The 215,720-nt window shown below is 33.5% G+C and overlaps 5 protein-coding genes across 7 annotated transcripts; 2 read left to right on the plus strand and 3 right to left on the minus strand.

Moving 5' to 3' along the window:
* Window positions 1-5,181: 5,181 nt before the first annotated feature.
* Window positions 5,182-36,942, minus strand: NSF2_1 (Vesicle-fusing ATPase 2). Of its 2 annotated transcripts, XM_051217919.1 has the most exons (15): window positions 36,323-36,942; window positions 36,189-36,285; window positions 27,885-28,003; window positions 25,369-25,511; window positions 24,419-24,453; window positions 23,417-23,672; window positions 19,552-19,826; window positions 17,434-17,583; window positions 14,817-15,020; window positions 12,999-13,094; window positions 12,281-12,577; window positions 9,702-9,848; window positions 9,318-9,514; window positions 7,633-7,684; window positions 5,182-5,798 (listed from the first exon to the last, which is right to left on the minus strand). In XM_051217919.1, exons 1-15 carry the CDS (start codon window positions 36,412-36,414, stop codon window positions 5,730-5,732), a joined length of 2,229 nt encoding a protein of 742 aa, XP_051064356.1. In that variant the 5' UTR covers window positions 36,415-36,942; the 3' UTR covers window positions 5,182-5,729. The 2 variants fall into 2 exon arrangements, with proteins under 2 accessions (XP_051064356.1, XP_051064357.1); XM_051217920.1 differs by lacking the exons at window positions 5,182-5,798; window positions 7,633-7,684; window positions 9,318-9,514; window positions 9,702-9,848 and having other exon boundaries at window positions 11,332-12,577; window positions 17,434-17,759.
* Window positions 36,943-67,769: 30,827 nt separating this feature from the next.
* Window positions 67,770-115,199, plus strand: MS3_00009546 (uncharacterized protein; the record flags this gene model as incomplete). Of its 2 annotated transcripts, XM_051217921.1 has the most annotated exons (24): window positions 67,770-68,092; window positions 68,126-68,258; window positions 73,071-73,229; window positions 76,966-77,140; window positions 77,912-78,128; window positions 79,439-79,779; window positions 81,532-81,878; window positions 84,689-85,096; window positions 86,311-86,460; window positions 89,696-89,770; window positions 90,509-90,618; window positions 91,247-91,415; window positions 92,570-92,716; window positions 93,590-94,207; window positions 95,551-96,318; window positions 97,018-98,505; window positions 100,334-100,390; window positions 102,823-102,882; window positions 104,032-104,084; window positions 105,487-105,555; window positions 108,425-108,812; window positions 110,741-110,819; window positions 114,097-114,253; window positions 115,023-115,199. In XM_051217921.1, 24 exons carry the CDS (start codon window positions 67,865-67,867, stop codon window positions 115,149-115,151), a joined length of 6,525 nt encoding a protein of 2,174 aa, XP_051064358.1. In that variant the 3' UTR covers window positions 115,152-115,199. The 2 variants fall into 2 exon arrangements, with proteins under 2 accessions (XP_051064358.1, XP_035589395.1); XM_035730448.2 differs by lacking the exon at window positions 114,097-114,253 and having other exon boundaries at window positions 67,865-68,092; window positions 110,744-110,799.
* Window positions 115,200-120,677: 5,478 nt separating this feature from the next.
* SIK3_2 (SIK kinase 3) lies at window positions 120,678-174,063 on the plus strand. Its single transcript, XM_051217922.1, has 23 exons — window positions 120,678-122,647; window positions 123,315-124,078; window positions 126,522-126,593; window positions 127,263-127,621; window positions 127,914-128,094; window positions 129,500-129,661; window positions 134,150-134,274; window positions 135,786-135,974; window positions 136,967-137,197; window positions 138,840-139,406; window positions 140,828-140,869; window positions 142,471-142,917; window positions 145,322-145,715; window positions 148,107-148,258; window positions 148,878-149,124; window positions 150,555-150,670; window positions 151,904-152,342; window positions 152,729-152,967; window positions 154,197-154,616; window positions 155,116-155,618; window positions 157,307-157,577; window positions 158,292-161,176; window positions 173,831-174,063. Exons 1-22 carry the CDS (start codon window positions 122,553-122,555, stop codon window positions 159,411-159,413), a joined length of 7,137 nt encoding a protein of 2,378 aa, XP_051064359.1. The 5' UTR covers window positions 120,678-122,552; the 3' UTR covers window positions 159,414-161,176; window positions 173,831-174,063.
* Window positions 160,751-187,825, minus strand: MS3_00009548 (uncharacterized protein). The gene is made up of 10 exons (XM_051217923.1): window positions 187,505-187,825; window positions 182,032-182,076; window positions 179,301-179,424; window positions 174,200-174,602; window positions 172,483-172,589; window positions 170,939-171,719; window positions 169,616-169,782; window positions 165,657-166,017; window positions 163,653-164,218; window positions 160,751-161,390 (listed from the first exon to the last, which is right to left on the minus strand). The coding sequence occupies exons 1-10, from the start codon at window positions 187,543-187,545 to the stop codon at window positions 161,094-161,096; spliced, it is 2,892 nt and encodes a 963-aa protein (XP_051064360.1). The 5' UTR covers window positions 187,546-187,825; the 3' UTR covers window positions 160,751-161,093.
* A 3,087-nt stretch (window positions 187,826-190,912) lies between these two features.
* On the minus strand, window positions 190,913-192,384 carry MS3_00009549 (uncharacterized protein; the record flags this gene model as incomplete). The annotated part of the gene is made up of 2 exons (XM_012939754.2): window positions 190,913-191,054; window positions 192,206-192,384. The coding sequence occupies 2 exons, from the start codon at window positions 192,382-192,384 to the stop codon at window positions 190,913-190,915; spliced, it is 321 nt and encodes a 106-aa protein (XP_012795208.1).
* Between the last annotated feature and the right edge of the window lie 23,336 nt (window positions 192,385-215,720).

The raw sequence follows: 215,720 nt of genomic DNA on the forward strand, positions 1-215,720 counted from the left end.
AATTACAACCATCACTAAACATGTAGTGATTCTCAGTCAGTTCCCCTATATAATATTGCATTATTCAGATCATTGTTCAATTCGAAAAATCAATCTTTTTGATATTCTGATTGAAATTTGATCAGCCTTCATTGGTATACGTGTATAAATGAATGCAGGTTCATCCAGCTGATGAATCCGAAAAGGGACGAAACACGCATTTTGGTCGCAACCGTTAGCCACATTATATCCATTCTATATCTACAAATGTTAATGTGTATCAATATTTCTACATACTATAGACTTCTACACGTAAAAATCTAGGAAGAAACTGTTTTAACTGGAAAGAAAAAATTGGTAAACATTTAACAGTTAATCATATATGTATTATAAACAAAGATGGATGGTGTCTAGCAGCGGAATTTAGGATGCGCGTTTCGTCCTATTTCGGACTCGTCAGATGGATGCACCTGCATCCCGGAGATGATGTTCACTTTGGGACTCAAACCCAGTACTTTTCGCTTCAAACACCATCGAGATATCCATTTAGCTGCTGAGTCCTGATAGCCACTAACTTGTGTAATGGGGTGAATTTTGAATTCATTTTTGCATTGTTTGTTTGAATCTGTTTATTAACTTAGTAGATGGTGGATAACGTGATAGCGTTTGAAGCGAACATTACTGGGTTCGAGTTAAAGAGTGAACACCAACTATGATACGGGTATATCTAGTTCATGAGTCCGAAATAAAACGAAACGTGTGTCCTGGATTCCATTGCTAGCCACTATACATCTTTGCTTAAAGAGCTTATGACTTAAGACTATATCTAGGCAATCCGAACAGGATACACATATGCCAATAAAAGACTGATCAATTACAGTCATAAACATCAATGTGAACAATCAAGTAAACAGTACAAAACGAATCAAACACACACTCTCTCTCCCTATATATATTTGTATACACTTACAACAAGCATAACTCAAGCTGCATTAAATGCAAGTATCCAACTTTATTACCATAACACAAATTACCATTAGATGAAACAAACAAACACTTGAAAATGATGTTTTTTTACTGATTCTATTGTGATATAATAAATAAAAATAAAAGTTTATGTGAATTATGAAGTGGATTTTTCTTTTCTCTTTTTTTTGACATCACCATTCAATATTAGTGAAGAATGAGTGAGTGAGTGAATGAAATGGTGAACAATAAAAACTACACATTTTCAATAAGAATTACATTACCCTATTCATCAAGTGGATTCTTTTTTGTTTTTGGCATTTTTTCTTTTATGAATGTTAAATGGGAAATCATGATTGTAGACGTTTTACTTTTTAAAAAAGAATTCGTTGGAAAGTTAATTGAAACAAAACAGTTTTTTTGTGTTTTGCTTTTACTTCAATTGAGAATTTCTATGTAAATTAGTTGAAACATGTAAAGTTTATGGTAGATGTAAGAATATGTATGATAATTAGGAGTATTTGAATTATAGTATGAACTAAGAGTCACAGAAATAACGTAATCGGATCAAGAAGTACAAGATCACCACAAACGAATGTACTGAATTTGCAATTTGAAATCAAGCATTCAACAAGTACAAAGGAATCATTAGTTCATTCAAACACCACATTCGCCATAGCTTAAATTAGAGTCTAAGTGTCTGTAATCGATTGTACGTCTTCTTCTTAAGTTCATCCTGTGTCTGTCCGACATTGTATTGGATAAAAATTGTATCATCTAGAATGTGCTCATTACTATTAGAATTGACAACCGAAATCGGAACATTTAAAGCACTTAGAATTACGAAATTTACATGAATTAAAAGAATGGAACCTGCCACAGGACAAGCATTGACCAGACTTTTACCCATCTTCGTGAACTGTATTGCAACTCCTAAATGAATTATCTGCATAACCTTGAGTATGAACTGGGTTGGGATGATGTAATGCAGTGAAATTTTTTTATATCCTTGTGAATCATTTTACGAAATCTCCCTATACCGCAATCGAAATTTGTATACTTCACATAGTCTAGCGGTAGTTCCTTGAGAGTTGTATAAGGAAGCGAAATGGGCTTTTCCGGTAAAGCCAGAGTTTTGAATAAGCTATATGCTTCTTTTCCGATGAATGTGAGGAAATGTGCTACAATATTACCATCCTCATAATCTTCCTTGGTCATAGCCCAAATTTCGAACCTTTCAAAGTAATCCTGAAAAGCATCAAAATCTGAATGTATATACAACAATTCCATCACAGGCTCCATCGCGACGCCAATATGATAATTAGGAGTATTTGAATCATAGTATGAAATAAGAATCCCAGAAATAACGTAATCGAATCAAGAAGTACTAGATAACCACAAACGAATGAACTGTATTTAGAATTCGAAATCAAGCATTCAAAAAGTACAAAGAAATCATCAGTTCATTGAAACACCACAATATGATAATATTGTATATTTGGATTTTTCTTAAATATTTTGTTTAGTTTTGTTGATTTAGGCTAGGTTTTCATTGAAAACATTCGTTTCGTTCTAGTATGGGACTCCTCAACAGTATAAAGCTAAGATCCCGCATGTGGGAGATGAACCCAGGATCTGCAGTCTCTCTTGTGAACATTTGATCTCTAAACTACTGAATTGGCGTTCAACGGTATTATTGTCTAACTTCAGTAGATCCATGATCTTCACAAACTCCCATTCTCATGATTGCATGATCGTCTAAAAACTTGCAATTCATTAAAACGTTTAAGATATCCATCTTGAATAGCTTAATATAGGTCTAGATTTAATCCTTCGATAACATATGAATGATGTAGAAAAAATATCATGTTTGAATTCTAATTAGTGAATGTCCATTGACCTTTAAACTGATGTACAGAACGATATAAACATACGGGTTAGGACTTAAAATTAATTTAGAAGTACACGGATACATGAACTCATTTAAAGTTGCTAATGAAAATAGATTTTAATCGGAATAATTTCATGCAGAATTTTGATATGCCCTTTAAAAATCACTTTCCACTGATTTTAAATGTAGTGAAGTTTGCTCATCAAACGATTACCATTAACAACTTGTATCAAGAAATAACGCATAAAACTAGTAACCAAATGATAAATTAATCAATAGAATCTAATCAAGTACTGTGAATGAGAGAAGGATAATACTGCCTAATAGTTAGTGATCAGTAAATGACCAAACGATCATGTTTTTTTGTAAACAAATCAGTGACAATTCTCACTTTGTTGACAATAAGAGGGTAATCACATGAAGAGTGAGATACTACTTCACGAATAATATTGATGACAGATCCAGCTATGTTGAGAACTGACTGAAATCTAAAATACGGACAAGCGAAATTCAACTCAGTGATCTGAAGGTGGTTAACATGATGAAAGATAGGATGATCATCAAAGGTCGTATATGTATTGTTGTAGCAAAATTATTTTAATTGTATTGTGCCTGAAGTTAGTTTATTACGAAAGTACTTTACAAACGGTACTAGATGTCAGTAGATTTGCAATGAATTAAAAGCTGGACGTATTTTAAAATGTCATTCAGAGCCATTTGGTCTAAAAGCTAACGTGCTTGACTCAGAATATGAAGATTTTCAAGAATCTACAACAGACTAAAATAGTTATACCGTTTAATCCACAACTTTTATAAATGATATGCAACGCCTCAACACCTTCACCTGAATCCGAGAAGCCAGATCTGAATTCAAGCGAAAATGACCACACAATCAGATAAGAAATCCGTCAAATAATAATTGCATTTGAGTGACCAAGAAATAGCTTAATTTTCCATGCTTCATAAAACACTGGTGAGAAATTATCGACAAATAAAGCGGTAAATAACATTCACTCTATATATGTGCCTACAAAATTTCAACAGAAGAATGTGAAGTACAACATAGAATATAATATGGAACAGTACTCATAATTCAGAACTATTTATTAGGTGCGAAATTTATTCAAATGTAGTGCTTTTCTGTAATGCTAAAACTATTATCGTACGTAAAGAGCATGTAGTACCATGTGTCAGCTTTGTGAACATATTCGTAATGGTCTAACAACCTACACCACTGGTAAATATCTCATTCATTAAGTCATGATTCAAACTAATCTTGATTTACTTATCCATTACCGCAATAGTGGTAACCACATACTTGACGATGATCATCTCAAAATTAAGGAGTCGAACTTCTGTATCCGAAGATTAGTTTATGAGTAACTTCCTGGAACTATTTATAGACTTGTCATATATATATTCTATATAACTGACCGATTGGTTATGATTTACTATTCTTGATTTATTCCCGATCTATTGCTTACAGTCTCTCAAATTCACAGCCACTTTTGGCCTGATTTTGTATAATTGTTATTTTTCATTTTATGATATGATGCGGCCTGGTCTGCTTTTGCATAAACTACGTATATGTGAAATATATAATTCATGCAATGAAGACTAAGATTGTGTTCTGCACTCAACGTGTAAGGCTAGACGGAAAGCTACTAATTTGGGGACCAATATAGTCTCTGAGCTGACAAAAAGCTACTAGTACTGGTTAATGTACCATTTGTTTAGCTCAAGGGTAAATTCATATAAGTCGTATTCTATTGACCATTTCGTCACGCGGCAATTGACAGAAACAAAAGACATAATAGAAATTCCTCAAGCTACCAGGTCAACAACTAATTGGGGCAAACAGATATTTTGTGGCGAACTTCAATCTTCAGATGTATTTTTTATTCATCCATAATTGCTATCGAAAGCTATACTTTATAATGGTTAGTAAGATCAAACCAAATTGTAGTAAACAAATTATACTACTACTAAGTAATTTAAAAACCTTCACAAAATTGTAGTTATATAGAAGCTAAGATGGATCTCTTAAGTCAAAATCTAGCGCTCAGGCTATGACAACGCATCTACTATTATGACCAGCATAAAGCACTGAAAATAACTCCTAAAAACAACTTCATTAAAGGAATCAGTTGGAGCTTTGAGAAAAGTGATGTACCAGGTTGTCGTGGAGCTAACAACCGAAACATGACGTCCTTAAAAATACCCGTACATCACTGCCCTTTTAATAATAAACATATTTACAAAAGGTCAGTATCACCTCCCTGAACATTCTACAAGTATGCTATGCTAATGAAAATATCTAGTTCCTTTTTCCTATAAAAAATAAATTATCTCTTCAACAGATATATTTTCATTCTATGAAGATACAAATTTAAATGAGAATGAATAAATAAATAAGTTTTTATTATATCACGATATGTTTGTCCTGCATTGGCTCATTGTAATTTTGCTTATGTTGAAGGAAATGAATGGGAAGTAAATAAACGTTTATTGTAATATGCATAGTAGGAGATAATGGTATTACGAATGATGGTTACACAATGGCTCTAAGAGAATAAGAGTAACGAAGTAAATTTCGTGTATAATATGAACTGTGAAATAATGACAATGAATTTATCCGAAGAAAAAAAAGACAAGAAAAAAGGAATTGAAAGAATCAAGTGATTATATAACAACCATAGTTTGAGGAAAATATAAATATTCACGGAATGATTATATAGATTAAAATAACTAAACAAATTCATCAATAGAATATACATATATATCGTGGAATTAGGACTCTTTTTGTTTTGGCATAACACAACCATTTTGATCATAAATATCTGTAAACATATAGAGATAGTAACAAACTGTGATCAATATTATTCATTCGTTCTTATATATCAACAATGCCAACTTCTTCTAATTTAGCAAGAAATGCAGCAACACGATGATCTGGATCATTCTAGGAAGAAAAGAAAGAAAAACAATTAAACAATTCAGTGTTGTACATATTGATGAAAAAGTAATTTCTTTACTTAATGGTTAAATCGCATTGTTAAGAATCATTTTTTGATCGAGACTTCAGTTTGTAGACGAACCAATGAAATTAAAGATGGTACGTTATGAATTCTGGCACGAAAATTCATTCCTCCATATAGTTATATAGCATTTAGGCACTATAGCTTATGTCAGTTTGTGATGAAAACCCTAACTCCAATTCTTAACCTTAGTCACTAACTCTAAATTCTAATCTTAAGTCCTCTTTTAACTTGGACAAGGTGGATATTTTCAAGCTCACTTCATCGTCATTCAACGGTCGTCTATAAATTATAAACTCACCACATTTTACTCTCAATAAAATGGAGTTACATAGGAGATTTATCAATGAATGTATTCCAATAACACAACTTGATATTTTAGTGACATAATACATCATATGGAACCAAGTTACTTCTTCAAACCTTTTCTTAAAAACAAAGTTTCATTGAGATATTTTTCCCACTAACTAAGTACAATTAAACCTATAAAAGACCGCGTGAGGATAGCAACTTTTTCCGGAGGTCCAGACAAACATGATTGATAGGTTGGTATTAGGCAATGAAGGTAACAAATAGTCAGTAAAATTTTCATCTCGATAAAATCATTTACTTAGGCGGTACATTTGTATTTATAGTCGTATGGTTAATAGATATGTGTATAAAAGGACAGAAAAGATTGTCAATATCAAATGAGGTTGCGCAATAATCAAGGGGTTAGAGAAGAATAGAAGGATGAAATTAATTTATGAATCAGAATTATGAAAACTAATTGTCCGCTTGACAGATATGAAGAAAAATGAAAAAAAGGTAATAGTCATAATAACAAGCGAATAACAATCATGATTGGTATACTGAAAACTCAGAATCAATCACAGAAACACAAAAGTATTCATTATTATTTAGAAATTTTAATTTCATCAATTAATTCTTTTCCTTTGAACTAGTATTCATTCTGTTTAGTATTTCTTCAGAACCACAAACGCTAATATAATCCCGATTCATTTGTTATCTACAGCTTGCTAATTTCATCTTTTACAGTGATAATGTAATGTGTAATGATTTAGGTTATTCAGGTTAAGTATGTTGTAGAGAGAGCAACTTCAAGGTCATGACAAGCCTACCAGTTGCTCCCTTGGCATGATGACTGGAGTATGCATATGATGATGATGATTCATTTGAGCTGGGAACACTTGTTTCTTTAAATCTTACATCACGTAAGTTAAACCTGTTAAAAAGCAATGACTAAAATATCACTTATGAACAAGTCCACAGACTGAATAATTGATTTCGAATATTTCACTGAAAATTTGGAACTTATTAACTTCAATTTCTTATAATGGATGTTTGAATTTAGTAAAACGAATAGTTTGGAACCTGATAAAAATTCACATGAACAGATACCAGACTATGAATTGAAACTATTATTGGCTATCTGAACTCAGTAGCTAAGTGGACAACGCAATGGCGCTTGAAGCAAACAGTATTGAGTTCGAGTCAACTCAAGGATGCAGGTTCATCCAGGTGAAAAGTCCAAAATAAGACGAAACACGCGTCCTGAATTTTACTGCTAGCCACCATCCATTTCTGTTTATATTGCTTTGAAGGTTTATCATAATCCCGCCTAACTAGATTTGAATTCATCATATGGATATATGAAGCGGAAAATGTGAATTACAAATATATCATTGAATAACATTTTTGCCAGTGAAATCAGATAACTGTACACAGAACAGTATGAATCACAAGATCATTATTTACCTTCGAAACGAGATCAATCAAATCAAGCAAATGCTTGATTCCAATACATAAACTGAAATAAAAAAAACAAAACACAATTAAGTTCAAATATCAAGGAATAACAAGCAATCGTATTTGCTGAATATTCAGAAATATGGGTTCAAGTTTAAAGTAATTATGATCTGATATCAACCTGAAAATCAAAAAAAGTGTTGCATAGTTGTATCAATCTAATTTTCAACGTGCGAATTCCAGATGGAAAGTCCGGTATTTTGAATACTAAGCCACTGATATCGACAGATATAAGTAGCATGTGCCATCAATCGAAAGTGAAATGTCTGGAGGCAGAAGATTAAGAAGATCGAAGAAAAGAGAACGAGAATAGAAAATGATTGGTGTGGAAACGAAAGAACAATGAAATCTGACACGTTTGATTGTCATTTTGTAAATGAAGTATTTACTGTATGGTCCTCAGATTTTACTAAGACGTTCTGTAATTTTGTATTCGAATACACTTGATTGCCCCCAATTGTGTTCTCGTTCACAACTCAAATTAGATCTTACCATAAATAGTAAGGTGATATCTAAGTTACATACAGTAGTAGACTTGGGAACTAAGTACTCCTACGATTTGTCCCTTACAGAACAGGTCCTTAAACAAACCTTCAAGTCTCCATGTTTTATGCGTTGTATCATGTATTTTAATGTACAATTTTTGAACTAGTAAACTTAAAACAATCTTATAACACATGTTTCTTCTCTACGTTTAATGTTACTATTTATATCAAGCTGATCATGCCTGTAAATTGGCATGAATTCTGTAATTATTATTGTCAAAATAAATATATTATTATTATGGGCCGATAATTGTTCATGTCAGTCTCAGCTCCAGATTTGTAACGTGATATGATATATGTGGTTTTTCAACAGTAAGCTTAAGTGCCCTCTTTCAGAAAATAAATAGCTTTAGAAGAAGAAGTGGAATATCTGGACCACCATGTTTGTAGAGGAAGGATGAAATCGCGTCTAGTTCATGACCGCTCGAAACCTTAAAGGAGTTGATAGCCTTACTAATTTTTAGGCATGTGATAGAGATTTTATTGAGTTACCTGTCACATACATGACTTTTGAAACAAAGTCATTCAAGAATTCTTTATCGTTCGCAAAAATTACAAAAAAACAACTGCTATGGTTTGAGTCGTATATAAAAGTGTCATTATGCAGGATGCATGGTATATCAACATTTTGACTTGCTCTAACGCGTTTATTGAAAAGGAGAATTAAGTTTTGCACTTTTGAGCTAGTAATAAGTGCTAACAGCTCCACATAAATGGCTTTTAACCTGTGCTACTCTTTAATTTGAATGAAAATTATTGTCATTTGTGCAACCGCCGTGAAATCGTTTGACTTAAAATAACGTTTCTGTAGGCGTCTTAATTTATTGCGATATTTAGCTGGTATAAATAATTTGTTAGGTTTACTAAGCCTGTACGTTTTAAAAGGTGTGCAGGAATCTAAACAATAATTAACAATCAGGTGGGATGTGTCATCCACGAGACAATTACATGAGAAGAAGGTATCCTAGTCTGAGAACTGATGTGATAGAGTTTATATAAATATAAATATATCTTGATATCAGCAGAGAAAAGAATAAGGCACAGGATTACATCGCGAAAACAAAATGACACAAAAAGTGTAGCACTTACCGACGACCCGATAAAGATTTTTCAATAATCTGTTGTTCTTTCGATGTAAAACGTCCATCCTCTTCTAACGCAGCAATTACATGCTCAGGTCTTGATAGCATAGCAACATGGACGTGCCATGAAAAAGCTTGCGTAAGATTTTGATCTGTTAACGCTTCACGGCAACTAGTTGTAGCCAATACTAGCATATGACGACCCTACAAAAAGCAATGCAAACGCACTTTTCAAGGGAATAAAAATATGTAAAACATAGAACACAAAACAAGCAATTGATCTGTTAATTAAAAAGACTAACACCACCTACTAAAAATGATACTACTTAAATGTAATTATGGGTATATAGAAAAAACTAGGTAAAAGTAAGTAATTAGTTAAATAACTAACCGCTTTCAATGGTTGAGAAACCAAATCACGAATTGCTTGAACAATGAAATTGGAAAATCTTGGTCCAACTGGATTGTATTCAATTAAACCTTCAATATTATCAACAATCACAACACTTAACGGTGATTTGGCACCATCGTCAAAAATCTACATTTTGTAGTGAGGTAGGAAAGAAAGACTAAAATGAAGTAAGCAAATATTAGAATACACTTGCTAATTGTTATCCCAATAATTTAATCTAAGAAGTAGTTGTGTTTAAGCTGAATTCTCCTGCAACTAGACGTTTGGTAAAATAATGTCTTTATGTACAAAACAGAATAATGAAAGTCACGATTGGTATTTTCCCAATTTAATGATACGAAAGACTTCAGACGACATGACGAATAGTAATGACAATGGTACAATGATACAGTTATCAATGGCAGTTATAAGAAATAATGAGAATGGCATGATAAGAACAAAGCAATTTGCAATATATGATTGGAATCATGAACCTATCTAGGTCAGACAACCTTTCTAAACTGGGAAGTACTGGACAGCTATTTCGTCCTAAAATTTTAATATCAAGCAGTGGGCATTCATAACCCCGATACCCGTGATCGAACCCAGAGCATTCGAGGTTTCGAGACGAAAGATTAACGTTCAAATCTTTAGGTCGCAATCCAGAGGTTTAAATATGTATATGTGTGTCCAATCAATTTTCAATATTGTGCAAATATCTCCCATTGTCTTCGTGGGTAACAACCTCACACCCGGGACGGTTGATATCCAGTTGTCACGGCTTCTAATTAGAACTTCGAAAATTTCCGCTCGAACTTACTAGTGAGCGCATGATAATTATCGGAATTGAGAATCGTGGGGGTTTAACTACTATCGATTGGAATCTCAGCTACAGTAAACTATCAACTCAACCTAACGACAAACGTACACTTTGATCCATTAGCTATTAATTGTAATAGGAATTTAACAATAAATTCCAATTTCCTATTATACGATTAAATAGGGAAGATAATGAGTTGATGAGTGGGTACAAATAACAAACAAACAGACAATCTACAAAATGTCTCTTCGGCTTTATCTGATACATCACAATCTTACCCTAGGTTCTAACTGCACAGACATAAACATTGATGGCTTTCAGTGATCATATTTATAACGACTAGAAGTTATTTGACAACTTTGAGTAAGTGCTTGTCTATATATAAAACGAAAACTAAATACTGATAACAACAGGATGAAAGTCAATGTAGAACAATATGTCAAGGACACACCTGAAACTCTACTCGAATTTAATCGTGTAGGGGCTTTATAGAGAATTATTCAGCGAATTCTCGAAATTCAGAGAAGTTGACTAAGGGAATTAAATGTCATTATTTCAACTCAATTATGACATATAGATGGCGTGAATAAGTTCGTTTGCGAATTCCCTGGCATGACGGTATATCAGAATTAAAGAAGGAACGAATTGAGCGAAGAAATTTCTTTTCAATTAGTTTTTCATCATGGCTCTACACTAATATATATATATATATATGTTTTACAATAATAATAAAATACTCATCGAGTGGATACGTTACGTAATAATTACATAATGACATTTAAATTAACATTGATTAATTGGAAGAAAGAGGATTATTAATATTCAAAGTGATCAAGAAGTTGCTAAGTTGCGTAATGTAAGAAACAAAGAAGGAACAGAATTTTAACGGATGGTCAATAGGATGGTAGTTACGTAAAAATCAAGAGATGAATGTTGAGAAGTTATTAAGTTCAAAAGCAACAGAAATAAAATTACAAAAGTTCAAAAAAAAAAGGAAGAAGTATGAAAAATAGTTCTTTTGAAAGAAATCTTATACTGATGGCCAGGGCAAAGAAAGTGGTTGTACAAATCTCTTTTGAATGCAAAGGTCAGGTTTGTGAACATGGATTGCGATGGCTTCCGCAATGTGCAAGAGGTGCACTCGTAAACCATGTGGCAAATTAGATGGGATATTGTAGATAACCTTAAAAGCTTTATTCAATTCGACTTGATGACCTGTGTCAACCAAGTGAGAGAGAATAGAACTTTTAATCACTTTTACCTGTCCTTTGTTTAACCACGACGGATGATGTTCAGTAATGAGATGACGGACTTGCCGAATTGTACGCCCAATGTAACTGCCTCCACAGGAGCAGTTGAAACGATAGATACACATAGATTTGGCGAATTCAGGCAGTCTGTCTTTGTTGGCTGTTCTTATCTTAGGATAGTTGTAGAAGATTGCATTTAATCTGGCAGCATTAAACGTTTTTTGTACGGCTCTTCTTAGTTTCTGAGTCAAGGTTTCTTCAATGGTGTCATTTATGAATTGTAGTTTTATGAATAGTCTATTTCGTTTGACTTAAAATGATAACAATAAGCAGAACAGTGATCTCCACATTCATCGCCTAATTGTGTAATAGGCTTAATTTTTAGATGATGTCTGATAGGTTCGCCCTCTCAAAGAAAGATCTATGTAGTTCAAATACAAAACTCGACCTTCTGATAAACAGATAAACAAAAGCATTACAAATGATTATTACCAAGGCTGTTTACTTACCTTTTTCATTGCAGCGCATTTAGCCATTTCAGTGAATCCAATCATTTTATGTGACGTAACAATTTTGACGAATGGGAATCCAGATAATCGTGCAATCTCAACAGCTAGAGCTGTTTTACCAGCTTTCGGTGGACCTTCTAATAACAAAGTTAACGGTCTGTACGTTTCAACATCTGGTTCTTTTACTGCAGACACAGCTAGTCGACCCATATCTAATGCATGTGATACAGACTCGCCCCACATCATAATACCACGAGGAGCATAACAGCTGAGTTCTTCTTCAGAAGCACCAAAAGCCTGAAATAACATTTTTTGAAAAACTTCGTGTAAGAAAATAGTCATAACAACACAAAAGATTCATAAAAAATAAGCGTAAGAGTTAAATAATATAGACGTGAAAAACACCAAACAACATGCATCAAAGTAGGTAAAATTGACTACCAACTTTGAAAGGTGTGGAAACTGTACAATTGATTGAAAAAAGAATCACAAAGTCATCAGAACGATATAACACTTGTAGAATAACCGAAAAGTTCACTTCTACATTAATTAGACGTTGAGGAAGTTGTCCTGGATAATAATGATAGTTCTACGATCAAACTATCCATCTCAGAAATTACAACCATGTCAAAGGCACTTTACTTGAGCTGAATATTCGCATCATGATTTCAGTTGAGAAACCAAGACAAATTTATATGAAAAGAGTATACATACTCACCGGTTTAACATCATGTTCCAATGCATATAGAAAATCAGAACGTTTTACTAACAACCGGTCAAATGCATCAGGATCCAATTGAGTTTTCCCGGATGGCTACAAGAAAGGAGAAATAAAAACGAAACAAAAGTAGATATCATTGTGTTAAACATCACAGTAGACCCACCAAATACAACCAAACTACGATGATATTGTGTGTTAAACTACAAACTACTGTTAAGTCACATTCGCAAATTTGACAAAGTTTACAAGAATAAAGCTATGAAATTCAATATATAGACAGATCTATCAAAAAGAATTATCTCTATTCAATTAGCCCTTCACGATATATCTATTATTGGTTAAGGTCTGTTAATAAAAGATATAATTCAGAAACAATAATCAAAATCATTGAAAGTGTTACGAAACAACTATACTCGAAAGGAATGGAATTACTAAACATGTAAATGATATAAAACAATAGGTAGATAAATTATGAAATCATTCAAGACGATCAAGGACAACCGGATTCTAGTTTGACCGAATTTCATGAAGCCATGGCCATGAGGCTGTGATGTGTGTGTTTCACGGAAATCTCAATGCTTATTAATAATGACATCATAAAACATTGTCGACTAGTATGTTTAGGTTGGTAATGAAACTTTCAAAAATGTTGACCTAAGAAAGAAGACTTTATTTAGGTACTTAAATCTCATGTTTGATGTATTTTTGTTACTATTCAACCCAAATATTCAATCTATGCACACATATACTCGTTATATTACATACAGCAATATCTTTTTTCATTATATAAAATAGAATCTACAGAAATTTATCATTTGTAGTGCATCGTGGAACTGTTTTATTCTATATAAACAATAAAGTGAGCTATAATTCACTTACAGGTTTAAGAATACCAGAGTTTTAAATGACCTATCGATGGTATGGCAAATACAGTGGCAGGATCAGTCGATCGATTTGCTAATAATACAGACAAAAGCTTTGAAATCCTAGATCGAAGCAGTTCAGAGAACATTAAAAAATCTCTAGAAGCATAGCATTTAGATCAGTCCGCGATAATTAGGTGTATCGATATAGACACTATTTACTAATCAATAGGGAAAAGATCAGTCAATTAGGTGCCCAGAGGTTGACTGAACAAAACGGTCAACAAGAATAATGAAAACTGGCGACGGCAACGATTCTGATCATTCTTACTCTCAACACGCTTAAACGGCCTTCCTAACCGGTCGTCATATCTGCAGCCACTACATATCAACTGAGAGATAAGAGATAGTAAACATTGAGAGCGAAAACTTTTCTCCAAGGTTAGTTTATGTACAGAAAACCATCGGTATTTACAGACGTACACAAGACCACGAGCTTCTAGAAATCTCCGGAGCCATACTAGTTAGTTATAGCAGCAGTACAGGCAAATATCCAATCAAAACGGTGGCACGTGATATTGCATTGTCTAGACGTTTCTGCGAAAATACAATTCAGCGCTGACTGGAAAACATTTCCTGGCATCTCTGAGCCTTTAGTGAGTTTGACGAGAGATATTTTTGGACTCCTCTAACACATTCACAGGTCATTCGGACAGTCTAACTTAGATCCTGTGGCATATCTAAAAAAACACTTCTACATGAAATTAGCGCTGATGATCCTGTCTAGAACTAAAAGAAAGCTTCATCATTATATACTATTTCGCTCGGATAACAGAATGCAACTGAAAGCAACCATCACTTAGTTTGCGAATCTCCTCTATTATTTCGTTAAAAATAAATAATACATAATATACCGAACTACTTCATATTGGAAAACTAATAATAAACTTACACTTATTAATTGATACATTGAGGTGAATGCTGCAGCGCGGCATAAGCCTTCAATTTCAGCACCACTGAAATTTTTTGTTTTAGCCGCTAATTCTTTTAAATCAACATCACGTGCCAATTTACCGGCCTGTTGCATTTTTGATGTATGTATATTTAAGATTTGCAATCGACCATCTTCATCTGGTAAAGAGATTTCCATTTGCATCTTAAATTAAAAATAATGTTAAAGGTGAATAGTACAAAGTAAATAAAGTGATCAACTTCCTTATAATAAAAGTAACTCAATGATCAAGTATATATTTTTTATGTACTCGATGGTGAATCAAAATAACGATTTCGATGATGAAATTTAAATATCATTGCAATCATAAACCGATAAACGTTAGACCACCATTGAAAACTTGGAAACACTAAACAGTCGTCCCATCCCAATATGGGACTACTCAACAGTGCACATGCACGACCTTGCACGCGGGATTCCAAACTAGGACCTTCGGTCTCACACTCAAACCCTTAACTTCTAGACCACTGAGCGGAGATCTAACGGTGTTAATTTTCAACTTTAATCAATCTACGATATTGTTCGACTGTCTTTTATTGCTTTCGGAGGGTAACTGCCTCACACCCAACACGGTTGAACTTATTAGATTACATTTCAATTAAATCTTAAGGATTATAACGAGTTTGTAGATTGAGAATATTTTTGAATAAAACGATAAGTCTATGAAATCAACTTATCGTTACATTAGTTTTGATGTTTAAAAGACATTTATTTTGTACAAAGATGTATATAATTAACAAAAGTAATAAGTTCCAATGGTTTAGCTGCTCAATGGCTGAAGAACACAGTCACAAATTCAAACGTTGTTCCAATCACTTCAGTTTTTGAAACCGACGGGTATCATTGACGTTCATTTACATAAAAATATGTTTTAAAATTGAAAAAATTATTTACTGAATTGTATCATTATGAGTAGAGTTCAATAGAGCAACCTGGTGAGCGGTATATGCTCCTCTACAACGGGTAACAGGTGTAAGTAAGTAATCATTTTGAGTGTATGTTAATTCATGTATAAGAAATTATCACCTTTTAAATGGACAGTTATACCATCTACTTAAACAGTAAGTCTTTTTGTACAGTTTCATCAAAAAAGTAAGAATGTGTATCAAAATGTTTTCCTCTATATGAATTTTTCTATTATCCCGAAAGATTTTTTGTGATAAATCTATTTCCAAAAGAAAGATAATGAAATTTTCATTGAATCTTATATTAAGAAATAATTTGGAAAAAGATTACAAACGATGTTTAGTTTTCACTAGGATCATGAATGAATGAATGTTAGACCACCACTGAAAACTTGGAAGCACTGGACGGCCGTTTCGTCATAGTATGGGACTCTTCAGCAGTCACGATCTCAATCAAAACCTAACAATCTCCACAACCCTATATACTGATAATATTCAATTGGCTTGATTTCGATATGTACTTTTAAACTACAGTTACGTCAGGACAACTGAAAGCAAAAGATGCTGATGGTATAAATGACTAATTTTGATTTTACATACTTATGCCTTCTTCAAATAGAATTTATTAAAACCTTTATAAAAATGTAAGTTGTAATTTATGACTAATTTATGTTGACAAGTCAATCAATCTTCTCTAAGATTAAAGATAATATTGAAACTTGAAACAAACAATTTTAATGTTTCAAGACTTATACGTGATACTCAAACGCACTGGTACTGCGACACCTAGACTCTATGCCCCCCCATAGTAAATAAAACTAGTTTATCTTTTCACTCAATCCTAGACAAGATTAATCCACCTTACTACGTGACTCCAGAATGGATAGCAGAACTTCTAAAACCACTGTGTGAAGAGGTCTTAAAGCACAGTGCAAAAGATAACTTTGAATTTGTCAATAGAATCAGAAATTTGGAAATGAATAATAAATTCGTAACTGATGCATCATCTTGATTCACGAACGTACCTTTCGGGGAAACAGTAGATTTCATATGTAATGAGTTACGAAGTCTCATTAACGAGAAGACTTAACGGGAAAATGCTTGTCTTAAACCGATTACATAAAGCCAATAAACATATTTTTAGGTTATGTTCCGTTACAACATGTACGCAAGTATATTTTCATTCAATAAACTTGTGAAGTTCTCAGCACTTCACCTCTGTTGAGCACAGTAGAAATTAGCAGTATATGAAGAACTCTAACTAATCGTCCTTCTTTATAATTAGAGAAACTATTATGAATTACATGGTTGTTGAGTTAATAGTTGGTGAGTATAACATGTACTATTATTACAGCTTCAATCTGTAGATTCTGCAATCCTAAAGCATCATTTAACCTTTTGTGTAGCTTTGATGATCCTTAGTAGATGTCCACATATTTTAGCTAGTTGGTTAATGGTCCCATTTTCAAAAACCGGTGTTTAAGATTCAAGCGAATTAACAATATGGTCACATCAAATCCTTTGAGTTGCCATAACAATTAAAAAACATGAAACATATAAAAACGACAGTGTAGCTCTATTGATCATACATTTCTTCTACTTATAAGAAGTAGTAAAAACGACAATGTTCACAATTTTCGAAAAAAACATACTTCAAAACGTCCAGGTCTTAAAAGTGCTTCATCAATCATATCTCGTCGATTAGTCATTCCAATGACAAGTATATTATTTAACTGATTTACTCCATCCATGTTAGTTAGTAGTTGGTTGACTACAGTGTCATGTACACCAGCACCTCCACCCTGAACCAGAGGAAAAAATATCACATACATATATTCATTTAACAAGCAACCACCATAAGATGCTTGATTGAACACTAAAACTCTTACGGAGAGAAATAAATAACCCGTAATTTATTTGAAGGCGTTCTGTACAGATTGATAGTATTCGTCACCGATCGCATTGGATGATTGTCGAGCTACATCACAAATAGATTGAAGTTAAAATTGTACCATTCAAGACCGACCTAATATTTTATACATTTGTTTACAAACTGCGAGACAAGGTAGGACAAGAGTATTGCTTAAGATTTCACCTATTGCAATTCAATGCCAGTGAGGATCCAAAGCCAGCTAGAAACAAAATTACAACTTAGTAAATGGGTATTATAGTTCAAGTACCCATATATCATTATAATACATCTAGGTACAATTTTCACAAATAAAAAAGCGAATAAGTCACTAGAATTTTTTAAAAAGAAACGATAATGAAGAACCGACTGTAAAAAATAGTTGGAAAATAGTGAATAAAAGGATAATAGCAAATTAAAAATTTAGAAAAAAGTAGATGAATTTATTTACATCCCAACCACTGATATTAAGTTGTCAAGTAAAATCTCCAATAACAGATTACAAACAGTAAATAATTTTATAAAGTAATATTGTGTCTTGATGTGATGGCTATCAAGTGTTTTCTAATCTCCCTGTGAAACTAGAAATTACAATACAGATGTATTCTCAAAGTTGATGATTTTTAAAATTAACTGCTATGATTAGTGTAATTAATAAATCGTTACAATCACAGTGGAAAAGTATATATATATATATATATATATATATATATATATATATATATATATATATATATATATATATATATATCGTTGGTTACTCACCGACACTAGAATAAGGTTAAAAAGGGGAATAGGTGGTAATTATATAGGATAGTTGAGTTCAACTAACGTGTGTCGCTTTATCATAACGTTTTGTGTGGCATTTCAAACAACGAATAATATGGTAACTTGCGACGTTCTTAGACGTAACTCAAATAAAAGTAATAGCTTACTATTAATGATTTCACAGTAAGAACATCCCAGCATCAATTGCGCCTTACATTGACACTGTAATTATTCAAAAAAAATTTATATTTTATAAATGTTTTCTCAATAGCCAATAACCTGTTGTTCATCTAAAATGGAGAAACTTTTCTGTTTATCCGGGCGCTACAAATATTCTTTTTCATCGATCAAATGTTGAATGAATTAACTCAAATATATTCGTCTTTCTAGTTTTTTTTATTTTCAAAGAGTGGACAAGGAAGATCATATAAACCAAAAAGTGTAGTGTTTTAGTTTAACATCGTGAAATGAATAATACTATGGAAAACGGACAATTGAGTTAAGAAGTATTTATCATCGCATCACATACAGAAAGATAGCTAAGTAGTAGAAATACCAGAATTTAAACAGCTCATTTAAACTACTCTCTAAATCACAGTTTAAACAGTTGCGGGTCGGATACTTCAGTGGTAATGTATCTGAATGTGAAGCTGAATGACATGGGGTTGAATCCTTCAGGAAACATTGCTTCCTTCAAGATTACAAGTATACATTCCCAACAAGTGCCACATAATGGCATGAAACCTAGGTTCAAGGTTTCATGTCGACAACCGCCAACGAACCACCACCTTACAACTTAACATAATGCACGCGATGTTAAGTCACTTGGACTAGTGGCCACACTGCAACTTGATCAGCACTAAGAAGGACTTGACATATATGACATTGGTCACTACCCAGTGACAAATCAATTGTAAATGTAACTAGCGCTCATGAATAAAAAGGCGTTTTGAACCGGACTGTCCACGAATCTGCATTTTGTTAAACAACTTCCCAATCACTATTATGTCTCATAAATGATGATAACACGTAAAAAATTTAAAAGTGTTTTATTGTACTATAAAGCAAAAATACAGTAATGACAACTGCTTACTGTAGATCCACGTGATTTACAAATGGCATCAATTTCATCAAATATAATAATATGCAATGCAGATTTTGCACCCATGCGTTTTTCTTCTTCTTCAGCATCAGCGAATAATTTACGGATATTTGCTTCAGATTCACCGACATATTTATCTAATATACTTGGACCATTGACAATTTTAGGTTCACGTGCATTAAGCATTTTACCAATTTGTCGTGCCATTAGTGTTTTACCAGTACCAGGTGGACCATATAGCAGAATACCACGGACATGTTTTAAACCTGAACAAGAAAGATATTTAAAATCACTGAAGTCCTTTTTTTAAGAAAAGAAAATAAACGGCAAATGTACCTTACAGGTTAAAAATAAACAAGAAAACTTTGATGATCAAACAATCGATTTGATAAATTTATTAGAATGATCTGAAGTGACTGAATCGATCATTTTGTTTACGAAATCGATTGTTAAATTTCAATCGAATGAACTTTGAAGAAAAAACTGACTGTCGATTTTCTTTTCTTGAGTATCCGACGCTAGGTAGTGAGACACTGAGTATAGGTATATTCACTATTTAACATTTATGTTAGGTGCATATAGCCAATAGCCAATAAGCATAACATTTCAGATCTGTAGAAAAACCACTATCTTGAAAAACTTGTTTTCAGTCAATCGGTTTTTTTTATGATTTTGTACTAATTATACATTTTTATAAATGTCATTTTGCGTATCCACCTAATTATACTTTTCTGCTTCAATGAAACATCTTTATCTGAAGTTCGTTCGTTCAGATGAACAACGAGATGATCACCTTGTCTTAATTCGGCTTTTCTCTGTAGACAGCACACACACTATTAGAAGGGTCAAAACTATGACCGTCAGATATCAGGACAAGAGAAATACCTTTTTACATGAAGGTGTAAAAAAAGTTCTTTTGTGGACAGACAGATATTACCTAAGAATGAATTAAAACAAGAGAACTTGAATAGTTCTCAATGACTTATGTGCAAATAGATTTTCCTTGAGTAGAAGATAATTACTACTTAAGAAAATCCCAGCACAGTATATATAACTTGATGCAAGCGAGAACAATAACGAATAAATGTACAGTTGTAGGACCAGGGAAAATAGATAGATAGTACATGAAGAAGTATCATGCCTTCATAAATCTATTTTACAGGAATAGCTGACCAGATACAGTTAAATTTTGACCAAACGATACTCATCACTGATTACTTAGTTAAATTCTAGTATGAAGTCCCTACAGTCATACAGTCAAATGTTATAACCAAAAACAATGATTTTTTAAATTTAATGCTTGAATCTTAACTTTTTGACTCAGCCAGTTTGCAATTACAGTACAGTACAACTACAACTTAATATTCACAATTATAATTATCTTAGTATAGTTTTACTTAATGATTTACTGAACTGAAACTTTGAATTTAAAAAAATAGTCACTACTGGTCATACAATTACTTTGAAACTATACAAAAGCACCATTCAAATCATTCTAGTACAAAAAAAATCTTTGTTTATGAAATGATTATTATCAATGGTGTCGGTGTATACACTCTCTGTCTTCCCTTAAACTAAGAGATTAAAATCGCTTCATATCTTTCTTTCTACGAACTAATTCTTTCTTCCTGTACTATATCCTTATTGCAATTTTTCTTTTATACATTACCACCCCTGAATTAACTACTTTTATGAATCCGGTGTTCATCTTGTTGTGTTAATGAGGTACGGCAACTTGGACCGATGCATATATGTGCCTGGTCTTACGTTGTAGCTGACTGACTGACTGACTGATTATCATTAATTTTTCTTTTCTAATGAACCTATTTTGATGTATAATTAAAAGATATTATTAGTAAATGAAAGTAGATTCAAATTTAATAAAATACTAGTTAGTAAAGGATAAAGTAATCAGTAACCTGGAGAAAATCAGTGAACTGTAAACATTATTAATTAAATATAGATTACAATGAAAAACATATTTAAAGTATATTTGTAATCAAGGACTGACTTTTGTACCAGTCTTTCAGAAAATAAGCGAAAAGAAAATTAAGAGTGGTCAAATCAAGACATAACATCTAATTATAAAGTCAATGATTGTTGGTCCAAAACCATATTGATGTGTGCAGCCAGTACGATAACGGTTATCAATAGTTGACGAAACTGAGTGATAGCGATCAGTATCGGTCACACTGAAGTAGATGTATTGACACTTAATTTTCCTTTAGTTCATTATTTCTAATATTACTTCAAGTATACCTTTTTATTTCATCTTCTTAAACCATACCCTTAATGTTTAATCTTTTTCACTATTATTGTTACTATAATTAGTTTGATTCATTCCCTAAATAACTCTTCATGCTGTTGTGGCATGCCATCTTGGACTAATGTACAATCTTATGAGATCCTACATTGATTATGACTCACTACAACTTTGAAGAACGCGTCTTGTATTTAAAGGGTAGGTGATGTTACCCAACTGCCCAAACGAAACCCTGTAAAATAGTATTAGTTGAATGCTTTAATCATTGCCTAATACAGCAACAATGATTTGTTTTCGCAACACTCGATAATAAAATGAGCAAAATTAATTCTACAAAATTCATCTTTGTATTGTTTGTTTGAATCTTCCCATTGATGTCTAGGACTGCAGTTGATCAGTCTCTTATTGGCATATGTGCATCCTGTGGAGATTGACTCGATATTGCCTTAAGTCGCAAGCATAATAAGTATAGATGAGTGGTAGCCATCAGTGGAATTTTGGACGCGCGTTTCGTCCCATTTGGGACTCTTCAGCTGGATGCACCTGCTTCATCTCATTGCACAAGAAAGTGGCTATCAGGACTCAGTAGTCAGGTGGATAACGCGATAGCATTTGGAGCGAACGATATTGGTTCGGAGTCCCGAAGTGAACATCAACTCTGGGATACAGGAACATACAGCTGACGAATCCCAAGTAAGACGAAAGGCGCATCCGGGATTCCATTGCTAGTCACCATCTACCTCTGTTTAATTCTACGCGGCCTATTATAACATTTCATAAGGTTAGCATTTATTTGAACACAAACAGTTGTACAGATGGGCACCAAAACATATATGCGCCACAAAACATTTGTGTGAAGGTTGGTGCCAAACCTGAAGCAGGTATTTTTCTTAGGCAGCCGATCCCCGAGTCATTGACCTAAAGATCTAGTCCACAAGGTAGCAGTAAGTGATACATTCTCATGGCGACCGACGACCAAGGTTTTCACACCATTTGTCCCATCAGGAAGCTGGGGCCCAAGTGCACCCTAGGTGGGTCCTTCGTACCCACCAACCAAGTCTAAGTGCCAGGCACTTTCCTTTTGTTCCGTCAATTTCGTTAACGACTCTGTCGTCAGAAGGCGGAGAGTAGGACTTCTCTGACGGCGGCTATGTGAGCGTGGTCATATGAGAATATTTTAAAAAGGTAAGGTGGACTCTCCCACCCTCGGTCATACCGGGGCGTTCGGGGACTGCAATCGAAGTCAACCACCATGAAGTTAGTTTCAAGGATACATCACTATAAGCGTTAAAAAATTCGAAAACATGATTGGAATTCAAAGGTGTTTACTTATCTTATTTTTCCAAACATTAAAATTGAACACTTCAAATAAAAGGCCAAAGGGAGTATAAAGAGCATTTTAGTTTGTAAATCAATGTCTCTTACTTCAGTTATACTGATATTCACAACTATAATCAACTTATGATCAACACAGAAATTCATCATTTTAAAGAGCAGATGTTACTAAGGTCATGTGTACTACATGATAAGAAGAAAATATTTCACCATTAGTTAGCATAACAATTCCAGAAATCAATAAAGAATTATACAAACCTAATTGTTTTGCAACTGCCGGAGGAAACATTCGTGATGCAAATGTTCGTCGGAATATAGCTGAAAATTCTTTATCCAATCCACCGATACCCATTTGATTAAAATCCCAATTTGGATTGATGATACTATGATAGCCACCACCCCCTCCAATAGAACTAGCTCCATCGTCATCCAATGCAGCTTTACCAATTAATAATAATTTAGAATCTGATTGAGGCATCCAACGAATTACTGTATTCCCAGTTAACATGCCAATCTGTTGAGGGTAGTAGTAAGAATAATGTGGAAAATAGTACGATCGATCCGTTCAAAAAATGTTGATAAAAAGAGATCATAAGAAACATTAGAATACCCCATATGAATTACACTTTTAACAAACATTAAAAAGTGAATGGACCTTCTGTCAAGCAGATTTTAATGTTACACAGAAAGAATCAACAGTTTTCCAGTTGCCGCATTACCTGATAAAATATACTGCAAAAATAGTGTATGAGCTTAGTAACTCAGCTGAGAAGCAAGGAGTTAATATAACACTTGTTGAGTATAGCCCACGTATGTCTTTTACATTTATAGACTAAGTTTCACAGCCATAGCGCGGAGTGCTGAACAGTATACTCGCCCTTTAGTTGGGAGACGGATATTTTGTCTACACCACAAATGACTCGAGAAGGTGAAGGCCAACCCATCCTCCTAAATTCTTTACCGAGATCTCGTTAAACACCAACGAACCAGAGCTAATAAGGTTTCTGAGATAAATGAGGTACCTTCCTCGCTTGGGAACAAACCATTTTTAGACTATGAAGTACATTTCATCCATGTATTTAACAATAAGTAATTTATGAAGTTGACTTGGAAATAAAAGACCATTTATTGTTTGAGTAATCCTAAAAGTGGTTGACGAAATTTAGTCACTACCTCAATAAGTGTTACACTTTAAAATTATTTCTAAAAACATAAGTTCCATTACAATACTACACAAAAACAGTGTGTTATTAGACTTACTTTACTATTGTCAACACCACCATCCATTGACAAAGCTTAAAAATAAACACAATAACATTTATTATAAACATAATTAAAATACGAGTTATATAAAGGAATTATCACTTCATAACAATTAGTTTGATATTCAGACAATTTTCATAGACTGAACAAAAAGACAAAACAATTAGCGATAGATTTAATTCGTTTCTATGATATATTTCTGATTATCTTTCAACTGATCACAGTCAGTGAAGAAAATTGTAATCAATCAATGTAAATATTTCAACCCTACAGGGGATGATAATGTCTCGAATAGCTCAGTGGTTACGTGTCTCAGACTGTAAAGCTGAGTAACAGGGGTCCACATTCCACTAACGGTTTTTCTGAAATTCAAAGTACACCTAGCTAACGAGCCCTAATTACGACGAAATTTAGGTCAAGAATGGTTTTCTACCACCGACTATTTCCAACTAAATAACAAAAAGTAAACTACACAAAAACATTTAACCACTTGACTTGAGTTTAGTGCATTATGTAAATTGATCATTGATAAACCAATCATCACTAATAAAGCAGTTAGAAAATAGGACATTGATTACCTCTCTAGTGATTAATTAATGAACTTTTAATGCTCTTTTAGTTAATTTCATTATTTCTCTTACTCATATTTTTTTGTCATTTTACTACAGAACAAATTGTATCAACCTACTCAGCTATTGTATGAGATTTTATGTTATTCTGTTTATCCTAATGATAAGCGCTAGTTGGTTGACATTTTCTATCGTTAGTCAATGCACATACAATCAAATAAAAAATACGGACTCTCATATTAGAGGTTAGAACTACTCCAGCTTGTATGAAATAATCAGTTACAAGGTAGTATTCACATATTACAAAATCTAAGAGATCTATCATAAAAACTTTACTTCAAAACAAACATTACAGGAGTTGTGCGTGTTAATACTTACCTGACAATTTCTTAACCTCAACAAGGAATGTCATTTTGTTAAACCGATAAAGGATATGCTGACCGACGGTCAATGGTGTATCTGCAAATTGCATGCTGAATTCTAAAGCCATTCGATCTGAATCTAATGGCTCATTGATCGACCTAGGAGATTTAAAACGAAAATTGTCAAAAAATGGAGAGAGAGAGAGAGAGAGAGAGAGAGAGAGAGAAGTGACTATTACATCATGAATAATGCATATAATACTGAGACAACGGACTAAACACCATTAGCCAACTTTCCTCCATTTATAAATGTATGTGAACAGACAAAAATAATTTGTATGAAGCAAGTTATATACAACTTCATGATACGTTAGATACTACTCAGTTACCTATACCAAAGTGAGCAAGAACTAAGAATTTGTTGAACGGGAGTTACGCGATGTATGTCCAAGAAAACGTACAGAAACGCAGTACCTTGTAAATTATAGTGTGTATCCTTTATGTATCGAGTGAATTGGTAAGTTTTGAAAGTCTAACCAATAGCAACCTTCGTCTAAATCTGATAGAACAGTCTCACAGTATTTGGACGCCGAGTTGATGTGAGACATTAAGGAGGAAGAATGTATTTGTAAAATCTCAGCGAATGAATTTGAAGTAAATCTGACGTTTCGCCTAGCAATCTGGTGCAAGCATTTTCAAGGAAATATAATCAAACATCAAAATTATTGGATATAAATAAGTACATTGTTCTCTGGTTAACTGTATACTAAATAGGTCATCCAATCAACGTTAACAATGTTTAAAGTAGGTATTTGCATTATTGTGTAAGAGACATGTGGTGTGAAACGAAAAGCGTGTCAAGATAACAGATTGTGTGTATACATAAGTGGCGTGAGAAAAAATTTCATTCATTATATATTGCTTCTAATCAGTGGATCTTTAAGAAAACATACAATTTATGTATATGATGTGAATAAAATATATCACAGCATGCATAAAATGCTAACCTCCATCCATCATGAATTATAATCCTTGTGACAATATGCACATATGCCAGTAAGAGACTGATCAATTGCACGATTAAACAACAATCGGAAGATACAAGCAAACAATACCAAGTGAATTTGTACTTTAAACATTGTTAACGTTGATTGGATGACCTATTTAGTATACAGTTAACCAGAGAACAATGTACTTATTTATATCCAATAATTTTGATGTTTGATTATATTTCCTTGAAAATGCTTGCACCAGATTGCTAGGCGAAACGTCAGATTTACTTCAAATTCATTCGCTGAGATTTTACAAATACATTCTTCCTCCTTAAGTTAAAATAGAAGTATATAAAGGCATATACTTGGCAAATATGTTACAATACTAAACTATTGCTCAGGACTCATCTAATGAGGGCTGCTAGGTTTGAAGCTATTACGAGTTCACTTAATATGCGAACGAAACAAAGAATTGTGACTGTAGACCAATAAGCTAGCTATTTGATGCGTCCCAGCCCCGCTAAGTAGAGGAAGAAGTCCAAGCTTGGAACGGGAAAGTGTATTCCGTAAGCCAGAAGCATGAGTGAATAATAACAGACACAAATCAAACGTATATATACAGCATAAAACTGTCCTTGGGAAGCGTTGCAAAAATAGCATACTAAAAATACACAACGGATCAATAGCGTTAAAGATTCTCCCAAGTGGGAAATACGACATGAAGGCGAAAAGTGCGCTTTTGACGCGAAAACAAGGAATTTCAAATTTCCAAAATAAAATTACAAAATTAAGGCATTTACCAAGTGAGTTCTGGGGATCTAACATCCCCAACAAGGGAAAATAAATTTTTCTACCCCCTCTGGTATGACCCTTTATAACTGCACCCATGATGCAAACCGTGAATATTTAAGACCTACCCGTCGTGAAACCCACTATTTATAACATTGATTAATTCAACCAGAAAGTTTATATGCATACCTTTATATTTAGTCCGATATAATGCAATAATTGTGGGTTTATAACTGTAGAACCTGGCGAATTTATCGAAAACAATTCTTTGTTGTAATTTTACTTTTAAATATTCTATAGGGAATTTTTAGTTACCAAAATATAAAGGACACCCAATTGCACTGAAGGCTCTCAATGAGCGAGTGTCCAAAAAATTGTTACGCATTTGAAAACTTACGCTAACATATAGTTTCAATTATTGGGATGTCTTAATCTTACGCTTGAGTTATTATTGATTGTAGAAGATGCAAGTGGATTTCATGTATTTACTAAGTTTTTAGCCTACTTATTCCCTTTCAGATTCTTTGACACACTGATTTTCACATTATTTCAGTACATAAGGTACCTTCAGGCTAGATGGAAAGCTGAAAGTTACACATAGTCTAAAACTCACAGAGGAGAAGGTAACGTTTAATTCCATGTATTACATTTCTATGTATAAACAATAAAGTTGACAAATCCAAACATTTACACCAGGATTTTAACAGAATACGTTTCTTTTTAAATAAAACCCTATTTAACTAACACTTACATTTTTTTATTATTAAAATCCACAGCCAAAACTGCAGAACCTAGACATTCACGAGCCAAATTAAATGTGTATGGTTGAACATCTAACGGTTCATCTACTGAAATATTGCCCCATTTACGCTGTGAATAATTTGAGAATAATGACAATAATTAAATTGCTTATACAGAATATACAATCAAATAGTTTTACAAAACAAATTACAAGTTATCAGTTGTAGTTCAATTATGTAATGATAAAGGCATAAAGTCTAAACTTCAAAAACATATTTCACTACTAATTACAAATAGTTAATACTTTTATGAGCATTGGTTCTCATAAATTTGTGTTTAAAAAAAATTTAATATACACATCAGCTATGTACATGGTTAATTTTATACAGGAAACTAGATGATGTACCATTTTAAAAGAAAATAAATAATGTAAGAAATATATCTATCTACGCTAATAGGATAACGACTGCCATTAAATGATCAGGTTAATTATTTATTCAAGAGCCTTAAGGATAACGAAATTCCCCTATGTAGTTGTACAAGTCGACTGTAGTGCCTAGTACTGTGCCACGTCTATATGGGTTATTCTAGATTCCGGACAGACAAATTTATTTACTCTTGTCCATCGTTCGCTCACTAACCTTGACTGTTTTTATATGAGCGTGTGTGTGTCGCTTACTCCAATCATCAAATGCCTTTGGCTTATTTTTATCTGACTACAAATATTGAGTCACGCTTGATTAGATTAAGTTGGCACACATGCCAATTTTCTACTTTATTTTCCCGCTTTCATTCTTAATGTCTGAATTAACGAGTGCCTGAAATAAATTCATCAAACTTAATCCATGTTTACCTTATTATTGCCGCTATCGCACAAACGGATTTAGCTTAGGTGTAATATACGGAGTTCAAAAGAAGATTTGCATTCATGACATATTCATTTGTTCTTCCAAGTGGAAGTTAGTTCATGGGCCACAAGAAAGTGTTTATATTAAAAACAAAAAAATCTTTAACTGAAGGTATCAAACCAGTTTATGAGAATGTGGAACTTCAGTTGATTAAATCGGTTGGAATACAAATAACATACCACCAGCTTCTTCTTATCTTAGCGTATAAAAGCAATTTATAATCACTATAATAAATATATATAAAATAGAGCTCCCGAATGCCCTGGTACGGCCGAGTGAGTAGAGTCCGCTCTTCTTCACTAAATGCTCTTACATGGCCACGCATATATAACCTCTGTCAGGGAAGTCCTACTCACTTCCTCGAGGCAGGGGTGTTGCCTACGAAATTGAGAGGACGAAAAGCGAATGTCCGGCGCTTCAACCGGGTTGGTGGATATCGAGAGTTCACCCAGGGGAGTTGAAAACCCTGATTTCAAACCAATGGTGCACATGGGCTTCAGTATGTTGAGGGAACAAATGGCGTATGAACCAACCGTTGGTCACCGGCTACCATGGGAATGCATCTCCTAATGTTGACCCACTGCCTTGTGGATCAGACCTTCAGGTCAAAGGCTCTGGGTATGGCCCCCCAAGAAAACCACCTGATTCGGTTTGGGCACCCGGGCAGTATCACAACCCTCACACATATCAAGTGAGATTTGTGTGGTGCATATGTATTTGGTGCCTCCTTGTACCAATATCTATGTGTTAAAATAAATAATAAATTACTGAGTTTTTTTTGGAATATAAAACTTGATGCATAAACTCCTTTAAGACATTGCCTGGTTCATATATAAGCGTACAGCTAATTCCCTAAATTGATATTCGATATATTTTAGAAATGCTGACAAGTGAATATATATCCTACTTGATAAAGTAATCAGAATCACAGAAATAAATAGAGATAGGGTGATTTATAATTTTGAGTATTTACAAAGACTTTGAGAGTACACGTAAAGGAGAGGAAAAATTATGTATTGATTTTTGCAGATAACTATTTCCTCAATAAAGGACGGAAGAATAGGATTAGGGACAGACATGTCATTCTTGTATGTCTATGTTATATCACAGGTACTCTAGATAAATAGAGAGAAATAGTAAAGTACAAGGTGAGATAACTTTTAATGAAATAAATTACATTCCAAGTAAGCAATGATCTTAAACTGAATGAAACAAGATCTAATGAATTTGAACAATATCGAAAGTCATACAATCCCACTTTAAAATATTAGATAATCGTCGTTTTATATCGCGAGCAGAGTGCTATTGTGAATATGAACCACTAAATCCCGACTCACTGGTATATGAGACCTGAAAGCTTTGTTAATAAACCTCACACTAAGACAGAGCAATTGACTAAAACTCCCTATTTTTTCAAAGGTTATTCAGTTGGCATCAACTTATGATAAAAGTCACTACTGAATAAAACAAGTATTATTACAGTACCACGCCTAATCCTTGTAATGTGTAAAAGCCTGTAGTTAGAGTTAATTTTATAACGCACCTTTTTATTCACATGATGTTCCATCCAATTTTCCTGTCCTTTTTATGGTTTATTAATTTATTTTAGTGTATTGACACAATGTAACCAAGTCAAAGTTTATACGGTCAACTTTCAGACACACAATTTTCGCATAGGGTCTAATAATACTACCCAATTATGCAAACTGAAGTAGATGATGAGAGTTTCTAATCTGGTTGACAGTCATGCGTTGCAACCAACAGATCACAGTCTCAGTGTCACTTTATTACCATGTTTACTGAACACTGTTAATTTATTGCGCTATTTTATTCGATACAGATCAGCTAATTTTTGATTACTAAGCATATTAAAACACTTTAGAAGAGTGAAAAAACCATGAGTGTTTCTGAGTGTTATTGAGATACTACAAAAAGGCTTAAAAGTGTTACTCTAAAATTTAATAAATTTGTAAAACAATCACAATGAGCATATTAAAAGTGTACGTACTATCGCTTTAGAGTTCATAAGACCATGTCAAGTTTAAGTAAAAAACTGATATAGACGTATAACAGGATCGATATTACCGCAAAAATAATACATCCTTTATACCAAAAACATCCCATAAACGAGTCAAGTTCACCCCCTTATCTCTATTACTATGGCAGTGAATTAACCTAACATGACTACAAGAGGTACTACGTTAAAATCCATTCACTTAATTAGAAATTTTGAATACTAAATAAATAAGGTTTAAATTACCTGTTTTATTTTTATAATAAGACATAATACCAAAAAATTCTGTAATAAAATGCAAATTTATCCAGAACCAATAAGTAAATTTGTAATTTTTCGGTTATACTTTACCTCTCTACACGCGACTAGTGCATTTTAAACCTTATTGCCAAACGAATCCAGTAAACCAAGTTTGCAACGCAAGCACTGACATATTTATCTCCCCAAGATAAATTAAAGATTGATCTTGTCGATTGTTACCGGAAAAACACAAAATGACGACCTTACAAAACCATCTCTAATTGCTCAACGTCAAATGAAATGGATTTCAATGCTCGATAACCCAGTTGAGTGGCAAACGTAATCAAGAGAAGACGATCAAAATTGTGGGCAATATAAAATAGCAAACGTTACCAGTAACTGATAGAATAAAGTAACTAAATAAGTACGAATGAAAGTTATTTCAGACCGAATAACTTTGATGGTAACGTCTGAAGTTTAAAATTTGGTGGAACAGATTAAAATTTATGATGCAGCATTACTTTGTTGGAGTCTCAGCTAACATGAAATGTACATCCAAGGTTTCCAAATAACTGTTTACTCGGTTGAATCACCGGCATCAAAGCGTAGTAAAATAACGCTCTAATACCAAGTAATTGCAAAACAAAATACCATTGTAACACGTGTGCATAAACAAACTTCACTAAGCTCAATTGGGATAGAATTTTTATCTGATCAAACACATAATGGTCAATAAACCGTTTATGAAGGGTTGTTGTTTTAAATCTCACTAAACCAACCACTGTTTCAAACAAATTATATATGAGCTATCACTTGAGCTTATACGGAACTTCATCGATAAGAGCATTAGAATCCACCTCGATTCTTAGACGAATATATCGTTAAGTGGCCAGTTAGAACCAAGGAATTTCGGGTTTGAAAGTCTTACAGTGTAGTGATTACTTTTTAAGACAACAGACTGGGTTTTTTATGATTAATTATGAAAGTATTTTAATTTTCTTAAACCAAGAAACTAAAAGCTATTTCACTAAATTTTTACAGCTTCAGGAAACTAGTCGTGAACTGAAAGGTCCCTGCGAATAACTAACCATGAATGAGGAGTAAAACCGATTAGTTTTAAGATAGATGGGAATGAATGAGATGGGACAATGTAGTCTTCGATAACACAGGAATATTTGTTTAAACTGTCAAACACTTCATTTGGAAGGTTTTGTTTCTGCAGGATCACTGGCAATACCAGATAACTGTCATAAATGTTTGCAAAATTTTTATGAAAAACTACGTTGTTTCTTAGTTGTAAATAATCGACACAGCTACACGGGATTTAACAATAGTATCCAAATGTAATAAGATTAATACTTATGGAATTCGATACACATTTGGGTGGTCAAATTTACTAGGAACAAATGTGGGAAGAAGGAAACGATCATATATTTGGAGGCCGGAGGAATGGTGATAAAATAATAAGAAATATGATTACTGACTCATTATTACTCAAAAATAAAGTACTTAATGCATTTTGTAGATTTATACACAAACAACTTAAAGATGAGGGAGAGGACTTTCGAACATTTTTATTTACAAGGAGTTTGGAGCGACAGGATATTAAGAAGTGCTTTACACAAAACTAAATGTGCAGCAATAGTAACTATGTAATGACAGTAACACAGTAATATTGAAGGATTCGTTAAACAGCACACCGCTACTGATGAAGAGCAGAGAAAAATATGCTATGATACCCACAAGTTTAAATTCCGAGCCACGTACAGTAGCAACTCGAAACACCTGGTTTCATGATTAATCAAACCTTATCTAGGGAATTTTAACATCACCAAGTACTAAGCCAACAAAGTTATTCATCAGTTTACTTAACTATTTCATAAACTAGCCACTTCTCCGCTTTTCTCATGTAATCCCGCTGTTGGAATATATTACCAGACAGGAGCCTCGGATAAATATTGGTTAACTACTAGTCCAAGCGTTTCGAGATTCCGTTACTTATCAGATGATTATCCTTAGTATGAACGCACAGAAGTTATAATTTAAATACTTATTACAGTTAACAAATGATATACGACGAACCACTTTCATTTATTACAAAAAAAGAACTATGCATAAATTCTAGATCCACCTGCTACCTCCAGTATACAACACTAACAGCACGGTGCAAAGAGAGAGGCAACCTCCAGTACTAAGCTTAATAAATTTTGCTTACCAATCATTTATGAATAAAACAAGTGGCATCATAACCTATCTCAAACCTTTATTAACAAATCATACAAACTTAATTATCAAAAATACTTGGGCGCACTTTCGTATGGACAAATCACTAATTACACCAATTTAATGTCCAAAACTTATTCTCTTGATGCTAATCGAGACATGAAACTCAGGAACTAATCGAAACAATGATGTAGATTTAATTTGAAAAAAGTAGGAACAAGGATTTGAATAGGACGTAAAAGTTGTTCGGTGCTCCCAGATCTTCAATAACTGGCTAACTTACATGGGTTCGTGATTTCAGTAAAACTTATTTGATGCATCCTCCTTGACTGTTATGAATATTATCAGCAACAGCCTATTGTGGAAGAAAACAAATCAGCCTCCAGATGAAGAGGAAGTTATGAAAAGACGTTTGAGGTGGATAGGAAATACACTAAGGAAATCACCAAACTGCATCACAAAGCGAGTGCTACCTTGGAATCTTGAAAGTAAACGGAAAAGAGGTAGGCCAAACAACATATGGCGTCGAGAATTGGAAGCAGACATGAAAAGAAAGAACAACTGAGAAGGACTGCCCGAGATAGAGTCCGATTGAGAACGCTGGTGAGCTCCTCCACGAGGGGAAGCAGACGTGAGTAATTCCTTGATTTTTAGATGTGTGTCTTCCTTTTCTGAACCTCTATGCTCATTCCTTATTCCTAAGCTAAAAATGACTTCATGCTCCAAGTTATATACATTTAAAAGCTGGACTTCAATTATTCCAATCAAAGCTTCACGTATAATTTACAACATTCCAAAGACGTGAATAAGGTCAGGAACAAGTACTTGTCAGCAGACCACCATCTTTTCCAATGAAAAGTTTTCCCTCAACAGCCCTTATAGACCCAGTCAAAAGAACTGATCAACCAGTAGAGTCCATCACTAAACTGTCATGGTTCTTATAGCCTCCCGTCCTTTCCGAAATCACAAAGTATAGAAGTCTGAACATATGTTATCACGTGTACACTGAAGTTCCGTTTGCTGAGATCATTTTATTGACCAGAAGCCACCGACGTAGAGTACTTGACGGGACTAATATCTACTACCGTTAAAAACTGCGGAACTTCTGCAGCCTGTAAAAACAAGATGCCATGATTCTACAGAGCTTATTAAGCGACTGGAGTAAGACCTAAGAAATACCGTGAAAAAGCTAACAACGCTTTGTAAAAACGAACAAACCGCATATGGATACTGCGCTTAGTAACGGCAATTAAGGTGACAATGTATACTAAAAACATGCTACATTGACGACCGTCAGTGAACCAATCAGAATTAAGACAGAAGCTCATGAACTTATTTGTGTGGAATTTGAGAAAAAGTGCAAGATAGTATATCACCAGGATCTAATGGAAAAATTGGGAAAATTTGGTTACCGAAATTGTGGTGTCTGTTGCTGCGTTAAGCGAACACAGCTTATTCTAACTTCTGGACAGGCCAATTTCTCCATTCTCCTTAAGTTACATTTCAACTTTGTTAATTATTCGCTTATCAACCTTAACTGTTTTTATATAAGCGTATGTGTGTGCATTTCCTATCTTACTCATCACGTCTGTAACTTGTTTTTATGACTATAGATATCGATTAACGCTTGATTAAATCGAATTGGCTCACTCGTCTTCTCCATTGCGCGTTATTTTATTTTCTTCCGCTTTCTGATCAACGATTGTACGGAATACACGTATTTTAAATCCATTCTTGCATTTGACTTATTTAATTCCGTTATGCGCTAACGCGAATTAAGTCGATGATTATGTACGATAGCCAGGATGCATATTTTGACAGCAATCATTCGACAACAATCAAGAACAATCAACCTGGAGTCAGATTTAGGGCCGCTAAAAATGTTTGAAAATGGTAAAAAGAAGACTTATTATTCAGCCAGTGATGAAGCTAAATTATAAGAAACTCCCTCTGACGCAGATTGTATGTTCGAGTATTTGATGTGATTCAATCTATATCCACGTGTTTATGTAGCTATATAGTACTTTCTCACGTTAATACTCAACTAAACCTCAACATTAACTTCCTTAAGTTCATAAATGAGAAAGCATCATTGAGTAATAACTAGTGTCAGTTAGTATTGTCAGCCTTAATCATAATTCGTGATACCAACCCATAACTCGAGCTGGATTACTAATAACTGACCTTTCTTCGTTAAAGCTGATGTTAATTGGCGGCAAATCCCCTATAGACACCCAACACTACCCTGACTGCTAATGAGCAGACTTACCCTTCTTCCTTTACTCTAATGAATGTCTCAACACAAAAGTTTGCCATGCTAAATCTATTTCACAGTGGTTTTTTGTTTTTTATTGTCAATTGTTTTGGAACTAAACATTCCTGATTCACAATTGACTGGTCGCTGAGTAGCAACCACTCATGTTTGTCAAGTTCCTCTTATAAAAGGACTGCAATCCTGATCGAATACTGCCAACTAATTTGCGACTTGCAATTAAATTGACTCGAAATTATTTGTAATATAACGAGGTGTAAGGTTGATAGACTTAGTTCAAAGATGAAGGGATATATGTGAATGACGTTAGTTGAAACTTAGTGATCGATCAAGAGTACATTTAAGTTTTTCAGGGGTTTAGTCACTGTCCGAATAGCTCAGTGGTGGCGTTTTTACATACGAACCGAATTTGCAAAAAAGCATTCATATCCTAGAGATAACAGATGCAAGTTGCTGACAAGTGCCAGATAATACAAAACCTAAGTCCAGAGTTTCAAAGTGACTACATTCAACCACTATATTACTTTCTTAACTGAATGATGAATTCCTAAAAGTCATCAGTATGGTGAACTACTATCTAGTATTTTACACCAGTTTGACGACCTGTAAACCTGAAAGTTCCACTGGAAAGATCCGTGTGAGAAAAAGAAAGCTAACCTGAGCCAAACCAAACGCAACCTTTCCTTGAGGGACATGATCGTGTGAGCCCGCACGAAATACATATTTATCAGCCGCAGTGTGTATGGCTACGCAACTAGAGAAAATGTCTGAGATTATTATATAAAACGAACCCAAGCTTTTCATTAAAATCCTTCGGATTAAAAAACACCCTATTGGTCAGTGAAACTTCCTCATTTGGAGCTTTCGTAGCGAAGAACTTCATTTTGGGAACAACCGTATCGCGACCTAGAAAAACGAGCTTTGCACCTTAAATGTACAAGGAAAAAATATTGCTTCCAAAGCTAGATTTTTTTGAGAATAGAAGGTGACCGAACAAATATAAGATGTGCTTAATATTAATGAACCTGACATTGTTTGCACAGAGAATTTCAACTTATGATCCAAAAACTTTCAGTAGTAGGCGTCTAACGACTTTGATGGAGCATGTTTTAGTACACCCTATATTTGAACACAAATATTTTAGTTCTTCTTTATTAGACCTAGTAATCATTCACGTGACTGAGGATTTCGCCTAAATAATCTCACACTGTTGGCAAATGGCAATCATGCTGTTCGGTTATTCACGTTTAGGGCTTCTTTTGTAGTATTCCATCAGGTCAGACCGCGCCCAAATGTCTGGAGGGTAAAAGTGACAGCCATGCAGAACTGGTCAGAAAATACCAGCTCAACTGAAGAAGTATGATCTGTTTTTAAAGATACGGTTCATTTCCTTACATCCTTATTTAAACCATGCTCAACACGACACAAGCCTAACAACTACCCACTATGGACAACTAGAGAGAGCATGAAACTTCTCATACGTTGGGAAAAGCATTGAACACTGTTTATCTCTACAGGCCGTGAACGGTTCAGATCCACTTAATGTACAGCTAAAAATGATTGCAAAGCACTGATTAGTAAAACTAGGCTCCTTGTGAAAACATTTGCTAGAGACCGTAAAAACAGCCTCAAAGGTTTGTTTTCGTATTAAAAGAAACCAACTGAGAGAAGTGATGAGGTCCCATCGCTGTTAGTATGAGAAAATTCTTTGATTTTAGGAAGAAATGACGTTGAAAAAGCTGAAGCTTTATTGGAGCAGTGAGATTAAGAGTTGTCTACTGAAGATAGTATATGTAAAACAATTAATAATGATAAGCGCAGCTGGTTGGTGGTTTCTATGGCTATTGAGAAGAGAGCATTCCCATGAATACATTTCAAGCGAGATAAAACCAGTGGTCTCTACTATATTCATCCTAAGATTATATAGGCTATAGCGGATGTAATTCTTGGCAACAAAGTATAATGTGTCTCTGAGGCCGTCTAAAGGAGAAACTGGAGAGCGGAATAATCTTTTTGCTATAAATTCGTACTTGATACTAATGTTTTGAATTCCACGATATCTAATGTCGAGTATTAGGAGACAGTCGACAGCTGCTACATGCCTTCACAATATGTTATCTCCTGTCACGGTAGCACTCATATTCTCACTACAATTATCTCAAGTGAATTTTTGTACCTCCCCTCTATATGGCAATCAGAGCTTATAAGGAAATGAAGAAAAAGCAAGCAAGAATATCTGAGGAAGTACAGTTAGCGGGCTACTCAACACCATAATGGGAAAGCACGCATTTTACGTTTACTAACAAGCTACTAGATGTACACTCATTTGTCTTTTAAACCTTCATAAATCAAAACAAAAAGGAGAATCTACCTCACAGAAGAAATAAACAAAAACTTGACGAAAACTGACAAGTTACTTTAATGATCTCACAGAATAATCAGATACGAAAGAACTTACAGTTAGATATGTCAAATAGTCCGTTTTTAAATAGGTGTTTAGCCTCGGAGAATATGCTAGCAAGTTAGGAGGAAATCGACGACGTGTAAATATCTTGAGAACAAAGATGTAAAAAAGTATTTTGTCATTAAAAAATATCATTATAAATACTTTATAAGTTAGATTTATCACTGAACTGTCAAATTTTCTAGAGTAGATTCATGAGATGGATATGTTTTTCAGCTTGTATCCTAACAACGTACAAAATTGTATCCACTGATCAAGAATAAGAAATAATATACGTTAACTAGTCCCTGTAAAGGCTAACCAATGTTACGGCCCATAGTTAAAAGATCTAGTGCTCAAATCAATGCGAGTAATTGTTGTGATGTGGCCTTCAGACTTCAGTAATAAAATTAGTGGATTGGTGGACCTGTAAATTGTGGTCTACTTCATTATTATTACTATTGTTATTATTATTATTATTCACAAATATCTTATGGGTACATAAATGTTGTGAAGAAACTGTTATGTCCGAGTGGAGATTAAATTACAGGTAACTCCCGAGGACTATTAATGGACTAATATTCTATAAATATTCTTATTGTATAATTATTCAACAATTACATTACATATATTTATATTCCTCTTATTATAAGCTTTATTTTGACCTATAACTTATTATTGTACGATTTACGGTTCTTAAGTTATGTTCAGCTTATTAACTACTGCCTCCCACATCCACAGCCACTTTTTGGGCTTATTTGTGTACAAATATTATTTCCTATTTTATGGTACGTTGAGGTCTGTGTGATTGATATATAAACGAAGTATGCCTGAAATAAACGATCTGCTCTGATTCGGAAGCTGGTATCTTGTTCTGGACTCAAGTGGAAGGGCTCGTAGGACATAGGACCAATAAGGACACTAAACTGCCCACACCGGTTAAACGTCATTGGTTGGCCTAGTGTGAAGATTCGTATAAGTCGTATTCGGATTGGTAGATAAGTCGTGTGATCGAAAAGTCAGACATCCAAGGCCATAACAATTGGCGACGGGGATTTTGGCAAAAACAAAATAATTGGGAGATCCAAGGTCATAATAATTGGCGACGGGGATTTTGGCAACAAAGAAATAATAATAATACAAGTGGTGACTCAGATTTTGGAAATAAATTAGCTGTATAATTGCCGGTGATTTTTGGAGCTAATATTATTGGCAAAAAAAATGTCGATTTCTTTCGAACAGTTGCGGTTAATATTACAGCACCAGCAGAAGATGTTTGCCTTGCAACAAGAGCTATTTATAACAGTTTTGGGCAGACTTTGCATTCAAGCAGAAAATAAGAAATCTATATATCATGCAGATAATGGTGCAGTAATGGACATTTCAGAAGCATATCCTGTGCAGGATTCAAATCCCTCTATACCAGAAGGGAAACGTAATATTGGTAACGTGTCCAGCTCAGAGCAAGAAAATATTGTGTTAAATGCACATGAAGTTGTGACAATACCAGATGATCAGAAGCCAGATCCTGTAGATGATGCCCAGAGTCCAGAATCAAATGAAACACTACTGGTACTGTCTAGCTGCGAAAATAAACGTCAGCTCGAACAAAATTGTGGTCCACGTGCTATTAGTCGAGAAAGCTATGGTGACTCGTATTCAGAAAATAACTGGAGCAACACGATGAACCAAATTGTACCAGATGTTACTCAAAATCATCGGAAGACAAAATTTTATATTGAGTCAACTTATCCCATTTCTAATGACAGTGTGCCAGATATTGATTCTCAGAATAATGCATATGATTTTGATGAAACTTCTTATAACAATGAGGGAAATATGTCAGCTGAGTCGAATGATGGCCAAAAATCTAATTTAATTCTGTTAGACGTTGACTTTCTTAATGACTCGTTATCTGCTAACGAGATTCATAATGAATTTGAAAATAATGAACTCAGATCAAAGGTCGTTCATCATCATCTAGTCATTTTTAGTGGATTCTCCAGTCAATACGAGAAACATGGTTTAAATAAAGTCCTACTAGTTGTATTTTGGAGCCATAAGGACCCAACATTATTTCGAGGAGGAGGAGAATGTTGAGGAATTTAAAGTCACATATAATTCTTTTTTAATCAGAATCTAAAGTTGGGTTTTTCAAAAAAAAAAAAGGGGGAGGTGTTATGTCCGAGTGGAGATTAAATTACAGGTAACTCCCGAGGACTATTAATGGACTAATATTCTATAAATATTCTTATTGTATAATTATTCAACAATTACATTACATATATTTATATTCCTCTTATTATAAGCTTTATTTTGACCTATAACTTATTATTGTACGATTTACGGTTCTTAAGTTATGTTCAGCTTATTAACTACTGCCTCCCACATCCACAGCCACTTTTTGGGCTTATTTGTGTACAAATATTATTTCCTATTTTATGGTACGTTGAGGTCTGTGTGATTGATATATAAACGAAGTATGCCTGAAATAAACGATCTGCTCTGATTCGGAAGCTGGTATCTTGTTCTGGACTCAAGTGGAAGGGCTCGTAGGACATAGGACCAATAAGGACACTAAACTGCCCACACCGGTTAAACGTCATTGGTTGGCCTAGTGTGAAGATTCGTATAAGTCGTATTCGGATTGGTAGATAAGTCGTGTGATCGAAAAGTCAGACATCCAAGGCCATAACAATTGGCGACGGGGATTTTGGCAAAAACAAAATAATTGGGAGATCCAAGGTCATAATAATTGGCGACGGGGATTTTGGCAACAAAGAAATAATAATAATACAAGTGGTGACTCAGATTTTGGAAATAAATTAGCTGTATAATTGCCGGTGATTTTTGGAGCTAATATTATTGGCAAAAAAAAAAATGTCGATTTCTTTCGAACAGTTGCGGTTAATATTACAGCACCAGCAGAAGATGTTTGCCTTGCAACAAGAGCTATTTATAACAGTTTTGGGCAGACTTTGCATTCAAGCAGAAAATAAGAAATCTATATATCATGCAGATAATGGTGCAGTAATGGACATTTCAGAAGCATATCCTGTGCAGGATTCAAATCCCTCTATACCAGAAGGGAAACGTAATATTGGTAACGTGTCCAGCTCAGAGCAAGAAAATATTGTGTTAAATGCACATGAAGTTGTGACAATACCAGATGATCAGAAGCCAGATCCTGTAGATGATGCCCAGAGTCCAGAATCAAATGAAACACTACTGGTACTGTCTAGCTGCGAAAATAAACGTCAGCTCGAACAAAATTGTGGTCCACGTGCTATTAGTCGAGAAAGCTATGGTGACTCGTATTCAGAAAATAACTGGAGCAACACGATGAACCAAATTGTACCAGATGTTACTCAAAATCATCGGAAGACAAAATTTTATATTGAGTCAACTTATCCCATTTCTAATGACAGTGTGCCAGATATTGATTCTCAGAATAATGCATATGATTTTGATGAAACTTCTTATAACAATGAGGGAAATATGTCAGCTGAGTCGAATGATGGCCAAAAATCTAATTTAATTCTGTTAGACGTTGACTTTCTTAATGACTCGTTATCTGCTAACGAGATTCATAATGAATTTGAAAATAATGAACTCAGATCAAAGGTCGTTCATCATCATCTAGTCATTTTTAGTGGATTCTCCAGTCAATACGAGAAACATGGTTTAAATAAAGTCCTACTAGTTGTATTTTGGAGCCATAAGGACCCAACATTATTTCGAGGAGGAGGAGAATGTTGAGGAATTTAAAGTCACATATAATTCTTTTTTAATCAGAATCTAAAGTTGGGTTTTTCAAAAAAAAAAAAGGGGGAGGTGTTATGTCCGAGTGGAGATTAAATTACAGGTAACTCCCGAGGACTATTAATGGACTAATATTCTATAAATATTCTTATTGTATAATTATTCAACAATTACATTACATATATTTATATTCCTCTTATTATAAGCTTTATTTTGACCTATAACTTATTATTGTACGATTTACGGTTCTTAAGTTATGTTCAGCTTATTAACTACTGCCTCCCACATCCACAGCCACTTTTTGGGCTTATTTGTGTACAAATATTATTTCCTATTTTATGGTACGTTGAGGTCTGTGTGATTGATATATAAACGAAGTATGCCTGAAATAAACGATCTGCTCTGATTCGGAAGCTGGTATCTTGTTCTGGACTCAAGTGGAAGGGCTCGTAGGACATAGGACCAATAAGGACACTAAACTGCCCACACCGGTTAAACGTCATTGGTTGGCCTAGTGTGAAGATTCGTATAAGTCGTATTCGGATTGGTAGATAAGTCGTGTGATCGAAAAGTCAGACATCCAAGGCCATAACAATTGGCGACGGGGATTTTGGCAAAAACAAAATAATTGGGAGATCCAAGGTCATAATAATTGGCGACGGGGATTTTGGCAACAAAGAAATAATAATAATACAAGTGGTGACTCAGATTTTGGAAATAAATTAGCTGTATAATTGCCGGTGATTTTTGGAGCTAATATTATTGGCAAAAAAAATGTCGATTTCTTTCGAACAGTTGCGGTTAATATTACAGCACCAGCAGAAGATGTTTGCCTTGCAACAAGAGCTATTTATAACAGTTTTGGGCAGACTTTGCATTCAAGCAGAAAATAAGAAATCTATATATCATGCAGATAATGGTGCAGTAATGGACATTTCAGAAGCATATCCTGTGCAGGATTCAAATCCCTCCATACCAGAAGGGAAACGTAATATTGGTAACGTGTCCAGCTCAGAGCAAGAAAATATTGTGTTAAATGCACATGAAGTTGTGACAATACCAGATGATCAGAAGCCAGATCCTGTAGATGATGCCCAGAGTCCAGAATCAAATGAAACACTACTGGTACTGTCTAGCTGCGAAAATAAACGTCAGCTCGAACAAAATTGTGGTCCACGTGCTATTAGTCGAGAAAGCTATGGTGACTCGTATTCAGAAAATAACTGGAGCAACACGATGAACCAAATTGTACCAGATGTTACTCAAAATCATCGGAAGACAAAATTTTATATTGAGTCAACTTATCCCATTTCTAATGACAGTGTGCCAGATATTGATTCTCAGAATAATGCATATGATTTTGATGAAACTTCTTATAACAATGAGGGAAATATGTCAGCTGAGTCGAATGATGGCCAAAAATCTAATTTAATTCTGTTAGACGTTGACTTTCTTAATGACTCGTTATCTGCTAACGAGATTCATAATGAATTTGAAAATAATGAACTCAGATCAAAGGTCGTTCATCATCATCTAGTCATTTTTAGTGGATTCTCCAGTCAATACGAGAAACATGGTTTAAATAAAGTCCTACTAGTTGTATTTTGGAGCCATAAGGACCCAACATTATTTCGAGGAGGAGGAGAATGTTGAGGAATTTAAAGTCACATATAATTCTTTTTTTAATCAGAATCTAAAGTTGGGTTTTTCAAAAAAAAAAAGGGGAGGTGTTATGTCCGAGTGGAGATTAAATTACAGGTAACTCCCGAGGACTATTAATGGACTAATATTCTATAAATATTCTTATTGTATAATTATTCAACAATTACATTACATATATTTATATTCCTCTTATTATAAGCTTTATTTTGACCTATAACTTATTATTGTACGATTTACGGTTCTTAAGTTATGTTCAGCTTATTAACTACTGCCTCCCACATCCACAGCCACTTTTTGGGCTTATTTGTGTACAAATATTATTTCCTATTTTATGGTACGTTGAGGTCTGTGTGATTGATATATAAACGAAGTATGCCTGAAATAAACGATCTGCTCTGATTCGGAAGCTGGTATCTTGTTCTGGACTCAAGTGGAAGGGCTCGTAGGACATAGGACCAATAAGGACACTAAACTGCCCACACCGGTTAAACGTCATTGGTTGGCCTAGTGTGAAGATTCGTATAAGTCGTATTCGGATTGGTAGATAAGTCGTGTGATCGAAAAGTCAGACATCCAAGGCCATAACAATTGGCGACGGGGATTTTGGCAAAAACAAAATAATTGGGAGATCCAAGGTCATAATAATTGGCGACGGGGATTTTGGCAACAAAGAAATAATAATAATACAAGTGGTGACTCAGATTTTGGAAATAAATTAGCTGTATAATTGCCGGTGATTTTTGGAGCTAATATTATTGGCAAAAAAAAAATGTCGATTTCTTTCGAACAGTTGCGGTTAATATTACAGCACCAGCAGAAGATGTTTGCCTTGCAACAAGAGCTATTTATAACAGTTTTGGGCAGACTTTGCATTCAAGCAGAAAATAAGAAATCTATATATCATGCAGATAATGGTGCAGTAATGGACATTTCAGAAGCATATCCTGTGCAGGATTCAAATCCCTCCATACCAGAAGGGAAACGTAATATTGGTAACGTGTCCAGCTCAGAGCAAGAAAATATTGTGTTAAATGCACATGAAGTTGTGACAATACCAGATGATCAGAAGCCAGATCCTGTAGATGATGCCCAGAGTCCAGAATCAAATGAAACACTACTGGTACTGTCTAGCTGCGAAAATAAACGTCAGCTCGAACAAAATTGTGGTCCACGTGCTATTAGTCGAGAAAGCTATGGTGACTCGTATTCAGAAAATAACTGGAGCAACACGATGAACCAAATTGTACCAGATGTTACTCAAAATCATCGGAAGACAAAATTTTATATTGAGTCAACTTATCCCATTTCTAATGACAGTGTGCCAGATATTGATTCTCAGAATAATGCATATGATTTTGATGAAACTTCTTATAACAATGAGGGAAATATGTCAGCTGAGTCGAATGATGGCCAAAAATCTAATTTAATTCTGTTAGACGTTGACTTTCTTAATGACTCGTTATCTGCTAACGAGATTCATAATGAATTTGAAAATAATGAACTCAGATCAAAGGTCGTTCATCATCATCTAGTCATTTTTAGTGGATTCTCCAGTCAATACGAGAAACATGGTTTAAATAAAGTCCTACTAGTTGTATTTTGGAGCCATAAGGACCCAACATTATTTCGAGGAGGAGGAGAATGTTGAGGAATTTAAAGTCACATATAATTCTTTTTTTTAAATCAGAATCTAAAGTTGGGTTTTTCAAAAAAAAAAAAAGGGGGAGGTGTTATGTCCGAGTGGAGATTAAATTACAGGTAACTCCCGAGGACTATTAATGGACTAATATTCTATAAATATTCTTATTGTATAATTATTCAACAATTACATTACATATATTTATATTCCTCTTATTATAAGCTTTATTTTGACCTATAACTTATTATTGTACGATTTACGGTTCTTAAGTTATGTTCAGCTTATTAACTACTGCCTCCCACATCCACAGCCACTTTTTGGGCTTATTTGTGTACAAATATTATTTCCTATTTTATGGTACGTTGAGGTCTGTGTGATTGATATATAAACGAAGTATGCCTGAAATAAACGATCTGCTCTGATTCGGAAGCTGGTATCTTGTTCTGGACTCAAGTGGAAGGGCTCGTAGGACATAGGACCAATAAGGACACTAAACTGCCCACACCGGTTAAACGTCATTGGTTGGCCTAGTGTGAAGATTCGTATAAGTCGTATTCGGATTGGTAGATAAGTCGTGTGATCGAAAAGTCAGACATCCAAGGCCATAACAATTGGCGACGGGGATTTTGGCAACAAAGAAATAATAATAATACAAGTGGTGACTCAGATTTTGGAAATAAATTAGCTGTATAATTGCCGGTGATTTTTGGAGCTAATATTATTGGCAAAAAAAAAAAATGTCGATTTCTTTCGAACAGTTGCGGTTAATATTACAGCACCAGCAGAAGATGTTTGCCTTGCAACAAGAGCTATTTATAACAGTTTTGGGCAGACTTTGCATTCAAGCAGAAAATAAGAAATCTATATATCATGCAGATAATGGTGCAGTAATGGACATTTCAGAAGCATATCCTGTGCAGGATTCAAATCCCTCCATACCAGAAGGAAACGTAATATTGGTAACGTGTCCAGCTCAGAGCAAGAAAATATTGTGTTAAATGCACATGAAGTTGTGACAATACCAGATGATCAGAAGCCAGATCCTGTAGATGATGCCCAGAGTCCAGAATCAAATGAAACACTACTGGTACTGTCTAGCTGCGAAAATAAACGTCAGCTCGAACAAAATTGTGGTCCACGTGCTATTAGTCGAGAAAGCTATGGTGACTCGTATTCAGAAAATAACTGGAGCAACACGATGAACCAAATTGTACCAGATGTTACTCAAAATCATCGGAAGACAAAATTTTATATTGAGTCAACTTATCCCATTTCTAATGACAGTGTGCCAGATATTGATTCTCAGAATAATGCATATGATTTTGATGAAACTTCTTATAACAATGAGGGAAATATGTCAGCTGAGTCGAATGATGGCCAAAAATCTAATTTAATTCTGTTAGACGTTGACTTTCTTAATGACTCGTTATCTGCTAACGAGATTCATAATGAATTTGAAAATAATGAACTCAGATCAAAGGTCGTTCATCATCATCTAGTCATTTTTAGTGGATTCTCCAGTCAATACGAGAAACATGGTTTAAATAAAGTCCTACTAGTTGTAATTTGGAGCCATAAGGACCCAACATTATTTCGAGGAGGAGGAGAATGTTGAGGAATTTAAAGTCACATATAATTCTTTTTTTAATCAGAATCTAAAGTTGGGTTTTTCAAAAAAAAAAAAGGGGAGGTGTTATGTCCGAGTGGAGATTAAATTACAGGTAACTCCCGAGGACTATTAATGGACTAATATTCTATAAATATTCTTATTGTATAATTATTCAACAATTACATTACATATATTTATATTCCTCTTATTATAAGCTTTATTTTGACCTATAACTTATTATTGTACGATTTACGGTTCTTAAGTTATGTTCAGCTTATTAACTACTGCCTCCCACATCCACAGCCACTTTTTGGGCTTATTTGTGTACAAATATTATTTCCTATTTTATGGTACGTTGAGGTCTGTGTGATTGATATATAAACGAAGTATGCCTGAAATAAACGATCTGCTCTGATTCGGAAGCTGGTATCTTGTTCTGGACTCAAGTGGAAGGGCTCGTAGGACATAGGACCAATAAGGACACTAAACTGCCCACACCGGTTAAACGTCATTGGTTGGCCTAGTGTGAAGATTCGTATAAGTCGTATTCGGATTGGTAGATAAGTCGTGTGATCGAAAAGTCAGACATCCAAGGTCATAACAATTGGCGACGGGGATTTTGGCAACAAAGAAATAATAATAATACAAGTGGTGACTCAGATTTTGGAAATAAATTAGCTGTATAATTGCCGGTGATTTTTGGAGCTAATATTATTGGCAAAAAAAAAAAATGTCGATTTCTTTCGAACAGTTGCGGTTAATATTACAGCACCAGCAGAAGATGTTTGCCTTGCAACAAGAGCTATTTATAACAGTTTTGGGCAGACTTTGCATTCAAGCAGAAAATAAGAAATCTATATATCATGCAGATAATGGTGCAGTAATGGACATTTCAGAAGCATATCCTGTGCAGGATTCAAATCCCTCCATACCAGAAGGGAAACGTAATATTGGTAACGTGTCCAGCTCAGAGCAAGAAAATATTGTGTTAAATGCACATGAAGTTGTGACAATACCAGATGATCAGAAGCCAGATCCTGTAGATGATGCCCAGAGTCCAGAATCAAATGAAACACTACTGGTACTGTCTAGCTGCGAAAATAAACGTCAGCTCGAACAAAATTGTGGTCCACGTGCTATTAGTCGAGAAAGCTATGGTGACTCGTATTCAGAAAATAACTGGAGCAACACGATGAACCAAATTGTACCAGATGTTACTCAAAATCATCGGAAGACAAAATTTTATATTGAGTCAACTTATCCCATTTCTAATGACAGTGTGCCAGATATTGATTCTCAGAATAATGCATATGATTTTGATGAAACTTCTTATAACAATGAGGGAAATATGTCAGCTGAGTCGAATGATGGCCAAAAATCTAATTTAATTCTGTTAGACGTTGACTTTCTTAATGACTCGTTATCTGCTAACGAGATTCATAATGAATTTGAAAATAATGAACTCAGATCAAAGGTCGTTCATCATCATCTAGTCATTTTTAGTGGATTCTCCAGTCAATACGAGAAACATGGTTTAAATAAAGTCCTACTAGTTGTATTTTGGAGCCATAAGGACCCAACATTATTTCGAGGAGGAGGAGAATGTTGAGGAATTTAAAGTCACATATAATTCTTTTTTTAATCAGAATCTAAAGTTGGGTTTTTCAAAAAAAAAAAAAGGGGGAGGTGTTATGTCCGAGTGGAGATTAAATTACAGGTAACTCCCGAGGACTATTAATGGACTAATATTCTATAAATATTCTTATTGTATAATTATTCAACAATTACATTACATATATTTATATTCCTCTTATTATAAGCTTTATTTTGACCTATAACTTATTATTGTACGATTTACGGTTCTTAAGTTATGTTCAGCTTATTAACTACTGCCTCCCACATCCACAGCCACTTTTTGGGCTTATTTGTGTACAAATATTATTTCCTATTTTATGGTACGTTGAGGTCTGTGTGATTGATATATAAACGAAGTATGCCTGAAATAAACGATCTGCTCTGATTCGGAAGCTGGTATCTTGTTCTGGACTCAAGTGGAAGGGCTCGTAGGACATAGGACCAATAAGGACACTAAACTGCCCACACCGGTTAAACGTCATTGGTTGGCCTAGTGTGAAGATTCGTATAAGTCGTATTCGGATTGGTAGATAAGTCGTGTGATCGAAAAGTCAGACATCCAAGGCCATAACAATTGGCGACGGGGATTTTGGCAAAAACAAAATAATTGGGAGATCCAAGGTCATAATAATTGGCGACGGGGATTTTGGCAACAAAGAAATAATAATAATACAAGTGGTGACTCAGATTTTGGAAATAAATTAGCTGTATAATTGCCGGTGATTTTTGGAGCTAATATTATTGGCAAAAAAAATGTCGATTTCTTTCGAACAGTTGCGGTTAATATTACAGCACCAGCAGAAGATGTTTGCCTTGCAACAAGAGCTATTTATAACAGTTTTGGGCAGACTTTGCATTCAAGCAGAAAATAAGAAATCTATATATCATGCAGATAATGGTGCAGTAATGGACATTTCAGAAGCATATCCTGTGCAGGATTCAAATCCCTCCATACCAGAAGGGAAACGTAATATTGGTAACGTGTCCAGCTCAGAGCAAGAAAATATTGTGTTAAATGCACATGAAGTTGTGACAATACCAGATGATCAGAAGCCAGATCCTGTAGATGATGCCCAGAGTCCAGAATCAAATGAAACACTACTGGTACTGTCTAGCTGCGAAAATAAACGTCAGCTCGAACAAAATTGTGGTCCACGTGCTATTAGTCGAGAAAGCTATGGTGACTCGTATTCAGAAAATAACTGGAGCAACACGATGAACCAAATTGTACCAGATGTTACTCAAAATCATCGGAAGACAAAATTTTATATTGAGTCAACTTATCCCATTTCTAATGACAGTGTGCCAGATATTGATTCTCAGAATAATGCATATGATTTTGATGAAACTTCTTATAACAATGAGGGAAATATGTCAGCTGAGTCGAATGATGGCCAAAAATCTAATTTAATTCTGTTAGACGTTGACTTTCTTAATGACTCGTTATCTGCTAACGAGATTCATAATGAATTTGAAAATAATGAACTCAGATCAAAGGTCGTTCATCATCATCTAGTCATTTTTAGTGGATTCTCCAGTCAATACGAGAAACATGGTTTAAATAAAGTCCTACTAGTTGTATTTTGGAGCCATAAGGACCCAACATTATTTCGAGGAGGAGGAGAATGTTGAGGAATTTAAAGTCACATATAATTCTTTTTTTAATCAGAATCTAAAGTTGGGTTTTTCAAAAAAAAAAAAGGGGGAGGTGTTATGTCCGAGTGGAGATTAAATTACAGGTAACTCCCGAGGACTATTAATGGACTAATATTCTATAAATATTCTTATTGTATAATTATTCAACAATTACATTACATATATTTATATTCCTCTTATTATAAGCTTTATTTTGACCTATAACTTATTATTGTACGATTTACGGTTCTTAAGTTATGTTCAGCTTATTAACTACTGCCTCCCACATCCACAGCCACTTTTTGGGCTTATTTGTGTACAAATATTATTTCCTATTTTATGGTACGTTGAGGTCTGTGTGATTGATATATAAACGAAGTATGCCTGAAATAAACGATCTGCTCTGATTCGGAAGCTGGTATCTTGTTCTGGACTCAAGTGGAAGGGCTCGTAGGACATAGGACCAATAAGGACACTAAACTGCCCACACCGGTTAAACGTCATTGGTTGGCCTAGTGTGAAGATTCGTATAAGTCGTATTCGGATTGGTAGATAAGTCGTGTGATCGAAAAGTCAGACATCCAAGGCCATAACAATTGGCGACGGGGATTTTGGCAAAAACAAAATAATTGGGAGATCCAAGGTCATAATAATTGGCGACGGGGATTTTGGCAACAAAGAAATAATAATAATACAAGTGGTGACTCAGATTTTGGAAATAAATTAGCTGTATAATTGCCGGTGATTTTTGGAGCTAATATTATTGGCAAAAAAAAAATGTCGATTTCTTTCGAACAGTTGCGGTTAATATTACAGCACCAGCAGAAGATGTTTGCCTTGCAACAAGAGCTATTTATAACAGTTTTGGGCAGACTTTGCATTCAAGCAGAAAATAAGAAATCTATATATCATGCAGATAATGGTGCAGTAATGGACATTTCAGAAGCATATCCTGTGCAGGATTCAAATCCCTCCATACCAGAAGGGAAACGTAATATTGGTAACGTGTCCAGCTCAGAGCAAGAAAATATTGTGTTAAATGCACATGAAGTTGTGACAATACCAGATGATCAGAAGCCAGATCCTGTAGATGATGCCCAGAGTCCAGAATCAAATGAAACACTACTGGTACTGTCTAGCTGCGAAAATAAACGTCAGCTCGAACAAAATTGTGGTCCACGTGCTATTAGTCGAGAAAGCTATGGTGACTCGTATTCAGAAAATAACTGGAGCAACACGATGAACCAAATTGTACCAGATGTTACTCAAAATCATCGGAAGACAAAATTTTATATTGAGTCAACTTATCCCATTTCTAATGACAGTGTGCCAGATATTGATTCTCAGAATAATGCATATGATTTTGATGAAACTTCTTATAACAATGAGGGAAATATGTCAGCTGAGTCGAATGATGGCCAAAAATCTAATTTAATTCTGTTAGACGTTGACTTTCTTAATGACTCGTTATCTGCTAACGAGATTCATAATGAATTTGAAAATAATGAACTCAGATCAAAGGTCGTTCATCATCATCTAGTCATTTTTAGTGGATTCTCCAGTCAATACGAGAAACATGGTTTAAATAAAGTCCTACTAGTTGTATTTTGGAGCCATAAGGACCCAACATTATTTCGAGGAGGAGGAGAATGTTGAGGAATTTAAAGTCACATATAATTCTTTTTTTAATCAGAATCTAAAGTTGGGTTTTTCAAAAAAAAAAAAAAGGGGAGGTGTTATGTCCGAGTGGAGATTAAATTACAGGTAACTCCCGAGGACTATTAATGGACTAATATTCTATAAATATTCTTATTGTATAATTATTCAACAATTACATTACATATATTTATATTCCTCTTATTATAAGCTTTATTTTGACCTATAACTTATTATTGTACGATTTACGGTTCTTAAGTTATGTTCAGCTTATTAACTACTGCCTCCCACATCCACAGCCACTTTTTGGGCTTATTTGTGTACAAATATTATTTCCTATTTTATGGTACGTTGAGGTCTGTGTGATTGATATATAAACGAAGTATGCCTGAAATAAACGATCTGCTCTGATTCGGAAGCTGGTATCTTGTTCTGGACTCAAGTGGAAGGGCTCGTAGGACATAGGACCAATAAGGACACTAAACTGCCCACACCGGTTAAACGTCATTGGTTGGCCTAGTGTGAAGATTCGTATAAGTCGTATTCGGATTGGTAGATAAGTCGTGTGATCGAAAAGTCAGACATCCAAGGCCATAACAATTGGCGACGGGGATTTTGGCAAAAACAAAATAATTGGGAGATCCAAGGTCATAATAATTGGCGACGGGGATTTTGGCAACAAAGAAATAATAATAATACAAGTGGTGACTCAGATTTTGGAAATAAATTAGCTGTATAATTGCCGGTGATTTTTGGAGCTAATATTATTGGCAAAAAAAAAATGTCGATTTCTTTCGAACAGTTGCGGTTAATATTACAGCACCAGCAGAAGATGTTTGCCTTGCAACAAGAGCTATTTATAACAGTTTTGGGCAGACTTTGCATTCAAGCAGAAAATAAGAAATCTATATATCATGCAGATAATGGTGCAGTAATGGACATTTCAGAAGCATATCCTGTGCAGGATTCAAATCCCTCCATACCAGAAGGGAAACGTAATATTGGTAACGTGTCCAGCTCAGAGCAAGAAAATATTGTGTTAAATGCACATGAAGTTGTGACAATACCAGATGATCAGAAGCCAGATCCTGTAGATGATGCCCAGAGTCCAGAATCAAATGAAACACTACTGGTACTGTCTAGCTGCGAAAATAAACGTCAGCTCGAACAAAATTGTGGTCCACGTGCTATTAGTCGAGAAAGCTATGGTGACTCGTATTCAGAAAATAACTGGAGCAACACGATGAACCAAATTGTACCAGATGTTACTCAAAATCATCGGAAGACAAAATTTTATATTGAGTCAACTTATCCCATTTCTAATGACAGTGTGCCAGATATTGATTCTCAGAATAATGCATATGATTTTGATGAAACTTCTTATAACAATGAGGGAAATATGTCAGCTGAGTCGAATGATGGCCAAAAATCTAATTTAATTCTGTTAGACGTTGACTTTCTTAATGACTCGTTATCTGCTAACGAGATTCATAATGAATTTGAAAATAATGAACTCAGATCAAAGGTCGTTCATCATCATCTAGTCATTTTTAGTGGATTCTCCAGTCAATACGAGAAACATGGTTTAAATAAAGTCCTACTAGTTGTATTTTGGAGCCATAAGGACCCAACATTATTTCGAGGAGGAGGAGAATGTTGAGGAATTTAAAGTCACATATAATTCTTTTTTTAATCAGAATCTAAAGTTGGGTTTTTCAAAAAAAAAAAAAAGGGGAGGTGTTATGTCCGAGTGGAGATTAAATTACAGGTAACTCCCGAGGACTATTAATGGACTAATATTCTATAAATATTCTTATTGTATAATTATTCAACAATTACATTACATATATTTATATTCCTCTTATTATAAGCTTTATTTTGACCTATAACTTATTATTGTACGATTTACGGTTCTTAAGTTATGTTCAGCTTATTAACTACTGCCTCCCACATCCACAGCCACTTTTTGGGCTTATTTGTGTACAAATATTATTTCCTATTTTATGGTACGTTGAGGTCTGTGTGATTGATATATAAACGAAGTATGCCTGAAATAAACGATCTGCTCTGATTCGGAAGCTGGTATCTTGTTCTGGACTCAAGTGGAAGGGCTCGTAGGACATAGGACCAATAAGGACACTAAACTGCCCACACCGGTTAAACGTCATTGGTTGGCCTAGTGTGAAGATTCGTATAAGTCGTATTCGGATTGGTAGATAAGTCGTGTGATCGAAAAGTCAGACATCCAAGGCCATAACAGAAACCATTTCGGGTTTCTTCAAAAGTGAAATAATGCACAAGTTTCAATAATGTTAGCATTATATTTGCCATATTTGAAAAAAGAGAGTAATAATAATAGATTAATAATAATAACCCAGATTCTGTATAGTTGAGAACAATATTGCGTTTAAAGAAGGATGGGAGGAAAATTAGGGAATAGAAATAAAGGAGACATGAAATACGTAAATAGTTCAATAGGCGTGTATATGAACACAGAACAAGAATAAATGAGTATGTATGTATCGTCAAATTAGTGACAAAATAAGATAGAAAATAATTATGAAAAAATAACTTATTATTGCAGCAAGATATTGTGGTTTTGCGTCGAGTCGCGGTTGACTATGATCAACACTACAGGAAGACTACGTGCCACTTAACCGATAAAATCCCCGTAGGTCAAATATCAGAAGGCAGTTGATGGCTGTAGTCGAGATGTATTTGTTGGCGATCTCGTGGTATCGAAACAATACCGAGATCGTGCCAGGTTACAAGTGTGGTTACTGAGCGTAACCGAATTCGTGCAAGGTCACCATCAATGGAAGAACGTGCGTGTTTCGGTACAGTTAAACAGACAAGTACGGTAAAACAATCCCTGGTACAATCGGTTATAATAATAATTGTTTCCATTACACAAATCGCATTCTCTTGATAAAAGTAGGTCACTACAATATGACGCTAGAATAAATGTCTGTGCAATCATATTTTGGAGTGATGCTATGAAAGTCTCAATTAAGTGAAAAGGATAAGGATTATCAATGAGTCATATATGCAAAGTGAAGATAAAACGAGTCTGAGAAGTTAATTTAAGTGTGATACAAGTAATTGTCTTGATTAAAAACTTCGTAGACCTTAGAATAGTATTTATTTAGATGGAAAAAAGAGAAAAGAAATGGACATCTAGTGAAAGGGTTCAACCATGATAATAAAAGTTGTGTAGTAAGTATCGACCTCTGAAATAAACCAACAATTAAAAAGAATTCTTTCGGTGCACTTGGATAAATACATGTACATTTATGTAATAGCATACATAGTGAAACCGGATATTAGTATGAACATTTGTGCAATAATAATTTAGAATGGTGCTGTTAAATTCACAAATAATTGCAAAAGAATAACCAAACAAATTTCTGTGTGCTATATATATGTGGTGTAGATAAAATGAACCTAAGAAGTTAATTTATTTAATTGTACCGTGAGATAATTTGTTTTTAGTCATAGAACTCGTATGTTTAGGAATAAAATATTTTTTGAAGAAATAGAAGAGATGAAAATAATATCCGATGTGTCGAGGTAACAATAACGATATTAATAACAGTAATAATTATAGATACGAACATAAGCAGACTTCATATATTAAAACGAACAGAAAGAAAATAAAGCGAAATAGACGTTAAAAGTTTCAAAGGTTACATTTTGCTTTACAGTCAATTAGATGGATGACGGACCTTGTTTGTATAAATCATTATTAAATACGATGATGTTCAATAGGTGACATAATCCAATTTCGTAAGGAAAATCATCAAGGAGACTTCTGAACCGGGTTGCAGTTTCCCTGAAACAGAGGCTCACTGGCATATTCAAGAATGGATAAGGTACACTTTCTGTATAATAATAATCTCGAGTCGATATTATTGAAGTTTATCATTATGAATCCGATGAATTTTTTAGCTTTGGATACTTGAGATGCCATGTGCTCAGAAAAGTTCAGACTGTTGCTGTATCTTAAACCCAAGTCACGAACAGTGTTGAGAGGTTTCAGTGTATGTTTGTGTATAGTCAGATTTAAGTTAAGGCAGCGGCTAATGTGACCAAATCCACTTTTGTCAACATTAGGTGGAAAATTCCACAAAACAGTCCATTCGTATAACTTGTTTATTTCTTCTTGGATTAACGTTGAAATATAGCTTTCTTTAGTGGGAGAAGAGAATGAATAAACTACTCTTAGGTCATCGGCAGAAAGGAAAGGTTTGACATAATGAAAGTGGGAACACACGTCATTGATAAAAGGAGAAGGAGTAGTGGACCAATCACACTTCCTTGTGTAACCCTAATAGGTACATTCACAGATTTAGAGTAACAAGATTCAAAGCGAACGATTTGGCTACGTTCTTCTAAAAAAGATTTGAGACAAAATAAAAGGGGATTCTGTATATCATATGAAGAAAGTTTTAGAAGAGGTTAGTGTGAGACACTGTCGAAAGCTTTACTAAAATAGAAGTAAAGAATTATCACTGACTGACCAACATCTCTTTTCTGGGTAATTTGATCAAAAAACTCCAGGTGCGATGTGAAACATGAGCGTTTAGTCATAAACCCGCGTTGGGATGGGCTGATCAGACTAGCCGAAAGTAAAAATGATAATAGCTGTTTGTGGATGAATTTTTCCATGGTTCTTGAGAGCACGAATGTTAAATTAATTGATCTATAGTTATTAATATCATTGCGGGATCTTGTTTTGAATCTAGGGCTGATAAGAGCTGTTTTCCATACAGATTGATAGGTCCCATATTCCATAAATAGGTTGAAACGTTTCAAACGACATCGTGGGAATTCTCTACTCCCATATTTCACAAATGATGAAGGGACCCCGTCAGGTACACCATCATAAGACTTTTTCAGGACAGCTATGGCCTGCTCGATGTCGGAGGGTATAAAATCAATTTTCAATAGGTTTCTGGATGTCAGCATTGGAAATGTAATGATGGAGTTTTCAGTTCCAGTTTTGTAGCATTGCGAGAAGTGCTTACTGAACTGTTCGCAAATAATATTGGGGTCGTCAACAATGCTTCCGTTAACTATGAAAAACTTAGTCGTGTCAAGGGAATTTAACTTCACACGGGACTTAAAAAGTCTAAGTATTGATAATTCTGGGCTTTTACTACGAAAGGCTTTATTTTTTATATTCATAAAATACTTACTTTTAGATGAAGCATTTCTATCGATTAATTTAAGTATACTCTGAGGTGCATACACGTCATTGTACTCGTGATAGCGGTGTTTTAATTTCCACAGCTTTCTTTTAAAAGTTTTAAAAGTATTCTGGCCCCTATTAGCATTATTAGCCACATGGCCAATAACTGGAGCAGTGCAGTCAAGGCAGTATATCAGGATGTGGTATAGACGGGAAAGAGCAGTGTCAACATTATTTGTGGTAAAATAAGTTTCCCATGGTAAACACTGAATTAGAGATTCAATACGTTTCCAGGTTTGTTGATCAAAATTTCTACTCTGGTACATCATTGAAGCTTTCGAGTTCAATTGTATGGCGCTTAAAGAATGAATAATACTCAATTTAACTCGATGATCACTCATAAAAAACTCATGACTGGTGTGCACTGAGATAGAGTTTATATTGATTGTAAACAATAAATCAAGTATATTATTCCCCCTAGTCGGTTTTCGACCCTGTTGAACCCATCCACAAACTTCTAGTGTTTCAACTGACTTGTCATATCGACCTGGTACCGGAGTCGAACCCCATGTAATATTTGACAGATTAAAATCACCTCCGATAATTTCAAAAGTATGCGGTTGGTGATAGGCAATGAGAAAAGTTGTTTGTTGGTAATCTGTATGACTTAGTATCCGCATGAGGTGGTCTGTATATGCATCCCACCAGTAGATAATCTTGAGATCCACAGTTCACAGTGACCCAAGTGGAGTCGTCTATAGTATCAAGAGATTTATCCTGAAATTTGCACTCCCGAATGTCTAAACGGACATATATTATTGTACCGCCTCCTAATCCATAAAATCTATCGGTTCCAAAGAAAACGTAGTTATCTACATTCGAGGACTGATCGGACATAGGTGAATTGCACCACGTTTCCGTAATAAGTACAATGGTTGGATTTACAAGGAATTAAAGGTTTTTAAGATGAATAATTTTATTGGACAGAGAGTGGGCATTGAACGAAAGAACAAGAAACTCAGAGTTATCATGGTGAAACAGGTAAGAGTACAAATCTCAATTGGTAGTTCCATGAATACTCGTAGAGTTGGATAAGTTAAGAGTTGCATTGTGAGGGGAAATAGATTCAACCACTTTGTCATCATTTGAAATATGTTTACTGTTGCCGGAAGAAAAGCCAGCGGAATTACAAGAAATTCTTCTCATTGCTATTGGATATAACATCTGATAAAGGCATAGTGTATATATTGGAGGCTGGACCAAGAAGACTATCAGGTCTATGTATGCGACCAAGTGGCCATTTACAATTCAGATTGCTATTTATACCTGACGTATGTGTAACATGTTCCAGACGTTTATTTCCAAGGTTTATGGTTAATTTCGGCTTCATCTTAATTTGGGGAGAATCGTATGCTGTTAAACATACTTGCGATGGTTTGCGAAGTTAAGTGTGTGATCAGTTATAGAAATGTTATGATTAGTTTACCTGTTATCCGTTTCACAGTTACTGTAACTGGGTGTTGCACTAACAGGGACTTGTACTGTGTTATCCCATCCATCATCAACACAACTCCTGCAAGGCTGAACCATGTCATTTAAATAATCCAATTTCCAACATTATTGACCTCTCAGTGTTACATGTTGAAAGTCTTTTCTCCCAGTGATCTCGTGTCCAGCTTTGAGGATTGTGGTTAGGATCCAATGTCACTACAGACGTGTGATAATCCCTACAATTGTTTTCCAGTGAAGCTCAAGCTTCAGTGATGGAGCTGATATCGATTGTTAGAGTAAAACATTCCAGTTATTAAACACTCGATAAGAAAAAATGAACCCTAATCTGAGTTTATTAGACCACGGTTTTTTAACCTTCTTGCTATGGTCTTGAAGATTATTAATGCTGGAAGGAGTGAGAAGATATGACGTGTTAGCAAAAATTCGTTATTAAAGATACGGAATCCCAAGATATGGTGACCATGCGTTCTGCGGTACGATAATGGTAAAAGGTTCAAGAATTTTGATTTACCGTCGTAAGAGAGTTTATTAAGACCATGTGGTGTTTGAATAAACTAATGATACCTTTGTACTTGTTGAATGCTCGATTTCGAATTCCAAATTAAATACATTCGTTTGTGCTTGTGTCTCACTTCTTAATTGAATTGCGTTATTTCTGGGACTCTTAGTTCGTGTTATAATTCAAATAATTCAAAACAATATTGGCGTCGCGATGGAGCCTGTAATGGAAAAGTTAGATATTCATTCAACTTCGGAAGCTTTTGAAGATTACTTTGAAAGGTTCGAAATCCGGGCTATGACCAAGAAAGATGATGAGGATGTTAATATTGTGGCTCACTTCCTGACATTCATTGGAAAAGAAGTATACAGTTTATTAAGAATTCTGACTATGCCGGAAAAGCCTATCTCGCTTCCTTATACAACTCCCAAGGAACTGCTGCTAGATTATGTTAATTATACAAATTTCGAATGCGGTAAAGGAGGAAGATCTCGTAAAATGATTCATGAGGATATAAAAAACACCACTACATTACCACGTCATCCCAAACCAGTGCATACTCAAGGTTATGCAGACAATTCATTGAGTTTGAATGCAGTTCACGAGGATGGGGACAAGTTTGACCAGTGTTTGTCCTGTTGCAAGTTCCACTATTCTAATTCATGTAAATTTCGTAATTCTAAGTGCTTCAAATGTCGTGATATTGGACAAGTTCAGTCGGTTTGTAATGTTAATGTTCATTTTACTGCAACTAATATTAAGTCTTGTAGTTCTGATTCTACTGAATCGAGTATTCATGATGATCATTTATCCTTATCAAGGAATTCAAAAGACAGTGCAGAGTCATATGGCAGTTCCGAGTTAAATAAAATTCGGAATTCTTGCGATACAACAGTTCCCAATCAACCAACTTATCAGATTTCTCACGTTATTGTACCAAATATGGCTTTTCCTAATGATTCACATATTTCTGATGAAATTTCTTACAAATCTGAGGAAAATATGTTAAATGAACCTAGTCATGATCAAAAACCTGAGGCAGTCTTGATAGATGCTGATTTTTCTAGTGATCCATTACTGTGCAATGACATTCTTAATATATTTCATGAAAATGTGTCAGAAGAATCAAATTCTGATGTCATATCATATATTACCTATCTTCATAATGCATTTGATCCTTGTGAAAAACTTGTTCAATGCAAGGCACGAGTACTAAATGACCTAGATTTTGATTACAATTCGGATGACTTCACATCAACTGCTGTTTACCCTTATCACAAAAACAGTTCTAATGTTTACTCTAAACAATGTGAGAAATATGTATTAAATGAAGCCACATTATTCATAACTTGAGGATATAAAGATCCAACATTATTTCGTGAGGGAGGATAGTGTTGTAAAATCTATGGTTCGAATTCTAGATATTAATGATTTCATTACAAAACCGACATGCTGGTTGTATACAATTCCAGGTGAGTCTGTTCCGATTTCGTTTGTTAATTCCAATACTAATGAGCACTCTCTAGATACTACAAAGTTTTTATCTTATACAATGTCGGACAGACTCAGGATGAACTTAACAAGAAGACGTAAAACCGATTACAAACATCTGTACTTCTATTTAAGTTGTGGCGGATGTGGTGTTTGAACAAACCAATGATACCTTTGTACTTGTTGAATGCTCGATTTCGAATTCCAAATACAATACATTCATTTGTGCTTGTGTCTCACTTCTTAATTGAATTGCGTTATTTCTGGGACTCTTAGTTCGTGCTATAATTCAAATAATTCAAAACATTATAGACCATTCCGTTGTTTTGTCCCTACACTCCAAACATGATTAAGTGCGTCAGTATTCCTAATAAGACCTAGACAGGCTGCTTGAATACAGTGCTTCAGGTATGGTATTACGTAGGTGGGATATAAATTTTGAAACATTCCGTCAAAGCAGTGAAAGGCTTGACGCAGTGAAGACAATACTGAAAAACCTTTGACGGCTAGTGCGTTAGAGTGAGTAGTTGTTTCCAAGTCGTGACTCACTATTTCCCCTAAGTTTCTGTGCTCCTGCATTCATGGAAGCGTTATACTTTCTGTAGTATACTGGTAACTATTATTACGCCCGGTATGCTTGAGCACACTCTCTCTGGGATTAATTTCTAACTCACAACTTTAGTAACATCTAAATAATTCTTCAGTACCAGTTTAGGGATCTTAATTATCAGCCTCACTTCTTATTACTCTCTAGATTTCGGCGTCATCTAAAATCAATCATGTCGACGACTTTACCAATCGCGATAGTTCATTGACGCGGAGAAGGAAAAGTAAGGGACTCAAGATGCTGTCTTGGGATACACCGTTCTTGAAAGGCTTCCAACCAGATAGTGTTCCATTTACCATCACTCCCCGTCTTCGGCCACATAGGAAGTTTTTAATCCACTCCTGTACAGTACCTGTTGTTCCGAAGCCCAAAGGCTTCTGCATAAGACTTAAGTAAAAATCTCTATCATATGGCTTGCTAAAGCCTACGAATAGCACGTCGACAGACAGATCGCTATCTTGGGCTAGGCATGAATTCTGAATTCCTAAGCCGTGTTTCTCGGGAGTTGACAGATTGAATGATTCCATGTAATTTAGTAACTTAATCTGAGTTATCTTTTCAAGTAATAGTTATTGTGTCGGTTATGCCAACAGGTCGATAGTTAAACATCATCAGTCTCTAGCCATTTTCAAATTTGGACCCAACTATAGCATTTTGCTAATCCCTAGGGAGTTGAGTGTAGGAAAGGAATATATTGAATAACATTGTGAATAGACCTGAAATGATGTCTGCGAGAAATGACGACTATCAGAACCCAGTATCTTACTAGGTCTGGGGCCAATGATCAGTTTCAGAACATGTAAAGGTCCTATGGCTGACATCTCAGTGATGTGGTTATGACAAATACTGTAAGCAGAGCCCGTGAAGTAGACTTCTCTGAAATAGCTCGATGAAGTCTCAGCTTTGGTCAGACCTGATTCAGCTGGTGTATCTGAATTTTCGTGCAGCATTAATGGAAGAATAGCATCACTACGTTTTGTTTTACATTTAACGTACTAAAACAATCATTTTGAGCACGTACGGGTATCATGTATCAACTGTCTTTCGTAAATGGTACGCCATTGACACTTAAATGATCCATGATCTGCTGACAAGACTAAGTCCAAAAAAAGTTTACTGTGCATCAGCAGCTTTCCGGCTTCCTTGTAGGTTGGTGGACGGCAGTATTATAACCTACGTGCTGACCATGGAATGTGTGGTGGTGTTAAGGACTCGAGTATGCCTTTAAATTCATCCCATTCGTCTTTTATCAATCCATCCTCATTGACTGATGAGTCTGTTGAGATAGCACATTTTCTGATTGTCGGACTGTTTGCTCGCCAGATGATGGGACGGGATAGAGCAGACACATGCTGTATACTGTGTCCGAAACCTTAAGTGAGGTACGACCCGATCATTATTTGCTGGCAGGGAAAGGTGCTGAATGTCGTTGACATCATCACAGTGGGGTATAAATACAGGGCTCAGTAATGGATGTTCATGTTCCAAATCAATACGTCTCGGTTTGGCGATATATTGTAAAAGTACACACTGAATAACGTTTGACAGAATGTTGCTGTCAAAACATCCACCGGAAGTTGTAAGCTCTGTCCAGTTGATAGGCGGAGCGTTGAAATCTCCAAAAATGTGACAACATTTGACTTTACTTTAATAACATAAATGACTTAAAGCAAAGTCATCAGCAAGACTACATGGACTAACGTATATTCCTCTTACAGTAACTAACCCTTTCCTAGTTTTACTTCTACATGTGCCACTGTTATGTGCCTCTTATGTTCTCGATTGTACACGAAAGTGATCTCCAACATATAGTAATATACGTTCTCCCATGCCATTTATGATTCCATCACTTTTAAAGGGTATGTATCCCGTAGCAATTGAAGAACAGTATATTTCTACGATGAGCAACATTTTTGTGACAACAATAATTTCTGGGCTGATTTCATTTGCCATCAAACTTAGGTCAGAGGATTTTTTTCTTAGACAACAAGCGTTTGTGCAACACACATGTAAAGCGTTTTGTGAATCACTCGTTCTACCCATACAGGTCTTGAAAGCACTAATTACCAAGACTTGACTACCCAAAAACCCTGAATCTTAAGGTTTGTTTCACCAATTTGCTCTCGAGTTTTTAACTGAGTAAGGTCAGTCTTCCACCTGATTTGATAGGATTTGAACATTCAAATTACGAGTTATGTAAACGTTATTTAGTATGACATCCGATTCATCGTAACTTCTGAGTACTGACTTCAAGACCCTTTTAAATGGGTCTCGCCCCCAATACAAGTTTGAATGTGTATTTATTTCATTTCTTTTATTTGTCTACTCTGAATAAGTGAATTACATTGAGTCAAGAAACATCAGTAACACAATATTTCTATTCATCAAGATATAACAAAAATATATTTACTGTTAACTACCAAACTATCAAATTCAGCCTTGTTATTGATACCCATAAAACCAAGCCAAAACTGACCAAGTATGCTTTGATGCAATAAATACACAATAGAAGAGCTTATTCATATCAAGCACGAAACCACTGCTCTTTATAGAACTACGGCGTGTATATAAACAAACAGGTTAACATACATATAATATATCTGTACAAAAGGTGTGTGACATTAAACTCGATGTATTCGAATATACTCATCTCCTGTCGCCCATTCTTAGGTTGCACTGGAAACAGATTAGGCATTCGACAGCAGGTCTTCCGGTATTTTATTAACTTTCGCTAAAACAATTTCACGGTGGAAAAAACTAGGTTTACATCGACTTCCTATTGAAGTAAATTAAGCTATATCAAACTAGATCATGTGATCATCAAATGTAAGGTAACTGGTAGTTGTCTTCATTTTGACACACTAATATATACAATTAAGAATAGACCAGTGCATAAAACAAACTCAGCTCCACCAGTTTTATATTTGTCACTTATCGAATGGTCATTCGGATTCTTCGTGGGTGTTGTGGATCTTCCATTCAGTTATACTCAGAGAATGTTATTACCTGATATCTAATGCTCATAATTAGGATGAACGCAAGGCCTAGTTGTATTATTGCTCAAATGAATGATATATTTTCACATTGCTTTTTCTTACTGGAATCCTTAATATTTGTGTCAAAACGGCTGCAGCGACTTGAGCCGTCTCATATATTGATTTACTCCTCGTTTGACTGCTGAACATTCTCATTTTATCAATTGCCTATGTATTGTTTGTCATGTTTTTTGAGACAGAAATATGGTAATGAATCCAGATTTATTGATTAAGAGATATCAGAAGCTTGTGCAAGAGGACCAACTACTCAAAGGACGCTCGAATATATCTTGGAAAATTTTTACTGGCATGGCTGTATCATTTGCAAGAGGCTTTGGGAGCTACGGACCAACTATTTGAAGAAAAGCAATTTTTGAACATGGAGAAATATAAAGACTAGATAGTAGACAAGTACTACCTCATAAAAAAAGGTTGCTACGTGATGTTCCTCTTAGAAGTTGTCTTGACAGATATCACATCTACTGAACGAAAGGAATACGGAATATATGTGTTGTAACGGAAAGAGAGCGATGAAAATCGCTCCGCAGCTTTTTTGTTGGACAGTACTGTCATTTGTCTGTTTCTTCTCCCTGTTGTGTATTTTAACCACACCTTTTGTTCTTCATTCTTCCTCGTCTGAGCCTTTATTATGTGATTTTCAATTAAAGGCCTATCTTTTGTTACCTAGTTTTCTACTGCATGTTGCCGGACTATTGACAGTAGGGTCGTGTTTGACTAAGCTCAGTGTCACGGCGTGATTCAGTGTGTGACTGTTAACCTTTTGACTGTCTGCTTGGGAAAATTGCTGGAATCCCTGCAGATAGATATTTGATCCCATCTTATTGGGAATATTTTATTGATTCTCAGGTATCAAACCCTTTAGTATTAACTGTTTCTTTTATTGCTTAACACGCTACTTTGTGTCGGAGAAACTTCTGATTGTATAGCACAGGCTGTACCGTTTGAGGTATTTTGTATTTCTGATCTAATTTGTTCTATTTCCTAAGTTAGAACCGTTTAAATTGAGCACAGAGTTTGTGTTTTGATATAATTTAATACGACTGTCTCAAAAACGCTTTGTTAACAATACAGAAGAACGTAGTCTGGCCTATTCGAATAAACATTGGTTCGTCAGTCCTGCGTTCAAACCGAATATTTGCAGTTCGGTCGTTAAGTGTGTGATAACTGGAAATGCTGATGTAAGATCCATTTTGAATGCTTTGTGTGTTTGTGAAAATCCCTCCATGTATATACTTGCACTTTATCCTATTGATCCTCTTAGTTGTACACTGTTAACTTTTTGATTACATTTGAATTGTTAATATTTGTATTAATTATAGTTTTCGTTTTTACTACACCTTCACTAATCCCCCGTGTTTCTCCCCGAACTGTACTTATGTTGTTTTACTTTATACTAAGTCTGGGCGGCAGCCATTTTGGTTTGTCCCTGCTTTTGATTGCTTGACTTGTGTTGACTGGAATTGTGCATTTTGGTTGTGAATTGAAGCACTCTTCCAGAATTGAAAACACTCTGTGTTATAGATCGACCAATTATTACCTTTTGAACGAATCTGTACGTGATCTATCCAGACAGGATAGAATAACAGTTATTTGTGGGGATTGATTTGATCAATTGAACAATTATTGGTTGGATAGCTGAGTGGTTATATTTGTTTAGAACCGTCATCTTATCCAATTACTTTGTTTTGGTTTCAATCGGGCGAGGGCGCGTATCTAACTCATCCAGACAGCTGTCCTTCACTCCAAACCGTAGTTTGGACCTTACAGCTGGAGCTTACAGTAAAAATCATGCAGCTGTTCACTTGTAATAGCTGTAGTTACATGACTGAAATTTTGCCAATAAAATCCTATCAGAATTGAGACTCCATAGATAAAATAGTCATATACTTTCTTAGTTTACGTGGACATTACTTTTCATGATTTTCCGCATTGAATCATGAATATTTTGCATATTTAAATAGAGTTTTTGCAAGCCTCACTTTCATCTGGTGTTACTAAATAAAAGATCGGAAAGATCCTGAAAGCTTTTGAGACTTAGATCTAAAATCATTATTAGTGTACTTATCCATTGTGTTAGACAAATAGTCCCCTGATGTGACTGCCTAATCTATACAATTTTGTGTTCAACTCATACTGTTGTTAAAAATGTCACGCTCCACCGTGAAGTCGTTTGTAAGAACCCCTGAAGAATACAAGTAAGCTCACCAATGTAATAATGTATCTAATATAAATATTAAGGACGTATGTATATTGCTCACGCCTACATGACTGAGTTATGTAATCCCAAGAATGTCGTCATACTGACGCTTACAATACGCACTGTCACAAATTTTTCAAAGAATAGAGATGCTGTGCTGAGAATAAAATTGAACTAGGAAGAAAATCCTCCTAAGGTACAGTTCAAACTTCTAATAGAACGAGAATCACGACTATTGGGCAAACGACTTTGACACAAGATTTGTAATTTTGGAGACAATTCCCCTTAATGCTTACTGTGGCAGACTTAGATCTGGCAATACTTGAAATATATTTATTAGAAAGATACATGTATCTAATTGATGAGATGAACCGCTATTTGAAGCCCGAAGAGACTCCGAGTTAAACAATAGAAAAACAAGGTTAATTAGTCCCCCAAATCAAATACTGTAATGTTGCAGGAGAGACTCTTGAAATCTTCAATTTTAACGAACGCAAAGCATTAACATTTCATAAGTAGACTAGACTAACTTATACAAAGGAACTGGATGCTCTCATGGGTTTGGAGATAAGTACCGGACACACTGATGATCGGTAAGGGTGAAACTGTCCATATCCCACAGTTAGACATTATCTGTTTCAGTAATACCTAGTAAGTACCATCTCTACATATGGTACCAGAGGAAAATCAAAGTAACTCCTTACTATTTTGCGTGTGTCAGAGAAATTCAATAATCTTGTCTAAGTTACAAAAGTCAGTCATGCATGGAGATGTAAAATGCAATCAACGGTCATTGCCATCCAGCATATTACATTGAGATAAACAAGCAAAACATACAAAAAATCCTACCTAACATGTGCACTAGAAATAAAGGACAAAATATTCGTTAGGTAATGATGGAACTTCTCAGATAAGAAGATGTGACATAAAAGTGCAGTACAATGGGCACAAATGGTCTGCGAATCAACTGGTTCAAAGCGTTACCTCCGAAAACAGAATATATAAACATTCTTATAACTCCGAACTTTTGTGCTAATAGATAGTCTTTATTAAACAGACACCATTCATTATTTTAGGCAGCATTACACTGGAAACTTTGAAAACTATTTGTTTTGAAGGCTTAAAATGCTTTTGGAAAAGGTTCAGAGAACAGCAAACAAGCAGATTGCTGTATGATGCTCGACTGGCGAAGCCAAACCTATTCCCGTTGTCATATCGAAGAATTGAGACGACGTGGTTACAGTTTTCAAACTGCTTAGTGACAAATTTGAACTTGATATGCTCTCACCTTTCTTGTCTTCCGAAACAGAGACTTTACGAGGACACTCCAAAAACGTTCACAAGCCCAGAACAGATTACTTATCAGTTGACCGTCGACTTTTCCATCGAATCACCATTGAGTGGGATTCATTACCTCAGCACGCGGTTGAGTCTCTTCCCATCGGCTCTTTTAATAGAAAGTTGGATCAACTGAGAGACCATCATTGCCAGGACTAACACAGGCCATCAAGCCTCCTGTCCTTTCCAAACTGAAACTGAACATCAAAAATGTAAACAGTTACCACTAAAATAAATTAACTTGGTCTCTGAAATATTAAATTGCTTCAATTTGAAGACAGTCTGCGGCAGTATCAATTGAATTACCTTAAGTCGGTTGGAAGTTGCTGTAGGTTGTTTTAATACATCGAAAATACATTCTTGTATACTTTGGAAAAGTGCTCCATTTTGATTGTTTTCACATGAGCAGGTCAAGAAGTTATCGATTTCCTAAGACGCATATCCATGACTTAGCACTGGTTTTGATTCCGGAGCATGGTGTTCTGAGACTATGTCCGAAGGCACAACTAAATAAAGAAAGGAAGGATAGAGAATTATGTCTTTCTGAGAAATTAAGACATCAACCATTAGAGAAAATTTTGGAAGGAGCCAAAATATCGGTCAACGAAGTTCTTAAATATGAGTTAAAGGTAAAGCCTAGCTCACGTTGCTGATTTTTAAAGGACAGTGACTTTTCAGATGATAGACAGTACCATCGTACTTATTTAGTTAGACCTGGTTTATCGGCCAAAAGGTTCCTCGTTCAGTGGGTACGTCAGTTAAGCGAAGACGAGCTTATCAGAATTTTTAGCAAGAGTGAGTGAGTCTTTTGTATATTTTTACAGTTTCGGTAATTTTAATCGTGTCGTATTTAAAACACAAAGTCCTCCTAAAAACGTGTGTTGTTCTTGTAAACATTAGGAGCTGATGTTGTTGAAAGAAACACAAAAATGTAGAGTTATGTTAAGCTAAACATATCTGTTGGCGATTTTTGGATGCTTAAAACCTGAAGGATAATTTTCGTCGAGATATTTGTTATGATACGATAGAAATGCTATTTGCTACAAATAAATTACTGAATCTGTCCATGCGTTAATAAATCATGTCGAATTATGCGTGAACACAATAATACGTGTATTTTATTACGGAGAATAGCATTTTTATGCAAAAATGGAGTAAAGTCACTAAATCTGTAAACGGCACTGCCTCGTTACATTTGGAGATAATCTCAAGTAACGCAATTATGACTTTAACGTTTATTGACCCATTAGGATCTGGAGTAGTTTTCAGAAAGCAATCCCCGTCCCTATTGTTTAGAAGAAATATCCAACTATCATTTAATAACCAAGTTTTTATTTCGAAACGAAGTACACACATTTATTTGAAAGACTAATTCTCATCTTGAGCAATTTCATTCCTTGTTTTGAAGGCCGACAAGAAAGACCACATCGAAGTATGTAAACTAAACAACCTGCCCTTACTAACTGCCTGTTGATCTAAACCAACAGGTATTAGGCTAGGTAATGACGAAATTTAGTGCTGTTTAAAACTTTTTGTAAGTTTTGTCCATAAATATTAGATAAGTGTTCATTTATGTTTCGCCTATGGCTGAAATAATTTATTACGTTATTTAGATTTTGTTGCTGTCGATTACCTATTGTCACTAGTCATGAATTTATAGGTCTTTAGAAAGCACATTGGTTTTTCATAGCAAATATACGTTACTTGTGCTGATTATTAAACGATACGAACATATGAATAACGCAGAGAGGAGCATAATAAGTATCAAAGTAAGTCAGAGATACTATAAACTACTTCCTGTAAAGCTAACTTAATGAATTTAAAAGTCATCTTGTGAATGGTTCTTTAATGTATACTCGTTTCTATTCTGGGAATTCTCGTTTCTTAAAGATTTCTTGTCGTCTTCATTAACATAGCTGCCTAATAAAATAAAGAAGTTTTATCCTTAGGTCAAATGATTTATGGAACTAACTAGATTTTGTAAATTCGCATTAAAGCTTTCTATTACATGATTTACAATCATGGATATACTTAAAAAATCAAAAAGAACTGAGTACTGAACAGTCCGTTAAATTCAAACAGTATCATTTCTGTACGCTCATGTGCTTTGTAAAAAAAAAGAAAAATGATCAGCTATCTTATGATTGTAAATGTATTTATCCCAGTGCTTTTCTGATCATACCTACCACATACGATGAAGCAGTAGTTAATTGCGTTGTCACAAATATACATTGACTGCCAGACAATAAATTATTCTCCTTTCTATTTCCTATTAAAGACTAAAGGAATCCATTTCACCTACATGGATAGTTGTAGTCAGTGCGTTTTAAGTCAGTCAACGGTCAGCTCTTGACGTCACGTTAACATCTGTTAGTGTCTCTGTAACAGTGAATGTATTTCACATATGGAATCAGTCAATAAAGTTACCTGTGATATATTTAATTTTCAGTGAGACTTTATGAGTGAAATTGCATTGTAAACTGCAAGTTATGTGGTGAAACCATACTTTCTAGTCAATCTATAAGGTTAGAAATATAAGCGGGAATGCTTTTTGTGTCATTTCGTTAGATGCGTTCTGCTGAAAACAGAACCTCATGTTTACTTACTGTTTGAAACGGAATTTTTTTGACTGACATAGATAAAAGAACTGTATAACGTTTTAACCTTATAAAACGTTTTTTTAGATGGAGCAGATTTGTATAAATATGCCAAGATTCTCTTAGTATGTTATAATCGAATGGTGCAAAGTCTAGTAACTAGTCATTATTCATTTTTCTGGTTAACCTAACTAAGACATGCTACACAATGGGCCCAAACATGCAGCGTATATACAAAATACGCTATAATAAATGACTTTTACGTAGATTAGAAGTAGTTCCTTGAGTCTTGACACATTTGTAGAGTTCCAAATCACTTGTCTGAATGAATCAATCTGGATTTGAATAGATGAGTCTCTACTATCATTATCAATACAATGGACAGCAGTGTGTAAAGCGAAAATATTGATAGGATGTTCAAGGTTTAGATTGGGGCAGAATATTGATTACAGCCGCAATTTTGTAGCTGATTATAAAACTAACCAACCAGTATTTCAAGCCGACTATGTCTAATACATAGTGTTTTATGAAGCCTTCAATAACTGTGAATTACTTTTTTAATCACACTTCTGCACAGCTAGTGTTATAACTTGAGATACAAAGTAGTTTTGCAATTATGAAATATCTCATCATGGTTATTACAGCTTCCTAACGTAATATACTAATTGATTATCTTAACCTGAGACCTTCATTTTAATATTGACATCAAGAAAACAGCAATTCCTTTTAACATAGTAGTGGCTGAACATCGATAATATTTTGTTTCTATTCAAATTAAACTCTTAAATTCCATAACAAAATTGTAAAAATGGTTAGACTCGATTATGTTTACCCTTTAGATTTATTATACTTTCAAATATGGCCTTTTTATCACAATTAACTTTCAGTCAAACGTTTCTGGAGAATTTAAAGAAGGCCTGTAAATGGATGAAACAGATATTCTGTACTGTTTAGTTAATTAAAAACGAAATATTTGATGAGTGAAAAAAGCTAAATCGATTCTTCTCATCATATTTTATCAGCACTATTACTGCTTAAAAGTACAGAAGCTACAAAATCAGAAAGCATAGTTTCGGGATATCAGAATTTTAAATAAAAGCCTAAAATGAAATTGATTTTGTTTTGTATACCTAAAATACCTTTTTGCGTTCTAGTTTGAGTAAACTTACTGCTACACCAAAATACTCATCAGTATATAGTGTATGATCACGGAGTGTCGATGTAAATATCACTGGCTTTCGTCAAAAGGATCATTTCAAACTATGGACTGTTTCATTGAAACCATAAACCGATCAATGTTTAGTCATCATTGAAACCTGGAAACAATGGATGACCGACTTGCATTAGTATGGGGCTCCTCGGCTATGCTAAACCACCACCCCGCACGCGGGAATTTAACCCATTACCTTCTGCCTCATGAGCGAACGTTTAACCTCTAGGCCATTGAGCCGGGACTCAGCGGTGCTTATGTCTAACGTCAGTCAATCCACGGCATTATGCAACCGTCTCCCATTGTCTTCGTTGGGCAACTTCTTCACAGCCGGACTGTTCTCTGAAAACTCTACCTTTTTGATGATGTCATTGGGTTAACTTGACCTCAACTTTCGTCTGAAAACACTAATTTAGTGACTTTGAGTTAATGGTAGGTTTATTGAAATGATTCTATATCTTAGTACCACTATCCGCCTGTTCTAAACGACAAAAGAAGAACTTTCCCTCAGCTTATCATTCTATAGTAAACCGTGAGGGTAAAAAGGTTATTTTGTATCTAACTTATCTCCAAATAAAAACAATTATGATTCGTCTTTTTTGGCAATGGACTTGAAGAACGCTGAACGCAGTAATAAAAATGAACTATAGACCTTACCAAACATCAACAAACTAGCAAAAAAAGTTTATCCCGTTCCAGAAATCCCAGTTGTCTTTGAAATTAAGGTATAGACATTTGTTTTATAATCATTAATTAAATATCTTTTAGTAACATGGCATATATATGTGTTGGAGTGAAAAAAAGTGTAAAACTAAGTTAAATGCACTTTTCACCTAAACACAATATAGTTTCGAATGTAAACGTCTTTTATAATGATTATTGTGGTCGATAATTACAAGACCTCGTACACTGATAAGTGATTTTGATCTTTGACATTTTATCAATGTTCAAACAACAGATGAAGTAAACTAGAATAAAAGTACGTCCAAACAAAATGAACACGGTATCATATCAATTAGCTAGTGGTTGCACATCAAACTGATGAACAAAATCTAATTAGAAGTAAGGACTAGATAAACACCATACTAGTTACTACTGAGTGGTCCGTTAATTTATATTAGATTGTATATATCTGTAATGTTAAAGCTCATATGAAAATGTTGAACAGTTCCTCCATATTGTGAGGAACAATAGTGTTGTGAACGAAGATTTAGGTGGCAAAACCGGTTTATTGTTATGGTGTTTTGATAAAACATGAAAACCTTACATTTAATACTTCGTTTGCACATCTTCCATCAATTGTTTCTTACAATCTTCATCATTCCTTCATTTCTAATTTCATTAGAATTACTGTCTGCTTACATTCCTTTTTTCTTCAATTCGATCTTTTCAACCTTCTGCTACCAGGCATTCCACTTCTGATTGGTGTTACATACTACTTATTCCTGTCAACATAAGGAGTATACGCTACAATAGTATGTGATTAAATTTACAGTTAGAATTATGTAATTACTTTAATACTTTGTTTATTCTTATTACCTTATAAAGCATAAATTTTGACTTTAATTTATACGTGTAATCTTTAAATTAATATTTCATGTAGTTGTCACGGGAGCTACGTTCTATGGTCAACAGAATTTTGAGAGCATTTGGGAATTGAACAAAGAATTGATTGCTGTTAATTTTTGTTTAATTGGATAGATTATTTTCAAGAAAAAATATTTAACTAGTTGTTTGATGAAAATGTTTGCAGGAATTAATTGTAATTTTTTCGTCTTTTTGTTTCGTTTTACCTGATAGAGGAAGCAATTCAACGACGACCGTTGTCTTCGTTTCTAAATTATGGTCATTTGGAAGATGTGGATTTCACACTTAATGAAGATATTAAGACTGGACTTAAATTACGTCGTTCTCTAAGTGTTCCAGCAGAAATCTGGTTTGCCGAGTCTGATGAAGCAGGTATAAAATATTTCTTACAAAGGAGTAAAAAAACTAACTTGATGTATTTATTGTTCGGTACAGCAAACAGTTAAATTTATAATTGTGAGAGAAGTTTAGTAATCAGTTATCCAATCCTTCTTCGTTTCTCATGATTTCACAGCTGGCGTCAATTCTTGCCATAAATTACTCCTAAAATGTTCAATTCAGATAGCTGCATGAACTTTTCTCATTATATACACGTACATGTATATCCTACAATTAAAAATCAACTAAATGAATTTTAAAGTATACAGAAATCAAAACATTAACATACAGACTAATCCTGTGCCCATATATATAAACTAATTGCTTTTATCAGTATAAGGTTGTGGAGATTTTTGAGTTTTAATTGAGATCATGAAACTAATAATGTTTGACCACCACTGAGGGGTCCCATAATAGGAAGAAACAGCCCTCTGGTGCTTCCAGGTTTTCAATGATGGTCTAACATTGATAAGTTCATGATCTCAATTAATTGTTTTTTCGTTTAAAGACTTATTCTTTATTACATGTATATTTTGCAAGCGTTCTCTCCCCCTTTTTCTATCCTCCATAAAAATGACAAATAATGAAGTTAGTCAGAAAAAAATTTACCAAATTCTTAAATGACATTTATCAAGTTATTCATTTGTACAATCTTAATTCACATTCTATTTCAGTTTAGACAAGTTATTGGTTTTCTAGTTTACTGATCAGTATATTGAAAAGAAATCAATGAAATTATTCTAATCAAGTACTTTTTCAATCGATGATAGACAGATTAATAAGGTATTTAAACTCATCTTTACTAAACGAAAGTACCAAGTAACGTATAGTCAAGTTTAAGTGATCTGATTCATTTCTTTATACTCTAAGCCTTTTAAGTGCATCTGTAATCTATATATGACTTACAAAGTGAAAGCACTTTTGACTATGAATAAACGCTCAGTGGATACAATATATACTGTTTAGCAAAAACGTATAACTAATAAAAGTTTGAGGTTTATGGTTTATAATCAACCATGTTGAATAGTGTTTCTTGTGACTAAATTCATTATTCTATCTTCTAAATTCGTTTTCACTGTTTATTGACTGTGCATAATCTGAGAATAGTATGTGGTATAAATCATTTTCAAATTATACGGAATATCCATTATTCATCTTAATAGATAAAAACTTCAAGGTGAATTCCTCGAAATAATAGTGAAAAAAACCGTGGCTTGTGAGATCATCAATCTTAAGGGTGAGGCATTGATTTGTAAATGTTATGGAACAAGGGATTTCACTTTATCACATATATTGGTTGAAGTTGAAAATGTAGAAAACTGGATGCTAGCTGAGTGGTTAAACAAAAGTTTACTTATTGGGAGATCGATTTCCCTACTGTTCGATAGCTACTTCACTTATCTTGGAAGTCTGATCAGCCCTAATGGGTTGGTGTCTGACGAAATCTGAGCACGGATTCGAAAAGCTCGTTTGGCTTTTGCCAACTTACGTCACCTGTGGCGAAGGCGAGATATCCGTCTATCAATAAAAGGACGAGTATACTGCGCGGCAGTCCGTTCTGTTTTAATTTACGGCAGCGAAACATGGCCATTAAGAGTAGAAGACACTCGTAAGCTACTAGTATTTGACCACAGATGCCTTAGAAATATTGCTGGCATCTGCTGGGATCACCGGGTAAGTAATAATGAGGTTAGACGCAGGGTATTAGGAAATGATGGTAAATCAGTTGATGAGGTTATGAATCTTGATCGACTGAGATGGTTGGGCCACGTGTTACGTATGCCTGAATACCGATTACCACGACGTGCAATGCTATCCGGTATTGGAGATGGTTGGAAGAAAGTCAGGGGCGGCCAAACCAAAACGTGGCATCAGTGCTTGAAGTCACCAACTTCTAGTCTGAGCCATGTTGGTAGATGCAGACTACTTGGTTGGGGTCCGCGTGACTATCGTAACCAATGGTTGGAGACTCTTGGTGATATGGCTCAGAATCGATCACAATGGCGTCGGTGTATACACTCCCTGTCTTCCCTTAAACTAAGAGATTAAAATCGCTTCATACCTTTCTTTCTACGAACCAAGTTTTTCTTCTTGTACTATATCTCTATATGCAATCTTTCTCTTATATATTACCACCTTTGACATAACCACTGCTATGAATCCGGTGTTCATCTTGTTGTGCTGATGCGGTATGGCAACCTGGACCAATGCACATATGTGCCTGGTCCTACGTTGTAGCTGACTGACTGACTGTTCGATAGCATGTAAAGTTGTGAGTCCACATGAATGTAGTCTGTCGAAATAGGACGCAATCGCTATTATTTGATGTTTAATAACTCTCTGGTTGAAAACACTTTGTCGTAAATGTTGCCTTATAATTATAAGAAATCTCCGCAAAATTAAATAATCTAAAGAACTATCAGTCATGTTTATTCTTTCTAAATGATATGTATTCTGAAAATAGTTAAAATTACACACTGATTATTAAGTATGATCAGGTTGATTCAAGATGGATGCAATATCTAAAGTTTAAATCACAATCTGATCTTAGCACGATTAATGTTGAAAACCTAGAAACAGTGGACGGCCGTTTCTTCTTGGTATGGGACCCCTCGGAATTGTGCATCCTTGATCCCTCCATTAGTGGTCGAACCCAGGACCTTCAGTCTTTCATGCAAACGCTTGACCTCAGGACCAATGAGCCGAGATGCAGCTGTGTACACGTCTAACTTCAGTCTATTCGCGATATTGTGAAACCCTCATCCATTGCCTATAGTGCATAGTTATGAGAAGCCATGTCTAGTGGAGTTCAATCCATGTTGGATGTGAGACAGTTATCCGCCACATGCAATAGGTTAAACAGTATCGTGAATCAGTTAAAGCTAGAAATTAATACTATTGGATCCCGAGTCAATAGTTTTCAGGTTAAGCGTTCGCGCGCGATACTCACGTACTAGACCGTGGATACACACCTTGATACTAATTCAAAACGGCCGTTCAATGCTTTTAGGTTCTCAGTGATGGCCTAGCTAAGATCAGCTTATGATTTAAGCTTTGAAAAATCATGTTTATTTTAAGTCTTAGTTTAAATGAAGGATCAAGTCCTGGTTTAGTCAATCTAGAAATATGGTCTAAAGTACGATTACCCCCAAAGTATATGAAGAAGAAAGCACCAATCGACACACTGACACATCCTCAATGTGAACACTACTCCAAGTAAAAGTATTATGTTCTAGTACCCTCGAACATGTACTTCTTACAATAAAATACATGAATCCATTCCGGAAGTCGGCTAGACTTAGATGTTTGATCTACTAAACTATTGGATTATCTGAGCACATAATCTATTACGGAAAGAAACCTGAATAACTCCTTGCCGTTTGAGATGAATTCTGAATCCGCCTAAGAATCACCAAAATGAATCCATCCATATTTAGTCACTGATGACTAAACTATGCCCACAATTAAAATTTCCTCTCAAAGAAAAACATATAGAGTAGAGATTTTGAGTTAAATTATACATACAATCATATATTCTTTCGTTGCCAATTTATAGGTTTTAACAGGTACTCTTATTTATTAAAGTATCATTGCAATCAAGTCATGAAATTGAACTTTAAATAAAAGGTAAATGGATTTATAGGTTTAAAAATTGCACAATTTATATCTAAATTACTAATACTCTTTTTAGTGTTCTGATTAACAACATGGTGTTTCTTTCAAACATTAGATGATATAGAAGATGTTTCCCCCGAGTATTTATTCGAGTCCGTTGTCCCGCCAAACAGTACACAACCAACTGATTATTCATTTTGTATGGAACCACAAAACCTTAGATACGAGACAACTCATTCCCTCGATGAACTGATTAGCGATGTAAATGAAAATGAATTGTTAGCATTCAGGTGAGTTAAGTGATCAAGTTTAGATACTTTCCCACTGGTACTCGCGTTATTTTATGATTCGCTTGAAGTTGGAGATATGAATAATCTAATCTAATTTAGTGATTTAAAGATAACATGCTTGAATTACTTAGTTTTGGATTTTGGTGAAAGGGAATGAGCACTTATGAGGAGCAGCAAACTAGAATGAAACAATTATCCAATGCTTCTTGGTCTATCCATCCAGCTTTTTAAATACATTTCTCTACTTGGTCATACAACTCGAATAAGTTTTGTTTACTTTACCACTCATATTAATTTAGTAAGATGTGTAATTTTTACGATTCATTACCTAATCTCTCATAAAATAAATTTGAATAATTTCCTTTGAAAGTTTTAATAAAGATCCTAAGATTTCTTTTTTAAAGAGATCTACTATAAACTGAAAATCTATATTCCTCTCTAATATACTTTACTCTTCCATGATTAGCTGCTTGAGCTTTTAATGTTATAGTTATGCACTAGTTACATGATGTTTTTGACTTCTGAGAAAAAATAATAAGAGCTCTCTTGTTACAGAGCTGTCATTTTACTTTCTTTTATTAAAGTATATTGAGGGTAAATATAGTTAAAGTGTTGAGTTCATAATTCCTACAAAAAACCACACAACTCTTAATGTAAAAACTAAGAGCTAATCGAAATTTACATCTTGATAAGTAATAAGTTCACTAATGTTCTTTTGATTACAGTTGAACACTTTTTTTCTTTCTTATCAATTCTAATCTCATTATTCAGTTCTTATGATCCAGATCAATTTATTCAAACACAGAATACTGATAACAATAATACAATTGAAAATGAAAAACACATTAATTTAAATATAACTAAACAGAATCAAGAAAATTCAGTAGTAAATATAAATAAAGATAAACTGATCAGTTCAGAGATAAAAGATGAAATCCAATATTCAAATGATAACATTGTCAATGAAATCCCTACAACAATAATTAAAGTAGGTTTATTGGGGGAAGAAAATGCTTATAAGTATCCATTTATTATTTTTTTATCTATCTATTGTTTTTAACTATTGAGTTGTTTAGTTCTAAATGAAAGTTGTTTTTTCTTCTCCACAAAATTCAATTCAGCTAATGAATGAAACTTCAATAAGTTAGTTATAAAGCAATGATCAACACTAATAATAACATGCATATGAGTTACAAATTTTCTCCTTAACTTCATCGATCATTATATGTTAGCCTTTTAAGAGAGATTGATAAAAGAATTAAAATCTTTTGGTAATAGACAAGATATAAATAGTTGTGCAATAAATTACTGTGTATGTGATTCTATAAGAAAATGATCTGCATCGAAATCATGAACTGATCAATGTTAGGTTACCATTGAAAACTTAGAAGCAATGAACGGTCGTTTCGTCCTAGTATGGGACTCCTCAGCTGTGCTAATGCACGATCCCTCATTCGGAAATCGAAACCTGGTTCTTCGGTTTTGGGCACTAATGTTTAACTTCAAAACCACTTAGCCAAGATCCAGCGTTGTTAATGTGTAACCTCAATCAATCCATGATATCTCGAAATTATCTGCAAACTTACTGAAATTAATCTTAGGTGAATAATTTGTTCCAAATTATGACCAATGTGCGTTTGGAGTCACCCTTTTTGTCTCAAAGTAACTTAAAATAGCAATTCTGTACATAAAGTTTGGAGAAATGACAACTCTTTGATCATGAATTCGTACCCAGCAGTTTTACAATGCATTTTTGGCATGCAATATTGTTTAAATATTTATTTTATAAACTAGTTCATCTAGAGTACGAATGAAATTAAGAAAATACTAAACATTTGTTTCATCATTGTATGAGATTTTATAGTGGGCGTACTCATGAATATGTACTTAATTAACCCGGGAATTAAACAGTAACTCACCAATAGCATTGCAAGAAGATCTCACTATATCATCAAAACTGACTAGAAATTTCAGATACACATCTCTGACGAGGACTAATCAATCTGAAATGTAAGTTCTATTGTACTTGCCAAATACATTCAACCATCACACAATAATTCTCAAATATCTTAAAGCATTTCGAATTTTGTTTATCAGCTGAATGATAAAAATATTTAAAATCAAGTGTTTTTTAGTTAATTAACTGGGTTTTCTCATCAATTGTTAAAGTTGAATTTCAAAACTAATCGGATTAGCCAACTAATCATCACTTTTACTAGTTGTTACCAGGTACCGGTTTATTGAAGTGTTCTTTTAATTACTTACTGGTTTTCCTGCGTATTTTGTGCTCGTGTTCAGAGTGATTCAAATGTTGTCAATGAGTCACCCATGTTTGATGATGACGATGTATTTTTGAATGGATCCAATGATGATGATGATGATGATGCAAACAATGAAATTCGTATAGAACATGACGATTATCAATATGAAACGGAGAGGAATCAAAATGAATCGATCGAACAAGAAGAAAATATTCCTTTTAATATAAATGAAGAAGGAAATGGTGATCATATTCCGCCTAGAAAAAATTACACATTAAAATCATTCGAATTATCTGTTTCCCCTTCACATGTTACAATTTCAAAACTCCCAGCATTATCAAGAAATAAAACGTTACCGATTATAAAAAGAAAATCTAAGTGAGTGTATAAATGACTTTTTCTTTATAAGTTTTTTACTGAATAAATACAAAATAAGTAGTATAAAGTAGAGGTCTAAATATTCATAGTGCATTAGTGGGCTGCGAGTGGGGCGAGTGGTCAGTTTTTCATTTTTTTTCTCAATTTTGTATCAAATTATTTAACAAAGTATTTAGCAGTCAAGTAAAAACGTGACCAGTGGAGCTAATCCGTGTCGGGTAGAAACAGGTGTCTACCTCAGTACAATGAAAGATGGTTGCGCAACTTCGTGGATTGGTTGAGGTTAGATATTAACACCATTGGATGCCGGCTCAGTGGTCCAGTAGGTTAAGCGTTCGCGCTCGAGACTGAAGGCCCTGGGTTCGAATCCCCTGAGTGGGATCGTGGATGCGCACTGTTGAGCAGTCCCACAATAGGACGAAACGGCCGTCCAATGCTTCCAGGTTTTCAATGATGGTCTGACATCAGTCGGTTCATGATCTCAATCAAAACTTAACAATCTCCACAACCCCTATACTGATAAATAAAAACCTGTTGAACTAATCGGCGTAGTATCAAAATAGATAAATACAAATCTGCTGATTAACTAGTATATCGATGAAATGAAACCCTTGTAAAATATTCCTTTAGCATCCTAATCATAATGCTTGTTTATTTTAAGTCTTTTAAGTAAATTAACAAGGGTTAATACATGTTGTCGTTGTTGTTGTGTTTATCTGCATTTTTTGTGATGATTAATATTTGAGTTAGTTTGTTTAAAAGCATCAATCAACACATTTAATGATATTGCTTAAACATTGTTTGAAATATCAATAGTAGCAATTAAAAGATCTTGTTTTACTTTATATCAACTGAAATGGATAATATAAATCTGTAAAATCATTTATAAACAATTTAACTTATAGAAAATAATGAACTACATTCGATTTACAATAAAACAATGAAACTCAGTGAAACCCAGAAAACATAAAGTAACCTGAAAATAAACATTTGTTCAAGATTACTTAATTGTATTTACCATCAAAATATCCTAAAATATCTCTAGCTTCAACCTAGAAATGCAACTCATTTACACTTAACCACTATAGAACACAGACTAAATAATTAATTGTTAAACCTATGACAGAAGTTAAAAGTGATGAATTGATTGGTCGTACCAGATCAAACTCAACCAACTAACAACAAGTGCAGTGTATCGTGATGAATGGTCACTAAGACTGGTAGCCATATTGAAACTTGATCAATAGAACTGAATCAGCACTATAGACTAGCCAAGTAAACATCGGTTAATACTGATTTGTCAATAAGCGTATTTGATTCATTCTTATAGGATCTTAATAAACAGTTATAATTATTGATTGGAAACATCTGTTTTGACTGTAGTACTAGGAAATAAGCGTTTTTATCTCATGGTACGCATCATGTTTTAAAATATTTCATATACACCTTGCTGACAAGTGTGAACTATTGTGGAACCTGTAAACAGTACTATCTACCTATTGATTTCAACCTCACTGTGATTTGAAATCTATTGAATAAAGCTTACATGGATCATGGTACTTGGGAAACGTTCATGACACAGTAGCACTGTTATTTGACCTTAAATGATTGAAATTAAACGATAAAGAGTATGTCGTCAAGTAATACTAAATAAAAACAGAACACAAGTTATAATATTCTTCAATATAACTATAATATATTTTCTTTAGAAACAACATGAGTGTATCTGAATTTATTTTTTATATTTGTTAGAAAAACATCTAGTATTGATTCGAATCAAGTTCATGTACGTGGAAAGAGATTTAAATCGGACAGTGGTTCTTCGATATTAGAAGAATCTACACTGAAATTGCCACCAATAATTTCAAAATATCCAAATCAACAATCATTTATTAAAATGAATGAAAGCGACGAGAAAGGAAACGACAAATTAAAACAAAATTCTAGTGATAATAATAATATGAACAATAATGATGTTGATGATGACGATGATAATGGAAGTGAAGAAAATGTAATCACTGGTATTGAACATAGTTTATCGTTTAATACACCAGTTAAAGTTTCAATGGAATCCATCGACAAATTACCATTTATAACGGGTAATTTGTATACACTTATTATCATTATTCTTCTTGATTTTATTCTTAATGTCCTATATTTCTAATAAAATCGATAAACCATACAACTCCCTACGTTCCCAAGTATTTAATATGAACATGAGCTGGCCAAATAAAAGATTGAAAATATCTTTTATTAAAACCCATGTGATTATAAAAGTCAATTGTGTGAGCACAAGCACTACTCCTATTAAGTACATTTTTACACAAACCTGAGTAACAGATTTGTAGATGAATTTATTTATTTAGACTGTAATTTACATGCCGTTAAAGACATGTAAATAATTAGTAGGTAGAAAGTAGTTTTTGAAAATGTCACAAAACAACTATGTGTAAGAAATGTTTAGTTTTCCTACTGTTGATATCTAGGACTGCAATTAATCAGTCTCTTTTGGTATATTGAGATCATGAGCGAATTACCTTTGATATAGCCAATTATTCACAAGTTTTTATTTATACTGGATGGTGGTTGGTAGTGGAATTTAGGATGTGCGTCCCATCCTATACGGGCATCGTAAGCGGGATGCATCTACCTTTCGCTTGAAACCCTAACTCGTTGTCCACTGAACTGCCTAGTCTAGATAGTCTCTTAAAGCGAAAGTTACTGAATTCAGTATTAACATCACAAGAATTCATTAATCTCATATTTTTACTACAACAAATAATGTTCTTAACTGATAAGTTTTGTGATTACTCAATGACTAAACTGTTACAGTAGTAACGAAGTGAATCCCCTGAGTAATATAAATTGGAAACCAAAACTGATTATTTTGTTTTGGGACATTGTATCCTATTAAGTTATATGAATATGAACTTGTTATATCCGAGTGGAGATTAAGTTACAGGTAACTTCCGAGGTCTATTCATGGACTAATATTCTTATTGTATAACTACTCAACAATTACACTATGTATATTTATATCCCTCTTATGACAAGCTTTATTTTGGCCTATAATTTATTATTGTACGATTTACGGTTCTTAAGTTATGTTCAGCTTATTAACTACTGCCTCCCACATCCACAGCCACTTTTTGGGCTTATTTGTGTACAAATATTATTTCCTATTTTATGGTACGTTGCGGTCTGTGTGATTGATATATAAACTAAGTATGCCTGAAATAAATGATCTGCTCTGATTCGGAAGCTGGTATCTTGTTCTGGACTCAAGTGGAAGGGCTCGTAGGACATAGGACCAATAAGGACACTAAACTGCCCACACCGGTTGAACGTCATTGGTTGGCCTAGTGTGAAGATTCGTGTAAGTCGTATTCGGATTGGTGGATAGGTCGCGTGATAGCAAAACAAGACATCCAAGGTCATAACAATTGGCGACGGGGATTTTGGCAAAAACAAAATAATTGGGAGACGCAAGGTCATAACAGAACTGATATATAAAGTACAAGAATTTCTACTCAGTAATTCATTATGTTTGAGGTAACATGATATAACTGAGAGTGTACTTGTAATAAGTAATTATTTGTTAACTTCTGTTTCGAATTAAATCTACCTTAGAACGAGGGAATGTAATTATGGTTTCTTACTGTCATTTTCACTATATGATGAGTGAAAAGCATTTCCTCATCAGTTCTAAACGATTTAGGCTCTAATTGAAGCTACAAGATGAATACTTACAGTGATTACTTTTGAATTTTCTGCTACAAATTCCGACGTCACTTTTCTGATGTTTGCAATCACACTACAATAATATTTCAAAGACCGAACAATAATGAATATTAATACAAACTTCCATAGTCACATCCAGAATAAATACTTCCTATATCCCATTATAATTTTTGTTTGCATCTATAAATAAAACTGTAACGTGAAATTTATGTAACAAATTATTAGTAGATTTATAGCTGCCTTGAAAAAGATTAGTCCCAAAGAAATGATAACATGAAATCCAGAAACCAATTATAAGTTAATTGAGGCGTAAGACGCTACCTATTTGACAATGACTTGTAAGCTATGAAAAAACACACGATAGATTTCTTTAATCATTCTCTGCTAACAACAAATACATATTGCTCATATTCAACCACAGTCTATTAGTACGTGTGGCGATGGCTAATTAAGTAGCAGATTGAAATCGGTCTAAGGACACCAAAACCATGACATGGCATCAGTATATATAAAGTCATATCGAGTCATGTATACTCTCTGATTAATTTCTGTGTGATAACCATCATATACTGATAAAGACCTTATAAGTCTTGATTGAAAATAGGTTACCGTTATACACATGCTTTCTATTATCTTTAACTCAATTTTTGATTTTTGATGATTTCATACTTTATTCATTTCTTTTTGAACTGTATTTTCTGTGTTTACTCTTTTACTATTACTGACACATTGATTATTTTGACTCGTATACCTTTCTACTTGTTGATTCCCACACGAATATAAAATGTAATAGCTCCAACCAATACACGTTGATTTCAGTTTATACGTTGGATACAAATAACTGTTCAAACTAAACAGTTAAAACTCGAGACTAATTTGTTGTCTACTTCCAAGTATCCAACATTGAATATAGAATGTCATTATTAAGTCATTTCATTTCCGGTGCCTAAATCAAAGGGGCTGATATTTACAGCTAAGTCATTGAAATCTCTCTAGTGATTAGCTATCAACTTTACGTTACAATATACACTTTCAAATCGATCCTTTTCTCCCCATATATTAAGAACTGGTTAAGTAAGGTTGGATATTATACCATATGTATTACACATGTATAGTGTCATTATTATGACAATGTGATTCACAACCAACACTTTTTCTCTTTCCCTAGATTCCAATGAAAATAAAATTACAATGTCAACGTTAAATATTTTTAATCACGATGCGCATTCCGACGATTGTGCTTGTCTTGATGACGATTTTAACAGACCATTGAAAAATGACGATGATAACATTTTACTAAGACCAGACAATTCTGCGAATGATAAACGACACAGTATTATTATTAATCTTGAACCAATCCTTCCAATAATTGAAACCAACAATAACTCAATGGTGTTTGAAACATTCAGAAAAAAATCTATCCCACTGCCATTTTCCAAACCGAAGGGTTATTGGCCTAATAAAACGGCACGTACTGACAAAGATGTACAATTTGCTTTTGTCCCAATCAATCAATCTGATGTACCACTGAATTCAGCAAGTGAACCAACTGGGAGAAGACCGACTGAGTTGAAATGTATGTATTCATTGTTCAGATGTATACGTATATAATACTTAGATTTACTAAAATGTTCTCCATTTACCGACATCACTTCCTGCAGATTGGTTAGAGAGTCAGTTGGCAAACTAGTTGTAGCCCAAATGAGCCAATGGTAGTGACTCTGATCATGACACTTGAAGGGCCCCAATCATTTTGCTTAAAATTACAAATTTTTCCTGATGAGCGTCAGCTAATAGGAAGTCTAAATTTAGAACATCTTATAGATTCCCTTCAGCCGTCTGACATCAGATAAAGTGAACTACCATATAAATTTTCTAAGACATGTAGCCACATGGAGAATTGATTAGCGGAATTCGATCAGCATTAAGTACTGAATATTGAAAGCGGTTACTACTAATTGATAAGTTATGTAGTGATTGCAGATAGTCGACAGGAAACATTAGACCTAGGCTTCGGGCTATTTGGCACTCGTCAGCAAGGTGTACGTGTTTTTGATGGAGTTTTGTTCTCTGAGCTGGATGGTTTGGTCGTGGAGCTTTCGTCGTTCTTCTAAGCGACACCATCACAAACTTCAGGTAGAAGTGAAGTGTTCGAATTTCTCCACATGTGGCTCACAGCTTGTCCTGTACACCTCGATGTTGATTGGTTCTTGTTGACCTTAAACCTGTGATTTTTTACTTCTTTGTTCTGGTTGTGTCTCCCATTGGTTTGATTTTTGTTCCCATATTTGTGCATAATTTTCCTGATCCAGCTCAGAGAACATAACTCCATGAAAATCACCCACCTGAGCTAAAAATCTCCACCATCTCAAGGTGTACGTGTATTCTTGAGAGAACTAAATGCTGCCTGTCAGATTAGGCCCTGCTTCGCAAACAGAGAAGTTACTACTGATCCATACAAGACACGAATGACTTCCTGTAGAACTAAGATGAATCTTCAAATGGCTTATCACTGGTTAGTGATCGATACTATGTTTGTCCGGTCCTTCTTAGTGCAGATCGACTATCTTGAACCAACTACATACCACCACCTCACATCTCAACCTAGTGTACGCGATGTCGAGCCACCCAGACAAATGAACACATTGCAAATGAGTTGATAGAATTCGGTCTGCAGTAAGAAGGAACTGACATACATGATACTGGTCACTACCTAGTGACCAACCAATTGTAAATATTTGAAAGTTAATTCATCAAATGATATATAAACTTCTCTTTTTGAACTTTCAGCTGAACGTTCAACTATCAGGAAGCAACCGATTGGTCAAATATCACAAACAAATTCCGATAGTTTAGGATTAACAGTGATAGATTCATTAAAAAAAGTACAAAAAGCTGTTAAAGACAATGTTCCAGTGCACAATCCACCAATAAAAAGACGTAATTATTGTTTAAATGTATTTTTCTGAATATATATTCCTTGTATGCAGAATCAATCTTATGATATTCTTACAGATTATATGTGTATGATATGAAGTAACATATTCACATAAATATTTGTGCTGACCGAATAGTAGGGAGTTGCTTTTTAAAATTAGTACACTGTGGATTTGCACTGATCAATTATTTCATTTAGTATGACAGTGAATATCAGGAAGCAGTTTTCTCGGGACAGTAACTACTGCTGACATTATTGTCTGTCGACAATATGATCTAAATGTTAATGGTGCTGGAGTTTACACATGGAATAAAACAGAAACATTTTCATCAATCTTATAGAAAATCTGAGATCAAAGTTCTTGGTTAAACTTTTCATTGCTGATTTCATAGTGACTTATAAACATAAAAAGATTATTAAACATTTTTCACTGCTTGCGATGATAAATATTTATAAAGATGTCGAATTATTTATATTTAAACTTCATTTTACTGCAGACCATAATTCAGTAGTATCGAAAATCTTAATTCATCTGATCTATGTGATAAAAGCTATTTATCTTATAAGTTTTCACTCTTGTCTCGACGTTTGAACACGTTCTTTTAATTTCATGTGTAATTTTACCATAATTACTCACTTTTTTTGTGTGTTGGACATGATCAATTCGCTTTCACTTGTATCTCAGCAGTCATAATTTGTTTTCTAGTTTACAGAGCTCACTGTCATATCTAGCATTCACCTTTGGACAAGATCCGATTTCCTGTTAATGATTCTAACTTACACATGCATATCTAATCATTGAGATCACTTGGTATTGTTTACTTGAATCGTCCCATTGATATTTGAGACTGCAATTGGTCAGTCTCTTCTCAGCATATATGCATACTGTGCATATTGCCTCGACATTGATAGGTGGATAACGTGATGGCTTTTCAAGTCAACAGTACTGGGTCCGAGTCCCGGAGCGAACATCAGCCCTGGGATGCAGGTACATCCGGCCGACGAGCCTCAAGTAGGACGAAACACGCGTCCCGGATTCCACTGCTAGCCACCATCCATCTTTGCTAACCATTAGGAGTTGTAAATTTCCAGTGATCATTACAAATACGAATGTGGAATACCGCTGTAGGTATTTCTCACTAGGCAAGATATTTAGTTTAAATAATGGACTGAACTTAATTTGATACCCATTGAAAATCAGCTAGCATTGGACAGCTGTTTCTCTCCTAGGTTACTAATGCTCATCAATGAACGTGGTAGAAATGTTGCTGCGAGTCCCTTATTTTTAGACCACTGAATAGGGATCTAGTGGTTTGCATTTATAATTTCAATCAGCTCGGGATACAATTGCTTGTGATGTAAAACCATGATTTATGGCAGGCTTTGTAATTAAAGAATATACGTTAGTTTTGATAGTATATATATATATATATATATATATATATATATATATATATATACTTCTTCTCCATGTCAAGTATTACTTTAAGTTGGAAATGTGCATTAGTGGATTCAGACTCACAAGTATACAGCTAAAATTCTGGCTACAAGTTCCAGGGTTTTTAGTTCGATTCCTAGAAATTCTGTTGGTGCCGTTCCACAGAATTTCCAAGCTAGGACAAAACAGCCATTCGTGAATCCTATTTTTTCACTGGCTATGTTACTTTTATAGTCACAGTGGATAGTATAAATACTAAAGAGAATTTATTCAATATCGATACCATATTGTTGATGTTCGTCACAGACTAATCATAGTTGGTGGGCTACTGAAAACCAAGAAATATTGAATAATTGCTTCATTTCAGTAAATGGTTTCTCAGCATTATTCAACCTTGGCCTTGCCTATGTTATACATTTCCGATATCAACCAATTCATAATATATATTGTTGATCGTACGATACACTCGGTAACAGTTATTTCACTAGCTGAAAAATTCCCATTATATCGAAAACATGGTTATGAATGAGATGGCTCAAAAATGTTTGCAATGGTGCAGGTGCATCCACTCTTTGTGTTCTCCCTAATTCTAATCTTCTGAACTCTCCATGTCAGTTTTTTTCTCTTTCCAACTTTATTTCACTGGACGATACTCCTTGACTAACATCTTCAAACCCTAATCTTTCCGATGACTACTTATTCTTTTACTACCTCTACCACTGCGGGACTTGAATCGACAATTGTATCTGTGTGGTAATGTGGTATGGCAACTCGAACTAATGTACGTACGTCCGAAGTTCTACGTTGTTACTGACTGACTGATATATTCTTTCATTAAACATTTGATCGGATTTGTATTTGCACTTTTATTTCTCTCACCCCAGTTGCTTACTTACTTGCTTACGCCTGTTACTCCCAATGGAGCATAGGCCGCCGACCAGCATTCTCTAACCCACTCTGTCCTGGGCCTTCTTTTCTAGATCCATCCAATTCTTGTTCATTTTTCTCATGTCTATTTCCATTTCTCGGCGTAATGTGCTCTTTGGTCTTCCATATTTATTCAGTCGTCAGTAGTAAGAATAGGAGGTCAACCAACCTATATTAATCCTTGCAATTTTTAGTACTATAAAGATTTAATCTCACTTTGAATATGTTGACAGAAGGTGCTGATATTACGTGTTCTGGTAGAGAATTCCAGTAATTTACTACTCGGTGCAAGAAACGGGATTCTAGATGTAAATTATATGATCTCGGTTTTTGAACTTAGAATGTCCTATCAGATGACCACTCTTAAATGGAAGGAACACATAACGCATATTAATACCAAGTTCGTCGTTTAGTATTCTGATCTTTAATCTAAGTTTCATTGAACCTATAAACGTATTCAAGTTAACACGCCATATCATCTCAATACGAACAATCCTGTTATTTTACTAACAATAACGAATTCATATGCTGCAATTGTAAACGATGTATTTCGCAATAAACCAGGTCATTTTCTTTGGATTATCTTACTACCAACCTGTATGAATTCCATTGGTCATGGTTTTTGAGTTCATATTCATAAAGCCATTCTGTGGTTAACTAACAATAACTGACTATATAACTTGAATGGGGTAGTTTTGTGGATATGATTTTATTTCAATTACTAGTAAAATGCTAATAAACTGTTCAATAGTAATCCATTCACCTGAAAATCCTTCAAAAATGAACTCCATATATGCTACATCATATATATGCTTAGTTCAATAGTTCAGTAGAATCCCCGTTGGTTATACTTATTCTTTTCTTTTTTTTAGACATAAAACCGCGACCTAATCCTGATGATTTTTGTATGACGATGTGGAGTTATCAAGAAATAAAACACGAAGAAGGTAATTCATTTCATGTAAAAATCAACATACATTTAAGGTTATTTTTCTCCTCTAAAAATTACATAGATAATGAAATACTGGCCAATTGTTTTTAAAATGAATTTATAAGAAATTAGGAGTTTCTTGGAAAAAAATGAAAATCCATTCCTAATGTTGTATTTCCTCATTTCCGTAACTATTTGATTAGTCCTTCTAGTCCTCTACATTGTCTAAACATTTCATGCACCTATATTAATTGTTGCTCTGGTTAATAGACGATGCATCAGCCTCGTGACTTCTGAAGAATATCAGCTTTCATCATGAGGCGTCATAATTCTTCTGAATGAAGATCTTTGAACTCCCAGGACACAGTTTATATGGTTTAAATTGTTTATTATCGTTAGCGTTTTTTTAGCAAGGTTGTTTTCTACAGGATGGGGTTGCTGACTCCATACTCAACCCTCCTCCTTTGCCTGGTCTTGCAACCGACAGTAATTCTAGAAGAGCTACAGGTCAAGTTCATTGCTTCTCCCTAAATAGAAAGTTATTATTATTGACAAATTAGACTAAAAAAACAACATTCCATATACAAATATAGTTTTATATGGTCATGAAGATATAAACTCGAGAAGCAGTGACTAGTGAGGTTAATTATATCTCGAGTAATGTGAATCGAAGTAGAATAGTGAAGAAACCTATGTTTTCTCAAATAATATTTCATATGTTGAATAAATGTCTATCTTTCTTCTTGATTTACAGTTCCACTTCCTGAATTACTCGAAATCCTTCTATCAGGGAAATCAGATTTAATTTCAAAAAGAGTTTTTGGTGAAATTCAACCACATCGTAATTTAGCGCAAGAATTAAGAGTAAGCTAGTTTTATTTAACATGTTTTACTAACAAACATTGGGTCATGCTTCGTGTCAAGCATAAACAATTGGTGTATTTATGAAGTTGACAGTTTTTAGAAAGTAAATATTTGGAGGACAGTTTAAATTACAAACTTATTAGTCATTTACTAAGGCTAGCTGTGAAAAAAATCTGAGTAGCTTAATGGAAGGTTTCATCACTTACAGCCTGGGATCAGCGGGCTAGTGTTCCAGTCGTAATGTGGAAGTTCTAAACAAAGTACACTGACGAGCCAACATAGGATGTAGTACAGGACCTTCGGGTCTCATAGGGTGTACAGTATCTTTAAACCGATGAAAATACAGTCAAAACTTTGGGATAATATTAGTTGTACCTTAAACTGTCCACTAGTTCATGATTGAAGTTTTACAGAGTGAAACCTAAGATCTCAATATTCATATTGCTTTATTTCATCGAAAAAAGGCACAAGTCAAGAAGACATTACTTATTTATTAGGTTTAAACTTCTCGTTCTACCTTCATGTATTATCAGCGCTGATGATAGTACAATTTATTGAATGTATTCATTACAACCTGATTTCATTTTATGAATTTCTTTGATTATGCTTATTTATATTGTATTTCTAGACTGCTATCGAGACAATTTATCGTGTCTTACCAAAATCGCATGCATTTGGTAGTATAGCTAATTTAATTGGAATACGACCAGGTTATAAACTAGAAACACAAATATTAAAACATGGTTATACACAAAAAGAATACAAAAATATACTTATTAAAACACTTAGAGATGCATGTAAGTATTGTAATAATAATAATAGAGAAATTCTATTGATTTCTTCTATGCACTATTTGTAACGTACACACTAAGTAAAAATATCTATATGGTATATTATTGTCTATTTTCTTTACTGTCAAAAATCTTATAGGATACATCATCATTACTAACGACGTCATGTTTTATTGTTTAAAGTTATTATTAAACCCCAATAAAGAGAAGTTAAATAAGGAAACCGATCATATCAGAAATCACTTTGAATTGCTTTAATAACTTTGATCGAGTGAATCAATGTTTTAATAAATCTTTCTTTAACTGTTGATAAATTTGATGGTATATAAACAAGCTAAAAAACATTCGATTCAATTCGACTGTTATATAAAAGTCAGTTTAATGTTGAGTGAATAAGAAAAACGCATTTTAACAAAAGAGACTTTTTAATACCAAGTGTAAATTTGTGTATATGCCTTTATGTTGGATCGATGACAGAAAAGTTACTGATACAATTGATTTGTCCAAACGTAAGTGAGTAAAATGGGGTTTGTTTATTAATATTATTTATTTAAACACATAAATATAGGTACAAGAAGGTTTCAAATAGACATGCGCGACATGAATCATTCGTTTTGTGTGAGAGCTAGGATACCGACCGGGTGCCCAAACCGAAGCAGGTGGTTTTCTTAGGGGGCCACACCTGGAGCCTTCGACCTAAATGTTTGACTTACAAGGCAGTTGGGCAACGTAAGGAGATGCAGTCCTATGGTAGCCGTGACCAACGACTGGTTCATGCGTCATTTGTTCCCTCAGGGTACTGGAGCCCATGGGCACCATTGGTTTGGAATCAGGGTTTTCCAACTCCCTCAGGTGAACCCTCCTAGCCCACCCACCCAGTTAAAGCGTCGGACATTCGCTTTTTGTCCTCCAACTTTCGTAAACAACACCCCCGCCACGAGAAGGCAGTGAGTAGGACTTCCCTGGCAGTAGTTGTGTGCACGTGGTCATATGAGAGCATTTCGAGATGGAGAGCTGACTTTCTTCACTGTCGGCCGTACCAGGGCATTTGGGGTCTACATGTGGAAGTTAAACATCCTATTTTTATTTTTGTGGATGATAAATTATTTCAAAATATTTTTTCCGATGCTCATTTGATCATTGGAATTTTAATTTCCTAGTTAAGCATAGTACACTGCAACAAGTGATGTCGATTCAACAAAATTATGATTTAGAAAAATTAATTATACAAATTGCTGAAGTATGCAGTATAGTAGCGACAGAATTAATAGGATCAGATACAGCAAAACCTGGTAAACATTTTACAGGTAAATTATGAAACCATTACCCATCTTAATAATTTCGATTGATTCAGTTTTTAATTATATGAAGTTATCATTTAATGTGTTCTTCGTATAACTATTATTGTAATTTACTTTCTTGATTAGATTGAGAAGAACCAATGTGTAGAACTTTTAAATCGTTTAGTTTATACATTCTAATGGATTAATCAAATTTAAACGTTCAACTTATAATGTGCTTACCAAGTTACATAACTAATCTTTATAATACACTTCATTTTAGATTACATATTTGAGAATTATTAGCAGCAAAGCCCGTTACACTTAGGTTTGGTCACAGAGCACCATCTTTACCATTTCTTATCAGCGAAACTGAAGAAGCTGATGTTCTCCGTTGTATTTAAAATCTCGTTGTGATACTCTTTCTGAATATGACCTTGGATAATATTCCACGATTCTACAAAACATATCAAAAGAGAGACAAGCTGTTCAAGTTTCTGATGATAAGTTTACGCAGAAAAATCAGTCTAATTTTATATCCGTTTACAAAAAAATTATGTGAACATAAGTTTTCACTTCAATGAGGCACTATACAACAGTACTCTTCAATTTGTATGATGAGAATTTCCCTTTAGGAAACAAAATCTGTAGTTTCTATTGAAATTAATATGTTCCGTAGAGCTCTAAACGCTTACTTATTCTTTGAATCAATCTGAATTTCGAGAATCATAAAACTAGGTGGGACTTAGTTGATCTTTTTTATCATGGAGATCTAAATAGTCTAAATAACCTATGTCAAGCTGTGAGAAATCAAGCTATTGTGAGATTATTTACAAGACATACAGTTATTACTAATTGTGTTCTGTGTACTTTATTATATATCAAAACTTTTTGTTTAAGGTTTAAACTTGGAAACACTAATCATGAATCTGGTCAAAGGGGCTATTTATGACACTCCACTTGCTAATCGTGGCGTTTTAAGTGGATTATTAGCTGCAGCTGGAGGTGGGATTGAAGCTTTACTGGGTTTGATTGGATCGGTCGGTGGTGGTGTTGAAGGATTAGCTAGGCTACTAGCTTCAGGTGCTAATCCATCTGAAGCTTTAGGTGAATTATTAAAAGGTCTCGATGATGATCCACTAATTGCTTTAAAACAACTTGCCGACGCTATGGGTGGAGGTGTGGATGGAATTAAAAATATATTGAATGCACTAGGTGGTGATAAACAAACAGCTTTAAAAGAACTAATCAAACAAGTTGGCGGTGGCGCTGAAGGAATTAAAAATCTATTCGAAGCTGCTGGTGGTATCAAAGAATTAATGGAAAGTTTATTTGGTGAAGGTTCAGAAGGATTAGCTGGCTTAATAGCAGCTGCTGGAGGTGAATTAGAAGGTTTAAAAAATTTGATACAAGCTGCTGGTGGTGGAGTTGAAGGGATTAGAAATTTATTAGAATTAGGTGGTGATCATGTAACTGGATTGAAAAATCTCTTAACTGCTATCGGTGGAGATAATGTAGGTTAGTTAGTGTAAAATTCCTTGTGCTCATATTATCATTATTTATAATGAATTTTAATTACATTCATACATCTGTTCTAAAATTATCGAATATCTGACAGATATTCTATTCAGCATTTAACTAAATAATCGAAAGTTATACTAATTTAATTGTGGATTCTTCAACGTGTCTGTAATTTAACCTTTCTCCGTACTTAAATTGTGCTCTTCTTTGTGTATTTTATTGAAATAAATCATCCCTTATATAAATGAACACAGCAAGTATTTTTAAGTATTACTCGTTCCTTGATATGCTGGAGTTGAAACGCATTGAAATCCTTAAATTAAATAAGTAATTTGACATTATCAATGATAAATACCCAACCGAATATTCATGAATTCTTAAACATTCTGGGATTAATTATTCGTTAGTCATGGTTAATTTATGGATATTCGACCTCGATTGTAAGATAGCTTTTATGTTTTACTCAAGGGCAAGTTTTCCTATTAACTGCTATTATCTACATACTTTTCTGTCATCCAAACATGGAATTGTTTAATATTGGTACTGATTTTAAGCGATGTCAGTTTTATTAATAATTTAATACAAATATAAACTAGGCAGCCCTAGAGGTGTTAATTCTATCATCTGAAATCTTATATTGAATCGAAATGTCATAATTTACTTTAAAATTAATTTCAATAATTCAATAGTCATATATCTGAGTTGTTGGTCTCTAAAAGTCTTGTGAATAATGAATTACTGATTGGAATCATTAACTACTATTCTAGGTACAGACTACCTGATTGGAGCTCACGTTATTATCGTGACTGTTGGTTGAAGACGTGGGACACAATGGTTTAAAATCAGTTGCAATAACACACTTGGTTATTCATTATATCTGAGTCTCAAGGTACTTGATACTTTTTATCCTGGATGTCTGTTCTTTCTTCTTGGTTCATTTTTAGTACTACCACCATCTCCACTACTTAAGTAGTCATCTTGCTGTACTCATGCAGTGTAGAAGCTTCAGTCAAGAGGCATTTTTAACAAATTCTACGTTCCCTATGACCAACTGAGAATAAATGACATAGGTGAAATGAATTTTTTTTTCAATGTATACTAAATGTAAATATTCCTAGTTCTTTTCTTATTTATCATACATACCTTACTTGATTCAACAACTATTATTGTCAGTGCGTCTAGTTTAGACTGACTTTCTTCCATCTATTTGATTAAGCTATCTATTAAAATACTAAATAGTTACTTCATTAAGTATTAATTCATGAGTTTAAAAAGTTTAACTACAATTCACAAGCCTTTCACTGAGTTGATTTCCTGTTAACTTGACCTTGTCTTTCTAGCTGATGCCTTGTCTACTCTCATAAAGGCTGCTGGTGGTATAAAAGATGGATTATCCACTTTATTACAAGAATCTGGCGGTGGTCTCAAAGGTTTGGAGAATTTACTTGAAGCTATTGGCGGTGGTGTTGAAGGGTTGAAAAATTTATTGAAAGCAACGGGTGATGATCCAACTGAAGCATTGGCTAACATTTTAGCTGCCGCCGGTGGTGGAATAGATGGTTTCAAGAATCTATTAGAAGCTATAGGTGGTGGTGCTGAGGGACTGAAAAGTTTGTTGAATGTAATGGGTGATAATCCAAACGAAGCTTTATCTAATATTTTAAAAGCTTCTGGTGGAGGTAGTGAAGCTCTAAAAAACTTACTTGAGTCGATCGGGGGAGGGGTCGAAGGTTTACAAACACTTTTACAGGCATTAGGAGGTGATCCTACACAAGCTTTAGCCAATTTAATCGCTTCTGTTGGCGGAGGAGAAGAAGGTTTGAGGAATTTCATTGAAGCAGTTGGTGGCGGGGCTTCTGGACTGACTAATCTTTTAAAATCTTTAGGTGGTTCTACTAAAGAAGCTTTAGAAGCTTTGCTAACTGCTTCAGGTGGAGGAATAGAAGGTTTGAAAAATTTAGTGTCTGCAGCTGGTGGAGGAGCGGAAGGTTTGAAAAATATCATAGAAGCTGCTGGAGGTGGTTTAGAAGGATTAAAAAACCTGTTATCTTCACTTGGAGATGAACCTATTGAGTCGTTGAGATCACTATTGTCAAATATTGGAGGCGGTAAGCTAACAATGTAATTGTAAAGCATTTTGATATGAATAACGTACTTATTATTGTTTTTTATAATGAACTACAAACACAATCACCAATTTCGGTAAACTGTAGTAACTCACATTGAAGTTTATCGTTCCGTAATAATCCTCTTTTCGTTAACAACAGTTAGATAAAGAAATACATTCAAGTTAGAATTCGATGAAGTTTAAGTTTAGGTCACTGTCTTGTTAACCTCACAAAAACAATGCAGTTAGTGATTTTGTAAGAACACTCATTGTACGCGATGATAATTAAATAATTAACAAGTAAATAAATCTTCTATTAGTATGATCACCTGGATATATTTTATCTACCATCATGTTACGAACTTTTTACCACTTAGTTATAAGAAAAGCAAAGTAACCAAAGCTTCATGAGAAAGTTTATTGCTGTAGCCTGGACAACGATGCTCTTAGAGTTTGAATATATCTATATATATGAACTGACCCGAACAGTTTAATATGTTCAATGCCCTTGGTCAGTTGAATAATCCACTTATGTTAAAGTAGAACACCAGAACATCTGTTAATACTATTTGACTTTGAGACAAGATGCCAGATTTATTGAATAAATCATTTTATTATGATGCGTATGTTGAGGTTTTTCTATTTCTATTTAAACACTGTCCTTTTCATACTGTTTTTTTTTGATAAATGAAAAAAATAGGTGTTGCAAATCTAATTACAGCTTCTGGGGGCGGTGCGTCTGGTTTAAAAAATCTGTTTGATGCAGTTGGTGGAGGTGTACAAGGTTTAACCAATTTATTGAGTGCATTAGGTAGTGATATGAATGAAGCACTAATTAACCTACTTAACGTAACTGGTAACCAAGAAGAAGATTTCAAGAATTTGATTGAAGCATTAGGTGGTGGTGTTGAAGGTCTTGACAATTTATTCAAAGTTATCGGCGACAAAGTTGGCATTGAAGGTTTATTAAAAACACTAGGTGGTGGAGCTAAAGGCTTAGCAACTTTGTTAAATTCATTTGGTGAAAATGGCAATAAAGAAGAAATAATAAGAAAATTAATAGAAATGTCTGGTGGAGGTGCAGAAGGATTAGCTGCTTTATTAAAATCTGCTGGTGGCAGTATAGATTCTATTAAAGAAATCTTGAATGCATTTGGTGGTGGACATGAAGCATTAGCTAAATTACTGGCATCATGTGGTGATAATCCAGCAGAAGCATTAAAAGTCTTGTTAGAAATGTTAGGTGGTGATGAAAGCGCATTACGAAATCTATTATTAGCCAGTGGACTTGATCCAAATGATCCAACTGCTTTGAAACTACTTTTTGAATCATTAGGTGGAGCTGATGTAGGTCTCACAATTTTAGTTAATGCTATGGGTGGTGGTGAAGAAGGAATGAAGAGATTGTTGAAAACACTTGGTGATGATGGACTTGCCAATCTTATCACAGCAGCTGGTGGTGGAGAAAATGGAATGGAAGCTTTAATTAAAGCTATAGGTGGTAAAGGTGTTGAAGGTTTGACAGCGTTCATTAATCTGTTAGGTGGAAAGGAATATGGTCTAGCTACTTTAATTGCAGCTGCTGGTGGAGGACAGGTTGGATTAGCCGCATTACTTAAAGCCGCTGGAAAGGTTTCTGAAGATGGAGATGGTTTAGCGGCATTGATTGCAGCAGTTGGTGGTGGTGCTGAAGGTTTAGAAGTATTAATAAATGCGGCTGGTGGAGATGAAGAAGGATTGAATAACTTATTACAAGCAGCTGGTGCAACGGACTCTAATTCAAAAGCTAATATTTTAAAAACTTTGATTGCTGCTGGAGGTGGAGGTCAAGAAGGTTTCAATAATCTTCTAAAAATACTTACTCGAGGTAAACATAAAAAACCAATAGATGGATTGTCGAATTTATTGAAAGTACTTGGAAATAATCCAGATACATTAGGAATTCTTTTAGAAGCGATTGGTGGTAATTCAGATGGATTGGCGGATATATTGGCAGCGGCCGGGGGAGGTGCAGAAGCCTTACAACTCTTGATTAATGCAGCAGGCGGTGGTGCTGAAGGTTTAGTTAATTTATTAGCTGCAGCTAAACTTGACAGTCTACAACAATTAGCAGATGTTTTAGCTGCCGCAGGTCTTAGTGATGATCTTGTTTCAGCTGCTAGATCGGGTAATTTATCGGAATTTTCAGGTATGTTAATGTGAACAGTTAATGGTAAACGATGTTATTGATGAATTAAAATTTTAAAGTTTGGTTAACTATGGCTTTTGTAACAAACATTTTAAATGCAGATGAGCTAAACAAGTGAGCTTTAAGTTTTCCCTTAACAGTATTTTGTATATAATAAACACACATTTAAACGCAGATCTCATCGTGTACTAAAGTCCCTTCAAGAAGTATTAACTAGGTAACGCTAGACATTTCTTTTAACTTAATTAGGACTCCTCTGATATAAATTCTCATGAAATTACACGGGATGAGATTCGAGACCTTTATTTTTATGGTACGTGGGAATAAATCAAGCCATTGAGTCAGTAACAAATGTTCCATGTTGAAAGTTTTTAGTTGACCCCCTACTTTATCTGCTATCCTGACGTGATGCTCAGTTTAGCTAATCAAAACAACTCGGTCGAGCTCTATCGACTGGTATATAGATTCTTTGATGCTCTACTATGAGAGGTGGCTTAATTGAAGTAGAGTAAATTCGATACAGAAAACTTAAGGTCCAAGAGCGAAGGCGTATTTTCAACTATCATGAAGTTTTATGGCAGGTTTTTTACACGACTGATCAGTACACACAATGATGTTGCCTTGCTAAACCGGAAAAGTAGTCAGGTAATTCTGGTCATAAATACAGCACACGTCACCTTGTTAAACGGATACCCTGTATCAGCGGTTAACCTAAAATGTTCGAAACTAGTATATCGAAAACTACTAACAAAAGACAGTCTGTAATAGGTCTTAATCAACTGGCCCTTGGCCTCTTCAGTCACACTTTCAGGTATTTAAAACCAACACCAACTCAGGTTTCTTTCTCAAGTCCCTCAACGAGAAATATCTTTCCACAATGTGGACAACCAAGAATTGAAAACTGATCCTTTATGTTTTCTAAATAATGTTTATCGTTGCTTTGGATAATTACCAACTTTCACTCTCTTCGAATTATTTGACTTAATGTTTATGCGGGGTAATTACTCAACCCTGAAAGTAATTTGATGTTCGATCATGATAATCCAAGAACCCTAAATATCAAAAATTCCTAACCAAACTAAAGAATGATTTGTCTCGTTAAATATCAAATAAACAGGAAGTAAAAAATTACTTTCGCCTTTGAGGTTGGTTTCTGTCTTGTCGATATAATTTGTCATTCAATTTCCAAATTATAATCACAAGTGGTTAGTGACTAGCAGTGGTATCTAGGACGTTTTATAAGGGACCTCGGGGCTCGAACTCAGTTACGTTCGCTTGGAACGTTCTCATATTATCCACTTAGATACTGAGATGTCGGTAGATCCAGCTAACAAGTCTAAAAGCAATGATGAAACGCTGATAATCATCATCCATTTCTCTTTAAAATGCCTGTAATTTAATGGCAATATCGTCGCAATGGGTACAGTATACGCATACCCCGAATGTGACTAATCAATTCAAGTCATAAACATGTGAAATAGGTTATCTGTAAAAATATCTACCAAAAAATCGAGTGTTAAAATGTTTCTGTATGGTTTTGTAAATCATGAATAACACTTTCAGTGATTAATGCCATTAAACGCACGATGATTTTTGTAATTTTTTTAATTCATTGTTTTCAACCCAGTTTAAAAAATTTTCCATCCTAATTTTACCTTCAGCGACAACTTCCTATAAGCTTAAATTGTTCGTTTTTTATTGTGGAACTTATCTAGGACAAATCTTTAATCTAATGTGATACGTTTGCATTTTTTATGATCTATTCAGCTATCTAATGTAATGTCTAACTAATAGAAGTTTCAAAAATTGTTATCACTAAAATTTTTAGAGTTAGTAGCCCATAATGCAGCAGAAGAGAATTATATGAGAACAAGAAGTGGTAAAAGTGAGTTATTTAACAAAAAAACATTACGTTTATTGCACTAGAATGTACTTATATACTTACTTACGCCTGTTATCTCCAACGGAGAATAGGCCGCCGATCAGCATTCTTCAACCCCCTCTCTCTTGAGCCTTCGTTTCTAGTTCTATCCAATGGTTGTTCATTCTTCTCATGTTTCTCTCCATTTCTCGACGTAATGTGTTTCTTGGTCTTCTTCTTCTCCTTTGGCCTTAAGGATTCCAAGAGATGAGGACTTGCCTTGTGACTTAGTTGGATGCTTTCCTCAATCTGTGTCCTATCCACTTCCAACGCTTCTTCCTGATTTCTTCCTCCGCTGGAATCGGGTTTGTGCTCTCCCACAGTAGGTTGTTGCTAATAGTGTCTGGCCAATGAATCCGAAGTATTCCGCGTAGACAGCTGTTAATAAACACTTTTATCTTTTGGATGATGGCTTTCGTAGTTCTCCAGGCTTCCGCCGCATACAGTAGAACTGTATTGATATTTATATTGAAAATCCTGACCTTGGTGTTGGTTGACATTTGTTCCATATGTTCTTCAATTGTGGATATACTGCCCTTACTTTGCCTATCCGCGCTTTCACATCTGCATCAGATCCACCCTGTTCATCAATGATGCCGCCCATATATGTAACAGTCTCTACATCTTCCAAAGCTTATCCGTCAAGTGTGACTCGACTGTTGCATGCTGTGTTGTATCGGAGAATCTTGCTTTTCTCTTTGTGTATGTTGAGACCTATTGCTGCTGAGGCTGCTGATACACTGGTCGTCTTCTGCATTTGTTGTTGCGTGTGTGATAAAAGAGCCAGGTCATCTGCGAAGTCTAGATCGTCCAGCTGCATTCTAGCTGTCCACTGTATTACGTGGTTCCCCCCAGATGTTGACATCTTCATGATCCAGCAGATCATCGAGAGTAAGAGAAAAAATGAGAGTGAACAACCTTGCCTGACACCGGTCTGTATTTCGAACGAGTCCGTCAGCTGTTCTTCATGCACGATTATGCAGTGTAATCCATCATATGAATTCCGTATGATATTGACTGTCTTCTCAGGCATGCTGTAGTGATAACATTAGCAGATAGATGATAACAGCAACCTTCAAAAGAGGGTTTGATTGACAGACAGCTGTATAAACGTGTAGGTAATGTATGAATTACTAGTTTTGTCATAGTTCTTATATCCTTTCAGTAGCTCTGGCCAAACTATTATGATACTATGAGTTTGCTTGACATGTTATTCCAGATAGGTAGCAAAATAATTAGAACATTAAAATAAAGATTATTCTAACGTTGACATGATTTTCTGTTAGACTAGGTACGGAGAAAAATATTCTGAATAGCACTTTATTATAAATCTGACATTTACTAAAGACAATTAAAAGCAAATTAATTCCGATGAAGAACAACAAAATCTGAGATTTTAAATCATCGGACCTCAAGTCATTGATTCAAAAGTATTGTACATGCTAAACAATCTGGAGATTTCAAACTTGAAGTCGTTATGAGTCGTTACTCTAAACCGTTCGGAAGTCCTAAAACTACACGGAACAGGTGTTTTTGTCTCAGCTTTCCAATGTTTACATGTGATACTTTTTGATGGGGAAAAATATCTCCTGAATGTGAAACGTTTGATAAGAAGCTGAAATAATATAAATATGAACTATACAACTATGAACGGTATCACAATTTTACCTATCTTGGTAACGATGATTCTACATAATCGCTTGATTAACAGTTTAATAACTAACTAACAGTAATTTCCGAAATCTAACAGTATCGAAATACAATGAACTTTTTGTTTAAGAAATACAAATTAGAAATATGTATATCGATTCCACAGAGAATAACTTTCAAAATTTCACATTTTTATCTGCTTCTCACGTTCCTTTCCCAAACCATATTCATTTAAAGTTTCATGATCATTGCATAATCGTTCTTAGTAGACACTGTTATATCAAGTTACGTTTGTGTTCCTTAACGAATAAAATCGAAATAAAACTAAATTATTCGGACTTTATAATGAGTTAACATTTCAGTAATTTAAACCTAAATATTTGATGTTTTGTCATTACTTATGTAAAATGTTTAGTATCAATGATAAAAAGCTAATTGTTTTATGTAAAACGGATAGATTTCGTCTGCCGACGGAGTCAACGACACGAATATGATCCTATTTGAGGGCCATCGGTTTCATTTATCTGAGTCGCAGTGTTGGTATCCACACGGGGACTCAAACCCTGTAGATTTTGCCTTCAACGTTAGAGTATTATTTACTGAAGTGTTGAGACTAGATTAGCATTAACTTGTCCAATAGGTATGATGCTTATGTTATCATTAATGTTGATTTCTTTTCGTGAAAGAGAAACTTCTAATAAGAATCAAATTATTTGTTAAGTAATTTTTTTCTAACTAAAAACTAGCGAAAGAACTGTGTAGAGAAGAAAAAGAATGGCTTCGTACACGTCCAACTGGCCCTATCAGTAAGTTATGGTGATAAGTTGAAGTAACCATTGCTTCAAACTATTACATTTTTTCACCATCACTTTAACTGTAAAACCTCACCAACCGTTTTTAGATATCCATTAGAGTTATGTATATCTAGATACATATTTCAGAGGACACCATTCGCTAATTCCTCATGCTAAGTTTAAAGTATGTTTTATATATGTTTTGATTTCTACTTTTTTAATGCTTATCTCTGGTTTGAAGCTATTTTTCTTTAACTAAGTGGACTCATTTTTGGAAAATAAATTATAAGCTCGGACTCATCGGATGGTTAGAGACCTTGAATGACATGGCTCAAAATTGTTTGCAATGGTGCAGGTGCATCCACTCTTTGTGTTCTCCCTAATTCTAATCTTCTGAACTCTCCATATCAGTTTTTTTCTCTCTCCAACTTTATTTCACTGGACGATACTCCTTGACTAACATCTTCAAACCCTAATCCTTCCGATGACTACTTATTCTTTTACTACCTCTACCACTGCGGGACTTGAATCGACAATTGTATTTGTGTGCTAATATGATATGGCAACTCAAACTGATGTATATGTGTGATCAGATTATCCGAAATGTATTGCGCTAATATATCACAAAGTTCTGGAAATCTTTGTCTTAATATTACACTATCCAAGTTCATCAAAAGAAATAATTGTTTTAAAAATATCTTCTCGTTAAAATATTCGCTTCATGGTTTGAATGAAAACTTGTGTGACGATGTGTTTCTATCAAAAAGTTGAGCAATTCGACTCACATTTACTTTTGACATTCGTAAGTCGAAAGAAAAATGACAATAAACATTTTGCTTCAACCACTTCATTCATCAATAAATCAGTTGTTTGTTCGTTTAAATAATGCTTCCAACGATTATGTTAAGTCACAGATGAGCCAGATAAAAAAGGTTAATTTTAAACATCAATGTCCAATGTTGAAGAACTTCTTAGTCAGCTGAAATAATCGGTCACTAGGCCATACGGTTCAAAGTTTCCAATCGATATGATTAACAAAGAAATCTGATCAGCTTAAAACCAACGTTTTGTTGAACCAATATTCAAGTTCGTTGATCAGGCAAAATGGTTAAATAAAAATTTACAATTTTATTAAGTATGTCTCTCTCTTTTGTTACATAGATTTCTTCCGTAAACTTACAACTACAAAACAAACTTATAGAAAATGGAAAAAAGTAAGCATATGAATTTAATTTTCAGTTTGAACATATCTAAAGTATAATATTAAACACTTTAGTTTCCCCATATGCACATCAAATTTCAGCTTAGATATTTTGGTGAAATATAGAATTTGGGCACTATTTAGTAGTCGATTTGTATAAACATCTCATTTGTACAAAAATTTAGTCATTAGATGAATTGTTCAGTAAAGATGTCTATACTAGCAGAACTGCGTGATAGTTATTTTTTTTTAGCGAACTTCTCATTACCAATCAAGCCATGAAGCATCTAATAGCTATGTCGCACAATACAAATCTTAGTATTGTAACATAAAAACATTAGGTGAATTGGGAAAACTATACGATTTACTGCAAATTATAATTCGAACTATGTATATAGATTGAATTTCATACAGAATGCGATTACACCAGGTTCCATGCTCCCACAAATGTAATAGTACTAAAACGAAAAAATCTCATAAATATTTTTATTTACTTAATCATCCATGACAAATCTATTTCCAATATATCCTGTATTTACACATATACATAAATCAAATGAGATAGGAAGTTCTATCGCCAATCATAAGCACATAATCCTATTTGTGAGAAAGAAACTAAATTATAACCAAGTATATTATATCAAATATATCTTTCATAGGGACATGACGACAGAATACTAAGATCTCATTAAATGTTATCAAGAATTAAGCACAAGGCACTGAAAATTAACCGAAATAATCCATTGTGTTGCCCAGTTAGTTTCAAAATGATCTTCGATTAAGAATTTTTCATCTGATGAATAGCTCTTATTCATAATTCCTAGAAGAATATATATACGTGTATATAATTGAACTAAAAGAATGTGATGAATACTTGCTTGACTGTATTGATCATTATCAGTAAGGAGATTTGTAGAGATTGTATTATTTTCATAGTTGGACTTACAGGTCGGTTCTAGCTGGACTACTTTTGAAAACCTGGATGTCCCGCGTGCGGGATCGTGGATACACACTGCTGAGCAGTCCGTTTTAGGACGAATGCTCCGTCCAGTGTTTCCAGATTCGCGATGGTGGTCCAGCTTAGATCGACTCGTGAATCCAACTTTGTGAATATATCGATCATACTGGTCCGACAATTACACGTTATTTTGAAGCTTCAAACAAAGATATTTAGTACTTTGAACTCTGAATAAATAGATCATCACCATACTGGAATTTGCAAATATATACATTCTCAAAACCATTTTCAGGTTAGCTTACATGCTCAAATATATAGTTCATATAGTAACTAATAAACAATAGATTATACTAATTTTGTTACGTGAATCATAGTTGAAAGGTTTTATTTCAAAAATTCCTTATTTTATGTCATAGAACCTCTCAAAAATATTTTAATTTCGCTTATCTTCCTTTAGTTAACTGAAATGGCTTTTGCAGCACAGAAAGAACTAGATTTGACTATTCTACCGGAATTTTCTCAGGCAGTACGTAACCTTACCCTCTATGCTTTAAATTTGCTACATTTTATCATGTTTTTGTATTTAAAAAATGTTAGTTTTATTTCATTTTTAATTACTGCCTTTATTTATTCAGAAAGAAATCATTTGATCAATTTTAACTTTGACATGTTAATAAATATTGTGACTCGTTTGTGATGAATTGGTGTGACCGAGTGGATTTTGTACGACAACAGGGAAGGATTTCTTTCGCTGACAGATCACCTGACAATAAATAAAGCTTCTATGTATAAGAATTTAATATTTCACTAAGAGCCAGAACACCAAAAACTAAGCCTAATATGTAGCTGTGAAGAATTAATATGTAGTTGAAATGTTGTCCTTTATATACATTTTTAAGGAATTTAAAATTACAATGAGAAATCAGTTGAATGACTTGCATTGATTAGTCTAACAGCAGAATACACTGTCTCGTAATGTTATCCTGACCACGCTGCAGTATAAATTAAAATATGGAATGAAATAAATTTCACCTCAGGAACAAATAACCCATAATTCAAAATTTTAACTAAGCCTTTGTCCCATGAAACATACGGACTATCAGTGAAAATGGTTTACTTTGTAATTACCTACACATATAAATGATCATTAAAAAATTCTCAGACACGTCATTTATAATTAACATTAGTTCAGGAAAACTAATTTGTCATTGTTTATTTTGTGGTTAGAGTAGATTTGTTCAGGTTGAAAATATGATTTTCTTAATGAACAACTAAACAAAATTAGTAAGCACTGGACAGCTGTTTCGTTGTAGTTTAAGACTCCCGAACAGTACTTGACATTGGTCAACTCTAAGTTTCACTTCTCACAAAAAATAATATTTTTTTGCACAATTAAGTCTTCTTCACTTATTCACACTTTATTCAAATAATTTTCATAATAATATACGTCGGCCAATCAGTTTTAATCGCACAAGTTAGTCCAAGTTATCATACCGCTTTATAACGACTAGATGAATACAATAAAATTATACAAAACTATGTAGTAGCAATGATAATGAGAAAAACTAAACGTTCACATTATGGTTTGAATAGATTTATATAAAGCTATACTGGAACTCAACGTTTAGAACAAGATGAAAAGTGCATTTACATCATTGGGACAATTTCTGAACCATGTTACTCACACTATCCAGTTAGTGGTTGCAGTTATCGTGTTGATCCCTACCAGGTAGTCTGATTCTACCAACACGTCTCAGACCAATACCGAATAACTTCATGAACTGATACTACGTATTGGTTTGCGCGAACCTTAATTTATTCTAACTTACTCCTGTAGCATCTAACATTGCTTATTGAGCTAGGCGGCGTCTTAGCATAACTTAAACATCCTAATCACCTCAACAGACAAAGATTTACAATCCGACCGACTCACATATAATCTGTATCTAGTAATGCATATTTAATGATGTATAACAAGAGGCTACACAAAGCTATGGTCAACTAACATGTCCATCCTGACCTCTAACACTATGTATTTAGTGTCACATGAATGAATTACCAAGGGAGGAAAAATAATTATAGTTATTGATAATGAAAAAATGAAACTTTTACTGAACAGAAGTTTTAATAATGAGTTGCATTCACACCTAAAATGAAAGACATTCCAATGTTCATTGATCAATGGTTAAATGAAGATTGTCCATATAATTGTTAGAATTATCTACCAGTGAGCATTTAGATTTAAATACAATTATTCGCTTGGTAAACAATTCCCTTGCCCATGAGTAATGATAATAGGTCGGTTTTACCACGAATCATTGAGTTTACAAACCGAAGTAGGTGTTTTATAAATTGATCAGAAAATCAACTTTACCAAGAAAATTTAAGACCTTTTTGATTTCTCGTAAATATTAATTTAGCAATTAACATGATTGGAACGAAATGAATTATTCTGTCCTACTTGCATTTACCCTAGTTTAAACGCAAATACTTACTTACCTACGCCGGTTACCTCTCATAAAGGAGCATAAGCCTCTCACAAATATTTCCAATTAAATTCTGTTCTGGGAAATTCTTTCTAGTTGCTATTTATCCTTTCCATGTCTGCTTCGAATTCCCAACGTAATGTGTTCATTGGCCTTCCTCTTTTCCGTTTCATTTTAGGATTCTAAGTTAGCGCTTGCATCGTGATGCAGCTTGGTGATTTCCGTAATGTATGTCCCATCCACTTCCAGTTGTTCTCCATCGTAGTTTCTTTTTCTTTGAGTAGATATTGTAAAGTATGAAACCTGTTTTTGAGAGTTATCTTGAATTCGTCGAGTTTGTCAGTATATCAAAGGAAGGCTGTATTGAACCCCTGCAATTCTGTTTCTCCATTTGTCCAATGCATCTTCAGCTCCAGTTTCATCTTGGCAACCACCAGGTGATGGTCTGAAGCTATGTCAGCTCATTTCCTGGTTCTCAAGTCTTCCATCAACCGTATGCTAGAGAAGTTCTTTTATGCCCTTAACTATAGTCACTGATCACCGATTGGTAACTGTTTCCCCAGTGTTTAGTCTTCAAAGTGGATTGAATTCTATGGATGAAGTTGCAGAGAGATATTCAGTCATTTAGATAAGTGACCGAATTCCAGGTTAGTCCATAGAATTCAGTCAGCGATTTAAACCGAAAAATCATGAAACCAATTTCTACCGAGTGATTAATAACCTCCGAAATCTCAGCTATCCCTTATTGATGCTTGCCATTCAATACAAAGCCTCCATTAGTTTATCACTCAACTATTTAACTATAAACCTTAATACGTTTCAAGTTATTTTAATGGTTTACCGAGAAGAATTTAAAAGTGCTTGATTTTTACTTATAACTCAAACAAAGAATTTGCAATTACATTTTAGACTATTGAATCATCACTACTTCATCTTCACCCATATCGACAACGTAATCAAGAGCAGTTAAACAAGTTTGCCACTCAATTAAATTCTAATATTTTAAAATCTCTTAAAACACAAATGATACGGTTAGACAAAAAAATTGATTCTGATTTAAAAGAAACAGATTTATTCAACGAAAATCAATGTCTTGAAGAACAACGTCTTAGACAAGAAAAAGAAGAAGACGGAAATCAAACATTTGATTTAACAAAAAGTCAATTATTTGGTGAAGAAGAACGTAAAAACGAAGAAGAGTTGTTATTGGAAAGCAAAAGATTAATAGAAGCGTTTGAAAATCACGTTAATATGCGTAAAAAGCTCAGAGATGAAGAAATCTTAGCTAAATATAAAAGTTTGTTCAGTTATCTTAAGTCCTTTTTTTATATGTTCTCTGATAATTCAATTTGACAAAAATATTATTAATCTCTAGTTTTGTTAATATGATAGATAGTTCAAGGAATAATATCGTACAACTTATCTACACCATTAGATTAAAAAATAAACAGAAGCCAATGAAAACTGATGTAATCTTCTGTACATTGAACTTTGTCTTGATAAATATGTAGTGTTATGCCAAATGATTAATGAAATAAATTTGATTATCACACTAATGATGTAGTTCCTAGATCCCCTTATCAGGAAAACAAATAACTTATCACTGATTAAAACAAGTCATTGATCTATCAGAAGTACTGTTTTTTATTTGTTTGAAAAACATTCTTGATCCAAAAGCTTTGGAATATCTCTTATTTATCTATATCGTAGCTTCATTGTATTTAATAAATACAGTTTCAAGCAAAGGGTAAGTTCAATATGATGTAGAATAGATGGAATGTGGTTAATACTGGAATTCGATACTAGTAACCTAAGTTTACCTGCATCCTAGAGTTGCTGTTCACGAAACGTGCGTACTTGGTTTTACTACTAGACACATAACATTTATTCTATAAAAAACTTATGTCATAAAGGTTTTATTGAGGTAGTTGACACAAGATGCACATATAACAACCAAAACTGATCGAATTTTAGTCAAAAATATCAACGATGAGATAATTCAAACCAAAACAAGTTCATTATGTTAATTAATATATTTTTTGTTGGTGCAAATGTAGTGGAAATGTACATAAAGCCATAACACTAAAATCGCAATATTTTTGCAGTTGAAATCATGAGTCGATCTAATGTAGACCACCACTGAAAACCTGGAAGCATTGGACGGCCGTTTCGTTCTATTATGGGACCCCTCAGCAGTGCGCATTCACCACACCCCACGCAGGACTCGAATCCAGAACCTTCAGTATTGCACGCGAACGATTAATCCCTAGACCGCTGACCCACCATTCAACAGTGTCATTGTCTAACTCCAATCAATCAGTGATCTTAAGCACCCCTTCACCCACTATCTGAAGTGAAAACTGTCACACACCCGAAACTGCGCGCTGCTGAGCAGTCCCATACTAGGACAAAACGGCCGTTCAGTGCTCCCAGGTTTTTTAGTGGTGGTCTCGCTTAGAGTGATTCGTGGATTCAACTGTGAAAATACTACATTCTCCGAAAATCCTCATTGTGATAAAAATCAAATTACAAACTTCATATACATTTCATCGCATGACGTACTTTTTTGATGGTTAACCGACTGTTGGTTGATAAAGTTTCACACGGAAATATGTTTTTCAAGTAATTTTTTCTACCTTTTGGATGTATAAATTAAATTTTCTAAACAAAATGTTTAAACGAACATTTATTTTTTTCAATAATTTCATGTTTTACCTGTACAATTAGTTTTAAGTTTATAATTTTCATACTACAACAGTCAGTTTAAAATATTCAGGACATGAAGTCGATACACTGAAGTCTTTCAAAATGATTAACAAACAATCAAACTCCAACTTTTTTGAAATTTACCGAAGCAATAACTGAAAAATGATGAATTATAATCAATAAATTGGGATTACTTGGAAACAGTACAATATAAAGTGTAATAGGGCATTATATGCTGTTTTACGATTCAAATACTATGATTACATATGATTAATTTAGTTTGCTCAGTAATATTAAATGTACTACTCTACGAATTCGACTGAATAACTTTGGTAGTATCGAAAATAGCATACTGTGAAGTTAATATGACAACAAAATATTTGATAATGAAATCACCACTAACATACACTTTCTGCTGAGATACTTAGTTTAATTGTTTTATCTACATTTTTCCTATTTTTAATTATGAATTTGTATTGTATCTTTGGATGACGGTGATGATATTATAATCGAATTTAGCAGATAAAGATGAATTAGTTATTCCTGAACTAGAAGGCTTTCAACATACTTCTGATAAGGTTGATCTTCATGAATTAAAGTACGTTTTCACTTCTTCAATATTACAATAGTTTGATTTTTTTTAAACAGTTCTATGATAGACAATTTTTGTTTGGACACTTCAACACAACATTACCTCAAATTCTGTGCTTTTCATACAAATATTCCAGGAGTCATTTATATACTGATATAACTATAAGAATTTTGTATGGTATAAAAATAGTTTTCTTTGAAAACTGAAGTTTTAAGTCGTCAATCGTTGGAAACGTGACAACGTCCTTGTTTAGGATGCTAGATCTCTAGAAATCACTTGGTAAACGTGTCATTCTTGTAATTTTATTTATGAAAATTAGAATTTCTCGTTTTTGTGCCAAAGGCACCCACTTTAACTTTCACTTGTATTTCCCACTTGGAAGGACCTTAAATGTCATTTGTTCGTTGTCTCTTTTAGTGCACTATTTTGAGACGTTTATTAAAGACATTTTCGTTCTGTTTATATATAAGTTTGAGTTGTGAGCTTATTTGTTCGTGTTTCTAGGCTGCCTGAGGAATGTACATTTCCGTATGCTGAATCTAGTCTTCCACCTCTAGTTAGCAGGGCTGGGGAGCATTAGAATAATTTTTTGTTCTGTTTTTGTGTCAGTGACTTTGTTTCATTTGTCGGTTAGGTGATATCGTAATCTCTTCATACTAAGCAGTCCTAGAGCTAATTGATCCTAGTTTCATATTCCTGTACAATCGTGGCATATTGAATAAGACTTTAGACTTCGTGGTAAGTATGATCTCATTTAACATTGAGAAATCGTCAAGTTCTGAAAGCAAGCAGTAATCTATGAAGCCTATTCAGATAAATGTAGGATAAAAGCTCAATAATACATTTACTTATAAAATAATTTGGTTAATTAATTGAATAAAATCTAATTTTAATATAATTCTTTCACAATTATAAAATAATCAGTTGACTTTGAATATTATTTATTTATTATCCTTAAGGATAACCATCGAACTCTGGATAACATTAGCGGCTTTTTAATAAGATTTTAATTCTGTATAATAGATTAGCTAAAGTTGTTAAATAGGTGGTAAGTCAATCAATATAGAGTAACACAAATAAGTGAACGGTATTATTCACTTATGCATATATTGTTCTAGCTCTTACATTGGGGGATTTTCGGTGTTTTAAAGTACAAGATGCACTTATATTATGCTAATGCGAACCACTATTGGATTGCTAGTTCAATTCGTTCAATCAGCAAGATCGTCATTAAATCTTTGTTATCAATTGTAGGTCAGCATGTAAAATGTCATATTTCAAACAGGCATGTTGATGTTACAATTAATGCCTTGATAGAATAATCAAAATTAGGTGTTATTCTCTAGTGAAAGTAACTATAATCAAACTGTTTCATAATAAAACGATGTTAAATCAGCAGGCTACTGATTACATAACTTTCTTGGTTGAGATCATGAACCGATTGATGTTAGACCACCACAATTGAAAACCTGGAAGCACTGGACGGCCGTTTCGTCCTATTGTGGGACTCCTCAGCAGTGCGCATCCACGATCCCGCTTGCGGGATTCGAACCCAAGGCCTTCGATCTCGCGCGCGAACGCTTAACCAACTGGACCACTGAGCCGGCATCCAATTGTGATAGTTTCTAACATCAACCAATCCACGAAATTGCGCGACCAACTTCCGTTGTACTGAGATAGGTACCTGTCTCTACCCGACACGGATTAGCTCCACTGGTCACGGCTTCTCACTAGAACTCCGAGAATTCCCTCACGAAGCTGGTCACTAGTGAGTACATGTTGATTACTAGTATAGGGGTTGTGGAGATTATTGAGTTTTTGATTGAGATCATGAACCGATTGATGTTAGACCACCTTTGGGTTCGAATCCCGCGAGCGGGATCGTGGATGCGCACTACTGAGGAGTCCCACAATAGGACGAAACGGCCATCCAGTGCTTCCCGGTTTCCAAATGTGGTCTAACATCAATAGGTTCATGATCTCAATCAAAAACTTACTAATCTCCACAACCCCTATACTAGTGATTACATAACTGTCAAATTTGAGAAAATAATGTTATTATCATCTGATCACCCTGAAAGGTCTTCTATTTGAAATACACACTATCAGATACATAAGTGATATAATTTTGAATGTGAACGACTTTGTAAACTTACTACTAGAATTTATTCCATTGACTCGTAAGGTTGAGATTCATAAACACTTATCTTGTTGAGTACTAATGTATTTTTCTTTATACTCAGATGTATAATATAGAAAACGCATAAGCCTTTTCTAAATAGCTCCTTAACGTTACAATGAAATCACTTATTTTTAGGAATATTTATCTTTTAAGTTCGTTAAGTAAATCTTGTTGTTTAATCTAGTATCCTTTTGTGGTGAAATTGTACACTACACACTACTGTGATATACTTATGATAAGCTTATTGTTAGTTCCTGGTTCTTCTTTTAGCTTATATCAGTTTGTCATGAAAAGTGCTCTCTCTTCAATTAACTGAATTTTCATCACACATCTTGATAATCATTATACATTGTTTCTATCATTTAAACAGACATGCAATTTAAATGAACATTCAGTTCTTCATAAATCAAAATTAGATGTTTGTTATTATTACATCCTTGATCTATCTACCCCCTTATATAAAGAATATAACTTGTCTCAATCTAGATTAAGAACTTGACAAGATAGGCTGACTGGTTTCACCTTGAGGCTAGTATGTGTGAGTTTGAAGTGAGACTAACTGCTTGGGGTAAAGAGATGAAAATTATTCTATCACTTGACAGGCACGCAAAAGAGAGAAGACGAGTTAACTGAAACGTTACTCGATTTATTCCCATTTCCGATTCACACTCCGATCTAGTTCTAATTCAGATTGGTGTGACAAGATACATGAATAAGTAAATGAATAACAAGACCATAACTCACAAACAATTAGGAAAACAAAATTCTGACCAAAACTAAAGATTAGGTAGAACTATATGGTACAGAAAGATTACGCTAAATTACAATAGCTTTGGGACAGATAAGGCTATGGTAGTGAATCATACATCAAACGATAGCTTATGGTCTATAAAATAAGCTAGGGACAAAAATAAATGTCATTGTTTTACAAGCTCTCAATTAAATTAAATAACGTTCCCAAAAATCGCTTCGGTAGTTTGTCATAGCTTCTTGTTTCTCTGTTCACATCAGTCATAGAGATTACCTATTTCAATAAATTAACGATAATATGACCATGCTTTTTTATTGGTCTTATGTTATTTTTCTTAATTGAAAAAAAAGACTTGAAGAAGTATTGGCTGAAGTTACAGATGAAGAAGAAGACAACGAAGTTGAAGAAACGCATGAAGACATACGCAAATCAACAAGAGTGCAATCACGACTTCTAATAGTACATGATTTATTGCGTGAGAGTATAGGTCTGGAACGAAATTTAAAGGTAATAACTATTATTTAATTTATAAACAATGAAATACTTTGCTAAACTTCAATCCGATCATCTTTTCAACAAATATTAACAGTTAAAAAACGGCAATCAGCGTGAAATCCTTTATGTAATAGCCTATTACGTCACATTCAGTGAAGTCGGTGTTCGAAGATAACTTAGTTTATCGAAAACGATATCCTCTAAACTCATGCCTCCCGAAGTTTAGAATACTAACAGATTTTTTTCAGTTAAGTGGATTGAATTTATTGACAAATGAAAAGAGAAAATCGTCGAATACCTCCTTGTCGAAGGAACGTTGTTTCATATGCATAGAACACAATAATACAGTGGAGCAGGTCGCATTTTCATTTCTGAAAGCTTTAGCATTTACCTATATGTTTTTTTATCAGAGTCACGTATGCGGAAACCGCCTTTAGCTCTTCTAGAGTTACTGCCGGTCCTAAGCCCAGGTAAAGGAGGAGGGTTGGGCATGGGGTTAGCGACACCATCCAGTAGAAAACTAACTCGCTAGAAAGACGCTAACCACGTATGCGAACTGTGAGTGGGAGAAGCTAAAACAGTCGTATTTATCTAGGTAAACTAGCATAAGCAGAGTGACTCACTAACCACTTGACTAAGCTAGAAGAATTGTAAGCTACATTAAAAAACGCACTTTGTACAGTGATAATTTTTGTCCTCACATATTTGTTATTGAAGCATTTCATGAACTATGAATGCAGTAACTGAAATATTTGTGAATCTTTTGTTTATTCTTACTTAGATTACTCCCGCTTTCGTGTGGTCATACTTTGAGTTACTCAGAAAAATTGATAATAAGCTTCAATTAACAGCTTTTGCTGATCCAGGGGATGATAATAGAATGAATTCATCACTGGATGTTGTTGTTTGACCAAACACGATCTCTAATTTTTGTATTTATAATATATTTTGATTTCTATTTCGTTCGAATAATCAATTACTATCCTTGTGTAACTATCGTGTTTTCTAAGTTATCGTTGATTATTGAGTGCTGTGAAAACGCTTCAATGGGTTAAGAATCTTTTAAACATCTAATAAAAAACAGATAAAGTATCAACTTGTGTATGATTTTCCATCCAATGAAATAACCAATTACCTTTTTATTTAGAAAAAAGTTTTATCAGAAGGGTGTCCAATTATATGAGTTGCTGTGAAATAAAACTAGATAATAATATATAAAGAAATGTTGCTCCATTATGATACTAAACGATTTTGCAGGTGCATGATAATAACAAATTCTTAATATCTTTAGAAATACATTTTATTCTGTCCTGTCATTTGAAAATAGGCTGTTTGTTAAATTAACTGAAAATTCACCGAAATCGTAAAACGTTTGTAAACAGTTCAATAAGTTTAGTGTATCATCAGCATGTAGTAAAATTAATAATATTGAAAATACATAGGATGTAGCAGCTCCCAAATTCTCTTACGTACATGTTGTTGTATCAACGTCAATTTTGATTCTTAAGTTGATCAACACATAGATGTTTGTAGAGGACTTCAATGTGGCAACGCGTAATTAATCTAGTCAATCTTCAAATGATGTTTTTAGGAGTTACAATGCTGCATGATATCACTTAATTGTTTGAATATTTGACGACATTTTCGAAATGAGAGTTGCTGCGAGTTCCGTAATTCGATCTATTAAAGGTCTGGGTACACTGACTGCATTGATATTACTAGATGTGGATGTGATTTAAACATCTTTAATAACTTCGCTGAGAAGCGGCTTTGCGGAAAGTTCTTTCCCTGATTGCTTCGTTGCGGAAACCATTCAAGTTAGAGAATCACTGTTTAAAACAATGCCACTAAAAGCTTGTTCGGAATTTGTCAGTCACTCGAATCAGTTATCTTAAAATAAAAAATCTAATGATTGTACAGTTCCAGTAATTAAATATTGAATGCTTGCTGTGACGTTCCTGACAAGTGAGCAGTAACAAGAATAAAGGGTTCACCATATTTTATCGACAGTATTCACCGTCAAAATATTTAAACTACACGGTAATCGTGTTTGACCAAAAACGTATTAGTTATACACTAAGAGATAAAAGAGTATCGATATATATTAATTCATGTCCGAAATGCAAGATCATCTTCCATTAAGTAAACATCTTACAAGTCCCGGCGCAGATTACCAAAACTAATGACAGACATCTGTTAGCGCCACAAGAAATATGGTCCCAGAACACAGGAATTCGCTAGACCGTACTGCTTTACGTCAGTGGATCAAGAAACTTCACGAAACGTGCCATATAACTGGCAGTCTTCTCCATATCCGGTATACTATCTCCGCTGCGGGGATTAACATAATCGCATGGGATCTATCCAAATGAAAACACTACAGCCAGTAAAATATTTGTAGAAGCGGCAGTCGATCAATCACTACATTTTGGTCTACCAAGTCGTTTCGCAAACATTGTCAGGTAAAATAGACTATATTGGGAGCCGACATCATACGTATCTGCAACATAAATTCAACATCAACGAGAAGAAACTGCTCAACACACGACTTCAGATAAGTTGCTAGCAAAGTAATTTATAGTAATAACTTACCGAAGTCGACGAATAGTATCATCAATGTCATTTAAATAATATCGACAGCTAACATAACACATTTTAGTCTCTCTGAATTCTTAAGAATGCTATCCGAACGAAACAAAGCAACCTAAACTTTTCGGAGATTAATGGGTTAAGTGACTCGAGAACTGAACTTCGTATTCGTTTATGTTGACGTTCTAATTGCCACTATCTTCATTAATGAACATTCGCATAGTCTATGTATTTTATTCACCCATTTAAAAAAGTTATGGAGTCGTAATAAACCCTTCGAAGAGCAAATCTAATGTGCCTGCTTTGAACATTTTTAGACACCGTACTGACCGACAATGTATCAAACCGTATCATGAGAATGTCGGCGTTAACCTTAACTATCCTGAGCTACATTGCAGGCATGTACAGTTGCTTTTGACGTTGAATGCCGAATTGTACTTAATTTTTTCAGCCCCAAAAAATATCTTCTAAAGAATAACGTGAGTAACAGAAGAATGTCCTGGAAGAACGAACGCCTTATCTTTCAGCCCCGCGCAATGCTATTTTGCTATCACAATAAAATTTCAACCCCGCAACTAAACTTATGTTATACACCGATGCGTCGTAAACTGCATTAAAAGAGATTTGGGATAAAACTTTCGCGACATCGTCCTGTTGCTTGCTTTTTTCTTTTGAACACTTATTCTCAGCACTTTCACACCATAGCATCACGGGCCCGTACTAATAGCGACATTCGTATCAATGACGCGCTTTGTCTTCTTATTCCAAGGACAGGGATACACAGAAATGAAATCATAAACATTTGTATTATTCCTCTAGTATGTCACTCGATCGACATTCACCGCGGGAAGCACAACGACTGGACTATATCTCGCATGTCACAACAGATATGCAATACATTAAGGAGAATTCAAATGTCATTGCTGACGTTATATCCCAAAAATGTCTGTTATTTAAACCAAGGCCTGAAAATGGGTTGAGCCAACATAGTAAAGCTAAAAGTAGCTGATACTGGTTCAAAATTATGCAAAGAAAGTCTATACTAATTCCTTAACAGGTTCAATTTTCTTCATTCAATCTCACTGTCATTTGTGATGATTTAAAAGATACTAGGCATTCTGTGGAGTGCGCTACAAACGTGTATCTCAAAATTTCTACTCGCTATCACACCCTGGAATTTCGAGCGAACACCAAAAGCATAAACGAACGCTTTGCTTGACATGCTAAACTCAGACCTTAGAACGTGGATAAGGACTTTCATGGAACAACAATGCAACAATGTTTAACAGCACACAATCAAAACACTCGATGATTTCCTGACGCTAGATACATGGATTCGACATGTGAATTTGGGTATAATCGAACCCATCTCATTATTCAGTCCTTCCACTCAGACAGATAGATATACCTGATGAACCATAGGCTGCCTCATAAACAATACTTCAGCAGTCTTTATAGAACATGTATTTTTTTGACTGTTAGACGGCAATAAAAACGTATGTCAATGCTTTGTAATTAGTCAGTATCAAGATATATCTGCTTTGCAGCAAAGGCCAGAATTCGTGACAGTCACGTAAACGACTAATATGTCTCTCCTGAATGTGTTAAACGTCGTTTGAGCAGGCTCGAGTTTTGAGGAAAAAGTTAGGGGTCTAATTTCAATAATTACTCGTCATCGTGACGCCAGGTCCATGAATACATTGGAAGCGTCTGGTTACAAAACCAGCGTCTTCTTTGGGTCTAGACTTAAGTGGTACAGCATCGCAGTGTCAGAGATCTCTTATTCGTATGCAAACAAAGCATCCTTCTCTTCGTAAGATAACATAAACATTTCGGCCCCGCTTTTTATTCCCTGAGTTGACGGTTTTAGGATGGCTGAATAATACAAAGTGAACCTGTAACAGCTTAGGTTGGTTGGTTAAGAGTTGACCTCAAACAACCAAGCATATGCCAAAACAGTATTGTTCAAGTATTCATTCACTTCCTTGTTTTGTATAAGCGTTATATTCCCTATTATCTTATATTGAATGTTGAGAGCCTTTGTTTGTCTGAACAGATAATCCCACGCTCCACTGTGACTGCGCTAAGATCGAAATAAAGACCTATTCACTACTTGTCTGGTTTCTTCTATCAATAGCACGAGGGTTACCTATAACCGACGATGAAAATTGACATATCTTGAGCTATTGGTATTGGGTATCAGGCACGTACTGGATCGATTTCCCGAAAATGAGCTTTACATTTAGATCCAATGAGATTTCCTGAATGTGCTGGTCCAAATATCTATCTAGTTTTATTACAATGTTAAGACTTCCATAATCCCAACAAGTATGCCAGTCCCTATCTCTATCATCATCCTTCTTTACTGCTAAATGCAGATACAATGTACACGGGCTGCTAGAGAGGCAGATGATTCTGGGCTTCATTCCAGGCCTCGATTCTATCTTGACGCAGCAAATAAGTCAGGTGCTAACATCCGTGAACGTGACATCGTTGGTTGTTATTTCACCAAAGTATAATTTACTACTGATTATTTAACTTTATTATCTCGGTATGTTGGTTTTGTATTTTTGTGATATTTCTGGACAGCAGATATAAAACCATCGTTTGTCGAGGTGTTAATCCCGATTCTGTGCAGCTGGTGGTTCGAATAAATACCTTGAACCTGTAGCTTTGTGCAAGATTCAATGAGCTCATTCTTCACTTAACATGGACAAGCAGATTATGTGTTCCAAAAATTTTCACCCAATATAGTGTATCGAATATACACTACTGTCAATACCCAGCACAAACGACGCCCGATCCCTAGAATAAAAATAAGCAGTTACTCGTTGAATGTTCTCGTTTTGGTTTTATTTGCAGCACTCCGGTAAATACTTACTAGTCATATTTATTGGTCACCGAGCTAACGTATCAGGAATTATTCAGAATTCGCTGCCCGTATATACCATAAACTATGAACCTAAAGTCTTAACCAGTACGTAGAAAAGATGACTGAAAGATCAAAAAGTAGAAACTGTCGTCACTACCATCAGGTTTCCTTGTTTTTTGACAGTGAAAGAGCCCTATAAAATTTACAGGTTGTCACGCATTATTCTGTTTCGTTTGTGTATCTGCGGAGCTACCAACATATAACTGAATTTTTACCCTATCTAATGCATTCAAACTCAGATAAATACATTGTGAATGTACAAAACAATCACTTCCAACAGGAAAAGGCGCCAAAATGTTAGTGAATGGATCAAAAACTATCGTTTCGAGGAAAAATATTGAACTCTTCATATTTTCGGTTCCCCATGTAAATGGATATATTCAAGATAGAGTATTACGCACAGTTAATAATAAGCCAAAATAAACATTATAATGTAAATTATTCTGGACAGGAGTCTTATTTAGTGTAAAAAGACACAAAACGATGACATAACCTCATAACAATTTTCCGTCACAGGCTGTTGCCAATAAAGCAAAAGAATAGTCGATGGAGACAGAATTCATTTTAATACCAAAGGAGCGTATGTATAAACCAGCAAGTTAATGTCCGTTTACGAGCGATATAGATAAACGGTAGATATTGAGTGAAAATATGGCTACGCAGAAAGTGTCACGAACAAAGTGAAAAGAATTTTTCTTCGTTTTGTTGTTACAAAAACATTGGAATGTAAATGAAACTATTATCGTGCTGAACCAATGAACCACAAAATGCTCAGACGACGTGAATTTGACAATAAACACAAAGGCTCTAGGATTTTGATTTGTTTAATCGTAGCTGTTCATTCTTACAATCATTGAGATGAGGGTTAATTCATGAATAGTGAGTATTGAATATTAGCATGAACTTTTTGACGAGGGTTATTCGGATGCATGGTGTTCCGTAATTTGTTTGCGCTGGTTTCATTTTAACTAGTTTTGTAATAATAGTCGGTGTGAGTGTATGCTTAAACAACCTATGCCTAATGTCTTAGGAAAACGAGATTCAGATTGATATGACGCTAAAACTATGAGAGGAAAGCTTTAAAACCTTTCCTAAAATCTGGAACAAATGAAAAATAGGACAAAAGTAGACATTCCTTCAGAAAATAGGAAGAAACAAAGCGAAAACGCATCTTGAAGTCGCTGCTACTGTTCTCTGTAGGAAAATAATCGAGGCGTATCCATTTTTGTTTTTCTGCAGTTCATGTATTTACTAAAAACCTTCAGTAGTTGGGATATTAGTTCTATAAACCTATATTGCTTTTTGAAGTCCGTAATGTTTTGGAGCTCGATCACCACTTTTAAAACAGACTGTGCTGATAATACGTGTTCTGGCAGAGTATATCAGTGATTTACTACCGTTTGCGAGAAACGGAACTCTAGACGTAAATGACTTGATCTCGGTTTTTGAAGTTTCCTATAATATCAGCCCGGATAGTCATTTCTAAATGGGAGGAAAAGATAAGACAATAATGACAAGATCGTTGGTCGTTATGCGACCTTTTACCATTTCGGTCTCCCTCCATTGAACTGGTTTTTGCAAAAACGCCTCACATTTGAAAGAAGGACTCACTTCATGAATCCAATATTCCAAAAGAGGCCTCACAAAGTCGGGTGTAATACTACAAACATTTTTTCGTCCAGGTGTTGAAACGACGTACGAATACACCAAGAGACTTTGAAACCTTTGACGTCGACTGCGTTGTAAGCACTCTCTGTTTGAGGTCGTTGAGTATTAACACTCCTAGATCCTTAAACTCCATTACTTTAGGTAACACAACTCCATATATTGTGTAGTGATATTGATCGTGGCATTTATTAATTTTCATCCTCACATTCTTGTTAGAGTTAACTTCTAATGATCACTTATCCATCTATTCAACCATTGAAGTTAGGTGATCCCGTAATATTTATCTAATTGACCTACTATTTATGAGTCTCCAAATCTTTATGTCATTTGAACAGAGTAAAACAGATAAATTTGCTGCAGTCAATAATTCGTTTAAATAACGTAAACAAAAGAGGACTAAGGATTGTATCTTGGGCAACTTCACACCGGTAGAGCCCCATTTGTCCGCACCCGTTTTCTACTATCGTTCAGAGAGTCACTTGTCCAGTTTATGGTTTCATAACGGATCCTAATACCTTCCGGCTTCAACTACGGACTCAGATGAGAGACTTTGTCGAGGGCCTTACTTAAACCTGTTAAAGTTACATCTTCCAGAATACTTCTATCTTTCGCTTCAGCCTAATCATCTCTTGCAATGAGCAGATTTGTCGAGTATAACAAGCCTTTCTAAAATCATTTTGTTCCCTAATATAAATATCATGGCGTTTCACTATTGAAAGCAAGTATTGATAATTATAACCATTGAAAAACTCATCATTTTACATTGGTAAGTTTTATAGAACCTCCCTCTTTACTTAGGGTTTTTTTAGAAAATAACAATTTGATCCCGATTCGGTGGTTGTACGGGAAAGAAAAATGACTTGACTCTCCATATTTTCTTCTTTAGTTAGCAAAACAATGTTTAGCACTAATTCGTTTATTAACCAGCTAGGAAAGCTGTTCATAGTGTTCATTTTTGTGTTTTTAGATGCCGTTTATGAGTTCGTATTTTTTATTTCTCCGTTCCACAACCTCTTATAGACAGTGTTATCACTAGAAGCTTACAAGTTTTCCAATGAGCTGATTGATTATATCTAGCCTTGATTTTACAAGGATTTAAAATTTTAAGCGTTATTATCACCGATGGCAAACAATGAAGGCAAAAATGGAGGGTTACAGAAAAGAAAACATCCTCCACAACTGTTTCGACAAATGGAGCAAGATGAAGTCGCCTTCCCGTAGGTACATTTTTGTAATAATAAGATATTTGTTTATTTTTTTCACGCGCTTTTATACTAAATTTGTGACTACCTAACATGTATTCGTTAAATTTGCAGACTCAATGTAACTCAATGATGTCTATGAAAAAAACTTGACTTTTGTAAGGCTTGCGTGTTTATGAAAAATTGCTTTTTAACCCCTAAACGATTTCACTTGTTCACGAATAAAGTATTTTCACGTCAGGACTGATGGAATCATTAAATAATTGCTCCGACGAATGAATTGTTAGCTTTGTGTTGTTCGCCAGTAATTGTTGGACAAAAGTCATGAAGTCAAATTACTTTATGTTGCTTATTTCTTGTAATGTAAAAGGTGCTATTCACATCGTTTTGAAGAATTAGGTTCTATTTTAAAAAAGATGACAGTTCTTGTTATTATAAGCTCTATGAATGCGTTTATCAACTGAAAGTCTATGAAGACATGTAAGTAAAATCAAAACTGACACTTTATGACTTCTTTACGTAATCGAAAGAAACTTTTTTAGTATTGAAGCCGACCACATCAGCTGAAGGTTTTTAGATTACTGGAGCCAGACATCTTGTTATTTACGTTTGATACTTGTACTTGCTCACATATGTTCCAATTAAATGCTTTACTGCTATTTTTACCGTTGCCGAAATATAGACAGACTTCTTGCACTGAGGGAGAGGAATATAACCTGAAAATTCTTGTATCTGCCAATCACAGCCATCTTTCAACAAAATCGAACAGCCATGCACCAAGCAATGCACAAACAGTTGCCGTATCCAGCGACAAGCCCATTTTTCATTCACCAGTAGCAGCTATCAAGCAACACCATGGTATTCATCCTCGTTTCCCACCACCTGAAGACAGCCGAGCCAGCAGTAGTACTGGTAGTCCAACAACGGGAGGTACAAGTGTAGGTAGTCAAAGTAGTGGTGGTAAGGACAGCAGCAGTGGTAGTGATAAAGCTAGGCTGGCCTATTCAAGTGCACTAAATAAAGGGACTAGATGTGGTAGCAGTGCTTCATCATCGACTGAAGAAACCGAAGCACGTGAAAAACGCTTTGGTAGTGTAGATTTACATCCTTTGCCTAGCGTCGCATTAACGGCTATAATGAATCAAGCGATGCGTCGTAGTTTCTATGCTGAATCTTCAGTTCAAAATGCTGAACAACTTCAGTATGCTACGTTCCTATCAGCTCATAAAAATTATGGAGACTCTTCAGGTCCAATTGATGTAAAAATGAACGCACCATCTGTTCCACCATCCAAAAATGACTTGGTTAATCTCTTTTCACAAACACCAGCACATGCCAATATAAATTCTGTGCCACCTTCTGTTCACAGTGCGACTATTAAGATCGATTTGCCCAAGTTTAATCAAAATTTGCCATTGCATCTTATCTCTCCTAATTTATGGCCACGTAAGTCTGAGATTTCGAGATGTTACTACAATATATTTTTAGCTGAAATGTTTTTCACCTTGTAAACTAATGGGCGTAACACATTTCAGCGCATTACTCTTTTAATAAGCGTGATCTGTATTTAGGGTAGGGGCAAATATGTATCAGCATTTGGTCTCCTAAAAGATATAACTTGGTTTTTTGAATACATTTTTTCAATCACTTGTCCCTAGAAATTTCCACGGTAATTAGGCAAGAAATTCCAAGAAAGTTTCTATTTGCTATTAAATGATAGAGAATAAACTATTTTTTCAAAATCTTAATTATCAACGAGTGACTTAACTCAAATGGAGCTCCATCATTTCCTTAGTGAATAGAATACAGATTATTGTATTGGTAAAATAAGAACGGACCATCATAGCAGTGGTAGCAAACGAATTTAAAGTTAGAACTACGTTACAGTTATTTATCACCTGTTGTCATTTCTGTCAATATATTCTGATAACAATCAGAACGCATACCCTCACGCGTCGTCTTAAATATATTATTACAAAATATCGAAAATGCTTTCTCTAATCTTCTCTAAAATTATTTTCCATCAAGGTTAATCAACAGTTTATTCTACTCTATCTTGGAAATCTCCAACAACTCGCATTATTAACATCCCTTTAGGTAAAAGCTATTCAGTTTAGGCAATGCAACTTAGAAATATTGCCTTTTTAAATTATAAACTTGATTCTAAGTTTTAAAATGCTACACAATGAGTTATATTATGGTGTAAATTACGCTTTCTGATAATTCATTTATTTTTTCTACTTGCTTCGTAATGCTCACTTTAAGTGCTCAAAGTGGTGGTTATCTTTTCGCTTCTCTCATTATATTACTTTGAAAATCAAGCAATTCTGCAATGACGAATGTATAAACAGACACTGAATCTGTTGGAAGCTTGGTTCAAATATAATAACAGTAGAGAACAAAATGGATTGGAGAAATTTCAAAAAAATAAACGATCATGAGTTTAAGTCAAAATGTGTAATCATATACGTATATTACATGTGAAAATTATATTTGAAATAATCTCAGCGATTGAAATTTAAATAATTCCAACGTTTCGTCCAGCTAACTTGTCTGGACTTCTTTTAAGTATTACCCTGAAGAAGTCCAGACAAGTTGGCTGGACGAAACGTTGGAATTATTTAAATTTCAATCGCTGAGATTATTTCAAATATAATTTTCACATATAATGACTTCTGTTTACTCGGCGCCCAATTTCTGTCAAACTATTCGTTCTAATCTTGACGAATATTCGTATAAAATATACGTATATGTATGACGAGATAATACAAAATTCCCCATGACCTAAAATTTTTGAACTCACTTATAACTTAGCAACTGTGAATGATGCAACTCAAGCATATGCGTCTGCTCAAGGTTGACAATGTGGTTTACGGATTGACGCTAAAAGTACGATTTCCTGACTATGATTAAACGTTTAACGTCAAATGAATTCTATCTCAATGCCATGTCATTTATTTTTAAAACCTTTATCGCACTCTTTAATAAATTGACCTCTGCCGTCACAAATGACTTCATAGCTAGATTATTTAGTATCAACAGAGTAGTGAACTTTTAGGTTCCTTCAGATGTTTTTTGATTTCAGGAAACTAAACACTGATTCCATCCCTTTATATAATTTTACAAAACGTAATCAAGTATTTTATTTGGGGCTAGGAAATAGTAAGTGATAAAACTATACTAGGGAGTTTGGGTTTGAGAATGGGCATTAACAGAGTAATCTAAGTAGATGTACTTCATGAATTCTAAGTAGGACGAAACAATCCCCGTAGATTTCACAGGCAGTCACAATTTGGTAATATACTTATAATTATTAACCCTAGAATAAATAAATTTTTATCTTAGGTGAAAGATTTTTGGTGTTGCATGTCTTACGCCAAACAGTTTGATTCCTAAGCTTTAACTGCCATAATGGGCAACATCACCTGCGCCTACTTCAAATAAGAATGAGCTTCTCAAGAATTTTTTCACAAGCTCCTAATCAAGTTATTCTGTTTAAATCCTTTCTTACTGGTTGTCTCTGCACATTTTCTATGTTCATATTCGTTGACTGTTTCTTCTCTTGACGTCTGGCAATGTAGCTGATTGAAAGTTTCTGGGATAACTGACAAACTGGGTCTGTAGTGATAATTGTAGATCAACCTGGAACAATTGGCCTGGAAATTCTACGAGATTCTTAGAACTAAATCATAACTTGAAATTTGTATATCTTTTTAATGACGCGAAGTAGACCAAAAGTGACCAGTGCGATATAAATGTATTTTTAAGAAAGGGGTTAATACATACAACTGAATTATAAATCTAGTTTGACGCTTAAATGATGTCTTGTTTAAAAAATAAATAGCAAGTTAAGCTTCAATTCATTTAACCAGTTTATTTTTTTTAACAGGGTTGATTTGTCCAATTCATGGTGATAATTTACTGGCTCAATTTTCCCAAGCTTTATGCAAAAGAAAAAATGGTGAGTAGTTCACGGAACGATTGTTTCAACATACGCCTTTATACTCTCAACTGTACCCTTTTTATTAAATTAATAAAATTAATTTGAAAAAATCAACAGTAGTACGACCGTTTTTTACCGGACTCTCTGTCACATAAACAACATAATACGGTATTTGTCTGGATGTATTGAATAAACTAGTGTTATGCACGAATGAAATTGAATAGATCTATATTTCGAAGGAATAAAAAATGATTTAGGTGAAGATTGTAATAAAATTATATGAGAAATCAAAAATCGATTGGGTTATTTTAATTTATATAATGTGGTTCCTCTAATCTTTATTCTTGTTACCTTGTCTCTGACTTTCTTATTGTCTTTCTTACGAAATGCATTTAAAGAGTTATTTCCATCAGTTCAGATTCCATCTTTGTTAAAAAAAGAAGATTTTCGGTTTTGTGATGAACACTTTTTAAATGTTCAAATGATAAGAAAAGAGGCATGGAAGTGTTCAACAGTCTGAACGCTCCAATTTTCCCACGTCTGATCTGATAGAGAGTACAACTCAATATAAAGACAACTGACATTTTTATAATAAGATGAATGAAGATCTGAAAGTTTTACCCCGAAATTTTATTTGTATAAAATTTCTGTTTTTAATATGTTCAACTGCAATTTTCTTTTTGAAAGATATCAGTGAAACAGACAGTGAACAAGAAACGTTGAATTTACCAGTTCTATCTACAAAAAATGAACAATCACTCATGAATATCACATCATCGACCCCAGAAGAGTCTAAACAAGATTACAATAATAATGACATTTCAAAACAAGCAACAAATGCAACAATAACTGCGCCGGTGCCCGGAACAAGTGTTTATGGGATGCCAACAATGGGGTATTTTAATAATGTATCTGAATCAAATAACAATAATAGTGTTCAACCGAATGGTCCTCAACGTATTGGTCCATATTATTTAGGTCCCACACTTGGTCGGGGTAATTTCGCTGTGGTGAAATTGGGAAAACATTCTCAATTATCTGTAAAGGTAATTATATCTTCGTATACGCTCGTATTTCATCATTCATTTATTGAGTTTTTGTATTTACTTCATGCCCTACTGTATGTACGCTAAGAGTAATACCAGGTGACACGGAATTTATTTATTTATTTTCTATAAAAATGTAGCAAATCACTTACAAAGCAGTGTAAGAGAAAGAAAAGTTTTAACTCTTCTAAAGATCAGAAATGTATTTTTCCTGAATGAGTTCAATGAAGCGACAACTTGAATCCATTTTTTTCCGCTTTTTACTTTCTTTAATTTTTATAATTCTTCCTAGGTTGCCATCAAAATTATGAACAAAGATTTGATTGGTTCTAAAAATCTTGGTAAAGTCTCTCGAGAACTTGAAGCGATGAAACGTTGTCAACATCCGCATATCATACGTCTTTATCATGTTATGGAAACAGAATCAAATATTTTTATGGTTACTGAATACGCTAGTAAAGGAGAGGTATTCGGTGAGTTTAATTTTTTCCATCTGTCAACTAAGTATTTTTCTTTTTGCTACTGAAGAGGATACTACACAAAAAGTGACTCTACCTTGGTGAATACTGTAAACCGTGGAGCACTGGATTGCTGTTTTTTCGTAGTATCTGACTTTTCGGAGGTGTACACACACAACTTTGCATAAAAATCTTTTCACGAGTGTTGCATATGGTCTCTGATGATTCTTAGTTAACCTAAAGGCTGAAGATACAGCATCTTTTATATCTCAATGGGGAACTATGTTATTTCAAATTCTCACAAATCTTATTTCGACCATCACACTCTTGCCTTATATAATATTTAAATAGAATTAACCAAATGTTGCTTGTGAATAAAACTGATTCGGTTTCTTGAAATCAAAGTTCCTTTATACATTTTTCTCTATAACGTTTTCATGAGCTGTAATATATCTGCTGAACAACAAATTTCGTTTTTGTCATTACGTGATCGATATTCACAGTCTACGCTTGCTTAGCACGGTTACTGTTGTGCTACAATCATTTGTAAGAAGTCTGTAAACTTTAGTTGTCTTTGATTCAACCAGATGTCAGTATACTTCGAAGATGGTACTCATGATGAACATTAATTTACTGATATGCTTTTTTACATTGTTTCTCATGATATACATACAGTGGTTTATTAGTTAACTGACACTAAGTGAACAATCGGACATTTAAATAATCAGACTTTAAAACTAAAATATTGACAAGAAAAAGATAGGGACGTGAGAAAGATGAAGAACAAACGGTCATTGATTAATATGATGCTACCTGCTCAACATATCTTTAAGCATTAACTGTCAGAGGTTTATGGACACTGATACTCAGTGGATAGTATACAATACACTTCAAAAATAAAATCACCAAAATGTTATTGTGTAATAAGCATTTATGAAGTAAAGAGGTTATCATAAATTTCATGAATACATGTATGATTTAAAGATAACTTTTGTCATAAATTAACGAGCATTGGACGATTGTTCGACAAGCAGTGTACTAATTAGCAGTGTATATTCATGATAACACAAGGGCCGAGCCTAGAAATTCCAGTTCTAACAACAAGCGTAATAACTTTGAAATACTTAATTAAAATCATTTGTTAACAACTTTAACACTAGTGGATTTGTGGTAATGGGCGATACTTGGCCAATACCACTGGTCAGATAGTGTTTTCTGGTCTTTTATTTAACCAATCACAGATCACTACCACAGAACTTTGTAAAATCTCGCTCAAATATATTTGTTAGTATATAATTATTACTCACTGTGATATTCTATGGATTGATTTTTATAGCTTGAATATTACTACAAACATATATACTAATTACATATTATAGTCATCGTTCGATTCAATTTATTTTGCGTATCATTCTACTAGATCATATCAGTCTATCTCATGCATTTACGGAGAAAGAAGCTAGGGAATTATTTTGGCAAATCGTTTGTGCAATCGAATTCTGTCATGCTTCAGGTATTGTACATCGAGATTTAAAAGCCGAAAATCTTTTATTAGATGCTGATTTCAAAATCAAAGTTGCTGGTAAGCTAGATTTACACACAAAATTTATAAATTTCAAGGGTAATTGATGATTTGTTTAATTTGTAATTAACTTTTTATCTTGGACCAATACCATTTAGAAAATCATTGTAAAATCAAAAATGAATAGTCAGTAGTTTCATGCTTATTGAGAACTTTTTAGAAGCTTGCACCTATACTTTTCAACTTTAGTCATTTATTGTGATAAAGAAGGAACAAATTGAGCGAAGAAATTTTTTTTCAATTAGTTTTTCATCATGGCTCTACACTAATATATATATGTTTTACAATAATAATAAAATACTCATCGAGTGGATACGTTACGTAATAATTACATAATGACATTTAAATTAACATTGAGTAATTAGAAGAAAGAGGATTATTAATATTCAAAGTAATCAAGAAGTTACTACGTTGTGTAATATAAGAAACAAATGGTGGTACGCTGAGTTATTCATATCTAATACTGGTCGAAGGGGCAAGCCACTTTTGTGTATTTTTGGTAGGCCATATAGTCTTGGTGTAATTGTTCCTGTAGGTTTCAACATTTCGAACACCTTTTCTGAAATAAAACCTTGTTATTTAATTTCTTTCAGTGAATCAGTTAGTTGTTTTTCAATCTTGTCTGCTATGTCGTTTTTCACAGCCACTTTCTGAAATTCGCTTTTATCATTTAGAAGGGCTTTCATTTTGTTTATGTAGTCATTTTCATCCATGAGTACTATCCCATATCCTTTTTCAGGTTTCGTGATTAATAAATTGTCATTAGTTTTAAGTTTTCTTAGAGCTTCTGTATGTTTTTTCGTCAAAATCAATTTCGTGTTATGTCTATGATTTACGTATTTAAAACAACAGTCAACTAGTGTTCATTTAAATCTTTCGACATTATCTTTTGATGAAGTTACTATTTCTGACGTTTGAGCATAAAGATTTTCGAATTGAATTTCAACGTCCATTTTATTGACTGTTTTCTTAAAGTCACAAAACTTAGGCCCAAGTGATAACGCTTCTAACGCAGTTTTGTCCAGCATAACACTAGAGGAATTGTGTACGTACTGATCTGGATTAGATGGAAATTTCATTTCTGAAATTTGTTTGTCTAGATTTTTCTTAAGTTTCATTCTTTTCTTTTCTTTTATTAAGTTAACAACCATCTCGACATAGTCGAGATATTGTTGTCTTAATTTATCAGGGAGGTCTTCTACCGCGTAAATTCTCTCGTTGATATTTTTTACCATCTCGGTAATGTATGAGTTTAGAGAATCGATTCGGTTAAGGGCGAAGCGTTTGAGAGTCCTTCCATTTGGTCGAACTCGAGAGCGACGCAAAGATTTCCAATACAACTTTGGATACAAGTTGGTTTCTATACATTCCTTTATAAAATCAACAGTTGTCATCGCCTCACTGAGCCTTGCGCTATACTTCAGATACTCATTGAGAACCTTTAACGCAAATGTCACCATGGGATCACCATTGGGCCTTCTACTGGCTAATATTTTCCCTGCAAAACTGGAAAATGGACCACTTAAAAGTACAGTTACCCATTTCCCAACTTATTATCGCTATATAGATGATACCTTCATAGTATTAGAAAAAGAAAATGATAAGCACAATTTACTTAATATGTTTAATAACGTCGATCCATCAATTAACTTTACATCAGAAGATGAACAGAATATTAGCATATCTTTTCTAGACGTCCAACTAACTAGAAGAACAGACGGAACAGTAAAAAGAAGGGTACACAGAAAGTCAGCAGCAGGTCAATACACTCATTTCCACAGTGCAGTACCAATCAGATACAAAAGGAACTTGATAAAGATCTTAACACATCGTGCTAGAATGATTTGCTCTGAAGACACCATTGAAGAAGAATTGAACAATATTCGGAACCTACTCAGTCTGAATGGGTACCCCATGAAATTCATGAACAAACATATGACGGAGAAAACGAGGACAAAAATACCCACCGTCCCCAAGAAGGTATTATTCATAAAACTACAATTCATAAATGACCATTGAAGAAGTCATGACTCAGAAAATACGAAGAGCTGTACAAAAAACGTTTAATGCTGTCAAATTAAATGTCATCTTCTACAACCACCCGAAAATAAGAACATCCATTAAAGACAGACTGCCGGAATTCGCCAAATCTATGTGTATCTATCGTTTCAACTGTTCCTGTGGAGCCAGTTACATAGGGCGTACAATTCGGCAGGTCCGTCACCGCATTACAGAACATCATCCGACATGGCTAAGCAAAGGACAGGTGAAAATGACTAAAGGTTCTATTCTCTCTCACTTGGTTGACACAGGTCATCAAGTCGAATTGAATAGAGCTTCTAAGGTTATCTACAATATTCCATCAAATCTACCACATGGTTTACGAGTGCGCCTTTTGCACATTGCAGAAGCCATCGCAATCCATGTTCACAAACCTGACCTTTGCATCCAAAAGAAATTCGTACAACCACTTTCTCTGCCCTGGCCTTCAATATAAAATTTTTCATACTTCTTCCACTTCTTTTTTTTTAATCTCTGTAATTTTATTTCTATTGCATTTGAACCTTATAACTTCTCAACATTCATCTCTTGATTTTTACGTAACTACTATCCTATTGACCATCCGTTAAAATTCTGTTCTTTCTTTGTTTCTTATATTACACAACGTAGTAACTTCTTGATTACTTTGAATATTAATAATCCTCTTTCTTCTAATTACTCAATGTTAATTTAAATGTCATTATGTAATTATTACGTAACGTATCCACTCGATGAGTATTTTATTATTATTGTAAAACATATATATATATATATTAGTGTAGAGCCATGATGAAAAACTAATTGAAAAAAATTCTTCGCTCAATTCGTTCCTTGTTTATTTACCAAATGATAAATTTGGAATTTTCACTCTATTGATTGTGATTTTTTATTTTGTGACATCAACGGAAATCCTCTTCACATCCTACAAAGCTGTATCTACAGACCCTTTTGACTTTATTAGTATATAGAATCATGTGTTTGAGAAGTGTAACTATTGCACAAAATATGAAATTAGTCATCTTGTGTAATGGTTTTGGTAGATTGGTGCTGAATGAGTTTAAATTTTAAAGTTAGTGATTCAAATTATTATTTTGCTATATGTACATAGAAGTAAGAGCTTGTCTATAAAACTGATCAAAATTAGATCAGACTTGTAGTACCAATAGGCCACACTCAAACAATAAAGCTTAAATCCGTGTATATGAACCACACACATTCTGAAAATGAATTGACTGATTCTAAGAATTATTTGCTACACTAAAATTCATCATCAATAGAATTATTATTATTATCATAAATTTTATCAAGATTTTAACTGAAAGCCTCTTTAGTCTACCTAACGCTAGTCGTTGTTGTGCGAGTTCTTTCTATCTTCAATTATTTTATAATCATAAAATATAGTCGCTGAAACATTGATCCAAAAGCTTAAAAACTTTGATCAGCTTATATGTATATATAAATTTCACACCAACCAACAGAGTGGATCTTTTCTGTTAAACAAATCAAAATTGTTCATTGCATTACTAACCAATTTTTATAAAGTGTTAAATTTCCGGTCATATATATGGAAAATTACATTTTTCTGTTCATGATTTCAATGGAATCCACTAATTTCCACAACCATATACTGATAATTATCATGTGCTCACTAGTGACTATCTTCGAGAGATAATTCACGGAGTTCTTATGAGAATGCGTGAACAATGGAATCCAAATGCGTTGGGTGTGAGGCAGTTACCCACCTAAGAAAACGGAACATGATTGAGCAATACCGTAGATTGATTGAAGACAGACATTAACACTGTTGGATCCGGGCTCAGTGATCTAGCGGTCAAGCGTTAGCGTACAAGACCGGGGGTTCTGTGTTTGATTCCAGTGTGCGGGATCGTGGATGTACACCAATAGAGAGAACCACTCCCAGATTAAACGGCTGCCAATTGCTTCCAGATTTTCAATGGTTTTCTAGCATTGATCGGATCATGGTCTTGTCGAAATTCACCAATCTCCACAACCCTAAACTGATAATTATTTAATAAGTTTTTTCGAAGTACTTTTATTACATTTATCCTTTTGTGTTTTGTAAATTTCAAGTGATAAAAATATTTTCTCAAATATGTAATGAAACTGTAGATTTTAGAAAGTTCTATCTTCACATATCGATTCACATCCATTATCACATCATGCAAGAGATTTAATTGAAGTTCAACTACCTTTCATAGTTGAATCTCTTGTTCAAGAGAAAATTAATGTGTTATCAAATCACATAAATAGTTATAACTTGATCCAAGTTTTAAATAAATCCTCTCAGTACATGTCAAAGAAGCATATAGATGATCAGAGTTTCTTCGCAAAATAGGAACCATTAAGCTAAATATCACATATTTTTTGTTCGAACAAAATAACTTATCAGTATATTTTTTTACGAATCTCTTTTCACTTCATTGATAGATTTTGGATTTTGCAATTTTTTTCAAAATGATCAATTATTATCTACACATTGTGGAAGTCCTCAATATGCTGCACCGGAATTGTTTAAAGGTGAACCATACGATGGAACATTGGCCGATGTATGGGTACGTTACAAATCTCTTAATACGTAGAATATTTGTCTTATATAGCTTATTAAAGATTATCGATTGGATATTCATAAAGATGTAATAAGTTATTTCATTGATCATCATTTCCATCGCCTGAGGTGGTTTCTATGGGTTATTTATGCTTAAACACCGTCTAGCTTGGTACCTAATCTAACTGGCACATGTGCAGGTTGAAAATCATCGAAACCTGTTCGCACAAGGACGAAAAATAAACTCTATCAGTAATTAACTGCTTGTATTACCAAATGTCTTTTTGAAACCTGCACAATGGTTGTAAGCTAGGATTGAAGACTCCGAGTGATATGACCTGAAGTTGACGTAATTTAATTTATTCCTTATCTTCCTCTAAATCTTGTGTTCAGTATCATTCTGTTGATTGTAATTTTCCACATCATTTCCTCATTTTAATTACATTTCGTATACTAGACATTCTATTAAATTCAACGTTAATTTCTCTTCCCTACTGCTCATTTCACTGATTTACTTTCACATTAAAGGGAATTGGTGACTGTCATTGACTGTATGAAATAAATTCTTCGGAAACCATTTATTTTAGTGGTAAATAGTTATTTCCTAGTATCTTAACCAAAACCTAGTAAACGCTCTCGTCTATCTATAATTTCACTCAGACAATTGTTTAAATAAGTAAAATGAACTCTACCAACCTCCGTTATTTGTACTATGTCAATACGTAATTGAAATAACAGAGGGAAAAACAATTTGGATTAAAATAATGAAATTGATTCAATGAATGCAGGTCAATAATATAAATGACAAATGGAGAGGTTAATAATTAAGTAACCAACTTCTTCTTTTTAAAAAAACCTACTTTGAAGAAGTGATGACCTTCTTGTTACAATGTTATATTTTTCTAGTTTCGATTCGTCTTGCTCTTAATCACTGATCTCTTTTTATTTAAAAATCATGGACAGAAAATTACTTTGTAATTTCTTTTTTACTGTATCTAATTTTCAAATTGATTGTGCAGTAAAGTTTTATTTAATAATCTTGAACGATTAGAATGTACATTTGTACAAAGAATTATGTGAATTGTTGGAAATTCGCAAAACATGAACAACTGCCTACCATCCAGAAAGCAACGGATTCGTTGAGAGAACCATTTGGACTCTCAAAACGCTACAAAAATTATTTTTTAATCTGGAGAAAGTTAGATCGCGAGACCTAGCTGTAAGCAAATGTTTACCGGTATATTACGGTAGTGTTCACATGTCGACTACATTTTTACAAAGATTTCGACTTTATAAATTTGATTCAACAAATTAAAAATTGTCTATTCAGTGCTGATTGTTTCGTCTGTTTAATGTAAATTCATTTGAATTTTTGTGAATACAATTTATTTGAAATGTCTTTACTGAAAATTGTTTAGTAATCTTTGACAATTATAATTTATGTATAGAAAACACTTCTGATGAAAAATTGGTTATGAAAAATAATGTCATTTACATAAATTTTCTTTTATATTTTAGAGCTTAGGTGTTATTTTATATATTCTTGTTTGTGGTTCATTTCCGTTTCCCGGTGAATCTCTTGGTGATATTCGTACACAAGTACTTCGTGGTCTTGTACGTTTTCCATTTTATTTATCAACTTCTTGTGAACAAGTTATACGATGTATGTTACAGGTGGATCCTAATCGACGATTCAAATTAAAACAGGTAAGTATTAACATAACTTTAATTTGAGTTTTTATCATTGAACTAACATTATCAATCTAAGTCAAATGGAATTGTTCTCTCTCATGAACAGAAATAAAGGTTGAATTGTTTTCCGTTTTTTTCCTCTCCCGATCGGTATGCATAACAAGAAAATGAGCCACTGTAAGAGTAAATTGATCTATGAAGGACTAGTTTCTATGCAATGATAGCTAAAAAATCTTATTTGATATTAAATAAATCATAATAAATGAGTAATAAATGTATAGTTAATGGCTGTAGATAAAGTATTAAAAAGTTCTGAAATCAAACTTCCTATTTACTTAAATTCAAAATACTGTATTTAAAGGTGTGCGTATTATAATGTCTCGTACATAGTTTAGTGAACAGCAACAAATAAATTGTGAAAATAACAAATCTTAGATTCTAACCTAGAAAAAACAACAATAATATGTAAGTGAGGTCACTAAAAACCACCAAGATTTGTGTTCCATGAAAGTTACTACTCACAATAATATTTCTGATAGGAACACCTGGTAACATGAGTTTAAATATCATGGGGAACATCAGTCATGACAGAAGTCTAGATACTCCACACCATCCCTGAACTTCTGAACTGCTATTGTTCTGACTAATTAGATTTCTACTCCTAATTGTGTTATCAAGAAGCAGTCTACAGTTTCGAATAATTTGATATTCTATTTTGAAATATAATTTCAAAGTTATCGACAGACTATTACTGTGACTGTTACCACTGTTATTTTTATTATCAACACCTCTACTTTCATGTAACGACCAGCAGAACAAAATAGATGCTACCTCTTTACAGTTATTTTGTGACTCATAATAAAAGCTTTTTGTTAACCAACCTAGTGTTTATGATAAATACTTTTGCAAAGTGTACACTGCAAACTTTATTTAATATCACTGTATTTAACCCATTTTAAATTATTTATATATGAATGATATTCTTTTGTTATTAATTCGCGTCGCAGGTTACGACCACAGCATGGATGCAAGAGTCTCCAAATGTGGAACATTATAAATCACTTATGGACAAATATCAAAAACAAGCAAAAGAACGTCAATTCGAAGTTTTATTTCGTCATCAACATCCGGAACACAGTAAAATAGCTAAAGAAGAATTTCTAGAAAGAATTGAACGTAGACTTGATATTGGTGTTGTGAAAGCATTGTCTAGAGAAGCAGGTTTAGATGAAGAACAAGTATGTCATCAAGTGACTACATTTTTTTTAGTCAATATTACTCAACATTAATTTTTAATCCAGAAAGACTCAACAGTTTTACTAAGGTGTATATAAAAACCAGATAAATATCATAGCTTTGGAAATTTAAAACATTAGTAGTTCATGAAGTCATCAGTAGTATATTAACCTTTCAATACTCTTGCTTCATAAAATAACCAAACCTATTTGATGTTTAGAGTTAATCGCGAGAAAACCCTGTGTATATTACTGTGTTAGTTTTAAAGTGTTATTCAGTTAATCTGAACTGTAAAATGTATAGATATTGCAAATAGAAATAGTAATCATTTCTTTAATCATTGCATCATGAATCATTTAGTGTGACTAACCAACTTCAATCGAACTTGAATTTGTTTGTTTCCTAAATTAAATGATCTATTATCTACCCTGAATATCTTGAAAAATGAATAATTTCCAATTTCTTATGTTTTGTTTAGAATTTTGTATTACTTGGATATTTGAGCGAATCAATGAATAGTCTATTGTAAAAACAAATTCTCATGAGGTTCTGAGTCTAAATTAGTAATCAAACTGAAAATGGGTTCTGAACTTAAGTAAATAAACATAGTTTAGATCGCGGACTGACTGTACATAAATAGCCATTAAAAAGCTGGAGGCACTGGACAGCTATTAAGCCACAGTATTGGACTTCTCTACAATATGCATCCACAACTGAATCTTCAAATCGTTAAGTTTGCATCCAATGTAATACATTCCTAACTTCAATTAATTCACCAGCTGTATATTGAAAATGCTAAGAAGTACCATAGTTGGACGGAATATCTCTCCAATACTTCCTTGAATCTGACGGTTGTCTGGCTACATTCAATACGTGATGTAAACTATAAAATTTGGTAATCTTCACTAGACCTCCTTGATTAAAATAAATTTCTTAGCATTGTTGAAAATGTTAGCGCGATGAGTTCTCTGTGTATACATGAATCAGATTGCAGTTCAGGTGAGACTATGAGATCGATGATCGGAGTAAAAAAGGTAACGTAGAATGAGTAAAATAAAACCATTTGTGATCATATCAAATGTTCGACCGAAGATTATTTAATCTGTGAAATAAGCGATAGTAAAGTGTGGTGAGTGCTGAATATATTGTTGAATATGATAGAAAAGATAGTTTGGAAATAACGAAAGAATACAGTGAAAATACTAGTAGCTGGATCACACGAGTCTTAAATTTACAATAACACAAAAAGATATCTATATATTAGTCGTATTAAGCTACATAACTATTTAGATAAATCTTAGCTTACTAGGCCTGTGGCTGACCAAAGTAGACATTATTCCTTTGAAAGAAAGGTAAAAAAGTTTAAGTTGTTATAGATTTTACTCTTAATGTATGAAAGATTCTTAATCTGATTATTTTGGCAGGCTAATGTCAACATGGCAGATTGATGATTACCACTGAATAACTATAAATGTATGTCCTCCTTGATCTAGACAGAGTAAGATAATGCTGTTTACTGCATTAACTACACATTTGCATGTTCATTCTGTAGCATATTCGGTAATGAGTCTCGTAACCATAAATAAACTAGCCCGATGATAGTCGGTTTTAGCCTCATTTTCAACTTTTACGTACATTTTTTAGATTCGTCAGTCTACAATTCAAAAGAAATACGATCGTTATCATGCAGCCTATGAATTATTAAAAGAAAAAATTAAAATATTTTATCATAATCCTATCCTACGAAATTTCGTTAATGATGAAGCCAAAAAACAAGCAGGTATATTTTCCAAACTAGATACAACTCAAAGACCTGCATGGCAGCTAACCTCTGATATTCTAGGTGGATGGAATTTATCTGAAGAACAAGTCAATACGAATGTTTTAAGCATAACCACATCAACAACACAACCATCTGCAATCCTTAGTGTATTGGATGAAACAATGTTAGAAGAGCAAACTCCTCCGAGCGATATTATCATGTCCAGTGATTCCAGTGATCTATCAGATGTAATGATGAAGGATACTCCTTTGTCTTGTACTAGTGTTCATACAACTACTTCTACAACAATAAGTACTGTTTTCATCACGGCGTCCAATCTTGAAAAATCTGAAAACTCTTGTACTTATAATAAACAGAATACAACTGTTACAACTAACAAGAAAGATTTTAGTGAAAGTAGTTTAAGAGAGTGGAAATGTGCTACACAGGTATGTATAATGCAAGAAATTGTTGAGCATAGACATTATATTACAAGCAAATATTGTATGGAGTGAGTTGTTCAGTTACCTGAAAAAATATAATAGATAGAAGTCCAAATTCATGAAACTATTCATCGTTCTTATAGATTGATTAAATCTTTACAATATGATACCAGATTGGTTTTTCTTGGGGGGGGGTATTAGGATTAATCAACAATAAATGTTTTGTAAACCGATGTAATTTAATTTGCTTTTTATGTAACTGGTGATATTGTTTACTACTCAGTGATCATTTTATGTAAATATCTTAATGCTTCAACAGATCATGCTTGTCCCAAATAACTCATTGGTAACATTTTCGATTGCATTATTAGAGAATGCAACATTTAATCTTATGGAAAGCATCAATTCCCTGAGGAATAAATTATTTAGATTGACAATACTATAATCCTACCGAATTTTATCAATTAGATTATAAAAGCTTTTACTGGTTCCTTGTTCATGAACAACTAAAATGTATATAAACTTGTGTAAAAATATGAAATATTGTGACATATACAGAAACTTTACATAGTTTGTAATTTTATTTAAATTCTAGCATATTTTTTTATTGTGAATAGTGGTACTATGGAGAATCCACTTTTCGTCCATCTTACAATTTGTCATCTGATTTTAATTGTATCCCAGTACTCAGCTTTACATTGACACTTTTACACGTTACTATTCGCTTCATGCGATATCATATCTGGATAGGCACCAACTTATTCAACATTAAATAAATATTTTTGTAAGATCCTATATTATCCTGTAGTTTATATTCAGGATTCATTCTATTTATACGTAACTATTTTTTTAACACAAACATTGGTACAGAGAAGCGCCATAATATATATACGCCAAACAATAAAAATGAGGTTGTGAAGAGATAGAGGAAGGTGAGTGTAAAAAAATAAGTGGAACTAATAAAAATGATAGTGATATTAATAATGGGAGAATCAGTTCAGTTAAGGAAGATACAACCAAAAAGGATTCTTCCAGCTCAAGACGTTCTTCTCACTCATAAAAAGGAAGCTTAAAAGAATTACCGCAGAACTGCCATTGGCTTCTATTCTGAGCTACGTTTGATAAAATCTCAAGCCACTGTGTTGCACCATCTCTGGGACCGCAACCAGGGAGTCGTGAGGGACAGTTAATTGTGAAACACTAACCACTATAAACTTAACTAATATGTCTGGCATTTTGACAATAATTTGATTTGTACAACACTAACTAAGACTATAAAATCAGTGTTATATGATTGTCTTCATATTGTCCACAAAAAAGAAAACTTCACTTTGAATCAATTATCTAGTTAAATATTATTGACTTTAATTGAGGGAAATATAAATGTTTACCAAATACTCTTGTTCATTTCTCTTTTATTTTTCTAGCCAAAAAATACTGAATTGAATGCTGCCATATGTATATTAAAAGTAAATTCATTTCATCTGTGTTATGTTTCAATAAATGTTTTCTTTTAATATTCATTGAATAATATTAACATTTGTGTTTATTCTAATAATTTAATTCAAGTGTTATTATTGATAAGTGGATAACATATCAACAAACATTATTATTATTTCAACAGTTGAGATCATGAGTCAATTGAAACTACACCACTATGGAAAACCTGGAAGCAGTGGAGTTCAACCGGGTCAGTTGTAAGGTAGTAACTCACTGATGACAATGGTGGATGTGTCGCTCAATTTCGTGGATTAGTTGAAGTTAGTCATTAACACCGGTGGATGCCGGCTTAGCGGTCTAGTTGGTTATGCGCCTGTGGCGAGACTGATAGGCCCTGGGTTTGAATCCCGTGAGGCGAGGTCGTGGATGCGCTCTGTCGAGGAGTTCCACAATAGGACGAAACGGCCGTCCAGTGCTTCCAGGTTTACCATGGTGGCCTAGCTTTAATTGACTCATGATCACAACTGTTGAAATTACTACAATCTCCACAAAACCCCTTCTGATATTATTATTATTATCATTTCATTAAAATCATGAACCGAATATTGTCAGACCAACATTGAAAATCTGGAAGAACTGAATTGTTTTCAATGGTAGTCGAATATTAATCAGTCCATAATTCCAATGAAATTTAACATATATCTACAACCGCATACTAAAAAATTATTATTATTATTATGAAACCATCGTCATATCTTTATTCACAGAATTATTTATCTTCTCTACTAATACTTATTTCAATACAATAATTCTATTTCAGGCGAAGTCAGTTTTTTGCTTTCCAGAAAAAAAGTCGCTGTTCCAACTAGTACAATTTACATCAATCGAACTACATTGTTTGCATCTAGATAAAGCAAGAACAAATATTGATTCAGAATAGTATGAATTCTAAATTAAGATTAAAAATAGTGTGAAACAATTGACATAAATGAATGTAAATAACTGGAATGACAAAGGTTTACAATGATAATATATATATATATATATATATATATATATATATATATGCAAGAACAGGTCAGATGTTATCAGGTGTTATAATCAAGGAAACATTAAGGATGGATGGTGTAATAGTTGTTTGCAATTATCGCAACATAAATATCTTATTTATGAATCTTTGGTGTAAAAAAAGCCTTAACAATAAGTTTTATCAAAAAGATTATTATTAAATATTCTACTGTTTGATTTACATTAAAATATAAATTATGATTGGTGTAGAAAATTTACACATATCTCTGTCTTGTTCAGAAACATTTTCGTTGAGGTTCCTGGTACACTTTATAGCTATCAATAAGAATAACACTCGAAGGATAACCGTATGTTACATATCTAATATAAAGAAGAGTTTCACAAATTTATATTCTTAGGTTCAGTTATTCGTTGATTGAAGAGTCTTATTTAAATTGAGCAATTAACTGTTTTCATAAAGATATAAACATTCGTTTAAAAGTCAGTTTTAGGCAACTTTTCTATTTCGGGTGAAATCAATAACAAGCACACATAAAATTTCTGATCATTAACACATACTCCATCAAATGATTGATCGTCAATGTTTTTTCGCTTTTTTAAGGCTGATGAAGATGAAATTCTCTCAAATTTTGGTATTGATTCAGGGCCAATAAATAAATCATTTTCTAATTCAATACGACGTCATACATTACAATTTACTACTTCATTATTTCGTAAACCATCCAACCAACGTGATAATCCTGATAATATTTTAACAAATAATGATGATGTTAACAATCATCAGTCGGATACATCTTCTGCCACCATCAACAGTATGTCCATGAAAAATTCCAATGCAAAAGCTAAACAATCCCACGAATTAACTGATGTGAATAACAACAGCAAAAGTTGTCCATCTGATGACAATAATAGCAGTAATAGTAAAACTAATGGTAATAGTGTTAAACGAACTACAGTACGTCGGTTTCCGCGTCAAATTACTCAACCACATTCAAATAGATTACATTATAATCAAACTAGTCCGGATAATTCAGATCAAATGTTACTAGTAAGTTACGTGAATATTGACTGGCTCTATATACAGCGTCTTTCTGTAACTTTTTGACTTATTGCAGTGAATTTAAATAAAACACTTCAATTCATTATGATTTTCTTTCACTCTAACCGGTTATGATCTGATCAGTCATCGTTTAAATGCTTAATTAGTGACTATATGGAAATAAATGGTTACTAAACAATAGCAAGGAACAATAAATATTAGCCTTTTCTTACATGTAACCATGCAACTTTTCATATTTTTGGTCGTTCACAGGATTTAAGCTGGTAAAATTCAAGCGTCCACTCTTAGAAGCCGTTTATTTTATCACTAATAATGATACTCAGGAATTAAAATCTTAGAAATTTTATATACTTGTATCATTTTACTATCGTAATGTAAAATTATCAAAGAGTTCCATCGACAATTTGAATTGCCATAATTCTATGTGGAAAAACAATGATTTATTCGTATGTAGTATTAGTAAATATTAATAAAAATACAAATTTCTATCATTTGTTATCTCTGTCAACAAATGTATAATCTCATCATTTCATTAAAACAACAGTGGTGAAACCGGTTAATTGTTCAGGTTAGATGTTAGAACAACACCACACAACTATAAATATACATATTTTTTTCTAAATGAACCTATGGCTGTTTGAATGTTGGTTTATGGAGAAAAATCCAAATGAATAATCTGTGTCAAGTTTGAAGAGATCGAGATATTATATAGTTTACCCTGTTGTGTATATTATACCTTAGTCCAGTTGAACTCCAAATCTACAAGTTTCCGACTAGCTTCGTATATCTTCGAATAAACCTATTGTTAAATTGACCACTGCCGACCACAGGATACCAGTGATCCAGATGCAAAGTTCTGTGAGATAACTCGTTAAAAATCAAGTTAAATTTGAAACTGACAGAAAAATGTTAAACATATGTCCTATTCAAATGATAAACATATAATGTATTATACAAGCTTTCGGTTAAATGTCCGAGCGTACACGAAATATGACTACAGTACAGAGAAAAGTTGAAAAATGGTTTATATAGCTTGATTACTTTCTACACTTCAATAGAATGTTTAAAATTTAAAAAATGAAGCCACTATAACATCACTGTTCGACTTTAGCTGAGACAACCATCGAAAACGATGAAGCACTGGGGAGTCGTTTCATTCTTCTTAGTTTCGAATGGCTGTCTTGCTAAAATTAATAAAAAAAATAACCAGTATAAGGCGAATAGTAAGTCGAAATGAACTTCGATTGTATCTATGTTTTCAATTCTAATTTTTGTCTATATTATCGTTGACCAATCTCCTCATACATGTATCTTCACATTAAAGGTTCAAAACGCTGATTTATCTCGTCCCTGAAGCTACTGTAGAAGTCTAAATGTATCGAATAATTGGTTTCATACATAAATACTTCATAATTGTACGACCAAACCAATTTGCCTGTCTTCTGTTTCAGAAAAAATTGTAGGTAGACAGAACGCATGCATTACATTTATGAAACATAATGATCCATACTGGTTCCTAACCTCATAGTTTGACTGACCCTAGTTACATAATCCTCTAGACATTATGTCAAAATCATGAATACAATCTCTCCGCTAAGAACTGACTATGTAGTGAACGAAGACTCAAGTACGGTAAACCAGTTTATTCCTTAATGCAAAATTACACAGTGCCTCTGTTAAATATGAAAATCATACATTAAAGACATCATTTACACATTATTCAGTTGCCTTCTACATACTCCATCATTCTTTTAATTCTGATGTCATTCTGGTTGCTTCCAGTTTTCCTTTCCATTCTTTTCATTTCAATCTCCTGCTGATAAGCATTCTATTTCTTATCCCCTCTACAAAACACTTATATCTGTTTACATGAGAAGCGCACACTACAACTAAATGACCATATTTTTACATAATCAGTGATTAGAAAAACCTACTGCTTTCTGTCTCTTTAAATTTTATAGATTACATCTTGGTTCTTTATCACAACATAAATTCCAGTTATTATAGCCCCGTGAGTACCGACAAGTACATGAATTTAAGATTAAAATAGCACATGGGATATTTAACATGTAAAGTGGATCTAATCTAAGGTCTATTAAACTATATATACAAGGTTGATTGTTAATTGGGTTTTTTCGTAATCAGCTACGATAATCCAGTTGATCCTTCTTTTGTCTGTTTGTTTCAATGATTATTCATTAAAAACCAGCTCATAAACTCACTGAAACAACAATAACTAACAATCGGCACTCGTTCTTAATAACAAATCTGTCAAAACTGTTAACACTTCCTCTGGTTTGTAATATATTTTGATGTGTACACCTAAACAATTGATTTTTACCAGTAAAATAATTTTTCTGAATATTGAAATTACTATAACTTTTTCTACTAGAACCGTTTAGATTGGTTACCAAATACTTGGGAGACAACCCAGACGGGCTATCGGAAATCTCATTTACTTCAATCATCAAGACCTTATTTAAATAAAATTAGTAAACAAAATGAACAAACATTAACATCACTTGAATTAGGACAAGAAGCAGCTACCACAAAGTTACCACCAATGAAAAGGGATACAATTACCATAGAGACAACAACAGGTGATGATGAAGAAGAAGCAGAGCAAGACGATGTTTCAATTCTAATTGATCAGGAAAACATCTTACCAGAAGAAATATCACAATCTATCCAATTTACAGAAAATATCTCATCAGTTGGTGATTATAATGTGACAGTAATGAATAAACCAAATATGGTATCTGAAAAGGCAGAATGTCCCAATCCAGGTGAAAATTGATTGTTTATGGTTTTGTGCTTATTTTCGGTATTTATTAACAAATATTGTTGAGAATCGGCTCTGGTTTGGGTCTACAATGCAATTTTATGTTGCATAATCCAGAACTTTCGATTCCCATTTAATAGAATATATGTTGACTTGCTGACTATAATAGACAGAAAGTATTGTTTCGGATTAATAGAAATTAAGATTTTTGGTCATTCTATGATGTCAGTAGTGTTATTTGGTAATTAAAATGTTATTAACTTTTCCATTAAATTGGAACGTGTAACTAGTGAACTTGATAACCTTGTGGTCCTGTTGGGTGGACATATTTTAAAGGATGAAGTTCATAACACTTGAGGACTGCTATTCATGAACTAAAAAGCTCAACTACAACAACAGACAACATGAGGAGCCTTAGTTCAACTAGGACTACAAATATACTTTACAAACGAATAACAACTATCACGAAATCCATATCGAGCGATTCCTGACAATTGATTCCAAACATCAAAACTTATTCTTTTGAACTTGGTTGATTTAATTCAATTGACACTAAGGATTAGAGGCGACATCAGATAATAGTTTATGATCACTCTTGCTAATATTTGTCGGATAGTCCAATAAATTGTTATATTATTCCCCGTCAAATAATTCTAGAGAAAATAATTCCATTTATTTGAATACAATGAAGTGAAGGCCGATGAACAGCTAATTACTACTTTTTTGAACGATTATTATTAATTGATTTAAAAACATTTGTAAATCCGGTCTCACATACAAATGTGGTGTGATTATGCGGTACAATCTATTGACCAATTACTTGATTAGTCTTCAGTAAGGTAAGGCCTGCTTTGATCAACTCGTGTAATAAACGCACCGCACTGAGATTTAAGTAGTACTTAAATTTTTAGTTATTACACCTTTTGTGATATCTCAATGAGTAGAAATTTGTATTTCTGACGTTGCGTGACTTAATGTAAGCCAATTCTTCAGTTTAAAGTAATAAATAACCGAAATAATATTAACAAAAGCTTAAATACTTCAAAGGAAACAAAGCAGAATATTTTTAGTACAACCAAAATCATAATGAGTTTGAACATGTCGATGTCATGTTATTTTTCGTCAAAGTGATTTTATGTGAGACATAACTCTGTTTATTTGTGCATATTATGGTAGAAATAAAAAACCTACAGTTTGCGTATGTGTGTGTAGATTGTGCGTAAGACGAATGGAGTCACATGTGGTTGTTTGAAGAAACGTTCCAGGTTGGAAGAATAGTCAGTGCTTTTTGTATTGAAGGTAGGGGAATTCAGCATTATATGAGACGCTTTGGCTGGTCGCTTCTCTTTATAGTTGGAAAGGCGTTTCTGGATTATTTTGATATTTTTAATATTAATTTGATGGCTATTAAAAATAGCATCTACTGTTATTGCAGATTTACTTTGTAGATTTTCCGGCTCTACAGAATCATCAGGTCTTTATGTGTAATGATCTCGTTAGCTCTTCTGAAAAGAGTCAGGACAATTTTCGCACAGTTTCCGGAGTTAAAATTACTGTACCGATTTGAATGTGTCCGTTTTCAGTATATGGTTTGATTAAGATTTCCATTAGAATTTGTTTTAACAAAATAGTCTAAGATGTTGTTCATCTTCCTTTTTGCAAGTGAATTCGATGTTATTTGAGAAACTGTAAATCACCCTAACGAAATATCTAAGCGGATTTTTTTAATGGTAACAAATCTGTCATCTGCATATCTGAATCAGATGCGTGGTCTGATGGTACTAGCAAAAATAAGCGACTCAATATAGAACATAAATAAATTAGCAACACCTAGCGAAACTTGATATTCCATGGCTACTCCATTCGTTTGTGTATACAAAGTCCCTTTAAAGGTGAACAGTGTTGATTTCGTGACTGAAGTAATCCCTAATTGATATCTCCTATACAGAGTATTATCATCCTACATCAAGGCATGAATAAGGCCTAGACATTTGTCATTTGGAAAATTAGTGTATGAAGATGCCACACCAAAGCTTACCATTGTTTCATTCCCTTTGATAAATAATCCCAAGATCTTTGACTTAAATTCATATGAATTTTGTACAACATCATTTAGGTTATGTTGAAGTGGCTTTAGTATACTGCCTAGATATTTAGATAAAGCATATTTTGTGGCATTCATGTTAACTATATATGAATCAAAGTTCTGACTTACAGCTGAGTTTTAAGTTTGGATAAAATAGCTATCTTAAGTTTCCTGATTCTTTGTATGTTTCTTAGTCGTTTTAGTACACATTTGAAAGAAAAATAACTCGATCCAATTTCAGATTATTTTATAAATAATACGTTAATACTTCTATTTATTTTCATAATTAATTTTCGTTTCAATTTTCAGTTGAATGCCCATATGAGTCTACATCGAAAAGTCAACTGATTCCTTCACAATATCCTGATCCACAAACACCATCATGTGATCCTTTGCTGTTAGATCGTATTCCAGAACAAATTTCAATAGATATGAACACAGAGACTAATGAAAAAGTGAATGTAAGTGTTCTTAGTATTTTTTTTTACATTCACAATTCCAACAAAAATACATATTTATCAGTTGTGTATATAAAATGAAAAATATTATAGTACAAAATTCCCCTAAAATATTTATTTGTGACCTTACAAAAGCTTGGCAAAACTCACTATCTGATAGGATTTGTCAATATAAATTGACAAAACATTAATAATCACTGACAGAGCGAACACCTTACAGTTGTTTAATCTTATGTTAAGACTACTCAATATGCCTTATCCATAAATGATAAGTTTAAAATAAACTTGAAATAAAAAGTTAACCGACCTGTCAAAATAATCATGAACGAGAAAGATGTTCTTTTCAAAAATCCGGAGTCATTCGTACGATGTTTCAACTGTCATAAGTACAAGCCTTAGGTTTAGAATTTTCTATCGATTCCCAAAACCCACCTAGAACAAAATGGATACTGAAGAATAGTCTTGATTGAAGCTATTTTACTCAAATCATAAAGCAATACTGTATTATCTGCTTATTGAAGATACCTTAAAGATTTTTCCTTTCCAGTGTCCACTTTACACAATATTTCTAATTTTTTGCCAAATTCATTCATTTAGAATATCTTTTTCTTAAATTTCTTAGAATACGGCACATGTCCTAATTGAAAAACCAACCTTACTAGAAGATTCTTGCTGGTCCACTGTTCGCATTTCAGGTGGAGTGGATGAAGAAGATGATAATTCATGTGATCCAACAGCTGGAGTACTGCGTACACTACTTCCACAGCTTAACTTACCTGCGAACTTACCAGCTATGATTCATCAACCTGTAGCTTGTTTTACTGTTAAGGATCCAAATTTACTTGCTCCACCAGAGTTTATGACTCCACGTATGTTTTACAAATGCTTATTTGATCTAACCTACGATTGTGTATTTTATCATGCACCAATATGAGATTGAATTCAATATCCACAAGTGCCATTGTCCTATTGTTAATCATTAAACCATCGAGCTGTTTGATGATATTGCTAACCTCACTATGAAGACAGTATTCATCATGGCTTGATATCAGCTAGAGAACCACTGACAAACATGTAGCACTTGTCAGCTGTTTTTATTGTTTAAATGTAAGCATTCATAATAACATACATAATCAGTCAAATATAAAACCTTCAGATTTTTCGGCAACATCGATGTTTTAAGAAAATATGATCACCTACAATTAATTAACGATACAGTACAACGGTCTTTCAACGTTTTTGACGTCGACTGTCCCATTCCCTATATATCTGAACACCATAAATTACCTTTTCAAGCTAGAACTTTAGGAGTTTATCTTGTTAATTGGTTACAGAAACTAAGGTGATGGTTAGAGGTAATCGACCGTAAACCTACATCCTAAGTAAAGTGTTGTTTCGCTTTCTTCAGCATGATCTACTTGTAATTTCAAAGAAACTGATACTTCATAGCTCATTCAACTTAGTGTCACCCAGCTTCGTAGTCAGAGACCCTGTCAATTAGTGGAGACTGACCTCCTGTGGAATAGATATAAATTTACAGTTTACTTATCACTGAGTAGTGACCAATGTAATGTATGTCAATTCCCTCGTATTTATAATCAAACTTCATAGATCAAGTTGCAATTTTACCACTAGTCTAAGTGACTTTATATCACATACTCTGTATACAGATATAAACTGGGCATTGATAGAATTTGATCAGCGCTAAGAATGACTTCACATACATAAAGCTAATCACTGGTCAGTGGTCAATCAGTTCTAGATACCAGAACTGGATGGTCAGAAACTATTTTCAGACTGAATAAGGCTTCGTATTTGTTAGAGAAGTATTCCATTTTTTTCAATTTCATAACTTCGAATAGCTCCATGAAAATAACTACACATTATTCTCTCTGTTAATGATTTTTGAATCTATGTTATTTACGATACGGACTAGTATCAACTAGACTACCAGTGAAAACCGAAAAGCTTTGGACATCCGTTTCGTTCTAGTTTGGGATTCCCCAGTAGTGCACATCCACGACCTCGGACTCGGGACCTTCAGTATTCGGGCAAGCGCTTAACCTCTAAACCATCGAGTCGTCACCTAGTTGTATACAAGTCTAATTTCAGTTACTACGCGTTATTAATTGACCGTCTGTTATTGAGTTATCAAGTTGTTGCAAATAATTTATCGATTTCAAATACATCAGTCTTGAGTTCTGTTAAAGTACTAATATAAATGGTTTTCTCTTTTCCCCTTCGTTTAAATTGAATTCTTTCCGTTATTTTCATACCATTTTTTCCCATCTTTTAATAGATAGTTCTAGTTTTCCTCGTAGATCATCTGATGGTGCCGCTGATCTACAGCCACTTCATCGACCAGTAATCACAGTGGGGGGAAGTTATCCGGAACAAGCAAACTACCGTAAAGAGGTACTTATACTGAATCATTTTTGTTTTTTGTTATTTTAAAGTTTTTGTTATATTTAAACACTTTACTCCGCATTGTTCACAATGTCGACAAGTTACTGTTTTAAGTACGGAAGATTTGTGGAGATTGTAGTATTATCACAGTTGAACTCACTAGTCAATCTAAGCTAGACAACCATTGAGAACCTGAAAGCACTGAACGGCCGTTTCTTCTTAGTATGGAACCACTAAGTGGTCTATAGGTTAAGCGTCCGTGCACAAGACCGAAGGTGCTAGATCGTAGATGCGTGCTTTTGAGTATTCTCATACTAGAATGAAATAACTGTCCAGCGCTTTCAGGCCTTTAATGATGATCTATCTTGGATCGACTCTTGGTTTTAATTCTGTAAAAATAGATACTGTTTGTCTAAACTAAATTGTAACCAAGTATTGATAAACCATTTAAACTTTATCCTTAAAATGGAATAACAGTTCTACATGCTTCATTTTAAACAATCTACACCACCCTACAAATCGAGTTGAAAATGTAAGTCACTGGATTTCATATCATTTGTCTATGAGTTTAGTGCTCATAAGGAGATATAAACATGTTAATCGCCTACTTAAAACAAACTGTAGGTCAAATGGATTTTTGAAAACCTTTATAGGGATAAACATGACTAAAGTAGGATGAAAGAATTACTAATAGCATAATTGATGGTCTAAACTAATTTTTAATCAGGGATATCATTCGATTGAAACGAATTATTCTTAACAATAGTTTATAACTGGTTAGGGGAACAAATTCTCGTTTCTTTATACTACGTCTGTTAATTTAATTCAGTCATTTATCTAGTTAATTTGAAAAAGTGACTTAAATTAAGTGATGAAACGCCATGAAATTTAGATTTGTACTTATTGGGATATTAAAAATATAATGTTGAAGTTAATATTGTGGCTTTGTCCAGGTGAAATCAACTCAATCTTGCGATTGCTTCATAAGATATATTGCACAGTAGTGACACAATTGTTATACTATTTGACTAGATACATTTCTGCAAGTTAAACTAGATTCGAATGAGCAATTTCTATTGTATAGATTCAAATTATAAGCAAATACTTTTTAGGGTCTAGTTAGTCTTCGCATGTTGAGTCAGTGATAATTGTCATCATTTTTTGTGCATTGCAATGCTATTAAGTTGACAGAATAAAAATGCAGTGTCTATTGTGTATTTTTATGATTCGATATGTGCTTAGGATTCTGGTGCTGAGAGTGAAAATTCATCTTTGTCTGTAATCAATACTGTGCATAATTCAAAACCAAATTTCATAGAAGGAACCACATCATCTGTGAAGAATTCCGATTGGATTCAAACATCTCGACCAAAACACGACAATTTTGGAAATTCAAAACCGTTATCCTCTTCATCTAGTGATCAGCCGCAACAAAGCTGTCAACAACAGCAACTCCCGGAATCTCGTTCTCGAACATTGGCCGCTCAACAACGTTCATTATTCTCTGCTTTGCATTCTCAAAAAAGACGTCTTCCTTTAGGATTATGGTGGAAACTTACACATAAAAAATTTAATCAACCTGGTGAAAATTTAAAAAGTGAATTATGGGATGGACAATTTATTCGACATCAAAAACGTTTTAGTTTACCTGTAAATTGTGGACCAGTGAGACAACCATCAGGTAAATCTTCAAGAATTGTTTTTCACTCAATTATTTATCTCACAAGCAAATTATTATTTCACTGATTCGACTAACATAGCAATGGAAAAGTAGTATAGTACTCGAGTTATTTTTGTATGAAATGCAGGTTACTGTTGACAACACCAGAAACTAAAAATGTAAGTTAGAATAACAATTACATACTACTTAAATGATTCAAGTAGTTTAATAGTCTAAGAAATTAAAATGACAATTATGTCTGAAATGATATTGAATGTGAGCTATCTACAGTATTTTATTATGAAGAAATCCAATATGAATACGTTTATTTCCTTTTTTAAAATATGAACATCAGTTCATTAAATTGTCAATTTTACTAATTACTAATTATGCTACGTCAATTTTAGGCACCATCAAAACTGAACTACAATGTAGGTGTCATCAACCATTAACTTCCGAATTATTACAAGAAATTGAACAAAAATTACATGATACTTCATGGATTCAAAAAATTCCAGCTTCTCAAATTTCAAATATGCAATGTATAACTAATGAAAATAAGTTTAATATAGAAGAGATACCAGAAATTTATCGTCGTGGAAGTGAAGCTAGTCAAATGTCAGCATGGGAGCAACGTTTAAGACAAGTAGGTTACTTTTACATAGAAATTTGTTATTCAAACAGTATGTTTAAGTTTTTACAATCACTACTATATATACAACATTTTGAAGACCAAACATCTTACATAGATCTACTCATTAAACAGATCACTTAGCAGTTATGTACATAATTCAACCAATAGATTAAGTTTGATATTTATTGAATTTGTTTAAATAAATACCTTATCTGCAACTTTCATAAAGATTGAAAGTCTTGAATTTTAACAATGTTTATCATCCACTAACATGTGTTAGGAAATGTTTTTTGTAAATGTAATTTCAATTTGTATTGTCTCCGTTGTGTACATCAAGTCAAGTGAAAAATCTATTTAAAAACTTATGAACAATAATTTTACGAAAGATAACATGAATTCATTGTATTTGGTTAAGTTCTCATGAATTCATGTTATTCTGCTTAAGTTAGTAAAATGAATTATGCGCACATGAAAATATCAAATACAGTTTATTCACTAAGGGCTTTTATTTTTCAAACAATATTTTCCATCGGAGAACGACACCACTTAAATAACTCATGAAAATACCTCAATTTTTTTTCCTGATTTCCAATTTAACTCTTGACCGAAACTATGAGTCTTCAGCTTTGATAACGATTCCGCGTAAACTGATCAAAATTATGAAATAAATTATATTATTCATGTTCTTTTTATTTTATCATTGAAACTAAGGTTGTACAACATTCATACACCTTTTAAAACGGTTTTCATTCATTACAAAACAAATTATTTTACTGTAGTGTCTTGTAGTGCTTAATTTGTATATTTTAAAGAATAATAATGTTATAAAATGTCATTGTAAATCAAACAGGTTTAGAAAATGTGAATTATTTGATTTTGGTTCCGTGGATTAAGCACATCGCGATCTTCAAGATACTGTTTTGATTTTTACTTCGACCCTATACTAACGGTATTAAACGTATTTATAAGAGAAAATAGTCCACGTCCACTATCTACATCAAATAGTGGTTGCATCTACATCTCCTTTCTTGTGTTGCTTCATTTAATTGATTTAAATAAACTAAATCAACTTAGATATGTTATTCATTTAACTTATATAGATCGTTGTGTGCTAACTGTGGTAGATGATATATATATAATCATATGAATTTTAAGGATAATACATGAATATTGTTCTTTACTTATTCACTATAATTTTCAAAATCAATATAATAATATATATTTTAAACTATTCTCTTTAGTATAATGACCTATATGATCCTGGCGCACATGCTCAAGTGACATCTAGTTTTCATCAAGCAGTTCCGGAAATAAAAGCAGATGAAGACGAAGAAGAGAAATTAGTTTCCAATTATCCATTCTTTACTTCTCCATATACTGATGATACATCTGTTCCAAATACAAGATTAATAACAACTAAATGTCAAGATATCAGTTCATATAATGAAACAATTGATACAGTAACATCAAGAACAAATACAAGTACTCCTCAATTTGTACAATATAAAACACAACAATACTTATCAAGTTCCGTCATAGACGATAATCCATCAAACCCTATTTCAAATAAACCGTACGATTCACACATAAGTGCTCCAAATGTTTCTCCAATTAGTCAATCAGGTATTGAATTGACTGATTTGAAAACTGAGCTACATAATGTAAGTAAACGGTTTCTAGTTGTAATCTATGATGAGAAAAATGTCTCATTGCGAAGAACTATAATGCTTACTTCTCACTTTCCTCATTTTTCTTATCCATTTGTCTATATGACAAGATGATTCACTTAGCTATAATTGAATTCATTTTGTAAGTCTGAAGCTGAACTTTTGAATGTGTTCTCTTGGGTAACTGATTTCCTACTAACTTTCATAACGTAATTTGTTAAGTTTCAGTTTCATTGATCATCCAGTGGATAAGTTGTAGATCCTCATACATAATAATGTTTAAATTTTTATATGAAAAGTATTTTATATAATAAAGTTCTGTGTAGACTGATATTACATTAAACAAAAGTAGTAAGAGCTGTATGTGTAAAATTGTCATTATATAACTCAATTTATTGATAACAATGTTTTTCTGTACAAATGAATGAACATTTACTAATTTTCAAACCTAATAACTCATAATTTCAACTATTTATTATTTACTTTTCAATAGCTTGAAGCAGAAAGAAGTGCTGGACATTCATCTTTTACTGGCGGTATACTGGTATCCTCTATAGAATCATCACGATCGGTAGATGATAATAAAAGTCATAAGTCAAATGAATCCACCCATCTACCAGAATTCATATTATCTTCTGAAACATCAAATATACCTTCGTTTTTATCTGATTGTGCCATTAATATGCAACAATCCGCATTACCGATTAAATATACACTTATACCAAATGAACAATCTCCCTCTACTTCTTCTTATACACATCGGTCTAGTAGTGACTTCGATAATAAAACACATCGTCGGGCATCATCTGTCATTGATAATCCGGTAACATTAAATTATTTAATTCCCCCTGACAGAGATATCTGTGAAACTTCAAAGGATAACATTCGTAGGCATAGACATTCTGTTAGCGAAATGGTTGATAATAAACAAAATTCTAAATTTAATTATGAATTTTGTTCCGGTGTAGGCTCCGATGTATTTAATGTTAGTTCAGAGTAAGTTATACAAAATTCTTGAAACTAACCGTTTCGAATTATTATTTTTTTGATCTTCATTAAAATTCACATTTCGTTAATGAAAGATGCATTTTAATATGAAATTAAATTTTGATTGTTTGGTTGGTTAATTTTATTCGTTGATCATGTTTATCTCCTACAAAACATTCTCCTGATTATCTATATTAGTTCTTTATACCGCGGTGTATGCTGCTTATGTTAACAGATATAAGTAGTGTGTAGCACTAATAGGAAGTGAAATGCTTACCAACAGAAGTTTAGGAAGGTTGAACTGAAGAAAACGGGAAGTGACGCGGAATCAATTGCAATAACAAGAGAATTAAAAGAATCATGAAGTATGTAAAAGAAAACTGAAGAAAGATGTGCTAATTATGTATTTAATGTACGGTTTTCATAGTTTACGTTAAACAGTAGATTAGTCTTCCCCACTTAAGTTCTCGTTAACTAAAATACTACGAAGTCTAACTGTTACACAAGTTAACATTAAATAGTCTTATATTAACATAATTATTCGTACAAATAATATTTATGATAATGTTGCATTCTCTAAAATGGATGGTTAGTTGTTATCCTTTTGTTATTATTCGACATTTATGTGTCGAACCCATCTTGAATGAAGACTTTTATAATGAAAAATTATAAGCAGCTGAAGTGAATCCATGAAATAGATGAATTCATTTGCTATTTGCTATGGTTACTGCTCTTAGTTTTATTCATATTTGTAAATGGAAATAATTGTATATGTTACAAGTTTGTGGTCTACTTCACTTCTCGTCAATCTGAACTATATTACCCTTCATATGGAAAACGTGCGGCCTAATGTTGAGTACAGAAATGGATATTTAGTGACTCAGTTGCAATGAGCAGTATTGATAAACTTTATCTATTCACTACATCAGTTTTCATCACGAAAAGGTACTTGACGTTAACTCAATTTACAGATACATTCTCAATTTCTTACTTAATTTTTCAACATTCATTCTAATTAATCAAATCGATCATTTGAAAATGTAACGTTAATTTCTACTCACCGATCAATCAAGATTTATGAGTGGATTTGTACAAAGGTGAGATTTATAAACCGTCAAATAGACAAAATAACTATCTTATCTAACTTTGTTTCAGCTCAAATAATCACACTTAGATTCAATCCGGAATAAACTAAGCGAAATAGTAAACTAGAAAGCTAGACAGAAATAGTCGAAAGGGATGAATTCATGGTAAGAACTAATCATACAATCAATATTCGCACAACATTATCAGATAAATACATCTAATCCATATTGTCAATCCTAAGCTGACTCCTAGCATAAAGTTTTAAGATCGTATTTCACTTTAAACGCATTCCTTACGGTATCTACTTCAAACTACCAGTCGCTCTGTCTGGCTTAACTAGTGCTGTGTTTAGGTGTTGTCCGATTGACTATATGATCATCACTAACACTTAGTGAATCTAAGTCATTTTCATACGCTAAATATTTACTATATATACCCGATTTCGAATCCGTTAAGTAACATCGATTTTCTCAATATTACAAACACTCTTTGTCAGTAAAATAAACTCTAGTTCGTTTGTTTTATTTCTTTCTGATGAAATGTTTGTACTGGTTCTACAGTTTACTCATTTTCGTATGACCTTTTTTTGATCATGATTACCATTATTTTAGATTGCATCAACCTACAATACATGTGGGTCTGAGTCCGGATTTGGAAAGTACCGAATTTCAACTACATGATGAGATGAGCATAAAATCACTTTCTTCCTTTTCCATGGTTGAAACACCAGCTAACACCAATATGAATAATACAGGTATTGGTCAGCGCCTTTTCGAACGATTACATCCTGATCGACCAAACTATCTACATATATTACAACATTCAGGCGGATCATCAGATCGACGTTTGAGTCCTGATTTCCTAAGAAGTCCTCGTAAAAAAGTAAGTTTTTATGCATTTAATTCCTTAATCTTAAATCAATATTTGTGAGAATGCTGACTACAGATTATCCGTTCAATTTCAGTCTTATACAATCTAGCTAAACACATTGTTGAACACATTATCAGGAATATATTTTCTATTTATTAGTTCAGTTAGCTATATCGAAACACAACCTATGGTGGTTTCTATTTCTGCTTACTCAGCCATAACGGTAGACGTCTGTTCACTTTCTAGAATGAGTTTTTAAAGTAAATGACTCCATGTAAGTAGTTAACTTTGTTTGAAATAACCCTAGCTACTCATTTATCATTACTATAAGCTAACTGAATAAGTCTGTTAACAGTCAGTTCTACTGTTACGGAGACTGAATTTATGAAACAATTCTTAGATGGAAAATTATTCTGAATAGAGAGTTGCATAAGGTAAACTATTTCATCTACAACTCAGTAAAACATACTGTTTTTTATCCAGCATATTGCTTGGATAGAAGTTTAATTACTTTTTAAGCTACTAATAACGTGTGAGTAATAGCGATTCATGATATTCTTTTTAGGCAATTCAGATATTATTTGTTGGTTATTTCTTCGGTGTGATTTAGCAATTAAAACCCACTTTTAAAGTAGATTTAAATACACTGAAAATGAATGTTTACGTTTAAATCTGTGAGATTGATTACGAGATTTTCTGGTTTTATTTTATTATTACTATTAAAAGATCTATCAAGAATGGTTACCTAAGTTAACTGAATTATCACACAAAGCATTTGATGTTGCTCGCGATAAGATGAATAAAGTCAGAGCCACAACCAATTCACAATCATTAGTTTATAATCTAGTCCATTCAGATATACTTCATCCATCAACACATTGTTATACAGCCAATAAAACAAACTCAATGCATAAAGATGAACGTAATAATGAATGTTGTTTGAGTGATATAATTAATAAATCACAGGTTGGTCAGAATTCCAGTACTACTGGTGTTATTTTACATGAGAAAGATGACAAAGTTAATCCTGTAGATGTTGATCCAGATCCAGAGTTGGATCCAGATATCGATGAGGAAGAAGATGATGAAAAAAACTGTGCTTTAGCTCCACTACAAACTCATAAAATTAACGCAAACAACCCATCGACTCATCATTCATCTCGACAGAGACATAGGATAATGAATCAAAATATTGGACAAAATTTAACCTATCCACAACAGGTAATGCCTTTCTTTCATGGTAATTTACTTAACCCAACTGTTATTCAACAACAGAATCAGAATACATTAATTTCTCAGTTACCTAGTGGTACTACTGGAATTAATACTTATGGTCTTCAAGATTTAGTCGATTTCTCAAATCCACAAGCTTTGCCTGCAGCGGCAGCTGCCGCTTCATTATTACTTTTCCGTTCGAGTGATGATGATGAAGATTTAGCTGCTATTGATCGTGTTAATCAACGTTTAGCTTTAAGTAGATTAACTGGGAATTTTACAGATACAAATCAATTAATAAATGATTATCCTAATCTGCTAGGCCCAACACCTCCCCATCAAACATTAACACCTCAACCGCAATCATTGTTACCACCAACAATACAACCAATTAGATCTTTACCTATAACACAATCAACCCTTCAAACACAATTTCCACATTCCACAACAATAAATGAAGCTTTAGTAAATAGACGAAACAATGTGCTGCATCATGATTCACATAACTATTCCCAATCTTCAACAATTTCAACTAATCCTCATACAATTACAGATATTGATGATATCAATTCACCAATCAATTCACAAGCGCCCAGAAGTTATGAAACTGCATCAAACTATGATCAGAAATGATTATGCTTATTGATGTATGATGCATAATGAGATAATAAGATTAAGGAAATATCATATAGAACATTTATTTTTTATTCCTTTAAACATAACATTGTTTGTCTTTCTTAGTGATTATCAGTTTTTTTTCTTATCATAATACTTGACAACTAAAAATGTTTATGAAGTCATCTTTTGTTTTTCATTGCTTGTTTATAAATATCTTAAAAAGGAAAAGAAAACACAATTAGTTCAGTCATTTTATTGTAATATATTTGCAGCATTGGACATATTCAAATTAATTAATGTATTTGCCTGCATTTCATTTGATGTTTGCTTGTATCGACTATGGGTTTATATAGTCCTATGAATGTGATAAATTAATCATCATTGTTAAAATTATTCTCAGCATTATATACATATTACATGTATACCGTATACCTGATCATTTTTTTTGAATAAACAGAGTAATATCGAAATAATTTTATGATTTTTATGCTTTTTAACTCATTTACTTTATATTCTTATCATTAATATTCAAATCAAGTATTTTTGTGATTATGTAACTGCTGGTGACACCAGCCTTCATACCCGTAACAGCACACGTGACCAAGTTGGTCATATTCAAATCCTTCCTACACCTCTTACTAACTTCTGGTTTTGTTTTCATCAAAAGAGAATACTAAAATACTATGTACTTAGTTATTTTTTTTATTTTTAATAATTGAACCTTGATTTTCCATTGTAAATTTATAATTCAAATGGTATTATGTTTAAATATTAAATGTAAACAGTTCGTTTGTTTGTTTTTATCTTTTGGTGGAGAGTTTTTTATAACATGAAAGTGTAGTGATCAAATTATAGATTATTATCAACCGAATTATGATTGACAATCAAGGGTACTTTGTTCCAGTATGAATGTGGTATTCTTTACTCTTTTTATGTTACTAATCGAAATCAGTTCAGAACTATTATCTTTAAATTATGCTATATATATATATATATATATATATATATATATATATATATATATATATATATATATACACTGATCAATATCATATAGTGTATTTGATTGTACTTTTAAAACGTCAAAATTATAAACAAACTAGTGGAATTCTTCGAATAATTTAATTCTACATGATGGCCATATGTCTTTCATGATCTCTATGTCATGATTAAACATTGAATGATTGAACTAATTCATAAATGACTTATCTATATATCCATGAATATGGTGTACTATATCAGTAAAGAATAAGCTGAAAACAAGTTTAAATAATAACAGTAAAACGTATACAAAATATATTTTGCAGATATATATATATATATATATATATTAAAAGATTTCATATACACAACATCAACGTGAATGTGGCTTTCATTGGCACATAGAATATATAGAACAATAAAGGAAATAATTTGAAACATGATATTACAAAGAAAGAACATAATTTTACTAAATATCATTACATCTGTTTAACATAAAGAATAGTTTTTACATAAGACTACATTTCATCACATTTCCTATCGATATAAGCTCATTATATATTCAGTAATATCCTGATTCATTTCTATGAATAAAAGTAAGTTCTCTATCCGATATTGTATCACATTGAAAATGAATAACTGATTAATAGAAGAAAATTCAAATAACTAATGAAAAGAAGAAGAAAATGAAAAACAGATATAACACAATTTCATTTACTCTGTTCTAAAACGATAAGCATTTGCCCAAATATCAGATAAACAAACTGTGGAATGAAAACGAAAAAATACAATTAAAGGTAATGCTATATGTGTAATAATTTTCCATGCCATAGATGAATAATAATTTATATGTATACTATGATTATCTGCGTGTTTCACTTCGAATGTATTCACAAACCACATAGCTAAATTTAATACCAATAAAAATGTAATCATTGTACGTCCTGGTTTTTTCTGTACATGTTCTAATGTTCCAGCGCATCTTCGAGATGCTTCCAAAATGAAAAATACCTAAAATTGAATGAAAAAAAGTGTTAATTACAATGTTTCATTAGGATGAAACGGTATTTTATAAACCAACGACTTAGGATAGTCACTGTTGGACGAAAAAAATTGGCTTTATTCCAAAGTTATCTTCGAGAAACTACATCTTGAAATAAAATATTTTAATAAATATCGTTTTTTATATTGAAGTAAACTGGAATGATGTTTCCTAATTGGCTAGATAAACTATTTATAAAAAGAGATTTTGGTCAAACCACCTTATCTTAGACTGATAAGGATATTTGACGCGGAGAGCTGTTTATTCTTCTTTTTTTTTCTTCTCATTATTGATATCAAAGTTCATCATTTCCGGTTTGCTACATATTAATGTGGTGGCATCTCGGTTGTCTGTTTGTTCCTTCTTGTTATTACAACTTGTGGCCTGTGTCCCCTGTTAATTTATAACGTAACGATACGGCCAATTAGGGAACAGTGAATTATCGATCACACCAATGACACATAAAACCCGTGCGAGCAGTCTAGGGCCCTTATTGTTCCTGCTTACTGCCTAGCCCAGCCAATTAAGTCCAGAACACTAATCTCAGCCTCTGCGATATGAATCGTTTATTTCAAACATACTGGGTTTATATACCAACCAGACAGATCACATCGTATCATCAAAATAGGAAACAACATTTGCACAAGGTTTGGTCAAATGTGGCTGTGAATGTGGGAGGTAGTGATTAATAGACAGGGAATAATCCAAGAATAGTAAATCGTATAATAATAGTTCATAGGTCAAAATAAAGCTCATAATAAGAGGTATATGAGTGTGAATAGTTTAGTTATTTAGCAATTATACGATAAAAATGTACGCATATTATAGGTTCATAATGTGATCCCAAAAGTTACCATTCCTTATGCTTGTCGGGACATAACACTTGTCATATAAACATTTTAATAAACAGCATGTAGAACTTACTGTGTTAACATAGTTTGCATAGATGTATCCTAAAAACATTATCTAACTTCATCAAGTAAGCTAACTGATCTAATGCTTTGACAAGAAGTTTCGTAATGATAAAGAGTACTATGATTTATTAGTGGTACGAGTTGCTAGCTTAATTAGACTAATGATAAAGTACTTACGACAAAAACCAAAGAACTTGCTTTGACACCAGGAAGAGTTGATGGCTTACATTGAGAAAAAACAACTATACATTTCCCACCGGTTATCAGTGGTACCTCAATGGAGGTCTCACTGTGAGAATTGCTGGCTCAAAACTAATCATTACGGCTTCTACATATGATTGAATTTTTTCGAGGTTGAAAAAGTTACTTCAAACTTAAAAATACAAGGCAAATATGAATCATTTGTAACGTCCAAAATAGCTGTATAGAAATTTCGTATCAGTGAAGCGGTTATATGAGATAACATTTTTATTATTCTAATCTGTTTGAGTATCTGTAATCTACGAGCGCCTGTTGTTTGGTATATCACTTATAAAATGACTTGTTCGACAGCATAATTTACACAAACGATAAGGTAACATCTGCGTCAAGACGAGTAAATATTATGCTGGTTTTCCAATCTCCATAATACCACTTAGAATCTACAACTGGAGAATAGATTCTTTAAACATAATTTGAGAGTACTTATCAGCTAAATGATAATCGGTGTAAACGTCTTGAATTATGTGTATCAATACTGACTGACTCTGAAGTAAAATATGTTCAATTTAGATATCATTCATAATTCACTTTGGGAAAAATGTAATTTTAATTGTTTCCTCGATGCGATTTAGTAAATACTAATATCATACTGTGTATGCCTTACTGCAGTTGCTTTTACATTTCACAACCAACTTTGGCCACAGAATAACGGTTGTTCTAGTTCATGTGATTCTTATAGCTGGATTCAGACACCGATATTGTACAACATTCTTAGTTCGTATTTGTACACAATTTAGCAAATAAATGATTGGTTTACAAAATCATATAATCTACCAAGATTGTATGGTTAGTTAAATTCCAATTTGGTTGAGCTTTAGTGAAGTAACTCTGTCACTCACTAAATCAACCCGTATTTATAAACTGTGAATACACATAAACCTTTAATGTGAGTATTCAACACCCATAGATTGCCACATAGTTTACCTTCTTCGTGACTTAAACTAAAGTGTAATTGATTCAAGCTGTAGATTATATCCAAAAACACAAAAAGGGTTTATTAATATTACTACCATCAATACAATTTATTTGAAGAATACAAAATCAAAAAACGCTTACTTGTAGCATAGACTGAATCATTTCCATGATAGCCTTAGCCGCATATAATTTGGCTGCAATTACACCATTCGGTATAGCTTCTAAAGCGGGCACCAATAGGAATAAATCATAGAATAACATCCCAACCAAACCAATCAATAATAAATTATCATCAAACGCTACTTCTTCGGACAGATCACTTAACTTCAGTGCTTGTAAACGAAACAAACTAATTAAACATGTCACTGTACTAACAGATAATAGAACTAGTTCGGTTCCTTGATATAATGTTATAGCTGTATTCCGTCGATCACGTTTCACAATAAATATAAAAAATAGACTCATTGCAACTAATGTTGCCATAAATATTAATAGGCCAACAAATAAACCTTTATGTGAACGATGACATTCAGAGAATTGACTTGTTTTGGGATTAGCTTTACGCAATTTTTCTAAGCGTTCCGATTCTTTACGTACATGTCCAACTTTTTCAAACATTTTATAAAATATTGCACCAGCTATTAAGCTATATTCAATTGCACATGGAAACAAATATGGAGCCAAATATTTGACTGTTATTCCACAACCTGAATATAAAATCAATACAAACGAAAATAGCGAAGGAAAAGTCTAAACGTTGAGAAGACATTATTAAACATTAGACGAATATCACAGAACAATATAGATATTTTGCCCAACGGTATTCGTAAGTTAGATGCAAACAAATTGATTTCCTGTATCATAAATTAAGTACCCCACTAATGGTGATCTACTTTTGCTCAGCAATGCATGTTTGATCCCCCATTTTCATTTACTGTATCTTTATTGACTGTAACGATATTTGTGCATGGATGATATAAATCATAATATTTAAATGGAAAGGGCTTACGACTAAGTTCACTAGATCCCAAATGCTATGACAAAACGAATAATATAATTATTTCAAGAATTATTTTCACAATTCGACCGCGTGAAAATGATCAGAATTGGGTTTTGGAGATTGTTGAATTTCACTGAAATCATGAACTGACCTAGGTTAGAGAACCATTGGAAATCAGAAAGCCCTGAACGATCTTTTCGTCCTAGTGTGAGACTCTTCAACAGATCGTTGCCAATGGAGCTAATCCATGTCAAATGTGAGGCAGTTACTGACCAAAGAAGATGGTCGTGCATTACTTGACGTTAAATACCGAACACCGTTGGATGCCGGTTCAGTAGTCTCGAGGTTGAGCATTAGCGCGCGAGACCGAAGGTTCTGCATTTGATTTCGGTGTGCGGTGTCGTTGATATGTACTGCTGAGGTAACCGATACTATGATAAAACGACCATCCAGCACTTCCAGGTTTCGATGATGGTCTAGCTTGGATATGTTTATGATTGCAACGACATGTGAATTAGCTATTACACAACTCAAGTATTTTTGAATTAATTACTGCAAGTGATTATTTCGGGTTGAACGGACCAATCTCTAAGGTCACACTGTTACAACTGTTTCCAGCTGGATGAGAAAGTTCTTTGAAATTCCATTAAAGTTTTCATATAAAATGTTTATGTGTATTATTTATCCTCAAACGTTTAATTTTTTTCCTTTTGTTTAAATTCGAAATAAGATTTCTTTCAGTCTCTTTTGACATACGTAATCTACCAACATGTTTTCGATCAAACGTTTATCAAAATTTTGGCTTATAATCGAATCCTAGATGCTTGTTTTCTCCTATTTCGGAAACACTAAACGGAAGTTCATATACTCCGATGTTATCGTTTAAGTACCTATCACTTTAAATGTAAGCACGATGTTCACTGTGTTACCAAGTTTAGACAATTATGGAATTCTCTAACGGGTAGGATATTTTTAATGAGCTGAAAAGCTTGCCGATATTCAGGATTGAATCAGATTTGTTTCTGTCGCTAGCTTTCACGATTCCATAGCTTATTGGTTAACTCATCGGTATTCGAAGTAATAGGCAGTAGGCTTAAGTTTCAGTGCGAAAATCAACACTAAAATGTAAATATATCCACACATACCTAACACTGCTTGTTCAGCTGCATGAATAGTTGAGTTATCATAACTTGTATGGTGAGATTTTACATTAGCATGATGTTTTTTTCTATTTAATAAAACCATATTTGCTAAATTAGTCAAATTAAAAGTTGATAACTTTTCTCCATTTGTATATTCATACAAAGTTGTATTATTATGTGGTATTTTTGCGTCTAAAAAATATTCCGATGGAAAAACTATAGTCGAATCCGATATTAACTCTTCATCATGTCCTGGTTCACTACCAATTTCATCGACAATTGTTTTTAACCATTGACATAAATTAGCCACAGCCAAATGACATAAAAGAAAACGTAAAACAAATTTTTGTACATTGAATACAACCTAATTAAAAGAATAAAGTGATAATGAATAAATGATTTGGAATAAAAAAATATATATATTCAGAATGAATACCATGATAACATAGAATAAGGTAGTCAAATTAAATCTGAATTTAAACAAAACAATTTATAAGAAATGATGGATAGTGGCTAGCAGTGGAATCCATAACGCGCGTTTCGTCCTATTTGGGACTCGTCAGCTGGATGTACCTGCATCTCAGAGAGTTTATGTTCACTCCGGGACTCGAATTAAGGCAATATCGAGGCATACGCACAGTATGCACATATGTCAATGACAGACTGATCAATTGCAGTCTTAAAAAAACCTCAATGGGAACATACAAGCCAAACAATACCAAGTGAAAATAATTTATAATAGAGAAAACACTTCAACATTAGACGCTCCAGGATATCAATAAACAAAATCAATAATTTATTGATATAACGATAAATAAGAATGGAAATACAAAAAGATTATTTATGCTTGGTGTCTTGTATAATGAGTTATTGTCACTTAGCTAGATTTCAAGTATATTACATTTACACTTCTGACAATTTTTACACAGAATCAGCTGTATGAATATTTTATCACAAACAATTTATTACTGTACCATTGTCTTTCTTAATGTTAGCTGGAATAATGTTCTGTAAAACAAAATGTTATTATTAACCTTATTCTATTCATATGAAGCATGATATTGGTTACAACTCAACAATTAATAAGTCTACATTTTTCAGTCATACTCAGCCTTAATCAAGACCTGTTCTAATAGCTGTTAACGTGTTTTACCATGACATTGAGAGATGAGGATCCAAACCATTGTGGTAAAATCAATTCACTCAAGAATAAGCATATCGAATCTATATTAGAAGGTCTTCGGGTGGAATTATAACTCGTCTCAACGAACATCCAAGCTACATATAAAGGACTACTAATGATGGTCTAACTTGGATCGATTTTATGATTTCTATGAAATCCTGCAGAACTGGAAAATTTATGAACCAGTTTAGCAAGAACATTAATTGGTACTTTTAACAACCACCAAATTGATGTCAATAAAATCACAGTAGTTCAAAAAGGATTATCCAACTACAAGGGAAGACGAGTGGCTGAAGTTTTTATGTTTTAACAAACACAACCGAGTTTGATAAAAGGGAAGATGTTGAGACGGCTTCCGAGAATTACGACGGACCTTCCAGAGGCCCTGAAGAAGCCGAAGAGTTTCCATCCAATCACAGCGTGATGGAGCTTTCTAGAGTATCACAGTTGCATGCTACGATTGAATAGTAGCATAACTTGCCTCTAAGGATTGGCTGAATTATAATGATGTCATAAAAATCGCTATCTAAAATACCCATGATTTTCCGTACATTTTGACTCTTATCCAGCTTTCTTCTGTCTTCTGATTTTGCGACTGTAGGGTTCTATACGTTCGAGTGCCGTAGTTACATACCGTTTTCTGCGTTAATCAAGTAGCGAACAAAACAGGAGGCCCAACGATCCACCTACTATGGGTCATTTATCCAAAAAGCCACACAATTAATCCTTTTCACATATCACACCACCATAAAACATTCAAATATTCTTAACCTTACTCTTCCACAACAAAAACACCCTACTTTTTACACCCACTTACACACAGCTATGTCTTGCACAATAAAAAATAACGTTGACAGAAATTACGTAACAGTAACATGATGAGACTAAATTGGCTTTTAATTATGCAATAAAAATATTCTGCTTTGCGTGCTTTGTACTATTTAAACGTGTATTAATCCACTTGTTTTTTTCAGTTCTTTAAAGAAGTGGCTTACACTTAAGTACGATACATCGGAAATTTTATTTCCTATTCACTAGGATTTTGCAAACATGCTCGTTCCAACTATATATAGGTCGATAAAGCCGATTGGTTTATCTGGACATTTATTGGTGACACGGCGCAACTATCGGGGCTCAGTATGATCTTTGTCTTGATCTTGCTTTTTCTTATTTCACATCCAGTGATTTCCGACGATTTATGAACCACATAGCAATGATTAACTATATTTTTCCATGTTACTAATTTATTTGTACAATGTTCACAAGAATATTTATTTAGTTGATTGTTGTTCGTCGAAACTTCAGGGTCTTCTGTTTGCTTATGTTCCGTCTTTTGTTAATCAAATTTATTTATTTATTAAAGAAGATGTGTATGCGTGTGCCTTATCAGCTATCCTTGTGTTTTACCATTCTTTTAGACAGCCATTTATTAAACATACAGATGTCTATTTTTATTATTTCTGTTTCTTTATTCCCATGACCATCTTTGTTATGACGACGTATCTCTTTACTGCAGCTTTCATTTAAACGTTTGATTTTCAGCTTTCGTTTTCTAATTATGATAGGTTGATCATGATCAAATTTACCTGGTTTTACATTGGTTGAGATGTCTAAACAGTTTTCAATTGGTTGTTCGTTAAGTACTTGTATATCTGCCTGTAGTTGTCTGATCCAACTCTTTGTATGGGCTTTTTGTATTATTCTTTCTATCATGCTGTTATTCATTTTACTTGTTTGGCTGTGTACCATAAGTTCAGTCTACTTCTGATTTTCTCCGTTAAGTTTGGTAGTTTATTGTTCTCTTTTAATTCATCTACTGTTTTCTGCCTTTTATCATTTATTCCTAGAATCATCCATCTCGCAATATCCAACATTGTTTCTAATTTTGTTGAATCTCTTGTTATAGCACTATTGTTTCTAGGCCATATATCAGGGCAGGTATCACTGTTGTCTCAATTAATCTTGCCTTCGTTTTTAAGTTGATGTTATTTGATCTTAAGATTGGTCTTATTTTGCTTATTTCATTCTGTGCTTTTGTGTAATTTTTTGTAGCTTTTTTAGAGCCAGGAGAATCTTCTTGAAGGATAACTTCGTCAAATCCCAGTCCAGTTTATCAGCTTTACCCTCAGTAGTTTTGTGTATCATCTTTGAGCATTTTGTAATTAGTTAGTTTTCAATAAAGTTGTGGATTGTCCAGATCTATACCCAGCCTCTCGCGTTGATACATGAGAGCACGTCCCCACGATCCAGGAGACACAACGTAGACGCGCGAGTCGAACTAATTTACCTAATGCTAAATAAATTTAAAATTATCAAGTCAAACCTTGTTTATACTGACAAGCAATTATCACTTTTTTAACTCTCGTCAATTTCCAGTCAGAAGTATTATTATTATAAAACTAAACACTTTTTAAAAGTAAATGAGGCAGTCACTCCCCGAAGACAATGTAAGATGACCGCACAGTTTCGTGAATTAGCTGTAGTTACACACTAACACCGTTGGATGTCGACTCAGTGGTCTAGAGCTTAAGCGTTCACGCGTGAGACCGAAGGTCCTGGGTTCTAGTTTGACGTGAGAGACCGTGGACGTTCACTGCTGAGGAGTCTTATACTAGAACGAAACGGCGGTCCAAAGCTTTCAAGTTTGAAAGAGTGGTCTAACACTGATTCATGCATCAGTGCATTCATATTAACCTAATGTTATTACCTAAACTCGACTTGTATTCAAAGTCGTCATAATTTTAATCCGTCAGTTTACTGATTTCTGCATAGTTCTTACCCGATGATGTTTAAATAAGAAGTATGTTTGCCAAAACACGTAGACAAAATGAAGTAAATGTAACGGAATCCATAAATGCCCATGACATGAAACCACTGAATTAGCTCCTTCCTCCCATGGTTCTGCTATTTTAAAGCCATCGAATATCATTACACCAAAACCAAAACCTTAAGTGATAAATTTATGGAACATAAAAATAAATTAAACATTATCTGGGGCTTATTCATTGTTATTTTAATAGTTACAAAATTGAGTTAATTTGTTGGAAACTCTTAATTTATTTCTCATCTTGACTGTTACCTATTAGCACGATACATTTGCAATATTCATTTTAATGACCACTCTCCACCTATATTTCCCTGTAAATCAGTAAGTTTATTTTTAAATATAATCTATTGTATTTCTGTCCATACATTACAAATTCTGATACAAATGGATAGAACAACCATAGTATATTTAATCGAAACGAAGCATATCAATAGTAACAAGTATATTATTCCACATTAATCAATCACAGTGTAGTAATGAATATCATATCTGTTTAACTGATTTGCAATATAGTTATTAACGAGTGACTTGGCACTGTTTGTATTATTATTTGATATCAGATGCTTGTAGTTGCTTGAGTGAAATATTCGAGTTTTGGTTTTGTTCTATTTGTCACTAGTTGGTGACGTAAATCAACGCTTTACAATGGGATTTATACCCAAATTAACAAATGTCACGGTCAGATTCGTTGCCGCCAAGCTTTTTGGTTAGTGACTGATTTTATGTAACCCGATGATTACCTATATTTATTGGTCACTAAGTAGTGACTAGAGTCAAGATCACTTAGTCTTTATTGGTGAACCAATTCGATCTGTTAAGTTACAATATAGCCACTAATCTAAGTAACTGGGAATAACCTACACAACGTTTTGATCATATATATGGTTCGTTGAGCATTGAATCATTGTTCAGTACTCAAAGATCAGTTAGTGTATAAATCTCAAATTCACAGAAGGTCATTAGGGGCCTGAATAGCTTATTAATAATATAAAACTTCGAAGCTGAAAGACTCCAGTTTGCATCCACCATGAGGCATCATATCCCATATGATTATAAGTACATCTTGCAGATGAGTGACAATTAGCACAGAACCTAGACACAGGAATTCCTTCTGGCTATCATCAACCGTCTTACACTGCAGGAAATTACAGTACATTTAAACCTAAATGAAGATGATGTTATTTAAAATGCTTCTAACAAAGAAATTGAAGTTTCATTGACAATAATCGATAATCAACTGTGCTCATTTTCGTTAATAATCAATTAATTACTTACCGACAGCTCCTAAACGCAAATACAAATTAACGCCTTCTGTGTCTCGTGAAAAATAACATTCACGTCTAGATACTCTTGGTTTATCACCGAAAAGAATTGCTAATGGATAAAATGACCCAGGTTGTGCCGGACTGCTTGACCGTTCACCGCAACATGATGTCATTCGCTTTTTCTTCGATTTAAATGTGTTCACATTTTTTGCTTTTACAGCCAAACAATCATTTTTCTCATTTGGCTTCCTTGTCGAGTTATATCCACTTTGACTAACATCACTACTATCCTTTATGCCAGAGGCATGATGATTAAAACTGTTGCATAGTTTAACTTTGTTTAAAGTAAAATAAACATCATGTGCTCTCATAATTTGTAAATCATTAATAACAGTATTGTTACTATTATTATTATTATTATTATTATTATTAGTAGTAGTAGTAGTATTACTATGATTATTTTCACCACCAATGGTATGATTGCATTCATTATTACTAGGACTATTATTATCATTGGAAATGTTTATTCTACTAAGTTGTAGATTCATTTTATTCCGTCGATTATTATTATTATTTGTTTTAATTTCATGATTATTAACATTAATAGAATCAATAATAATTTTATTTTCTTCCCCTTCTTTTCCTTTATTATTATTATTGCTTTTAATATCATTATTATTACTGTGAATATTCCCATTGTGATTGACATTGTCATTCTGTTTAGTCAGAGGTGTGACAGAGTTAGCAAATTTAACATTTAGAGTTGGAGATTTTTGTTCATTTTGATTCGACTAAAAGAATGGTAAAGTAAAATATAGTGAATGTACATACAAGATTGAAAGAGAGAGAAATACAATATTAAATTAATAACGTATCCTAAACTGGTATAACGAACGGGAACAGAGATGGAGACAACTTAATGTAACCAGAAATACAATTACATAGTAATTCACTAAAATGAGAATATCATACGTTCAATACTTCACTTGGGAAATGTCCTTAAATTGTCTCAGACGTTATTGTTCCTTCATTTCTATACAAATCACTTTCTGATCCCGTTCTCTTCTCTTTGATCTTATCAACCTTTTTCGATTGATGTTACCTACTACTTATATCTGTCCACATGAGTAGCATACACTACACTGGTACGCTGGTGAATAGTAGAAGACAGTTGTTGACAACAAACCTTAAATCAATGTGTTGTTCGATAATAACTCTGACTAGATGATGCTTACTCTAAGTCTATCACTAGTATCGGTTCTCTTAACATTTCACGTATACAATGTTACTGATTCAATGTCAACTGTCCTACTTTAAACTTCCTTTAGTCACCAAACAGAAACTACTGCTTTTTTTAAATTAGATAATCGTGCAAGAAACTAACTAAAAGGTTTTGATCAGGTGAAGACTAAAAAACACTCGATTAAATAGAGTATTTCTGATTTTCGATTAACCTGTAAAATATAAGATAAAAATTTCATTCAACAATGAACTTAGACAGAACTTTATTCATTCATTTTGTTTATTTTATTTCATCATCTAACAATATTTTACCTCATTGTTTGATAATTTGTGGTTTTCTTCGAATGGATTTTCTTCGTCTTCATTTGAACTAATATTATCATCATATTGATCAATGAAACGTGTTCGATCTTCCAAATCTGAATAATAAAATTAATAAAACAACTAAATGTGTAATATCAACTGGAAGACGATACTTCACATGGTATTGTTTACTTGAATTTCCTCATCGATGTTTAGGACTGCAACCGATCGGTTTCTTATTGGCATATATGCATACTGTGTGTATTGCCTTAATTCACAAGCATTATAAGCAAAGATGAATAGTGGCTGGCAGGACTAAGTAACTAAGTGGATAGCGCGATGGTGTTTGAAGAGAACGGCACTAGGGTGGAGTCCAGAAATGAACATCAACTCTGAGATGCAAGTACATACAGCTGACGAGTTCAAAATAGGATAAAACGCGTGTCCTGGATCCCACTGTTAGCCGTTATTCATTTCTAGACAAGTATACCTTTTAAAAACAGTTTGCTTTTTTAAGGTGATAGATAGTCTTTGAACAATCATTTTCTTTCATGGCCAGTTCAGCTGAAATACTGGACTTTAAATTTTATTAAATATTCCGTTGATCTACTAAATAGTCTGATTAGGTTTCGCGAGTGATAAGTTGATGAGTGATAATATCAGACTATTCATTCGATTGTGAGGTCAGCAACCAAATAAACTTACAAAACAGGTTTCAACACAACAATAACAATATTTTGATTCTATGGTTCAAATTCGAGGGCTAACTGTTGACTTAAATCCTATATTATTATCATATTTCTTGCTTAATGTACAAGGTTGGTAAACGTCTACGGAATGACCAATGAAGCTCTAGGAAACACTAAACCAAGGCGTCTAATTGACTAAGCAATTACAAAATCACTCACGAATAAAGTAGCACAAAAATGGCATCCTTATATCATTGATTTGATGACAGATTCTTGAATAAATGAAGAAAATTTTCTACTAGTTTTTTTAGACATTATTGTCAATATGTTATAGTAAATTAATTCAATGATTATTGAATGTGACCACGTTATTTACTATTTACTCAGTAAAATGAGAAATATTGACTAATTATTAGGATCGATAGAGTTTCTAATTAAAGGAACTTGTGAACATTTTTAAATTTTGTAACAGAGTTGGCGACTACACAACATGTTAAAGACTGATTAATTATGACCCTGTATTTAGGTTTTGTGATTTCTGTGATACTCTGACACTAAACCTTTGAATTTATATATTTGAAAATAATAATGTTAATTCTTGAATTTTACGAAATTAATCAGCAAAAGTTATCCATTTTTGTGATGCAATCTTTTCTATCCTCCTATAGATATATTTTCAGTAGTTGAAATCATGAGTCAATTGAAGCTAGACCACTATTGAAGACCTGGAAGCACTGGACGCCCGTTTCGTCCTTGTATGGGACTCCTCAGCTGTGCGCATCCACAATCCTGCCCCCCGCATGAGATTCGAACCCAGAACCTGTCAGTCTCACGCCCAAGCGCTTAACAATTAGCCGGCCGACATCCAACGGTGTTAATGTCTGACTTCAACTAATCCATATAACTATAAATATATATATATATATACGAATGTACAACCTAAGTAAATAATTTCATCGGAAAGAACAATTTTCTTCACTAAATTCTCTTTTTCTTATACAAATTTTCATTAATATAATTATAAGAAATTGGCTTACATTTCATATTTGTAGAATCCATATGAATCGCTGTCGAATCACTATGACTATCAGTAGATAATTCATGTGTATCATGAATAAATGTAACCAAACGTAATTTATCTTCATTTTTTTGTAATTGTAAATTCCATTGATTTTCTCCATAATTATTTATGTTATTATTATTATTATTATTAGTAGTAGTAGTATTAGTAGTAGTATGATGGTTATTTATAAGATTATTTTCAGTTTCTTCTGGTGAACTATGATGATTTGGCCATCTTCGTCTAGCTTCATTTATTTGATTCATAAATACAATTTCTTGTTTATGACGTAAATTCTCTTTACGATCATAATAGAATATTAATGATTGTAGATAAGCCAATGCCAGAATGGATAAACAATATTGAAATATTAAAAAATTCTTTTTTTTATTAAACATGATTATTCAACCACGTAGATAATGATTATGGTAGATAAATAGTTGAAAAAAACAAAAAAAAACATTTTATGAATTAATTATTTTAAACTTTAATAGTTAAAAATCAAATTATCAGTATAGGGTTGCGGGATCGTGAATGATCACTGTCGCTGTGGTGTCCTACAATAAGACGAAATGGCCATCCTGTGTTTCCAGGTTTTCAATGGTAATCTAACATCAATCAGTTCATAATCTCAAGCAAAAAAACTCAAATTCTCCCATTTTAATAATACAATTGGCCATTACATGACATAGAGTTCATTTAAGATTTATTCAATTACATTTGGATAGAATATTGACTGAACTTCAAAGTTTAGTGATTATTATCACATTTTAACATACTTTCATAACATTAAATCTGGCCATGTTCAAAATATAAGGTATTATCTTAAGTAAGCAAGTACTTATGAAAGTTTCCCTTCTTATTTCCCCGATATTTCATTATTATTATAACCATGTAGGGCCAGTGAAATATCACTTAGTCTTAGCCAAATCATCCAGCTGTTAAGTCACTGAATACTGAACAGATTATAGATCCCTGTCAAAGTTAACCCCAACCAACGCGCATCAGTTGATCGTATACCATGGATTGGCTCATGTGGCGGTGGTCTCACTATCTGCTCATTACTCATTCTTATTAATATATTTAAAAAATAACGTCCTCTGTGTTATACAGTCTTCAAAGCAGGCATAGTATTTTGATACGTCGATGAGGTAATCGATGTTAGCTGCTGACCGCGAAGTGTGACTTCAAAGTTAGCTGGTTCGTCACACCATTACCGTCTAACTCGAGTTGACCCCCATTCATTTCACATAGATCATCCAGGTTAATGATTTACAAAAACAATCGTTTTGCCGCAAAATTGATGACATTATCATCATTAGTTAAATTCATTTTACGTAAATAAAAGGAGTAAACTGTGGTGTGGTTAATATTTTGAGCAAAAATCTACTTCCTTGTTATTCTTTTTATCATTAATTATCAATCAGAAAGATTGATATTTAGGTTCATTTATTTATTTTTAATCACAAATTAATGATCACTGAAAACTGTAATATACTGAGTAGCTTTTTGTTCCTGGTGTTAATCTCTTTAATAATATGGAATATTTCCACATTGCACCACTAACAACATTTTTCTCAGTCGAAAATCAAAGACCCGACAGTTAAAATTATAAACTTCAGTTGATTTACGATACAGTGCCTTCCGAATGAGTAAACTAATTGCGTTCCTGTAAGAAACTAGTAATCATCAGTTTAGTACATTCTTAGAGTCAATTGTATAATTTATAATTAATACTTCAGAATATCTAATGACTATAACGTCAAAGATGGTACTTAATGTTAAAAGTTTACATAAATGAGCTAACAATTTTTTTTAAAAAAATTAACTCTGTTTACGTCTATTATTGAATAATCAGGTGAAACGTTTTATCGAGTCACTGGAAAGAGCCGCCTAATAGGTATAAATGGGATGAAGAATAAAAGAAATCTTACAGAGGTTACTGAGGAGTTCATAATGAATGGAGCATTACCTTCAGAAATATAACAAGAGCAGTCACATATGAAATCCAAATGGAAGAACACATATAGATGTATAAATCAGATAAAAAACGGGAGCCCAAATCTGATGCCGCTATCTAAAGTTTGGAGACTTTGATGTTGGGAACACTAATGGAAGATTCAGTTGGCAAAATGAAAAGGTGACAGAAAATTGAGTCGCGACCACACAGTCAACTAAAGAGAGTGAAAATGTTACGAAGAAGTGCAAGTGATCTTTAAAATAACCTTGTAGAAAAATTATCCCAGCTAGAAAGCGAGAGGTGTTAAGAACGGATTCTATACAAGAGTATCTATTAATTTAGTATGATTTTTATTCTTCATTATGTTCCCTGGATTTATCACAATGTAAAATCGATTTGAATTTCAACTATCTCATTTATCAGGATGGGGTTGTGGAGATTGTTATGATTACTAAGATTATGAACCAATTGATGTTAGACCACCATTGAAAACCTGGAATCATTGGCCGGCCGCTTCGTCCTATTGTTGGACTACTCAGCAGTGCGCATCCACGATCCCTCACATGTGACTTTAGCCAACGAACCCCTAAGCTCTGGACCACTAATTCTGCGACCAACGGTTTTAATGTCTGTTATATCTAGAGCTTAGTTTCTTATTATACCGCGTATAAATTGAGCACTCGAACGCTAGAACTTCAATGGATTCATAATCTTGCACAATCTTTCATCTACTGTCTGAGGTAGGTAAGTGCCTCAAACTCAACACAGATTGAACTCCATTGGTCACAGCTTCTCATCAGAACTCCAGGACATCTATCTTAAAGCTAGTCGCTAATGAGCACACGATTATTATCAGTATAGAGATTTTAAAAGTTGAATTCACGAGTCGATCTAAGCTAGTTAAACATTAAAACCACTCGATCGCGTCCCAAAAGTCTAGAGGTTAGGTATTCGCGTGTAAGACCAAATGTCGTTGATTCAAATCCCACATGCGGGGATAAGTCTCATACTGGAACAAGATGGCCGCCTAATGATTCCAAGTTTTCAATAGTGGTCTAACTTAAATCGGCTCGTGAATTCAATTATAAAAAGAAAAAACAACATACAACCTCTAATTATTGATTTATTATTTTATATTTAATTTAAATGGACTGATTAGTTATTTTGAATCAATGATCTATTCTATTGATCAATAATAAATTATATAATATATATAAGCATTATTATTGACTTTTATTTGTCTCTATCAAACCGGTAGAGAAATATCAAACTGTCATATAACCAATTATTTTCCCATATCAATTGAATTATATTAAATCTATTAAAATAATATAATCGATTGATATAAACACATAGTAACAATGTTAAAAACTCTATCACTTTAAGCTTCATTATATTGGCTTCATCAATCATGTTAGATCGTTTTACTTAATGAGATCAATGGAACTGTTTACATCTACAACAATCTATTTTATTCTATGTTTATAAAATGATATTGATCATTAAATACTTGGACGGAATTTCTATATTATTCGGATTTATATTAGATTGATGTAAACAGGAATATGTAGAGACGTAAAGGGACAAAAAAAAGAGAGAATGTGTTAATTTGATGAGTTTCCAAGTGACAATATTCAATGTACATAGAAGAATGTTCAAAGAAACAAAAAATAACCGTTTGACATTAATCTAACATATTTGATATTGACAGTGAAAATACTTGACAACAAAACTCTCTTACAATGGTGGTTAGAATAAGCTTGTCTATTTTATAAACTAAACATTTATTAATACCTTGAAATGAGATTCATTTTCTTAGAATCATCGCTTCACTCATTAAAAAAGAAAACAATGTGTAACTGGGATCTATAACATTGTACTAAGATTGAAAAATGACAACAACAACAAAAGAAAAAACAATTTACATTTCCTAAATAATAAGTTAATAAATCTGAATATTGATCATTCCTTGTAGAATCCATCTCTTAAAACTAATAATATAGATTCTATGCTTCTAAAATACAATTACACTGAATGTAATCATACCATAGAAAGAGTTTTCTACAAGGCTAAAGATGCTAATATAGTATGAAAAAAGTTTTGAATACTTCATTATGAATATTTAAAAGGAAACGGATTAAATAAAGAGAGTATCACTTCTGGTAAGTTATCTATTGTTGGTGGATATACATAGCATTGAAAAATACTTGTATTTGTTCATTTTGCATAAACAGTATTTTGGTGATAATACTTAAATGATCTTGTCGACAGTTCGATAAGAATTCTTATTTCAAATCAAACATCTAGAACACGTAAGTGAAATATTGAAATTATCACTCGTTGTTTATGTTATGTTTTACAGAAATACTTTTGGAGTGGGGGATTGAAAATAATCTATTGAGTAAGGAATTGCTCTTTTTAATTCGATCTTCACTCTAATATCCAATGATATTCATATAAGTATATGGAAACTATTAAAACAATCAAAGTAACTCGTGAATTAATGTTAATAATGCAGTAGACTACTGAAATAATCCTAATAAATTAAAAGTATAGATTATTTTTTTGAATAAGAGATTTACTTGTAATAAATAAATAGATATTTTCAGAAAGGGGTTTGTGGAGATTTCACTAAGTTTGCTAGTTGAAATCATGAGTCAATTGAAGCTTGAACACCATGGAAAACCTGGAAGCACTGGACGGCCGTTTCGTCTTAGTATGGGACTCTTCAGCAGTGCGCATCCACGATCTCTCCCCCCGTGCAAGATTTGAACCCAGGACCTAACTATCTCGCGCTCGAGCGCCTAACCATTAGACCAGTGAGCCGACCGGCATCCAAAGCTGTTAATGTCTAACTTCAACCGTATTTCCAAAACTATTTCAAAAAAATAAACTTGCCAAAACATTAGCCATTGAAAACTATGTAATATGAAATGAGTGAATACTCAGTTTAAATAAATTTGTAAATAAGAATAGAGTTATAACCCTGAATCAGTATGTTATCATCTCCACAAAACCCCTTCTGATATTTTCTTTCATTTTAAACAAATGAAAACATGAACTCAATTTATCCAACAACAAAAAATACTATCACTTTATTGTTTATAAATTAACTTACTTCATAGTAATATCGTTTTTGTGATATACTGGACACACGAAAGGCAGAACATATCGGTAAAACAAAACCACACATGCCCTCGAATAGAGCAAATAGTAATAGAAGTGAAGACATTGCAGAAGATCTGGAAAAGATTTTGTTAATAATTAAAATTGAACAAAAACAAATCTGATGACAAATGGTATTAGTATTAAAAAGTTACGATATAAAACGTTAGTATTTTTTGGTTTAGTAATAATTTCATTTGATTACAATTAACTGATACGACTACCTGGACATTGATTTTGTGCAAGTCATTATTCGATAACGAACATGTCAATAATCCTAAAGAAAATCGTGAACTGCCTGGTACTATGACCTCAATCCCTTCGTATCTTAGTCAGTGATGTTAAAACTGACCATTTTGTCCTATGAATCAAATAAGATAACTTCACTGATTCCTGAGTAACTGTCAATTCAATTGTTATTTTCGTTGGATAACCATGCGTCAGTAAATCGTCTACACTACTCAAAAGGACATAAATAGTCTCTGAAGTGTTCTCACTACCCGATGTTGATCTCTAAGATAATCAATCCACCCTATCAATTATGTAATCACTTTTTTCACGTTAGAATGTTATTATAGACTATGAACAAAATATCTTGTGGATAGGGTGATGTAGAAAATCAATAATGACAAAGGAAATTGATAAGATCATCGTTATTTTCTTGTAATGTTCTTTGAAACACTAAATTAGTTCAGTTCATTAAATAGTATAATACAGCTCTAGGGCGTTTGACATTTATTAACTTTTCGATTAGTTCAGATTTTCAAGCTATTCACAATATGTAGTTATGAAAATTTAAGAAATGACTAGATTACGTTTTAGTTTAGTGTTATCACAAATGTAAGAATGATGTAAAACAGAATGATACATTAGCTGACGGAGATTCTTCAACAGTTGACATTCAAACCACATCCTTGATCATAAATATAAGTTCTCGGTATAGCAGTCTACAACACGTAGCTAAATCTCTGTTTCTAAATAAATACTTGAAAGCCTTTAAGAAACTAACCTTAAATTAGTGATTATTGTATATTTCTATTGATTTTTATCAGAAGGAGTTTTGTGGAAATTGTGATTTTAATAGTTAAGTTCTTGAGTCAAATAAAGCTTGACCACCATTTAAAAACTGGAAGATCTGGAAGGCCGTTTCGTCCTAGCACAGGACCCCTCAGCAGTGTGCATCTATGATCCCGCTCGTGGGATTTACAAGCTTCAGTTTCTATAGACTGATATGCCAGTTTCAAATGAAAGTCGATCCGACACAATTCTCACACTGATGCTTACAGACACTATTCACTCCTTTATCATTATATTCTATCTTTATTTACTGACTGGTTGGATATCAAAAAGAATGGTTCGTTAATGATTATAATAAATAAATTTGTTCCGTGTGCCCAGATCATGAGAGACGAATTGATTCGGACTTAAATTGCAGCAAAAAAAAATAATAATGAAGTTTGAGCGAAATACTTAGGAATACGATTACATAGCTTTAATATATCCTGTTTTCGGAAAAAAAACTTTTTTTAAACTTATCAAGTATCCTGTGGTATTTAAGGAATTCAACCCGTTTTTGCGTCACTTTATCAAGCTATCAATACTAAATACGAAAACTAACTTTTGGAATAGCTTTATTGAGAAACGTGAATATCCGAAACCTTAGTAAAAAAACTCTTCGAAACTACATGCATCTAAACCACCGTTCTCTTAAACGACTAACACTGAATTACTTCATCGTGGTGATCTTACTTTTCCCGGAAATTGGATTCAATATCACATTGATACCACATACATTCTAAGATTTACCATATGAAGAATGTAGAAAGTTCAATGAACAGGTCGATACCGTTATATAGAAACACTCTGAAGACATGACTTTAAATCCCATGATGACTTTAAAAAAGATAGAATAGTACACTACGTGTTCAGTTATTCTAGTATCGCGTTATCCATCCTTCAAATGTATATATTATCCCTTGATCCAAAACTTTTTTGAAACACTGATGAATGTTAATGAAATTCAAGAAAAAACACAGTTTAAAAGCCACCTCAAATAAATATCTGATTTAATTGCATTCCCTGAAAAGAATTTAGAACAATTCAAATTGACTGTTCTTGATTACAAACACTTATACATTGATACAAATTATACTTCAAAACGACTCCTATTGATTGTGACTTGGAGTGGGATTAAAGATGCGAACTTTGCCTTATCTGGGACAGCTAGCATCAAACGACGTTTGTCGAAAACTGGAACGAAGTGCCAATATCAAAGAATTTGTTCAAGATGCACATACAGGAAAAACGACTGACTAATTGCAGTTCTTACTATCAGCAATAAGACAATACAAGCCTTTACATATATCTATTTTTAATGTCTTGATTTATGCCATAAAATAAGTCTTTTTCTACTTTCACTATAACTATTAATCCCCAATAATCAATAAACCGATGAGTTAAATTATCCCTTCCTACACAAATTCATTACGTTTCATTGAACATATGTTGTTTCGAAGGCTTTTAGAACCTTCTTTTTCTCTGAATTCATACAATAAAATGATGATAGTTGAATATTCAACTTTAAACTGAATGGTATTAAATAAACGAGTATTAGTAAAATAACTATGATCGCTTATGTCTAACTAATTGTAATTAAGTTAAATCTCAACAATAAAAAGGTTTACCTTCTATCCGAAATATCATAGTCCGCGAGTGCCACACTTGGCCGACTGAAAGAAAAGTGATAAATATACTGTGAAATTCTATGGCAGAAACCAAAAGGCTTTAAAAAAGATAAAACTTATTCAGTGAAATGAATTCAGCACTTGAAAACTATCAAAATTCAGACAGCAATGATTAGCTATTTTATGTTACTGATAAGTTACAGACAAGAACAAAACACCAATACAATAATTTAAGGTTTTCATCAGTTATAACTCATTTAAATCACTAGTTATTTGAATAATAAACACTTTTTATTTTGTCCTGATTGCAAAGGGTTATACTACTGTATAACCAATATATTGTAACTAACTAGTGTAGATTTGGATATAGGCCATTTTAAGTTGATAATGATAATTATGAAAAGCAACATAAAATGAAAAGACAAATAAATAATGTCAACACTTAATTTGCATATTATGACAGATTTCATACCATTTTACAAGGACCGTCAAATTATTGTAACTAAGCTTATAATTAGGCAAGTACTATAGAAGACGTTCATACAGATGTTTTAAGTATATTATGAAATGAGACTTTATGTAAGCCACTTCAGAAGTTATATTTTGCTGAGATATTTACGCGATTCAATAGATATTTTTTAATTAGGAAATTCAAGGCTCATGTAACGAAATGTTGTATCTCGTCAAAATGTCTTATTGTGCTTAGTGAACCGAAAATCCTCATCTAAATGAGATTATATAACTTGTGTGAGTAGATCACTGATGAGAAAAGACATACACATAAATCCATAAAACGCAAATTGAAGGATCTCAGTGATCACCATTATTTCAATATTAGTATTCTAAAAAATAATAAAGTTATAAAGTTAATTATAAAGTTATCTTTCAATAGTTGAAATCATGAGTCAGTTGAAGCTAGATCACCAAGAAAAACCAGGAAGCACTGTACGGCCGTTCCATCCTAGTGTAGGACCCCTCAACAGTGTGCAGCCACGATCCTGCTTCACGAGATTCGAACCCAGGACACATCGACCTCGCGCGCGAGCGCTTAACCATTAGACCACTGAATTGACGTCCAACGATGTTAGTCTAACTTCTAGGTTCGAATCTCGCGAGGGTGCATTGCTGAGGAGTCCCACACTAGGACGAAACGGCCTTCCAGTGCTTCCAGGTTTTCCATGGTAGTTTAACTTCAATTGGCTCATGAGTTCAACTATTGAAATCACTAAAATCTCCACAAAACCCCTTCTGATTATAAATTTTATTTGGCTTAACAACTCTTATAATAATAAACTGATAATGTGATTTTGGACATGTGTGAGAGATGACCCGGTGATTCATGATAATAGCAGTATGAATCAAGCGTTATCAACTAAGTAATTCTTACTTAAATGTAATGTTAAATCACACAAAGTAGACATATAAAGTAAATTAGTTTGAGTTTTATTGTCTGTGACTAGAACGTAGACCGGTTGTTTATCTCTGAAAATGTCATTCATACAGTGAGAGGACTTGTAATATCTGAAGTGATTTTTGAGTTATAAATATTTATCATGAGATTATTCCCAGAAAAGAGACACATCAGTTGTTTTGATGGAGTTTTTTTCTCTGAGCTGAATGGTTTGGTCGTGGAGCTTTCATCGTTCTTCTGAACGACATCATCAGCACAAACTTCAGGTAGACTTCATCCACCTGAGCTACAAATCTCCACCACACACCAATTGTCTTCATAAACAAATATATGGGAGTTTTCTTTATCTTATTTCCAGTAATAGATCTCTTATATCTCGGTATTTCTAACAGCAGGTTTAATTTAATTTTTATTCGATAACTGTAGTGATTTGTTTGGGTTTTGTGTTGTTGTGTCTACAGGAAATAATATACCACAAGAGTTATGATGCAGACGTTTTCGTAGTAACATTTCAGAACAGATTTCAAGCTTTCTTCACACAGATATTCTATAGATATAGATTCTAGATTCATTTTTGTTCATTTGTGAAGTGTTAAACATAATAATTTCCCAGATTTTGACACCTTTATGGTTATGTGCTCAGAAAAATTAGGACTATGAGAGTGAACACTGATAAGAAATGTCGTCATTTCGAAGATTCTTTCGATTTACAGGTATTTCAGATATCAACTTGATAACTCCAGATTATAAATGTATATATGGTTGAATTATCAGGGATCTGATATACTTAGTCGTTACCTGTGATGAGCGTAAAGGTGAATTCAAAATGGTAGTGTACATTATCGATAAATATCACATATATTGTGATTAATTCATATACCAAATGTCTTATAGTTTTCATACAGCTGCATAATTTTATGAAGATGAAGAATTTAGTGTTATTGAATGCTTGTTTATTACTGTTTCCAACTTCAAACCTTGTTATAAGATTATCACAATGGACAATATCTACTACCTCATTCAGATCTACGAATTAGGACTAATAGATTATATTTATTTATAAACCACTTGAAATTCATTTGATTTATATTAAGTTATTTTAACTTGTCTGAAATATGTGAATTTAGTATGGCATAATGTTTTAAAAAAATATGCTAGGTTGAAATTGTTGTGGCGTGAGGTGCCCGAAACCCCCCTCAACTGACTACTTGAAAGAGAACACAAGGTTGAGTGAGGGGGTATATTGGACTACCGAGTGAAATGTACAAATGCTCATTCATATATACAACTCTATTCTTAGGAAATTGACCACAATGAAATGTACTTGACCTTTAAATCACTTCTGATAGCCATCAATTGACCTTTTCATTAGACTACTTTTGATTGGCTATCTATATCAGAAATTGAAATTGAAAATCTACGTAGTAATATTTTTATATCTAATTAAACTGAATGACAATAGTGCAAAACCTTTAAACTGTGTATGTAATTTATTTAGTAGAATTTAGTAGTATTAAAAATGAGAATTTGCAATTCTTTATCAACTGCATGGTAATCGGTTAGTGTTTACAGAATTAATTACAGTATGGAGAGTGCAGGAGAATCCAGGACGCGCTTTTCGTTTTACCTGGGACTAGTCATTTGGATGTACCTGCATCCCAGAGTTGATGTTCACTCCGAGACTCGAACCCAGTGCCGTTCGATTCAAACGCTATCGCGTTATCCACTTAGCTACTGAGTCCTGAAAGCCACCTGCTTGTGCAATGGGGTGAAGTTTAAATTCACTTGGTGTTGTTTTACTTGTATCTTCCCATTGATATTTGAGACTGCAATTGATCAGTTACTTACTGGCATATGTGCTAAATGGACAACGCGATGACGTTTGAAGCAAACAGTACTGGATTCAAGTCCCAAAGTGAACATCAACTCTAAGATGAAGGTATATCCAGCTGACGAGTCCAAAATAGGACTAAACGCGCGTCCTGGATTCTACTGCTAGCCACCATCCATCTTTGCTTAAAAAGCTTGTGAATTAAGGCAATATCGAGCCAATACGCACAGGATGCACATATGCCAATAGGAGACTGATCAATTGCAATCCTAAATAACAATGGGAAGATTCAAGTAAAACAATTCCAAGTAAATGTAAGGAGAGTGGTGAGGTGCAAGGAAATAAATTTCTTTTTCGCTCTTTCTCTTTAAATAATTGTTACTTTTATTGGGAAAAAGTGTGTAATATTCATGGATTTTCAAAGTACCAATAAGAAGCAACAACTTATCTTACTAACCGAAGTTAGAGCATACCATCGATATTGGTTGAGAAACTTATTATATCTTGAAATGACTGAAGTTTAAAATATGAACTTTACAACACCCAAATCCGTAGCCCGAAATAACTCTGTTCACCACGAAACGTCAAGCTCTTGGCTTCAAATCCATTTGGCATCAATGTGTACTTCAAGACTCTGAAAGGTGTCAATTTTGTGTTGATTAATGCCTTTGAGTTAGGTAGTCACTGAAAACCGAGAATCACAAGATTTCTGTTTCTCCTAATTATGGGACTTCTTTGAAACCCATATTTATGACCCAACAGAGATTGAACTAAAGACTGTCAAGTCTAGTGTTAAGGGTTATGTCTGTCCAATCCTTTCTGGTTTTCACTGATTGTCTAATGTAGGCTACAAATATGCGACTCCTTTTGTTAGTGATGGTTAATTGTTGATCGGTGTGATGATCACAAAAGAAACTTATGTAGTTACTATTATTATTAATAAGTATGTTTTTAACAACATTAAATCAATCAAGTAACTGTATATCATTAATACACATATTTGGATATAGTGGTAATTCATTACTTGAAATTAGTTTACATCACGCACGAGCATCAGTTTAAGAATCAATGATCATACATATGTATTTAATAACTGTTCTGTGTTAAGTAAACAAGCACAACACTGAATTGAGCAAAGAATAGGAAGATTTATTGGCAAACAAGATACAGTCATATCAATTAGACAATCTTTAACTAAACAAAAAAATTCGAAGTTAGTGATGTAAACACTTTTTGAATGTATGCCTTCTTCTTGTAAAATATTGTATATGTAAAATAACATTGTAAATAAGCTGTAAAGTGATCCATTGACGTCTGTCGCTTAAACGTTATTCATACTGTAGTTATTTCAGTAAAATACCTACATTGATAGACAAATGTCTGAAAGTTTTATTTGCAATATTATACAATCTAATAAATGTCTCCTTTAACAAGCATACTGTCCAACTTAAAATCCCAACTACATAAAGATTTGATTGAAAAACATCATTCCCATTACAATCATGAATTAGGTAAACGACTGATATAAATTAAAGTGAGTAATTATTTGTTATCTCTCAGTAATAAACAATTAAAGCTAGACCACCATGGAAAACCCGGAACAACGGAACGGCTTTTTCGTCCCAGTATCGGATTTCTCAGCAGTGCGCATCCACGATTTCGCTTGCGGGATTCGAACTCAGTGCCTATCGGCCTCGCGCGAGAATACTTAACCTGTAGACCACTGAATTGACATCCAATGGTGTTAATGTCTAACTTCAATTATTTCATGAAATTGAGCCACCGTCCACCATTGTGTTCAGTGAGTTACTATCTCACAACAGACCCGGTTGAACTCCACTGATCACAACTTCTGACTAGCAACTTCAGGAAATACATCTTAGAGACAATCACTAATAAGCACATGATGATTATCATCAGAAGGGGGTTTTGTGGATGCACACTGCTGAGAAGTACCACACTAGGACGAAACGGCCGTTTAATGCTACCAGGTTTTTCTTGGTGTTCTAGCTTTAATTGACTCATGAATTCAACTAATAAATTACTAAAATATCTACAAAACCCCCTTCTGATAGTAATCAATTACAATGATAATTCCCACAATGAGTATTAATCATTCATATATGATTTTATTTTTATTGAAATAAGAAAAAAATCTATATTCTCATGTATAACAAAGAAAACAATGTTTTATTTCGAATTTTGTTAAAATTAACCTTTAACACACTCACTTTGTAACTGTCGGACTGAATTTACGTGTATTTATCCACATGTTAAACTTTCATTTTGTGAGCTTCACTAATGAAACTATGAAAGTTAATTACTAATATAAGTCTGTACTTTTAAATTATATTTATATATGATAAACGTATTCAAATGTTCAATATATGCCACTTGACAATGAATAAGACCATTATTATCATTGTTGTTGTTCAGTTTATTAATTTAAACAAAACTATTGAATATGTATTGTATGTGACATAATGAATTTGTGTTAAAATGTATTGTCTAACTTTATTACATACATCTGAACAGATACTTTTTGCGTAAAGTCATGGATACAAATTTATAGGTGACATCAATGTATACAGTTTATGTATGATTTCATATCGAGCCATAATATTTTTTTTAAAAATTTTTTATTCAATAAGTATTCATAATAATGATGATAACTTGACTAAATATTTAATCGGTTTTTTAGTGTATGATCTACCTGAGAATGACCGTCCTACTGAAAGCTTATAAATGGATAGAATAATGTTTAAACTTTTACTGTTTCTATAAGCTACAAGTTTTAAGCACCTGTACACTCATTTAAACAAACACATTCCTCATGTTTCTTAAAAATAGCGTTAAATAGTACAATTTATCCTGAAAACTTGATAGTACCAACAGACAAGATGGAAATAAGGAAGAATGGACAGGAAAAAAAATATTGACTTATCAAAACAAAATTGTGGCACAACGAAATGTTGTATCAATAAAAGCAATGACGGCAATTACCCACAATGAATACAATATCACGGGAACGTGAATGTATCTATTCAGCTATTCAGTCTGAATAGTTTGTATGATAAAAAAACTCAAATCTTACAGCTCAATTACATTTTCCGTTCATTCAAATCCCTTCACAGTCTAATATTTTGAACTAATTATCATTCTTGTATGCGAAAATGCCCCATTCCTGTCTACAACAGAGAGTTCTTCAGAGAACGTTGAATTTCATATTTAACTGTCCTTATTTAAATAACTAGTGAGAACTAGGAAGCATTAGGAGTTCTAGTATAGGATGAAATAACCATTCAAAGTTTCTAAGCTTCAAATGGTTGTCTAACTAAGATCACTTCGTGATATTAGTTACTTGAAATAGTTTATTTTATTTATGAAACATTACCACCTAACATGATAACAGTTGTTTTCAATTTTGTCACATATTCACCAGTTATTCGACTGATTTCTAACCTAGAAGAATCTACAATTTACTGTTAGACTGAAACCTATTAAATATATAAGTTTTTTTTCCATAGCTGTTCCATGTTACCAGGCAATCTATCAAAGAATTTATATAAACATTTCTTCTAACTTCAGAATTTCATAAACTTGATTTTCCAATTGTCGAATAATATGAAATTGTAACATTTACTGATAGTCGCAGTATAAGTGACAAACTTTTCATGCGACATTTTACTTAAAAGATGATGATTTTCGAAGTTTATCATCACAGTTTGTCAGTTTCTAAATATAGTATTCTCCATTTTAATAGTTAAGTTCATGAGTCAATTAAAGGCAGACCACCATGGAAAACCTGGAAGCACTGTACGACCGTCTCGTCCTAGTACGGGACCCTTCAGCAGTTCGCATCCACGATCTCGCTCAACGAGATTCAAACTCAGGACATATCGGTCTCGCGCCACCACCCACCATTGTCTTAAGTAAGTTACTGTCTCACAACAGACCCGGTCGGACTTCATTGATCACTGATTCCCACTAGAACTCCAGGAAATACCTCTTACAGACAGTCACTAATGAGTACATGATGGTCCAGGGGTTAGGCGTTCCCTCGCGAGACCGATAGGTCCTGGGTTCGAATCTTGTGGAGTGGAATCGGGGATGCTCACTGCTAAGGAGTCCAATACTAGGACGAAATGACCGTTCAGTGCTTCCAGGTTTCCCATGATGGTCTAGCTTCAATAAACGCATGAATTCAACTATTAAATTACTAAAATCTCCTCAAAACACCCCTCTCTGATCATAAATATTTTCTAACAAATCCTACTACTGTTTGAATTTATCGAATTTACACCTTTATAACATTATGCTATAAATGACTACAATTACAGTAATAAATATTAGGAATGTTATAGATCACAATATGTAAATATATAAATAACATGCCTCATTCACCAAAGTTTATTCTTACAAAAAAATTACAAAGCGATACATAATACTAATAAATATCACTAAGCAATCAAAATAACCGAAATCCATAATTTCCGGTTAATTATCTTCAAACGGTTTATCATAAAACTTTACTTCTTATAGTATCTACAATTCATATAACATTTCTACTCATTTATTGACATTCGTCTAAAACATAACATGCCATAATAAGCTAAATGAAACTATTCAATAATACTGTTGGGGGATTTGTTGTTAAACTTTGTAGTTTATATCACAGACTCATTTCCAAATTGATGACTGAAGGGTAGTTTCATCTCTGGTATAGGATTAATCAACAATGAGTATTCATGATCCTACAGTATTCCATCTGTCTTTAGCTATTGATGGTCTGTGATTGTATGTCATCGTTTAAAAAATAACATTCATTATAATCTCTTTGCATACTAACTAATTATCACTAATATTTCAATGAATAAACATCTGTCAACTGTGTATCGGATGAAAATTATTGATTGCTGACTGTTCACGAAGCATACTTTTCATTTGTGAAGCTTTTCAAGATATTCTGTTGCAAGAAATATTAAAGATAACTAGGGTGATAAATTTGACTGCATACCAGTCAAAAAATATTTCTAAACGACTGTTTAGTTAAGTTGCTTAGTCTGCTCTCTGCACCCTACAGCCATAATAAAGACCCTGTTAGTAGACAGTTAGTATGTTATAAATCAGGTGTTCACAAATATAAATACAGTGAAATAGACAATAACCAGTGGTTTTATCAAAGGAAATTGAAACGTCTTATAGATCATTTACTGGGTGAAGAGTGACACTGTAGTCAGCTAGCTTCATAAAGGTCCATTTTTGAACAGGAATCCAAGTTTGATTTCTTCAGTGATTAAAGAAGTGAATATTTACAAATGACTTTTACTCTAATACCGTATTCACTTACTAAGACTCCATAGTCTAGTAATAAGCTTATGAGTTCACAACAAAAGAGAGGTCCAATGAATCTTCATAAAACTTTAGTTAAATATCGCCGAAGACAAAATAAATGATGGTATAATAACACTCTTTAAAGCTAATTAAATTCAAATCAAGAGAAAAAAATAGATATAGCCTGAATTACCCTTCTTCATGAATTTCAAAGAATGCCTCATTATTACAGTGATTGATGCGTGAGTACTAAGTTATTTCATATTTGCCTAGTTATTGTCCTTGACAAAATTCCATCAATTGAACTACAATTTAGCAACTATTCTAAGTAACTCAATATCACCAGCATCACATTCAGATTTTAGGTGATGGAGATATTCAAGAGGAAACCCTGCTACCTGACAATCTTCAGCAAGACGTACCCACGATTTTGTAGGATCTGATGTTCTAGGTGAGACTATTACCCTCTTTGTTGTTACAATCTACAGAAACTTACAATTTCCTGACTTACTATAAAAGCTTACTACTTCTCTGTTCACTGTTGTTAAGAGGTTATTTAAAACCACTATTTATACCTGTTCCGCCAATCAATATATATATATAAGTATATGGCACAAAGACGAGGTTTTACTGGTGCTATAAATAATGTATCAGTTTTACTCTGTCTCATAAATTCAGTAGAGTTTAGCATACTGTGCATTCAGTCACACTATTAGTTTAAAAGTGAATGTAACTGATCATTTGGTTGAATAAACTGGTTGAGTAGATTTAAACCTGGAAGAGTAGATGAAATATAAACCCCTCTATAAACGGTTTAAAATTTAAGTTGTTATTAATTACAAGGTTATATAATACATTAATGTTTTAAGTAATGGGTATTAAATTAAAAGTTCTCTTTCTGTTTAATCAAATATATTCAGAAGTAGTGATCATTGATAAGGTGGAAATTATTAATACTGAAATTGAAATTCTATTGTCATAACTTTATATGAAGTCGGAAAAACGTTCATTATGTTTAGGTTAAGCCATTAGCTAGTAATTTGCATTAGATCATATTTTTAGTTCATTCTTGTTAACATTCTGAACAATATCAAAGAAATTTTCATTACTAATTACGTAATTACAAAATAACTTTATTAAGGTAATCTCTCTAAAACAGCAAGCGTTGAGCATCTGTTTTTTTGTTTGAATTCGCAACTACCCAACATTGTATATAGACGATTTCAACCTTTCCCAGCGCTGATGATTTTTATGTTCCATGGAAGGTATATTACCTTCATACTACTGAGCCAACATCGGTGGTTTAAACTCCTAGTATTATCCAAGTACATATACCCTATTTATATGTAAAATACTGAATACCAAACTGTTTATTTATGAACAACACGCTTATCACGAAGCTTCACAGTCTTCATTAACACTATTAGTGAGCAGTAGTGTAGAGTTTTATACTTTAACGGAACAACTGTTAACTTCTTACAAGTTTTTCATAGTTACCAAGTCAGTTTACAATGTAAACTACAAATATGGTACCATTTCAAAAATGTATAAATAAACAAGTTATTATAAACGATAAATAATATATTTTTTTGACTTACAGTATATGATCAACTAATAATGACACTATATTATCAAAATTTCCATATACAAATGTACTTAATAATATAGGTGATACACGTTCAAATATAGATGGCATTATCATATAAAATCCAATGAGTATTTTAGCTAACCATTTAGGAGAAATTCTACGAATTTCAATCGTAATCTCATTCTGCATGTTTGGTTTTCTTCTTCTTCTTCTAATTATTATTATTGTTATTTCAACTTCCCATCGTCAGAATATTTATGCCTTAATGTTATATACATATGTAATTTGTGTTATAGAAATGTTGTATAATATGTAATTGTTAACATTTACAATGGACGTGGTCATTAAACTAATACCAGCCTCATTCAAAAGTAATGGATTATGCCTATACAAATAATCAATTCAATTTTATTCATTTATAGTTATAGTTAAGTAGATAAGTAGATATAACAGACAGACAAACAAGTAGATAGCACATAATGTAACCAAAAGACAATCACTTGCAAAAAAAAAACAAAAAAACAAATTACACACAATAATCAATGTTATTTGTTTGATCAAACTTATAATTGTTGTTTACAATTAAATAGACGAAAATCACAAATAAGCAAACAAAAAAATCATAATTATCACAATGTATCTTTTTTTCCTTCATTATTCACATTGCAATTTATTAGCTTAGTGATTATTTTTTTTTAAATGGATCTATGTATACAGTAAATAGTTTTCATTTATGAGAAGAATCATTCAGTATTTATTGAATATGGAACTAATTGTTTTTATGTTAACCAATGAGAACTTCTCTAGAGAAGGGGGAGAGAGTGAAAATTTATGTGCTCAATGTTTAATAAAAAAAGCTTATTGAACAAATGTAAGTTCATTTACATTTACAGATAAAACGTGTTGTTTAAAAATATCACTAAATTTAAACAATTTTAAGTAAAGATGGATAGTGGCTAGCAGTAAAATCCAAGACACGCGTTTCGCTCAGCTGACGAGTCTTAAATAGGACGAAACACGTGTCCTGGATTCCACTGCTAAACACTATCCATCTTTGTTTAAAAAACACTTGTGACTTAAGGCTATATCGAGGTAATCCACACAGGATGCACATATATCAACACGAGACTGACCAATCGCAATCCTAAATAACGATGGGAAGATACAAGTAAAATACCAAATGAATTTAAATTTAAACAAGTTTCTAATTCAATTAACTTTTGACCAAAAAATTGTGAACTGAAATCTTAATCCAAAATATTTTGATTTAAGCAAAGACAAGTAAACAACTCAATTAAACACGGTTTTTAAATAAGAAAGATTAATTCAGTGAAGAATTCTCTTTACGGAAAATTCATTTTCAAAGCTGTACAAACGCAAATATATATATTTATTTCTACAGGATGATAATAATAATGATAATAAACGTCATTTAGACATGGTGACAGTGAGGTAAAATAAATAAAGGTATAAAAAGAAATTTTTTTAAAAAACAAGGTATGGTTAATAATCGTTTGATTGTTAATGGCTTAAGTATTCATCAAAAGATAGATAGGGGAATTATCATTGGGAAAGGATGGCTCAGTATGATAACAGGAAATGTTGAAGTTAAAATTAAATGTAATCAGGATCATCGTAGAAACAGAAATAAGCTAGTTGAGGGTAGCAGATTCAAGAGGAAGATGAAAGGTGAGGCAGATGGCCGTAGAAGAAGAGTACGAAGAAAGGAAGAAAAAAGAAAAAAAATTATAAAACATTAAGACCATAGTAAAAGAAGAGGTTGTGCCAATCTCTTTTGCACACACAATTCTGGCTTTTCCAAATGTATGGCTATTGCTTCGGCAATGCAAACAAGATGCAATATAATTATCTTTGGAAGACTTCTATTTACCTTGTAGATGACTTTGAAAGCAGAGTTCATGAGAATAAAATTAAATGTTATTCCAAGTGAAAAGTAGATATTTTTACGCCAAATAGAAAGGTATATTTAACATTTTTTTATACCATCGCTGATCATAATCAAACTCCCTTTGTCAAAATGTGGTAGAAAAAACTGAAATTTATTAAGAACATACTGAGGTATCAGACGATACAAAACACTTCCATAGATTGAGTAGTGAAAATAACTTTTCGGAGGTAATCTATGTTAACGGAAGGAATTATTAATATTATTAATGGCTTTATTCAATACTATAATTTTGGTACAATATAGAATTCTCAGCACAAATTTCTCAACAAGTTTCCTTTTCTTATTGCTTTATTGATCTAGACGATAAATATTGAAATCTTGTAGTGATATTGAGCAATCTTCTTGTAAATTATTTAACAAGTATTCTTGAATTGTAATTACACCACAATTACGATACATGTTTAGACTTAATAGGAACTGAAGATAGTCAACCACTAGACCGTTTGAACCTATTGGAAGTTGTCTAGAGGCCAAATATCCCTTAAACATCTACTCAAAATATAAAGTTGGATGAAGAGTTTATGAGCCTTACATTAAAAACCAGCTCCTCCAAAAGTGCAATTACGTCTACTGTTACTCTCCAGGAATTTCAAAAAGTAGATGCAGGGTTTTCTTTCAAAAACCCTCAACTCCCTGACATCTTTATTTTTAGTATTGAATATTTTAGTGTAATTGGTAGCTCAACGTATACACCAAGCTTTTTAGCGATAATCAACAAGATGTACCCAAACTCTAATCTTAAAAATTTCATGAATACATCATGAAGTATAATAAATGCTACTCGAGTCACTGAATTATTTCCAAATGTTGTACAGTTACAATCATTTAAAAGTGCTTCATTATTCAGAAGGTTAGCAATAAGGATTGATATGTGGGTGAGAATGATAATGATTGATTGTTTGTTTAGTCACACTTGTAGATAGTCTGACAGGCGTTATTTAAGTTATATATTCTCCTGTCCTGTTGATTGTTGTTGGATTGTGTTGAACTGTGTCAGTTTTTGTTGTGGAAATATGTTTACATTCTAGTCAGGCTAATCACGTGTTCTTGATCTGAGTTGTGTTAAAGTCCTGTAGAATAGACACTGGGAGGGAATCTAGTGTACATATTCATCTAAGGTAAATTAACATCCCATTTGTGTAAACATGGTAAACCGAGCGTTATAACAGGAATCTATAAAAGTTTAATTAGTATAACATTGATTAGTTGTATTTTAATAACTTACATATTCATATTGTATATACAATTTTTAAAAGTACTTCAGCTAGTCGTATAAGCAAATGAATTCTTTATAGATACATTCTATTTGAGAAAATATTTAAAAGTAATTTTTACAAAATATTCACTCACATAGGAATATTCCCCATAGTGTTTTTATTATTTAAACACATAAACATTGGTAAGGCTGGGATACTGTCCGGTTTCCCAAACTCAAGCAGGTGGTCTTCTTAGGGGGCCACACCTGGGGCCTTTGACCTACAGGTCCAATCCACAAGGCAGTGAAGCAACATAAGGAGATACAGTCCCATGGTAGCCAGTGACCAACGATTGATTCATACGTTGGGTTATATCATTTATTGTAAACATTAAAAGTTGAAGTACAAAGTACAAATATATATATTATATTCCATATTGTTTCGTTCATTTACTTAAATTGTCTAATGTGTGTTAGAAAAGACTGTGTTCCAGAAAAGAAAAACAATCAAACAACAATTTTGAGGGTTGATGTCATTTAATGAATAAATCGATTGTTGAATGGTTGGCATAAATTATTGTAAAGTAATTATGACTTACAAATAGAATCGTATTTACCACGTTTTATAGAAAGTATCTAACTTTTAGAATTATCGAAGTCTAAAATAATGATAAATCACCTTACGTTGTAGTTAATAATAAATTAGGGAACCACTGAGTTACCACTGAGAGATTTAATGTCATCTGATTTATTTAAAATAAGAAGGTTTAATTCTTGAGCATTACATTCAGTCTATTGAATAAAACCAATGGTACTAGATGGACACAACTTCTCTGGCATAAGTATTAACAGTTAAGGTTTAGCATGAATTCCTCTTAAGGATTTTATTAGACACCATTTGATACTCTAGTACAACAGCATGACGAATACTTTGTTTGTAAGAGTTTTTTGTATAAAGAAGAAAAAAGAACTAAATTAGAAATCTAGACTATGATAGGAATCAAATCAGTTATCTACCGAACTAACACTCGACGAACTGAGCTGTAATATTGAATATCTAAATCATAATAAATAACGGATTTTGTTTGAGTTAAAATGTTTCTTCAAGGGGTAAAAATTCTCTGTTTAAGTGCGCTTATTTGAAATTCTATGCTTTATGGGCACTATTATTACAATGTTTGGTTCTAAGAATGTAACTTTATAAACAGATTTTTAAAGTAAATAGGATACGATGATCGCAGTTCCTCTTCATAAATTTCTTTTAGAATCTTTACTTTAACCAGTCAATGAAAAAAGCTGCCTTCAAACTAAACTAATCATATTATAAATCATAACCAATGTCTTTCTTCAAGGGGGATAGATTACAACCATACTTCAGTGTTAGGCAATTACTCACCAATGGGAACCTATGACTATCATTCCATTTCACTAACTGATAGGAGTTTGAAATATGAAACGACTGTATTACCAAGAAAAATGTTATTTTTAAGATAGTTTACTCATATTCATTCAAAGTAGCCAAAAATGTTTGTTCAAGGTTTCAAATATTACATCAAAAGCACTACACAATTTCTAATATAAAATGTATTCTACTTATGGTACAATTAAAAATAGGTAAAAACTAACTATTTTCGTATAACTATCGTAATCAAGTATAGAAAATTTTCGATACATTCAGTTTGAGCATCTTTCAAAACAGAGTATTAAAGGTAGTCTGCATCATTACCTAATAAGATAAAGATAACAACTTCTGAGTTGCAGAGACAGTAATATAACCGTTATTATTCATAATAAAGACAGACTACCTCATATCATCTGTTGTGACGAACAAATGATATACACCAGTCATAGTGTACAATGATAAAATAGTGTTTACTAATTCTGTAAAAATTCATAACTGACACCCCATAAGATTGATATTATCATAATCTAACACAGAAATTCACAATTAACAATGGCATTGAAATATGACGCAAATCATTTTACGATTTTTACTGGGAAACAAAGTATCGAAGAAGCTTTTTTTCGTGGACCAAACCTATCTGCAGAATTTGTCGGAAGTAAAACGTATGTAATAGCTGTAAAATTTAACTGTGGAATTATTTAGCTATAAAAACCCTTGAATCTAGATAGTTTTGCAAGAAAAAGGGTTTCATAGATTATTATTAACAAGATTGAATGACTCATAAAAATCTTTTTCCCACTTCAGTCTCTATTGCATGAAGTCATCACCGTGTATTTGCCTCATTTAGCACTGTTTTGACTGGATAAGTCATTGCGTCCATAAACTGCATCTCATAAAAAGCTTTTAGTGAGTATTTGTTTAATAATCGACTGAGTGAAGACAAATGTAGTTCCGGTTTCCACCACAGACAGTATAAACATTTGATGAAGTGTACTGCTGAAGAATCAGCAGTTGGGACAAACAAGATGTCTAAGCCATCTAATTTTTTATCGGTTTTCTAATTTATGTTATCCTTTAGATGTACACATAATCTATGTTAACCATTTATCTTTAAACCAAATGTAATCAACTATAAAACAAAACCTGTTTATTTTATTATTTGTTTGTTAAAAAACTAGTGAAGTTTCTATTGAAACATTGAAAAAGCAAGGAATAAAATCTAATAGTTGAGACCATGAGTCATTTGAAGCTAGACCACCATAGGTAGCATATGAGCACTGGACGGCCGTTTCGCCCTATTGTTAGACTTCTTAGCCAGTGTGCATCAACGATCCCACCTAGCGAAATTCGAGCCCAAGACCTGTCAGTCTCTCGCGCGAACACTAAACCACTAGCGACTGAGCAGGCATCCAACGGTGTCAATATCTAACTTCGACTAATCCACGAAATTGAGCGACACATCCACCATTGTCATCAATAAGTTACTATCTCACAGCTGACCCGGTTAAGCTCCACTGGTCACTGCTTCTCATTAGAACTCCAGGAAACACCTCTTGGAAACAGTCGATAGCGAGTATATGAGCATAAGACGAAACAGCCGTCCAATGCTTCCAGATTTTCTATGGTGTTTTAGCTTCAATCGATTCATGATCTCAACTATTAAAATTACTATAATATCCACAAAACCCCTTTTGAATAAAATTTAATTAATAGATATTCATTATATTTACTTACTGAAAGCCTTGGGTTCGAGTCCCACAAGCGGGATCATGGATACGCAACTTTGAGGAATCCCACAATAGGACGAAATGGCCGTCCCGTGCTTCCAGGTTTTCAATGGTGGTTTATCATCAATCGGTTCAACATCTCAACACAATTTCATTCAATCAAATGTAATATATTCATGTAAAATTTCAAAAATCACTAATTACCATTATTAATATGATTCTTATAAGATGTCATACTTAGTGAATAGATATGATTGATGTATTTTTACTTATCCTTATAATAATGACATAATGTTCACATTACAATTATATACATAAAATAAACATTTTACTATTTGACTTTAATTTTAAAAAGTAATTTTTAAAGTGAAAATTATACAAATTCATATACAGAACACTGAGAAAAAGTCTATTGACATATTAATAATGATTGTTGAAAAATGGTAGCAAAGTGAGGACAAGGAGATATTTAGCATTAAAATAAATGTGAATTTTATTTAAAATTATGGTAATGATAATATTAAATCCTAAATAACATTTATGTTTAGTGTAGGATTGTAAAGATTGTTGAATTTGAATTGAGATCATAAACTGATCAATGTTCGACTACTATTGAAAACCTTGAACTACTGGATGGCCGTTTCGTACTAGTATAGGATTCCTCAGCAGTACACACCCACGATCATGTATGTGGGACTCAAACTGAAGAAGTTTGGTTTCGCGCGCGTACGAATAACCTTTAAACCACTGAGTCGGGATTCGACGGTGTTAATGTCTAACTCCGACCAATCGACAACGAGTACGATACTAGAACAAAACGGCCATCCAGTGGTTTCAAGTTTACAGTTGTTGTCAGTTCATGATCTCGATTCAAACTTAACATTAATTTTACCAATTAAAAAGTGTTTAAATAATGATAAATCAACCAACGCACAAAGAATGAATTAAGGTGTGGTGATGACAGCCATTGATGATTAGCTTAAATATTGAGTTAACTTTTGTTACTTCCTAGTGTTAATTCTAACTTTTGATTTCTAATTTCATTTCCCACTACTTCTCTCTTCTGTGTATCATACTATATTACTTACTGATATTCAGTATCACACATAGTCGACACTTTATATAACTCCAACTTTTAGTGCAGTTGACGCTCAATAACATTAAATGATTATATATGTTTATTTTAATTATTGTGATTTTTTGTATTTCAAATATAATTTATTTCATCATATAATCAACTGTGGACAAATACAAAGTGTCAGAATAAATAATTATGTACATAATAATTGTGATACAATTCACCACGCTTAAACTGTACATAATTTGGTATCTTAGTTGATTCAGTCAATTGATGAGTATTCTCATAATACGTACTAAACAACTATCGAAAGCTGTATTTCTCTCGTAAATAGACTCCCATATGACACAAGACAACTCCATTTCTTCATTCTCATCAAAGATTACACTATGTTCTACATAGTTATACACGGTCAACCATTTTACTTAGCTTAAATTAATGAGACTGGGGAAGGTTTAGATACTGTGCATATATATATATATATATATATATATATATATATATATATAGACTGGTCTAAACTGTTTGAATTTCATTATTTCTATATTGATGAGTTCTCGTTCGGTTATGTTGTGATACATTTCGAAATTACTAGTTTTACAGATCTGATTGATTTATAAGAAACGGGAAAGAGAGAGAGGGTGAAAAACAAAATGGTTTCTACTTTTAATCATTGAATACATTCTTTATAAAACTAGCAAATGTCATGTGTGTTTTTTTCAATGGTGAAAGAACTTTGTATTTTATGATATTCTATTTGATACATGAAATAATCTAATTTCAGTAACTATCTCGAAAATTATAAATTTTCTCAAGATGACTGATATAATTTATTGAAGAATGTCAGCTAGCTAGTAATCTAGATCCTGATCAGCATCAGATGAAGTATAACGCTCAGTTGAATCATGTATACTAATAGCTGAATTACAGTTTAACATTTAGTAACCATATATACATAAGTCACAGTCAAAGTAATGATGAATGATATTTCTTTTTTTTTGATTACATAGTTTTTAAGTAGTAGTAGTAGTAGTAGTAGTATAGTTTTATCAACTGTTCCATATTCTAATGAAATTATAGGATATTAATCATTACGAATATATAGTGTTATTAGTGTACTGATTAGTTATCGATTTATAAATCTTACCATAATTGCATATTAATATTTTCTATTTACTCATAATATTCGTTTCATGAACTTTCTCTTTCTAGAAGTAGCTTAAAATGTTGGATAATCGATTTTTAAGTCTATTACTTCATCAATACATACAATTTTCATTCACTCATATAATTGTGTGAAGAGTTCACTTCTTTTCTAATCATGATACAGTATCAGTCGAGTACTTTATAATTCTTAAACTAACACCACATTACACTCTTCAAAAATTCCTATTATATATTTAAACACAAACATACAAAGAAAATAAAAAACGGATTTAATTCTTTTCATTGTGTTCTACAGTGATAAATCCAAATCGACTATCCAAAAAAAAATGGCAAATTTCTACATTAAAAAATGAAGAATGTTGTATTTGTAAAATTACAGAAAATAAATTTCAAAATAAATCTAACGTTTAGACTAGCAGTGACATTCAAGCTTTTTCAAAGAAAAATAATCAAACATCAAAAAGTATCAAATATAAATGGGTACATGTTTCTTCAGATGTACTTAGGGAGTTAGTCGCCGAAATTAGATTATTTCATGTATCAAATAGAATATCATAAAATACAAAGTTCTTTCACCATTGAAAAAAACACACATGACATTTGCTAGTTTTATAAAGAATGTATTCAATGATTAAAAGTAGAAACCATTTTGTTTTTCACCCTCTCTCTCTTTCCCGTTTCTTATAAATCAATCAGATCTGTAAAACTAGTAATTTCGAAATGTATCACAACATAACCGAACGAGAACTCATCAATATAGAAATAATGAAATTCAAACAGTTTAGACCAGTCTATATATATATATATATATATATATATATATATATATATATATATATATATATATATAGGCATATATGTGGAGGTGAATTGAAATTCGAAATACTTCAGGGTATCATGTGTTGTTAATGATTTACAAGAAACCATAAAATGATTCTGAAAATTTAAAATCAATATTCAGTAAAATGTTGACATACTTAAACATTTTGTGTGTTTAACCCTAGTTAAAACTGACATATTTCAATATATACAAATATTACCAATTGATTACACATGCAAAACATTTTGACATTCTTTCATAGTTCTAATGATGTAAATCAAACACTTTTGAGCACTTTCACACATGTTTTAACTTAGTTTCATAGTAATAAACTAGTGTACAATAATTGTTTGATATGGATTGGATTTGAATGTAGAAATTCCAGTGTTTTGAATTAATCATTGAATGGTCATCAGACCATTGACTCGAAATTCACTGATATCTACATTTCCAACCGGTCTGATTGACGTAAGTGACGGTCGCACTCTTGACTATTGATCATTAACTATGTAACTAATAACATTGTTGATTTTCAGTGTTTTGTTTTTCTAACTTGTAACTCACTTTATTTTTTTTTAATGACCAAAGTAATAACGATAATGATGACCCTGTGAAGTTTGAAGATCATATGAAGGTAAAGATACTGAAAAGAATAATATAATGTGATATTCAAAAAAAACATTGTTCTATTGTTCAAGATGTTTCTGGAACCTTCGGAAAGTAGAATTCGTATTTGAGATATGTTTATTTAAACCTGGTTATATATTAAGAGAAGGACTGAATAAAATCAATAAAGTTTTTATTGAAGAATATTTGTTTTAATTCATGAAACAAAAAGAAAACAACATTATTGATGACCTAATGCTAGAAATTTTAGGAAAATATCGAAGTAACTAGGTGCTGAAAATGTATATTATTTGATGTTTGTATATATCTGTATTTGTGTGGAGTTTTTAAATGCTCATCGTAATTCAATTATCATTTTCATGTTTGTGTACTAAGCTGTGAACCACTGTATTATGATATTGTCCATTTGTAAAAAAAAACAATGAAATAAGGGATGAAAAATAGATTTCAAACGTCTTAGTTAATTGTAGATGGTCCACTAAGTCTTTTGAAGTAATTAATGATTGAAACTATTGGCCGCTGAAAGGTTAAAATCCTGTTTCACCTATCACAGTCTAGAGAGCTGAATATGATTACTATGCCTCCTACAAAAAAGCCGAGTTAATAAACTTATATATATATATATATATATATATATATATATATATATATATTAGTGGCCTACGATCTGACTCCAGTTATATCGTTGGTTTGATTGTTATTGAAATACACATGTTGTCTATCCTCGTATATAATTACCAAATTAAATCGCGTTAGTCAATAACTCAATTAAAAGAAGTCAAATATGGGAATGGAATTCGAGTACGTATATTTCATACAGTCGTTGATCTAGAAAAACGAACCGAGAAACAAACAGAGTAAAGCAAAATGATATGTAGGGGAGAAGGCATGTGAACCAACTCCCTTTTAGTCAAGCGTTAATCAACATTTATAGTCACAGAAAAATAACCTACAGATATGTGATCAGTAGGATAAGAACTACACACGCACACATACATTCATATAAAAACAATCAAAGTTGGTAAGTGAATAATTAATAAGGTCAAAATATGACTCAAGAAGAATTGACCTATCCAGAAGCTAGAATAAGTTATTATGGACTTAACATAGTAACCCGACATTAAAATATTATTTACATATTATAAAATCTATTCATCAAATTCAAAACTCTTTCAAATCATAAATCAATAAATGGAATAATCAAAAGTAAAACAATATAAAATGTACAATATGTAAAGTTACCGATTCATATTTGTAACATTTCTTCGACTTTGTTTATGTCTACGCATTATTCATTAGAAATGATGTAATAAGATGATGATACCAATTGTACTTCGATTACAAATTTATTGATATGTAATTAAGTAATATTTATCCATTCAATAATTGTTGCCATTGTGTTTATTTTAAATCTCTTAGAATGAATACCCACTAAAGTATTCCACTATATATATATATATATATATATATATATATATATATATATATATATATATATATATATATATATATAGTTCAGTGTGTTCATTGGTAAATGTTGTTCATATTTACTCATTAAGTGTTCAGTCTTTTAAAACTTAAAAATAATTAATGTGATAATAATAATCTTGTCAATAAACTGTGTTTATAAACATGGTAACAGTAATTATTATTACTATTATTATTACTATTATAGTAACCAGTGGTTAACGTTTATTATTATAAATATTGAATTAGGTCATCATAAGGATATGTTATGACAATTTATAAGATTGTTGTCTAAATATGATTACTTGTCATGAATATATGAGTGAAAGGAATAGGTAAATAAATACTACATTGAATATGATTAGATTTATAAAAAAATTTTAAAAAAATAAAATAGTAATTCACATGAAGTATAAGATTATGAAGTATACCTCCTTCTAAACAAAAGACTAGATAGAAATACAATCATTATTTGACTAAATGATTAATATTACTGACTTACAATGAAATAGTTTATATTCAACAATTTACTTGAATTGATTAGTATAGTTGTTGGTTGTGATAAAATTCGAACTTTAAAAAAAAATTTAGTTTATTACTCATTTAACTGAAAGGATTTTTCATTGAGATCATGAACCGATTGATGTTAGACCACCATTGGAAAACTGGAAGCACTGGGTGGCCGCTCCGTCCTATTATGGGACTCCTCAGCAGTGCGCTTCCATGATCTAGCTTGCGAGATTCGGAACCAAGGCCTTCAGTTTCGCGAGCGAATGCCTAACCTACTGGACCACTGAGCCCATATCCAATGGTGTTAATGTTTAACCTCAACCAATCCGCAAAATTGTGCCACCAACTCCGCCTGTAGTCCCTCCGGGGGCTACTGCCGGTCCCAAGCCCGGATAAAGGAGGAGGGTTGGGCATGGGGTTAGCGTCCCCATCCCGTAGAAAACTAACTCGTTAAAAAAAACGTTAACCAGAAAAAATTATTCAAACCTTTTAAACTCTACCCTGGGAGTCAGAAGGTCTTCGTTTAGAAGAATTATGACGCCTCATGATGAAAGCCGAATCCCTTCGGAAGTTACGAAGCCGATGCCCCTTCTGACAACCAGAGCGGCCATTTATTTAGGTACATGGAATGTTCGTACAATGTGGGACACCGAAAGAGCCTTCCAAATTGCTGCAGAAATGAGAAGATACAACCTAGAGGTACTTGGGATCAGTGAAACACATTGAACACAAGTTGGACAACAACGACTAACTACAGGAGAGCTCCTGTTATACTCCGGCCATGAAGAAGAAAATGCACAACATACACAAGGAGTCGCATTGATGCTGTCCAAACAAGCACAAAATGCACTTATAGGATGGGAATCTCATGGACCAAGGATCATCAAAGCCTCGTTTAAAACAAAGAAAGAGGGCATTTCAATGAACATCATCCAATGCTATGCGCCTACCAACGACTACAATGAAGACGCTAAAGATCAATTCTACAATAGGCTGCAGTCAATAGTCCAGAAGTGCCCAACAAAGGACCTGACCATTCTGATGGGAGATTTCAACGCCAAGGTTGGAACGGACAACACTGGATATGAAGACATCATGGGACGACACGGACTGGGAGAAAGGAACGAAAATGGTGAGAGATTTGCAAATCTATGTGCCTTCAATAAACTGGTCATAGGCGGCACTATATTCCCACATAAACGCATACGCAAAACCACATGGACTTCACCGGATCACTCTACACAAAACCAAATCGACCATATTTGCATCAACAAAACGTTCAGGAGGACTATAGAGGACGTGAGAACCAAGAGAGGAGCTGATATAGCATCAGATCATCACTTGCTGGTCGCCAAGATGAAATTGAAACTCAAGAAGCACTGGACAACGGGGAGGACAATATCACAAAAGTTCAATACGGCCTTTCTTCAGGATACTAACAAACTCAACAAATTCAAGATAGTCCTCAGCAACAAGTTCCAGGCCTTTCATGATCTACTCAATGGAGAAGGAACTACTGTGGAGAGCAACTGGAAGGGGATCAAAAGGCAATCACTTCAACATGTCATGAGGTCCTGGGTCACAAGAAGCACCACCACAAGGAATGGATCACTGTTGGTACACTGGATAAGATTCAAGAAAAGAGGAACAAGAAGGCAGCGATCAATACCAGTCGAACAAGAGCAGAAAAAGCCAAGGCACAAGCTGAATACACAGAAGTAAACAAACAAGTGAAGAGGAGCATCAGAACCGACAAACGTAAATATGTGGAAGATTTAGCAACGACGGCGGAAAAGGCTGCAAGAGAAGGAAACATGAGACAATTGTATGACACGACAAAGAAACTCTCTGGAAATCGCCGCAAACCAGAACGACCAGTGAAAAGCAAGGAAGGCGAGGTAATCACCAACATTGAAGAGCAACAAAACAGGTGGGTAGAACACTTCAAAGAACTCTTGAATCGACCAGCCCCACTGAACCCACCCAACATCGAAGCAGCACCCACGGACCTCCCAATCAATGTTGGCCCACCAACAATTGAAGAAATCAGCATGGCCATCAGACAAATCAAGAGTGGCAAAGCAGCAGGACCGGACAACATCCCAGCAGAGGCACTAAAAGCGGACGTAGCGGCAACTGCAAGGATACTCCACATTCTCTTCAATAAGATTTCGGATGAGGAACAAGTACCAACAGACTGGAAAGAAGGACTTCTGATCAAAATACCGAAGAAAGGCGATCTCAGCAAGTGTGATAACTACAGGGGCATCACTCTTCTCTCAATACCGGGAAAAGTCTTCAACAGGGTATTGTTAAACAGGATGAAGGACTGTGTAGACGCCCAACTTCGTGACCAACAGGCAGGATTCCGTAAGGATAGATCGTGTACAGACCAAATCACAACTCTACGGATCATTGTGGAACAATCAATTGAATGGAATTCATCACTCTACATCAACTTCATTGACTATGAAAAGGCATTTGATAGCGTGGACAGAACAACACTATGGAAACTTCTTCGACACTACGGCGTGCCTCAGAAGATAGTCAATATCATACAGAACTCATATGATGGATTACACTGCAAAATCGTGCATGGAGGACAGTTGACAAAGTCGTTCGAAGTGAAGACCGGTGTTAGGCAAGGTTCCTTACTCTCACCCTTTCTCTTTCTCCTGGTGATCCACTGGATCATGAAGGCGTCAACGTCTGAAGGAAAGCGCGGGATACAATGGACATCTAAGATGCAGTTGGATGATCTAGAATTCGCAGATGATCTGGCCCTTCTATCCCAAACGCAACAACAAATGCAGGAGAAGACGACCAGTGTAGCAGCAGCCTCAGCAGCAGTAGGTCTCAATATACACAAAGGGAAAAGCAGGATTCTCCGACACAACACAGAATGCACCAATCCAATCAAAATTGACGGAGAAGATTTGGAAGATGTAAAAACCTTTACGTATTTGGGCAGCATCATTGATGAACAGGGTGGATCTGATGCAGATGTGAAGGCGCGGATCGGCAAAGCAAGAGCAGCATATTTACAACTGAGGAACATCTGGAACTCAAAGCAACTGTCAACCAACACCAAGGTCAGGATTTTCAATACAAATGTCAAGACAGTTCTACTGTATGGGGCAGAAACCTGGAGAACTACAAAAGCCATCATCCAGAAAATACAGGTGTTTATTAACAATTGTCTACGCAAAATACTTCAGATCCATTGGCCGGACACTATTAGCAACAACGTACTGTGGGAGAGAACAAACCAGATCCCAGTGGAGGAAGAAATCAGGAAGAAGCGCTGGAAGTGGATAGGACACGCATTGAGGAAAGCACCCAACTGCGTCACAAGACAAGCCCTCACATGGAATCCTGAAGGTCAAAGGAAAAGAGGAAGACCAAAGAACACATTACGCCGGGAAATGGAGATAGACATGAGAAAAATGAACAAGAATTGGATGGAACTAGAAAAGAAGGCCCAGGACAGAGTGGGTTGGAGAATGCTGGTCAGCGGCCTATGCTCCATTGGGGGTAACAGGCGTAAATAAGTAAGTAAGTAAAGTAACTTCCATTGTACTGAGATAGATACCTGTCTCTACCCGACATAGATTAGCTCCACTGCTCACGGTTTCTCACCAGAACTCCGCCTAGTGCTTCCAGGTTTTTAATGGTGGTCTAACATCAATCGGTTCATGATCTCAATCAAAAACTTAACAATCTCCACAATCCCTAAATTGTAAGGATTTTGTAAAGGTTAGTTAAATTTATAAGTAGTATTAGTCGATTAATTATCTCAATTGGGGTACTAATCTGCTGTGAATAAAACCCACAATATTCTTATTCAATTACTTGTTGTTATTACTTATGTACACTGAATAAGAAATTGGTATTTAATGAAGACGTTTTGGTAGATATTCAAACTTAGTTTTCTTTTTTGAAAATCAGCTAAATTTATTGTTTACATAGTCAACCAAAAAGTAGACCATTTATACAGGATATCATTCAGAAGGTTGTTAAGGTCTCTTTTACTCCTGAAAAGTGATTACCAATGAGAAAATCAAAATACTTTAATTATTGTTACTGACTGTATAATAATGTGAATAAGAGCGGTCATGTAATCAGAATACAAAACAGATCGATTTCTCATGAAGACATTAGCTGAGTATACTATTTTGCAAATTCTTATGCTTTTTACTACGTAAATAAATAACAGGCCTTATTAATGCGAATTGTCCTAAAATTCTTGCCAATTAATTGCTAACTCATTATTAATATTCAGTTGGTATTATTTGCTTGTATCTTCCCATTGTTGTTTAGGTCTGCAATTGATCAGTCTTTTGTTGGCGTATTTGCATCTTGTGCGGACTGTCTCAATATTGTCTCATATCACAAGCTTTAGAAACAAAGACCGATAGTGACTAGCAGTGGAATTCAAGACGTGCGTTTCGTCAGCTGGATGTACCTGCATCCCACAGTTGATGTACACTCTGGGACTCGAATCCAGTACCGTTCGCTTCAAACCCAATCTCGTTATCCACTTAGCTACTGAGTCTTGATAGCCACCTGCTTGTGCAATGGGGTGAAGTTTAAATTCACTTGGTATTGTTTTACTTGTATCTTTTTATTATTATTTAGGACTGCGATTGATCAGTCTCTTGTTGGCATATGCGCATCTATTACAATCGAATGGAATCTAAACAGAAGTTAATCTACCATACTGATAAATCACAAACACATTTATTGGTAAGACGTTAAGCTTCACACATTGAATGAAATTCATGAATAGATATTTACAAGCTTAGTTTTTATGTAGATAAAATATTCTTAAATACTTCAATTAGTTAGTAATCGGCTGATAAGTGTGAAATTAGTATTTTAGTGACAAATGTTTTCAAGTTTAAATGTTGAACGTAATTTATCGACTATATCACACCAAAATGATACAAATCTTTATGATGAACATTGCATCTTCTAAGGGATTATCAGTTAGCTTAGTAAACAAAGAAATACACACGAACATATATGTCTAGTAGCTCATTATCATGAACGTTGGAAGTAGTGCTAATGGGTTGAACGCCCAAAATCTGTTTAACTTCTGGAGTGAATCGTAAATCCGAAATATGCTAGTCTGTAAAACAGAATTGTGTGAAAGTTTGTTTTATCTTCTCTTCAACTGTTCACTTTAAATAGGTTAATCTAGATTATTACAAATAAACCTGATTAATAATCATTTACAACCTGAAATTGCTACTTAAATACAAATTTAAGTAGTTAAGCCCTAATCAGCTCATTCTATATCATAAAAGCTATTACATATATGCACCATACATCAAGAGATAAATTTAGTTAAATAACCATCGAAAACTGGGAAGTTCTGAACCGCTTTACCGGACTAGAACGAGACACATCAATAGTCTATGTCGGTAACCTTACTTGGTATCGAACTCAGGACCTACAGGCCTCTTGGTGAGCGCCTAACATTCAAACGGCTTGGTAACTATTTAATAAAACTGAACATTTTATTTAAAAAAGTCAGAACTTGTGGTTCAATGAGATACTGTACCTATAGTGATGCTGTCAGAACAGTACCAAGTGGTTCCATCATGTAGCAAGCTTAAGAACAATGATTGGTGATGACAGATTTCTCCAATAATTATAAACTTATATAACGGACTTCATGATGTTATCCCGTAGAATGATCATACGTTTGTTACCAAAAATAAATCTGCAAAAGTACATCCCTGTGTAATAACCCATTTCACGTTCGTCTGTGTTTTTCACTCATTGAATTTAACCTAATAAGTTGCACTGTAGCCAATAGTTTCAGTTACCACGCATCACATAGAGGTAAATAGGTGGCGAATTCGAATCTAATTTCGGTTATATGTAAGGACTATTAGGAGAACCTTTGGAAAACTATGTAATCTCCGTAATTTCTAATCAATGTAATCTAACTTTTTCCACCATATTAAAAAACAGTGCACGTGATATTGAGGCCACATTGAAATGTAACTTGGACGATTTGGCCAATCCTAAAGGCTAAATAAGTATGCCTGTATCCGTACGAAAAAGAGTTAGTAGCTCCATCAGTATTTCATAAAATTCATTTTCACGACAATCATTGATCACAAAATTACATGCCTATTCCTTCGAACTACTTCACACATAACCAACCATCTGAGACGATTCCATAACCCGTGAACGAAAGTGGTAGGACAAATTTGATCAAAGTGAGATCAAGTACGAAAATGTATATCACAAGGTGAACATGATTTATTATTTAAAACACTAATTATAGGGATATGTGAATTTTGTGGGTCATTCATAAACCTTTGAAGTTAAGACATGGCTATTAGGCTTAATTATACCCTTTCTAAACAAGTAATAGATGATGGCCGCACAAAATCAGGAAATTCATTGATCTTAGAAATATGAGTGGATGGATTTCAATCCAATTGTCTACAGACAAAAGTTTCTTCACAAACGCTTGCACCATTGGTCTCAATTTCTTACGACGTCGTTTAAAGTTCTGGAAAATCCTATACTAAGAAGCATCATTCTCTAAAGATTTACTGCCCAAAACCAATTTATGATGTACTCGACCGTCTTAGTAAATTCTGTTAGTACTCCCACAACTGATATCTAAAAAATTGCACATTGTATACGACAGATCTGATTAATCATGTTGGTATTTTGTGGTTAAAAATATGAGAAATTATCATGTGATCTAAATAACAACGCAAATATAGCGTTGAAAACTGACGATTTCTATTTCTCTGGCATTGTGATAGCATTCCTGATAAATGAATCGACCAAAATGTTGCCACAAACTAACAACTGCTCTCCATCTATTAATATAAAACAGAGATTAATTAATGAACTGACTTGTTCAAAGGTCAGTTTTCCAACGCTTATTCTCAGTTCTCTTATCTCAATATTATACAGATATCTTCAGATAAACTCATTCATCTGAATGACAATATATTCCGATTGTAGATGTGTTTTTGAATTTTCCTCGACAATTCCATAGACAGTTCTATTCAAGGAAATCATCACATACAAAATCTTCATTAATACAATCTGTGAAGCATTGAAGAGATCGAGTTTTAGTGGCACCATAGTTGTTCTCATTTTGATACGGAGATATGCCATATGGAACTCGTTATCTATGATAACATTCCTGATTTTCCATCTCGTCTATAATTAATCCATGAGCCATGAATAAAGTAACCTTTCATAAGTTTACTATAAATCAAGTAAATTAAAATGAAAATTGCTTGGTGTGTGTTATGAACAAAATACATGGCAGAACGTAAGTGTTTGCTACATGCTATTCCATAAACAGCATTTGATTTGCTGTCAATTTTATTGCCGATTTCACCTAATAATTTAATATGTTTTGAGTAACAAGTAGAGTTTATTTCTACTAAAATTCTTATGTGATACATGAAAAACAATCATTCATATCACTATGGGGGTTGTGGCGATCACTAAATTTCTGATTGAGATCATGGACCGATTGATGTTGGACCACCACTGAAAACCTAGAAGCACTGGGTGGCCGTTCCCTCCTATTATGGGACTCCTCAGCAGTGCGCATTCATGATCCCGCTCACGGGATTGGAACCCGGAGCCTTCAGTTTCGCCAGTGGATGCCTAACCTACTGAACCGCTGAGCCGGTCAATCAGTCAGTAACAACGTAGAACTTCGTGCGTACGCACATCAGTTCGAGTTGCCACACCACATTAGCACAGAGATGCAGTTGTCGATTCAAATCCCGTAGTGGTAGAGGTAATAAGAGTATAAGCAGTAATCGGGAAAATTAGTGTTTGGAGATGTTATTTAAAGAGTATAATACAGTGAAACAAATTTGGGAAGAGAAAAAAAAGAGACGAGGAGGAATAAGGATATCAAAATTTGGGAGAACACAAAGAGTGTATGCACCTGCGCCATTGCAAACGATTGTGAGCCATGTCATTCAAGGTCTCTAACCATCGGTTGCTATCATCTGGCCGATCCCAACCAGGTAGTCTACACCTACCAACATGACTCAGTCCGCTTGTCAGCGACTTCATGGACTTGTGCCATGTTTTCGTCTGGTCGCCCCCAGCTTTCTTCCAACCTACTCCTATACCACTGGACATCGCACGTCGAGGCAGTCGGTGGTTATGCATACGTAACACGTGTCCCAGCCACCTCAAGTGATGAAGTACTACTACTTCATCAATTGATTTGCCATCCTTACCTAGTACCCGTTTCCTAACAACTGCGTTACTTACTCGATGGTCCCAGGATATACGAGCAATATTTCGAAGACACCTAAAATCGAATACTAGTAACCTACGAATATCCTCCTCAGGACCACTGAGCCGATATCCAATGGTGTTAATATCTGACCTCAACCAATCCGCGAAATCGCGCGACCATCTTCCATTGTAGTGTGATAGATACCTATCTCTACCCGACATGGATTACCTCCACTGGTCACGGTTTCTCACTAGAACTCTGAGAATTCCCTCACGAAGCTTGTCACTACTTAGCACATGACAGTTATCAGTATGGGGGTTGTGGACCGCTTAGGAATCCCACAATGGGACAAAACGGCCGTCCAGTGCTTACAGGTTTCCAACGGTGGTTCATGATCTTAACCAAAAACAATCATTCATATTTGAAATACGCAAAAAAAGCTAAAAATACTTTTGTCGATTACAATTGACTAGTCTCTTTACCGAACTTTTACACCATTCAGTAGAATTTATTGATCACTATGTTGTTGCTTCTGGTAGACGTTTTCATTCAAATAATTTTAAATTTCATCGTGAAGAGGTTGGAGTCAAGTTAGTCGTCTGAAGTTCATACTTGATCTAAACTGTAATAAGACTATCAAAAATTATTTGATGTTGTGATCAGTGAGCCTGTCAATTATTCAGTGTGTTTACTCCTAATGATCCAGGACTTCTCATTGCTCTGCACGATTTCAAATCAACATGACTGTATATCTTTTATTATTGTATGTCAAACAATCTAAGTGTAAAGTAACGATGATAACTAGTTACCTCTTCAATAGTTCCAAATAAATTGAGCACTGGATAGAATGTTAATAATAAATATATTTTTATTATATCCCAATGAGTAGAAGATTGTATTTCTGACATTTCGTGACTTAGTGTAAGCCACTTCTTCAGTGAATAAGTAATGAAATCAAAATCAATCGAAATTTAAATAGTACAACGTTACTATAGCACAATGGTTCCGTTGTACTATTTCAATTTGGGTTAATTTTGATTTGGTTATTTATTCTCTAAAGAAGTGGCTTACATTGAGTCACAAAACGTCAGAAAATCTAATTTTCCTGCTCATTGGGATATTACAAGTATATTAATTTATTTATATCAATCTACCCGATGATCAATATATTCGAAATTACCCAGTCAAACTATGATAATGATACCTATCAATCTATATATCTATCTTCGCTCAATATACCTAACGAATATAATCCCTAAAAGATGGTGAACATCATAGACTTGATAATATTTTCTCGTCTTTTAGCATAGTTCAGTTTCATAGTTTGTGTCATTGACTAACTTCATCTAGGTATTTAAATCAATTAGTCCCTTTAATGAATTTCGATAATGTAATAATATGGAAGATTATCAGAACTATGCGATATATCGATGCAATACATTCCAAACAATTTGATCACACCTATACGTGTTAAAAAAACATTCAGATACAAAAATAAGAGATCAAGTAGACAAATGAAAGATAAAAGGAAACAAGCTTAACAGAGAAAAACAATATGAAAAATAATGTGAAACAATCGGACCATTGTACTATTTAAACCTGGGTTAGTTTTGATTTGGTTATTTATTCTGTGGAGAAGTGGCTTACAATGAGTCACGGAACGTCAGAAAATCTCATTTTTCTACACATTAGGATATTAAAAATACATTATTTATTCATTGAATAATATAGTTTATCTCAGTCTACATTTTACCGAACAGTTATCTTTGCTTCCACATGGTCTATAATATGATGACTGTTAACAATGAAAACACAAGGATTTAACATGTTTTTTCTCACTTCTCAAAATTTATTACATTAATAGAAAAAATCACTTAAAAACATTGTTTCCAATTGTCTCCCACATAATATTGTTGTGTTCACTTATCATTTGACGTACATACAAACAGCTAATTAGCTACTTACAATTGTAAAACAAAAAAAAAGTTTATGTCATATAAAAGATCCAGCGACAAGATAACTCCTTACTCATTCCTAAATAAATGATAATCTTATAGTAATTAAGTATACTTTCCACTGTCAATTTGATATTCATTTTATTCCTTTTATAAATCACTTCAAGATATAGTAAAAGTGTAATACCCCCTTTTAAAATGCTTAAAAACAAATCAACTTGTATACTTAATAGAAATGACAACAACAATAAAAAGTACAAAACTTATTTCATATAAAAATTGTAAAAAATATTTTCATTTCGAATTCTCAACTATAGACAATGATATCATCATCATCATCATCATCATCATCATCATCATCATCATCATCATCATCATCATCATCATCATCATCATCATCATCATCATCATCATCATCATCATCATCATCATCATCATCATCATCATCATCATCATCATCATCATCATCATCATCATCATCATCATCATCATCATCATCATCATCATCATCATCATCATCATCATCATCATCATCATCATCATCATCATCATCATCATCATCATCATCATCATCATCATCATCATCATCATCATCATCATCATCATCATCATCATCATCATCATCATCATCATCATCATCATCATCATCATCATCATCATCATCATCATCATCATCATCATCATCATCATCATCATCATCATCATCATCATCATCATCATCATCATCATCATCATCATCATCATCATCATCATCATCATCATCATCATCATCATCATCATCATCATCATCATCATCATCATCATCATCATCATCATCATCATCATCATCATCATCATCATCATCATCATCATCATCATCATCATCATCATCATCATCATCATCATCATCATCATCATCATCATCATCATCATCATCATCATCATCATCATCATCATCATCATCATCATCATCATCATCATCATCATCATCATCATCATCATCATCATCATCATCATCATCATCATCATCATCATCATCATCATCATCATCATCATCATCATCATCATCATCATCATCATCATCATCATCATCATCATCATCATCATCATCATCATCATCATCATCATCATTATCAGAATTTGACTTTCTGCACTCATCAAAAGGAATCATATATGTTTGTCTATAAAAAGAATTCCTTTGTGAATTCGATTAAATTTTCTGTATTGTATACCTTAAAAATTATATTTTACGTAAATTAGTACGTCATCTATTGAATTTCACAGCAACAAAAACAGAAAGAACAATAAACTCCATCATTTTTTCTTCATGTTGTAAATCATTTCTTTTATTGTAACTAATCAAATATCATTTAAG

Source organism: Schistosoma haematobium, chromosome 7 (assembly GCF_000699445.3).
Source record: "Schistosoma haematobium chromosome 7, whole genome shotgun sequence".
Lineage (NCBI taxonomy): Eukaryota > Metazoa > Platyhelminthes > Trematoda > Strigeidida > Schistosomatidae > Schistosoma > Schistosoma haematobium.

Excerpts from the sequence above, each read along its gene's own strand:
- NSF2_1 (XM_051217919.1), bottom strand. The coding sequence starts at position 36,414 with ATGAAGTTCTTCGCTACGAAAGCTCCAAATGAGGAAGTTTCACTGACC. Across the intron at positions 17,584-19,551 it reads GTAAATCACGTGGATCTACA|GGTGGAGGTGCTGGTGTACA; the intron begins GTAAGCAGTTGT and ends CCTCTGGTTCAG. Across the intron at positions 5,799-7,632 it reads TGATTGATCTCGTTTCGAAG|AATGATCCAGATCATCGTGT; the intron begins GTAAATAATGAT and ends TTTTCTTCCTAG.
- SIK3_2 (XM_051217922.1), top strand. The coding sequence starts at position 122,553 with ATGGCAAACAATGAAGGCAAAAATGGAGGGTTACAGAAAAGAAAACAT. Across the intron at positions 152,968-154,196 it reads GGGAGCAACGTTTAAGACAA|TATAATGACCTATATGATCC; the intron begins GTAGGTTACTTT and ends TATTCTCTTTAG. Across the intron at positions 154,617-155,115 it reads TGAAAACTGAGCTACATAAT|CTTGAAGCAGAAAGAAGTGC; the intron begins GTAAGTAAACGG and ends ACTTTTCAATAG.
- MS3_00009548 (XM_051217923.1), bottom strand. The coding sequence starts at position 187,545 with ATGTGGATAAATACACGTAAATTCAGTCCGACAGTTACAAA. Across the intron at positions 179,425-182,031 it reads TATGATATTTCGGATAGAAG|ATCTTCTGCAATGTCTTCAC; the intron begins GTAAACCTTTTT and ends AATCTTTTCCAG. Across the intron at positions 174,603-179,300 it reads AAAAACGATATTACTATGAA|AATTTTTTAATATTTCAATA; the intron begins GTAAGTTAATTT and ends AATAAAAAAAAG.